This window comes from Eurosta solidaginis, chromosome 4, assembly GCF_040869045.1.
Source record: "Eurosta solidaginis isolate ZX-2024a chromosome 4, ASM4086904v1, whole genome shotgun sequence".
NCBI lineage: Eukaryota > Metazoa > Arthropoda > Insecta > Diptera > Tephritidae > Eurosta > Eurosta solidaginis.
This window is the reverse complement of record NC_090322.1, coordinates 53,107,868-53,338,727: the sequence shown is the minus strand read 5'-3', so window position 1 is coordinate 53,338,727 and position 230,860 is coordinate 53,107,868. Positions and strand designations below refer to the sequence as shown.

General features: G+C 38.4%; 1 protein-coding gene and 1 long non-coding RNA gene across 7 annotated transcripts; one reads left to right on the top strand and one right to left on the bottom strand.

The window, feature by feature from the left end:
- Nucleotides 1–18,321: 18,321 nt before the first annotated feature.
- On the top strand, nucleotides 18,322–20,262 carry LOC137247909 (uncharacterized). Its single transcript, XR_010951935.1, has 2 exons — nucleotides 18,322–18,496; nucleotides 18,567–20,262. It is a non-coding gene; the product is annotated as an uncharacterized lncRNA (long non-coding RNA).
- Nucleotides 20,263–31,999: 11,737 nt separating this feature from the next.
- LOC137249763 (zinc finger protein 558-like) lies at nucleotides 32,000–179,917 on the bottom strand. Of its 6 annotated transcripts, none has more exons than XM_067781632.1 (5): nucleotides 179,550–179,917; nucleotides 128,667–128,804; nucleotides 114,735–114,845; nucleotides 114,337–114,660; nucleotides 32,000–33,056 (listed from the first exon to the last, which is right to left on the bottom strand). In XM_067781632.1, the coding sequence occupies exons 1-5, from the start codon at nucleotides 179,820–179,822 to the stop codon at nucleotides 32,067–32,069; spliced, it is 1,836 nt and encodes a 611-aa protein (XP_067637733.1). In that variant the 5' UTR covers nucleotides 179,823–179,917; the 3' UTR covers nucleotides 32,000–32,066. The 6 variants fall into 6 exon arrangements, with proteins under 6 accessions (XP_067637733.1, XP_067637730.1, XP_067637732.1 ...); XM_067781629.1 differs by lacking the exon at nucleotides 32,000–33,056 and adding an exon at nucleotides 40,126–41,214; XM_067781631.1 differs by lacking the exon at nucleotides 32,000–33,056 and adding an exon at nucleotides 49,631–50,698.
- Between the last annotated feature and the right edge of the window lie 50,943 nt (nucleotides 179,918–230,860).

Below are 230,860 nucleotides of genomic sequence, written 5' to 3'. Positions count from 1 at the left end.
ATGACACTCTGGACTCGCTATCTGGTACGAAATGGTTTTCCACGCTGGACTTGAAAAGCGGCTACTGGCAAGTGGAGGTGAAGGAGGAAGATAAAGAGAAAACAGCCTTCAGTGTCGGTGATGGTCTTTGGCAATTTACAGTGATGCCTTTTGGACTTTGTAATGCACCAGCTACTTTTGAGAGACTCATGGACCAGGTACTGAAAGGACTACATTGGAAAACATGCTTGGTGTACCTGGACGACATCATCGTATTGGGCAAGAACTTTGATGAACATCTTAAGAACTTAGAGGAAGTTTTCCAGAGAATAGCTGGCGCTGGTCTGAAGTTAAGTCCCAAAAAGTGTGCGCTGTTTAAAAAGGAAGTCAATTATTTGGGTCACAAGGTAACGACAGAGGGCATCTGCACTGCGAACGAAAAAATAGAGGCTGTACAGGATTGGCCAAGACCACAGAACCTACATGAATTGAGAAGTTTTCTTGGGCTGTGCACATATTACCGCCGATTTGTACCAAACTTTTCCAGCGTAGCCCATAGCCTCCATGAGCTTACAAGAAAAAACAAAGCTTTTGAATGGAAGAAGGAGCAAGAAGTGGCTTTCCAAACATTGAAGGAGCGTTTGTGCACTGCCCCAATGTTAGCATATCCGATTCCAGGAGCAACATTTATTCTAGATACAGATGCAAGTGGATATGCTATAGGAGGCGTTTTATCACAACTGGTCGATGGACAGGAGAAGGTAGTTGCATATTACAGCCGTTCGATTGGAAAACCAGAGAGGAACTACTGTGTTACGCGGAGAGAGCTGTTGGCATTGGTAGAGTGCATTAAACATTTTCACAAATACCTCTACGGCCAGCGATTCCGTGTCAGGACAGATCACGCAGCGTTGAAATGGCTTCTGCAGTTCCGTAATCCGGAAGGACAATTGGCACGGTGGATCGAGCGACTACAAAGCTATGACTTTTCCATTGAGCATCGAAAAGGTAGTACCCATGGAAATGCTGATGCAATGTCACGAAGACCATGTAGTTTAGAATGCAAGCACTGTTCAAAGGCCGAGGCTAGAGAAGACATTATAGATGTCCGGCTAATGACTATAACGTGTACGGATGAATGGGACAAGGAACAACTAAGAAAGTGTCAGCTAGAAGATACAGATCTGTCACATGTTATGCAAGGGCTCGAACGAAACGAAAGACCAAGCAGAGAGGATATGTCAGCAGAGAGTCCCATTGCGAAGTCATATTGGGCACAGTGGAACAGTTTGGAATTGATATCCGGTTGCTTGCATCGAGTATGGGAGAGTGAGGATGGTCAATGCAAGAAGAAACTGATAGTTGTTCCCAGAAAGAGGATTCCTGACGTGCTCAGCGAGTTGCACAATGGTCCAAGTGGAGGCCATCTTGGAATCACGAAGACACTCGAGAAAATTTAGCAGTGATTCTATTGGGTTGGTTGCCGTCAGTCGGTCACCGAGTGGATTGCCAATTGCGAGGTATGCAACAGAGCGAAAGGGCCCAAAACCCGAAGTCGTGGCCAGATGAAGCAGTATATTTCAGGTGCACAATTTGAAAGGATCGCCATGGATGTCGCAGGTCCATTTCCTACTAGCAACCGCGGAAACAAATACGTACTGGTGGTTATGGATTATTTCAGTAAATGGCCAGAGGTATACCCAATCCCAAACCAAGAAGCAGAAACAGTAGCAGAACTGGTTAAAAACGAATGGGTTGCAAGGTATGGTGTACCAATGGAGTTACATTCTGACCAAGGCAGGAATTTTGAATCAGCTGTGTTCCAAGAAATGTGCAAGAAGTTGGGCATTCGAAAAACACGGACAACTGCAATGCATCCTCAGTCCGATGGTATGGTGGAACGTTTCAATAGAACATTGGAGGAGCATTTAAGGAAAGTAGTAGACAAGTACCATAAGGACTGGGATACACACATATCATTATTCTTGATGGGCTACCGATCGGCAGTACATGACACAACGGGCCAAACTCCTGCAAAGGTAATTTTTGGCAATGACCTTCGACTGCCAGCTGATTTGAAGTATGGGATAGATGCCGATGCGGAGAGGAATGTCAAGAAATCCACTGATGTCTTAGAAGAAGAGCTGAGAGAGATACACGATCTGGTAAGGCAACGAGCAAAGATTATGAGTGACAAGATGAAAGCGAGGTACGATAAAGCAATTAATTCCGAAGGGTTTCAGGAAGGAGATTTGGTGCTGCTATACAACCCACAACGAAAAAAAGGTTTGTCCCCGAAATTGCAGTGTAACTGGGAAGGCCCATACAAAGTTGTAAAACGGATCAACGATGTAGTGTACCGCATACAAACCACTACCAAACCACGAACCAAAATGAAAGTGGTTCATTTGGAGAGATTAGCAGCGTTTAGATCGAGAAATTTGTCTGATCGGGACGATCAGACTTAGGTGGAGGGCAGTGTCACGGATATTGGCATCGCTGAGCTGTACCATCACTAAGGCGATGCTAAGGCCATGCCAAGCAGTATTTACGTCAATAATCAAATCATGTATACACATATATAAGGCAGCCGAAAGAGATGTCACACACAGATGCATTTACTTATGCGCCTATGTATGCGCGAGAGACTGTAAACTACAAACATTCACATCAATAATTCAATCATTATGTATCTACATAAACGAATAAATAATTGCGTCTACACATATGTACGTATACGAGCAGCGGAGCGGCAATGCACAAACACATGCATATATCTTATCTCAGTTGTCACAAGAGAGGGCAATAATTTTTGCACGTAGTTGTGGCTGGCGATTTTGTAGCCGAAATAACTAGTAAGTTCTGGAAATCGAAGAGCCTAGAAGTATGCAGCGTAAACTATAAAAGCGGGGCAGGCGAGTAAGAAGTAATTCAGTTTGATTTGAGTTGTCAAGCAGTTACGACTAAGACGATATCTAGCAATAGCAGTATTATTTTGAAAGTCAGTTTCATTTAAGCTATCAGTTTGGTTATTAAGCTATTCGTTGCACAGTTTGAGTGTTATTGTGAAGTATTTTAATAAAGGCCATTTTTTTTCCATTATTCAATATTGGAGTTATTTATTCAACAGTTTAGCGATACGAACCTAGCAAAAGGGCAAATAAGAAGATTTGCAGCAAATTCGTTACAATATTAAGGGTAACGTTTTACAAGACGGTACACCACCTAATTTAAAAATATAAAATAATAATAAAAACGGAGCTCGAGGCGCGCCTTTTGATTCCACGTTTGATAATTTTTGATAAAAATTGGGTGGTGCACCGTCTTTTAAATCGTTACCATATTAAGTTGTATAGAATCGACGGGATGGCCTACAAGGTTTTATGTCAACTAAATCGCTCCCGATATGGTCGGGCTAGTACCTAAATGGTTCCCGGAACGTACCCGATCTGCATCCGGCAAAGGACCAACAAAGTCGATGACGGGGAGTGTCCTTATCGCTACAACAACAACATTATTTACTTTCTGATTTTCATTCATACGTAGGTGCATTTTTAAATAGTAAAAAAAATGTTATATTATTCTAATAGATAGCATCTCCGCCGGGTTGCGATTCAGCTCAGAATAGGCCAAAATCAGAGGAAATTACAACTAAATGCAGATTCACGTGTCATTTGCCAAGGATACAAGGTACTTTACAAGCAACATGCTTTGGAATACGGTACCAAACTGGTTGGATGTATTTCCCTAAAAAAGGGTGGAACTACACATCTTGGTTTGCCAGTATTTGCTTCGGTAATTTATATTGATTTGTAGTGATTAAAAATTGCAATAGTAGATAATGTAATGCGAATTAAAATTGAATAGGTAGCCGGAGCAAAAAAGGCAACTGATCGGCATGCAACTGTTATTTATGTGGCGCCACCGGGAGCTGCTGCTGCTATCCCAGAAGCATTAGAAGCAGAAATGTCTTTGATTTTTTGCATCACCAAAGGTGTGCCATAACATGATATGGTTCGCGTTAAGCACGCTCTCTTAAGGCAAAAAAAATCGCGTCTAGTCAGGCCCGATTGTCCAGGAATCATCCCACCAGAAAGGGTAAGTAAATTGGCTACCATATTAAATAATTTGTCATGCTTTTGTTGATAATCAACTGAAGAATGCAAATACGACAGTGTCGAAGTTCATGAGAAAACCAATTAATTTTTTTAATTAGCGTTTGGAGAGAAAAATACATATGTATGTATGCATACAACTGCATAGAAGGGGAGGCATTAATTAATTATTATCAGTAGATTTGCAAGATTTTTGTCATTTTCCCTGCATCGCAGTTGTCATTACATTGCGTTAAGAGAGGGCATCAACACCTTACTACCCACAGCCAGTTAAAATTTTTGTAAATTTTTCTCTTTTCATCACTGTTTCAAAACGTGGAAAGTTATATATCGAGCATTCCATGGAGAATGGTACATTTTAGCAGACTTTCGCATTGCCGGCATTATTAATATTCAATCCCTAGAAGGTTTAATGTAGTCATATCAATAGTTCCCGAGATGGTGGGGCTAGTACCACAATGGTGCTTGTTACCGGAACGTAGATAGATCATTTATTGAGGATTGCACAGTGACTTGCACATCTCCTTCACAGCACCTCATCCTTTCCGACTTCCTTGATGAACCCCAGCAGTGTTCTTTGCTTGAGGGATTAAATGTGGGAATGCTCTGGCCATGGTGAGCCCATAAACTTAGCCCTACGTCTTGAAATTGCGCCGCAATCTAGAAGGATATGGTCCACCGTCTGCTGATCCATCACATCGGTATGTGTTGTTCGATACTATACCCAGCTTTTGCATGTGACTGTTCAGTCTACAGTGTCTTGTAAGAATAGCCGTTGGGGTTCTTAGGTTATCTTTTTGAGAGGCCTATTAATGCCCTATATCGAGTTGTGCTGTAACCCCCTAACAGTAACTTAGATTGACTCAGGCCTGGCATATTGCGCCAGTGTTCTCTCTTTTCCCTCCCTTCTGCTAATAAATGCCCCTGTGGGCCAACTGGCAGGAACGGCTCGGGATCGATGGGTCATGCAGTTGCTGCCTCTATCCGTGTTGTCCGCCTGCTGTTGTTGTAGTAGCAGTGCTTCGCCCCATCCAATAGGTGCGACCGATCACAAATTGTCATCAATGTCCTCTAACGGTGGGGAGTGTTAGAGGCGTTGGTTCCACAATACAGTTAAAGAGATGGTTGGTGACATGTGGGGACACATTACAAGCAGGACAATGTTTTGTATGTCGGGGTTGATTCTGGATAGGTAAGAGTTTAACCTGTTACGTTATCCAGCTCGAAGTTGAGCTAGAGTGACTACTCTCGTTTCCCTAGGGAGAGTGCGTTCCTCCTCTGCTGGTTTTGTTCTTTGAGTACAGGAATCACCGGCATAGAGGTGCGATGCCTGTTTGTGGAGTTCACTGAAGACATGCTTGTGTTTTTTAGCTTCATACGGCTGTGTTCTCAGGTGCCGTATTTCCTCATAATGTAATGAGGCCGTGAACAGCAAGAGCCACAAAAGATTTATAAAAGTTACGAGGACGCTGGATTTTGGAATCTAGCCCAGAGCAACCTGTCCGATGCAACCATCCCTTGCACGTGAAACACTGACAAGAGTATTTATTTTTTTAATTTAATTTATTTATTATTACGGCTGTTTAGGCCTAAAACTTAAACTACTAAGTACAATTCATTGTTTTAATCACTTATTTCTATTGAATATGCTGTTGGAATGCCATGTGATTCCGATCAGCATATTTACTAGCGTGACAAAGGGACGAGTCTGGGAGCCACTCATTACGACGTTTCCAATACTCCAGTGCTCCCAGCTTAAGGCAACAAAATTTGGAACTTATATTTTTCAATTATATGTGTATTTTAAGCTGTCGGAATGTATTAGTCTCCGATCAATGCAGCTAAACATGTCTTTGGATGTTGGAAATTGAAAATAACCCCTCAACTTTGTTTAGTAAAGACGCTGTCGGAATGCATGAAGATTCCGATTAGCCCAGCTCAACATATAATGGGAGGTTGAAAAGGACGTGATTCCAATCCCCCCTGCTCCAACTTTTATTTGGCCTTATTTTCGTTATTTTTGTTACACATTATATAATTTTATTGTTATATTAATGCTGTCGGAATGCGAGTGATTCCGATCAGCAACAGTAAATACCAGCTGGAAATACCGAATTCCAGCGAAATTAGTTGTTGGAACTGTCTGGAGTTACAGGTGGCCACCGATTTTCTTTTCCTTAGGGCCGGATGCATTGTATTTTGCTGCTACCAATATTACCATTCCCTTTTCGCGCCCCAGTATCGGTATATCATGTAAAAAAATAAAAGAAAAAAAACTTTATCTTTTTGGAAGGGTTTTACAATGCTCCAATAAACTTTTTTAAAAGTATTGAAGTTATTACTACTTTTTATGTGATTAGGAAGTTCAGTGAAATATTTCAGGCCCTTATATATATGACCGTCCTAAAAAGATTCTTTTCCGACAAACGCAGCAAACCCATTTCTCAGTACTGGGGTCAGGAGAAGGACCCGGATTGGGGTCGATACCTTCCCGGAAGAGGAGAGTATGGCGCAGACCCGCTGCAAGGATCTGTTGGGAGGTTGACAATTTGTGGGAGAGACGCAACAAATTAAACATTGAGTCCGCCTGCTCATTGCCCTCCACTCCCCTGTGGCCTAGGACCCAGTCCAACAGTACTACGTTGTGTGCTCCTAATTGATTCAGCTTTTCTACGCACTGAAGGATCAGTGCTGACTTTATTTCGAACGCCGCAAATGCCTTTAGTGGAACCTGACTGCCTGACTGAGTATGGCAATTGTTTCATTGGGGTATCAGCGCTGAAGGTTCAGCTTAGCGCACTAACTTATGGCGAATACTTCCGCTCGAAAATGCTCGGATGTGCTTTTAGAGTTACTGATATTTTGGTTCTGGGTCCGAAAACTCTGGCTCCAATCCCCTCTGGCGTCTTCGAGCCATCTATGTACCCTACGATTTTGAGCCTAGTAATACATTGCACCCGCCTATACCTATACAGCCGTACCAAGAGACGGAGCAGCCCATTACATATTGGCACAACCGGAGCACTGCTGGACATCCATCCTATATGAAAGCTATGCATTAAAAAGTGTTTGTACCAGTGGCTGGTGCACACCGAACTGAACCAATGTATGCTATATTGAGGCCTGCACAAATACCAAGCTATGTTTATGTAAATAATATTACTGCTAATGTCAATTTGCGGAACACCACACTACCTACATGGCGATGTAGCCACCGATCAGGTTGTTGTAAGAGATTAATTAAAATATGTTATTCATAAACACTGATTCTTATATTTTCATTATCATTAAACTGTAGACTAGACTCATGACGGGTATTCTTACTGGACACTGCCTTCTGGCGTCACATGCCTTTAAATTAGGCTTGGTCAGTGATAGCAGATGTAGGAAGTGCGGGTTGGAGGAGGAAACGATCGATTTCATTCTGTGCTCGTGCCCTGCGCTTGCCGGGCTAAGACTCCAGCTGACAGATGTCAGATCTAGAAGCAGCAAGTGGCTTAAGTTCTAGGAAGCCGCTAACCCGCTGGAGCCATGAGAAGCGTGAGTGCACTTTGGGTGTCCCAAGACAAGTTCCGTACCTGCTCCGAATAATTTGTAGCTATTTAAGCGACAAAGTACTCCCTTTTGATACAGATGAGGGACTAAGAAAGCACAACACTATGGGCGGTGTCCCTCAGGGATCTGTTCTAGGTCCAACTGTTTGGAATGCGATGTATGGCGGGGTGCTACAAATCGACCTTCCCGGAGGCACAGAAATTGTCGGCTATGCAGATGATATTGTCGTAGTAGCAGTGGCCAAGAAACTTGATCTGCTCCAAGCATTATGTAATGACGCCATGGGAAGAATAAAGGAATGGTTGACGAACACGGGGCTGGAGATGGCTAGCAATAAGACAGAAGTGGTTCTGATGAGCTCAAAGCGGACTGTGGATGAGTTGGTCCTAACCATAGGAGATTTTCAAATAAATTCAAAGCCCTCCTTGAAATATCTAGGAGTAATCATTGACTCAAAACTAACTTTTAGGGAGCACTTCAGGGCGGTGGGGGACAAAGTTTCTAGAGTTAGTGGAACCCTAACGCGAATAATGCCCAACATCGGCGGCCCAAGCGAAACTACCCGTCAGCGATTATCCAAAAAACCAGCTCTATAATATTATATGCAGCACCAGTATGGCACAGATCTAAAATGGTCCACCAAAAAGATATACTAGCAGCCTACCGCATTACTGCTATACGAATAGCATGTGCTGTTCCGACGACGCGATCCATGTTTTATCCAGGAAAATCCCAGTAGATCTACTCTCAGGTGAAATGGCCGATCTGTATGGCATTGGATTCAGCCGACCATCTGAAGATGCTAAGAAAAGCGCAAGGTTACGAACAATAGTTAGGTGGCAAGAACGGCGGGAAGATTCGAGAAAAGAGCGCTGGACCTTCATGCTAGTCCGGAATATAGCGGAATGGTATGAGCGAAAACACGGCAAACTAAATTACCATCTCACACAGATATTGAGCGGGCACGGTGGCTTCAAGGAATATCTACATAAGCGTGGGATAGAGGAGGATCCTTTCTTTCCAAGCTGTCCGTCCGAATTGGAAAGCGCAGAACATGTAATATTTCACTGCCCTCGTTTTCACGGCGAAAGACTGTATGTAAACAGATTTTTTGGAGAGGAACCTTCCATTAGGAATTTAGTTCCACGAATTTGCGGACAAATAGATTGTTGGATTGCTGTGAGCAAGATGGCCTTTATAGTAATGACGAAATTGATGATGCATGCCGAAAGGGAGCGCAGAGAAATGCACATACGAAGTAGTGGCGACTAAATCGCAACGAACACTTATTTCGGCTAGGGCAAAGAACGCCGGTTGTTTGCGTGCGCTAAAAAAACGCAGTGCGGTTTTATTAGGTTGGAATGTTAATCACTTTTACATTGATGTCGTGCAAAAAGTAACACACGCGCTCTCTCAAAATAATGACGTTTGGCTCGCTTTCTCGCTCTTACCTGTTGTGTTTTCGACATTCCTTTACGCTCGATGCTATTTACATTTTGAAGTTACTTCTTGAGGTATGTTTTCGTTATCGCTAACCAAAACATATGCAACAACAACAACGCGTACCGGTTGCATCCTGTCAATTCACTTGTTATATGAATGAAACGCGTCCTTTTTGTTTAAGTAATATTTAATTAATTAATAAATAATGCATATTTAAAATGGGTTTTACAGTTAAAATCATGTCCTGTTATTCTAGTAATATTTACATATGTGTATTTTTATATGTACAAACTATATAAATACATTAGCGTCTATTCATAGTCGTGCCCTTTCCGAAACCTTGTTTTGAAGTTATTTTTCCTGCGCTGGTGTTGTTAGTCATCATCAGTGTGCAGAGGCATAGCAAGATCAGACGTAGCGGAATATAGGAAGCATTGTGATTAATTTCGTCACCTCCGCTTTCTTCCATATACAGATTCATTCCACACTAGTCATTATAAATAGCTTACAGATGCCACATACACCTATACCATACCCTCAGGATTTTGCCTTTTAAATCTTGTGGTGTACAATGAGCAAACTTTTCATAAACATGCGCACGTAAACTTGTATTTGTTCTAAATTCTTCACCACATTCTAAACATAGAAAAGATGTTCTTTCTTTTCCACTGTTTTCTCATGTTCCTGTATTGTTTGCGTAAATACCATTGTGATGCAATTTCTTGACTAAAATATGGACAAACAGTTAATTCTAGACTTTTCGTTGTTACATCAATTGTTTCAGCGTGTTGTGCACGTAAATGAAAATTTTTACTTGAATGTGTTTTAGTCTTCCAATCGCATAATTTACATTTTAAATAATGACTAAGTATGTTTGAGTTTTTAAATTTCCCAATGGTTCGCCTTCATCAGTATCAGTATTAGAATCAGAATGGTGTTGGCCATCTTCACCGGGTATATATTGATATTCGGGCGAATAAACAAATGGACCACTTATAATTGCACACTTGATGTGCATTCGCATACATATGTATGTTGCATATGTGGCTTGTTATGCAGCTGACACTGGATGAAGCATTGGATTTTGTGTTGCAAAGTAGGCGAAATATGTTGCAGTTGATGGATGCGCATATTGCGGATATGTTGGTGGTTCACTAGTCATTGATTGATTAGAAGTTTGAACTTGTTGCGATTGTTGTTGTTGTTGCTGGTTGCTGATGTGGTGTTAACGTTTGTTGTACAATTTATTCGGGTGCTTGCGCATATTGTTGTTGTTATGGTGCTGGAAATCCCTCCGATATTGAAAGTCGTTGATTAGTGTAATCTCCACGTAATGAACTACTCCCACGGGTGCGTCCGCGGTAACTATTACATTTGAATGCGCTTAAGTTACAGGCATAGCTGACATGCCTTGCATAACCGGCTGACTCTAAAGTAAAAACCATAACAAAATATAAGAACCAGTTTAATTGAATAACATACTTAAAGTAAGCTCTTACAGGAACCTGATTCGTGGCTACATCCCCCTTAAAGTGTTTTGGTGTTCCCCCTTGTATAGACGTAGGTACTGTATGTGGTCCACCATGCAAATTAACATTAGCAGTTTTATTATTTACATAAAGCTATCTTGGTATTTGTGCTGGCATCAATATAGCATACATTGGTCCATTTTGATGTAAACCAGGCGCTGGTACAAACACTTTTAAATGCATAGTTCGATTATAAATTAGATGTCCAACAGTGCTCCGGTTGTGCCAATATGTATTAGGCTGCTCCGTCTCTTGGTACGGCTGTATAAGTATGGGCGGGTGCTATGTATTACTAGTCTGCTGCGTGGCCAAATTATTGCTGTTTGTTGAACATATCGATAGAGCAGTCAGCCAAGCGAATCTTCCTGAATATCCCGATGGCGGCACATCAATAAGAGTTACATGCGGATCAGCTGCCTTTTTTTTAAATTTAATTTATTTATTATTACGGCTTTTTAGGCCTAAAACTTAAACTACTAAGTACAATTCATTATTACAAAAACCTATTTCTATTGAATATGCTGTTGGAATGCCATATGATTCCGATCAGCATATTTACTGGCGTGACAAACGGACGGGTCTGGGAGCCACTCGTGTAATGAAGGTTGGAAACGACGCGTTTCCAATCCTCCAGTGCTCCCAGGTTAAAGCAACAAAATTTGGAACCTATATTTTTCAATTATATTTGTATTTTAAGCTGTCGGAATGTATTAGTCTCCGATCAACACAGCAAAACATGTCTTTGGATGTTGGAATTTGAAAATAACGTGTATCCAATCAGCCCTCAACTTTTTTTTTAGTAAAGACGCTGTCGGAATGCATGAAGATTTCGACCAGTACAGCTTAACATATAATGGGAGGTGGGAAAGGACGTGTTTCCAAACCCCCCCGTTCCAACTTTTGTTTGACCTTATTTTCGCTATTCCCGTTACACATATAATTTTATTGTTATATTAATGCTGTCGGAATGCGAGTGATTCAGATCAGAAACAGTAAATATATGCTGAAAATACCGAATTCCAGCGAAATTAGTTGTTGGAACTGTCTGGAGTTATAGGTGGCGACCGACTTTCTTTTCCTTAGGGCCGGGTGCATTGTATTTTGCGGCTTCCAATATTACCATTCCCTTTTCGCGTTCCAGTATCGGATATATCATGTAAAAAATAAAAGGAGAAAAACTTTATCATATTGGAAGGGTGTTACACTGCTCCAATAAACTTTTTTTTTAAAGTATTGAAGTTATTACTACTTTTTATGTGATTAGGAAGTTCATTGAAATATTTCAGGCCCTTATAAAATATATTTTGCTTGTCCACTTCTATTTGAAAAGAGGTAATCTAAAATTATTGTGTTCTCTGATTACGTATGAATGTGCATCATTTACATATGATATTAAATACAAATTTGATACTGTGGTAGAATATAAGCTGTTTTATACTCAACCAGTTTAGTGCTTTTATCATGTTATTAATAGGAGTATCATACCTCATGTTTTTATATTAGCTTTATTTGCATAACTTATAGCTTATCTACCTGAGTTTCATTGGCCATAAAGAATATTGTGGGACAATATATGAAATGCGGCTCTATGATGGATTTATACACTTTCAGTTTGTATTTTCTACTGGAAAATTTGCATGACCTCTTCCAAAAACCAATTTTCTTGCCTATTTTGGCAACTATATAATCAATATGATCATTAAATTTTAATTTATTATCAATCTGATAATAAATTATCAGACTTTATACTTGAAAGTTTTAACTTCGTCAATGTTTGAGTTCATTATTTTTAGCTCGATATTACAAGATTCCTTATTCATTGCTATAGATATGACCATAAAATGGGTTTTATTAACATTAAGTTTAAGTTTATTGTTACAAGGCCACCTGTTTAGGGAGTTCAAGTCTTCCTGCATTTTGCTCCTAGCTAACAGATATCAATTTCACTTAATTCGAGCAATGCGTCATCCGCAAACAGTCTTATTTTACTATGTTTTAGCGCCGAAGATATATCATGTATATATATGTTAATCGAGACCGGTGCCAAAACCGATTCTTTTGGCAATCCAATTCCTGTCAAAACCTCATCCGAGACAACCAACTCAATGGCTGTTTTTTGTCTTCGGTTACCTAAAAAGCTCTGAAACCACTGCAGCTCGTTGCCCCTAATTCCAATTTCTTCTAATTTTTTAATCATTATATTTCTGTCTATAGTTCCAAATGCTCTCTTTAAATCGATAAAAATCGCAAGTATACTTTTCTTCTGATTTAGTTCTTCTTTCCAACTCGATATTACGCAATTTAAAGTCGTTTCACAAGAGTGGCCTTCTCTGAAACCGGATTGTTCTTTAATTAGTATTTTATTTATTTCCAAGTAACTCACGAGCTGATTTTTTACTACTGTTTTTATAATTTTTTCGATATTCGGCAACGTGTTGATCGGCCTAAGATCTTCTGCCTTTAATGAATTTTTTACCTTCTTTATTGGCGCTATTGTTTCTGTTTTCCATGCTTCGGGCACTATTCCCTCTACTAATGATTTATTTATGATATCCGCATAGAAATGTCCCATGTATGACGCCGAATCTTTAATTACTCCTTCTGATAGTAAATTTGTTCCTCCGATTTTATTTTGTAACCTTTTGGCTATCAATATGACATCATCAACCGTAACTTCTTAGAATTTCAGACATGTGCACCCTGTCGCCGCTATCAAAAGTTTCGATTTCCCGATTTATATCAACAATACTATCAACAAAGAAGGAATTCAATGTTTGAGCTATATCTTCCGGTGTTTCATATATTATACCATTTACAGTTACTGTCAGGATATTGTCTCGCACCTCAGTTAAGTATACTGCTTGCTTAAGGTGTTTCCACATTAATTTGCTATCAGAGGAATTTAAGGCGATATTATTCTCCATATACTTAATCTTTTCAATTTTGATTGCTTTCTTATAATACTTCGCAACCGTATTATATTCCGAAAAGGATCTGGCTTGTAAGTGCAATTAGATTTTTAATTTGTTAATTTCGGTTAGTTCATGATCGTACAACTTATTTCTCAACCTCACTATCCGGTCTTGTTCTGATGTTAATAAAGCATGTTGATAAGCAGGTATTTATATATTCAACCGAGTCATTGACATGCACATTTTTTAATACGCTGAAATCATAGTTTCTTAATAAGTAAATGAGGTTATCAGCAGAATAATTCGTCCAACACATTGTGGGTATCATTCTCCGCAGAGAATTTGAATTACACACTTTGAAAGCAAATGAAATGGTTTCGTGATCAGAAATTCTGTAATTTGCAAGATTAGTACAGGACAGTACTGCAGCATTAAGCGTCTATGCCCACCTATGCAATACATTTTGCGGCATTACGCATAATGAACTCCTATGCAATAAATTTTTAACAGCACAATCATATTACTATATTGACCTAACACAGCGGTTATGCCGAATATGAAACTCTTGTCTGTTCACAAAAAAAATTCTGCTTACTATCAATTTTAGTTTCTCACCAAAATATTTACATACTACCAATAATGAGAATTAACCAGACATTTCATATGAATATCGATTTGCTGACGAATGCATACATATTTACATATATGCATAGCATGCATACAAATCTACATGTATGCATACCTCTACTACAAATGTACATATTTTTAGTATTAAGATAATTATGAATGTGTAGGTTAAGAAATTACCTATAAAAAGAGAAAGAATATTTTAATAAAGAAGAATCATTTTCAGACTTGCAAAGTCATAAGTTCTTTTTATTTAAACCTAATATTTCAGTACATCAGCATTTGCATATAATAGATCTATTCTCGTTTGGGACCTCTCAGCAATCCTTGTTTTGAAATTTACCATTTGCCCCATCGCGCTACGTGAAAATATCCCATTGAGCTTAGAACTCGTTGCGGTATTAACATTCATTTTAATGTTAAAATCCCCAATTAACAAGGAGTTTGTACCACTCTCCAGTTCCTCAGAAAGAATAGCTTTTAAGTGATTTAAAAATTCGATATCACTAGAGCTTGGAGAATGGTACAAAACACCTATTTGCCATTTAATGTCGAACTTTTTTAATTTAATTATAGCACACCAAACATTTAAATCAATAGATCTATTATACCTGACTTTATACTCGATACCTTTTTTTAATAGTAAGACTACACGTCCTGTGTGTCTGCTATGAGAATCGCAACGAACCATTGTATAATAAGGAATATTTATTTCCGCATCACTAACATCCGGTGTTATACATGCTTCTGAACATAGAACGATGTCCGGATCTAACTCTTCTATAATTCTTTCATGTTCAGCTTTGTTGGCTAGAAAACTACAAATATTTAGGTAAATGCACTGTAAGTTAAAAGCTTTTATCCCCCGATCAGCTAGTTTTGGTGGCTATTTCCAGCTTAAGTTTCCTTAAATAAAGTGGACATTCATGGCTCGTGATGTTGTGTTCTGTATTAATTTTTAAACCTAACCTAAGTGTACAAGTAGCCGCTATATGGTTAAACCCTTAGCATATATAACATCTTTTTACCGTTTGAGCGTCGTAAAATGGACAGCGGTCCCAACCAATATTGATTTTCTTGCATTTCAACACGTTTTCATAGTATTTGTGCTCAATCTGAACAACTGCATTGATATATGAGGCTCTGCTTTCCTTCCTTGATTTAATAACTCTTTCACATTTCATTTTAGCATCTCGCAAAAACTCATTTTGGTTGGTGATCTTACCAACAATTTCCTCTTCAGATGCTCAGTACTAATGCTAGTCACCACGATCTTTGCTTCGGCTACCTATTGAATTTTATCTTCCATAACATTCTCTACTATTGCAATTTTCAATCAATATAAATTACCGAGGCAAATACTGGCAAACCAAATTGCGTAGTTCCACCCTTTTTTAGGGAAATACCTCCAACCTGTTTGGTACCATATTCCAAAGCTTGTTGGCTGTGGCAAGTACCTTGTTTTCCGGTAAATCCTTAGCAAATGACACGTGAGTCCCCGGGAACGATTTGGTATGACCACATGAAACCTTCTAGGCCAGCCCGTCTTTCCACCCAGCCTTTCATTCCATAAGGAACTTGGAATCGCCAGAGCATCGGCTGCTAAAGAAATAGGATTCGCAACGGGTAGGTGAGGTTGACGATTAGGTTGGAAAAGCTATTTATTACGCTGGAATTGTCATAAATGTTCTCTAACGGGAGTCCAAGGAAACATGCAATTTAACCCAGGGTGGACCAAAGTGAGAGGGGTGTTAGAAGAGTTTGGTCCACATTACAATTGAAGAGTGGTTGGTGTTATGTGGGGACAAATTGCAAGCAGGACATACATTTTGTATGTCGGTGTTGATTCCGGATAAGAAAGAGTTAACCTGTTACAGTACCCAGTGCGTTCCTACTCTGCGAGGAAGAATAGGAGCGGCCGTATGAGCTGGTGGCGCCGTGAGGCCGTGGAGGTGCAGACTACGGGATGCCCTTGGGCGTGAACAGCAACGAGCCACAAACGATTTGTAAAAGTTACGAGGACGTCGGGTTTGGGGTCAAGCCCAGAACATCCCGTCCGATGCAACCATCTCTTACACGTGACGCGCTGACAAGAGTGTGACCGTCCTAATACGATTCCGACAAACGCAACAAAACCATATCTCTGAACCGGGATCAAGTACAGGTCCCGGATTGGGTTCGATACCTTCCCGGAGGAGAAAATGGCGCAGTCCCACTGCAAGGATCTGCTGGGAGTATTTTGCGCAGAACATCTTCCTGCGTTGGTGGCCTTCGGCAAAGCGTATAAAAATTTACCCTGGGTGGGTCCAAAACCGGTTTGGTGACAAAAACTATATCCGCGCAAAAAAGGAACCCCATAAATTAGTCTGTTTACGGCTTAAAATCATTTCCCTCCACCTTAAATACAACAAGTACCGTTTTGAATAATGCGGCTACTTCCATAACCAACGGAGGAACATTCCCTACAATGAACGAAAATATAATAGCGATACTACAAACAATATTACAGAAGCATATCGACCTGGAACCTAGATTGACTAAGATCTAAAAAAAAGGTGCATAGTGAAATATTGAACTGTTGTTTGTGAAACCCTAGTAATTGTAGCCGCAATATCTTGATTCTCATTCATTATTTTTATGCTATCATTTCAACTTCCAGAATTGGCAGCTCAATATAAAGCCATGCGTGACTCAAAAGTTCTGATTAAGAAAACGCACAAAATAGTATGCCTTATCAGCGGAGAAATGGAAAATGATACTCACACCGAGCTCTCTATCGTTATGCCACTAACATCGCTGGATTCAGTTTATGACATTGATTATCAAGAATCAATGGTATTTTTAAGTATTTTTTATTGTGTTTCATAACTTAAATTGATGGTTTTTCGTTATTTGAAAATCATATATCTTTACGCTGAAAGGTGCATCATCACACATTATTGGAGTAATGAGAAAACTTTTCTGTGACAACGTTCTTTTCTATTTTAACTGGGACGGGGTACATGGCAAACTATCTTTATCTAAACTGAAACTCGTGAACAGCCTACTTTTTGGTAGAGTAATTTAAATTATTTTAAAATCTCATTCCTTACATTGTCCATTTCTATTAATTTAGATATTTTCAAACTGCAAGGCAGGATAGAATTTGAAGACACCATGAGAAGATATTTGACGCTGAGCCACAACCGGCATAAACAAAGGCGGTATCTGACAAGTAAATCCAGCTCTACAACACCATTAACCTACATACCTTAGCTAAAACAAGTAAGGAAGATTAAGTTCGGGTGTAACCGAACATTACATACTCAGTTGAGAGCTATGGTGACAACATAAGGGAAAATAACCATGTAGGAAAATGAACCGAGGGAAACCCTGGAATGTGTTTGTATGACATGTGTATCAAATGAAAGGCATTAAAGAGTATTTTATGAGGAAGTGGGCCATAGTTCTATAGGTGGACGTCATTTAGGGATATAGCCACAAAGGTGGACCAGGGGTGACCCTAGAATTTGTTTGTTAGTTCTATAGGTGGATGCCGTTTCGAAATATCGCCATAAAGGTGGACCAGGGGTGACTCTAGAATCCGTTTGTACGATATGGGTATCAAATGAAAGGTGCTAATGAGTATTTTAAAAGGGAGTAATCCTTAGTTCCATAGGTGGACGCCGTTTCGAGATATCGCCATAAAGGTGTACCAGGGGTGACCCTAGAATTTGTTTGTACAATATGGGTATCAAAAGAAAGGTGTTAATGAGTATTTTAAAAGGGAGTAATCCTTAGTTCCATAGGTGGACGCCGTTTCGAGATATCGCCATAAAGGTGGACCAGGGGTGACCCTAGAATTTGTTTGTACAATATGGGCATCAAACGAAAGGTGTTAATGAGTATTTTAAAAGGGAGTGGGCCTTAGTTCTATAGGTGGACGCCGTTTCGAAATATCGCCATAAAGGTGGACCAGGGGTGACTCTAGAGTGTGTTTGTACGACATGGGTATCAAATTAAAGGTATTACCAGGTCCTGATTCTAATTATCTGAAATTTCTCTTGTGCCTTTGGAAAAGAGCTATGTGTGGAGCGCTATTTATGGAAAACTTTTCGGCTTATATTAAAAACTTTTAATCTATTCTTACTGATATGAGTTTCTTTTTCATTCTAGGTAATTTGATTTTGACGATGTGAGGATAGAAATATCCCAAATATTCCAGCTGTGGCTGTAAGAACATACATTTGCTCAAATTAGAAGAAACCTGCACGGTTGAGCACATCCAGTATCTACGTTTATACAAGGAGGAACACCACACTACTTTCACGGGGATGTAGCCACCGATCACGTTGTTGTAAGAGCTTATTTTAAATATGTTATTCATAAACACTGATTCTAATATTTTGTTTTGGTTTTTACTTTAGAGTCAACCTGTTATATAAGCGATGTCAGCTATTCCTGTAACTTAAGCGCCTTCAGATGTAATAGTTACCGCGGACGCGGTCACAGGAGTAGTTCACCCACTACGTGGGGATTACACTAATCAAGGACTTTCAATATCGGAAGGTTTTCCAGCACCATAACACACCAACAATATGTGCAATCACCCGAATAAATTGTACAACAAACGTTAACACCACATCATCAGCCAGCAACAACAACAACAAACGCAACAAGTTGAAACTTCTAAACAATTAATGACTAGTGAACCACCAACATATCCGCAATATGCGCAAACATCAACACCAACATATGTCGCCTACTTTGCAACACGGTGAAGATGGCCAAGGCCATTCTGATTCTAATACTGATAAAGGCGAACCATTGGCAAATTTAAAAACTCAAACAGACCACGAAAAATGTTGATGATGGTATTAATTCTAGTACGGATAGTAAAGAATTTAAACCTAGGAAAAAAGCTAAACTTGATAAAAATTTAACCGAAGATGACAATGCTTCTAATTCTAATACTAAGGAAGATAAACCTTTGATAAATATGAAGCTTAAAACAGAGTTATCAAAAAATGACGATGATGATAATGATGTTGATGCAAAGTCCAATGTTGAAAATGATGAAAATTATGAAACAGAATCTGAAAATAGTATGAGTGTGGATTATAACCTGAAGCAAAACTGTCATATCCGGTACGAACAGAATTAGATGTTAAGAAAAGAGCCTACATAAAGAGGCTCAGTATATTTATGGAAAATTTATCATGAGACAATGCCCAATGTATGTATTTCAATTAAATTCAGCACATTGTTGGAAAAAGCATCTAAACTTAATGCATCGTGTAGAGAAACCAGAACATTTACAATTTAAATATAACGAACGTGGTGCAAAATGTAAATTTTGTGATATTCAAGCAGCTACACCAAGCTTCAACAAATTATTGGACCATGAGATTTCTCATATGCCTAATAGTCATTATTTAAAATGTAAATTATGCGATTGGAAGACGAAAATACATTCAAGTATGAATTTTCATTTACGTGTACAACACGCTGAAACAATTGATGTAACAACGAAAAGTTTAGAATTGAATGTTTGTCCATATTGTAATCACAATGGCATTTACGCAAACACTTAATACATCTTTTCTATGTTTAGAATGTGGTGAATAATTTAGAACAAATACAAGTTTACGTGTACATGTTTATGAAAAGTTTGCGCATTGTACACCACAATATTTGAACGGAAATATCTTGAGGGTATGGTTACACCTATGTGGCATCTACAAGCTATTTATAATGACTAGTATGGTATGAATCCGGATATGGAAGAAAACGGAGGTGACGAAATGAATCACCATGCTTCTTTGGATTCTGGTGATACTCCTGACATGCTTCCTAATTTCCCTACGTCTGATGTTACTATACCTACCAAACTAATATGACTGCAAACTGATGAGCAACACTACCAGCGCAGGAAAAATAAGAACTTCAAAACAAGGTTTCGGAAAGGGCACGACTATGAATAGACGTTAATGTATTTATATAGTTTATAAATATAAAAATTCACATATGTAAAGTTCGCTAGAGTAATAAGGCAATAATTTAAATTGTAAAAAAACATTGTATATATGAATAATTTATAATTAAATATTATCTGAACATAAAGGACGCGTTTCATTCATAGAAAAAGCGATTTGACAGAAGGTAACCGATACGGGTAACCGATAGGCCAGTTACCCGTGTTGTTGTTGTTGCATATGTTTTGGTAAGCGATAACGAAAACATAACTGATGAAGTAACTTAAAAATGTAAATAACATCGAGCGAGAAGGAATGTCGAAAACACAATAGGTAAGAGCGAGAAAGCGAGTCACACGTACACTATTTTGAGAGAGCGCATGCGTTACCTTTTTCACGACAGCAATGTAAAAGTCATTAAGACGATAATTGGTGAACAAGTTATTGGTGACGATTAAGTAATCGATTAGGGAACGGGTACCTGTCTTGTAGGGTAGCTATACGCTGTCTTGCGATTTGCATCCAGTGCTCCAAAATAACTCCCGCCCATATTTTTTGATCAGCTGTTCAATTTAACCTGTTTAACTTTGCAATTATGTTGGATTGCTGTCTCAAGAAGTGCACCAATCAAAAGAAAATTTCCCGTGGTGATACTTATGTTTGTTGTTGGCTCTGTGATAATATGGCTCATGTTATCTGTGCCGGTTTCTCTCACATAGGTGGTCGGGTGGTTGACCTAATATCCAGCAAAATTGGACTGAACTGGACATGTCATGATTGTCGTTCCGTAGAAAATGACATGCGAGCTTTTATGAGGCAAACTCAGAAAGAGTTCAACAACATTTTTATTGGGTTTCGTGACCTTAACGAAAGATTCAAAACGATGGAGGCTCACTTTAAAAAATTGAAAGTGATATCTGAATCCCCAAAACGTAAGAAATGTATGCTCAACAATGACTCCAACTTGCCTTCGAGTCAGGGGCAAAGCTGTCCTCCTACGAATGTCCCTTCAACCGCGTTGACTGATACGAACAGGCTTACCAAAGACATTATGAACAATGCAGCTCAGGAATCTCCACAAGGCTGTGTCGAGACTTCCAGTGAGACGATCTCTGGCAAATTAAACGATGCCCGAACTAATAGTGGTACCTTTGCGGCTGTTTGTTCTACGTCACCAATGTTGATTTCGCTGGACTCCCCAATTCATCCTACGCCTCCACCGGTATCTTTAGCTCCAACAATAACAGTTACCGATACTGGGGTTGTTGCTAGCGATACAAGTGTACCTGAAAAAAATAGTACTTCTTTGACGGGATCGATAACCAACGCTAGGTCAAGCAATGCGTTTTCTGTCAACTGTTCTATAACGGCCGCACCTTCTCAGCTCTCTGGTGCGCTATCCGCTACTTCTTTGCAGGTGATTGCCGTGCCACCTCGTAGGGCTGTATTTGTGTCCCGATTACACGCCTCGCTTACTGAAAATGACATTGCTCATTACGTTTGCTCTAAACTTGGTGTTGCACCCACTAGTAACATCAATGTGTATAAATTTAATTTTAAATATGAGAGAGACATCTCCTCATTTAAAATATCCCTTTCAGATGAATATTACTGATGACGACGTTGCTGAACTATTTTCTGAGTTCTTTAAGTCCACGTATTCATCCAGTGGTTTTCATTCCGGTCAATATCCCTATCGCTTCGATAGCTGGAATTACATTAGGAATCCTACTATTGATGGTAATATTGTTCTTCAGAGTCTTCAATCTTTGAAGCCCACCTTTTCTCCGGGACCGGACGGTGTTCCTAGTTGCGTGCTTAGGTACTGCGCCGAAAACATGTATGAGCCTATTTTAAAATTATTTGAGCTATCTCTGGGATCTGCGTCATTCCCGGCACTTTGGAAACAGTCTTTTATTATACCCCTGCATAAAAAAGGTAATAGGTCAAAAGTTGAAAACTACAGGGGTATTGCTAAACTTTCAGTCATTCCTAAAGTCTTTGAACAGATTGTTACTAGTCAACTCCAATATCAGTGTTCTAGTATTTTATCTCCATGCCAACACGGTTTTATTCGTCAAAGGTCAACCACTACAAATTTGCTTGTATTCACCTCTATAGTTATGGAAGGATTTTTAGCGAACAAGCAAACGGATGTTATCTACACGGACTTCAGCAATGCATTTGATACCGTCAACCATGAGTTGCTTATTCATAAGCTTGATTTACTGGGCTTTCCGTTTCACCTATTAATGTGGCTGAAAAGCTATCTTTCTAACCGGACCCAAAAAGTCCTGTTCAAGTGCAATCTGTCGGAATCGTTCGGAGTTTCCTCCGGCGTACCCCAGGGAAGTCATCTAGGCCCTTTGCTCTTTGCCCTTTTCATTAATGACTTGCCACAGACAATATTATATTCCCATACTATAATGTATGCGGATGATGTAAAACTTTGCTACACTTACTGTCCTACCGATTTGAATTCCTTGGATCTTCTTCTGGCCGACTTGGACTCGTTCCAATGTTGGTGCACAACAAATTTACTAGCTTTAAATTGCTCTAAATGTAAGCATATGACATTTCACCGAGTGAAGCCAGCATTGAAATCTTATGTAATAGATGGTACGCCTTTGGAGCGTATATCTATTGCATATGATCTAGGTGTCCTTTTTGATCCGAAATTGAATTTTAACATGCATATTTCATCTATAGCAAACAAAGCGTTGGGTTTACTTGGATTTGTTAAACGATGGGCTAAAGAGTTCGATGATCCGTACCTCACTAAGGTTCTTTACACATCGCTGGTTCGTCCAATACTCGAGTATTGCTCATGCGTTTGGTCCCCTGTTTCTCAAAAGCATATAAAGCGTCTTGAGTCAGTTCAAAAGCAATTTTTGATATTTGCGGCCTTAATTGGGACTCAAGTCTCCACTTTCCTCCATACAGAAGTATACTTCTTCTTATTAACTTACCCACTCTGGAAAATCGGAGAATATTAATCCATAAGCTCATTATTGGAGAAATTGATTCTGCGGACCTCCTCAGCCGCTTGTTTTTTGCGGTTCCCCCTAGAGTATCCAGACACTACGTTCTTTTCTATTTACCCCTTTGTCGACGAAACTTTGTTAAAAATAATCCTCTTCTTATCTGGTGCGCGCACTACAATGACTTGTATAGTTGTATCTGTCTTGAATGTACTTTTGCCACTATACGTAATGCAATACTTGCCTATCTAATTTAAGAGATACAAGATAATTTAATTTGCCGGCATTTTATTCCTTCCATAAAAGACAGGAACTATCTCGCTTAAGGATGGAGGAACATTTATCAACATGTATCATTAAGAAGGAACAAGACAGTACTGTGTTGATTGGAATCTGGTGCAATCCAACAACGTAAAAAACATGCTTTTTCATGAGTCACTGACCGGAATCGTATGCATTCCGGCAGTATAATCTTATGGGTCAGGCATCGAGCTGATTGGAATCCGGTGCATTCCAACAACACAGGTCATGTTACTTTTTTATGCCTTGTGATGGCGTATCCTCATTACACTACTCTTAGCACTGCCGGATTCCCATGACATGCTGATTGGAATCTTGTTGCATTCCAACAGGAAGATTGGAATCCACTGCATTCCGAAATCATGCTGAGCGGAATCTGATGCATTCCGCCAGTATAAGATTTCGGCATAAGTTCTTATTTCTGCTCATATTTCTTATTATTATTATATTCCTGGCGGCCACCGTGGTGTGATGGTAGCGTGCTCCGCCTATCACACCGTATGCCCTGGGTTCAACTCCCGGGCAGAGCAACATCAAAATTTTAGAAATAAGATTTTTCAATTAGAAGAAAATTTTTCTAAGCGGGGTCGCCCCTCGGCAGTGTTTGGCAAGCACTCCGGGTGTATTTCTGCCATGAAAAGCTCTCAGTGAAAACTCATCTGCTTTGCAGATGCCGTTCGGAGTCGGCATAAAACATGTAGGTCCCGTCCGGCCAATTTGTAGGGAAAATCAAGAGGAGCACGACGCAAATTGGAAGAGAAGCTCGGCCTTAGATCTCTTCGGAGGTTATCGCGCCTTACATTTATTTTTTTTTTTTATTATATTCTGAAATTAAAGAGTAATGTTCATTAATATTTCTTTGTTTGTAATATAACATTGTTGAAATCTCGATATATCTTAAATTTTATCTTTTGAGTTGTATATGTATATATCTTTATATTATGCAGTCGACCATAGTTTGTCGTCAACTTTAAATAATAAATAAATAAATACAACCCACAACGGAAAAAAGGTTTGTCCTCGAAATTGCAGTGTAACTGGGAAGGCCCACACAAAGTTGTAAAACGGATCAACGATGTAGTTTACCGCATACAAACCATTGGTAAACCACGAACTAAAAAGAAAGTGGTTCAACTTGAAAGGGTGGCAGCGTTTAGATCGGCAAATTTGTCTGATCGGGACGATCAAACTTAAGTGGAGGGCAGTGTGACGAATATTGGCAACACTAAGGGATACTATCATCCCTAAGCCGATACTAAGCAGCCACTTGTATCTACATAAACAAATCAATCATTATGTCTACTCATATGTACATACAGCAGCGGAGAGTTACTCACAAAAGTATGCAATCATCAGCAAAGTAGTTCTCACACATACACATGCATATTTCTGAGATACTCACAAAAGTATGCAATCTACAGCGAACTAGTAAATTCTATAAATAGAAACGCCTAGAAATATGCCGAGGAAACCGATTAGTATAAAAGCAGCACCAGCTGAGGCACGACCAATCAGTTTGATTTAAGCACGCTATTGGTTGCGAATTATAAGTGTTATTGTGAAGTACTCTAATAAAGACCATTTTGCATCATTGAATATTGGAGTTATTTATTCAACAGTTTAGCAATACGAACGTTAGTAGAAGGTTGCAAATACGCGGAATTGCACTAAATTCGTTACAATAGGTAGCCCTTTGCCTAGATTAGTATTTACGATACTTTTTTCTACGGGAAATGGACCAGGGACCGACCGAGATTGGAACTGGGACTGGGATAGGACTGGTATTAGGACTGACACTGGGACTGGGATTAGGACTGGGAATAAGGAATGGAGAAGAACTAGAGAGATGAGAAAAGACGGAAGGAGATAGGGAATAAAAGAATAAGGGAAAGGGGGAAAGAGGGGTAGGGAGAGTAAGAGGTAACACTTTTTTAAACCTATGCAGATAGACTAAAGTTAGGGCAGAACAACGTCTGACGGGCCTGCTAGGCTTTCATATTTTCCAGCACTATTTTTTTTTCATCTTATGTGTCATGCGATTTCTGGGTGGCGAGGCCAGAGTCGTCATGATATTTATGAAGAATTATTTTAATTTTATAGCGATTTGTCACCTGCATAACTTCTAAAGTTAACGCAATTATTTGATCTTTGAGAACTTGGCTACCTACTTTATTTTTAAATTTGCCTACTGCAGTACATATTCTATTATTCTTCACCAATTTGTCCCTAAGGACAACTGTGGTTTTTCTTCTTTTTAGGTCCTAGATTGGCGGCATTTGTACAGCGTGTGTACAGCCTGATAAGCAACTGTCCGAAGTCAATCTTATCATCAACAATCAGGTTGATTGTATTTCTTACGCTACCATTTTTCTATCCCAGGGGAGCAGCGACGGGGGCGGATTTTAGGGGTTTAAACCCTCCCCCCTTGCCTCAGGATCATTTGATTTTTTAGGTCGATACAATTCAAATATTTGATGTGTTTATGTCTATGATAATAAATTTCTTTATAATTCTGCTACGTATTTACATTGTTGGTGATATTATATTTTTAATACGCAAGCATATGTATGTAAGAAGTGAACACTTATATATTTTAATCATATTCTGTTTCATAATAATTCTGCAATTTATTAAATATACAAATGTACATGTTAACTTTTACTATAATTTCATAAAGAAGCTTCCTTGTAAATTTGCCTAAAGGCCATCTACATACATATCAGAGAACAGCAAAAATCGAACACAACAACGTTCGATTACATTCGGCAACATGATCGTGTTCAATGATCCAACTTGCTTAAACGAACATAATCGACATTGATTTAAAATCAACCAACTTATTGCATGCGTGAATATAATCAATGCAGGCGTTTGCTCCTTTGCCTCAACAGCGATTACATTCATCGGAATGAAAAAGCAAATATTTTTAACATTTAAATAATGTTAAATTTACAGCAATTTTTTGAAGTACACATTTCCTATTTTGAAATATAATGCAAATTTGACATTATTTTCCATGTGGAAAACACATTATTATAATGTAAAATCTACATTTTTATTTTTCATGTCAAAAACACATTTCAAAAATGTAAAATTCAAATTATTTGATAAATGAAAAAATAATGTGTTTTTCGCATTTTAAAATGTAAAAAACACATTAGTGTTTTATCCGTGTAGATATGACTTTTTTAAATAAAATTTTTTTCTATTCGATCAGTATCTTTCTTTTGAATTTTACATACGTATACGTTAGATCTCATGCATAGGCTCAAAAAGCATGAATTCTACTTATTCCAGGCTTCTTCGGTTTTTTTTTTATCAATTTATCTATGATTAATATTACAGGAATGCGATTCTGTGGCTTTTCCTAATGTTCACATGTTGTTGAAAATCTTGTGTACGCTTCCAGTAACAACGGCAACGAACGGGAGATCTTTTTCAACTCTTAGGCTGATTAAAAACTATTTGAGAAACACGATAAGTGAAAATCGATTGAATGGCTGTGCATCACTAAGCATCCACCGTGATCAAATTGTTGATGACGTTTTAGATGAAATGGCAAAGAAAAGCCGCCGTATGCGATTGAGTTTTTAATGTAACCTTTTTCATATCATATTCTAAATACACGTACTTTAATGTTAAAGCTAAAGACAACATTTTATTTTTATTTTTTATGAGTCGCGACCGAAGTACTTTCGCCTAGTTCTGGCAAAAGCTGGGCAATCAAGCATAAAGTGATTTGGTGATTCCACCTCATCATCCTCCATACAGCGGCAGCAGGATGGAGTTTCCAGTATATTGAGACGTACCGCATGGATACCCATGGACAGTTCCCTGTCAAAACCCCAATGACCATTGATAGGTCAGCCTTAGTGAACCCAATTATTTCAGCAGACCTCCTGCCATCCACTTTCGGCCAGAAAGATCTTGCTACCCTGCAAGACGTAGTGTCCGCCCAACGTTTGCTGAGCTGACTCGAGGCCCAGCTTGGAGGAGCAATCCACAGGTGGCCAGCGGGATCCCGAAATCCCTACAGCCATCTTCATGCGGTTCAGTTGTACCGATGCGGGCTAAGAGATCCGCTTGACAGTTACCCGGGATATCACTATGGCCCGGGACCCAGATAATCTTAATTGTAAAATAATTCGATGCAATCGCAAGCGAGGTCAGGCACTCCCAAACCACCCTCGATCGCACTGTAGTTGAGCTCAAGGCCTTGATAGCCGCTTGACTATCAGAAAAGATGTTAAATTCCCCAACCGTAGTAGCACTCGATATCATTCCATCCACCGCATCCTTAATCGCAGCAACTTCCGCTTGGAATACACTGCAGTGATCAGTGCTGCAGTGCTGCTTACATTTAGCTCTTGACAAAGCACCCCATATAGCAGAATCGGTTTGACCACCATCTCATAAAGCCAGTGTACTACTCTTGGCGAGAGTCCCCATCTCTTTCCGATAGCCCCTCTACAGCAGTACAAGGCAATGGCTGCCTTCCTGGCCCGATCTTCCACATTGGATCTCCGGGACAGTTTCTTGTCCAAAACAATCCCCAAATATTTAACCCTATCAGAAAGTACCAGCGGTACCCTTCCAATCGAGGGAATTCTGAAATCGGGCATTTGTAATAAGAACCAATTCCGTTTTTCCCCATCTCTTTCCGATAGCCCCTCTGCAGCAGTACAAGGCAATGGCTGCCTTCCTGTCCCGATCTTCCACATTGGATCTCCAGGACAGTTTCTTGTCCAAAACAATCCCCAAATATTCAGAAAGTACCAGCGGTACCCCTCCAATCGAGGGAGTTCTGAAATCGGGCATTGTAATAAGAACCAATTCCGTTTTTCCCGGGTTGACCGCCAATCCACGTGATTCAGCCCACCTAGCCACAGTATCAAGGTAGCCCTGCAGAACATCGCGCAGGGTGCCCAGAAATTTGCGTCTGACTAGGATAACGAGATCATCTGCATAGGCAACCACCCGACAACCATTGGCTTCCACAAGAAGCTCGTTGACTACCACAACCCAGAGCAGAGGAGATAGGACACCCCCTGTGGCGTGCCCCTGCACACCTTCCTCTTAATTATGGCCCCTCCCCACTCCGCTGCGACAATTCTGCCGCATAGAAGTTTGCTAATAAATTCAACCAGAGCCGCCCCGACTCCTAAACCCACCAGAGCTCTTTCGATTGCCCCGGTAAGACATTGTTAAAAACCCCCTCGATGTCTAGAAAGGCACCCAGAGCATACTCTTTGTGTTCTAGGGACCCCTCTATTTGCTTTACAATCGAATGGAGAGCCGTTTCCGTCGATCTGCCCTTGCAGTGCGCATCCTGTGAAGCCGACAGTAACCCCCGAGGTATCCTTTTCCGTAGGTACAGGTCAATCAGCCGCCCAAACGTCTTAAGAAGAAACGACGAGAGATTGATTGGGCTGAAATCCTTAGGTGATATATGAGAGCTTCTTCCGGCCTTCGGAATGAAAATAACCCTAAACGTGTGCCAAGATTTCGGGATATAGTTAAGCCTGAGGCAGTTAGTATAGATGATGGCCAACCAGCGGCAGGAAATCCCCAAAGACTTTATATAGCGCTTTATATATTAATGTTCTCCTCGTGACTTTTCTTCATTTTTGTTGTTATTCTGGGCTGGTTTTTCTTCAATTTTAGTGTTTTGCATAATTCGACTTATAAAGCTTTTTAATCAAGCAATGCTTGTGAAAAATTATTGGTTTGTCAGGGCTGTGGTCTAAATTTTCTACTTTGACGGTCTTGATAACTTCCATAGGAACTACTATTGTAAAGCTTCCTGATTATCTTTGTCTTCAATGATATCAGGAGCTTTCAAAGAAATTATGCAAATTCTTGATTTGCTATTGAATTTAGGCAGGGATAATAAGTCTGCCTTTACTGTCGATTGCGACATTTTGAGAGTTACTATTTGAAGGTGTATTTTTAATTATTTGTAGAAGAAGTTTAAGTGTTTATTTTCAATTGTTTGTTGCTCTTCCTAAAAATCGGATTTAGTTTTAAATATTAGGGTAAAAGCTTTAAATAATAGAGTACTAAAAATAAAATTTCTTAGATACGAGCTTGAACGGGTTTTAATTGCCTATATGTAACTTTCATGTAATTTTTGAGTAACGTAGCTATTGCAATGGTCAATAGTACGATTACGCAGATCAAGACTGCTAACCATATATCTTGTATTTTTTGGACATTTTTCGTATCTACCTCTGTTGGTGGTTCATATCGAACTACTCTGTTCTCTGATGTTTCAGAGTTTCCTTTTCCTACTTCACATCCGGCTATTGCTATCATAATGCCGTGCGCAATCTTTGTCCACAACGACATTTTGCAATTTTCTATAATTATTTTTCTCTTTCCGTGACTTAGGGGGTAAATTCAAATTTTAATAAAATATCTTTGATTTCATTCTTTATTTTAATTTATACATTAAACATTCTATTTTACTCATTTTTTTCATTATTTAAATAACTTAAAGAAATTTATTTAAAAAAAAATGTATTATCATTTGCAATCTTCTTTCAATTTTTCTCATTTTATTTAACTACTATAATTTAATTTAATCCCTATTAGAGAAGACCACCCTAATCATTCTAGCAATTTCTTCTTCCGTAGTTGTAGGATTTTTCACATCCTCTATTGTGGGTTCTCTATTCATACCTATCTATCAAAAAGGTTTTAACCATTTTAATTCTTTTTTGTAATCTACGTTTTCTAACTTTAAAGTTGCCTTGTCATCCCACTTGATGGGGTTTTTCCAATAAGGCATTCAAATTTACTCAATAATAAAAAATTTCAATGATATAAGAGTCCCTAATTTTAACAAATTTTTGCAGATTGAATTAGTTAATTTAAACATTTCAATTTTCTTTATATATACATATATTTTTTTTGTCAGTTATTTAAAAGGATAATTTTTGAATTTTTCTCATAATCCCACATATGAAATATGAAGGAATTAAAAAAAAATTCTAGCCTAAAATTCCTAAGCCGAAGCGAAAATTTCTGCTCTTGGTTAAGCGTCCGTAAGGCCGCCAAATTTGTTCTAATATTTTATACTTAATTAATTAGAGTAATAGACACCAGTCATGCTGCCAGTCGTGTAGGCAAACCCAGTCCCAAGCAAACACGCAATAACAGTCGCTAAAGCCGTGTTCGAGCACTGATTTATGGTTGCATGAAAACAATCATAACGGATATGGGCACAGAATACAACGAAAACAGCTTATTTGAAGAACTGTGTAAACTGTTAGCACTGAGCATAAAACCTCAACACCGTATCATCATCAAACTTTAGGTACCGTACAACGCACTCACAGAACATTCAATGAATATGTACGCTCATACATATCCAGCGAAAAAGATGATTGGGACGAATAAAATAAAAAAAAAAAAAAAAAGTGCTCTATGCAGCGACTTATATCCAAACTTCAAAATATATTTCAAACTCCCTTTATATTGAATTTGTTAACCCAAAATTAATTTTAAAATCCAAAAAGAAAAAAATGGGTTTGAATAAAAATTTGAGATTATAAAGAATTAAATGCACCTTTATTTTATTTGTTATTTTTCATCTAACAAAACAAAATTAATAAAACAAGTGAAATTATGGAAGAATATTTGGCATTTTGTTTTGTGCTTGTTCGTGATTATTTGGGGTTTTTGTTACCCAACATTGATTTTACGCAGCAAATTTTAACGGGCCATGCAGCGTCACATGTGTTTTGCGTAGTGTAAACCAGTGTGCCGGAAATTTCACTGCGCAACAATTCTGCACCTATGGTTTGTGTATAAGACTTGTTCTTGTAAATGAAAAAAAAAAGTTTAGTTTTAATGGCCCACACATAGGATTTTGCTACTGAAAGGGATATGCTTTTTTCTATTTTATGGGCTAAATTGTTTTTAGGTGTGTTGCAGGAAAACTGTGAAAGACTTTGTCTACCTGGAAGATATCCTACGAAAAATCATTCAACCCAAGAGGTGGTACCTTGGTCTGAGTTGGCAATTGCAATCATGCTCAGTATGTCTCCCAGGACACCTGATGTATACATAGCCCGAAATCACAGAGTCTATAGAAGATGCGATAACTCGTTATGTATTTGAAAAAGAAAAATACTTAAGTGTCTTTCGGGCGTGTATTCAAGAAATTTGAATAATAAGCTGTGCGATTTAGGGGTATCCATGACCTTAGTGCAACAAATAAAAGCACAAGGACTTCGCTGGCTAGGCCATGTACAAATGGTTGAACGCTGTGATCCAGAATACATTTCGCAGCACAGAAGGGGAGCTGCATTAAGTTAGAATAAACAGGTGGAGTAAGAACATGGGCGAAATATGAACATCGATGATCATATGACTCGTCACTTAAAAACATAGTTTTCAGCTAACATACGGGATTGTACTACTTGTATCATATTCGTCATGATAATATACGTGAACGAGTGACTGAACGTAAACGCTGAATTGTTCATTTTTCCGTATATGTTACAACAAATTTAACGTTTCCAAGTCTATTGTGACTTTATAATATGTTCCAACGCACTTTTCGTCCTAGAATTAAATAACAAATACACATGCTTCCTGTCAGTCCTTTTTTATATTTAATATCCATAGTACCTACTTATAATGAAAATAATTACAGTTTCATCTTTCACTGAATGACTTTGCCGGTTAGTACAATGTCATGAGATTTCAAATGACAACTTAGACCTGCAGGCTGTGCGAAACGCTTACCACAAACCTTACACAAATATTTTTTTTCGATGGCATGAATCATTTTGTGCTGGCGAAGATGTTTTGCAGTCTTAAATGCCTTATTGCATACATTACAAATTTTATTGCGCAGTTTCGTATGGCGCACTGTCATATGATCTGTATAATCAGTCTTATTAAAAAATGTTTTTTCGCATATTTCACACTTGTGGGTATATCTATTTTCATGTCGTCGCATATGGTTGGTAACCTGAGATGCTTTTTTAAAACTTAATCCGCACACATCACAAATGAAATGCTTTTCGCCAGTATGGCTGAGTACATGGACTTTTAAATCTGTTGATGTTGGAAATGTTTTATCGCACATCGAACACTTGTAAATATGGTCTTGTGCATGTCTTCGCAAATGAACCACTAAATTGGTGTTTTGTCTGAAACCACGCTCACAAATGCTACATTTAAATGGCAGCGAGCCGTCATGTGATGCTAGATGTACTTTATATTGGCCTATGCCAGGAACTGTTTTGGAGCATACTGTACATTCAAATGGGCTGACGTTAACTTCTAAATATTCAATTTGATCATAATATTCACATGTTGGTTTGTAAACTATATTTTGGCGTTTACACATTATTTTATGTTTTTTCGCCGCCGAGCATATTTTACGAAGTCGTGCAATTTCACTCTGGACATCAAATTGTTTCAAGTTTAATACCGATTGCTTATTAAATTCTTCGTGCATAGCTTTTAGCGCATCTCGACGCCGATTACTAAACCAATATGTTATATCAGTCTCATCCCATAGACAACGATAGCCTTTGTAAATATTAGCTAGTAGCACACACTGTTCATTATTCAAAAGACTTTCAGATGACGTAGGTCGTTTGACCACCGTTTTAACTCTTTTAGGTTTCGGGATTTGCTTATACTGTAAATAAAAAGAAAATTTAAAAATGTGTATATTGTAATACATTTAAATTCTTCCAACCACGGATTTAACAACCTAAAATCTAAAATATAGAATTGAAGTCAGTTACAGCTGGGCTATTAAAGCTAGATAAAAAACATTGAACAAAAGTTCAATTTGGATGATTTGCTCTGCGCTGGTTTGGGTGTAATAGCACTCTCTTTATCCGTTTCGTCCACACTGTGAGCATATCTATACTGTGTAGCTGATTCGCCAAGTATATTCGGTTTTTGGTTAACTTTTCCTGAGCGGCATTACTTATGGCCTTTTCTTTTCTGGAAATAAAATCAACCCAAAAGAACCGAGCTCTCTCATGAATTTGTGTGTTCCGTTCACAAAATGTTTTCAATTAAATAAGAAAATAAGTCCATTACCTACAAATAGAGTATCTTCGCCAGGTAACCTAGTTATAAAGATAGAATTTGAGATGGTAACATGAGGGTAACAATTTTTTCAGAAAAGGAAACGCCATAAGTATGATCTAATATTTCTCAGTTACACATTAATGTTATGAGTTCCATGTGCAAAATCGAATTTCATTTATGAAGTGTACAATTGAGCCAAATTTCTTTTAAATTTTCTGTTAAATGAAAAAAAACGGTCGAAGTAGCTCTCTATACAACAGATACTTAATTTATTTTTCAGACTTACAAAAAAAAACAGATAACAAAAGACTTGGACCGAGTTTACATATAACGAGATTGTTTTCATTTCTGTACTTAACTCCTGATCGTTAATTATATAACTAGATTTCGCTTCGATAATTGATAATTTTTCATAGAAAAAGCTTCACCACTGTTGGCTTAGGCTCACAACGGCAAGTTATCTTTTTAGCTCAGAGTAAATTTGAAAATATGTCAAAAAAGTCTGAGTGCAATCCCTCACGAGGAGCTTACTCTGAGCTAGTAAGATAATTGCATGCAACAAAGTTGGTTGACAACCAACTTATGAATTCATACAGTTTGTGTTTCGTGCAGCCCTGCATTTGTTTACGTTTGGACATTTGTGAACACAATTTTATCTATCAAATTAATTGGAACGTTTCTTAATACAAAATTGACTGTGTTCTTTGCGGCGCCCACCTACCACTAATTCTCCTACTGACTACGCAGATCACGTTTCTAAACAGTCTGATCTAAACAAAGACTGAGTTTTACTTAAATTCTGCCCATGGAGCACTGCAATATTTTCAATATTTAGCGCTTAGCCTTGCAACCTTTTGAGCATTTGACGTTGGTGTGACGACAGATTTTGGGGGACTCATTAAAGCATATTAATTTATAAGGTGTAAAATTATATCCGTTTACACCCTCTATTATAAGAACGCATCTAGTAATATTCTTGAAGAATTTAATTGTCGATCAGCTGTATTATTGTAAAAAAAATTTGGTTATAATACAAATTAAAAAATGCCAGCATGAAGTGAAAAATGAAAACTAAAACGTCTTTTCAAAGATATTCTTGTAAATGACTTCCTGATGTTGGAGATTTCTGATGAAAATTACGGCTGTTATGTCAGCAAAGTTACATGTATTCCTATCAGCTTACCGCAGTTAATCGATGAAATGTACAAATGATTTTTCATACCAATTTTTACAGATCGTTTACGCACTGGGTACATTTATACGTTTACACACTTTAAAATGCATTTATAAGGTTTTTTTTTATTTCAAATAAAATAATTTAAAAAAAAATGTTAAGTTCAACGGTTTAATTGAAAACAATACTTACATGAAGTTATAATAATATTAAAAGCTAGAAAATAATTAGGTAGGTTCTAGGTACTAGTCATCACACTTCTCATCAATCTAGGGCGTTGATCAGACAATTAAATAAAAGCGTTGATTCGTCAAATTTCTATTGATAGTCATAAGTAAGACCAATTGAACCTTAATCAGGTTATGCTACGCCTCACATTTTTAGAAATTTCACGCGCCCAACGCTTTTATTTAGTTGTCTGATCAACGCCCTAGATTGATGAGGAGTGGGATGACTAGTTCCTCGGACCTACCTAATTATTTTCTAGCTTTTAGTATTATTATTAATTAATGTATTGTAAAAAATTTTTTTTATTATTTTATTTTCAAGTTTTTAGTCTTTATATAATTGCCTATTATTTCTGATTCCATTTAGTTAATTTAGTGACACATTATTACAAGGACTTTCCAAACAATTTATTACAATCTAAGTCTTCAATACATAATCCTTCCAAAGACTTTACTCGACTCAGCGCCACGTATGTTTGTCCCTCCCCGAACTCTACATCGGACCACAACTACGAGTATTTTTAATATCTGGATCCTTGCGCCAGCTATCGGAGTTTATTTTCTTATTACTGCATTGTACACTTACACTTGTAGCTTATCGGGAAGTTACTTAAATTTCAATTGCAAAATTCTGTTCGCTACACAGTCTAACTAAATAAAACCGTTTAAAACATCGATCAATATTAACTGTTGACTCAACTTTTGTATATAGCATGTTTTTTCGTGCAACAGAAGCTAAATAAAAAATTAAACAATGTCAGTACTCCAACGTGGATTCAATGCCACTGTGAATAGCATGTTATGCTTGACGAAAATCCGTTTGATCGCTAAACAAAAGGAGTATGGGTGGTCGGATGCTTATGTTGACTTCAGCTACCCGTTGTCAACTCCTGCGCTAACGATGGAGACGTCTGACATGCTGCTATGACAATTTCCTATCATATCCTATTTTATCGTGCAGAACGCTGTGCCATTTAATTCTGCCGTCAACATCTCAATCCTGCGTCAGATAGCAGATCAGAATGTTGCAGATCGTGGAGGGCATTGAAATGCGAGTTTGACCTGTGAAAAGAGCACTGATATAAGGGCAATAGCTACTGGGTCAGCAATTTACAAGGGGGATTTAGATATTGTGACGATTATGAGTGACACTAAGTGATACTCACATCCCTAGTCAGATGCTAAGTAAATAAATTCACAACAACAATAAAGCAGACAGTCAATTGTATCTACATAAACGAATCAATCATTCTGTCTACACATATTTAGGTACACGCTGCTGAGAAGCAAGGCACAACCACATGCATATATCTGAGATACTCCTGAAAGTATGCAATGAGAGAAGCTATAAAATCGTGCAATTGTAGTTATAAAAAAAAAAATGTAGTTACAGCTGAGAAATTTGAGAGCTGATGGAAAACTAGTAGATTCTGGAAATGGAAGAACCTAGAAGATGTGAACAAGGAAATCAGAGAGTATAAAAGGCAGTAAATGTAGAGGCGCTGGAATTCAGCTTCATTTGAGCTATCAATCAGTTTGGTTGTTAAGCCAGCTAGTTGCAAAGTATAAGTGTTATTGTGAAGTACTTTAATAAAGACCATTTTTCCATTATTCAATATTGGAGTTATTTATTCAACAGTTTAGTGATTCGAACTTAGCAGAAGGGCAAATAAGAGGATTTGCAAGTAAATTCGTTACAATTGGTGTCAGAAGAGAAATTTTTGAATAAATTCCAGAGGACAACAAGGACATGGCAAAGTTCTGTGAATTGAAGATCCAGCAACTGAAGAAGGAGTTGGAGAGCCGTGGATTGAATACAAGCGGCGTTAAACTCGAACTTCAGGCACGGCTACGAGAGGCAATGGAAGCAGAAGGAATTGATGTGGACGGGTATGTCTTTTATCCTGATGGGGACGAGACAACAACAAAAATTGAAGAGAAAAACGAAACATCGCAGACAGTTACGAGCATAGACTTGAACATGATTTTGGCTGCAATATCTGCACAAACATCGACAGTAAAAGAAATGTCGTCAGAAATAACATCGAAGATTGAAGCACAGGAAACACAAATTTCATCACAACTGGAAGAACAGAAGATATATATGGTATCCCAACTGGAATCGCAGGAATCCCGTATAACATCACAATTGGAAGAACAGAAGACATATTTGGCATCTCAACTGGAAGCGCAAGAGGCACGTATATCTGAAATGTCGGCACAAATTTCGGAACAGGTATCATCGCAGCTCTTTGTGAAACTGTAAGAGCAGGATGCAAAAATTTTACAGCTCGAGGACAAATTGATGCCGAAATAGAAGCGTTAAAAGGTCGTATGGAGCAGTTACAACTAAACCGCCTAGCTGTTTCAGCAACCAATCCAAAGGTAAAAACACCATCTTTTGACGGTTCTGTTCCTTTCCAGGTCTTCAAGCTACAGTTTGAGAAGACCGCAACAGTGAACAACTGGAATGCTGAAGATAAAGTTGCTGCACTCTTCGTAGCATTGAAAGGACCAGCTGCCGAAATCTTACAGACTATTCCAGAGTACGAACGGAACAGCTATGAAGCATTGATGGCCGCTGTCGAGAGACGTTATGGAAGCGAGCATAGAAAACAGATATTCCAAATTGAGTTACTGAACCGCTTCCAGAAGCCTAGTGAGACGTTGCAGGAGTTTGCCTCGGATGTTGAAATGTTGGCACATTTGGCAAATGCGGAGGCACCCGTAGAGTACACCGAGAGGGTAAAAATCCAGAGTTTTATAAATGGCATACGCAAACCCAAAGCCAACATTCGCAGAAACGGTGTCACAAGCTCTGATTCAGGAAATAGCGTCGCTTCTGTGTAAGCCAGGTTTCAAAGCACGCCGTGTGGAAGTAGAGAGGCCAGAGTGGGTAGACGCAATATTGGAGGCGCTGAAAGGATCGCAAAAGCGGAGTGAAAGAGTTATCAAATGTTTCAAATGCGGGAAACCCGGTCACATTGCACGTCATTGCGATCTAATAGTTCCAACAATGTGGGTGGCCGTAAACGCAAAGTTGGAGGAGATGAGCAAGAGCGAATAAGATGTAGAGATCGAGGGCTAGCTCCAGCTATTGAATGTCCTGGGATATCTGTCTCGCAAATTGGAAGAAATTCAAGCAGTCTTACCGTCAGAGGGAATGTCGATGGCAAGGAGCGTGTACTGACTGTAGATATGTGCGCATCTCATTCCTTAACCCGATCTGACTTGGTCAACAGGAGACTAAAACTGTTACCTGGAGTAAGGTTGCGTACGGTCACTGGCGAGTATAACCAAATCCAGGGAGAAGTGGTATGTGAAGTCTTGATTGGAAAAGTCACAGTTCTACACAAATTCGTTGTGGCGGAGATCGTTGATGAAATCATATTGGGAGTGGACTTCTTGGTTGACCATGACATCAGGATCGATATGCAGAAAAGGGTGATGCGTTATAAGAACCAGGATATACCACTTAACTTCAGTTTGCAGAAAGGATTCAGTAGTAATCGAGTACTGGTGGAGAAGACTCGACAAAAACCACGTAAGTCAAAGGCAAAGGTTAATGGATCGAATGGGCCAAATAAAGCAAAATCAAAAGTACCTGCGAGAGAAACACTGGCATTGACAAAACCTAAAAGACGCAGGAAAACGAAGCAACGAATTTTCGAGAGAGAATGCGAGGGTAGTTTCAAGCCGGAGCGCACTACTGTTGTAAAACGTGGGAACGATACTGATTATGCGAAGCCAATCCGTCAATCGCAAGCTCTACGAAGTAGTTCATTGGACAAAAAATAGAGTGTGAGAGAACGGCCCAGGGTAATGAGTAGTAAGATCAGACACTGGCATGACAAGAACTTTAATTCGGAAGGTTTCTTGGAGGGAGATTTGGTACTTCTATACAACCCTCACCGGCGGAAAGGTGTTCCATTCAAATATCGGTGCAGTTGGGAAGGCCCGTACAGAGTTGTAAAGACGATCAGTGATGTCATCTACCGCATACAGTCAATTGGGAAACCAAGAAATAGAAGAGTGGTACATTTGGCGATGCTAGCAGCGTTTAGATCGAGATATTTGTCTGATCGGGACGATCAGACTTAGGTGGAGGGCAGTGTGACTATTATGAGTGACACTAAGTGATACTCACATCCCTAGTATGATGCTAAGTAAATAAAGTCACAACAACAATAAAGCAGACAGTCACTTGTATCTACATAAACGAATCAGGCCTTATGTCTACACATATGTAGGTACACGCAGCTGGGAAGCAAGGCACAACCACATGCATATATCTGAGATACTCCTGAAAGTATGCAATGAGAGAAGCTATAAAATCGTGCAATTGTAGTTACAGCTGAGAAATTTGAGAGCTGATGGCCAACTAGTAGATTCTGGAAATGGAAGCACCTAGAAGATGCGAACAAGGAAATCAGAGAGTATAAAAGGCAGCAAATGTAGAGGCGCTGGAATTTAGTTTCATTTGAGCTATCCATCAGTTTGGTTGTTAAGCCAGCTAGTTGCAAAGTATAAGTGTTATTGTGAAGTACTTTAATAAAGGCCATTTTTCCATTATTCAATATTTGAGTTATTTATTCAACAGTTTAGTGATTCGAACTTAGCAGAAGGGCAAATAAGAGGATTTGCAAGTAAATTCGTTACAATATTGATGATTTTTAAATTCGTATCGCCGGGCCGGAGAGATATTTCTTGACGCTCTATGACAGAGTAATGAGTGATAGATGTGGGTCCGCCCCCTATTTCCGCTCACACGAATTTTTCTATGGATTTTTAAGGCGCAAACTACAGTTTCACAACAGTTTTAGAAAAATTACAGCGTTGCACGCGGCACAATGAAATGAGTGTGACCGTCCTAAAAAAGCACGTTTCCGGCATACGAGGCAAAACCACTTCTCTGTGCCGGGGTTAGGTTCAATACCTTCCCGGAGCAAGAGAATAGGGAGCAGCCCCGTTGTCAAGACCTGCACCGGGATTGCCGTTTCCCGAGTCGATCCGGTACATAGAACCGGCTGCCGTGAAAAGAGTTCCCATCCTTCCTTCTACCATTTTGCACAATAAAAATATTTCGAGCATTTTTTGCTAGTTAAAAAAAAAAGAAATTTATTTTGATAATTTCGGTTCTATATTTTTTTCGTTTGCAACTTAACGTTAATTTTGTTGAAAACCCAAACTAGAATGAACTCAGAGAGTACTGTCTGACAAAAAACTCCAAATCAAATGATGTCCTAATGATAAAAAGTTGAATATGTAGTAATTAAATAATCAATGGTTCTTTATTGTTACAGTACGTATAAATAAAAAAAAAATGTTTAAAGTGAAGTACTCTACTATACTTAAACTGCCAGACGGTTCACAGCGGCTAACGTTGTACCATGAGATTTCATATGGCCACTTATACCTGCATGTTGTGCAAAACGTTTACCACAAATTTTGCATTCATATTTTTTTTCTTCGGCATGGATTAGTTTGTGTTGGGCAAGATGTTTAGCTGATTTAAATGCCTTATTACATACACCACATATTGCATCGCGCACATCACCGTGCGAAATCATATGTTCTCTAAGTAAACCCTTTGAAAAAAAGCCTTTTTTGCATATTTCACACCTGTGACTATATCTTTTCTCATGACGCCGCCTATGTGCAGCAATCTTCGATGATGTTGAAAAACTCAATCCACAAGTATCACAAACGTAGGGCTTTTCGCCAGTATGTGTGCGCATATGGATTTTAATTTCAGATGTTGTAGTCATTGGTTTCCCACACACCTTGCACTTGTACATATATTCATGAACATGCCTTCGCAAATGCACTGATAAATTTGTACTTTCTTTAAAACCCTTTCCACAAATGTTGCATTTGAATGGCAGTGAGCCATCATGTGATGCTAGGTGTACTTTATGTTGGCCTATTCCAGGAATTACTTCCGAACATATTGCGCATTGAAATGGGCCAACATTAACTTCTAAATATTCAATTTGATCGTAAAATTCACATGTTGGTGTGAAAACTGTATTTTGCTTCTTGCAGATTATTTTACTTTTCTTTGCTGCAGAGCAAATTTTGCGAAATCTCCCAATTTCATTTTGGATATCAATTTGCTCCAAGTTTAATCCACTTTGTATATTAAATTCTTCATGTATAGCTTTTAGTGCATCTCGTCGCCGATTACTAAATCTATAAGTTATATCATTTTCATCCCAAAGACATGGGTGACTTTTGTGCATACTAGCTAATAATATACATTGTTCTTTATCCAACATGGTTTCTGATAAAGCAGACTTGGTTTTTGCTAGAAATGAATTAACTGTACCAATTCCTTCGGGCTTCGGTTTTTCCTGCAAATAAAGAAGGAAATATTGGTAATATGTTATGAGCTCAAGACCAAATCGAAGGCTGAGTGTGAGATCGCCCTAGCTCGGCTTCCGGTTTTTAAATGACCTATCTCAGCAAATATTTGAAGAAATTCTTATCAGGACTTTATTTGGAGAAAAGCTAATGTTATTTCATTTGAAGAACACACTCTGAATTTCTAGCAAAAACAAAGTAGTATTTCACAAAGCTTTATCGAGAAATGTATAATTTCGGTAATTCAGCTGGGATAAGAAATGCTTCGAAAAGAAAGAAAACACTTTTAATTAATTATTTCTGGAAGTGTTTGTGTCGGATCGTAATAGATAAAGCACTGTTAGAGAACGTGGTCTATTCTGCCTTTTCTATTAACTTTTCCACCCGCATTTCCTATTTACTTTTCCATCCGGCCACCGTGGTGTGATGGTAGCGTGCTCCGCCTACCACACCGTATGCGCTGGGTTCACACCCCGGGCAAAGCAACATCAAAATTTTAGAAATAAGGTTTTTCAATTAGAAGAAAATTTTTCTAAGCCGGGTCGCCCTTCGGCAGTGTTTGGAAAGCGCTCCGGGTGTATTTCTGCCATGAAAAGCTCTCAGTGAAAACTCATCTGCCTTGCAGATGCCGTTCGGAGTCGGCATAAAACATATAGGTCCCGTCCGGCCAATTTGTAGGGAAAAGCAAGAGGAGGACGACGCAAATTGGAAGAGAAGCTCGGCCTTAGATCTCTTCGGAGGTTATCGCGCCTTACATTTATTTTATTTATTTTCCATCCGTATAATTTTCGGTGTATCTCGAATTGAAGAACAAGAGCATGAAAAAAGGTGTGGGTACCAAAAACTCGTGAAAACCGATGTGTAAACATACAGGTGTACGTATAGGAAACTAATGTTTTCAAGTTAACTCGACCAGGGGTTAAACCTATTTTGTTTTATTTTATTTTACTTTCTTTTATTCTACTTTTTGTTTATTTGTTTTTTTAGTAATAAAAATCACACAAAACAACAGTCTATACATCTCTTCGTACACTTGCATGCATAAAAATGGTGTTATGCTCTAAGACTTTAATTTATATGTAGGTGACATGTTTGCTTTGAGTTGATGTGTGATTAGGCTCATACCAACTGTCCCTCGTACCTTATTCCCACATTACGCTACAGTGCTACACTTACTCCATTTACTATTCTCTAATACTCCATATAGCATATCAACACACACTACGTGAACCTTAATAAAAATAAGTAATAAAGACGGTTATTTTGCACAAGATGATTGTAGGATTGGTAAATAATAATGTATAATTACAGCCCGAAAGTCTTGTTAGCGTAAGGTTTTTCCGAAAAACGATAAAAAAAAGTGCTGCAAGGCAGACGAATTTTCACTGAAAACCTTTTCATGGCAGAAATACACTCGGAGTATTTGGTAATTCTATACGACAGCACCACACTCCTAATACACGTCCAAAAATATCTAGAGAGGTATCAAAAGACGCCTTTTGGATCCAAGATCGTCAATCCGAAAGCGGAGGTCAAACATTTTTGGTCTGTCAAGAGATAGAAATTGAAAATTTTCATATGGTTGTTGTAATTTTAAAGATTTTGTTGTACCCACAAAAAAATTGTGAACATAAGTGTTTTGCACGGATATAGTTTTGGTCTCCAAACCGGTGATGGACCCACCCAGGGTAATTTTTTATAAGCGCGCAAAAATACTATGGACCCCACCCCCGGTTTCGGAGCGCGCCGGGCCATTTTTCGATTTGTTGGAAATACATTTTGACAAAAAATTAATTTTTAATGTCTGCTTTCGGATTCGAGATAGGCCCCAAACTCCCTTGACACTCTTCCCGATATTTTTGGACGTGTATTAAGAATGTCATGCTGCCGTATAGAATTACCGAATGTTTGCAAAAGCACTGCCGAGGGGTGACCCTCCTTTTCTAAATTTGTCATGTTGCAATGCCCGAGGCTTGAGCCCAAGATCATCGGTGTGGTAGGCGGAGCACGCTATCACCACCACCACACCATGGCGGCCTGTTATTTACAAGCTTATTTTCCCAAATCGCCGCCGAAAATTTTAGTTTTAAGCTCAAAACAAATAATCAAACTAATAAATAATATTGTTACTTTAACACGTTCGCGGATGCTAAAAGTTTCAGGTATTATTGTATTAACGTATATTAATTCCAAAAACTCCAATTAACATACGTCGGCAAACGATCTAAGCTATGCCACAAAAATGATATATTTTCTATATACATATATAAAACCAATCGTTCGAAGTCTGATATTAAAAATTTTAACTTTTCTCAGGAGCTGTGATCAAAAAAAAATTGCACCCTTTTTTGTTTTTGACAGAAGCAAAATTTTGAATTTTCGCTACGGATTATTGATGCCAAAGCCAATCGCGCCAGTTTTAACTTTCGATACATTTAACAGAGTGTGTTTATACAAATACATTTAATACCTTGTTTTGAATTCTTTAAACTATGATATGATTTTGTAGCTCGGTGCTATGAATTGAAATTTTCTACGAAAAATTTGGTTATTACTTATATTTTGACGTGGAAAATGTATGATTTTTTAGCATGGTTTAAAATGAGTATAATGTATTTATTTTATGTGTATTTTTATTAATAAATAGTTTGACATCGCGTTAAGCTATTTTTTTATTGAATGTATCTAACAAGACTTGCAAAGTTTTATGTTTTCTCTCCATTCTATTCGCCTAACCCCGTGACCCCGCTTGGTCGCTGCATATTTCATCACATCTACAGCAGGAGTGCATAGCAAAATTACTAAAGCTGTTAATTAAAAAGAGGAGAATCTACCAAAACTCCCAGAGTTGCGCTCAATGAAGCAATATTCGGTTAATGACATGCTTGTCCGGGAAACCCCATGTTATGAAGATTGGTTGCAAAGCACTGGTTTCCAATCCTTCAGTTTTCGAAAATCTCATTTTTTTATTTTGCAACATCTGTAATTTATTGGCAATAAAAATATTGCTGAGTAGTATATGAAGTGTGGCTCTATTATATATCTGTAGCCTTTCAACTTACATATATTTCTTTCTTAAATATTTACATGCACTCTTCCATATTAGCAATTCCCACGTCACTATGCCCTTTTATTTCAATAAGTGCTTCACAACTACAATAGCAATCAAAGCAGGGGAGACAAAAAACAAATATACAGTAGTTAAGAGCATCGACATTTTTCACTCATATACACAGTAACAAAGAGCGCATATGACATAAGATCAGGGGCATTGTAAACCTTACCAAGTAGCGCAACTAACAGGTGATCGGTGAAAATTCACACATTCACACGCACAGTTCTCGACTCAGTTTCAAAAAAAACTTTAGATTATTTAGCTCAAATTTTAAAGTGAGATAATCCTTACGAATTTATGTACATAGAATATATAAGGCGTTTTTGTTGTTATTAAAACAATATTTTTATTTATATTAAAGCTTTTATCATTTTTTTTTAAACTTTGAAAAAATTCCGAACACATAACCTCCATTTAAGCTGTAATGGGTCTTAAGTATCACCTGACACGAATCGTTCGATTTCATTATTTTCGAATAAATCAGCAACTAAGCTGATAAAAACTAACTAAATTTATAAAAAAGGCTAAGTTTTGTAAAAATATTTTGTGGTAAGATAACAATGAACTCCTAGCCCCTTTCTTCGCTTTGATGCGACCAAAACGTTTATGTATATCCACATACAATAAAAAACGCAAAAAAAATTATAAGAAATTACGAAATTAGAGCCGCGTTATGTTAACGAACCAAGTTAAAACTTGGTGAAGTATCTATGTTGTCGTCCGCAAAAAGCAGTCAAAAATGGAATGTCGCAACGCGCCACAAAACCATGGCTTTTATCCATCCACTTAAATCAACGTGAAGACTTATGCCTGGGTTTTCCGTGCAAGTTTAAACTCTAGTTAAAGTTGAATAGAGTTTAACATTGCCACTTTGTTCGATAACATAAAATGTTGCTGTTCGTCTCAGCTTAAGCGGCCGAAGTGGCAGGGTTAAACACTAGTCAACTTTAACTGGAGTTTAAGCTCGCACTGAAAAACGCAGCCTAGAAGCCAAAAAAAACCCGTTTCGTGTGAGCCCTTCGATGAAAGGTGTTGTCACAGATAAATTTTCCACGGGTAAAATAGAGTTATTTTTTTCTTCGGATTTGTTATCCTGGCATAAATTCGAGTTTTTGATATCCCTTTACCATGTAAAATACCCCAAAGTTATTCTGAAATGACCAAATTTGATTTTAATGATGATGTCATCTATGGCCAATATTATTAAAATGAACCTTTTCATGTGTTCTCAGAGAGCGAGAAGTTTCATATCAGGTCATCAGTGGGTCTGAATTCAATAGCACAATTGCGCTCTCGTTGCTCTCGAGATCAGAAGAAGTAAATAAGCAAATAGTCGGGAAAGGTGTTCGCGACAAGTATATACCCTGTGAGAAATAGGCGAACGAAGCAACTGAGAGTATAAAAGCAGCGCAACTAAAGAATAATGAATCAGTTTCATTTAAACACGATGTAGGTGAAGGACTTCATTAATTTCAATTGTTAAGTTCTACTACCATAGTAATGCTGTTAATACTTAATTAATTAAGGCAAGGAATAATCGAGGATCTTTAAAATTCGTTACAATATTAAAAAAAAGCGCACTTTGGAATGCGCAAAACCAAGTTATTGGTTTCATTAAGAAATATACAAGTAATAATACATGGCAATTCTCTATGTCTAGGAAAGAAACCACCTTTCCTAGACCAAATAACTTATAAATTTTCAGAAAACTTTTTTTTTGCAGACAACTTTTGAAAGTCAAATTTCTGCGTTTTCTGTGGATTCTAGACAGAGAAAATACCCCTATGATATATTTATTTCTGTTTTTCATTGATTCAAAAGAACTAATTATTTGTATGGATTATATAATAATATCTTCGCGAAATTTTGAAGAACATAAAGAATTATTAGATTTACATAGCTTTAAACGTATTTCAGAAAAAGGCCTAAAGTTAAATCTTAACAAATGTAAATTTGGCTATCACGAAATTGAATATTTGGGATATTTAGTAACTTGTAAAGGCACTTCACTTACAGATACTCATTTGAAGGCAATAAAAGATTATCCTATACCAAGAAACCAGAAAGAGTTATACTCTTTCATAGGACTTTTCTCTTTTTTTCGACGCTTTGTACCATCATTTTCTCGGATTGTAAAACCATTACAACAATTGCTTAAGCAAAATGTATGCTTTGATTTTAACGAACAAGTGCTTTTCTGGAACGTAAAAATAAAAAGACTGAAAGTCCAGTGCTAGGTATTTATAATCATTTAAAGGAAACAGAACTACATTGTGATGCAAGTTCATTGGGGTTCGGAGCAGTTTTACTACAGCGTCAAGATGATGGTAATTTTCATCCAGTTTCTTATTTTTCTAAAACTCTACAAGTGAACACAGATACCATAGTTTCGAACTTGAAACTCAAAGTAAAACAAGTAAGGAAGTCTAAGTTCGGGTGAAACCGAACATTACATACCCAGCTGTACACTTAAAATGCTGTTGTTGTTTGTTTTGTGTGCTTAATAGTGTTACAAGACTGCGCAATAAGACATATACATACGGCTCTATTCTGAACTAATTTTTCTTCCAGTTATGGCTCCTGAAACATAGAAAATTTCTTAGTCATAAAAGGGGCGGTGCCAGTGGCGTATTGAGGTTTTCTGGCTCCCGGGGAAAAATATTTTTTTTTGGCGCTGATTTAATGTACATACGGTGATATTATGGACTTTGCCCATAACGGCATATCTACTTAAGACGTCTGAGCAACCAGGCATCCCAAAAGACAACTGATTGATATAATTGCGCCTCCAAGGTAGATAAGAAGACATCTGCATAAGCCCTATGACGAGATCTGGTGTAGAATGATCCAGAGCATCGCGAACGCAGATTCTGTGATTTCCTTCAAACTCAGGTCCCGTCTTTGCAAACATTGCCGAAGAATAATATACACTTCCGAAGGATATGCGCGTTACTCTGCCCCAACTTCTATCTCTATGTATGGCCCCAGATTGGTGTATAGCACAAATCGCGTGGAGCTATAATCTGTAATAGCAACTTTTTTTTACTAAAACCATATTGAAACTGCTCGATTCCCTGGACCTCCGTTAGAGGATTTTATTTAAAGTTTCTTGAGTGTTCTAGCCTATTAACCCAGGCGAGGGATTTGTACAACAAAAATGCAATGCATGGATAAATTGTACAAATGAAAAAAAATAAACTAAAACCGAACTACAAAAAATTCATACCAAATTTTCGATTTATTTTATTTTTTATCAAGCATTTGTAAAAGTCAAATATGCTAAAATTTTTGTTTGTATCCTTTGGTTTGGTATTTCCACAATGTTTTTGAGAGATATTTTAAAATTTATTTAAAAATCAAAAAATCATTACGGCCGCCGAGAAGAGAGAATGGTTTTACTTTCCTATATTTTAATCATGGGCTGAAGATATCATCTATAAGTAGACCCAAATACATATTTAATAATAATATGATTATAATAAATTAGTAATACTGAGATAGTTAAGTTTGGAAAAACATCTTCTCCATAGGAGATTATAAAAGTAAGTAATTCTAACGGAGTTTTAGGTTCAATTTATTTTCTACTGCGAAGTAATATTTTGCAGACACATATTTCTGTTGCATCGAAATCTGTATTATAAAATTAACCCAGTCCTTACAATTTCGTCGTTATTATCCTGTTTTACAAATTTCCAACTTCTAAAAGAAATCCAAATATAAAATTAAGGTCATTTAGTCGTGTAAGTCTTGTGCGTATTTTTTGTTGTAGACGATCGGGAACACTTTTCACAACGCGAGAAATTTCACATTCTGCGGAAAGACCAATATCTCTAGCCGATTTTTCCGCGCCTCCTCTCACGTTTCTTTATATCAATATCCCATATTTCACAAAGAGACATCACTTTTTTTATTGCTTCTTCACAAGTGTCTCGAATTTTGGATTCCCGTTTGACAGTTTTTGTTAAAGTATTTTTTATTAATTCCCATCGTAACGTTGAAGGTGAAAAAAAGATATATGATTTCAATTATTCCACAACCTGTCGCAAGTGTTCTGGATATATGCATGAATTTTTTAGTATAGAAAATTTTTCCCAGAAATCAGTTATAGTAAAAATACAAATTATCCAGGAAGTTCTGCTTTGCGGATCATTTTGCGCCCTCTGTAAGTAGCGCCTGGGGCAAAATGTCCCCTCCCCTTCACTATGCAACTGGGCGGTGCCACGCCCATTTTTTATTTGAAGTTATAAATCCACTTGGGAAATGAAATACCATTGATATAAAGCTCTTTTTTGCAAAGATATAGCCTATTTTATTCGTCCACGACACTTTTAAAAATCTCTTATATAAAAGTGGGCGTGGTCCTTAACCGATTTCGCTAATTTTTCTTCAAAGCATTCCTTATAATAAAGGCAGCCTCTGCCGAATTTTGTTAAGATAGGTTTAACGATTTTTGATTTATGATTAAAAATATTTGTAAAATTGATTTCATCACAAGTGGCCGGTCCCCGCCCCGCCCATTTAAAATTTTTTTTTTCAAATTTTTATCAAGAGTCTTAATATCAGTCCACACGTCAAATCTCAACATTCTAGGTGTATTATTTACTAAATAATCAGGTTTTTTTGTTTTCCAAAGTGTTATATATATAAAAAGTGGGCGCGGTTATTATCTCAATATTTACTCAAGTTATCGTGTTATCGGACCGACGGACAGAGCTCAATCAAATTTTTTTTCGATACTGATGATATTGATATATGGAAGTCTATATCTATCTCGATTCCTTTATACCTGTACAACCAACCGTTATCCAATCATAGTTATAATACCCTGTGTACAAGTACAGCTGGTTATAAAAATTTATTTACGATCATTAGCTTATATTTGCTATAGCAAGGTTTTCTATATCAAATGCACAAAACTCTGAACTGCCTTATTGTATTGATTGCATAAATGATGGAAGATGTCAATGAGATTTCACTTAAATCTACTGCTTCTCAAGATTTAATTTTTATGATAAAACTTGTAGGATTTTGCGCTAAATCTCTAAATGGAGAAATTTTATTGTATCGTTTTTGCTGTTAATAAGGGTTTCTAGATAGACAAAGTCCAGGCTGCCTAGGCGTAAATGTGTCAATTCTTTCTTTGATAACGGCAACACATATTAGCCTGCATGCGGTGAACAGGCTGTGCAAAAATTTAGTCGCTATACTGTGTGCCAAAAACCTTCAACGCGAATTCTATCGTAAAAATAAAAATTTGGATATGTAATATTTAAATAATTAATAGGTTTTTATTGTTATAACATGAAATTGAGTTAACTATAAGCACTTATTTTACATAATTCAGTTTTCTTCCATATTTATAGTGTTAGGCGGCTTGCAGCTGTTAATGTTGTACCATGAGACTTCATATGACCACTTAAGCCTGCGTGTTGTGCAAAACGTTTACCACAAAGTTTACACTCATATCTCTTTACATCGGAATGAATTAGCTTGTGTTGCGCAAGATGCCTAGCTGATTTAAATGCCTTATTACATATACGACATATAACATCACGCACATCACCGTGCACATTCATGTGCTCTCTATGCAAACCCTTTTGATAGAAGCCTTTGTTGCATATTTCACACCAATGCGTATATCTTTTCTCATGACGACGCTTATGCATAGAAATCTTTGAGGACGTTGAAAAAGATAATCCGCATATATCACAAACGTAAGGCTTCTCGCCGGTATGTGTGCGCATATGGATTTTAATATCCGATGATGTTGTCATTTGCTTATCACACACCTCACACTTGTACATATATTCTTGTACATGCCTCCGTAAATGTACCGATAAATTTGTGCTATCTTTAAAACCACTCCCACAAATGTTACATTTGAACGGCTTCGAACCATCATGTTCTGCTAAATGTACGCTATATTGACCTATACCTGACATTATTTTTGAACATATTGGGCATTGAAATGGGCCAACATTAACTTCTAAATATTCAATATGATCGTAAAATTCACATGTTGGCTGGAAAATTTTAGTTTGTCTTTTGCACATTATTTTTTGTTTTTTCGCTGCTGAGCATATATTGCGAAATCGCTTAATTTCATTTTGGACATCATTTTGTTCCAAGTTTAATCCAGTTTGCATATTAAATTCTTCGTGTATAGTTTTTAACGCATCTCGTCGCCGATTACCAAATCTATAAGCTATATCATTTTCATCCCATAGACATGGATGGCTTTTGTAAATATTAGCTAGTATTATACACTGTTCTTTGCTCAAACATATTTTTGACGGCGTAGGTTTGGGCTTTGCTACAAATGTTTTATATTTAATAATTCGTTCCGCGTTCGGGTGGTCCTGCAAATAAAAAAAAGGAAATTTTCGTAATATTTTATGAGCTCAAGACCGCGTCGAGGGATGATTGGAAGAATACTCTTGTTCCGCTGCCGGTTCGAAAAAGTCCTACCTCAGCAAATTTGAAAGGAAGGTCCATTGTAAACGTTAAAAAGTAGCACAACTCACAGCTGATCGTTCAAAATTAGCACACAAACACACAAACACTACTAAGTTAAACAACAATATACACTTGTATATATATTAACGTTTAAATAACTAGGTTTGTTATTCATATGAAATATCTTTTTATACTTTTCCTTCATATTAATTCTTGATATATAAAAATATAGCTGATTGAAGATATGTGTGATTTGTTAAACATCAACCTTTAATATTTGAAATATAATATTAAATAATTAATGAAAGACATTTTAAAACTTGTTTACTCATAATCGCATTCAATTTACACACGGCAGCTTTATTCATGGAACTATGAGACATTTCGTTTCAATTAATATTTTTTTTTTATAAGGTTAGGTCCATAGTGCCACCAGAAATTTGCCCAACGACCAAATTTTTTTTTTTTTATTTTATTTATTACGGCCAAAAAAGCCTAATTCATTGTATAGTACAATTTACAAAATTCATAATTGTTTCTTAAATCTATTTCATTAAAAAGAAATGAGTAAATTCAACTAGTATTACATAATTAAATTTTACAATATAGAAATAGTTTTTCTTTAAACTCAACAACGTTTTCACAGTCTTTTATCTCTGCTGGTAGTTCATTATACATTTTATAGCCTACGTAATCTAAGGTCTTTTTTGCGAACTCGGTTCTTACTTTGGGCAGTCTTAAATTTCTGCTACTCCTAGTTCCATAGTTATGGATCTCATGATTGTACTGTATCCTATAACTCAGATAATTTGGTAACATTCCCTGTGTTATGTAATGTATAAACTTCAAAGAGTAACAACAGATTAATTGATTAATACTAAGCCAACATAGGAAGCATAATACTTTTTGATGTTCTATAAGAGCATTTTAGTATCAAACGCATTGCTTTGTTTTGCTGTATTTGGAGCTTATTAATTAACGTATCATTTGTTACTAGTAGTATTGTTGGGCAGTAAATAAAATGTGGTTCTACAATTGATCTATATGCTAATATTTTATGATGTTGGCTAATATGCTTACATGTTCGATACATAAATTCTATTTTCTGTGCAATTTTCTTCTCTAAATGATTCATATGTTCTGTGAAACTTAGTTTCTCATCAATTATTACACCTAGGTACTTCATTTGATCTACTCTTTCAATTGAATTGGTTTTTATTTGATTTTAAATTGGATTAAGTTATTATGGTTTTTGTGAAATATCATATACTTAGTTTTATCAATATTAAGTTTTAGCTTTCTACTGCACAGCCACTTATATAAATTATTTAAGTCTTTTTGTATTTTCATGACAGCGCAATCTACATTTTTGTCACTAATGCTAACTAATGCATCATCCGTAAAAAGACTTATTTTACAATATCTAAACAAGTTTTTATATCATTGGTGTAAATTATGAACAATATCGGAGCAAGAACTGAGCCTTGTGGCAGCCCAATGTTAACATCAACAACCGATGAAACTGCGTCTCCAATTACCGTCCTCTGCTTTCTGTTACTCAGGTAACTACGAAACCATTCCAAAGCTTTTCCCTTGATCCCAATTTTATTCATTAACTTCAGCAAATGATTTCGATCGATTGTTTCAAAAGCCCTCTTTAAGTCTAAGAAGCAAGATGCTACTACCTTTTTATCAGCAACAGCCTCTTTCCACTCTGCAATTACCATGTTCAATGCTGTTTCGCAGGAGTGGCCTTTCCTGAAGCCTGATTGCTCTGGTATGATTATATTATGATCGTCTAGGTATGCTACTAGTTGCTTTTTCACCATTGTTTCCATAATTTTTTCATCAATAGGTAGGGTATTAATCGGACGCAGCTCGTCAGGTTTCATTGTATTTTTTACTTTTGCCACTGGTATTATTGTGGATATCTTCCAGCAGCTGGGAACAATGCCACTATCAAACGATTCGTTTATAATGTCCTTATATAAGTGTGAAATGTACACCATAGAGTCCTTGATAACACCCTCTGACAAAAAATGTTTACCGCCATATTTGTTTTTAAATGATTTTGTTATGTTCATTATATCTTCTAACTCGTTACTGGTGAGCTCAAATGTTGCTACCGAGTTGGTTGTTTCACTTTCATCAACAAGTTCAATTGTTTCAATACTATCATTGATTTGAATTATGCTCTGAACAAAGTAACAATTCAAGAAATTAGCTATATCGTTGCTATTTTCTAGACATTCACCGTTAAATACTATTTTTTTAATATGCTCTTTATTATCTGCAAGTTCCACAGCATCTTTCAAACATTACCACATGGATTTCATATTTCCTTTATTAATAATCACTTGATCTTCCATGTATTTCTTCTTTTTAAGTATTATAGTTTTTTTATATATTTTTTTAACGGCATTATAATCATCCCAATGACCTGTGCTAATCGCAATTTTATATAATTAAAATTTTCTTTTATGTAGTACTGTTAGTTCACGGTCGTACCACTTATTTCGCAATTGTATATTGAATCTCTTCTCGTATGTCAACGTTTGCATGGCGTCAGACAAGATATCATTCAAAGCCTGAACCCTATTTTCCATTAATATATTAGATATAGAACTTATATCACATATCCGCAGCAGATTTATTAGGTTCTCCGCGCTGTAGTTCTCCCAACAGACGGCATTAGCATATTTTCTCATTCTGCAATATTTTAAACTAGATATTTAAAAGCAGATTGTCTCATGATCAGATATTTTATATTCGCTGGCACATGCAATTTTGATCTGGTCATTATAGGCAAATACTAGGTATTTGTAGCTGAGTGCTCCGTTACTCTCGTGTTAAAATCAATTCTTTGTATCATGGCCATTTGTGCAAACACACTTGTAAGCTGGTTAAAGTACGTGGATGGTATATTCATGTTTATATTAAAGTCCCCAATAATTAGAATATTATCCGAATCTTTAAGGTGCTCTGTGGCGATCTCATTTAAATATTTAACAAAATCTGCATCGCTGCTACTAGGTGAGTGATAGATTTCTCCAAATAGCCACTTTAGAGCGCATTTTTTAATCTTTATAATAATACACCACATGTTCATGTCGGAATACTTATTGCAACAACGTTGAATTCTACTTGTTCATGTATATAAAACAACACACCACCCGTGTGACTACTGTGTGAATCACAAGAGATTAATTTATATGTATAAATATTTAACTCGGAGTTCCTTATATTATCTGTTGTACAAATTTCGGAGCACACTACTAGGGCTGGTTGTTTAACTTCGATAAGTCGTTCTAGTTCTACTTTATTTGATACAATACTATTAATATTAAGATATATGCACTGCAGGATACAGCCTTCCTTATTACGTGTAGTGTATTACGTTAGTTTTCCGTGATGTAGTCATATTATCTTTGGTTTGTTGCCAGTATCCCATATGTTTTTTCCTAACATTCAGCTTCTGCTGATATACAGGGCACAATCTGTCCATAGTATCGTGGTTTATATCTAGTCCCACATTGAGATCTTTGTTTGATACATTTATTAATTGCTGTTTCATTGCATTCTTTGGAAATATGTGCGCCATGACATTTCCGTTTCTTTACAGTCTTTAGCTTTATGATTGAAGCCTTTGCACTTAAAACAACACAAAACCTGCACTGCATGGGAGACTTTGCATCTTTCCCATCATACATTAAGCCTTTCCTCAGCTAATATCTTCGCAAACTCTTTGACATCCAATTCTAGAATTGCATTGTAGTAAATATTTCCATTTTTATTTACTTGGTATAACTTTGTAATTTTTATGTCGGTTTGGCTTAAGCAATTATTTTGTCTTTTAATTCTTTGAGCAAGCTCCTCAACCTCATATTTGTAACTTATTCCGGTTATAAGTACAGATGGGTTAATTTTTTTAAGGATCCTCACTCATAATTATTTCCAAAATTATTTTCAATTGTATTTCTTATTTTCTCTCTCTCTACATTATTTGCACTTTCTACGATTACCACTCCATCTTGTCCACCCACTATGTTCATAATTTGTAACTCTTTGGGATCAACTTTTGAGTTAAGATCTTTTTTAGTTTTTTCAACTTCCTGTTTGGTACTAGGCTTAATTATTTATTTTATTTATTTATTTATTTATTTTTTTATTTCTTAGCTCTGGCAAATCTTTTTTTTTTTTTTTGATTTGGCACTTTTTGCTGCGTTTGCATATGAAAGTCTGGCATCCCCATTTGCATTTTTCTTTATTTCTGCACACATTTTCTCATTTTCTTTAGTCATTGCATTGTTGTTTTCAATTACCTTACGTACCTGCTCGCTATTTTGCTTTAGAACATCAGCTATATCACGGAGTTTATTTACTTCTTTAAAACTTTTCTCACATGTCTCTTGAGCTTTTTTCATTGCCTTAATTCTTTCAGCAAATGCTGTTTCTACCGCCTTCAGTACTTGCTTAATTTCGTCTTCATTTTTCTTCAGAGAAATATTGAACTCGTTTCTATATTCAGCTAGCTTTTGGCCATTTTGTTTCACAACCATTTGCATATCTTTAAGGATGTCATCAACGTTACTTATGTACTGCACACAATCATCGCACATAAACCTATCGGAACCTCACTCAATTTATCTATGCTGTATTGGTCCAAGCCAGCGCATTTGCTAGTTAAACGGAAATATTTCCCACACACGCCTTGACAACGGATTTTCGCCACTTCAGTCCGAATGGTGCCTTTGCACCTGTCACATCTTGCTTCCATCCTTCCTCACCAACTACATCAATTGCTTCCTTGTACCTGTGCTTATTTTCAATTAATACACTAGTTTTTAAGCAAGATACTTTCGAGATAACAAATTATTTAATAATTTAACAAAATTTTCGCAAGAGCATCCAAAATTTACGTTTTTCTCTTTTCAGAGTTGCCAACTTTTTAAAAATCCTAACAGACACTACAATCTTTCTAGGACCTATGCTACTTGCTGCTTCCTGATCTGATAGCTTTGTCACTCCTACTAGCTGGTGTCTTAGCCTTACTTCCTCATCCAACCCGCACTTCCTACATCCGCTATCACTGACAAGGCCTTACTTAAAAGCGTGTGACTCCAGAAGGCAGTGTCAAGTCAGAATACCCATAATGAGCCTAGTCTTCTCTTTTCAATGATAGAAGTAACTTTGTAAATCTAAGGTTGTAGGACCTGCATATGATCTTCGACACTTTGCAGCACGCGCTTGCTTCCACGCCTTTCCTACTTGCTTGATCATGTGCAGCTCTTTCTTACTTTTAATCTCGCGCAAACTGATTGGCACGTCTACGGTCAAGCTTCGAGCGGTACACCCAGGGTGGCTTTCCGTAATTCGATATCGAACAAAAACGAGTATCAAATAATCCTTTTTGCGTTCCGTAACACAAAATCTCGTCGCGTCGTATCGAACGTTTGATACAATCTGTTCGATATCACCTTAGGTGTCGAATTGCTTTTCGTATGCTAGAGTTTTTAATGCTTTTGCGATTATTTGAGGAATAATTTGAAGCTAAGGAGTCAGCAAACAAACTCTTTTCCCTATTGAAATTATTTTGATGATTCCAATATACCTTCGAAACGCTTTTTGATACACGAGAAAAATGTACTCAAATTGAAATACGTAAACCAAAACTGTGTCGTGGAGCGTTCGATATCGAATTAATGTATTGAGCTAACGAGTGTCGACTATCGAATTATGGAAAGCCACCCCCGGTTTAGCTGCCTCATCCGCTTTTTCATTTCCGTCTATTCCTATATGCCTAGGGCCCCAATATAGATGCATTTTCTCTACACCGATTCTTTCCAGTGATTACTTACACTAACACACTATTAGACGTTATGCTATGAGCGATTATAGCCCTAATTGCTGTTGGCTGTCAATGTAAAAATTGACGTGGCTGCAGTTTAAGCTATTTTCCTCCAATATTTCTACTTTTTTAGTCACGGCTACTACTACCGCCCAAAAAGCACTACACAGATCAGGCAGTTTGTAGGATATGCATACTGCGCATCCGTAGATTATACTCCTTCCATTACTTAGGAACCATAGGTATACACGTGTATCGCCTCGACTGCCATTTGAGCGCCCTTGAAAAAAAAAACAATAATTATCACAAAACCTATTGTTAAAGGCCTTGATCTCGAGTTCGAACCAAGAATACGACATTGACTATTTCTCTCACATTATATTTAATTTCATTAACACGAACTCAACTAAAATAGATTTCTGCCTCACTTTTTCCAATTTTGCATCCGCGTTCGCTACTCATCTCATCAAACTGTGTGCTTTTTTGTTGCTGTCGCGTAGGCACGGTTGATATTGTTCACGTCTTTGAAGTTTACAGTCTTTTATCTATGTTGTATTCGTCAGCCCTCTTATGTTAGTCTTGTTATTGCTCTTCTTTCTGTGTCCAATAGATGCGCATTCGAGAAATCAGCTGATTGATTGTGCATAGTTAAATGTTGTGAAAGCACAGCAGAGGGCTTTGTGTTCGAGTATTTAATTAAATCTTGTTCCACCTGGTCCTTCCAGCGGAGTGGCGCTGCGAGTTCCGATAATAATACTTTTTTGCCGGAGCATCATCTTTAATTCGCGTAACATGACCTAGCCAGCGTATCCGTTGCGTTTTAATTCGCTGGACTATGTTGGTGTCTGCGTAAAGCTCGTACAGCTCATCGTTAAATCTTTCTTGGTATTCGCTGTCGCCGACGCATAGAGGTCCATAAATCATTCGAAGAACACTCTCAGAGCCGCTTCATCTGATGTTGTCATGGCCCATGCTTCAGCAGCATATATTAGGACGGGTATGATAAGTGGTAGAGTAAGTAGAGCATGGTTTACGCTTATTGAAAGAAGACTTTACTTTTCAGTTGCCTACCTAATCCAAAGTAGCATTTATTTGCGAGAGTGATTCTTCGCGGGATTTCAAAGCTGATGCTGTTACTTGTATTGATGCTAGTTCCCAAATAAACTAAGTATTTTACTATTTCGAAATTATGATGGTACTTCGTTTTGTCCTCATTCACTATCAAACCCATCTTTTCCTCTCCCTTTTCTAGTTTTGAGTAAGCAGGTGTTCAGGCCGATAATATCAATGTAGTCAGCAAACGCCAGTAATTGCACGCTTTTATAGTATACTAGCAGACCCGTCAGACGTTGTTCTGCCCTAAATTTGGTTTATCTACATAAATTTTAATAAGCTTTTTCCGTCTAACTGCCCCTCCCCCTCACTTTTTCTTAGTCCTTTTATTCACGCCTCCCTCCGTTTTTTCGCTCCATCTATCTCTATCTTCATCTCACTCTATCTCTTTCTCAGTCTCCTTCTCCTTCCATCTTTTCTCTTCTCTAAAGTTTTACCCATTCTTCTTCATCCCTTATTTCCAGGCAAATCGAATAGGACGTATGTAAATAGTTATGTGGGTATTATTAATTAATGTCTTCATTTCGGCTTCGCATGCATATTTATCAGTTTTGCAAGGTTGATGCGACTAAATCGAATATCACAATGAAAATTACTTTAAAGCTCTCAGCAACAGCTTCCATTTTATATTCCTATTACACACACATTCTAGGGGTATCGGGGTCCAGTTTTTGGCCTATATCTTGAGACCCTAGTTAACCAGAGGTATAAAAATTACTCTGTAATAAAGCACATAAACAGCTTCAATTTGATAACCATAATGTAAAAACACATCCTAGTGTTACCGTGATCCACCTTTTGGCCTATATCTCGAGACCATTTACAAATAGGTATGAAAACTACCCTGTACTAAAGCACTCATCAACAGCTTTCATTTGTTATCCATATTGTATAAACACATTCTAGGGGTACCCCCGTCCACGTTTTCTCTTATATCTCGAGACCCTAGTTACCCGCGGTTACGAAAAATACCCCGTATAAAAGTACTCATAAACAACTTCGATTTGACACCCACAAGGTCCACGTTTTGATCTCAAGACCCTAGCCAGAACGGTATAAAAATTATCCTATGTCTGTCTCCTGGTTCTAAGCTACCCCTCAACCAATTTTCAGCCAAATATGTTTATCCGGTCCTTCCTTTTCAATCAGACTTTAACTAATAAAAAAAGTGCATCAAAATCCGCTGCGTATTTTTAAAGGTTTAAGCATTCAAAGGGACATAGGGACAGAAAAAGCGACTTTGTTTTATACTATGTAGTGATGTACATCCATACATACCTATAAACCTACGCCCGAAGTTAAATAACGCAGCGAATGCTATATATGTACGTGTCGCATCAAGCCTCACTCAAAATCAATTAGCGCGGACATTTCACAGCGAAAAACCACACAAACACATTTTTTGGTAAAAATGTTACTTTTGTTTAAACAATTTGGATGATATAAGAAAGGAATCAAGTATTTTTTTTATGCAGATCGAAGGTAAATATTTCAAAGTTTTACTGAAAGGTAGAATTTTTTAAATCCATCCATCCGTTTATGAGTTATAGCTGTGTAAACAAACATTTTATGATTTTTTACTACATTTTGGTAATTTGCCACGCCCCTGTAATATATATCTTCAAGTTATATTAACTGTACCATCTCACGTAGCTAAGCTTTCAAATGCAAAAAACCGTTTTAAAATCGGAGCATTCTGTGCGAAGTTATGTGCATACATGGCACTTAGCGACTTTATTTTATAAGATTTATATAGATAGATATAGATATAGAGAGATAGATAGATTGTCTGAAAGATCGTTTAGTTTCGAACGGCTCGGAGAGTTCCTTCCCAATTCTGACTGAGTTGATGTTGTTGCTCAACGTCATTATGCACAGCCGTATAAGTTTTGCGGCGAAACCAAATTCGGACATAGCGGCATATAGGTGGCTCCTTTTAGTGCTGTTGAAGGTGGCTTTAAAATCGACGAAGGTGTGTCAATTATTTTTTGGCGGGTTCTTTACAATATTTGACGAGTAACATTCTTATCGATGGTAGATTTACCAGGCCTGAAGTCGCAAAGATAAGATCCAATCAGCCAATTCACGGTGGGCTTAAATCTTTCGCATAATACGCTTGACAAGACCTTATTTGTGATATTAAGGATGATTTGGCATTAGTTGGCGCAGTTTGCAGGATCCCTCTTTTTGTGGACAGGGAAAAGAACACCTAGATTCCAATCGTCAGGTATGTACCCGTACGACCATATTTTGCAAAGAAGCTGATGCACGGGCCTTGCCAACATCACGCCGCCGTATTTGAATAGCTCCGCGGGAAATCCATCAGCACCCGCGGCCTTGTTGTTTTTTAATCTGGTTATTGCTATTCGTCGTAATCGGGTGGAGGGACATTAATTCGATCATCACCGATTACGGAATCGGGTGCATCATCTCTGAGCGGTACGTGTAAGCAAATCGTGTAATTTTATCTCTAATTTCAATAAAAGCAAAATTTATTTACCTAAGACCCATGATGCAATTACAAGGTGACTGACATTGGCAGCTTCTCTTTCTAATCCGCCATCTTGAACTCCCACTCTGAAACTCAAGTTGCTTCTTTGCTAAATTACTTTTTCATTCAGAAGAAAGATTGTAGAAAAAACCATATAAGTTAATTTTCCTGGAAAAGTATGCAACGACATCCCTTCTTTTCCCAGCTCTGTTTTATGTTGACTTTTCTTTCATTCAAATTGGTAACAACTTTCATAAAAATAATTTTGTTTATTTAACAAAATCAGAGAAATTTGAATATTATCCACACAAAACGAAGGTAATTTGTTTAAAATAATAATCATAATGTACATCTAAATTCTTTTACCCTTTCCAGGTACTTTTTTCCTGGTTTTTGCCGTTCCGAGTGCCTTCTAAAAGCATTTCTTCCGCCCGTCGGAACATGGTCGGCGGGTTGGATCGAAAGACAGGATTATGGCTTTGACAATGTTTCGGAAGTTGGGAAAATTGATTAGGCTCTATTTGGTGAGATAGTGTGCTAGGGGCTATATTTTCATTGAGGCCAGTTACACTCTTGTTAACCCTTGCCAAAGTCGCCAAGCATCACTTTTATAATATGGCAGAGGTGGCGCTCTTATGTGCATTCCAATGCGATGTATTAAAATACCCCAGATCCGACATCAAATCAAAGCTTTTCTACAATTAACCCATGATCCAATTACTAGAGGTTTGTGCTTCAATGATGACAGATCTTTGACACTCCCAAATTGAAAAATCTGGACGGGTTGCTTTTACGAAGTAAGGAAAACAGGGAACAATTCAATTCCCTTCAGCGAAAATTGTAGTAGAAAAGTACCTTTAGTGGTATATTAGTAGTGATAATAAATTTGAAAATACCAAAAGTTTTTGGGGACATAATTCATTTTATACTAAATATTTCGTGAATTGATAAAGTTATGTTGGTTTGGTCATTCTTTCAGAAATTGTTTGAAGAATGCCGTACGTTACAATTTTATTCAAAAAAGCACTATCTCAAAATTTGTTTCCAAAACACCCTACATGAGCATAAGTTCAATGCATTTTGTCATAAAAGAGAGTTAATGAAAAGTCTAATATAGGGCGGATTTGTGACAAATACGGAATTGGGAAATTTTTGAAAAAGATTTTGAGATAGCATGATTTTGAACAGGCAGCCGACATGGGGTGATACGCTACTCAGCAGCCGCAATGAACTGACAAAAACAAAAAAATTAAAGAAAATGGCTTATTGTCTTAGAACTTTGACTTTGGCAGAAGAGTTAAGCTTTTGTGCGGTCCTGCTCCACAGGAAGTATTCACCTTTTTATTCTGAAATTTCGGAAAGCTATTTTGCGTTAAGTATTCATGGAAGCGTTCCGGATAAAGCCTTAATTTAGAATATTCGGAATACGTTCATTTGATACTACATCACGAGGTCCGAATATGCATAATAACTTTTAATACGCGCCCAAAAATATCGAGACAAGTGTCAAAAACGCGTATTGACCTCGATTACAATAATTCGAAGGCGGAAATAAAAATTTTAGCTCGTTCAAAAGATATTGACGAAAAACCGAAAAATGGCCCGGGTTGCGTTGACGGCATTCAGCCGAGCTTAAAAAAAATACCCTGGCCGGTCCACCAATGAGGTGGGATCAAGATACCTTTGTACACAAAATCTTTTTCAGTGCACAAATAAATAACAACAACCACATGAAAATTGTCAACTTCAACTGCAAATATCTCCAGACAGAGATACAGTTTTTCTTTTCCGCCTTCGGATTATTGTTGTCGTGGTCAATACGCGTTTTTGACACTTCTCTCGATAGTTTTGGACGCGTATTAGAAGTAGACTCCTGTTCTAGACTTTCACCTCCATTATTTACGAATGAAATTTTTACGTGAATCGATTTAATAGTCGAGGTTTTGACGTTGAACGATGAATTTTGAATTGGTTTAGATTTCGTATATTCACAGGTTTACGAAAGTGCACGATTTATTGGTGTCCTCACTCAATGTTCAGCAATTCAATGCAATACTAATGGATAATCGAGGCATATTTAATAAATTCATCATAAAATTAAAATAAATGTTCTAAGGAATTATGCAGTTAAGTACTTATCCGGTATTTGTAAACTGATTGCTTCCTATTTCGAATACTAATAGTTTTCGAAAATTCGCAAAGAAACAACACAGTTAACGGATGTCAATTCGATTTGGGAGTAAAATGGCTGCAATTGTCAAAAATGTGTCTGTCGAGCAAACCTCTTGTGATTGAATCATGCAATTAACCATATTTCTATATCGCATCTCTTTGTGGCTGTTTTGTTTTCTTGTGTGCGTTGTTATATGTGGCAAGTGCCAATCCCAACGCATATCTCGGTCTGCAGGCAATAGTGTTTGATTAAACATTGTAAAGCAGTTTTTCATCAGAAAACCTTCAACTTCAAACATATTCATACTAATGGTTAGTTTACCCGTAGGCCATTCGATGGTGAAGGAAGTTTAGAAAGTTTCATACTTGTGCGGATTTTTTATACAGCTTCGACCTTTAATTTTTAGCCCCGCAGATTACGACACCTCCTCTGCGGTGCTTAGGGGTTGTTGTTTATAGCGATAAGAACTTAGGAGTGAATCTCGACTGGGGCAGTACGACGTTCCTGTTGTTGTTGTTGTTGTTGTAGTGATTAGGTTACTCCCCGAAGGCTTTGGGGAGTGTTATCGATGTGATGGTCCTTTGTCGGATACAGATCCGATACGCTCCGGTAACACAGCACCATTAAAGTGCTGGCCCGACCATCTCGGGAACGATTTATATGGCCACATTGAACCTTCAGGCCATCCCTCCCTCCCCACCCCCAAGTTCCATGAGGAGCTTGGGGTCGCCAGAGCCTCGTCTGTTAGTGAAACGGGATTCGCCGCTCGAAGGTGAGGTTGACAATTGGGTTGGAGAAGCTATATATTGCGCTACACAACCCCTTGAATCCCTACGACGTTCCTCATATGATGTAGCAATTACAGGATTCGATGCTCTCGCAGTTCGGAGTTTCGCCCGGCATGGCTAACTTCCATGATCTTATTGAAGCCGGCTGCCTGAGTAATTTCGGTAATGCCCTGGTTACCAGGTAATTGGATAGCCAGGTAGTATTTATTTACAAAGGCCCAAACAATTTGTCGAAACCAAAGATTATCGAAAATGAAGATGTTGCAGGCGCAAACTTCGGTGGAAAACAGCGGAGCGTAACAAAATTCTAGTAGGTCACTTTCACCACACCAAAAACTTTAACGCAATTTTTAGCATAATTTAAGTACAGAAATACAGTGATTGGGGTTTTAGAGTGTAACGCCCCGATTCTAGTGTGGTAACAACATTCTTCACCACGGTAACGAAATCATGTGGAAACTTTTACACCCTTTTGGTATTCTATCCGCGAAAGTAGCCGGATAATTTTTTACCCACAAAAGTAGGTGGCTACATCGAAATAACCACCCAACAGCTGTTGTTTAGAAAAAGGCAAAACTGAAAAATATAGATTTGTAAGCGCAAATAAGTAAAGATAATAGTAAAAAAGTGTTGCCTCTTGCTATATATTTGTTTACATTATGTTCTTTTACAGAATAAATTACAATATAACTATGTAAAATCTTATGCATGCATGTACATATATACACATCGTCTCGTTTATTCGTTAACCTCGTATCTACGTGACACATTTTCGGTAAAGCCATGGCGGAACCATACAAGGTGGCAGCCTACAATACCTACAAACATAAATAAAAATTGCATGTACTTTGTTTTTGTAAATTCGATGGACGAATGTCAAAATCTTACTGCGCCGGAAGTTGATGTATCAAATCAAATAAAAAAGTTTATATTCAGCTGTCGCATGCACCCACTTTGTATCGTTCCGCCATGGATAAAGGGAAGAAAACCAACTTTTAAATTTCACCACAGACATTGGTGAGTTCTTCGGTGATGACAGCGTTTCCACTTTGGCCAGAATCGCGAATAAAAGAACTGGTAACGATTTTCGGGTACATAATGTTCTGGGTACTATTTTACCGGTAACGCTCAGAATCCGCCCGTAAAAGTTAAAATTCTGAACACATTACCTGAATAAAAAGTGTACAAATAATTATTAAATAACAAATACAGACAGTGGTAGTTAACAAATTCTGCTGTGGTAAGTGGTGAATGTGACCTACTAGAAGTTTTGTGAAGCTTGCTTCACACGATTTTTCGTCCCTGCAACATCTTACCTTTCGATAATGTTTTTCGAAACTACATTTATCACAGATTTTGCGTAATGCTCGGGTGTGTGAGTTTTTAGGTCCTCGAGGAATACCCGGGTACTTGGATCTCCGCCACCTGAGTACCTTATTACTCAAGTAAAATGATCAGCCGTACCATCCAACACACGCAGCACACTGGTATTTTCATCGTCAGCGCCTCGGTATGGAACCTTCTTCCCTCACTGCATCTACAATCATACGTTCTCTTAAAAAGGAGCTCTCGCTGCTCTTTAAAAACATCCGAGATAGTGAAAGTTATTTCGGTAAAGTAGCTGCTCATTGTATAACCAGCTAACTCTACTATTTATGTAAATTAACCGACAGCATTAGGACAGGAGTGTGGTCTTCATTAAGCTACCCCATACAGTGTGCTGTTTATTATTCTTGTAATTCATTTGCCCTTCGGAACACAAACTAAGCGGTTCTGGTTCTGTTACGAAGAGTATCTGAGGGAGAACTCAGCAGCCTTAGCAGATGCAGTTCGGAGTTTGAGTTTGCAGAAAACATTCAAGTTCGACCACTTAAATATATATCACTATCCTTTCTGCAAAGGCTTCTTGTACCTAATGTTCTCGAATTCGGGAGTGGTATGGCAAACTTGAAGTATATTCGGATACCCTGTCGTAAACTTATATTAATATAATGAAACATGTAAAAAAATTCACTTAGTACTTTGATACAAAAAAGTATTAAATTAGACACTGTTTCACAAAAAGGCATCTTCTTCCCCTTTCTCTCGTCCTTCGTTTAATATGGGAGTTTTCAAAATGAGCTGTCACTACATAGAACACCTGGATTTATTACATCATGACTAAGACCCACTTGCAGAACTAAAAGTTATTTTTTTTTAGCTCAGAGTAGTTTTAAAAATGTATGAGTTTAAACCCAGACAGATTCACTCAGAGTTAAAAAGTTAACTTGCCGTTCTGCAAGTGGTCCAAACTAGCTCTCGATGTGCTTAGACCTAACCCATGGCTTCACTTTAGTTTTAGAAAATACACCATTGTCAGAACGAGTTTTAAAAAAATCCTAAAGTAGAATATGACTGCACATTTTCCAACAGTATTCTGAATTAGTATTACCGTTTTTTTTATTGTTCATTAAAATGAAGACACATCGAACTACACAATAAATCGGTAACTCATCTTTCTTTATACATAATTTGTTGTAGCATTACGTGGTCCCATCTAATAGGTGCGATTCCTCCAACGATAGTTCGAAGAAACTTGCTGTTGGGTTGGACCAAAAATATAAGGGTGTTAAGAGGTGCAATTGAATAGATGGTTGGTGTCATGTGGGGACACGTTACCAGCAGGACATACACTGGGTATGTATTTTTATTTTTATTTATTTATTTAAAACTTATTTGTACAAGTAAGACTCTGTCTTTTAGGTAGTACATCAATCACATCAAAAAAATTGAAGTTACATATAAATAAACTTAATAAAGAATGAATACAAAATTTTGATTAAAAATAAGAAAAATCATATATGCATATAATTATTAATAGTGTGATAGAAACAATTCCAGACCAAAGTTTGAAGAATGAAGGTTTGAGATATGTAAATTAGGGTAGGTTAAGAGTTTAGGAAATATAATACTGCTTGTTTGAAACATCCTGCCTTACGAATTGCTTTTGTCTTGGAAGGAAGTGAGTTCCATAGACGGATTGTACTGACAAAGAACATTCTAGAGGATGTCGAGTATTTAAAAGCCGGTATCAACAGATTCAAGGTTTGAGTGGACTGACACAAGGTTAGCTTATTAAATAGGTAAGGGGGATATTGAGTATGCAGAAGTTTGTGCAAGAAACATATATTTCTCATTTTTAAGAAATTGCAAACGTCACTCCCGAGTATTTGCACGGCATACGAAGATATGTGTTCGTACTTTCTTTTAGAAAAAACAAATCGGGCGGCATTGTTTATGGCCAGCTGAAGTTTGTTAAGCGATAACGAATCAAGGTTACCATATATAAGTTCACTGTAAGAAACTTGAGGTACTATAACTGTTGTTACCAGCTTCAGTTTAGTGTCTCGCGGTAGTAAGTAGGCAGTTCTGTAAAGATGGCGCAGGGTGTTATAGATTTAACCCACCACAAAGCTGATATGGTCAGCACAAGTAAGACTAGAATTAATTCTGAAGCCTAGATTGGTAACCACATCCTGGAAACCTATTTTATTATCATTTAGCAAAATTTCAGGAGGGCTCCTTAAATCGTATGCTGCGTTCGATATTGCAATCGCCTTAGATTTTGACGCATTAAGATGTAGCTTATTTGAGCGAGCCCAGGTACTTATGCGCTTTAAATCATTATTCAGCCTAACAAATAAGTCTTCGGAGAGCCGGATCGGGCGCTACATGTAGAGTTGGGTATCGTCAGCGTAAAGATGTATAGATGGGTTGCGGCAACAGGCTATGTCGTTCATGAAAAGTGTAAACAATACTGGTCCCAGGATGGATCCTTGTGGAACGCCCAACGTTATGGACTTTAAATCAGAGAGTTTATCACCGCACTGAACTCGCTGGAATCGGCCAGTGAGATAGTTTTGCATTAACTTAATTGCATAAGGACTGAAATTATAGTAATTTTCGAGCTTGCGAAGTAGTATTTTAAAATCAACCATATTAAAAGCTCTTGAGAAGTCTAGAAGTACTAATACCGTAAGATCATTGTTGTCGTAAGCTGGACGTATATCTTCCAGAATCTTCAACATGAATGTAGCACAACTATGCCCTTTTCTGAAACCTGATTGGACTTCAGACAGCAAGTGGTTGTCATGAATATTGGCAATAATCTGCTTTGATAGTAGCTTTTCGTATACTTTGGATAAAGCAGGCAGTAGACTAATTGCTCTAAAGTCTTTGCAGGAATCCGGAGAATTTGATTTAGGAACGGGAATAACATTCGCCGTTTTCCATTCACTTGGAAATCCACTGGTTATTATAGAAAAATAAATATATGTGTCAGTGAAGAGATGGCAAAGGGAAGTATAAGTTTGATAAAACGCAAGCTAATGCCGTCGATTCCCACGGCATTAGACTTAATAGCCATAACAGCTCCTAGCACATCATTCTCAGTTACCACAGTGAAATCAAAAGTACCTGAGGTAGGCCGACTTTTTACCCCGGCTACAGCTATTTACCATGATCGTTATCATCTTCATAAATAATAGCATTAGTTTCACTATCATTTGATTGGCCGCGTGAAAAGAATGAGTTCATAACATTGGGGTTATGATACTCCTAAGGAACGAAGATTTTTCCAAATCATTCTAAGAGGTAAATTAGGATCAAACTTAGCATTCAAATAAGCTATCTTAGCATCGCGGGTGCAAAGATTAACCCGATTTCGTAAAACGCGGTAAGCTTCCCAAAGGGTTGCATTATGAGATCGCAACCACTCCCTGTACGCTCTCCCACGCTTTTTTATTAAATTTAAAATGTCTGCTGTAAACCACGGCTTCTTATGGCTTTGAACTTTTATGGTTTTTAGGGGACCATGTACATTAAAGAGGTAATTAACAATGTTATACAAATATTGCAATTTTTCATCTAACGTAGAAAAATGCACACATCCACTCCAATCAAGACGAGAGGCCTTTTCATTTAGAACTTCTAAGTTAACACCGTTGTAGTTCCTATATGTTAATTCAAAGCCAGTTTCTTTAGTGTAAAATTTTAAGTCATACGATAATATCTGCATTTCATGGTCAGAAATGCCCTCCATGGGACGTTGGTCAAAATGATTTACGAAATTGACATTATTAGCACATACCAGGTCTAGCAGACTAGGTTTACTGCTGGGAGCAAAACGAGTCGCGAATTGATTTATAATATACACGATTCAAAGCTGTCTATGATGGACTTACTACGGGAGTTACTACTAAGAATGTCTATATTGAAATCGCCGCATTTAATAACGTGCTTATAACTTACAGAATACTCATTCAACTTCTGAAATAAGTTAGTTATGTCGTTGGACCTGTTAGGGTTGTAAACACAGGCAACGAAACACTTTATACGAGTGTCGCTTATTTCAATAAAAATGCTTTCCACTTTACTTCCAGGCCCTGACTGATACACTATTCTTGGATTTAAAATACCTTTGCAATATATAGCAACTCCTCCACCGCGAACGTTGCCTTTTCTGTCGTATCTCAATAATACATAATTACCCATTTTATAGGAGTGATCATCAACGATGGACCTGAACAAGGTCTCAGTAATACAAATTAAATCAATAACGCTATCATCAAATATATATGAAAGATAATCTAACTTCGTAGCCGTGAGACTACGAGAATTTAAATGGCACATATTTAAGGTTTTGCGTCTTTTGAATATTTGGCCCAAAATACACCTCACATGCCCACTATCAGCACAATCATTGGTCAAATCACCCATTAACATAACAAACGAGCAAAATGTGCTCAACAAAGCAGTATGAAAAATAAGAGCGCAAGAGTAAGGTGAGAGTGATAAAGAAAGAAAAAGAAGAAACAATATAAATTGACAATAGTCTAAAAACTAAGGAGTGAAACCTTGCATTAGCATACTGTATTAAATATAAATATTGCATCACACAAATGTACATATTTTCATAATTTCTCTTCTACTGCAATTCAGCCAGCGCTCTCATGTCATTAATTTAACTGCTTCGCATTATTGGTGAGTACGCATATACACTTCTGTTTTTTTAGTTGAAGCGCATGCTGTACAATCTCACGGTTGCTCCTCGTTAGACATTCATGCACAAAATTTTTGCCGCTTTTGTTGTTCCCAATATCCGTAAGAGTCATTGGCCTTTTGCTAGTGTTACAAAACGATGCAATTGCCCTTAGAAGTGAAGAACGGTCAGAGGGAGAGTTTAACTTAACAGTTATAGGTGAACTACCATTTTTGCTCTTACGTAAGCGAAAGGCAGAGCGTATTGACGGCATACTTAGCTTAACAGTGCGACATTTGTTTGTGAATACTTCACCTAAATTTTCATCTGCAGTCTGTGGAACTCCACTTACCAAAACGTCCGAAAGCACAGCATTGTTTTGACATTCATTTATCTGCGTCTTAAGCGAATTTACCTCCAATCGAAGCTGCTTGCATTCAGTTTCCGCTGATTCGACCAAGGTTTCCATACTATTGTAGATTGTTTTCATATTTGTGATCTCTGCCGTCAGCTCACCAACTCTTTGAAGAACTCTCTGCTCAGACTCTCTTACAAGTTCCGCAAACTGCTCCATAATGCTCTCATTCCATATGATCAATTTTGCCTCTAGGCGGGAAATCTCACTAGAACTTGGCGGTGGGCTCTCCATTTTCGAAGCCCTCACAAATGTAGGAGTGTGAAGAGGAGAAGCGGAAGACGTTTGGCGTGTTGTTATCTTTGCTTTTTGGAGTGGCATATTTATGTATGTTTATGCAATAATAGCAACGAATTCAGATAAACTGATTTATTTTAAACAAATATAACAGCAGCGAAACTTTGAAAACGGATCTCACGCTCTGATAAAAAATAAATGTATAAGGCTTTTACGGTGTGTTTATGCGAAACTATAATGACGATAACCTTAAATTAATGCGATTTATTGCAGCGAAGACGGAGTACACGTCTACTCTCTTTGCATATCTGCAAACTGTCGGGGTTCATTCTAGATAAGTAAGTGTACAACATATTACAGTATCCATATTGAAGTTGAGCTAGAGTGACGCGCGTCTCTCTCCCTTTCCTCAACTGCGAGTTTAGGGTATTTGTCTCTGAGAGCTCACTATGCGGGTGAATCCTGTTACAAATATGCATCTATCGCTCACATATTTAGCGGGCGAGGCGGGGGGTATGAATGTTCAATGTAGTCATATTCATAATTTCTTTTAATGGAGAGTATTCTCGCCTCACTGTGTAGATGATGTTCTGGAGACATAAGAAGACATCCCGTCGCTGTTCTGAGCGCGGTATTTTGACAGGCCTGCAGTTTGTATTGGGGCCGCGTAACATACAAGATATACCAGATCATGATATTCAGTAAAGGGCGAGATGCGCATTAATATCAACTAATATGGAGCAGAGTGTCCGTGCGTAACGGTGGACGGACATCGATCCAATTTGCAAGGGATGGAATTGGAATCGTATATTCTTGGTCCATTTTCGGACTATTTCCTGAACATTGCGGAATCACTTCGGGAACACTTGGGGATTATTTTAGAAATAATTTTGATACCATTTCGCAGCCGTTTTATGACTGGGGGTCAATTCACGCTCGCTGAGAAATTAATTTTTTCATTTTCTCGCATCAATTTTCATATTAGGCGATTCATGTTCTTTGCAATACTTGTTGTAAAAATCTAATAACGAGCACTGTGGTGAGGAAAAGAAATGATATTTTCAGTCAAAAAAAAAAACATAAAATATTTAATGAAAGTAGTAAATATTTTCAACTTTTCAATAAGAAAAGTATATTCGCCTTTTGATTTCTTTGAATTCTCATCTCCCTCTCGCGACTGCATTGCATTCCATCAGGATGTGTTCTGCAGTATCATCTTTGCGATCACAGAATACAGAGGCTACTAGACGATATGCCTATCCATGTGGCTCTTTAGCCTGCAGTGACCTGTGAGTATGCCCGTTAAAATTCTAAGGCTGCTTTTTGGGAGCTTAATCATGGCTTTATATCGCTTATCCTCCTATCTTGGACTTTCGCACCAGTGTTGTTCTCTGAGGCATGCTTCTTTTTTGCCTGAACTCTTCCCTTATTGTGTGTGACACTATCGGTATGATGGGCTCGGGTCCCATTGGCTTTTCCGCCGCCGCCAACCTGGCAAGCTCGTTACCATTCACTCCTCTGTGTACAGTTACCCAGGCAAAACAGATGGTGTAATTGGCCCCTAGACTGCTTAACCTCTCTACGCACTCAATAACTGTTGATGATTTAATCTCAACTGAAGATAGTGCCTTGAGCGCAACCTGGCTGTCGCTGAGTATAGCCATTCCCTCGATTTTATATCCCCGCTGTAAATTTATCTCTGCACACCGGCTCATGGCGAAAACTTCGGCTTAGAAGATGCTCGGACCTTTTCCGATTGGTAGGGCCATTTTGGTTGGGGGCCGAAGATCTCCGCTCCTATGCCCTCCGGTGTCTTCGAGCCATCGGTGTACCATATTATAGTGTGTTCCTGGTGAAGCGTTTCAATTCTGGAGGTGTCCTATGTACACTTGTTCCCCAGCTCTATTTTGAAGCGCTTCTAAAAATTAATTAGCTTCCTCGTCTCGTCACTGATAAGTTGGATGAGTGGAATCTCCTCCTTCAGCTTCTCCATGTTCAGTGACTGTATCACTTTGCCTCTTCCGCATCCCTCTTTAGCTATGTTTACTAAAGTACTGCTGGCTGACTGCTCAATTAATATGTGTAGAGGCGTTAACTTAAGCAGCACCTCTATTGCGCCGCCGGCCATGTTCGCATAGCTCCCGTAATGCAGACACATGCCAAGCGTTGAAGCTTCGTGAGGATTCGACAATCCTCGTATGCAGTAGGGCGTTTATCCATATACGGATTGGACGTTGTATCTCTCTTCTCTCGAGTGCCCGATTCACACTCTCGTGGACCGTGTTGTCGAATGCCCCCTCTTTGTCCAAAAATGGGCATAGCGTAACCTCTCCGCATTCGAACGTACTTTGGATTTCTGACAGCTGATACAATGCAGTTTCTGTCGACCTGCCTGCCCTATATGCATGCTGATCTCGATGTAGTGGAATTCTATCGAGAGCCTTTGATCTAATCGCATGGTCTACAATCTTCCCCACTGCTTTCAGAGCAAAGGATGTCAGATGCTGTAGTTACCAGCCAACCTTTCCGTCCATATTCGACCCATCCGTGAACAAGTAAACCGGTCCCCTTCCCCGGATGAGTCCTCTTCCCTATTCCTCTCCCGGGGAATGACTGGGGTGAAGGTTGCACAGGGAGCAGTTATCGGCATACAATAGTCCGTCCAGTCCCTTTTCCATCTCCTATGCCTTCTTCCTGACCCTATTCCTATGCTTTTTCTACCCTTATCTGTATTCTTGTATCTATTCTTATTCGTCGGATAGGGACCATTCCCAAGAAGTGGGTTTACCTCAAGTGGTATGCGTCACTACTATATATATATTATACTAGCCTTTACCCGTGGGCTCGTCCGCAAGGAGAAAATGAAATATATGGACTATTCACGTTAACCTGCTTATCAAGTTATTTGTTTTAAAACAATTGTCTGTCTAATATATTTCATTTTAGTAGTAGAGTAAAAAAAATAACTAAATGAGCTGATAACCTGATAGGATCCCCAAATGATTGAAATTATCCAGAAAAAGCCACGAAATGACCCCGACGGTATCGCCGACGGATCCCGAAAACCATCCAGAAATGCTCCCGGAAGGGTTTCCAAATGGTCCCAGAATAGTCACAAATCCCGAAATGACAACGACGCGATTCTAGACTGATCCATAGAACCACACAGAACTGATCCCTGAAGGGTACCCAAATGATCCCGAAATAGTCTCGAGAAAGTTCCGAAATGACCCTGACGGGCTCCCGAATGGATCCCAAACACCATCCGGGAAGGTCCCTAAATTATCCCGAAATGTTCCGAAATTACCCCGACGTGATCCCGGACGGATCCCGAAAACCATCCAGAAATGATACCGGAAGGGTCCCAAAATGATCCCGAAATGACCCCGACGGGATCCCAGAAGGGTCCCAAAATGATCCCGATAAGGTTCCAAAATTACCCTTACCGGACCCCGAAAATCATCAAAAAATGATGCCAGAAGAGTACCAAAATGATCCCGAAATGACCCTGAACGGATCCCGAAAACCATCCAGAAATGATGCCAGAAGGGTCCCCAAATGATCCCGAATTAGCCCAAAAATGTTTAGAAATTACCCTGAGGATATCCCGGACGGATCCTGAAAACTATCTGATGCTGAAGGATACCGAGAATGTCCCGAAATAACCCCGACGTGATCCCAGATGGATCCCGAAAACTATCCAGAAATGATACCTGAAGGATACCGAGAATGTCACGAAATAACCCCGACGGGATCCCAGATGGATCCCGAAAACCATCCAAAAATGATCCCGGAGGAGTCCCCAAGTAACCCTGACATAGTCTTGAAAAAGTCCCAAAATAACCCCGACCGCATTCCGGACGGATCCGGAAAACCATCCAGACGGGATAAAAAGTATCCTATGTCCGTCTCCTGGTTCTAAGCTACCTCTCGCACTAATTTTCAGCCAAATCGGTTCATCCGTTCTTGAGTTATAGTGTAACTAACACCACTTTCTTTTACATATAAGTTAAGCCTCACAGCAGGCGAGGCGATAAAAATTTAAAGTTGCGGTGAACTGCCCGTTCACCGAATTAAAATAAACACGAGAAATATTTTAACGTTATAAAATTTATTCTGTGCTCTTGCACGATCCAAATTGAACTAACTCGAACAAAGTAATTTACCTAGCAGCTAAGTTCTTGTGTTAAAGTAATTATGCTATGCTAACCAATTATTGTATAAAAAATAGTTTACTTAACTAAAACTAGATTTGCTGTTCAATCACAATTTCTGTAACTACACCAATCGTTGTCCCAATTAACTTCCGCTTATCCTGCGCGTGTGCTGCGTCAGCGAAACTTCAACACGCAACATAGCGCGGTCACATGCTCAGCAACGTGAGTAAATGGGTCAACCGCTGGATACTGCTGTTATAACTCCTCCCCCTTTAAAGATCTGCGTCCCGCAGATCGAAGCATGAAAAATGTGAAGTGGATATATCTTTTATAGAGTCGATCTGGTTACTTAGCGTAATGTTGATTCTGACTGGCTTGACTGGTGCGCTGTCGTCCAGGTTACGGATTTCATGGGCAGAGTGGCCCTTGAAGATCTTCGTGTTTGTTGCCCATTGCATCGGAATTTGAATTTGAACCATTTCCATAGCATGGTGACGATGAGGGCTATTGCGAATATCGAGGCAGCTTCCGTGACTAACGAGAAGTTAGTTTTCCCGTTTACATACCCTAGATATCTAACGTTTTCCATCGTGATATCGTGAACGTACTCCAGATTGATCTTTGTAGTGTGGTTTTTGACGTTTGCTAGTACGGCTGGCAAGGCTTGAGCTGTGATTGCTTCGTTGCTGGAGAACACTTGGTTGCCAATTTTTATCGTTTCGTTACTTAACTGGATAACGTAGGTGCCATTTATGTTACTAGTATCGTTATTACTTTCCACTAAACCTTGGTAGTTTGAGATAAAAATTGTGTTATCGTTTATCAATTCGATTATCGTTCCATTGCGCCTGATGAATTGGCAGCTAGCGTCACCTCCTTTCAGCAACCGAGGTAGGCAGGTATTCTCTTCCAATTTGCTCAAGGACTCTGATTCACATACCGTAGATGAACTGATTGTCAAGCAGTTTTCCTCGAGTCCATACGTTTCTTCTTGGTTGACGAGCATTTTATCGAATGGAAGGTCCAGTTGTTTGCCTTCTTAGATACCGGCGCGAGTAATTAATAGGTTATACTTCTTCTCTGTTACTTTGGGTATTGATAGAACGTATAGGAGCATAGTCCCATTTGTATATATTGATGGTTTTCCGTATTCGATTATATTTTGGTAAGGTAGTGTTTCTATTTCTGACAGGATCTGATTAACTTCGTCCATGTCGAGTAGGTTAGTGTTAATAATTCCACGTTTAGCTAGCTGACATGCCCGTACTACTTCATTGACCTCTTCTCGGACGAGCACGATATTATGAAGGTCGCTCTGCTCGAATTGTTCTGCCTCAGCTTCCTTCATTACCGAATTGGTGCGGCTTACAATTTCATTAATTTTTTTGGAAATTTCTAAAGTTGCCGTGAATAGATCTTTGTTTACCTTGTATTGGTGATTATTGTTTTCTATGATTTCACCCTGGCTGTGGAGGATATTGTCCCAATCAGTGGCATCGGGTGATCCCGCTAGCCATTTCCACGCAGAGCCTATCCAGTCAATAGATCGGGAGGGTCTGTTTCTTTTCGTGTTCCCCGTCAGCTCTTCGAGGCGCTGCAGAGTTTGGTTGATATAGACTTGTGCTAGGAGCTGGTCGTCAGTTCGTTTTAGTAGTTGGTAAGCCAGTTTTTCCATCTTCGATATAATAGTAGCGTACTGCCGGAGGTTGATAGCATGTATAAGTTTGAAGGATCCGCTGATGATCCACCCATTTCCGCTCTGGATACTAACGATTGGTGCCTTATAGTGGAAAATGTGGAGGCCGCTGATGGCCGACGCCAACAGTGGGAGTCTGCAATTGGAAAGACCATACCTAACATTATTGGTGTTAGTAGGTTAGTGATTGTTGGAAGTTATTTATGTTAGTGGGAGTGAAAAAATTGTTAGAAAAGGGACGTTTTTTCATTCTATTTTCTTTTTTTTTGTTTTTTTTTTTTTTGTACATATCATTTCGGTTCCTTGTATATTTGTTTTTTGTTGGTTTTGTGTTTACGCTACATAGTAGTATCTAATAATTTCAATGTTGTAATAACGGAATTGAGAAATACATTTCTTTGGTGATTTTTTGTTTTTTCTTTCTTTTTTTTTTTTTTTTTTCATCATGCTGTTCTCGAACCAGCTATGGGGGATCGTGGGTATCCCTTTTGGGAGTAGCGTAGCCATTTGTCAAATTCGATGGCGCCACAACCTACTAAGGCACGATTGGTCCCACTAATAAGCCCGCTCTTGTAGCTATGATTTCAAATAGTTTCTATTCATTATGCGCATTGCCGCGTTTCTTTAAATTTTTTATGTGCAATTTATGGATTTTTTTACCACTAAGTGTGGTTACTGTGACTTTGTTGTCTTTGGAAACTATTTCTTTTTTGAAAGGTGGTTTCTGTTTTCCCTTTATCTGTCTATCCTTCACGTATATGACATCGTTTTCGTCATAACGCTCCGGTAGCGATCTTTTCCTGTTATGCCGTTCGATCTGGGCAATTTGCTTTTGGGTTAGCAGTGTTTTCAGGTATTTATTTATTTTCCTACTTTTGTCTAGGAGTTCCTGGTAATTAGAGGCTTTTGAACGATTGAAAAATATCTCACTTGGCTTTCGGTTTGTTACCGAGTGAATGGTATTGTTATAGCGATCTACTGCTATATTTATCAGCTCTTTTGTCTTGAAAGTGGGATTGGGCCCAGACGATTGCTAGCATTTCTTTTTCGTTCGTTGCGTACCCCTCCTCTGTGGTGGTCAAGCTTCGTGATATAAAGGCTATAGGCTTGTCTTTGCCATCATGGTCTTGTGAGAGCACCGCGCCGATCGCAAAATCGGACGCATCAGTCGTTAGATTGAAGGCCTTCTCAAAGTTGGGGAATGTCAGGACTTCCGCGGTCGTCAGTATTTCCTTAAGATTACTGAATGCCTTTCGTGCTTCTTCATCCATTATTATTGCTACTTTTCTTGATTGTGTTGCTCTTACTTGTGCGTGTTCGCCCCGTGTTAGGTTGGTTAGTGGTTTGGCGATTTTTGCATAATCGCGGATGAATTTCCTGTAGTAGGAAGTTAATCCTAAAAAACTTTTGAGTTCTTTTAAATTTGAGGGAGGGAGCATGTTTCTTATTGAGACTACTTTTTTTTGGGTCTGGTAGTATACCCTCGGATGTCACAATATATCCTAGAAACTCCACGCTTGTTCTTAAGAATTGTGTTTTTTCTAAGTTGACTTTAAGACCAGCTGTTAAGAGTCTAGCAAGAATTGCTTTGCTAAAGATGATGATATCATCAATGTATACGAAGCAAATGCGGCCTATAAATTCTTTGAGCACGTCGTCTATCATGCGTTGGAAGATAGAGGGTGCATTTTTGAGGCCGAAAGGGAGCCGCAAAAATTCGTATTTTCCATTCATGGTGGAAAATGTGGTTTTTGGGATGTCGCTCTCCTTCATAGGAATTTGGTGGAACCCGGAGGTTAAGTCTAAGGTAGTAAAGTATTTTGCATTTCCCAGGCTTGCAATGGTGCAATGGTATATGTCAGGAATGGTTACGGCATTTAGACGTTTAAAATCTATAACCATTCTGTATTTTTTCTCACCATCAGGCTGCGATTTCTTTGGCACAATCCATATGGGCGAGTTGTAGGTGCTTTTCGAAGGACGAATGATGCCTTCTGATAGTAGATCCTTAATTTGTTTTTCTAATTCGCTACGCATGTTGACTGGGTAGGGGTAGCTTTTAGTGTAGATGGGGTTTTCCGTTTCGGTTCATATCTCTGCCCGGACGTTGGTTTCGATCTCCATTCTACGATCAACTGGACCGAACACGTTTTCATATTTGTTGAGTATCTTTCTCAGTCCTTTCCTAATAGGGTCAGAAATACTGGGGTCAAAGGGAATGTCTACGTTGATACTATTGACTTCTTGTACCTTTTGTCGCTTAAGGGGCAGAAAAATATCTGGTTTTAGTATGAGAAGATTTCATTCCCTATCTAACACTGCTTTAATCTCTGTTAGTGTATCGTCACCTATGATACCATCGAAGGATTTGAGTCCTGGAAGAACAAAGAATGTGGTATGTAGATCTTTACCAACGAATTTAAAAAAATTTCCGCACACTTTTCTGTCTATTCTTATTTCTCCCCCCGCAGAGAATACATGGAAAGGCTTCTCCACCGGTATGGTATTTTGAGCTATGCGCTCGCTAATATAGTTCTTGTTTGCCCCCGTATCCACTAAAAACTTGAGTGTTCCCTGACCTTGCGTGGTGTATTCTAAATACGGTACGCCGGACACGAGGCCCCTACCGTAAAATTTACCTGATCCCCGGTGGGTTGTTCCTTATTGCTTTCTATAGTGCCTTCTACGCCCTCCTCTTCATCTATTGGCATCAAATGGAACAATTTTTGTTGTTTGTTTGCTGAAAACCCTGAAGAACTAGGTCCCCTTTTTAGACTATCGTTTCTTCGGAAATTGGAGCTATTGGATTGCCGGCTTTGGGAAGATTGATCAGCATCCATTCTTGTGACGCCTGAGGGGCTGTTATTGTTGCGCCAGCTCTGCGAATATTGATTACTAACGCGAGATTGTCCTGACCCTGGGTGGTATGGGTTTGGTCCTAACTGGCTTGGGACTCTATTTATAAGACTTTTGTTTGTTGGGGCTGTGTACCTATATCTAGATTGGTACTGAGGTGGGTAATCCCTGTTGCCTTGCTGCAAACGGCGCGACTGATATACATCAGTGAACGTTCTGTTATTTCTGTTGAATGTTTGTGGGGCTCTATAAATGGCGTTTCTGCTATCCACGTTCATAAATGCGAGGCATGATGAGTATGCCTCTGGTAAGGATTTTGGTTTCTGTATGAGGAGCAGCGTCGGCAAGTCCCCATTTAGACCTCTTATAAAGACGTCGAGTGCCCTTCTTCGGTGCGTCTCCGCCAAAGCCTTAACTGTTTCCTTATGCTCGTATTTTTCCGTATTGATAGTATTTATCATTAGGGATAATTGCTTGTTAATTTGAGCGTAAAATTCGGAGACTTCTTGGCGTCCCTGAGTCATGTGGGTTAGTTGCTGATCGAGCGTTTCAATATCTCTGGCATCGGCATAGTGCAGGGAAAGGATTTCCTTAATGCTTTTCCAATCAGCATCCAGGATATTGTGGGATACTAGTGCAGCGTCTGCTGTCCCCCTAATCTTATACCTAATATGCCTTCATATGGCCCTATAGATCGGCTTGTGCCGAACAACCTGATAATCCCTAACGATTTGTTCTGCGCTGTGGATCCAAGAGGAATAGTGTTCTCGTGATCCGTCAAATATTTGGAGTTCCTTTACAGAATCTGGGAGTTTTGAAATTTCGTTCAGTTCGCCCTCAGTTCGAGGGCTTACGAGTGGCTCTTCTACCGGTTGTGGGTCGGTTTCCGCCGATTGCCTGCGCACATCCTCTAACTGTTCTTCTAGTCTTACCAAATTTTGACTGAGTCCCTGTATGGACTCTACATTGCTCTTTGTTTCGACACCTTTTTAGGCGTTCCTCGAATCGGTTTAGTTGCGAGAGAATGGCGTTTACTGCGCCATTCATTTCCAAAAGGGATTTATTCATTTCCTCAGTGTTCATGTTTCTAGGCATATACAGAAAAGAAAAAAAGGTATTAACAGTTGCGCTATCTACTCACAAGTAGCAAAATTTCATTCGGCCGCTGTTGGTGTTTTGGTTCTTGACACTCTGGTACTTGTTTTTTATGATTTCGTTCTCACTCTATTTTTCCTGCGTGCGCGATTTATTAGTTTATGTTTTCCTTAGTACTTATTATTTTGTTTCACTTTACTTTATTTTTGTGTCTGTTTTAAATACTTTTTTCTTTAGTACGTGTTATTTTGTTTCACTTCCACTTTACTTTTTTCTGTTCGATTTAAATACTTTTATTAATTGGTCCTTTTTATCAAATTTTATCCACTTTGCACCGAGAACTGCTCGGGCGCCAGTTAAGCCTCACAGCAGGCGAGGCGATAAAAAATTTAAGTTGCGGTGAACTGCCCGTTCACCGAATTAAAATAAACACGAGAAATATTTTAACGTTATAAAATTTATTCTGTGCTCTTGCACGATCCAAATTGAACTAACTCGAACAAAGTAATTTACCTAGCAGCTAAGTTATTGTGTTAAAGTAATTATGCTATGCTAACCAATTATTGTATAAAAAATAGTTTACTTAACTAAAACTAGATTTGCTGTTCAATCACAATTTCTGCAACTACACCAATCGTTGTCCCAATTAACTTCCGCTTATTCTGCGCGTGTGCTGCGTCAGCGAAACTTCAACACGCAACATAGCGCGGTCACATGCTCAGCAACGTGAGTAAATGGGTCAACCGCTGGATACTGCTGTTATAACTTATATATATAGATTTTTCACGGGCAAATTCAACGGTGAAAAAATATTCGTTAAATAAAAAAAATTTGACAATAAATATCACTTTTTTTCAAACTGAATCGCATATCAAATGAAGTGGTGAAAAATGCATTCACGTCACAACTTCATAGAACGTGAATTGACGCATTGCGGCAGTTTTCTGTCAAAAATGTCTCATGCACATTCAAATTATATGGGAGCAACCGAAATTGAATTTACTGCGTAAAAGCTAACATGATTTCCAATTTTTGTTCTGCGTGACATTTCGGGACTGTTTTCGGAATCATTTCGTGACTATTTCGGGGTTTGCATTCTTCAAACAGCATTCGCTGTAGTGCAGTCGTAAAAGTATACATTAAGCTGTTCATAAAAAAAAAAACAATTTGTGCAAAATATAAATAAATAAAAAAAGGACGTGTGGCACTCGGGGACTGCCGCGGTAAAGCTATTGCATATTATCAACTTATGCAATTATAATATTTATATATTGTTACGAATATTAGCAAAACTAAGGGGTGCTGCTATCTCTAAGCCGATGCTAAGCAGTGACGCGAATTCACATCAATAATTCAATCATTATGTATCTACATAAACGAAACAATAATTGCGTCTACACATATGTACCATGTACGTATACGAGCAGCGGAGAGTCAATGCACAAAAACATGCATATATCTGAGATACTCCTGAAAGTATGCATTGAGAAAAGCTATAAAATTGTGCAATTGTAGTTACAGCTGAGAAGTTTGAGATCTGATGGATTGGTAGAATCTGGAAGCGCCTAGAAGATGCGAACGTTGAAATCAAAGAGTATAAAAGGCAACAAGTGTAGAGGCGCTGGAATTCAGTTTGATTTGAGATTTCGATTAAGACGCTATCTAGCGAGCAAGAGCAGTATTATTTTGAATAGCAGAGTTTCATTTGAGCTATCAATCAGTTTAGTTATTAAGCAAGCTATTCGTTGCACAGTTGGAGCGTTATTGTGCAGTACTTTAATAAAGGCCATTTTGCATTATTACATATTGGAGTTATTTATTCAACAGTTTAGTGATTCGAACTTAGCAAAAGGGCAAATAAGAGGATTTGCAAATAAATTCGTTACAATATTATCAACTTGCAATTATAATATTTATGCAACATTTTGTCTTCTTTGATATTAATTCTAGTTTTGTCTTTGATATTAATTCAAGTTACACTTTTTAAGCGTGATGACCGATAAGAAAACAAATTTTTTACTTTTATTGAATAAATGCGAAGTTAATATTGGTTAAAAAATTTAAACTTTAACTTTCACTTTAACTTTAACTTTCACTTTAACTTTAACATTCACTTTCACTTTCACTTTAACTTTAACTTCCACTTTAACTTCAACTTTAACACTCACTTTAACTTTAACTTTAACATTCACTTTAACTTTAACTTTAACTTCAACTTGTAACTTTAACTTTAACTTTAACTTTAACTTTAACTTTAACTTTAACTTTCACTTTAACTTTAACTTTAACTTCCACTTTAACTTTAACTTTAACTTCAACTTTAACTTTAACACTCACTTTAACTTTAACTTCAACTTTAACTTTAACTTTAACATTCACTTTAACTTCCACTTTAACTTTAACTTTAACTTAAACTTTAACTTTAACACTCACTTTAACTTTAACATTCACTTTAACTTTAAATTTAACTTCCACTTTAACTTTAATTTAACTTCAACTTTAACTTTAACACTCAATTTAACTTTAACTTCAACTTTAACTTTAACACTCACTTTAACTTTAACTTTAACTTTAACACTCACTTTAACTTTAACTTTAACTTCAACTTTAACTTTAACACTCACTTTAACTTTAACTTTAACTTCAACTTTAACTTTAAAACTCACTTTAACTTTCACTTTAACTTTAACATTCACTTTAACTTTAACTTCCGCCTTAACTTTAACTTCAACTTTAACTTTAACTTTATGATAGAGATCCAATTTTATGTATTTGGCCTGTTGCTAACACCGAACCTTTTTCGAACCTTTTTTGACAAATATCCGTTACGGTTTTTTTTTTATTTAGTCGCCAAGCCCGCGATAAAATCTATGCAATAGCTTAATAAATGTAAGGCGCGATAACCTCCGAAGAGATCTGAGGCCGAGCTTCCCTTCCAATTTGCGTCGTGCTCCTCTCGATTTCCCTACAAATTGGCCGGAAGGGACCTACATGTTTTATGCCGACTCCGAACGGCATCTGCAAGGCAGATGAGTTTTCACTGAGAGCTTTTCATGGCAGAAATACACTCGGAGCGCTTGCCAAACACTGCCGAGGGGCGACCCCGCTTAGAAAATTTTTTTCTAATTGAAAAACGTTTTTTCTAAAAGTTTGATGTTGCTTTGCCCGGGGTGCGAAACCAGGGTATACGGTGTGGCAGGCGGAGCACGCTACTATCACACCTCGATGGCCGCAAAATGTGCAAAATGTCTCTCATTATTACAGTTCTGCCACGTTGCATTTGAAATTTTTTAAACCCTTTGTCATACAGGGTGCAGCAGTTAAGTTGTTAAAAATTTATTTCGTGAAAAAACTCACAGAATTAGAATATGAAGGTACAAATAAGAAAAATTATATTGGGTCTGAGAGTTAGCGAAGTTATCGATATTCAAAGAATAAGAAAACCACTTTTTCGTACTGTTCGAAAGTCTTAATTTTATTATATGGTTTTAGAAAAACGATTTTCATTCCATCAAAGATCTCATTTTGCCCTTATATCACGCCATATAATATTTTTCAATGGCTTACAAGATAAGTATTTTCTGAATTAGGGCCCGCTTTGCGTTTTTCGATCCGTGATCGAAACAAATTTTTTAAATCACAATAGTTCTGGTATGGTGGATCGGATCAATGACACATGTAAACTAGCGACAAATACTACACGTTAAATCCATAACTTATTATAAATTTTACAAAAATTTTGACAGTTGCATAGTTATCGTTTGAGTGAAATTGGTTTTCAGTCACTGATCCATTTGCCGTTTTGAATTTCATTTACCTGAAATAATTTTTGGAAAAGGTACATTATGCTCGACGTTTTTCTATGCATTTGTAAATGTACAATGTTTCACTCATACTCGTCATCATCATCGCTGTCATCAATTGGTGTATATTCAACAGTTTTCGAATTTATTTCAGTTAATGTTGTGCCATGAGACTTCACATGACCGCTTAGACCCGCATACTGAGCAAAACGCTTACCACAAATTTTACAACAATATTTCTTTTCAGCCGCATGTATTTGTTTGTGTTGTCTCAAATGTTTGGCTGATGTAAAGCCTTTATTGCAAAAATTACATATTTTATTACGAATTTTGGTGTGAACATACATATGTTCGGACAGCCTGGATTTTTTTTTAAATGATTTTGAGCAAATTTCACAAGTGAAACGCTTCACATCGTCATGGCCACTCATATGCACTTTAAGATCAGATGACGAACGATATTTATTGCCACAAAATTCACAAATGAATGGCCTTTCTCCGGTGTGTACACGCATGTGGATTTTTAATTCGGTAGTTGTTGCTAACTGCTTCTTACATACTTCACAACTATATATGAAATCTTGTGCATGCCGACGTAAATGTGTTACGAAATTATTAAAAAATTTAAATCTATGTTCACAAACGATACATTTAAATGGTAGTAGGCCATCATGTGATGCTACGTGTGTTTTATATTGTTGTGGGCCACCAATTATTTTTCCACATTTTAAACACTCATATGGTGTAACATCGTCTTCAATATAATTAATGTGCTCATAATATTTAAAAGTTGGCTTAAATGTCTTATTTTGACGTTTACATAATATTTTTCTCCTTTTTTCACAAGAACATATTTTGCGAAGACGCGAAATTTCATATTCCAAATCAGTTTTTGTTAGCTTTAAATTACATTTCTCGTTGAATGTTTCGAAAATATTTTGTTGAGCTTCCCGTCTTCTATTACTAAAATAATGTGTTAAATCTGTTACATCCCATAAGGCTGGAAATTGCTTGTACGTTTGTGCTAATATTACAAATTGTTCGCCAGTTAAACGGCTTCCTGGCGTTGTTATTTTCCTCACAGCAGGTTTTCCGTTCTTCTGTAAAATATATGAATATATGTATATGTACACTTTTTAAACAGAACAACAAAAACTACAACAAAATACTATCTGGCACTTACATTTTCTGTATTATGAGTCCTTTACACGAACAAAAATCGCTTTGAATCATTGACGTGTGTTAATGTAAGGCAAGATGCACACGAGGTGTAGCTTCATAGACGCGTACAAGATATGACATGTAGCTACGATTTCTTTACGCCTCAAGATCTGCACACGACGCTACTTGCGAGCGTCGCTACAAAGAGCAAACAATTATTGAAAAAAATAAGAAATTAAATTTCTTCGGGTATGTCCGTCCCCGAAGCCAAAGGAAAATAGGTATTAAAATTTGTTTGCATCCCCTTGCTTTTGTAAATTATGAAAGGCAACTTTACACCACCGCGGACTAGAGAAAAAAGTGATTTCTAGTTTCCAACACTTTTTAGCCTTTTAATCGCTTCAACTATGTCTAACCAGACTTTTATGGTGTTGAATAAACTTTTTCGCTTTGGCAATATATCCTTCACGCACTTTTATTAACTAAAATAACATTTTCTTACTAATTACACAAATTTGCATACAAAAAAATGTGAACACGCATTTTGTTCTTCCTGTTTTTCAAGCGTACGTATGCTCAGCGACCAACATTGCTGTACGCTTAGCTACATGACGCTTTCATGCAGCTTACGCCTCGTGTGCAGCTCTCCATTCAAGTACGTGTGTTCGACATCAAAGCGTACAGATTGCGTCTGCAGCGTCTAATACGCATCTATGACGCGTAGCCTCGTGTGCACCTTGCCTAACTGTTGCAATGCTTACTTTTTTTTATTGCAACAAAGAATGATTAGTCAGAAAACTCATCACTACAAAAAAATGACAAAAGTCTAGAACACTGGTCGACTTCTTAAAGGCTGTTCAAGCTCAGCTCGCATTTAGCATTTTGTGCGTATTTAGCCCAAAACGCGACATTTATTTTCGCATAATCGCAAAAATTCACTTTAAGGTTGGTATTGCTGGTTATTTTTTTATTTTTATACCTTTCATGAAAATGAAATGGTATATTAATTTCGTCACGAAACCCATTATTGTAAGTCCTTAAAGGAAAATAGATAGACCCACCATTAAGTATACCGAAATAATCAGGATGAAGAGCTGAGTTGATTTAGCCATGTCCGTCTGTCTATTTGTATGCAAACTAGTCCCTCAATTTTAGAGATATCTTGATAAAATTTGGTGAGCGGGTGTATTTGGGTGTCCGATTAAACATTTGTCGGAACCGGCCGGATCGGACCACTATAGCATATATCCTCCATACAACCGATTTTTCAGAAAAAGAGGATTTTTGTCATATCTTCCTCAATTTAATAGATTGAAGCTTCAAACTTCACCATATACTTTCGTATATTGCACATATTGTTGACTGTAAAAATTGATGAGATCGGTCCTATATATACTATATATCCCCCACAATCGATTGTTCAGATAAGAAACTTTTCGTAATTACTGCCCTATTTTAAGAGCTAGAGGCTTCAAATTTCAACGAATGCTTACGTATATAGCATATATTGTTTTCTGAAAAAATCATAAAGATAGGTGGTATATATAGTATATATATGATGGTATATATAGTATATATCATATACTCATACATGTCCATATGTCCCTGATGATGACCTCAGATTGAAGTCGAAATATCGACCAAAATTAAAATTTATGAATATAAAACAAACCAAAAGGAAGTTTTATTCATTAACCGCGGCCTTTCAGCTCAACTAACTAATTAATTATATTAAATATTGTCACGAATGTTAGCAGCACTGAGCGATGCTATCGTCTCTAAGCCGGTGCTAAGCAGTGACGTGAATTCACATCCATAGATCAATCATTATGTATCTACATAAACGAAACAATAATTGCGTCTACACATATGTACCATGTACAGCGGAGAGTCAATGCACAAACACATGCATATATCTGAGATACTCCTATAAGTATGCAGTGAGAAAAACTATAAAATTGTGCAATTGTAGTTACAGCTGAGAAGTTTGAGAGCTGCTGGACTAGTAGATTCTGGAAGCGCCTAGAAGATGCGAAGGTTGAAATCAAAGAGTATAAAAGGCGGCAATTGTAGAGGCGCTGGAATTCAGTTCGATTTGAGTTGTCAAGCAGTTTCGACTAAGACGCTATCTAGCGAGCAAGAGCAGTATTATTTTGAATAGTAGAGTTTCATTTGAGCTATCAATCAGTTTGGTTATTAAGCAAGCTATTCGTTGAGTGTTATTGCGAAGTACTTTAATAAAGGCCATTTTGCATTATTAAATATTGGAGTTATTTATTCAACAGTTTAGTGATTCGAACTCAGCAGAAGATTGCAAATAAGGGGAATTGCAAGTAAATTCGTTACAATATATATATTAGGGCGGGTCGATTTAAAAATCGCTCATTGCTCTGTGAAAATCGTATTCTAGGGATCAAAATAAGAAACTTTGCCGAAGGAACCATACCTCTAAAACGAATTCTGATGTCCCCCCCTTTGAGTCGAACTTTTGGGTAGGGGCAATTTCAATTTTACCTGCTGTGTCTTGTGGTGGCTTAAAAAAACAACAAAGCAATTTTACGATATGCAATTGTGCCACGGTGATACCTTCATTTTTTAAAACGGTTGAATAAAAAACCCACACAACTATGTTTACGACATGCAAATGCATCACAGTGATGCCTTGGTTTTAAAAGGGGGTTGTAAAAACGCTAATTTCTAATAATTTTTTTAATTTCTTTTCTATTACTAAGTTAAATTCATTTTTTCATTTACATTTGTTCTGACTAAATAAATTTCTAAAGAGAAAAATAAACTCCAAAAAGAAAAAACATAGGCATTTCAAAGTGGAATTTTTCAAAATTTGCCCCTATGACCCAAAGGGGGGACATCAGAATTCGTTTTAGAGGTATGGTTCCTTCGGCAAAGTTTCTTTTTTTGATCCCTAGAATATGATTTTCATAGAGCAATGGGCGATTTTCTTGCCTCCCCACAAATCGACCCGGCCTAATATATATATATATATATTTTCGCAATTTCAGCCCCATTTTAACAGATATAAGCTTCAAATTTCACCGATTGCTTACGTATATAGTATATATTGTTGTGTACAAAAATCATAGAGATCGATGATATATATAATATATACATGATGGTATATATAGTATATATATATTTTTTTTTTGCAATTTCAGCCAAATTTTACCAGCTAGAAGCTTCAAATTTCACCAAATGCTTACGTGTATAGCATATATTGATGTCTGAAAAAATCATTAAGATCGGTGGTATACATGGTATATATCTCATACAACCGGTTGTTCAGATAAGAAACTTTGCGCAATTTCTGCCCCATTTTAACAGCTAGAAGCTTCAAATTTCACCAAATGCTAACGTATATAGCATATATTGTTGTCTGAAAAAATCATAGAGATCGGTGGTATATATATTATATACCCCATATAAACTGTCATTTTTGCCCATTTTTTACGGCTAGAAGCTTCAAAATTCATCAAATAGTTACGTTTACGTCATATATTGTTGAAATACGTGATTCGTAGTCATAGCTTTTACATGCAGACCACAAAAAACCTGAAACTTTGCATCCTCACACAAAGTACCTACCTATTTTTTATTTTATATTTATCTCAAAAATCGTTTAGGTATGTACATCTGTTCACTATACATTTCTTATCTTATACATCCGATTATTTGGGATAAGATTAATGTTCTGCCCCATTCAGAAAAGGTATGAAGTCTTCGGCACAGCCGAAGACAGTCCCGTCCTTACTTGTTTTTATTTCTTTCAACCACTGTCTTTCGATGTTTCTTTACAAATTCATTGGCCCGTAATCATAGTCGCTGAATAAATTACTATTTAAGGTTCGAAACGAGCTCAAGGCCAGAACCATGATTCAATTACTAGAGGATTGTTCTTCAATGACGGCAGTGCTTTGACACTCCCAAATTGAAAAATCTGGACGAGTTGCTTTTACGAAGTAAGGAAAACGGGTAATAATTCAATCCCCTTTAGCGAAAATTGTAGTAAAAAAGTATCTTTAGTAGTTACTACTAAGTAGTATATTAGTAGTGATAATAAATTTGTAAATGCGAACAGGCTTTGGAGGAAATAATTAATTTTCTACTAAATATTTCGTGAAATGATAAAGAGCTATGTCGGTTTAGAATTTTATTCAAAAATACACTATATCAAAATTTGCACAGTCGACCGTCTGTCCTTCCGCTCGGCCGTTAACACGATAACTTGAGCAAAAATCGATATATCTTTACTAAACTCAGTTCACGTACTTATCTGAACTCACTTTGTATTGGTATAAAAAATGGCCGAAATCCGACTATCACCACGCCCACTTTTTCGATATCGAAAATTACCAAAAACGAAAAAAATGCCATAATTCTATACCAAATACGAAAAAGGGATGAAGCATGGTATTTGAATTGGTTTATTGGCGCAAAATATAACTTTAGAAAAACTCTTTGTAAAATGGGTGTGACACCTACCATATTAAGTAGAATGAAATGAAAAAGTTCTGCAGGGCGAAATAAAAAACCCTTGAAATCTTGGCAGGAATACTGTTCGTGGTATTATGTATATAAATAAATTAGCGGTATCCAACAGATGATGTTCTGGGTCACCCTGGTCCACAATCTGGTCGATATCTGGAAAACGCCTTCACATATACAACTACCACCACTCCCTTTTAAAAGCCTCATTAACACCTTTAATTTGATACCCATATCGTACAAACACATTCTAGAGTCACCCCTGGTCCACCTTTATGGCGATATATCGAAAAGGCGTTCACATATAGAACTAAGCCCCACGCCCTTTTAAAACACTCATTAACACATTTCTTTTGATACCCATATCGTACAAACATATTCTAAAGTCACCCCTGATCCACCTTTATGGCGATATCTCGAAAAGGCGACCACCTACAACTACCACCACTTCCTTTTAAAACCCTCATTAATACCTCTAATTTGATACCGATATCGTACAAACACATTCTAGAGTCACCCCTGGTCCACCTTTATGGCGATATCTCGAAAAGGCGTCCCAATATAGAACTAAGGCCCACTCCCTGCTAAAATGCTCATTAACCCCTTTCATTTGATACCCATATCGTACAAACAAATTCTAGGGTAATCCCTGGTCCACCTTTATGGCGATATCTCGAAACGGCGTCCTCCTATGGAACTAAGGATCACTCCGTTTTAAAATACTCATTAACATCTTTCATTTGATACCCATATCGTACAAACAAATTCTATAGTTACCCCTGGTCCACCTTTATGCCGATATCTCGAAAAGGCGACCACCTATACAACTACCACCACTCCCTTTTAAAACCCTCATTAATACCTTTAATTTGATACCCATATCGTACAAACACATTCTAGAGTCACCCCTGGTCTACCTTTATGGCGATATCTCGAAAAGGCGTCCACCTATAGAACTAAGTCCACCTTTATGGCGATATCTCGAAACGGCGTCCACCTATGGAAATAAGGATCACTCCCTTTTAAAATACTCATTAACACATTTGATTTGATATCCATATCGTACAAACAAATTCTAGAGTCAACCCTGATCCACCTTTATGGCGATATCCCTAAATGGCGTCCACCTATAGAACTATGGCCCACTCCCTCATAAAATACTCTTTGATACCTTTCATTTGATACACATGTCATACAAACACATTCCAGGATTACCCTCGGTTCATTTTCCTACATGGTTATTTTCCCTTATGTTGTCACCATAGTTCTCAACTGAGTATGTAATGTTCGGTTACACCCGAACTTAACCTTCCTTACTTGTTAAATTTGAAGTTTTTCCTATTTATTGTTATAAATCAACTTGGGAAATAAAATACCATTGTTATAAAGCTTTTTTGCAAAGACATAGGTTATTTTATTCGTCCACGACCCATTTAAAAATCTTTTATATAAAAGTGGGCGTGGTCCTTAACCGATTTCGTAAATTTTTCTTCAAAGCATTCCTTATAGTAAAGGCAACCTCTCTGCCGCATTTTGTTACGACAGGTTTAACGATTTTTGATTTATGATTAATAACATTTGTAAAATTGATTTTATCACAAGTGGGCGGTGCCACACCCATTTTAACAATTTTTTAAACAAATTTATCAAGAGTCTCAATATCAGTCCACATGTAAAATTTCAACATTCTAGGTGTATTATTTACTAAATAATCAGGGTTTTTGTGTTTCCCAAAATGTTTATGTATATTAAGAGTGGGCGTGGTTGTCATCCGATTTCGCTCATTTTCAATACCAATCTATTCTGGGTCCAGATAAGCTCGTTTGTTGATGATATCTCAATATTTACTCAAGTTATCGTGTTAACGGACAGACGGACGGACGGACGGACATGGCTCAATCAAATTTTTTTTCGATACTGATGACTTTGATATATGAAAGTCTATATTTATCTCGATTCCTTTATACCTGCACAACCAACCGTTATCCAATCAAAGTTAATATACTCTGTGTGCAAAGCACGCTGAGTATAAAAATGAAAAAGCTCTATCATATACAAAGTTGTTATGCACGGGGTTTGAACTCATTTTGTAAATTTGTTTATTTTTATACCCAGCTGTATTTGTACACAGGGTATTATAACTTTGATTGGATAACAGTTGGTTGTACAGGTATAAGGAAATCGAGATAGATATAGACTTCCATATATCCAAATCATCTTACTTACTTACTTAATTGGCGCTTAACCGTCTAAACGGTTATGGCCGTCCAACAAGGCGCGCCAGTCGCTCCTTCGCTCCGCCAACCGGCGCCAATTGGTCACACCAAGGGAGTTTAAATCGTTTTCCACCTGGTCCTTCCAACGGAGTGGGGGCCGCCCTCTACCTCTGCTTCCATAGGCGGGTTCCGATAGAAACACTTTCTTGGCCGGAGCATCATCTTTCATTCGCATAACATGGCCTAGCCAGCGCAGCCGCTGCGTTTTAATTCGCTGGACTATGTTGATGTCTGCGTATAGCTCGTACAGCTCATCATTAAATCTTCTTCGGTACTCGCCATCGCCAACGCGTAGAGGTCCATAAATCTTTCGAAGAACTTTTCTCTCGAACACTCCCAAAGCCGCTTCATCTGCTGTTGTCATGGTCCATGCTTCTGCCCCATATAGCAGGACGGGTACGATAAGTGACTTGTAGAGTATGATTTTCGTTCGCCGAGAGAGGACTTTACTTTTCAATTGCCTACCTAGTCCAAAGTAGCATTTATTGGCAAGATTGATTCTTCGCTTCCAAATCATCAGTATCGAAAAAAAATTTGATTGAACCATATCCCTCCGTCCGTCTATCCGTTAACACGATAACTTGTGTAAATATTGAGATATCCCCAAATTTGGTACGCGAGCTTACCTGGACCTAGAATAGATTGGCTTTGAAAATTACCGAAATCGGATGATAACCACGCCCACTTTTTATATATATAACATTTTGGAAAACAATAAAGACCTGATTATTTAATAAATAATAAACTTAGAATTAATACAAATAAAATTAATTAATACAAAGAAAATTTTTGTATACCTTAATATGTTATTCTTCCATATTGCACTTAACTTTATCATCAATATACATATTTTAATTTAAATTAAATTAATTTAGTCAAACAATTTTTTATGTTGATACCCGTTTGTTTGGGTACACTTGTCAAATGTAACGTCGGGTTGTACTAGTGGCGTCTTTTGACTTGCACTAAAGTACATATTGGTCAAACAAAGCCTCTTTTTATTTTTATTTATTAATTTGGAAAAACGAATTGGCCGGCTATACAAAGTTTAAACTTAGAATGTTGAAATTTGAAATTTTCCTATAAAAAAAAAAAAGATTTTTAGAAGGGTCGTGGACGAATAAAATAAGCTATATCTTTGCAAAAAAAGCTTTATATCAATGGTATTTCATTTCTCAAGTGAATTTTTAACAATAGGAAAAACGACAAATTTAAAAAAATGGGCGTGGCATCACCCCTTTTATGACTAAGCAATTTTCTATGTTTCAGGAGCCATAACTCGAAGAAGTGTTACAACTATTAAGCACACAAAACAAACAACAACAGCATTTTAAGTGTACAGCTGGGTATGTAATGTTCGGTTTCACCCGAACTTAGACTTCCTTACTTGCTTCACAAGCTTTTGACCACATGCGCAAACAGTAGACGCTATTACCTATTACTATCAAAAGTGACAACTCACGGCGTTGCCATCGAGAAAAATTGTATACAATTTTATCTTAGAGTTGTATTTTCAAGCAAAGTGGTGAATTAAATAAGTTAAGTGATTTTTGTTGAAACTTTATTTTGAACCGAACCGAACCATTTTTTTTTTTTTGGTGGTTTTCGGTTCAGTTTTTGGTGTTAAGAAAAAAAAACGGTTCGGTTTGTGGTTCGGTTCAAAGCCCTAAAATAGCGGATGTTCGGTACATGAACCGGTTCGGTTCGAACCGGTTTGCAGCCCTTTTATATATAGCATTTTTGCGCAGAACGCCTTTGAGCATTGGCGGTCTTCGGCCACGTTTATAACAAAATTACAACAAACACATGCATATTTTCAACTTTTATTGCAAATATGTTTTTGTTGTAGCAGTGCTTCGCCCCGTCCAATAGATGCCACTAATCACAAATTGTCATCAATAACCTCTAATGGTAGTCCGAAGAAACTTGCAGTTTAACAGGTGTGTACCAGAGAGAAAAGGGTGCTAGAGGCGTTGGTTGCACAACTAAAATGATGGATGGTATCATGTGGGGCCATGTTACAAGCAGGACATATGGACATTATGTATGCTGAGTTGTTTCTGGCTAGGTAAGAGTTTAACATATTTCAGTATCCAGATCGAAGTTGAGCTAGAGTGACGTTCGAGTTTAGGGTATTTGAGTTTAAACCGGCGTTCGCAGGGGAATTCCCGACATAGAGGTCCGACGCCTTTTTGTGGATATCTCTGAGGGCCACTTTTTGCTTTTTTTTATAAACGGCTGAGTTCAAGCCGTTATTTCGTAAAGCATTTCAATTGTCCTTTATCTAGGCTTATCTTAATATCCGTAGAAAAATTAAGCAAAGCACCATGAAAAAGCAAAGGTCATAGTTGGAGAGTTTTTATGGACTTTTAATAACACTGGTTTACAGCCAAAATACACCAGATGCCATTATGAAACTCCTATGTAAAATCACTCCCTGATTCTGAAAATCAAGGTTATTTTTAATTCTATGGTAACGTTTTTGAGATATTTACGAATTACCTTTATTTCAAAAAAATTGGGTCCACTTAACATATATATCTCAAGAACGAATTGAGCAATTCCAAAACGGTTTGGAGGTTTTAAAATGTAATATTTGCTATAAACTGTGCATACAACAATTTTTGCTAGGCCCTGCAGATTCAAAGATAACGAACGATCATTACGGATTTTTTCAATTTTTTTTGTAAAAATATAAAAAAATTTGTATTTTGCGAGGAAGGATCTCGAAAACTTTCTATTTTTTTTGCAGATTTTTTGTATTCGCTCTAAGCTCTGTTTTATTACATAAAAAAACAAGCTTTCATTCAACAAAATCGATGGACTAATACAAAAGTTATAAGCATTCAAGTAAATATTCCCATTTAATACTTAAGTACCCTACTGGTACATATATGTTAGTATTCGTATATCAGTTAGTTTGTTTTTGCAGATTTTTTTGTTTTCTCTCTAAGCTCTGTTTTATTACAAAAAAAAAATAAGCTTTCATTCAACAAAATCGATGGACTAATACAAAAGTTATAAGCATTCAAGTAAATATATCCATTCAATACTTATGTACCCTACTGGTAAAAAGTTTTCGAGATCCTTCCTCGCAAAGTACAATTTTTTTTATATTTTTACAAAAAAAAAAATTTTAAATCCATAATGATTGTTCGTTATCTTTGAATCTGCAGGGCCCCGTAAAAAGTGTTGTATGCAAATTTTATTACATTTTAAAAACTTCAAACCGTTTTGGAATTGCTCAGTTCGTTCTTGAGATATATATGATATCTTATCCCCTGTACCAGTTCGCAGATTTTTCCGAAAAAGTGCAGTATCATCTTAACACACTTCCAAAATTGAGTAGCGTAGCAGTGCAACAAAACCATCATTACTTTAAAGCCATTAACGGCAGATCGAAATTTAAATAAAAAGAATAATGCTTTTTGGAATCCTTTCGAAAGGCGCTTAGAAAAAAGTCCTATTTCAGTTAAATAGTTTACAAGATATGCGCAAAATCAATGTACGAATGTAGCGGGGCACTGAAAAATGTCGGCCCTATATATATATATATATATATATATATATATATATAAATATATATATAAATATATGCCATAAATATATGATCAGGTCCAAATGGCCTTGCATCGTTGCATAGCAAATTTGCACTGCATAGCAAATTTGCACTGCATAGCAAATTTGTATTGCATATCACATGCAACGTAACAACAACATACATGCAAATGTACCTATCACAAGTTTTGCCGAATGTAATCCTAAATATCTATTGCTTTTGAAATGCAATCCACAAAGCACCATTTTGATCAGCTGATATTCCCTACAAGAACACTGTCGGTTAGATTACCAATAGTCTCCATGGAAGTTTTTTCGAGTTTATAAAAGGAAATTGAATATATGCGTGTGTGCGCATATTAGTGTAATCTTTCTCTATTTTCTAACACTGCGCACAAATTTGTTACAGCTATATCGCAATTCACGAGTTGTTTTCAAAAATTTTTTTCTAAATTCAGTCAGCGTCAAAAGAAAGTGTACACACGTGGAAAGTAACATTTGTACCTCTACTTAAAAGTTTTCCGGGCGACACAATGGAACATTTTATATTTTTTGAAAATAATGTTTTTCTGTTCAATTTAATAAAAAAAAACAAAGCTCCTTGTACAAAAAAAGCTATGGACGAAAACCGCAAATACTTCATATTTTTGTTGTCCAAAGAAAGTGTACAAAACAATACGTTGTCGGTTTCCAATACATTATGTGCTTTCTATTATATATATTAATTCTAATTACTGTTTCTATGTACGGCCCCTTTTTCTTTCTTATTTGGAATCCAAATTTATATCTAAAGTTTTGGTTGTAAAGACGGAGATTCGGGCTATTCGCGAGCTTTGGGAAATTTTGGTCGTAGTGCTTTTGTTTAGCTGTATTTTATTAAAATAATTTGTTAAAAATACACGATTGTGAGCACACAAAGAAATCTTTTTGTACTATGGCACTATTGTGAATATTTGCACTGCATTACCGGCAGTTGCTCCCATACGCCAGATGGCAGCGCAAGCTGTAAGTTTTAATTGATTGATAGAACAGCTGATTTCTGTTCATATTTGATAAGATACTTTTATATTGGTTGCGCAAGATGCGCACGGGTCCGGCTCGTTAGCTTATAGTATGGATTGTTAACGACGTGACATTGAACTAACAGTCATTGCTCATTGCTGTCACCTCCGGTACAATTTTCTGCCATTACACCTAAATAGCAGCTATGAGTATATCAAATGAATACTCATTGAACTCGTAATTAAATTTCAATTCTGATGCAAGTCAGGGTTGCTGCAGTCTGCATTTAAATTAGTATACACAGATGGCGCCAAAGTTGACAAAACCCGAAAAAAGCTGTAAAAAATTGGTTCATTGTGAAAATTTTCCAGATCTACAAGAAAAATAACATCACTTCCCAGGTATTTTCACTTTTGTCTTTTTTACAACACTGTGTTATATATATCTCAGCAACCAATGATCACACAGAAAGTTAAAGGTGGGTTTGAAGAACATTTATGAATTCATTTTTAACATGAGTTTGGAAATGCAAAAAAAAAACAGGCTTTTGGTGGTTTTTTTGGAAAATCGTGAACTGGATTAAAAATACTATTACATATGTCCACAAAAACCCTATAAAGAGCCAAACTATTCCAACCAAGTATGGGTCCTACAGAAAATTATACAAAAGTCTTGAATTGGGGTGTCTGAGGGCGCGTAGTTATTCCAGTATTGAGAATACAAACACGGGTGCTAAGTTTTTTTACCCGTTCAAAAGTTCTCCGCGAAAAACAGTTTGAAGTTTTGAGGTCGACTGAAATAACTCGTCCAAAAATGTGGAAAGAGAAATGAAAAGACGCGTTTTGTCCTGTTATCAATAGTCCAAAGGCGAAAAAGTATTCGAATTATTGGAAGCGAGGCAAAAACGCGTCTATTAATACCTCCCCCGACGGTTTTGGTCGTGTTTTAGCAATCATCCCCGGTAATAAAGTATCACAATTTGTTAATTACAATTGTCCAAAACATATGGATTTTAAAGAGGGATGTAATTAAGTGCTCGTTTGAAAGTAAATAAGGGCATTTCTTTGTAATTTTACGATAAAAATTTTACGCAGTTTTCGTTAGCAGCTACTACACTTTTCTTGGACCTAAGAAGTACAACAGTGCTAATTAGCATCCACAAAAAAAAAAACAAGAGCAAGCATTTTATCAGGTGAGCGTGGCTGTGTACGTGCATAGTACAGGTCTACAAGTAGGATATGTAGCAGCACGCACATAAACAGCCACGCTCACCTGATAAAATACTTGTTCTTGTTCGTTTTTTTTTGTGGATGCTATTTGGCACTGTTGTACTTCTTAGGTCCAAGAAAAGTGTAGTAGCTGCTAACGAAAACTGCGTAAAATTTTTATCGTAAAATTACAAAGAAATGCCCTTATTTACTTTCAAACGAGCACTCTTTAAAATCCATATGTTTTGGACAATTGTAATTAACAAATACATTATACCGGGGCCGATTGCTAAAACACGACCAAAACCGTCGGGGAAGTATTAATAGACGCGTTTTTACCTCGCTTCCAATAATTCGAATACTTTTTCGCCTTTGGACTATTGATAACAGGACAAAACGCGTCTTCTCATTTCTCTTTCCACATTTTTAGGGACGGGTTATTGCAGTCAACCTCGGTTTCAAACTGTTTTTCGCGGAGAACTTTTGAACGGGTAAAAAAACTTAGCACCCGTGTTTGTATTCTTAATACTGGAATAACTACGCGTCCTCAGATATCCCAATTCAAGACCTTTGTATAATTTTCTGTAGGACCCATAGAGGTGCACTACATTTTCATACTAAATTCGTTCAAAAAATTTACCATCACAGCAACCCATATCTGATATTCAGCTCCGTTTTTTGTTTCCTTGCGTCGCTTCCAACGACAGCAACCCCGGTAATTTTGACACTTCGTTCAGTGTCAAACGCATGTTCCACGCAGGTTCCACTGAGTTCCACAATAGTTTGACACTGACCGAAGTGTCAAACTGCAATGTGTTAGAAAGAGAAAGGAATTGCTTCCTTCTCATACATATCATACTTGTAAACCTGTACTATGGTGTATGTGCGTGCTGCTACATATCCTACTTGTAGACCTGTACTATGGTTTAAAGTACAAGCTAAAACTGATTGACTGCTTGCTTTACTGAAACTTTGTCGCTACGCTCACAAGAAATGTTGGTGAACGCCGAAGTTTTCCGAAGCTCTCGAGCGCACGACTGGGTAAAACTCATACAATTAGACACATTTTCCTGCCCGCCTTATAAATATTTTATTTATGAAAACGAAATACTCTATTGTGAAAACGAATTTAAGAGGAAGCCAACGAAAACTAAGATGGAAATGGTTATAAAATAAACCTTACTAATAGTTAGCGAGTACTTTTGTAAGTTGTTCCATATTTCGAAGTTTTGAGCTTTCATATACAAATCTTTCAAAAATAATATTCCATTACGCTGCCGATTGGCGATTTTCACTGTTGCATTAAAAGTCAATTCACGTATCGTAAAGATTTGGCCGATAGTAGATTTACCCGGTATGAAGCCCCACTGATAAGGTCCAATAAGGGCAGTCCGTTGACTTTGGGCTTCAGTCTTTCTTTGCTACGTATAGAATAGATTTTTGGAACATTGAGTTCCGCTTATAAACTAGCTAGTAAAAAATATCAAACTCTATTTTAATTAATTACAGCGGCACACAAAAACATAAACAGTCTGTACATTTACCAATACTCACATGGAATTTAAAATAATAGTAGGAAAAGTAGGGCACTTGTGCAGTTTATGGTGCACTCTTAAAACTGGGCCCTACTCTTTTTGGTGTGGTATTCAAAGACGCGTACTCGGATTACGAACCCCAATGAAGTAATGCACACAAATTTTCCCCAGAATGTACTGGAATTTTTTTTTTTTACGTTAACCATAATCGAATATTTTCATAAAGGGCAACTCGTGAATGCTCTCTCAAGGCGCGTAAACCTCACCAAATTATATGAATAATCGCTTCACTTGCGCGGTTTCCATAATTATGAGGCAATTGCCAGTTTGAATGAGTTGTTCTAATAAGTAACGGATTAATTTTCATAAGTTTTATTGGAGTTTTTTATGAGTATCATAACTATGAATATGAAAACATTTAAGGCATAAAAGTAATTCATAATACATTAGTTACTTTTAATAGTTAAAATAAAATTTCGAATTTTTACAGATGTGTATTGAACCTAACCAATATTTTTGAAGAGATTGATCCAAATGCAAAAAAATTTTCGATGTTAGCCTCCAAAACATAGATATTGGCTTTCGAAGTTGGACCCATCATAATAAATATATATATATTTTTTTCATTCAAAATTAAAAAAAAAGGTTGAAATGTCGGTGTGGTTTGGCTTCTTTTCTTATTTGAAATGTATACATTTATTTCCCTGTCGAGCATATTTAAAAGGGACAAAAGCGATAAATTACAAATCTACATAAAAAACTGGGGGAACCGGGTGATACGACACATGTACAGAGGAACCTCTTCTAACGGACCCCTCCCTTGGCCGGATAGTTTTTCATGCGCCATTAGACTACGATTTTTAGAACAACTAGTCTTCCCTTAGAAGGACACCTCTCTTGGACGGAAAGGGACAGTAATATGATAAAATTGGACGAAAAAACCAATTACTATGTCTCATGTTTAAGAGGTGGCGAGAACGAGATTTTCATTAGATAATTTTTCACGTATACAAATCTCACGTCTTCGTATCACTTTTATATAAATGAGAAAAATGTTGTTATTGGTAAGAGTTTTGTCACCCATTTTCAAATTTAGGTTGAAAATAAACCGTTTTCGGCATTGTGACATCTTCAGTGTCGAATTGGACAAGGATTGACAGAAAATTGTTTCAATATAAATTAATTTTCATCCTGTTGGAAAATCAACAAAGCCAAATGAAAGGGTATATTACCTGAAGTTAGGATAGGTTGCACTAGCCGACCCGTAAGACCTTCACATAAACTGAATGTGTCCATTGTGTTGCCAGAAGTTTAATCGACGACCAAGTTGAAAAGCCTCCTCCAGTACCATGATATGTATATGTTACAACATAACTATGTCCTCTTGGGAAATACTATAAACCTTCTAGGACCCACTCTAATAGCTGCTTCTATACATGAAAACTTGATTTGATCTTGTTTTTGACACTTCGCAATGCTAAGTTTGGTTGCAAACCTTTCCTGCTTGATTGATCATGTGCAACACTTGTTACCTTTCCTAGTTGGTTTGCCTTTTCGTCATCATCCATACACATATGACCAGGACTCTATAATGATTGTAAGCTTCTGCCTGTTCCAATTCTTCAGGATTTTTATGTTGGAAACACATTTGATAGTATTACGATCACTTCCAAGTGGGTCTGTAAAACTTTTCATCATTACGGCACCAGAAGTCGAACCCGAAACCCATTTAAGTGCTACAAACGGCTGACGTGCATACATATGTACTATAGTGAAGCCTTCCTCTTAGCGGACACTCACCGTCAACCATCTTTTTTGTCCGCTATAGAGAAGTGTATGCTTAAGAAGGTGGGTAAATATTTAAATTTGTTTGATTTATTTGATAGATTTAGTTATCACAACCTTCAATTTTAAACACAAATTGTTATACTCTCTAAAAAGCATGTAAGCCTGTGCTTCGGTGGAAATCTAGGAATCCCGATAGAGCTGCAAAAATGGGGAAGGACGCGGAAATGTTAGAGAATACGATACACGTGTAAGCCCATGGAATCAAGCTATTGGAACCGGGATGGTGTATTGTGCACTGTGCCGATCCGGTAATAAGACGATCGCACAAACTGGCAGATCGCTCAACCATGTCAAAACAAATTTTCAGGTCTCGAAAATTCTAGTGGGGTGGACCCAGAAAACTTCTAGTGATTCCCCAAAACGACGTATGTATTTCATATGTCATATTTCTTGGCGGACGCCATGATGTGGTGGTAGCGTGCTCTGCCAAAACAAGTTTTTCAAATAGTAGAGTTTTTCTAATCGTGGTCGCCCATAGGCAGTGATTTGGCAAACACTCCGAGTGTATTTCTGCCATTGAAAACTCATCTGCCTTGCAGATGCCTTTGGGATTCGGTGTAAAATATTGAGCATTTATGTATACATATGTACATATATGCTCACACTTTGAAAAACTGTCCCGTTAGAAGAGGTTTCTTTCTATATATATGGATAACACCTATCTCTATTAAGTCCAGATTTTCAGTGAAAGTTTGAACTCAGTTGAATTCGAGCTCAGTTTCTTTCATCATCACAGTTTCAAGTGGCTAAAGCTGAATTTTCAATTTTTATGCAAAATTAACAGTAATTTTTGCATTGGCGTTAGGTGGCAGAGCCATATAAAGCGCGTAAAAATTTTACTTGGTTCTGGCCGTTGAAAATACACCCGTACCGGTTCAGATAGCGTACAACTTCTTTCGTTTTCTATTCATTTCAGTTGGTGATGCCACCTAAGCGCGTTAAATAGGGGGAAATTACTTCTTTGCTTATGGATTTATCTCTACAAAACTTGGGTATACAAAATTGCATGCTTATACACAGAAGTGTATTGAGTAAATTGGAGCGCTTCGGTCTACTCAATTGATGATTTTATCTTTCTCTTTTCGCGTTGTAGTATAATCATATAACTTTATTTACAACGTTTTACTCATACTCAAACTCGTCATCATCATCGCAGTCATCAATTGGTGTATATTCAACAGTTTTCGAATTTATTTCAGTTAATGTTGTGCCATGAGACTTCACGTGACCGCTAAGGCCTGCATATTGAGCAAAACGCTTTCCACAAATTTTACATATATATTTCTTTTCAGCTGTATGTATCTGCTTGTGTTGTCTTAAATGTTTCGCTGATTTAAATCCTTTGCCGCATATATTACATATTTTATCAAGAACTTCATTGTGAACATGCATATGTACAGTTAGTCTGGATTTTTTATGAAATGATTTTGAACAAATTTCACAAGTGAATCGCTTCACATCGTCATGTCCACCCATATGATCTTTAAGATCAGATGATGTACGATATTTATTACCACAAAATTCACAAATAAATGGTCTTTCTCCGGTATGTACACGCATGTGGGTTTTTAAATCGGTTCTTGTTGCCAACTGCCTCTTACATACTTCACAACTATATATGAAATCTTGTGCATGCCGCCGTAAATGTGTTACGAAATTACTGAAACATTTAAATCTATGCTCACAAACGATACATTTAAATGGTAGTAGGTCATCATGTGATGCTACATGTATTTGAAATTTTTGTGGGGATCCAATTATTTTTCCACATCTTAAACACTCATATGGTGAAACGTCGTGTTCAAGATATTTAATGTGTTCATAATAATTAAAAGTTGGTTTAAATGTCTTATTTTGACGTTTACATAATATTTTTCTCCTCTTTTCACGCGAACATATTTTGCGAAGACGCGAAATTTCAGATTCCAAATCAGTTTTTGTTAGCTCCAAATTACATTTCTCGTTGAATGCTTCGAAAATATTTTGTTCAGCTTCTCGTTTTCTATTGTTAAAGTAGTGTGTTAAATCTGTTACATCCCATAAAGTTGAAAATTGTTTGTACGTTTGTGCTAATATTACAACTTGTTCTCCAGTTAAACGGCTTGCTTGGTTTATTGTTTTCTTCACAGCAGGTTTTCCGCTCTTCTGTAAAATATATGAATATATGTATACACTTTTTAAACAGAACAACAAAAACTTAAACAATATATTATCTAAAACTTACATTTTCTGTATTATGGGTCCTTTACACGACCAAACCCCGCTTTGAATCATTGATGTGTGTTAGTAGAACTGTCACAATGTCTTTTTTTATTAACAAAAAGATTGATTAATCAGAAAGCTCACCACTACAAAGTAATAATTTTTACAAATTTTCACCAAGCTTTGCTTCAGAAAAACTCTTCCTTCTTTTTTAATGTGTCAAGCAAGGCGAATTCAGTACCAGGTGTTGTTATCTCATAAGTTGATTGCTTTCCCCTGTCCAAACAAAGTAGATAGATAGATGTTGGAAGGTTATGCACTGCGACCTATTCGTCTATTGGTGCCTCAATCTCTTTACAACACCTCATCCAAGCCGAGTTCTCTGAGAAAATCCAGAATGTTTCTCGGCTTCAGAGTGTATGTGACTACGTTCTAATTTCGATAATCCTAGGATCCTAAGTCTTCGTCTCACGACTGTATCGCATTCCTTCGGGATGTGTTCTGCAGTCTCATCTTCGCGATCACAGAATCGACAGAGGCTACTAGACGATATGCCCAATTTATGCATATGGCTCTTTAACCTGCAGTGACCTATGAGTATGCCTGTTAAAATTCTAAAGCTACTTTTTGGGACGTTAACCACTTTATATAACTTCGAGTTGTACCCTTCTATTAGTGATTTTGCCTGCCGAAGTCCTGGACTTTCGCGCCAGTGTTGTTCTCTGAGACACGCCTCTTTTTGCCTAAACTCTTCCCTTATTGTATGTGACCCTATCGGCACGATGGGCTCGGATCCAATTGGCTTTTTGGCCGCTGCCAACCTGACAAGCTCGTCCGCTTGCTCGTTACCATTCACTCTTCCGTGCCCAGGTACCCATGCTAAACGGATGGCGTTATTCACTCCTAGACTGTTTAACATCTCTACGCACTCAAGGACCATTGATGACTTAATCTCCACTGAAGATAATGCCTTCAGCGCAGCTTGACTGTCGCTGAGTATACCGAATTTCTCGTTGGTATATCTCCGCTGTTAATTTATCTCTGCACACCGGCTTATGGCGAAAATTTCGGCTTGGAAGATGCTCGGATATTTTCAGAGTGGTAGGGATATTTTGGTTCGGGGCCGAAGATCCCCGCTCCTATGCACTCCGGTGTCTTCGAGCCATCGGTGTACCATATTATAGTGTGTTCCTGGTGAAGCGCTTCAATTTTGGAGGGGTCCCACGTACACTTGCTCCCCAGCTCTATTTTGAAGCGCTTCTCAAACTTAATTAGCTTCCTCGTGTCATCTCTGGGAAGTTGGATGAGTGGAATCTGCTCCTTCAGCTTCTCCATGTTCCGTGACTGTATCACTTTGCTCTTCCACATCCCTCTTAAGCTATGTTTACTAAAGTACTCCTAGCTGCCTGCTCAATTATTATGTGTAAAGGCGTTACCTCAAGCAGCACCTCTATTGCCGCCGTCGGGCATGTTCACATGGCTCCCGTAATGCAGACACATGCCAAGCGTTGCCTTGATGATTGTCCTTGATGTCCACGCAACTGCTCCGTACACTATGATAGGTCTCACTATCACAGCGTACATCCATCTTAGTATCTGCAATACGTCGGCACACCATTATTGCTCTTGTGGCCTTTGATATGGTGTTGTCGACGTGCTTCCTCCATAAGAGCTTAGAGTCGAACGTGACTCCCAAGTATTTCACATCGGTCGTGTACTCCAACTGTACTCCATCCATTGCGATGTGCCTCATCCCTTCCAGTTTTCTTCTCCTGGTGAGGGGCACAATGGTTGTCTTGTTAGGGTTGATACTTAGCCCTACCTCAATACACCATTCTTTCGTTAACCTCAATGCCCTTTGCATTATGTCGCAAAGGGTACTCTCAAATCTGCCCCTTACAATTATAACAATATCATCCGCGTACCCCCGACATCGGATTCCGTTTTGTGAGAGCCTCTGTAGAAGTTCATCTACTACCAGGCTCCACAGCAGGGGTGACAGAACGCCCCCTTGTGGACATCCCTTCGTTGTTTTGATCTCTACGCTACCGTTCCCACTTGAGGTTTCGGTAATCCTCGTACACAATATGGCGTTTATCCACATACGGATTGGACGTTGTATCTCTCTTCTCTCGAGTGCCCGATTCACACTCTCGTGTGTAGTGCTGTGGAAGCCCCCTCTATGTTCAAAAATGAGCATAGCGTAACCTCCCCGCACTCGAACTCACTTTGGATTTCTGTGGACAGCTGATACAATGCAGTTTCTGTCGATCTGCCTGTCCTATATGCATGCTAATCTCTATGTAGTGGCATTCTATCGAGAGCCTTTGATCTAATCTCGTGGTCTACACTCTTCTCCATTGCTTTGAGAGCAAAGGATGTTAGGCTTATAGGCCTAAAGGACTTAGGACTAGAGTAGTGCTTTTTAGCCACCTTAGGTATAAATATCACTTTTGCTCTTCACACCGTCGGGATGTATGCCAGTGTGAGGCTATCCCTCATAATCCTGGCCAGGTGTGGGATCAATTCCTCTCCCTGCTGCAGAAAGGCTGGATATATGCCATCCACTCCCGGAGATTTGTAGCTCCGGAAAGATCTTACTGCCCAAACAACGCCTGATACAACAATATGCCAGTTAATCGAAATCTAATTTTCCTTTGTCTTGACATTCTTCTGCATAGCGAATTGGATCTAATTCGCTTTGCCATCACCTTGTATAGATTCGCCTTGCTGAAAACTCTAGGAAATTTTATTAAAGTAAAAAATTTGTATTAAGAGCCTTTACAACGAAATAAATGAAGCTATTAAAATAACTGATCATGTTTGTTGTTCATAAATAAACAGACATTCAGGAAAATAGATCATATTATGGTGTATTCAACCGAGTTTCTTGTCAAGAAAACAAGTTTGTTTAGTTATTTTAACAGAAGAAAAACAGTTGGTATCAGGTTAACAATATGGTGTAAAAAATACAGATCCCTAATCAAGGTAACTAATTAATTAATTTTCTGTTAAAATAACTGATTTCAATGGCCAACAGCGAACAACTGTAAATACTAGGCAAATTCATCAGCTGATTTTAAATAGAAACTTACGCTCACGGTGCTCACTTATTTGTTCTTATAACTATCATGCCACAGAAATCGCTTTCATACCAACAGCCACTGTTATTCTTATGTTGACCGAAATCTGTTATTTTAACAATTTTTTTTTTGTTATTCTTTGGGTGACAATAATAATAGTTAGTTAACAGAGTAGAGCTAGGCGGCCACAGATGTGATGTTTTTGTTGTTGTAGCGATAAGGACTCTCCCCGAAGGCCTTGGGGAGTGTTATCGATGTTGATGGTCCTTTGCCGGATGCAGATCCGGTACGTTTCGGTCCCAAGCCCGACCATCTCAAGAACGATTTGTTATGACCACATGCGACCTACTACAACAACAACCTTTTGGCCACAACGCCCTCCACCCCTTAGATTCATGAGGAGTTCGGGCTCGCCAGAGCCTCGACTGTTAATGAAACAGGATTCGCCACGGATAGGTGAGGTTGACAATTGGGTTTGGAGAAGCTATATATTGCGCTGACAACCTGAAAGGGTTGCGCTACACAACCCCTTGAATCTGGTATTTTAGTCGCCTGTTACGACAGGCATACCTGACCCCCTAACCCGCTGGGGGCCGTCACAGATGTGAAGATAGCGTGCAATGCTTACGACGAGTTTTTCAGCGCCCTGTTAATTTGTATTTTTTTTTTTAACTAAGCTGCGGCTTACTTTTTGAACTTTTTTTTTTGTTGATTTGTATGTTGACACGGTCGATTGAAAACCAACAATTTTTGCGAAGTTGAATCAACAGCTAATTCGGTTGATTTTGAGATAATTGTGATCAGGTCATAAAATTTGTGTTTTTGTGTAGTGTTTGAAATTAAATAAAAAACTGTTTACAAAAAAATGGTATTTAAAACCATTTTCCTTTTTTTTTGTCTTCCGTGCATTTGTCCGAATGGCAACGCTAGCTACGCTTTGCCATTGGTATTGATATGAATGTTTTTGTTGCTTTTGCTTTTACTTTAAATTGTGGGTGTTGTGGCGCCTAGTTTGGTTTTAAATACGAGAAATCATCCCTGTTGGGAGTTTTGGTTAAATGTAAAATAGACTTTTTTCGATCAAGTCGATTGTATTTTGTTTGTGTAGCTTGACCGAATAAAAATTGCCTTATAGTGAATAGTTCTTGAATTGCAATCAATGTTCACTATTTGTTGTCTTTTTTGCCGCTTTTGGTACAATTGAATTAATAAATAAATTTAGGTAATTTTACGTGTTAATTCCAATAGTATATTAAAATTATATATACAACGTGTTACAATTAAGGCCCAGGAATTTGTCAATAAAAACAAGAAAAGAAGTTTCAGGAAAAATTTTACCAACCCAACGACGTTCACAAAAGTCTCGCTCTAACTCTACGCAACGATTCCAACGATTCCAACGTTTCTCCTATGATTGGAAGCACCAGTCCTACGAAGTTAGCCCGATTAGCACCACAGTTACAGCTACTTGGACCTCCTGTAAGTCGCCATGATGCGTTCACTTGAGGTGCGACTTCATCTTGTTCTATTCCCTAAAAGTCGCAGTTTGCCCAACGACGCGGAATGGGCCGGTGCATTGTCGTGATGCAAGATCCAAAAAATACCTACCTTGAGCGTCTCCAAAACGCCAACATAAAACTTTCCAGTCACCTTGCTGGTGAGTCTAAATGTGACTAAAGGTGACTAGCCAGCTTCATCCGGTTCTAGATGCCTTATTAGCTCATTTGAAGTTGATCAGGAACCAATGGGAAACAATTTTAAACGAATGCAAAACAGTTGCTATTCAATTGAACATCTCGCGAAAGTTTCCGGGCATTCGAAAGAGAAAACCCAAAAGACGTTTTGAAGATAATGGAAATGAGATGATTACGGATGATTCAGTCTGATTTTAAAAACAATACATTCTTGGTGATCGTTGATTCGGTAATTACTGGCATTACTGAACGATTTGCAGCTATGAGAAATTTGAGCGAGACGTTTCCCTTTTGTGGCAATTTGAAGACATGGATGAAACTACGGTTCGGGCGAGTACAGCAAAATTTGTCGAAAAATACAAGTCGAACATTTCTGAAAGCTTAGAATGCGAAATAAAAGACAGTTAAATTTTTATATTTATATAAAAAATTTTGCAGCGAAAATAGCAAGAAAAGCCACTCTTTGATATCCGAACCTACTATGTTGAATAATTAAAATTTATAATCATCATTAAATTTATCAGAAATGTACTAAAATGTTACCCAATAACTAGAAAAGCTTATTTGAAACAATATGTGGCTGATGAAAGAGAATTTTATTTCTACTTTACAATAAAACAGTATAAATAGTAAATATTCTGTTTTAATTTTATTTCAGCTCTTAGTCCAAAAATCATTTAGTTGATGAGGCAAAAATTTTTTTGATGTAATCCATCAATAATGATTAATGTATGAGACGTCATTAATTCAAATTAATCAAATGTATTAGTGGATTTTTTATAGGGGATCGTAAATTGTTTAGTCCCGGGCCCGGATTTTCTCTCTACGGCCCTGCTTAACACAAGAGCGAAAATTAATAACCCTTTAAGTTAAGACAATTAGCTTACACACCAATATTTAATAACAGGGATTCATATGGTTTCAGTAACCAGGTACCCTAACCAGAAATAGTTTATACATTTTTTTAATAGTAAATATTACCGCAAGCAAATATCGCTTAACATAATTATTTGTAATGCCATGTGGAAAATAACTATAAAATGCTTTTCCATAGGAAAAATGTTATGTATATTGTAACGAATTTTGGGAAATTCCGATTATTTTGCACCTTCTGCTATCGTTCGAATCGCTGAACTGTTAAATCAATCAAATCAAATAATCAGTATAGCAACATCTTCTTTATTAAGACTACTTTGAGAGTAGTACTTTAAAATTCCCATGCACGCGTACTTCGCTAAAGCGCGTTGAAATCAAATTAATTATTCCTCAGCTATCGCTGCTTTTATACTCTCTGTTGCGTCGTTCGCATATTTCTCCTAAGATCTAGACTTTTCACGTACTTGCTTACTTGATTATTTAGCTATATAATTGCAACTATAAATATATGTGTGTGAGTAAACACTTCTGCTCTTAGCTGATGATAACGTGATATGTGATTGTTTACCTTTCTTCTTCGCTCTTATCTGCTGACTGCATGTGTATGTGAAATAATCTCTCGCTTCAAGCTGCTGGGTTATGTGTGTGTGTGGCTGCTTGCTTTGATGTGTTCATGTACATAAGTGTGGCTGCTTGCTTTATTGTTGTTGTGGATTTATTTAGTAGCAGCATAGCGATGTATAGAACTGCTAATATTGTTTTAGATAAATAAATGCAAGGCCCGATAACCTCCGAAGAGACTTCAGGCTGTACTTCTCTTCCAATATGCGGCGTACTCCTTTTTAAATTTTTCTTACAAATTGGTGGGTCGAAGCCTACATGTTTATGTCGACTCCTAACGGCATCTGCAAGGCAGATGAAAATACACTCGGAGTGTTCTTCAACAACAACAAAATGTCCGCGACTGCATGATATTGGCAACAAAGCATGGCCCTTCAATAGACGAATTAGTTCGCAAAATTAACAGCTTTCCCCCAGCTCTTCTGGTTTCGTCACCTCGGGCGAGCTATCGCCGAATAAGTTCACGGTCTAACTGTTTACAACGTGGAAGAAGCAGATGACACAAACATTGGACGTTCACGTCGATGGCGTTACACTGCCGACTATCAGTCCCCTTACGTTCGATAACGCTCTTACCTTCAAGGTACATACTTCGAAATTTTATCTAAATACAAAGCCTAAAAAAATTCGGTAGGGCTATGATATTAAGAAACGCTGCTAACAACATTCAGAGCAATTGGCCGGCCGTTCACATGCTACGCGTTGCTAGTTTGGGCGCCTGATCTTACAAAACTTAGATTTTAATGGTGTTTTGTAAGCGTCTAAAATCTGTTTTTTTTTTTTTTGCAAATGTTGGGTTACCCTCGCCATAACTCATTAGGGGGATTCGCTTTGTCTTACAATGTGCATGTATTGCACAAATTTTTTATATAACAATATATGACAAAGTATGCAACAGTACGAGAGCATCCCATTGCAGAGTTACAGAATGCAACAGTAACAGACGTATGGCGTTTTCTTTCTGGAAAAAAATGTTGCCCTAATTTTGCACTCTGAGGTAATAACTTTTTAACTAAGTACTTGGGGCTCTGCAGGAAGTCTGAATTTTTAGGTAAATGCATCCCCTTTTCCTATTCGGTGGAAAATATTTTATGAAAGGAACACACACACTTACAGGTTACTTGAGAAAAACCAACAGGGTGCCATCATTAAAAAAACATTTGCTCAATTTTATCGTGAGCGAAATGCGAGGATAAATATTTTTGCGTTTATTTTGTTGTTGTGACTTTACAACAGACTTTACAGACGAAAGTGGTTGTTCGGCATAAAATAAATACTTTGTATATTTGCATGTACGAAAGATTTATTGCTGTTGGCAAGTCCTTTATAAACAGGTTTTAGTATTATGCTGTTTTTAAAACCATCATTAATGTTGTTGTTGTTGCTAAGTTGGGAATACCATCTTAGCATTCATGGTTAGTTATTGTACTTCTAATAAAATTAAATTTCAAAATATTTGTACAGTGGTTCTAAATCTCAGAACACAACTATTTAAAGGATCGTCCTTTCAAAATTATTGAATTACCGTAAATTATATACAAATGGGCAACGCGGCGTCATAAATACCATAAATAAAACAATTTACTATCACATTTTTTAACACACATACAATGCATCAAGCGCTGTTTGTTCATATAAAGACGACCCGTAAACTCTTACTACAACTAAGCTTCGTACTATAACTTACAGACTAAATCAATTAAAATAAATACTACAAAATCATAGAGACAACACAGAAATTTAATCAAAGCACCCGGCCCAAAGGCCGCCAAATAAAAATTTGGTTTCATTTATGAGGCTATAGTATAAAACATCATAGAACTACTATATGTTGGAACATTGAAAGCGTCTTCCCTTCTGGATTTGAAATCTCCTACACTTTTAACATATGCTTTTGAAACAGTACTTAACCGTATTTATCAAATACATGCAGTCAGAAATTGTCATTATATGATCTAGCTGTATACCTAGACTATTGGTAACATAAGTGAATTATTTTGTCAAATATTGGGTCAGATTGCCACCTATTGCAGATGATTATAACCACCGCAAGAAACAAGTGTGCACAATTTCACCCGGACTGCTTAAATATGTTATTTTACGTTGTGATTGGTTATGGTCCCGTTCGTGTTGCCGACGGTGAGTATCGAAGGATGCATCATTCTGAGCTGTATGAGCTTTACGCAGATATGACGATAGTGCAGCGAATAAAAACCAAAAGGCTTTGTTGTCTAGGTCATGTTATGTAAATAGCCGAAAACAATCCGGCCAAAAACGTATTTCAGTCAACACCGCAGTTTGAAAGCAAAAGAAGGAGAGGCAGGTGGAGGAAAATTTTACCCCCGTTGGTGCTCCCAATTGGCGTGAATTGTTATGAAATGCACAAACGGTTAGGCGGTTAAGCGCCAATTAATGATGATGATGATCGACGGCTGGCAAAACTCCAGCAAACTGAATGAGCGCTTCAAGAGATCTCAACATCGACTTGGACCATCATAGTAAGATCAACGTAATAAACTAACAAAAACTATAAAAATGAACTAAAACAAGTAAGGACGGGACCTCATACCCTTCATGAATGGAGCTGAACAATAGTGTGTTGAGTTTTCAAAAATTAATAAAATCAGAACAATCGGTATGGGATATCTTTATACATATATAAAAGAAAGTGGTGTTAGTTACACTATTTATAACTCAAGAACGGATGAACTAATTTGGCTGAAAATTGGTGGAGAGGTAGCGTAGAACCAGGAGACGGACAAAGCATACTTTTTATCCCGTTCTGGCTAGGATCTTGATATCAAACCGTGGACCTGGGTAATCCTGGGATGTGTTTGTACAATATGGGTATCAAACGTGGTATTTTTCGTACCCTTGGTTGACTAGGGTCTCGAGATATAGGCAAAAAAGTTGGCCCGTGTACACCTAGACAACATTTATACTATATGGATATCAAATGAAAGCTGTTGATGAGTGCTTCAGTACAGGGTAGTTTTCATACCTATTGGTGACTAGAGTGTCGAGATATAGGCCAAAACGTGGATCAGGGTAATACTAGGATGTGTTTTTACATTATGGGTATTAAATTGAAGCTGTTGATGTGTGCTTTAGTACAGAGTAATTTTTATACCGCTGGGTGACTAGGGTCTCGAGATATAGGCCAAAATGGGGACCCAGATACCCCTAGAATGTGTGTGTATTATGAATATCAAATGAAAGCTGTTGCTGAGAACTTTAAAGTAATTTTCATTGTGATATTCGATTTAGTCGCATCAACCTGGCAAAACTGATAAATAAGCCGAAATAAAGACATGAATTAATAATACCCACATACCTATTTACATACGTCCTATTCAAAATTTGATATATAAATTTGTAAGTAAATTTTTAATCTACATTAAATTTGCCTATATTGGTATTTACGATCCTTTTTTCCGAGAAGTAGACCAGAGACGTGCAATTACTGGCATATGCTGATGACATTGATATCATCGGCCTAAACACCCGCGCTGTTAGTTCTGCTTACTCCAAGCTGGAAAAAGAAGCGGTAAAGATGGGTTTGATGGTGAATGAGGACAAAACGAAGTACCTGCTGTCATCGAGCAAAGAGTCAGCGCATATGCGCCTTGGCAACCACGCTACTGTTGGCAGCCATTATTTCGAAATAGTAAAAGACTTCGTTTATTTGGGAACCAGCATCAACACTAGCAACAACATCAGCACTGAAATCCAGCGAAGAATCAATCTTGCCAATAAATGCTACTTTGGACTAGGTAGGCAATTGAAAAGTAAAGTCCTCTCTCGGCGAACGAAAATCATACTCTACAAGTCACTTATCGTACCCGTCCTGCTATATGGGGCAGAAGCATGGACCATGACAACAGCAGATGAAGCGGCTTTGGGAGTGTTCGAGAGAAAAGTTCTTCGAAAGATTTATGGACCTCTACGCGTTGGCGATGGCGAGTACCGAAGAAGATTTAATGATGAGCTGTACGAGCTATACGCAGACATCAACATAGTCCAGCGAATTAAAACGCAGCGGCTGCGCTGGCTAGGCCATGTTATGCGAATGAAAGATGATGCTCCGGCCAAGAAAGTGTTTCTATCGGAACCCGCCTATGGAAGCAGAGGTAGAGGGCGGCCCCCACTCCGTTGGAAGGACCAGGTGGAAAACGATTTAAACTCCCTTGGTGTGACCAATTGGCGCCGGTTGGCGGAGCGAAGGAGCGACTGGCGCGCCTTGTTGGACGGCCATAACCGTTTAGATGGTTAAGCGCCAATTAAGTAAGTAAGTAAGACCAGAGACGGACTGGGACTGGTACTGGAACAAAATACATACTACCCTGTGGGACTGGCAATAAGGGATGAAGAAGAATGAGAAGAGCGTGAGAGAAGAGAAAAGAGGGAAGGAGAAGAAGATTGAGAAAGAGATAGAGTGAGACGAAGATAGAGATAGATGAAGCGAAGAAGACGGAGGGAGGAGTGAATAAAAAGATTAAGAAAAAGTGAAGGAGGAGAGGGTGGGGGATGTATGCAGATAGACCAAATTTAGGGCAGAGCAAAGTCTGCCTGGTCTGCTAGTATATTATATATTTGACCGCTTTTAATAATTTTTTTTTGACAACAATGTATGCTTTATTTGTAAACATCCTGCGAAATTTGAATCTTCTAGCAGTTAAAAAGAGGAATAAATGACGAAACCCCTTTTTTTCTAAAAATTCGTTGTATGGGGACATATTCCATAGTGGTCCGATCCGGTCGGTTCCAACAAAATTGAAAGACTCGTTTGCGTTCAAACAGGCAGACAGACGGGCATGGCTAAATCAACTCAGTTCGTCGTTACAATTTTGAGATTCGTGACAAACTTAATATACCATCTTTATTTTCATGAAATAGTTCAACAAATAATGGGAATTGGTGGGAACAGCTTAATAAAACTAGCCTGGAACAGAGAATGTGAATGATAAATATAAGATTCTGCGACGGTTGCGAATGGAAGGTGCCACACACCTGTTTTTACGAAGAAAATACAGAGGAGCTTGTAATCAGTACATATTGTTGATGCCAAACGCGAGGACGAGGCATATCACATTGATTGTACAATTGAACATTTTTACAATTATTTTTTGTATGCACCCAACTTCAAGTAATTTCTATACTTCATAGGATTGGTATATATATGTAATCGGTATATATAATATTAAGTCATAAGCCCATAACTTAGAATATTGAAAATCTCTTTATGTTCTATTAAAATTCATATGTTTTCGAGTAGCTTTAACTTACCGAAACAGTTGGCCTTCTTTGTTTAATAAATGAATTAATATCTGTATACCATTGGGGTAAATAGGTTTTTCCTTTAGATGTATAGATTTTTTTTCGTATCATCTCCGTTCGAAGCCTAGAACTCAATTTTCCAATTATTTTCTGGACGGTGCGGAAATCTTTACCGAGACCCACTTCATTAGCAATATCTCTCATTTGACTTTCCCTCGATTTAGTATATCTTGGCACGTGGGATTCTGCGTCCCACAGCTCTGGGCGCTGCTCATAGCTTTTGAATATAGCAAGTAAGATGTTTTTATCAAACGAACTTTCTAGACCAAGCATCTGTAAAAGAGAAAACAAGAAATTAGGGACTATGAATACAGTGCTTTTAAGAGGCACATTTCATAAAACTAAACCTTGACATTGGCCACATAATCAGCGTCCTCATTGCATTCTTCAGTTTTTTTCTTATCATTCTCCTCGCCCAATTCAAAATCGGAATCAGAATCAGGTTCTGATTTATTTAACTAAATGAAAAACAAGAAATAATTAATAATAAATACATGCTTTAAAATCTCTGTACATAAATAATTAAAAATAAAGGATATGTGTGTATCTAATGATGATTGCATTTAACAAAAGGGCGCATTTTTATTGCCATCTCATTTTTTCGGTTGAAAAATGGCTAAACGTCAAACCAAATCGATACAAATAGACAACCTAGGTAAATTCTTTGTATTTCTATAAATAACACAAAGCAAAAGCCACCCCCAAATTCCAACCTTCGCTAACGCTAAAACTTCATCGCCAAAAATATTTAAAACAGATTCTAGAGGTTGATAAGTGCAATACAGAGATTTATAGCTTCAAAGCTTTCGCAACGCAATTGTCACCACCGCGAAGGGGATCCTCTTACAAATATGAATATATCATACACATATTTAGCAAGCGATGCTCAAGCTACCCCAAGTTCCTCATGAAACTAGGGGTGGGGGCCGTATGGCCTAGAAGGTTTAATGTGGTCATATTAATCGTTCCCGATATGGTCAAGTTAGTACTTGTTGTTGTAGCAGTGCTTCGCCCCATCCAATAGGTGCGACCGATCACTAATTGTCATCAATATCCTCTAACGGGAGTCCAAGGAAACTTGCTGTTTCAAGCTAGTACTTCAATGGTATTTTCAATTCAATACAATTTATTTCTAAAATATTAGTACAGTAAGATTTACATCTCTTTTTGCACAAAAAAAATAACACTCAGATCCAGAAAATAGTTAAAAATAGTTGACGATAAATTAACTTAAATCAGTCAATAAGTATATTAAAACACGTAATAAAAGATAAGTACAAAGTACATTCACCCCTATTCTGCATTTCGATTACGTTCCCGTTCTACGCTCCGCTTTAATCGAAGTTTGGTATTCTGCATTACGACGGAATCGTAAAGAGAAGAGGAAGAGCAAATGATTTTTCGAAATCAGCTGTTGGTAAGGAATGTGTGAACATGGGAACAAAATAAATTAAAGAAAATTTGCAAAAAACACTGAAAAACGTTTATATTTTATTATCCACGCCATCTTGTACATTAAAAAGCAATATAATATATTGCCGCAGTGTTATATTTTTTTTAGTGAAGTGCTTTCATAATTGTAAGTGTGTTTTTGTCGTTCTTTTGGCCAATTCCCTGCCGTGGCCACCAAGTTTTGTTAAAACGGATTCCTGCACGAATATAGTTGACATTTTTGAATTTTAAGGATGCTAATTTCATTGCACTTGCCTAAAATACTTTATAAAGGTTTATTTATTCTTTCCGCAAGGATTGTTTACGTTTTCGCTTCACCTTCCTCTACGCCAGCAGCTTGCTTTGGCATATAATTGGACCCAACGAACAGATACAAATTATAATGGAATCAATAGCCGCGGCATTATTTATGGAGTTGGAAAGCAACGCATACGAAAATTGCCAGGCGAGAATGGAAAGGCAAATATTGCGAGATTTGTGTAATCCATTTGAGATGAGTGACGAATTGTAAGAAATTGAACTTAAAAGTGGTAAAGTTTAATGACTTATTTTCTTATTTAGGTTCAAAAAAAGCTTTCGACTTAACAAGGATGCTTTCAAGTATGTGTTAGATACTTTTGCGGGGCAAATACGTTCAAGGACTTCGACATCGACATGTTGTTTTTGACCTGGAAACATATAAAAAACAGTCATCATCAAGCCTTCTACGTTTCTTAACAAGTTTTACTTACATTTTTGTTAAAATTCTGTTATAAATTAATAAAAAAATAAAAAGAAAATATTTTTCCGCCAACTAATTTGCAACTTAGAAAAACGGAACTACGATCGAAATGCAGAATACAAAAAATCGAACGATTCGAAGTTGGATCGAAAGAGATTGGAACACAGAATACCAAAATTGCCAAATCGAAAAAATTCCAATCCAAGTCGAAATGCAGAATAGGGCTGATTATGTAAATGGTTCAATTTGTAAAAAGTATTTATATAGGACATCCTTGAAGTTACTTCCGTTCAATTTGCTTTTTATGCGAGCAGGTATTGAATTCCAAATTCTAACAGCATTGATGAAAAACATTCTAGTAGATTTCTTAACGTTAAAATATGGCAACATGAGGTTAAGACAGCGCTCCGATTGTGGAAAGATAAGTTTTTCATAAAGATAATTTGGAGTCTTCGTATACATTAAACGAAATATAAAGTTTCTGGCTTTTAAATAGGCAGCGATGTCAATCTCGGTAGCGATGTTCTCCATGCAGATATGTGGTCAAACCTACGTATTTCATATACATAACGCGTAATTTCATTAAATGCAATATCAACTTTATGCGCCGACTGAGATTCAAGCTTGCTATATACTAGTTCAGAGAAGGTTAGGGTAGGCAAAATAATTTGACGGGCAAGCCTCTTTCGAATATGAATTGGAGTAAATGGTGCTGACTGCCTCAGGTTACGTAGAGTAACATACACTTCGCCTACAGCTGAACTTATGTGGTTTACACAACTTAAATTTGTGTTAATAACGAAGCCCAAGTTGGTGATTTTTTGTAAAGACATACAACTTAGTTGAGTTAAGTTGAAGGCCATTTCGTGTAGACCATCGTGATATGGCTAGTAAATCCTCATTCAGCTTTACCGTTATTGCATTCATATTATCAAAACGACCAGATAGGTACAGCTGAACGTCATCAGCATATGCATGCATACTTACATGCCGACAGGCTAAAAATATATCGTTTATAAATACACTAAAAAGCAGTGCACCTAGAATGGACCCTTGAGGATCGCCACAAGTTATGGTTTTGACCGTTGATGACACTTCGCCAATCTTGACTCTTTGACACCTATCCGTTAAGTAACTCCTCATAAGACAAATAGCAACTTTACCAAACCCATAATAATACGTAAGCTTAGAGCAAAGTAGTAAATGATCAGCAGAGTCGAACGCTTTAGAGTAGTCAAGTAAACATAGGAGGGATATTTCACCTTTGTCATAAGCGATACGCAAGTCGTTCATAATTTTAACCATAACTGTTGAACAACCATGACCTGCCCTAAACCCAGATTGATAAGGGGAAAGTAGACTTTTTGCTGTAATGTGAGCCGTAATTTTTTCAGCCATTATTGACTCAAAAACTTTCGACAAGGCGGGTAGAACACTAATTGGACGAAAGTCACCCGGAGAACAGGCGCGCTTATTTTTTGCAATGGGACGTACGTAGGCAATTTTCCACGAATTAGGGAAGCAAGATATCGTAATACAATGCTTAATAATGTGCGTCAGCGTGCTGACGATATAGGGCATAATCAACTTCAAAAATCTAAGAGGTAAGCCATCTTCGCCAACAGCGTTAGATTTTATATTATTGAGGCATTTAACGACATGGAGCTCCGATACAGTTGAGAATTCGAAAGGTACGTCAGAGTATTTGCTAGAAGGATATGGAACAAACTGCAGTGTGGAACTATTATTCGAAGCACTAGATAAAAACACCTCATTCAAACTTTCAGCATTTAACGTACATTCTTTTGTACCCTTACATCTTATTCGAAGACTCTTAAAGTCTGAAGGAAGGGAGGCATCAATTTTTATCTCAAAATAACGTTGTTTTTCTTTCCTAACAATTAGAGTGATCGGTTTCTCGCTGCACGAAATAAGTCCCAATTAGATTGAGTACGATACCTCTTCTTAGTTTTATACGCTTTTGTACGAGCCTTCATGGCTTCCTTGACTCTGGAGTTAAACCATGGACATGGGTTCAACTTCTTGCAGCGGGTTGGAACATCCTGGTAATACCAACAATTATGCCAGTCTGTATTTTCCATTTCAAGGTACAATGTATTTAATTCAAGCGAGCGATAGTCTCTGTACATAAAGCAACTTCCTACGTTAGGGTCATTAAAGTGAATATCTAGCGTGCAGAATTTTAGATCGTGATCTGAAATGAAAGATATTTGGTCGAACAGCAAAACGAGGGAGGGATCAGAAACAATAAAATAATCAAGAAGGCTAGAAACACAATTGTTACCGTGCCAAGTTGGCTCTACGATGTTAACTATAGAAAGACCAGAGCTAGCCTCTTCATCCAGAAACATACTGAATCAAGCACAAGAAGGTTAATATTAAAGTCGCCGCAAATAATTATGTTATCATAGTCAACAAGCAATGAAGACAACTTTTCAAAGAACGGGCTTACAGAAACCGACTTATTAGAATCGACACGCTAAAAGAACTTTGCGAAAACGATCAGACAGTTCCACACAGAGAAATTCCACACCTTCATTGTTTGACTCACAGATGTGTTTCATATTAATGTGGTTCTTACAGTAGATCCCTAAACCCCTAAATTTTTTACCAATCCGGTCGTTTCGAATATGTCTATAATTATTTATGTTGAATTGAGCATCACTTACACTGTTATGAAACCAAGTTTCAGACACACAAATAATATCAACAAGGGAGGATTCAAAAACATACCTACAATAGTTCATCTTTAAGCTGTTTAAACTTCTCGCGTTAAAATGAACAATTTTAAGAGCGCTCTGTTGCTTACATAAAATGTTAACTAGAGCTAAGGTTGTAGTATGCAATAAATATACCAATATTTATTTTTATATAAAATATCTTTTAATATTCACTCCTAAATGTATGTTAACAATTCGTTCTAAAATTCATACCAGAATGAAAATTTTTGAAAAAAGTTTAATATAAATATAACCCTACAATACTCCCCCTTCCGGATATTTAACGTTAAATAAATTAAAAGTGACTTTCTTTTTTGTTTTTGTGTTAGGTATCTGTATTTTATCAATCATTGCTGGTTTTAAACGATCAATAGGAATAGATTTAATTTCATTATTTATCTCAATTTTAAAGTTTTTAATATCTTTTTCAATAACTCTATAACCCTCATACGGATGCTGCAAGGAATGTTTGTTTATCACACGTACAAAAACAAAATGACAATCTTTTAAATCTTTTGGAACAAAAATACCGCTAGAATTTTGACGATGTTCCAAATTTGATTTAAAATTTTTATAATGTTCACGCAAACTACTTAAAACATCCGTTGAAGTTACATTCTCTGTAGTTGAAACAAATAATTCACCAGGTAATCTTAAATTTTGGCCATAAACCATTTCAGCTGGTGTTACCGAAATATCTTCCTTAAAAATCGATCGCAAACCCATAAGCACTATTGGTAGCTCTTCATACCAATCCCTGGACCCATTCCTAGCCATTATTGAAGATTTAAGCTGTCTATGGAAACGTTCTATCATTCCATTAGCTTGGGGATGATAGGAAGAAGTCGTTATTTGATGACTTCCAAGAAGTTTCGTTAATTCTAAAAACAAGTTTGAAGTAAACTGAGATCCCTGATCCGTTGTTATTTCCAATGGAACCCCAAAACGTGAAATATAATATCATATATCAAATATTATTTTTCTTAAATTGTTTGAAATGAATGGCCTATGATTTTCTCCTGACACTTCGCACCATATATTAAAGTTAAGAACAGGAATTTTTATTAGTTTCAAATTTAAAAATGTTTGCTCTGAGGTAAGTTTGCCTAATTCACTGTCTTGTTGTTGTTTACTTTGTAAAATTTTTAAATTAATGTCCGAATTATTAATCGCTTCTACTTCAAACGCACGAGATAATGTGTCAGCTACAACATTTTCCTGTCCTTTAATATACCTAATGTCATTCGTAAACTGTGCAATGAATTCCATATGTCCGGTTTGTCTTGGACTGCGTTCTGTTTTTGAATTTAAAGCAAATACTAGAGGCGTGTGATCTGTTAAAACTGTAAATTGACGTCCTTCTAGAAGGCAACGAAAATGTTTAATGTTAAATAGCTAATAGTTCCCTATCAAATGCACTATATTTAATTTCGGATGGAGACAGTTTCTTTGAAGAGAATGCAAGTGGTTTGGTTTATTATTAAACGTCTGATGTATGACACCACCTATTGCCGTATTGGATGCATCTACATTTAAAGAAAGTTTTGCATCTTTGTTAAAATAATTTAACAATATCGCAGATGCAAACTTTTCTTTAATGCATTCGAGCGCTTTATTAGATGTATCATCCCGAATTAAAATTTTGTCTCGCCTCTTATTTGTTCTATTAATTAAATCATAGATAACTGTCGTAAACTCTGCTAATTTTGGTATATATAGATGGTAATAATTAACCATACCAATAAATTTATGTACTGCTTAATAGATTTTGGACGATCAAAATTTCGAATGGCTAAAACTTTTTCTTCCGAGGCCTAATTCCCGTTTCAGAAATATTATGTCCTAAAAAGTCAACATTTGTTACGCCAAAAGTACATTTACTTGGTTTTATATTTAAACCGTACTCTGTGAGGCGCTGAAATAGTACGCGAAGATCTTTGAAATGTTGTTCCTCATTTTCTCTTGCCACTAAGAGGTCATCAATATATGTAAAAACAAAGTCTAAACCATTAACTACTTCATTCATAAACCGTTGAAAAGTTTGCGCGGAGTTACTAAGCACGAAAAGCATTCGTACAAATGCAAACATGCCAAAAGGCGTAGTGATTGCAGTTTTATAGATATCTTCTTCTGCCATTGGAATTTGGCGATAAGCTCTTACCAAATCTAGCTTCGAAAATACTTTCTTATTTCTGCGATTCATGTTGAAGTCATGAACATGGGGCAAAGGATATCGATCAGGGACTGTTACAACGTTTAATCTTCGAAAATCTCCACAAGCACGCCAGTCATTTTACTCTTTCTTGGGTACAAGATGCAGAGGAGATGCTACCGCTGAATTGGAAGGCCTACATATCCCTGTCTTTACTAAAAAATCGAATTCAGTTTTAGCTACTTTGAATTTAATAGGGTCTAAACGCCTTGGTTTAGAAAATGGCAAATTTCCATCAGTGACTAGTCTGTGAACTGTTGTATGTCTAACTGGTTGTGAATAATCTGGTTCAGAAAATAAAGAAGGAAATTCTTTCAATAACTTTGTAAATTTGTTATCAACAGCGAAAACTTTTGGTAGCGAAACATTACAAACACATGAAATTGTGTTAACTGAAAGACTTGTTACCAGATCTACTAAGCATTTGCGTTTAACATCAACTAAGAGACCATATTTACCAGGCATGCTTAACGAACGAAGCATGCCTGATATTTACACCGAAAATCAGCACCGATAATTGGTTTGGCTATATCTGCTATTAAAAACGTGAACGGAAATTCGCGAAGCAGTCCTAAATTTATATTTAAAAGTTTTTTACCGTATGTCGAAATTGTTGAACCGTTAGCTGCCGTTAAAATAATATCTGATGACTTTTACGAATATGAAGATTTTGAAACCGGAAGCACTGAAATTTCTGCTCCACTATCTATTAAAAAATTCAATTTGTTTGTTTTATCAAAAATAAATAAGCGACGTGTAAAGGTGTATAAATTTCCGTTGTTTGTCGCCGCAACAACGGATGACTTTAGTTTTATTTATTTTTAAAAGCGCATGGTTGTTCGCTCTTCAAAGCCTGATTACCGAACTTATAATGATATTTACAGAGCCAATTTGGTTTGTCGCGAGACTTTGATCGATGTCTAGAGGGACTTCTAACACTATTCCTACTAAAAGATCGGGACCTTGAATAATTTTGACTCATCTGATTTTTAATTTCACTGATCTCTAATAATAATTTTTCAAAATTTTTACAAATAATGTTAGTTGTTTGAACCAAATTTGAAATAATTGCATTTTCGCTTTTAGAATTTGGAAAATTACTAACTGAAACTATTTCATTTTTATTATAAGCTTCCCAAATATTATCGGCTAATTCAACTAATTCACTTATTTCAGTCGAATTCGAACTAGCAAGAATAATACTTAAATTTTTTGGCAACTTCCTTATCCAAAACTTTTTAAGAATTTCCTTGCTAAAATTGTTTCCAGAGAGCAGCACTAGAGACCGATAAAAATCAGAAGGTTTACGATCTCCCATTTCTGAATCGGATAACACTCGATCTAACTTGGAATTCTCACTTAATGAGTGCCGTTCAATAAAAATTTTCTTTAATGCAGAAAATTTTTCATCTTCAGGAGGATTTTGAATAAAATCAAGAATTGTCATAATTACATCCTGCGGAAGTGCAGTTATGACATATTCATATTTTGTCCCTTCCTGAGTAATGTTCTTTCGACTAAATTGCATTTCAGCATGGATGAACCATGCTTAAGGGCAATTAGTCCAAAATTGGGGAAGTTTTACCGATGTAGCAAAAATTTCGTTATTTTGATTTACATATGGATTTGGTAAATCATTTTGATAATTTTCATTATCCAAATCAATAAGCGAATCATTTACTTGATTTCGTGGTGTAGATGTACGTGTATTATTTGATGGTGGATGAAACATTGTTAATAAAAATAATTACAAAAATTATATTATAGGAAGAAATAAAAATGTCAGGAAAGGAGCGTTTACAAAACAAAAATGTTTAATCTATTTTGATACATATACATATACATATAAATAATATTAATGCTAGATACAGCTGACCAAATATTTGTCGCAATTGTGTATTTTTTACTTATTTCGAACTAATATGTTTGTCCAGAAGATCCAAAAATTTCAAAACAAATTCTTAAGTTCCTGCTCCACACGTTCTCTGCACTCGCAAGTGAGCTGTTGTTCCTATTACATTTGTTGTTGTTTGTTCCTGCTTTCTATTGTAGTTATTTTTGTTGCTGCTTGTTTTCTTACACGATTTTGTGGTGTTATTGCTTAATGTTTGTTTGGTTGCTTTCTAGCTTTAATATATTCAGCGTTCAGTATCTCAAAAAATATTAATAAGTAATTGCACTGAGCATTTGTAAATTTTCTGCTCTTTATTTTAAATAAGTCTTTTAGTTAAATTTAGATTTTATTTTTTAATTATTTTAATTATATAGAGGATGTTATTAATAAATCGCACTGCCTATTGTTTGTATCTAATTTTTGCTTTTTAAATACTTTTTGCAATAACACATTTTTGATGAACCAATTGAGGGAATAAATCACGCTAATTTTCTAATGCCTATTTGGCTGCGTTCATTCCAGCTTGTTGTATAGATGAATCAATTGCCGTTGCCAAATGCTTGGAACGAAAATAAACTGTTACATACATATAAACCCTTGTATTAGTTGGCCCAATAGACTCGATCACTTAATAAATTGATATATCAGATTCTCCGCTTTCATTATTCGCAACATAAGACAGCATTGTTTTAGCTTCGATTTTTGATCATTCCAATAGAGCTTGTTTTTAATTAACGATGAGCGTTTTTCTTCTTGCTGTAGGTTTTTTAAAAAAAAGGCCTGGCTGATCGCCAATGTAGTATGCAAGAAATATACCACTATTTATTTTTATATAAAATATCTTTTAATATTCACTCCTAAATGTATGTTAACAATTCGTTCTAAAATTCATACCAGAATGAAAATTTTTGAAAATAATAATTTCAAAATTGAAATATAAAAAATTAACAAGAACAAAAATTCAATTTATTTAAAGTAGGTACATTTAAAGTTGAATATAAATATAACCCTACAAAGGTGTTATCATCAATGCTGGCAGTCACTATGTCACGAACTAACATACGGCAAATAAACAAAAGCAACTTCAATAGAAAGCGCGTGACATATGAATAGGGTAAACAAACGAACCACCTTTACAAAAGATAATGTATCACAAAACATACTTAAGTCTAAAAGTAAACTTAGAACACAAAAGAAGAATAAATAAAATGAAATAAAAGGGAGCGAACACATCATATCAACAAAAACTTAGTAAATGGTTTTGATCAACGACTTTTAAAGCAGGCGCACCTTTCTCTGCCCTAATATCTACAGCACCTCTCAGAGTAAATACAGATGTCAGTTTCCCTTCTCTGCGCAATTTGATGGCCTCTTGTAAAATTTTTCGTTGCTCCACTGGCAAACTCTCAAAAATTGAAAATTTTCCTTCAAGTCCCAGCAAGAGAAACTGTTGACTTATTTCGTTTTCTATAGTCACTGAAGGCTTTAAGCGTGCGATTACGATCAAGCGGGCAGTGAAACTTAACAATAACAGTGCTTCTAGTATTGTTGGTGGTGGGCTTAGTGCGAAATATATCTCTTATCTGCGGTGGTTGAAACTCAACGAAATTACACAAGAGATTGAGAATGCTCTTTAAATTATCGCCTTCCGTGTACGGTATGCTAACTACCACAGCGTCAGAGTCAAATCCGAGAAAATGTTTTTTCTTTTCCTCTTTTACATTTTCTATGTCCGCTCGAAGCTGCTGCATTTCACAATCATACCTCTGCTGTTTGGCCTCTAATGCTGCAATTCGCTGAGCAGACTCAGACAGTTTATTAGAAAGCAGAGCTACTTCAGTGTCTATCTTCTTTGTGAGTGTGTTCTCGACGTCCGTTATTTTTGTGGAGAGACTACCAAAAAGAGAATGTAGTTTTTCAGTTTGGGATTCTATTTTCTCTTCAAGCTCGCGAAGTGCTGCTAATATTGATGGTACGGCAGCACTCTCATCAAGTTTTACCGCTTTACTCGTTCGAAATTCTTTGCTTGGCCTTTCTTTGCTTGACCGTCTCTTGACTGCAGGAGTTTTTGTGTGTGACATACCTCTCATGATATACCTCTCATAATGACAACAACAAAGCCGGCAGAAACAAAGTTTGAGCTTAAACGCTAAAACTTCTTGTTGACGATGTGCTTATCAACAGAAAAAAGCAGCACCAGCTCAATAGCTAACAGATGAGACCAAAATCGTATGTAAATAGCCACAATATACCCGAAAAACTAAGCGCACAACACAGAGCCATGAAATAAACGTCTTGTCTCCAACACAACTTAACACAACTAATATACCGCAACGTACCGCAAAGGACTATCAACATCGATAACATTCCCCAAAACCTTCTGGGAGTTTCTTTAATTCCTTAATACAACAAGAACAACACCAACAACAACAACAACAGTGTCAAGTGCGCAGAAAAGTATGCAACATAAGTACCCTATGGTCACGAGTAATAATAGCCTATCGCCTACACTTTTACATAGGACTTGGGCGGTTATTCCCTATGACCATATGGTACTAAATGTTGCATGCTTTTCTGCACACTTGATACAGTTTTAGAGATCTTCGTCGATGGAGCTTTATCGTTAAGCGAAGGTGGAAGTTTGATGGAAGTTCTTTGCACCATCAACAACAAAAAGCGTAGCTTTAACACATGCTAACATACAAATTGTTTCCTGTGAAAATAATAAACTATACAAAGTAGGCATTGGGGAATAAATTGCACAACAACAAAGGCATGGCTTTGCTGAATGTTTTTGTAACAGTGCAATCATCGCAGGAGTGCAGGTTCGAATCCCACTCCCGGGAGAAAAGACTTTGAAGAGATTTACAAGGTATAATCGGAACAGCTATCGCCTTGTCCGTACTGATGTCACGTTGTTCAAATTTTTCACAAATTATTAAATAAATGTGTGATCGTTTCATAAAAAAGGCACATTTTCTGCCCTGTCAAGCTTTGACAGGGTGGATGAAGCCCTGCGAATCAGTTGACGCTAATTTTAATAAACAATTTGTTTTGGCAAAAAAATGCATACATGGCCGACACACATTTAGAGCGTAGAATGCAAAAGTGTCAGATTGTACACCGTGCAAAGGTGCCTTTTTCTTTGTTGAAACGAAATCCTAATACAAATTCATGGACTCCGAAACCACTCCTCGTCGGTGTGAGTTAGTTCCGATTTGGTCTATGAATCGATCCAAAAAAATTGCATTTTGCTCTACGGCTCGACTCGGAAATAAAAAATAAATTGCTTTTATTTGATAGAAAAACTGAAAAGAGTTAAACATTCCAAAGATTTCATCAGACGTCTTGGTATTTTTAAATTAGAATTATACTCCCTCCGAGCTGAGATTCGAGCTCGTGTTCTCAGGCTTCTGCACCCGCACGCCTACCAATATGTAGGCTATGACTGCGTCTATATGTATGCTGCTTCATTCAGGTTTTCTATTTTTGTCGTTGCTACTATTTTTACTTCATTTCATTTGCTCAATGCAGTAGAGCTCAGCTTCTCTATTTTACTCTGTGCACGAAGCTTTTTGTGTCTTCTCTTGTTTTTGTTGAGAAGCAATGCTCAGCTGTTCTGGTTATGATCTTGAATTTGGATCGCCTGTTAAAAATTTACGAAAGTATAAAAAAATTTAATTAATACACTCTGTGAGCTTTGCCCAGCTGAGTATAAAAAGTTGCCATAATGGTCATAGAGCCGTTTTCACCATCTCTAGTTAAATTAGAATTTATGTAATTCTTCTGCTATAAGAAGTTACAGTTTAGTAGGATGATACAATCGTTGAGATAGCTTCGTTTGACATTTTTGTTTTCGCCAACACAGTGTGGCCAACTCAGCACCAAGGGAGATCAAGTATTCTTCCATCTAGCCGCTCCCAATTCATTAGAGGTCTGCCGGTACGCCTGTTTCCAAATACGTGTGCCGATATGAATACTTTCTGAGTCAAGACGAGTATGATGAGAAAGTTACAAAGCGTAGCTTTTAATCATCGAGAGAGATTAAATTTATAAAAAAAGTGATACATTCAACAGAATCGTAAGCTCGTAAGGGGGAATATTTTCAAATTATTCCATTGAACATCTTCCGCTTATAACATTACTGCATTATCTTGAAGCTTCGGTTTTATTCGGAGTGTTTACAGAAAAAAAGTTGCTAATAAAATAGTTTGCTCTGAAAAGCCGCCATTTTATAAAGAAGATGGCCTTACAGAACAGAGTGAACCTAGTCTGACATTAATGTGATAGAGTATCTAGGAGCGTGATTTTGATCTTGGTCAAAACCATAACCTCCGAAATGGCGGTTATGGGGTCAGAATATACCCGCGGTAGGTATGCCTGTCGTAAGAGGCGACTAAAATACCAGATTCAAGGGGCTGTGTAGCGCAACCCTTTCAGTTTGCTAGCGCAATATATAGCTTCTCCAAACCCAATTATCAACCTCACCTATCCGTGGCGAATCCTGTTTCACTAACAGACGAGGCTCTGGCGACCCCAAGCTCCTCATGGAACTAGGGAGTGGGGAGGGAGGGATGGCCTGAAGGTTCAATGTGGCCATATAAATCGTTCCCGAGATGGGCTAGCATCTCAATGGTGCTGTGTTACCTGAGCTTACCGGATCTGTACCATCGATAACACTCCCCAAAGCCTTCGGGGAGAAACCTTATCGTTACAACAACAACAACAACACGGACAGCGCATACGTGAGTGACATACTTCACTCCAGTCAAGCGCGTACATGTACCCAAAGTAATGTTTAATCTCACGTACCGAGATTTGTGCAGGGCGGAGGATGTTATAGGGTATACACATAATAAGAGTGTATGCTTCAGTATGCTGACTACATTGACATTGTCAGCCTGAACGCCCGTGCCGTAAGTTCTGTTTGCTCCAAACTGAAAATAGAAGCGAGAAAGATGATGGATTTGTTGGTGAATGATGTACCTCCTGTCATCATATGCAGACATAAACATGGGCCAACGAATTATAACACAACGACAGCATAGGTAAACGATTTAAGGTTTGTTAGTGTTACCATTTACCGCTAGTTAGCCAATCGAAGAAGCGACTGGCGCTATTTAAGTAAGAGGTTAAAAATAAAAAAATTGCCGTCTTCGTGTAACAATTTTTCTGAAGCACTTTGAGGAATCCGATACTAACGCAGGCTTTTTTAATTATAAAACCGCTAAATAACATGCAAAGTAAAAATATACTTACAGTTTCTTCATTCCAATCGCTCATAGAATCATCCAAATACGATTCCTTAGCATCCACAGCGTCGCTCACTGCTGTCTCGTCAAACTCTATCTCAACTCTTTCAAAGGTACGCAAATTCCCGTTGTTTTCATCGGCATCCTGCAAAGAAGGACCGAAAGCTAAATATTAGAATAGAGTATATACACCGGAGCAAACTAAAATCATATACGGTAATGCATTGTAGCAAACCTCAAAAATTTGTCAGGAGTATTTTTCATGCAAATAAGCTATTCGATTTTATTACTATAGTTGTTAGAGCACATGTAATCAAAAAATATAATAGGGCAATTTATGAAACCATCAAACCTCCTGCCTGCTGAGCTCATAAACCGTGTCAAACAACGTGTTTCGTGCAAATTTCTCATCATTAAACTTACTTCTGTAAACGAAATTTATGTTGTCATTCCAGGCTTATAACTTTCCCTATGTTGGGTGATAACTCCGACACTGCTTGGTAGACTGAAATAATAACTAATCTATAAACCTAACCGCTATTAGAAGCTGTTGTTGTTGTAGCGATACAGACAATCCCCAAAGGTTTGAGTACCTGTTACGTTAGGGTAAAAAGCAACATTAATGTTCTAGCCCGACCATCTCGGGAACGATTCAATATGACTACATTGAGCCTTCTGGGACATCCCGACACCCCACCCCAGTTCCATGGGGAATTTGGGTTACCTGCTAAATATATGTTCGATCCATACATACATACTGACGATTGGATTGCGGAAGCTGTGAAGTGCATCTGATGTTGAGGTCAATGCATATGGAAAATCACGTAACAGTTGGACAAACTCGGTCCAAGCCTTGAACACTGGTTGAGCATCCAACCACATTTTTGCAACACCTTTAAGCTTATGCTGCAGAGCAAGGAGCACAGTTTAATTTTTCCACATGTACACCTTTTGTAACTGCTGATGCGTTGAAATTGTCTTCCGAACTGGATCCAATTCAGGAAGAACTCCTACCGCTTGCTGAACATTCTGCGTATGCAATACACACGTTGATAAACTACGTTTCGATAAAGGCTCAGAAATTCGACCACTTCTCTGTGCTGTTGCTACTTCTACAGAATCGACTCTATCGTTGCTTAGGCGTAATTGCAGCTTCAATACCCTTCACCGAATTTGCCAAACTCCATACTAACTCCTGTAGCCGGTTTAATGGCTGCTCCCATGGCTCCGCTGAAGAAATCTTCTCAATCTCTACCTCAATTGAACCCAACGCTTCCAATAAAGCCGCAACTTTATGTGCCTTATACTGTTTTCACACAGACGGGTTACTGAATAATAAAGGCAGTTTTCTACATTAAGACGCTTATTGAGCTCAATCTTCCCTTCAAAGTTCGAATCTATAATTATTTCATTAGTGACTAATCGAATGCCTAATGAAGTCAAAAGCACAATGCAACTCTGTTGGGGGCGTTCAGTTTCTTAGTTTTTGGTGTGTTCAGTGCTTAAAAATGTCATTTGTCAAAGTAAATGTCATTGTCTGTCATATAGCATTGTCATTTTATTCACTTGACATTTCATCATTCATACCAATCGAGCAGTTACTCATTAGAAGGTGAAATGAGATCATTAAGTTTCTGTGTGACAACAGTATTAGTCCTACAATCGCGATATCGTTTTGACACAATAGTGCGTTTAATTGAGCTACATTTAGGCTGGATAATTTTACCATCATTTTATACCGTTTACGTTTGTATAAATGTTTATAATGTGCGATACGTGCATAAGGTTTCAAATTCTACGAATTATTCTTTTGAATACGCTGCTAATGTTCCCTTTCACGTTTCAACTTTGTACAGCGTATTCCCCGAGAATTGTTGTTGGTTTTGCAACACCGTTGGCGGTTTTTGCCTGAATGTACCTTCCGTTGTACAATCGTAGCCGTTTTACACGTTAACCGTTAACCGTTTTTATTTAAAAATACTTTTGACGAGCGTTCGAACCACTTCTGATTCTGTCAAGGATGAACGCGTATCGTTTTATAAAAATTATTTATTGAAATTCGCTTGAATATCAAAATTCAATTAAACTGAAAAATTATAACGAAACCTAAATTCATATCTCGTAGTCTACTTGATAGCCTGTTATACAGTATTGTATCAAATCCTGTGACACAGTATCTTACAACATGAAACCTTCTAGGCCACACCGCCCTCCCACCCCCTAGATCCACAAGGAACTTGGGGTCGCCAGAGACCAATGTCATCTCTAAAAGAAAATTTTGCACAAATTTTAACTGACACAGGTGTCAAATTTGCGTCCACTGCTACGCTATCGCAACTCGAAAGTAGTTGACGTTTCAGTTTCCAATTACATTCCTTCCGCTGGCGTGTCTTCCTTGATGTTATTACTGCTCATGTTTCTGCCGATCCTACCGCTGCCGCTAATACTTCTGTCGTTGGTAACTCTAATAATGTCTCCACTGTTGGTGTACATGCCAATATTTCCGCTTTCGTTGTCCCTGCCAATGGTGTTGCCGCTCCTGACGTCTGTGTAACTAAAATTTGTACTGTGCTGCCATAAAGTAACTGTTTATGGATACGAATTTAATTCCAATGGTATGTGTGGCGCTAATTCTGCTAGCAAATTTAATCACAACGCTGCACAGTGTTTCATGTAGAACAAGCTAGCTGGACAAAAACAAAGTTCTTATTCCAAGAAAAGTGTAATGAGAAATGAAAGAAAACAAACAAAATAATGGAATTTTTGCTTTTTTTTGATATTTTTTCTCATATATATTGAGAAATTGAAGTAAGAAGGCAGGAGTGGCCGTAAAATGCATTGATTAATTTGCAAAATTCTTGTTGAATATTAAGCTTCATATTTCTTTTGAGTGAACACTTTTATATAATTTTTTTGATGGATTCTAAGCTCGAAGGTAATTAAAATTTTTTAATAGTAATTTTTTCGCAATTAGAGTATTTTCAATATATTTAACATTCCGTTATTAAGAAGAAAAGGTATTTTTTCTCTATATTTTTAACTTTAGGGACAAAAAATTTACATACATCCGCCGACATCCGGGCTAAATTTTACATAAGTTATAGTCGCAAGTATTCTCTAATAGTCCAAAGAAAAAACCATTGCGAATTCTTTGCACATCTATTTTTAATTTTTTTTTTGTAGATTTAGTTATCTCTACATATAAAATAGGATGTATGTACGTACCAGCTCCGACGAGATATTTGAACCTTTAAAGCTGATCTACAAACGGCAAAACCAATCCCCAGGTACAGGGAACAAACACGTAGCCATAAAACACACAAAAATAAACGCGCAAGGTCAACAAGAGCACATCAAAAGCAAAAAGGCGAAGATCACTGACTTCAACCTGCCACAACCTACCGCACCAGTCACCAAGGCATAAAAACAGGTACATACAAAGCAATCCTAATGCAGGTATAACCACACAGGAACGCTACACAAAACAACCCCATTTGGTAGCATCTACGCCAATACCTGAATGTAATATAAATACTGCGCAACTGATAACAAATCAGAACGATCAACGACACTTAAGATGGCAGCACAACAATCATCAACTATTCACCCTCAAATAAATACAAAATATGTACAGTCACTCACATAAATAAGTAGACACCCCTTTTTGGACAGTTCTTACAATCTTCGCTTTCGCAAATTTATTTTAACTAATTTCCCATAAGAAAATTTGTCACGATCTTTAACAAAAACTAAATTATATTTAAAAACTGTTTGAAAAATTCGACGAATTTTCATAAAAAATTTTAATTTTTTTTTCGGAATTTTTTAGAGTATTGAGATTTGTAGTCCATTCAATATAAGTACAATAAAGTAATATTCTTAAGTCCTTTAAATTTTTTTGGATCTATGTCACTTATTCACATTAGTTACTGTATATGAAATAAGCAAATGTATGCATATGAAGTGAAATTTTGGAAAAAAAAATAAAAAAAGAACATATGCCTGAAAAAAATGACGTAGTTGTATTAATGACTACATATGAAACGGAAAATCTCATAAAATAATTTTGTCCAGCTAGCTTGTTCTACACGAAACACTGTGCGCTGATAAAAATGTTAAAGCAGGCAAAGCTATTAACATTATCGTTAATCGTGTACGCGAAGAATTATCCTATTCAAGAAAACATATTAAAGTTGCTACTTTGAAAAAACTTTTGAGTGAATTAGAACAAGCCACAGTAGGGATTGCAGTATATACTCGTGTTTGTGGTACTGACAAAAATATTTTGAAGAAATAATGAATACGCTAAACGCCAAGGGCATTTCTTTCTACAATATCTGCAATTACATATGAGCAACTTTGTGAACAGCTTATTAATGAATTTGACAAAAATGTCAGCCGTTAAGATGTACATAAAATGTTGCGTCAACGACGTTGGCGAAGAATAATAAATCTCTTCATTACAAATTCTGGGGATTTCTGATATTTATGCACCTTCTGCTAACGTTCGAATCGCTAAACTGTTGAATAAATCACTCCAATATTCAGTATTACAAACTGGTCTTTATTTAGATTACTTTGGGCGTAGTACTTCACAATTATACTTAACAACCAATAGCGTGCTTAAATCAAAACTGATTACTGTTTACTCAGCTTGCGCTGCTTTTATACTCTCAGTTGCTTCGTTCGCACATTACTCCTAAGGTTTAGACGTTTCACCTTCTAGACCTTTTGTATCTCCTGCTTGGTTACCATCTATATACATGTATATTTGTAGTTTATGTTATGTGTGAGTAACTACTTCGGCTGATGATTACATGTGTTTGTGAGATATCTCTTCGTTGCCTTGTATGTATGTATGTGTGTAAATGATGATTGATTTGTTCATGAACACAAGAGTGGCAGCTTGCTTTATTGTTTTTGTCTTTATTTACTAACAACATAGTGATGCTAAAATTCGCCACACTATATTCTATGTACGCAAGCAATTGCAAAACGTTTCAATTTATAATTGACGGTTTGGGGAATAATGTTTCCAATATAAACCTGCTTTTAAGTGCTCGCACAATCAGTGGGTTGAAGATGTTGGTATCGCGGTATGAAAGAAACCATTTAAGCCGTGAAATAGAGGAAGTCACTGAGCTACCGTCTCGGTGAAGCTGATAATAAATGGCATACAAATATCTGTTTAAATTGCTCGCAAACGGGACATATAAAGCCCGACTGCCCGTACCCAATGAGAACAAAAAGGATCTAGTTTCCGGTGCCTAAAAATGGGTCATGAACATTGTTCATATTCAAATCCCAATTACAATTAGCGACTTTGAAGACATAGATCATAATGAAGTTGAAGGCGCTTTTAATGAATGTTCCAAAATAAAGAAAAAAATGTAATAAGCATATTTCCCTTTTTGATACCGGTAGTCCGGTTAGTTTGATAGGTTATAATTCCAGCAAACACGATCTTTTAAGGTCTGTCGATGATAAGCCGAATTTACCTTTAAAAAGGGATTTCACAACAGAGGTGTAGATGCTAGTAACATATTTTGTATTGATATTTTTTCCGAATTGCCCGAACGATATATAAATCTTAGATTATATAAAGCCAACACATTAATACTTACTTACTTACTTAATTAGGGGCTGAACCGTTTAAACGGTTATGGCCGCCCAACAAGGCGCGCCAGTCGCTCCTTCTCTCTGCCAACCGGCGCCAATTAGTCACCCCAAGGGAGTTTAAATCATATTCCATCTGGTCCTTCCAGCGGAGTGGGGGCCGCTCTCTACCTCTGCTTCCATAGGCGGGTTCCGATAGAAACACTTTCTTGGCCGGAGCGTCCTCTTCCATTCGCATAACATGGCCTAGCCAGCGCAGCCGCTGCGTTTTAATTCGCTGGACTATGTTGATGTCTGCGTATAGCTCGTACAGCTCACCCTTAATCTTCTTCGATACTCGCGATCACCAATGCGTAGAGGTCCATAAATAATTCGAAGAACTTTTCTCTCGAACACTCCCATCATCTGATGTTGTCATGGTCCAAGCTTCTGCACCATATACAGTGGCTCATAGCTTATTTCATGGAGCTACAGAAAAAAACTGTAGAGCTATATAAAAAGGAAACTAGTGACGATGTCAAAAAAATACAAATGCACAATTTTAATAAAAATATGCTTTTATTTGAACAAATACTTAATTTTCATGTGTTTACACGTTTTTGCTAATTATTTAATAAAATCTAAAATTATCTCAAAAACTTAGCCCACAGCTTATTTCGTGCACTGCGCCCTGCCTTAGAAAAAATTACTTTGTTATTTAGTTTAGTACCTAGTTCTTCATTTACACATTTTACTGGAGGTGTTAGGACTTAACGTCATATAGCTCCTTACCAATTTTCATTATCATACTTACTAATCCAGAGATATGCAGTATGATATATTCCATTTGTATGGGAGGTGCCACACCCCCTTTTTCTCAATTCCACATTTTCCTGGTGGTGTTAGGGATTGACCTCATATAACTCTTTACTGAATTTCAATGTTCTGGCATGTATACCTGCAGAGTTATGCGGTACCAAAGATTCCATTTATATGGGAGGTGCCACGCCCCTTTTATATATCGAAATTATTTTTAGCCTAAAACCTTCGTGGTGATCGAAGGAACTTATAGCCAAAATTTGGTGATGATTGAAGTGTGGGAAAGACGTTTCCATAGCAAACACACACAAACACAAATAATTTGATTTTTATATATATGGATTGTGCCGGAATTGTGCAGGCATGCCATTGAAAATTTGTGGTAAATTTTGGAATCGGGTACACGGCAAAGGCAGATTAGTAAGATTAACGATTTAAAAAACTACTCTTGTCGAAGAGAGGCATAAGGTACCAGCCGACGCCGCCCAAAAACTAATTAACATAAAGATGGTCAGACGAGGTCCTAAACTAAACAAAAAACAACTTTTTCTAAGGCAGAGCGCAGTGCACGAAATAAGCTGTGACCTTAGTTTTTGAGATAATTTTAGTTTTTATTAAATAATTAGCACAAACGTATAAACACATGAAAATTAAGTATTTATTAAATAGAAGCATATTTTTATTAAAACTGTGCATTTGAATTTTTTTGACATGGTCACTAGTTTCCTGTTTATATAGCTCAACAGTTTTCTTCAATAGCTGCATGAAATAAGCTGTGAGCCACTATAACAAGACAGGCTCGATAAGTGACTTGTAGAGTATGATTTTCGTTTGCCTAGAGAGGACTTTACTTTTCAATTGTCTACCTAGTCCAAAGTAGCATTTATTGGCACGAGTGATTCTTGGCTGGATTTCAGAGCTGATGTTGTTGCTAGTGTTGATGCTGGTTCCCAAATAAACGAAGTTTTTTACTATTTCGAAATTATGGCTGCCAACATTAGCTTGGTTGCCAAGACGCATATGCGCTGACTCTTTGCTCAATGGCAGCAGGTACTTCGTTTTGTCCTTATTCACCATCAAACCCATCGGTACCGCTTCTTTTTCTAGTTTGGAGTAAGCAGAACTAACGGCGCGGGTGTTTAGGCCGATGATATCAGTGTCATCAGCATATGCCAGTAATTGCACGCTTTTATAGAATGTTGTTCCAGGTTAAGTTCTGCAGCTAGTATAATTTTCTCGCGATAGGGGTCCCCCTGTCTGAAACCTCGTTTAGCTTCGAACGGCTCGGAGATCCTTCCCAATTCTGACTGAGCTGATGGTGTTGCTCAACGTCATTTTGCACAGCCGTATAAGCGGCATATAGGCAGCTCTTTTTCGTGCTGTGGAAGGCGGCTTTAAAATCGACGAAGAGGTGATGGTGTCGATTTTTTTTGTTCGCGGGTTTTTTCCAAGATTAGGTGCATTGTGGAAATCTGGTCGATGGTAGATTTACCAGGTCTGAAGCCGCACTGATAAGGTCCCATCAGCCGATTCGCGGTGGGCTTCAATCCTCCGCACAATACACTTGACAGGACCTTATTAAGAAGGCTGATTCCGCGATAGTTGGCGCAGTTTGCAGTATCCCCTTTCTTGTGGACTGGGCAAGGAACACTTAGCTTCCAATCGTCGGACATGCACTCGTCCGACCATATTTTGCGAAGAAGCTGTTGCATGTGCGTTAATTGTGATCCCAGTTCATTTGGGTTTGGATCAGCTTTATTGTAGCGCCATGCACACCTGAACAATCTGGGTTTAGAGTCATTCTTGTGAAGCAGCAGTAAATCTGGTAGTTGCGTTATGGGGAGAGTATTTAAGTGACAAAAAAGTTGTGGTATCGGTTTTTTAGACTTAAAACAGGCTTTGCAGAAAATTAATACAGATATTCTGCTGGATGTAATGTTTAAAATTGGTATAAAGGGAAAATCAGTGGAATTGTTCCGAAGCTACTTTAGTAGCAGAAAGCAGAGGACGTTAATTGGAAAGTCATTTTCATCAGTTGTTGATGTAAATATTGGCCTACCGCAAGGCTCAGTACTGGCGCCGAAATTGTTTAAAATTTACATCAACGATATTAAATCATGTTAAAAGTATTGCGAAATTTGTCTATTTTCGGATGATGTATTGTTGCTGTTGTAGCGATAAAGAAAATCCCCGAATGGCAGCCGATGGTGATGATCCTTTGCAGGATATAGATGCAATACGTTCCGGTAACAAACCCCATTGATGTACAAGTGCGACCGTATCGGTAATGATTTAATATGACCACATTGAATCTTCAAGGTCATCATACCCCCACCCCTAGTTCTATAAGGATATTGGCGTCGCCAGAGCCCGGCTGTTAAAGAAACAGGATTCGCCACGGTTAAGTGGGGTTGTTGTTGTCGTTGTTGTAGCAGTGCTTCGCCCCATCCAATAGGAACGACCGATCACAAATTGTCATCAATATCCTCTAACGGGAGTCCAAGGAAACATGCTGCTTCAACAGGGGTATACCATAATGAGAGGGGTGTTAGAGGCGTTGGTTCCACAATACAGTTAAAGAGGTAGTTGGTGCCTTGTGGGGACACGTTACAAGCAGGACATATGTTTTGTATGTCGGGGTTGATTCTGGATAGGTAATAGTTTTACCTATTACAGTATCCAGATCGAAGTTGAGCTAGAGTGACTCGCGTTTCCCTAGCGAGTGTACGTTCCTCTTCTGCAAGTTTTGGGTATTGTTCTTTCGAGTACTGGATTCACCGGGCAATTCCTGGCATGAGTTGGTGGAGTTCACTGAGGACCTGCTTGAGTTTTTTGGCGTCATACGGCTGTGTTATCAGGTGCCGTATTTCCTCATAATGCTTATGGAGATGACTTCTTAAGCCCCTGGGATGTGTTGGCTCATCAATCAGATGTCTGTTAGGATGCACAGGTTTCTGGGTATTCAACACGAACTGCTTGGTTAGCATTTCATTTATCTCCCTGATGGGGAGTATTCTCGCCTCATTATGTAGATGGTGTTCTGGGGGCATAAGAAGACAACCCGTGGCAGTTCTGAGGGCAGTATTTTGGCAGGCCTGCAGCTTCTTTCAATGAGTAGTCTTTAGGCTTGGCGGCCATATCGGGGACGAGTAGCATGCAAGCGGACCGCCAATTGCTTCGTAAGTGGTAATGAGCGTTTCTTTATCTTTTCCCCAAGTACTGTCAACAAGAGATTTGAGGATTTTCTTACGACTCTGGATTTTCGGTACAATTGCGGCTGCATGCTCATCAAAATGTAGATCCTGATCGAACTTCACACCCAAGATTTTAGGGTGTAAGACAGTAGGTAGCGTAGTGCCATTGACGTGGATGTTCAAAATGTCTAACATTTTGACCATTTTGATTTGTCAACCGTAGAATGTATTATATATTGTCGACAAAAAGAGATCGCGCATTTTTTCGCATCTGACAGCATTTGATCGCCAAAGGCGATGGAAATTTTGTCACTGTCAATCTGATGCGTTGGTTTATATCCCTTATTTGGGGGTCGCCGGGATCGAGCTGTCTTATAATGTCACGTTCTCTCGCTAAATTTGCGGCCTCCGCCGGAAACTGTGTTTTTCGGTGTCGATGTAGTCGCTCGAGCGAAATAAGTATAGGCAGGTGGTCGGATTCCAATGTTACCATCGGCTGCCAGTTGACGCAGTTTACGAGTTCTGCGCTCACGATTGAGATATCTGGCGAGCTGTGACAGCTTCCTGCCATACGTGTGGCGTCTCCGTTTATTGTGCAGAACGTCGTTTCTTCTATTTGATCCGCCAACATCTCACCCCTACTGTCCGCCCGCAAGTTTGAATGCCATAGATCATGATGGGCATTGAAATCACCTAAGATAATGCGATTGTTGCCAGTGAGTAAGGCCCTGATATTAGGGCGGTATCCACTGGGGCAACAGGTGGCAGGAGGGATGTAGATGTTGATGATTTCTAGGTTTGCATCGCCTGACCGGACAGATAGGCCTTGACGTTCTAAGACATTGTCCCTGCGGTCGATGCCTCTAAGGCGTAGACTACGGGACGCCCTTGGGCGTGAACAGCACGGAGCCACAAAAGATTTATAAAAGTTACGTGGACGTCGGGTTTTGGGATCAAGCCCAGAACAACCTGTCCGATGCAACCATCCCTTGCACGAGACACACTGAACAGAGTATGACCGTCCTAAAAAGATTCTTTTCCGGCAGATGCAGCAAAACCATTTCTCAGGACCGGGGTCAGGAGACGGACCCGGATTGGATTCGATGCCTTCCCGGAGTAAGAGAATATGGAGCAGTCCTGCTGCAAGGAGCTGCTGGGAGGATGACAATTTGTAGGACGAAACAAATTAGATGGGGTCACACTGAAATGACAGTCTTTGGTCGGGAAAAATCCCGAGTCGCTCCGGTACATAGAACCGACTGCCTTGGGAAGCAGCCGTCTCAGTTGTAACCGGTTGTATGTTAAATATAAAGCGAAAATGACTTTCGACGATTATTCGCATTATTTTGTACTTAGAGCAAAGTAAATTCCATGCCACGCTGTAATTCGCATCCGAAATTCTTAGGTTAGAGATGACTTGCAATGCCTCGCCTTGAAGACAGCTGCGAAGATAATGCAGCTTTTGATAACCAGAAAGAGTTGCGTTGTCATGAACTAACGCCTTAAACGAATCGTGGAATAGAATCCACCCTGTTGAGTCACCACTAAATTTCGGAAGTTCAATTCTTGGCAAGCGTACGGCAGGACTCGATGTTTCTGCGTGTTGGATCACTGCAACAGGAGTGCTGGTTACAGGAGAGACTATTCGGCTAAGCGCTTGTTTGAAGTTGCAATGAACCTCCACGTACCACTCCTCTGCCTGTGCATGTGCTTGTTCTTCGGCTGCAATGAACTCAGTGCCACATGACTCTTCAACGCCATCCTGTGCTTCAGTGAATTTTACCCACTGTTCCTCGAGAAGCTTTATGTAGCCTTCTATTTTGGCACTATTGAATGCATTGGCATCGTTGGTGGAGATGGCCAGATATCTTTTTATGGTATTTAGTGCTGAATCACGCAATTTGAGCGACATGATGAGACGTTACCTAACCTCAATAACTATAGCCACCTTTTGTATAAATATATGTGTGGCACAAACAAAAATTCCTATTAAAGAAATACTTGAGCCGAATCGCGATATCCGGCTCGAAGGACCAGCTTGAACGATATATTAATATCGTTGATTCCATTAAATTAGAGAAAAACACGCGTGGTTTTCCTTTTTTTTTTTTTTTTGTTTTGGTTTAAGCTTGTTGGCCAGAGAATGTATCTCCACACGCCAGGTATTTCTCTTAGTGTGAGTTCATAAATTTCTGGATTGAACATCCAGTGTCGGTTTAGTGTGTACTTGGGACCACTAGCTCACGATGGTAATACCTTAGAGGACAGAACCATGCGTAGCAGTCTCCTTCATGATTTGTGGTTTCAATTGTAGATTGTATTTTTAGTGTATTTGGTATTTAAATGGCACCACGCCAAGCACAAAGTCCTTTATATTGTTTTCCAATTACGTATTTTAAAATGTTCTATTCTTTGTTTATTTGGTTTTTTCAATGGCACCACGCCAAGCACAAAATCTTTTATATTGCATTCTTAGTGTCAGTATTTTAATAATTCATTTTCAAGATTATTGTCGTAAAATTTGGTTTTTCAAGGGCACCACGCCACTCACAAAGTCTTTTCTCTATTTTTTATTTTTTTTACTTCTTTTCGTTTAATTTTTTATGTTGTTTCGTTTTAAGCCGTAAAATTGAATTTATGTATATCAACTCTTCAGTTTTTTTTTTTGTTGTTTAATTTTGGTAGGAAAGTTTTTGTCGTGTTAGGTAATATAGTTGTGTATTGTCAATAAAGCTGCCTTTGTGCAGTATTTGTACTGCTCTAGAAAAAGCCGAATGTCTACTCTTGCCAAAAATTATTTTTTTTATTTATTTAATTATTTTTTTCTTTCTTTCCGATTATATGTAGTCAAACATTTATGTCGTTATTTGTTCTTTTTGTCCTTGGTGGAGTTATATGTATATTATCGCAATTTATATCTGGGGTAATCTCTACCCCGTTATATGTTCCGTTTGTAATTTGTCTTATCCAAGAATTATGGTCAAATTTGGTATATATTATTATTTTGTATTTGTATTTATTAGGCAATTCATCCCAGCACAACAATTTGACAAAAATTATTTTACAGTGCTAGTCGGTAAAAGGCATAAAATAGGAACAATATAAACTTGAAACTTAAAGCTAATGACTATGGCTAAGAAAAGGTTACAATAAATAATATATTTAATAAATAGTAAATAGATAAATAAACGAATGATAGAGTACATTTGCTTAGAAGAAATCAGTATATTAATTGTCTAGGTTATTATAGAAACTTGTTAATTCTTTATTGAAGAGCAGAGCTTTGCTTATAAGCCTAAGTCTAGAAGGGAGCGAGTTCCAAAGACGTATGGAAGTAATGAAGAACTGGCGATCAGATATTAGCATACGATGTCTGAAGTGGGTAAGGAGAACAGATCTAGACGACTGGAGAAAATTTAGCCTCCGATACAGATAGTCAGGTTCCTTCATATATATTAATTTATGTAGCGTAGTGAGCGTTTTAAGTTTAATAAGGTTATCGAAAGAAATGTTTAGCAACCTGTAAGCATGATGAGAGACGTGGTCAAGTCTTTTCAAACCATAGACGTATCTAGCAATGTTGTTATACACAACATTAAGTTTCCTATTACATACATAGTCACAATTGGAGTAAACCTCACAACCATAAAGGAGCGTAGGTATTAAGTACGCTTTTGCTATTAGTAGGCGAATATGTAACGGAGTAAAATATTGTGTAAGCCAGAGTGTACGAAGCATCCCATACACTTTTCCCACTGTGCGGAAGATGTGATCTTTCCATGTCAGGGTTTTGTTAAAAACTACACCTAGATTTTTTGCCGTGTCAACGTATTCTATAATAGTGTTGTCTAAAATTTAATTTTCCATTCCACTTTTATCTAGTGACCTTCTATGAATGACTATACATTTCGACTTCTTAGGTGTTTCGTGCATACTCACATGTACACACACATGCACTCATGCATGCCTAATTTCCCAACCAAGTAAAACAACTCAAATAAGGGAAAAAGGCCAAAGGCCAGAAAAAACCCTTTTTATTGATTCAATATTGCTCTAGCTCACTTTCATTTATCTACATTACGTTCTTAGCACACACAATACATTAGTTTAGCACACATAAATTTATATTAATCTTTCTTCCGATTTGTACAACAAACACCGTCTAGGTCACATTAATTTACAATCTCTGTACAATAAATATACTTGCACAACACAATTTATTATTCTTCATCTTACTGGTACCGCGTCTTTCTTTTGACTAAACTAAACTGATTGATTCGTTCAACTTGAATCGTTATTTTAATTCTAATGCGCAATAGTATCGATCATGGCAAGCCATGACATGTTCCACTCCAACGTATATTTTAAAACGGTTAATTTATTCGGGCAGGCACATTCTCCCCTGCGCGACATTTATGACGCACAGTGAGAAAATGCCCCTGTACGAAACAGTGCCAGCGAAAACCTACGGTTTTCTTAACTAAGCTCAAATATACATACATAAATATCTACATAATTTATTAGCCCAAATACTTCATCTTTTACCGCTGCTCTGCTGTGTCTGGCTCTACTGGTAGTATGCATATCTTCTGTACAGGTCTCGTTAATTTGCTCGTTTGTGTCTGCACCACAACAGAACGAACCAGTTTGTCCTTACTAAGGACCAGTTCGGTAACTCGTCCCAATGCCCACTGGGCTGGTGGAAAATTTTCTGCTTTAATTATTACCATCTGCCCAATCTTAACGTTTTCATGTTCTCTGCGTCATTTCTTTCTCTCTTGTAAACTGTTTAAATAGTCTGCTTGCCATCTATTCCAAAGTGCTGAAGCATTGTTTGCCTTTGCTGCCAGAGTTTTATCCCTAAACTTGTCGGTTGGTCATCCACCAGAAACGGAGGTGGCAAAATCAATGGCTCCCCAATAATAAAATGACCCGGTGTCAATGCTTGCATGTCATTTGGATCATCTGACAGTGGATAAAAAGGTCTGGAATTCAGTATTGCCTCGATCTCAACTAGCAACGTCACAAGCTGGTCTTGTGCCAGCGTTTTCTGGCCCACGATCCTGGACAAATGGAACTTCATTGACTTTACAGCTGCTTCGTAAATACCTCCTTGATGTGGCGCTGCTGGAATTATAAAATGCCACTCAGTACCTTTTAGACCAATATGTTCCAGCGCCTCTTGCCATCTCCAGTGATCCATAGCCCTTTTTGTCGTCTTGCTCGCACCAACAAATGTCGTCGCATTATCGCTGAATAGTTTTGCACAATGACCTCGCCGTCCAATAAATCTTTCAAAACACGCAATGAAGGATTGAGTTGTCAGATCTAGCACCAAATCGATATGTACAGCCCGAGTTTTCAGGCATACAAACACAACAACCCAACATTTAGTCTTATCGACATAATCGTCTCGCACCCTCACACGTACATTAAATGGGCCTGCATAATCTAGACCGCAGTGAAGAAATGGTTTACCTGCTTGCAACCCCTCAGCTGGTAGGTTTGCCATCAACTGTTGTTCAAGCTTATAGTTGTATCGAACACATACAACACACCCACGTAAGTATTTTCTGAGCTCATCTCTCAAGCGTGGAATCCAGTACTTTTGCCGAATGAAATATGTCATTACTTGCACTGCCCCATGCTTAGTTTGTCTGTGCGCATAATCAGTTATGAATTGCGAATTTCTCAGTAAGTACTCCATTGCCCACAATTTTTCTTGCTCACTTGGTAAATCTACCTTCAATTTCATGCCCTTAATCTGCACCTCTTTGCTGACTTTCTTATCCTATCACGAGTCGTCAATTTTGTCTTGACTATATCTATAAATCGCCTTACATATGCCAATACATTCAAAATTCCTGCTTGCCTGCTTTTATATTTCGTGATTGGAACAAGCTCACCACTTCCCCCCATTTTTGGCACAAAAATCTCCATCTCCTCATAACATACATTTACAATGTGCACCTTAATTTCTGCTTGCCCATCCTTATTATTTTTTGATTTAGCCTGTTCAAACTTATCAGGTGGCCACTGTGTCTTAGGAAAAGATAGCCACTCTGGGCCCTCCAACCAAAATCGGTTATCAACCAACTCACCGGGTTCTAATCCTCGACTTAACAAGTCCGCTGGATTATCTTCCGAACCCACATGTTTCCAACTCTTTGCCCCAGTATTATCTTGAATTGCTGATACGCGATTAGCTACAAATGTTTTCAAATCTCTGGGCATTTTTTCTAACCAGTAAAGCACAACCAGAGAATCTGTCCACAACGTATATTGATCTCACCTCAATCCATTGCTCTCTTAACCTCAACGACCAGTCTAGCCAATAACTCACATGCCGACAATTCCAACCTGGGAATAGTCATCTTCTTTACTGGAGCTACTCTTGTTTTTGATACTATTAATCTACATTTAAAATTCCCATTTGCTTCCTTCGTTCTAGCATAAACAACTGCACCATAGGCTGATTCTGATGAATCAGCAAAGCCACATAATTTCACCTTCTCAGACATCCCAGTACCGAGCCATCTTGGAATTCTAAAATTTTCAAGTTTTTTCATCTCGCCCCAATATTTTCTGAATCTCATTTCTAATTCAGATGGTAGCTCTTCATCCCATTCTACCTTCAAGCACCACAAATCTTGTATCAAAACCTTTCCTACAACAATTATTGGAGAGATGTATCCATTTGGGTCAAACAACTGTGCCACACAGCTAACAACTACGCGTTTTGTTATAATACCTGGCAAGTCTGGTGTCTTAACTACAAATGCATACTGGTCTGGCGATATCAACCATACCAATCCAAGCACCCTAGTTTCGTCCTCGAATTCAAACAAGCACTCCTTTTCTCCGGACTGTAAGGTCTTTATTAGTATTTTGCTATTCGATTTCCATTTCCTGAGTGTAAAACCGGCTCCACCCAGGATGTGATCCATTTGTTTTGCTAGTGCAATAGCGTCTTGCTCACTGTCAGCTCCGGTAACACAATCATCCATATACATGTCATTTATAATTGCTTCAGCAGCTTCAGCAGCTTCATAGTAATCTTTCTTTGCATCTCTTGCACACTGAATTACTGCCCTAACTGCATTATATGCCGATGATGTCATACCATACGTCACGACAGTTAGCCAATATTCCTTCAATGGTTCTTCTCTGCTCTCGCGCCAAAATATTCGCTGCATATCCCATTGATTTCTAGCAATCTTAACTTGTCTAAACATCATCTTAATATCTGCACTAAATGCAAATCGATGCCGCCTAAACCGCATTATGATCTCGCTCAGATCTCTTTGTAATTTTCCACCTAGCAATTGAATTTCATTAAGAGAAATACCTTTGTTAGTTCGGCAGCTTGCATCAAAAACTACCCGAAACTTTTTCGTCACACAATGATGCGGGATGTAATATGTCAACTCATTTTGCCCTATATGCTTATCAACCATTTTCATATGCCCTAACTCCTCATATTCTCTCATAAATTCAACATATTTCGCTCTAATCTCTGGCTCCTTTTCTAAACGCTTTTCTAAATATAGAAATCTGCGGAGTGCAATTTCTTTGGAACTGCCAATCTCTGTGCCCTCCTTTAGGGGTATGGTTACCACGAACCTACCATCCCTATCTCTATAATATGTATCTAAGAAGATTTTCTCAACTTTCTCTTCTTCTTCTGTTCGCATTGAATTCTCATTAATCTGATCCATTTCCCAAAACTTTGTTATTAATGTGTCTAGCTCTCGATTATCTTTGTAATTTACTGCTGATACTAGCTCACCGGTCTCATCACCAATGCTTTGTGCATATTCACCGAAAACGACTATGCCCAACATTGTGTCCATCAATGCTATTCCATAGCCCCCAGCAACATATGAGTGCTTCTTGATTCCCAGTATTCTGGATCAGCTAACCTAATGCCCAACTAGTCATGTATAGGACCCAACCCTGAACCAAATGGAGGGAGTAAGGGACACCACTGGCTCTCTTTAGGTAAAACCCAAAACTCTGCATCGATTTGGTCTCCTGATGGATACCAAGGCCTAATCAACACTATGGCCTTCTTGCTCACTTGGAACGGCTCTGCCTCAATACCAACCATTTTTTTAGTAATTGGTTTCGTGTGTATGCCATACCTCTGCTGTAATACAAAGGTAATCAAATTTATCTGCGCCCCAGTATCCAGTAATGCACGAACTGGCCCAAATTTAATGCCGTTTACGACAACTAACACCATTGCTGTTGGCAGTAATGCCCTTGCTTCTTCTTTCCCCCTATTGAAATTCATCAAATACTGTTCACAAGACAAATCAATTTTATTTCCATTCACAGCATTACTGACTATTGCATTTTATTTTATTTTTCTATTTTAAGTTTTTTCTCGCTTGGCCCCAGCTCCGCGTCATCTCGACTGCTCACTTTATCTTGCGCTCTCTTGCCCTCTTTTTGCGTCTTAATTGTACGCTTTCTCGCCCCAGTTGATTGTCAATCCAATTTTTGTTTCGACTTGGATGCATAGCGCTGAATGTTGTTTACCTGCCTTTTTGGTTCCCTGTTTGGACACAATGCGCTGTTGTGCTTGGGCCTACCAGTGCACTTCCAACACTCTGCCTGGTAGCAATTGTTAGCACCATGGCCCCTTTTGAAACAGTTTGGGCAGAGATTTCTCCTTTCAATAAAATCTTTCCTGGCCCTCAAGTTAAGTTCCATGAATCCTGGGCAATGGTATAGCATATGGTTTTCGCCACATGCATCACAAACCATTGGCATGGCTCTTGCACCTAATAATGACGCCCCTGTTCCTGCCCCTGATGATGACGGCTCTGCTCTAACTCCTTGTTGCCTTGCTCTACTCTGTTTCTTTGTATTATGTCCCGGTATGACAACTGCCGATTCTACGCGCCTACGGTTATCAGATGTATTTGCTAGTGCCAGTGCTTTCCTATCCAAAAAGGATAGCATGTCATCTAACTTCGGAGTATCGGTTTTCCTCGCTAGCTTCCATTGTTTGGCTGTTTCAGTGCCTAAGCGTTCGTGTAGCATGTGCACCATGAAAAAATCCCAGTGTTCCACCGGGAGTCCTTGCGCCTGTAGCTGACGTCGCACATCATGAGTTACATTTGACATGTACCTTAAGTCGTTTTCTCGCACGGGGCCTTTCAATTCCGGCAGCCGAATAAAATTTCTCAAATGCTTTCGGCCAATTAAGTAGCCTTGATCATACATTTGATTTAGTCTTTGCCACGCTTGCATATAATTGTTAGCCGAGAATTGCCTTTGCCCAAAAGTCAACTTTGTACGCCCCACAAGAGAATTCGTCAGCTATAGAAATTGAATGAGTCTACTTTATCGTTATCATATACGGCTGCGCAGAATCGATCACGAAAGCCTGTACATTTAGTAACCATGCCATCGAATTCGCCCCAAGTATTTTTTAGATTATTCTATTGGACTGGCATTTGCACCTGCACATTAATCGGTTGCTTATTGTTATCTGGCCCCTCAATCGGGTTCTCTTTCTTTAATTTGCTCTGCATTTTCGCATGCGCCTCAAAATAGACTGCCTCAACTGCAGCTAGATTTTTCTCACAAAAGTGGTCTAGCGCCTCCTCATCCACATCCGCAATTACAGCTGCATACTCTTCGTTATATGCCTGCTATGCTAGCCGTAGTGAGGTAAGTCGCACCTTAAGCTCGCCCACTGACACTTCATTAACAAACTCTAGCGCACGCTGGATTTTAGCTACATGAGACTTCAACTTCTTCTGAAATGCCATGTCTAAATATGAAAAAACATAAAGAAAAGAAACAAACAAACAAAATAATATATTTGAATATGGCAATGATAATAGTGAAGCCTCGCACACAGAGTGCAACTTTGTTATCATAGCTTATTATTTTTCATTTAAACAAACGCTTAATGATGGTTGTCACCAAGCCCTCAATCAATCATCTTGACTCGCCCACTGACATTTGCTTCAAGCGCTTGCACCAATGCTTCCGGCTTGCATATATGTTTGAAAATTTCTTGCTCGCCTTAACCGTGCTCACCCATCATTAGTGCCAACTCAAACATGCAATTGCCGAAAGACTTTAAACACCTGCAGGTACGCTAGCCCACTCAGTACACATGTACTACTATAAAATCTTGCCCCAAGCTCATCTTTTGTTTATGCATAAAATATTTTTTATTTAAGCCCCCAATAACAGCTCAACTTATCTCACCATTCAAATTTATGTCATGATGTCTCCTTTTTTTTCAACGGTTTTCTTTTACAAACTTTATCACGATCAAAGTGCTACATACGCACACCCAAGCACACAAACATTCAAACACAAACATTCAAATAAGCAAACATCTAAGCACACAATTTAATTTAGTATATCGCATGCAATCTTATTCATTTATATTTGCTGTTTTCAAAAAATGTATTCTTGTATCAAGCACCATTTTTCACACCAAGCACACATGCAGATCCATATATATATATATATACATAACCACGTACATACATGTACACTCATGTCTAGCACACCAAACTTACATGCTTCAATATTCTTGCATGATACAAAAATTTTCTTTCACTACATTTTCCACATTGCCACCTAAGACTTGTCACACAAACACACAAATTCCATTAGCACACCAGAATCAAAACTTCTCTGTACTCTAAACCGATGCGCACAACATATTTTTCTCAGCACTCATAATATATGTAAAGACAAATTACTTCTTTTTTTTAATAAACTACCAGCACGCCATTATAGCTATACATATCTATATTTCAAACCGTTGCGCACAATATGTATTTTATTTTGATTTTTTAATGCACCAATGCAATATTTACTTGCGCACTCGAGACAAATCTCAGCTCTCAACATGTTTTACATATGCCCCGTTATAGCTTTACATATATCTTAAACCGACGCGCACACTATATGTTATTTTCTACCTCACAATATATGTATATGCTCACTATATATGTATAGCTTAGTATATTATCTACTCGCGCACAAATTCCCCACTATGATTATACATTTTGTTATATATTTTACATACGCACTTTTCCAATTTATCTTTTTAAATTCTGCCGAATTTTCTCAGCGGACTGTAGATAATTTGTTTAACTATTATTTTAACGCTCACCTTTTTGATTTAAAATTTTCCAAAAAATTAGCTTCAATGAATTTTTTATCAAATTTTTGTTTTTGTTTTTACGCGTATACCTGTTGTTCTCTTGAATGCTTAAACACTTTTGACCAGCAGCCGTTTTAATTACGCAGCAAAAAAACTTCCTCCACTCAACTGGTCTTAATCCGGCTCGACACGGACCATAATGTTTCGTGCATACTCACATGTACACACACATGCACTCATGCATGCCTAATTTCCCAACCAAGTAAAACAACTCAAATAAGGGAAAAGGCCAAAGGCCAGAAAAAACCCTTTTTATTGATTCAATATTGCTCTAGCTCACTTTCATTTATCTACATTACGTTCTTAGCACACACAATACATTAGTTTAGCACACATAAATTTATATTAATCTTTCTTCCGATTTGTACAACAAACACCGTCTAGGTCACATTAATTTACAATCTCTGTACAATAAATATACTTGCACAACACAATTTATTATTCTTCATCTTACTGGCACCGCGTCTTTCTTTTGACTAAACTAAACTGATTGATTCGTTCAACTTGAATCGTTATTTTAATTCTAATGCGCAATAGTATCGATCATGGCAAGCCATGACATGTTCCACTCCAACGTATATTTTAAAACGGTAAATTTATTCGGGCAGGCGCATTCTCCCCTGCGCGACATTTATGACGCACAGTGAGAAAATGCCCCTGTACGAAACATTAGGGTTACGACATAAGCCGTTCATAGAAGCCCACGTACCAATTTGACACAAATCGTAATTTAAGTTATTAATACATGAACTGGTACGATCACTAGGACAGCACATATACAATTGTACGTCGTCAGCATAAATGTGAATATTACAATACTTGAGAACACCAGGCAAATCGTTTATATACAAAACAAATAACAGGGGACCAAGGATTGAGCCTTGTGGGACTCCTCTTAAAACACTGACGAAGTCAGACTTTCTGCTACCAACACTTACTGCCTGAGTTCGGTCGGCCAAATACGATCTGATTAGGGCTGTTGCACAGTTGGAGAAATTAAATAGGTTGTTCAGCTTCTTGCAGAGAACGGTGTGGTCGACCGAGTCAAACGCTTTTGAATGGTCGAGAAGAGTCAGGAAAGCAGTAAAATTTTTGTCAACTTGTTCTCGAATATCCTCTATCACCGATAGGAGCGCCGTTTTACAGCTACGATTTGACCTGAATCCAGACTGGGAATCTGTGAGAAGGTTATTATTCTGCACATAAGTATTTATCTGGCAGTGCAAAATTCGTTCGACGACCTTGGAAAGGAAAGGCAGAATAGCTATAGGTCTATACTCCTTGTTTTGCTTGGGGATTGGGATTACCTTAGCAACTTTTCAACATTTGGGAAATAAACAGGACGTCAGCACAGAGTTAACCAAGTAGGTTAAGTGAGGAAGGATTTCAGGAAGAATTATTTTTAAAAATTTCGGGCATATACCATCGAACCCCATAGCATTAGACTTTACTGAAAGAATGGCTTGAACGACATCACAATCATCGAACTAGCAAACTCAAGAGGACCAAAATCAACATTAGCGCGAATACAATAATTGTCAGCACATATATTGTCAGTTGAGATTGGCAGATTTACAAAATTTATATTTATCTCATTAATGTCTACATCAGGGAGGACAGAAATATCGCATTTGGATTTTCCGATACCAATATGTTTAATCGACTTCCAGGTTTCCTTCGAACTCAAAGCAGCACTAAACTTGTTATTATAAAATTTCTGCTTAGCTGGCCTAATGGCTTTGTTTGCAGCGATCCTAGCTACTTTGAAGCAGTTGTGAGCCTCCAGGGTTTTGTATCTTTTCCATCGTGAGTAAGCAAGGTTACGCTGGTGAATTAAGTGTTTTAGATTGGCACTAAACCAAGGGGTATTATTGTGTGTAGCAGCTTTGAGTTTCACTGGCACATGGTTGTCGAAAAGCCTAATAATATGGTTCTGTAGGAATGATGCCTGATCATCGACCGATGTCAGCGTACGAATCAAGCTCCATTCAACCGACTCCACCGCTGCATTAAGGGAACTGTAATCTATGCTTCTAAAATCACGATACGTAAAGGAACATTGGATGTGTGACGTTTGAAAGTTGTAACTAAGAAATATCAGATCGTGTTTTGAAAAGCAAGATGCTGACAATTGATCGTAGTGGAGCAATTTCAGGGGATCTTTCACAAAAAATAAATCCAGCAAAGAAGAATTTGAGTCAGTAAAGTGTGTAGGTGAAGCTAAATTGGTGGGAAAAAGTCCAAGAGACTCCATACTTAGCTTTAGAGTTGAGTCGACGAGAAGGTTGGAGTTGAAATCCCCAGCGATGATTATATTATCATAGTTTATAAGTAGAGGCTCGAGAAATTCAATAAAGCCAGAGAAGTCAACTCCACGATTAGGTCTGTATGCACAGCCGATAAGAAGCCTTTCATTATTTACAGAGAACACGTCTACGAACACATATTCGACAGAATCACTTGGACTAGCACTGCAGCAAAGTTTACAGGATAAACTACTTTTAACATATATAGCAACACCACCACCATGACCACGTCTATCAGCCCTGAAAAGTTGATATCCATTTAGTTGCACCAAATCATTTTTGTGACATGAAGAAAACCAGGTTTCGGACTATAAGCACATGACTGCACATTTATGTATTGAGTTTACTGTATATGTTCCGTTTGTCCTCGGGGACATTATGTATTATGTATTCTATTCCCACAACGGTATGTATGTATATACATAAAACTATCGTTTTATGTATGTTTAATTCTACACATTTTTGTAAATTTATTCTTTCTTTTAGCAATTGAATTTCATTAAGAGAAATACCTTTGTTAGTTCGGCAGCTTGCATCAAAAACTACCCGAAACTTTTTCGTCACACAATGATGCGGGATGTAATATGTCAACTCATTTTGCCCTATATGCTTATCAACCATTTTCATATGCCCTAACTCCTCATATTCTCTCATAAATTCAACATATTTCGCTCTAATCTCTGGCTCCTTTTCTAAACGCTTTTCTAAATATAGAAATCTGCGGAGTGCAATTTCTTTGGAACTGCCAATCTCTGTGCCCTCCTTTAGGGGTATGGTTACCACGAACCTACCATCCCTATCTCTATAATATGTATCTAAGAAGATTTTCTCAACTTTCTCTTCTTCTTCTGTTCGCATTGAATTCTCATTAATCTGATCCATTTCCCAAAACTTTGTTATTAATGTGTCTAGCTCTCGATTATCTTTGTAATTTACTGCTGATACTAGCTCACCGGTCTCATCACCAATGCTTTGTGCATATTCACCGAAAACGACTATGCCCAACATTGTCTCCATCAATGCTATTCCATTTATATCATCGCGAACTATCTTGGTAACAATTCTCGCAACAAAACTAGCCCCCAGCAACATATGAGTGCTTCTTGATTCCCAGTATTCTGGATCAGCTAACCTAATGCCCAACTAGTTATGTATAGGACTCAACCCTGAACCAAATGGAGGGAGTAAGGGACACCACTGGCTCTCTTTAGGTAAAACCCAAAACTCTGCATCGATTTGGTCTCCTGATGGATACCAAGGCCTAATCAACACTATGGCCTTCTTGCTCACTTGGAACGGCTCTGCCTCAATACCAACCATTTTTTTAGTAATTGGTTTCGTGTGTATGCCATACCTCTGCTGTAATACAAAGGTAATCAAATTTATCTGCGCCCCAGTATCCAGTAATGCACGAACTGGCCCAAATTTAATGCCGTTTACGACAACTAACACCATTGCTGTTGGCAGTAATGCCCTTGCTTCTTCTTTCCCCCTATTGAAATTCATCAAATACTGTTCACAAGACAAATCAATTTTATTTCCATTCACAGCATTACTGACTATTGCATTTTATTTTATTTTTCTATTTTAAGTTTTTTCTCGCTTGGCCCCAGCTCCGCGTCATCTCGACTGCTCACTTTATCTTGCGCTCTCTTGCCCTCTTTTTGTGTCTTAATTGTACGCTTTCTCGCCCCAGTTGACTGTCAATCCAATTTTTGTTTCGACTTGGATGCATAGCGCTGAATGTTGTTTACCTGCCTTTTTGGTTCCCTGTTTGGACACAATGCGCTGTTGTGCTTGGGCCTACCAGTGCACTTCCAACACTCTGCCTGGTAGCAATTGTTAGCACCATGGCCCCTTTTGAAACAGTTTGGGCAGAGATTTCTCCTTTCAATAAAATCTTTCCTGGCCCTCAAGTTAAGTTCCATGAATCCTGGGCAATGGTATAGCATATGGTTTTCGCCACATGCATCACAAACCATTGGCATGGCTCTTGCACCTAATAATGACGCCCCTGTTCCTGCCCCTGATGATGACGGCTCTGCTCTAGCTCCTTGTTGCCTTGCTCTACTCTGTTTCTTTGTATTATGTCCCGGTATGACAACTGCCGATTCTACGCGCCTACGGTTATCAGATGTATTTGCTAGTGCCAGTGCTTTCCTATCCAAAAAGGATAGCATGTCATCTAACTTCGGAGTATCGGTTTTCCTCGCTAGCTTCCATTGTTTGGCTGTTTCAGTGCCTAAGCGTTCGTGTAGCATGTGCACCATGAAAAAATCCCAGTGTTCCACCGGGAGTCCTTGCGCCTGTAGCTGACGTCGCACATCATGAGTTACATTTGACATGTACCTTAAGTCGTTTTCTCGCACGGGGCCTTTCAATTCCGGCAGCCGAATAAAATTTCTCAAATGCTTTCGGCCAATTAAGTAGCCTTGATCATACATTTGATTTAGTCTTTGCCACGCTTGCATATAATTGTTAGCCGAGAATTGCCTTTGCCCAAAAGTCAACTTTGTACGCCCCACAAGAGAATTCGTCAGCTATAGAAATTGAATGAGTCTACTTTATCGTTATCATATACGGCTGCGCAGAATCGATCACGAAAGCCTGTACATTTAGTAACCATGCCATCGAATTCGCCCCAAGTATTTTTTAGATTATTCTATTGGACTGGCATTTGCACCTGCACATTAATCGGTTGCTTATTGTTATCTGGCCCCTCAATCGGGTTCTCTTTCTTTAATTTGCTCTGCATTTTCGCATGCGCCTCAAAATAGACTGCCTCAACTGCAGCTAGATTTTTCTCACAAAAGTGGTCTAGCGCCTCCTCATCCACATCCGCAATTACAGCTGCATACTCTTCGTTATATGCCTGCTATGCTAGCCGTAGTGAGGTAAGTCGCACCTTAAGCTCGCCCACTGACACTTCATTAACAAACTCTAGCGCACGCTGGATTTTAGCTACATGAGACTTCAACTTCTTCTGAAATGCCATGTCTAAATATGAAAAAACATAAAGAAAAGAAACAAACAAACAAAATAATATATTTGAATATGGCAATGATAATAGTGAAGCCTCGCACACAGAGTGCAACTTTGTTATCATAGCTTATTATTTTTCATTTAAACAAACGCTTAATGATGGTTGTCACCAAGCCCTCAATCAATCATCTTGACTCGCCCACTGACATTTGCTTCAAGCGCTTGCACCAATGCTTCCGGCTTGCATATATGTTTGAAAATTTCTTGCTCGCCTTAACCGTGCTCACCCATCATTAGTGCCAACTCAAACATGCAATTGCCGAAAGACTTTAAACACCTGCAGGTACGCTAGCCCACTCAGTACACATGTACTACTATAAAATCTTGCCCCAAGCTCATCTTTTGTTTATGCATAAAATATTTTTTATTTAAGCCCCCAATAACAGCTCAACTTATCTCACCATTCAAATTTATGTCATGATGTCTCCTTTTTTTTCAACGGTTTTCTTTTACAAACTTTATCACGATCAAAGTGCTACATACGCACACCCAAGCACACAAACATTCAAACACAAACATTCAAATAAGCAAACATCTAAGCACACAATTTAATTTAGTATATCGCATGCAATCTTATTCATTTATATTTGCTGTTTTCAAAAAATGTATTCTTGTATCAAGCACCATTTTTCACACCAAGCACACATGCAGATCCATATATATATATATATACATAACCACGTACATACATGTACACTCATGTCTAGCACACCAAACTTACATGCTTCAATATTCTTGCATGATACAAAAATTTTCTTTCACTACATTTTCCACATTGCCACCTAAGACTTGTCACACAAACACACAAATTCCATTAGCACACCAGAATCAAAACTTCTCTGTACTCTAAACCGATGCGCACAACATATTTTTCTCAGCACTCATAATATATGTAAAGACAAATTACTTCTTTTTTTTAATAAACTACCAGCACGCCATTATAGCTATACATATCTATATTTCAAACCGTTGCGCACAATATGTATTTTATTTTGATTTTTTAATGCACCAATGCAATATTTACTTGCGCACTCGAGACAAATCTCAGCTCTCAACATGTTTTACATATGCCCCGTTATAGCTTTACATATATCTTAAACCGACGCGCACACTATATGTTATTTTCTACCTCACAATATATGTATATGCTCACTATATATGTATAGCTTAGTATATTATCTACTCGCGCACAAATTCCCCACTATGATTATACATTTTGTTATATATTTTACATACGCACTTTTCCAATTTATCTTTTTAAATTCTGCCGAATTTTCTCAGCGGACTGTAGATAATTTGTTTAACTATTATTTTAACGCTCACCTTTTTGATTTAAAATTTTCCAAAAAATTAGCTTCAATGAATTTTTTATCAAATTTTTGTTTTTGCTTTTACGCGTATACCTGTTGTTCTCTTGAATGCTTAAACACTTTTGACCAGCAGCCGTTTTAATTACGCAGCAAAAAAACTTCCTCCACTCAACTGGTCTTAATCCGGCTCGACACGGACCATAATGTTTCGTGCATACTCACATGTACACACACATGCACTCATGCATGCCTAATTTCCCAACCAAGTAAAACAACTCAAATAAGGGAAAAGGCCAAAGGCCAGAAAAAACCCTTTTTATTGATTCAATATTGCTCTAGCTCACTTTCATTTATCTACATTACGTTCTTAGCACACACAATACATTAGTTTAGCACACATAAATTTATATTAATCTTTCTTCCGATTTGTACAACAAACACAGTCTAGGTCACATTAATTTACAATCTCTGTACAATAAATATACTTGCACAACACAATTTATTATTCTTCATCTTACTGGCACCGCGTCTTTCTTTTGACTAAACTAAACTGATTGATTCGTTCAACTTGAATCGTTATTTTAATTCTAATGCGCAATAGTATCGATCATGGCAAGCCATGACATGTTCCACTCCAACGTATATTTTAAAACGGTAAATTTATTCGGGCAGGCGCATTCTCCCCTGCGCGACATTTATGACGCACAGTGAGAAAATGCCCCTGTACGAAACATTAGGGTTACGACATAAGCCGTTCATAGAAGCCCACGTACCAATTTGACACAAATCGTAATTTAAGTTATTAATACATGAACTGGTACGATCACTAGGACAGCACATATACAATTGTACGTCGTCAGCATAAATGTGAATATTACAATACTTGAGAACACCAGGCAAATCGTTTATATACAAAACAAATAACAGGGGACCAAGGATTGAGCCTTGTGGGACTCCTCTTAAAACACTGACGAAGTCAGACTTTCTGCTACCAACACTTACTGCCTGAGTTCGGTCGGCCAAATACGATCTGATTAGGGCTGTTGCACAGTTGGATAAATTAAATAGGTTGTTCAGCTTCTTGCAGAGAACGGTGTGGTCGACCGAGTCAAACGCTTTTGAATGGTCGAGAAGAGTCAGGAAAGCAGTAAAATTTGTGTCAACTTGTTCTCGAATATCCTCTATCACCGATAGGAGCGCCGTTTTACAGCTACGATTTGACCTGAATCCAGACTGGGAATCTGTGAGAAGGTTATTATTCTGCACATAAGTATTTATCTGGCAGTGCAAAATTCGTTCGACGACCTTGGAAAGGAAAGGCAGAATAGCTATAGGTCTATACTCCTTGTTTTGCTTGGGGATTGGGATTACCTTAGCAACTTTTCAACATTTGGGAAATAAACAGGACGTCAGCACAGAGTTAACCAAGTAGGTTAAGTGAGGAAGGATTTCAGGAAGAATTATTTTTAAAAATTTCGGGCATATACCATCGAACCCCATAGCATTAGACTTTACTGAAAGAATGGCTTGAACGACATCACAATCATCGAACTAGCAAACTCAAGAGGACCAAAATCAACATTAGCGCGAATACAATAATTGTCAGCACATATATTGTCAGTTGAGATTGGCAGATTTACAAAATTTATATTTATCTCATTAATGTCTACATCAGGGAGGACAGAAATATCGCATTTGGATTTTCCGATACCAATATGTTTAATCGACTTCCAGGTTTCCTTCGAACTCAAAGCAGCACTAAACTTGTTATTATAAAATTTCTGCTTAGCTGACCTAATGGCTTTGTTTGCAGCGATCCTAGCTACTTTGAAGCAGTTGTGAGCCTCCAGGGTTTTGTATCTTTTCCATCGTGAGTAAGCAAGGTTACGCTGGTGAATTAAGTGTTTTAGATTGGCACTAAACCAAGGGGTATTATTGTGTGTAGCAGCTTTGAGTTTCACTGGCACATGGTTGTCGAAAAGCCTAATAATATGGTTCTGTAGGAATGATGCCTGATCATCGACCGATGTCAGCGTACGAATCAAGCTCCATTCAACCGACTCCACCGCTGCATTAAGGGAACTGTAATCTATGCTTCTAAAATCACGATACGTAAAGGAACATTGGATGTGTGACGTTTGAAAGTTGTAACTAAGAAATATCAGATCGTGTTTTGAAAAGCAAGATGCTGACAATTGATCGTAGTGGAGCAATTTCAGGGGATCTTTCACAAAAAATAAATCCAGCAAAGAAGAATTTGAGTCAGTAAAGTGTGTAGGTGAAGCTAAATTGGTGGGAAAAAGTCCAAGAGACTCCATACTTAGCTTTAGAGTTGAGTCGACGAGAAGGTTGGAGTTGAAATCCCCAGCGATGATTATATTATCATAGTTTATAAGTAGAGGCTCGAGAAATTCAATAAAGCCAGAGAAGTCAACTCCACGATTAGGTCTGTATGCACAGCCGATAAGAAGCCTTTCATTATTTACAGAGAACACGTCTACGAACACATATTCGACAGAATCACTTGGACTAGCACTGCAGCAAAGTTTACAGGATAAACTACTTTTAACATATATAGCAACACCACCACCATGACCACGTCTATCAGCCCTGAAAAGTTGATATCCATTTAGTTGCACCAAATCATTTTTGTGACATGAAGAAAACCAGGTTTCGGACTATAAGCACATGACTGCACATTTATGTATTGAGTTTACTGTATATGTTCCGTTTGTCCTCGGGGACATTATGTATTATGTATTCTATTCCCACAACGGTATGTATGTATATACATAAAACTATCGTTTTATGTATGTTTAATTCTACACATTTTTGTAAATTTATTCTTTCTTTTAAACATTATAGTAATGTTAGAAATTCATTTTTTCGGATATTGGCCCGATAGCACTTGTATGTTTTTTGCTACGAAAGTTTTATACATATATTATAACACTTCCCGTGAGTGGTTTGTTTATTATTTGTTGAAAATGTAGATTTTTTTTTTTTTAATATATTTGATGCGAAACACGTTTTACTTACGCGTAAAAGCTGTGAAATTCCTTGCGGTCTGGATTTGTGCTCAACCACATGTTATAATGCACAATTTTTCATATGGTTGAGCTGCAAGGAATTTCAGCGAACCGTTCACGACGAGATTGAAAACGCGACGCGTTGTTTTCCTTTAATAATTATGCAAAAAAAAAAAAGAAGAGCTAATACAATACACAAATGTCAGATTACAATGTCAATAATGGTAAGGTTGGTAGCATTGTGAATGTCACAATGGTAGCGATGTCTTTAACCCTTGTGCGCAATGAAACCAACACTCGCCGTATTTTCGGAATACTGTATTTCTGCGTTTCAAAATCGTCTTTAAGTTGGTTCAGTGTACACAGACTTTTCAAAAGCATTTGACAAGGTGAATCACACAATTTTATTATTGAAACTGTAAGCTCTAGGGTTTCATTCCACTCTTTTAAAATGCCTTGAATCCTATCTCTCCTCTCGTAAATGTGTGGTTACTGTTGATGGAGCATCGTCTGCTCCTTTCATTGCGACTTCCGGGGTTCCACAGGGTAGCATATTGGGGCCGCTTCTCTTCGTAATTTTTATCAATGATATAACCAATTCAATTACGTAAATTTTCTGTTGTATGTTGATGATCTAAAGATTTTTTCGACAATTACGAGCAATGAAGACATGGTAAGCCCACAATCTGATATAGATAATGTTGCCGACTGGTGTAAACGTAATAAGTTAAATCTTAATATAAAAAGTGCTCACATGTTTGCTACTCAAAAAGTTTCGCTGTCAGCTACTGAAATTACTGATATTGGTGTTGTATTCGATTGTAAATTTTTGTTTCAAACGCATTTGAATTACGTAATTGCGAAGGCATATTAAACACTTGCCTTTATTAAACATTTTAGCACTGATTTTACTGATCCCTACACTTTAAAATTGCTATACACTTCTCTTGTACGATCTAAACTAGAATACGCTGTTCTCATCTGGATACCATACTATAATTGTCACATTACCAGGCTTGAACGTGTACAAAAATTTTTGTTCGCTTTGCCCTACGGTCGTTGCACTTCAATTACACGATTCCTTCTTACAGAGTCGCTGTTTGCTTATTAGCCTAAAGTCGTTAGAAAGCAGACGTTCTATTCTGTCTCTCCTTTGTTTTGACTTAATAAGTGGTGCGATTGACTGTCCATTTCTGCTAGCCAGAATTTGTTTTGAACATCCCACAGAGGAGTATACGGAATCACGATACTTTCTGGCAGGACACGGTTAGAACAAATTACGCGTCTAATGCTCCGATTTTTAGAGCTTTAATACGCTTTCAAATCCTGTGGGTCTGGACTTTTCCTCAACAAAATACATATTTAAATGATTTATATACGTAAACTTTTAGTTTTTACGCTTAAATACTAGTGCGTCTTCTTGTAATCTGTATGAAAATTTTTACATTTTCTAGATTAATACGAAATAAATAAATAAATAAAATAGGCGTCATGTGCCGAATATTATTATTAGCCAACGTTACAAAATATTAGTATACATATCCATTATTGAACAGCATTTTAACTACTGTCCTAGAGTTCTGCTATTAACAAATGATACCAAATAGACGTCCCAATCGACAGGAGTTGCATATGATTCATCAAGCCCATGGCTGCAAAATTTCTAAGATCATACCCACCCCGTTCGAGATGTTTTTCCAGGGCGAATTTTAGTGAGCTTAATAAATTAAATTGCTTGCTGCCCAGGAGTGGTCGAAGCTTCACGCTTAAAAAGACGTAGAAACAGCGACTTCCATGTTTCATAGCCCCCTTGATGGTTTCTTTAATAGATGTGTTCGCCTTCGTTATTCTAGCATTGACACGGGTCGTTGTTGTTGTTGTGGTAGCAGTGCTTCGCCAACATTGACACGGGTAAACCGCATTGGTTCTCAAAGCAACTATTAAGACTTGATAATATTAAATCTAGACTCTATGATCATAAATTCGCAGATTTATTTGCTGATTTTTTAAGTCAACCTATTCATCCCAATGTGTCCAAACCGATGTATATCCATATAGTTAGTATATCTAATATTGACAACTACTGAGGCCTAGCTTATGGCCCAGCTATCCCTATAAATGTTGAACAGATAATAAAATGCCAGCTTCAATATCTGTGTAGTTCTTTAATATCACTTTGCCAACATGGTTTTGGGCGTACGAGATCAACAACTACCAACTTGCTTGAATTTACGTCTTTTGTTATGAATGGTTTTTTAGATTGCAATCAAACGGATCTAATTTACACTTTAGTTTAGTTTGTTCGGTCTATGATCAGCTATCTTACAGACTAGGTACAAATATATAAGACTAAATATTTAAAACAAGTAGAAAGTAAAACAAATTAAAAATAAAATATAAAAATTTCAAAAAGTATTTATATGAATGGATGACGTTGAAAGCATCTCTCTACATGGAGAAATCAATATTTTGACTCTTAGGGAGCTTATTAAATTCAGACCACTTCATTTTTACTACGGCTTCTATCTCAGTGCTTCCATTGCAGCCGTAAACTATTGTTTTCCTATTATTTTGACGCGCAGTATCAACTTTGGTACCAGTATTAGCAACTGATGCAGTAGCATTAGTGGGTTCACAATTTATAGCAGCAGAACAAGAGCGTAAACTGAAGGGTGGCCATCGACACCAGCATCGGTGAGGGAAACAGTAGCAGCATTTTTGGTGTTAATAGTGACTGCTGAATTACCCTCCACAACATGACTATACGACGGTTTATTAGCAGGAGTGGTGGCCAGAGGGACAGTATGGAGAGTGCATGATATACTAGGCAAAGGCGATAATGCCAAGAAATCGACATCTGTAGAGCGACAAATATCACAACTAGGATTATGATTGTTTATAGCACTAAAAGCACAAGAGCTGACTACAGTTGTCTTTGGGATTCAAGGGGTTGTGTAGCGCAACATATAGCTTCTCCAACCCAATTATCAACCTCACCTTCGAGCGGCGAATCCCGTTTCACTAACAGACGAGGCTCTGGCGACCCCAAGCTCCCCATTGAACTTTGGGGTGGGGAGGGAGGGATGGCCTGAAGGTTTAATGTGGTCATATAAATCGTTTCCAAGATGGTCGGGCTAGCACCTTAATGGTGCTGTGTTACCGGAGCGTACCGGATCTGTATCCGGCAAAGGACCATTACATCGATAACACTCCCCAAAGCCTTCGGGGAGAAACCTTATCGCTACAACAACAACAACAACATGTACGCAGATGTTGTAAAACTTGTCTGCACTCATTTCAAAGCTGGTGTACAGCAAATTTCCTTGTTTGAATTGCTCTTAATATAAGCAAATAAAATTTCACCGGGTCAAGCCGGTCCTGACATCTTATATGCTAAACGGCAGCACTTTGGAGCAGATACCTGTTGTAACTGATCTAGGCGTTATTTTTGATCTTATCCACTATCAACAAAGCAACTGGTGTCCTAGGATTTATCAAACGTTGGGGTTAAGATTATTTCACAAAGATCCTTTATACCCCCTTGGTTCGTCCTAATCTGGAGTATGTGTTTAGTTTCCAACTTATCGAAGTCATATAAAACGTGTTGAGTCGGTTAGAGATAGGGGTAATTGTGCAGTTTAGGGGCCCCACCCTAAAACTGGGCCTTTTTTTTTTTAGTGAGGTATCAAAAGACGCGTATTCACGTCTAGCTCAAGAATCCGAAAGCGGAAGTTAACTTTTTTTACCCGTTCAAAAGATAATAACGAAAAACCGAAAAAAGACCCCCGGGTACTTCCGAAACCGGGGGTGGCATCCATAGTATTTTTGCGCAGAACACCTTTCTGCGTTGGCGGCCTTCGGCCGCGCTTATAAAAAATAACCCTGGGCTACGCCATGCCAAGTCCGGGTGTGTGGTATAACCGTGGCTACCGCCACGGTGATGCACAATTTTTTTTGTGGGTATTAACACAACAACAACCACATGAAAATCGCCAACTTCAACTGCAAATATCTCCGGACATAGATACAATTTTTCTTTTCCGCCTATTGTTCTCGAGATTAATACGCGTCTTTTGATACCTCACTCGAAGATCTTGGCCCAACTTTAGGGTGGGGCCCCTAAACTGCACTACTACCGAGATAGCTTTTAATTTTTGCATTACGACGTCTCAACTGGGAATCAAGTACTAATCTTTCACCATAAAGCAACACGCTTACGTAAATTAATTTGCCAGTTCTAGAAAATCGTAGAGTATTACTCGGCTTTATGTTCATTCACAAGCTCATCCGCGGGATTAACTCCCCTGACTGAATCACTAAATCTTGCTGTTTCTGCTAGGACCTCCAGATATTTTGTGCCTCTTCATTTACCTCCGTGCCTGCGAAATTTTGTAAGAAATATTCCTCTGCGTCATTGGGGCTCAAATTACAATGTTTTGTTTAATTGCAATAGCTTTGAACTTTGGTTTACTGCATTACATACTGCCATACTCTTAGGATTAGCCTAATATTTTGCGGTAGATGTAAACGTGGTATTATATTAGCAATAAGTAATAATAGTAATATGGTGGCAACGAAATGAAGTTTAAAGTTTAAACTTCATTGTGGCAATGCCAATATGTATTCACAAATGTACGAACGAAAAGAAAATAAAATACGAGTCACTTGGATCGTGAATTTCTACAATTTTAATATTAATATAACAGAGTGGTGTCCTATCCCCACTTTTGTTTAATTTCTAAATATCTAAGCTACCTCCGCCACCAGGAGTTGCTATCGTTTCCTACGCCGATGACTGCACAATGGGGCCACAGGCTCAGGCCTACAGATCGATGAGCTTTGCAACAAAATAAACGGCTACATTTTGGTGAGCACGCAGCCGCAATTGTTCCGAAAATCCAGAGCAGTAATAAAATCCTCAAATCCCTTGCTGGCAGCACTTGGGGAAAATACAAAGAAACGGTCTTTACCACATACAAAGCAATTGGCCAGCCGTTTGCGTGCTACGCGTCCCCTATATGGTCAAGCCTAAAAACTACACACTGGAAGAAGCTACAGGCCTGCCAAAATACTGCGCTCAAAACCGCCACGGGCTGTCTTCTTATGTCCCCAGAACACCATCTACATAATGAGGCGAGAATACTCCCCATCAGGGAGAGAAATGAGATGCTAACCAAACAGTTCCTGTTGAATACCCAGACACCTGGGCATCCCAACAGACATCTGATTGATGAGCCAACACCGCCTAGGGACTTAAGGAGTCATCTCCGTAAGCACTTTGAACAAATACGGCACCTGATAACTTAGCCGTATGAAGCAAAAAAACACCAGCAGGTCTTTGGTGAACTCCGGAATTGCCCGATGAATCCAGTACTCAGGGAACAGTATCCAAAACTTGCGGAAGGGGAACGCATACTCCCCAGGGAAACGCGAGTCACTCTGGCTCAACTTCGTTCTGGATACTGTAACAGGCTAAACTCTTACCTATCCAGAATCAACCCCGACATACAAAATGTATGCCCGCTTGCAATGTGTCCCGGCATGACACCAACCATCTCTTTAATTGTAATGTGGAACCATCGCCTCTAACACCCCCTTCAATATGGTCCACCACTGTTGAAACAGCAAGTTTCCTTGGACTCCCGTTGGAGGATATTGATGACAATTTGTGACCGGTCGCAGCTATTAGGTGGGGCGAAGCACTGCTACAACAACAACAACAAGGCCCCGTGCAAGCGAAACACTGCTACAAAACAACCGGCCCCGAGCAAAATTCACACAGAATTGGCAAACGCCTTTGTCAAGACGCACTCGGTATATACAAAATTCTACACTTGCAGAAGAAGAAAGCACATCACACGTGTCACCATAGCCCAGCTTCGTTCTGGATATTCCCTGCAAAAATCGTTGGATCATGTGATCCACTGGAGTACTTACCATTATACTCCACTGTAATGCAACAATGGACCAACTCATGTTTCTACAGGAACATATTGTAAGCCGATCATTGCTCGTTTTTAACGAGTGTAATCACTAAACGATGTTTATTGGACTGTGGGTACTCCATGGATTACTCTGATGTAATGCCGAGCTGGAGTATATGGTCCAGTCCTAGGACATCGCAATGTTAATTGGCCCATACTTTTTGTATGAATTGTAGTTAATTTTGGAGCACTCGGTTGGTCCATAGCGAGTACTCCATACATGCATGCATGGAGTACTCGCGATTATTGCAGGGTTATAACAGGTTAACTCTTACCCTGCAAAAATCGCGAGTACTCCATGCATGCATGTATGGAGTACTCGCTATGGACCAAGCGAGTGCTCCAAAATTAACCACAATTCATACAAAAAATATGGTCCAATTAACATTGCGATGTCCTAGGACCGGACCATATACTCCAGCTCCGCATTACATCAGAGTAATCCATGGAGTACCCACAGTCCCAATAAACATTGTGTAGTGATTACAATCGTTAAAAAAAAGTGAAGTTATTTACCAGTCTTTCCAGTTCTGGTATGCTACCTGGTGTTTCGGGTACGCTCTCAAGTGGCAATATCTTAACTAGTTCCCTATTGTATTCTTGCCAGTTTGTATTTTTAATATTTCTGGTGGCAGCGCTCTGCTTTTTCACCAAGTCTAAGTCTATCTGGATGTAACGATGGTCAGAGAATGAATGATCCTTGAGGACCCTCCAGTCTCTGACCAACTCTTCCGCATCTTCTGAGACTAAGGTGACATCGAGAACTTCCCTTCTTGTTTTTGTAATAAAGGTTGGTTCAGTTCCCCTATTGCTTATGGTTAGTCTAAAGTTTAGGATGAAACCAAATAGTAACTCACCCCTTTCGTTTTCGTCATTACTCCCCCAGGTGGAGTGGTGCGCGTTTACATCTCCTCCCAGTTTCAGTGCACGTGATGTAGCTTCCACCAGCTTCCTGACGATCGATGTCGGCACCGCCTTGTCATGGACTAGATAAATTGATGATAGCCTGATTTGACCCATACTCAGGCTCAGGCTGATCGTCGTTGTGTCTTCATCACTAAATTGAGGAAGAAACAAAACATTAAGCTTGGTACTAACAAGTATACACGATCTTGGCTTTCCCGAGGTGTCACAACTTACCAGTGTGTAGCCGGTGGACTTGAGTCCGCAAATGTTTTGTCCTACCACCCACGGCTCCTGGATGAGGACTATATCAGCTGCCCCTTTAGATGTCAGTCGGAGCAGCAGTGTAGCGGAAGCTGCTTTACTGTGGTGCAGGTTTATCTGGAGGACCCGCGCCAACATCGCACACTTTCTCTCCCTTCTTGAGCGTAGAGTTAGCCACATCCTCCGTCATCAGCTCCCCATGGATGAGGTAGACGAGGCGTAGCCGTCCAGCGTATCCGGCTCACCCCCATCTGCCTTCGTAACCACGTCCTCGTCGCTACTTTCTTCTTCTGACTCCACCTCGGCTGCCAAGTTCCTAGCGGCGTTGACATCGTTACTGTAGACCCTTACAGTAACGGTGTCTAAACCATAATTTATCTCGCCTCCAGTTTTCCTCAATACTGTCAGCGATTCCTCATTCAGTAGGAGAACAGCCTGACGTGTGGCTCTGTCCCCCTTCTCCACGCTGACAACTCTCCAATTGGCGGCTGGCAGCGTCGGGTTGAGGATCCTTATCATGCTGAGTATCCTCTCTGGTTCAGCTGGTTTTGCCGGTAGCCACACCCTTGCTCGTGGCCGTGACGGTATGTCTTTGAAATCGAGCGCCCTGAGCTTCGCTCCAGGGTAGACTTCACCTACAGACTCTACCGCCTTTTTGTATACGGCTGCGGACCTCTCGTCTCCGCATGCCACGACTTTGATACTACCCTGGAACCACCCTGAATCCTTGCATACCTATAGAATAACCGATTTTTGGTTTTAGATATGAAAAAAATGTAGTTCCAGAGGATTTAATTTTTACATCTGTAGGTAATATTTTTAACCCCGGTATTACCATATCAGTGAGAATACAGAAATTCTAATGTAAATATTAAGCACATTGTTTTCTGAGTTGAATTTACAGTACAACTGTATACGATACCATCGAAAACTATCGATAGTATTTTTGAAACTCCCGAAAATTTAAAATGGCGACACTATCAAAGCTTTAAAAAGACACGAAGCCATCGAAGACTTCAGTACAGCTTTAAAGAAAGAAGACGTAGTTTCAAATTTGTCATCTCTCAACTCGAAAATCTCAGACTATTTTTTCAAAAACGTCCGGATTTGTTTCAAAAATGTGCTATCTAAGAATATAGCTCACGCAAAAATGTATTAATTTATGCTCAGATAAGAAGTTTTGGAAAAAAAATTTAGGATAGGGTATTCTGAGAAAGAGAATTGGGCAGACACCCTGCAAAAATCGCGATTACTCCATACATGCATGTATGGAGTACTCGCTATGGACCAAGCGAGTGCTCCAAAATTAACCACAATTCATACAAAAAATATGGTCCAATTAACATTGCGATGTCCTAGGACCGGACCATATACTCCAGCTCCGCATTACATCAGAGTAATCCATGGAGTACCCACAGTCCAATAAACATTGTGTAGTGATTACAATCGTTAAAAACGAGGAATGATCGGCTTACAACATGTTCGTCCCTGCAAAAATCGTTGGGCCATGTGGTCCACTGGAGTACTTACCATTCTACTCCACTGTAATGCAGCGATGGACCAACTCATGTTTCTACACGAACATGTTGTAAGCCGATCATTCCTCGATTTTAACGATTGTAATCACTACACAATGTTTATTGGACTGTGGGTACTCCACGGATTACTCTGATGTAATGCGGAGCTGGAGTATATGGTCCGGTCCTAGGACATCGCAATGTTAATTGGACCATATTTTTTGTATGAATTGTGGTTAATTTTGGAGCACTCGCTTGGTCCATAGCGAGTACTCACACACACACACCCATTTAATTTGTTTCGTCCCTCCCACAAATTGTCATCCTCCCAACAGCTCCTTGCAGCAGGACTGCTACATATTCTCTTACTCCGGGAAGGTATCGAACCCAATCGGGGTCCGTCTCCTGACCCCGGTCCTGAGAAATGGTTTTGCTGCATCTGCCGGACGGCGCCAACAACTCAAACAGCTGATACCACTCATAACTACTACCTTCGTAGTAGAGCTGGTAGCAATGCTGAGCATCAGCCACTGCCCCCGTCTTCTTCTCCCCCCCCCCCCCCTCTTTTCTGGCAGCTTGCCCAAGGGCGCCCAGCCCCAAGGCTCTCTCTCTCGCTTGGTCCATAGCGAGTACTCACACACACACACCCATTTAATTTGTTTCGTCCCTCCCACAAATTGTCATCCTCCCAACAGCTCCTTGCAGCAGGACTGCTACATATTCTCTTACTCCGGGAAGGTATCGAACCCAATCCGGGTCCGTCTCCTGACCCCGGTCCTGAGAAATGGTTTTGCTGCATCTGCCGGACGGCGCCAACAACTCAAACAGCTGATACCACTCATAACTACTACCTTCGTAGTAGAGCTGGTAGCAATGCTGAGCATCAGCCACTGCCCCCGTCTTCTTCTCCCCCCCCCCCCTCTTTTCTGACAGCTTGCCCAAGGGCGCCCAGCCCAAAGGCCACAACAGCAATTGCGTCCTGGCCTTCCACAACCCAGGCGTAGTCACCCGCCACTTACCTCTAGAGTGGCGGCGTCACCCCTCATGCACTTCAGAATTCTACAGTTAAACTGTAATGGACTGTTGTTGTTGTTGTAGCGATTAGGTTACTCCCCGAAGGCTTTGGGGAGTGTTGTCGATGTGATGGTCCTTTGTCGGATACAGATCCGATACGCTCCGGTAACACAGCACCATTAAGGTGCTAGCCCGACCATCTCGGGAACGATTTATATGGCCACATTGAACCTTCAGGCCATCCCTCCCTCCCCACCCCAAGTTCCATGAGGAGCTTGGGGTCGCCAGAGCCTCGTCTGTTAGTGAAACGGGATTCGCCGCTCGAAGGTGAGGTTGACAATTGGGTTGGAGAAGCTATATATTGCGCTACACAACCCCTTGAATCCCTAACTGGGAAGATTACGGAGATAGTCGATTTCATGAAGCGGCATAACATCCGCATTGCTGCGATTCAATAGACTAAACTCACAGCAAGATCTGCATTGCAGACCTGCTCTGGGTATAATGTCCACAGGAAGGACCGCGAGAGCGGAAATGGAGGCGGCCTCGCGTTTATTATACACCACTCTGTGCAATATCATATATTTGATCCTGGCATCGACCGCAGGGACAATGTCTTAGAACGTCAAGGCCTATCTGTCCGGTCAGGCGATGCAAATCTAGAAATCATCAACATCTACATCCCTCCTGTCACCTGTTGCCCCAGTGGATACCGCCCTAAAATCGAGGCCTTACTCACTGGCAACAATCGCATTATCTTAGGCGATTTCAATGCCCATCACGACCTATGGCATTCAAACTTGCGGGCGGACAGTAGGGGTGAGATGTTGGGGGATCAAATAGAAGAAACGACGTTCTGCACAATAAACGGAGACGCCCCCACACGTATGGTAGGAAGCTGTCATAGCTCGCCAGATATCTCAATAGTGAGCGCAGAACTCGTAAACTGCGTCAACTGGCAGCCGATGGTAACATTGGCATCCGACCACCTGCCCATACTTATTTCGTTCGAGCGTACCGCCGACTTCATCGTCACCGAAAAACGCACTTTCATAAACTTCAAAAAAGGAAAGTGGGAAGAATATAAATCTGCAACAGATAGCAGCTTTGCTGCCCTCCCTATCCCGACTGATGCCCGCCAAGGGGAGCGTGCCTTCCGTAAGGTCATTGAATCCGCCTCGGCACATTTCATTCCCGCCGGGAGAATTCCCGAAATCCGGCCCCACTTCCCGGCGGAGGCGAGCTTAGCGAGGGAACGCGACTGTATAAGACAGCTTGATCCAGGCGACCCCCAAATAAGGGATATAAACCAACGCATCAGATTGCTTGTGGACGAACACAAGCGGGCGAAATGGGAAGAGCACCTTAGAGGTTGTAACCTCTCTACCGGAGTAGGTAAACTTTGGTCCACCGTAAAGTCCTTATGGAATCCCACTAAGCACAAAGACAAAGTTTCCATCGCTTCCCAAGGCAGTCGGTTCTATGTACTGGAGCGACTCGGGATTTTTCCCGACCAAGGACTGTCATTTCAGTGTAACCCCATTTAATTTGTTTCGTCCCTCCCACAAATTGTCATCCTCCCAGCAGCTCCTTGCAGCAGGACTGCTCCATATTCTCTTGCTCCGGGAAGGTATCGAATCCAATCCGGGTCCGTCTCCTGACCTCGGTCCTGAGAAATGGTTTTGCTGCATCTGCCGGAAAAGAATCTTTTTAGGACGGTCATACTCTGTTCAGTGTGTCTCGTGTAAGGGATGGTTGCATCGGACAGGTTGTTCTGGGCTTGATCCCGACGTCCACGTAACTTTTATAAATCTTTTGTGGCTCCTTGCTGTTCACGCCCAAGGGCGCCCCGTAGTCTACGTCTAAGCGCATCCCCATTACCTTCCAGCAGCCCCGCTGCTCAACAAGCCACAACAAGTACCCGCTGCTGCTCGCGCCTTACGGCGCCAACAACTCAAACAGCTGCTACCACTCATAACTACAATCTTCGTAGTAGAGTCGGAAGCAATGCTGAGCAACAGCCCCTGCCCCCGTCTTCTCCCCCCCTCTTTTCCGGCAGCAATCGTGTAGGTCAGGGAAACAGACTCTTAGTCCCTACCTCCGTTTGCACCGTTTGCCAGCACAGAATATATATGTATGCGACATCCGCCCAATGCAGCTCCTGCCTCGGGTGGTGCCACTTTCCTAGATGTTCTGGTCTCCGCGACGGCAACCCCTCGACGGGTTTCATCGCGCCATGTTGCCAGGTCGCAAACCCAAATCATCCGGGTACCCCAATGCTTGCCCAAGGACGCCCAGTCCCAGGGCCACAACAGCAATTGCGTCCTGGCCTTCCTCAACCCAGGCGTAGTCACCCGTCACTTACCCCCAGAGTGGCGACGTCTCCCCTCATGCACTTCAGAATTCTGCAGTTAAACTGTAATGGACTAACTGGGAAGATTACGGAGATAGTGGGACGGACGAAACAAATTAAATGGGGTCACACTGAAATGACAGTCCTTGGTCGGGAAAAATCCCGAGTCGCTCCGGTACATAGAACCGACTGCCTTGGGAAGCCAAAATACTGCTCTCAGAATCGCCACGGGCTGTCTTCTTATGTCCCCAGAACACCATCTGCATAATGAGGCGAGAATACTCCCCATCAGGGAGAGAAATGAGATGCTGACTAAACAGTTTCTGTTGAATACCCAGAAACCTGGGCATCCCAACAGACATCTGATTGACGAACCAGCACCGCCTAGGGGCCTAAGGAGTCATCTCCGTAAGCATTTTGAGGAAATACGGCACCTGAGAACCCAGCCGTATGAAGCGGAAAAACACAAGCAGGTCCTTGGTGAACTCCATAGACAGGCGTCGGACCTTTATGTCGGGAATTGCCCGGTGAATTCAGTACTTGAAGAAAAATATCCAGAACTCGCAGAAGAGGAACGCATACTCCCCAGGGAAACGCGTGTCACTCTTGCTCAACTTCGTTCTGGATACTGTAACAGGTTAAACTCTTACCTATCCAGAATCAACCCCGACATACAAAATGTATGCCCTGCTTGCAATGTGTCCCCACATGACACCAACCATCTCTTTAATTGTAATGTGGAACCAACGCCTCTAACACCCCTTTCCTTATGGTCCACCCCTGTTGAAACGGCAAGTTTCCTTGGACTCCCGTTAGAGGATATTGATGACAATTTGTGATCGGTCGCGCCTATTGGGTGGGGCGAGCATTGCTACAACAACAACAACATTACGGAGATAGTCAATTTCATGAAGCGGCACAACATCCGCATTGTTGCGATTCAAGAGACTAAACTCACAGCACGATCTGCATTGCAGACCTGCTCTGGGTATAATGTCCACAGAAAAGATCGCGAGAGCGGAAATGGAGGCGGCCTCGCGTTTATAATACACCACTCTGTGCAATATCACATATTTGATCCTGGCATCGACCGCAGGGACAACGTCTTAGAACGTCAAGGCCTATCTGTCCGGTCAGGCGATGCAAACCTAGAAATCATCAACATCTACATCCCCCTGTCACCTGTTGCCCCGGTGGATACCACCCTAATATCAGAGCCTTACTCACTGGAAACAATCGCATTATTTTAGGCGACTTCAATGTCCATCATGATCTATGGCATTCAAATTTGCGGGCGGACAGTAGGGGCGAGATGTTGGCGGATCAAATAGAAGAAACGACGTTCTGCACAATATACGGAGACGCCCCCACACGTATGGTAGGAAGCTGTCACAGTTCGCCAGATATCTCAATCGTGAGCGCAGAACTCGTAAACTGCGTCAACTGGCAGCCGATGGTATCATTGGCATCCGACCACCTGCCTATACTTGTTTCGCTCGAGCGTACCGCCGACTTCATCGTCACCGAAAAACGCACTTTCATAAACTTTAAAAAAGGAAAGTGGGGAGAATATAAATCCTTTACAGACAACCTCTTTGCTGCCCTCCCTATCCCGACTGATGCCCGCCAAGGGGAGCGTGCCTTCCGCAAGGTCATTGAATCCGCCTCGGCACGTTTCATTCCCGCCGGGAGAATTCCCGAAATCCGGCCCCACTTCCCGGCGGAGGCCGCAAACTTAGCGAGAGAACGTGACCTTATAAGGCAGCTTGATCCAGGCGACCCCCAAATAAGGGATATAAACCAACGCATCAGATTGCTTGTGGATGAACACAAGCGGGCGAAATGGGAGGAGCACCTAAGAGGTTGTAACCTCTCTACCGGTGTGGGTAAACTTTGGTCCACCGTAAAGTCCCTATCGAATCCGACTAAGCACAAAGACATAGTTTCCATCGCCTTTGGCGACAAAGTGCTGTCGGATGCGAAAAAATGCGCGAGCGCTTTCTGCCGACAATATACTATAATGCATTCTACGGTCGACAAAGTTAGACGGAGGGCCAACAGACACGCACATAAACACAAATTCAGCGCGTCACCAATCACCATCGCCGCTAAAGAGGTTGAGGACGCCATTGGTCGCGCTAAACCATCCAAAGCAGTGGGCCCAGACGGCATAGCCATGCCGATGCTTAAAAGCCTAGGGAAAGAGGGTTTCAAATATTTAGCGCAGGTCTTCAACCTGTCTCTTTCCACCTTTGTCATACCCGAGAAATGGAGAATGGCCAAGGTGGTCCCGCTACTAAAGCCTGGGAAACCAGCTAACATAGGAGAGTCGTATCGTCCGATATCTCTCCTATCGCCAGTAGCAAAGACGCTCGAAGCCATTTTGCTCCCTTATTTCCAAGCAAATTTGCAACTAGCCTCCCATCAGCATGGCTTCAGAAAACTCCATAGCACTACCTCCGCGCTAAATGCCATTAGCACCCAGATAGGTTGCGGTTTAAATCAAAACCCCCACCATAGAACAGTACTCGTAGCGCTAGACCTATCAAAAGCTTTTGATACGGTCAACCACGGCTCGTTACTGCAAGACCTGGAAGGGTCTACCCTTCCCCCATGTCTTAAAAGGTGGACCGCAAATTATCTGGGTGGTCGGCAGGCATCGGTGCTATTTAGAAACGAAACATCAAAGCCAAGGAGAATTAAACAAGGGGTGCCACAGGGTGGTGTGCTATCCCCACTTTTGTTTAATTTCTACATATCTAAGCTACCTTCACCACCGGAAGGAGTCACAATCGTTTCCTACGCCGATGACTGCACAGTAATGGCCACAGGCCCAGGCCCACAGATCGATGAGCTATGCAATAAAATAAACGGCTACCTCCCTGATCTCTCCAGTTTTTTCGCCTCGCGAAACCTGGCATTATCACCGACTAAATCTTCCGCGACCTTATTTACAACATGGACGTCCCAAATGTCGACCATTTTGAACATCCACGTCGATGGCTCTACGCTACCGACTGTCCTACACCCCAAAATCTTGGGTGTGACGTTTGATCAGGATCTACATTTTGGTGAGCACGCAGCCGCAATTGTTCCGAGAATTCAGAGCCGTAACAAAATCCTCAAATCCCTTGCAGGCAGTACCTGGGGAAAAGATAAATAAACGCTCATGACTACATACAAAGCAATTAGCCAGCCGATTACGTGCTACGCGTCACCCATATGGTCGCCAAGCCTAAAAATTACCCACTGGAAGAAGCTACAGGCCTGCCAAAATACTGCTCTCAGAATTGCCACGGGCTGTCTTCTTATGTCCCCAGAACACCATCTACATAATGAGGCGAGAATACTCCCCATCAGGGAAAGAAACGAGATGCTGACCAAACAGTTCCTGTTGAATACCCAGAAACCTGGGCATCCCAACAGACATCTGATTGACGAGCCAGCACCGCCTAGGGGCTTAAGGTGTCATCTCCGTAAGCATTTTGAGGAAATACGGCATCTGAGAACACAGCCGTATGAAGCGAAAAAACACAAGCAGGTCCTTGGTGAACTCCACAAACAGACGTCGGACCTTTATGCCGGGAATTGCCCGGTGAACCCAGTACTCAAAGTAAAGTATCCAAAACTTGCGGAAGAGGAACGCATACTCCGCAGGGAAACGCGTGTCACTCTGGCTCAACTTCGTTCTGGATACTGTAACAGGTTAAACTCTTACCTATCCAGAATCAACCCCGACATACAAAATGTATGCCCCGCTTGCAATGTGTCCCCACATGACACCAACCATCTCTTTAATTGTAATGTGGAACCAACGCCTCTAACACCCCTTTCCCTATGGTCCACCCCTGTTGAAACAGCAAGTTTCCTTGGACTCCCGTTAGAGGATATTGATGACAGTTTGTGATCGGTCGCGTCTGTTAGGTGGGGCGAAGCACTGCTACAACAACAACAACAACAACAACAAAGTTTCCATCGCCTTTGGCGATAAGGTGCTGTCGGATGCGGAAAAATGTGCGAGCGCTTTCTGCCGACAATATATAATGCATCCTACGGTCGACAAAGATAAACGGAGAGCCAATAGACACGCACATAAACACAAATTCAGCGCGTCACAAATCATCATCACCGCTAGAGAGGTTGAGGACGCCATTGGTCGCGCTAAACCATCCAAAGCAGTGGGCCCAGACGGCATAGCCATGCCGATGCTTAAAAACCTAGGGAAAGAGGGTTTCAAATATTTAGCGCATGTCTTCAACCTGTCTCTTTCCACCTTTGTCATACCCGAGAAATGGAAAATGGCCAAGGTGGTCCCGCTACTAAAGCCTGGGAAACCAGCTAACGTAGGTGAGTCATATCGTCCGATATCTCTCCTATCGCCAGTGGCAAAGACGCTTGAAGCCATTTTGCTCCCTCATTTCCAAGCACATTTGCAGCTAGCCCCTCATCAGCATGGCTTCAGAAAACTCCATAGCACTACCTCCGCGCTAAATGTCATTAGCACCCAGATAAATGGCGGTTTGAATCAATATCCCCACCATAGAACAGTACTCGTAGCGATAGAGCTATCAAAAGCTTTTGATACGGTCAACCATGGCTCGTTACTGGAAGACCTGGAAGGGTCTACCCTTCCCCCATGTCTTAAAAGGTGGACCGCAAATTATCTGGGTGGTCGGCAGGCGTCGGTGCAATTCAGAAACGAAACATCAAAACAAAGGAGAATTAAACAAGGGGTGCCACAGGGTGGTGTCCTATCCCCGCTTTTGTTTAATTTCTACATATCTAAGCTACCTTCACCACCGGAAGGAGTCACAATCGTTTCCTACGCCGATGACTGCACAATAATGGCCACAGGCCCAGGCCCAAAGAACGATGAGCTATGCAATAAAATAAACGGCTATCTCCCTGATCTCTCCAGTTTTTTCGCCTCGCGAAACCTGTCATTGTCACCGACTAAATCTTCCGCGACCTTATTTACAACATGGACGCCCCAAATGTCGACCATATTGAACATCCACGTCGATGGCACTACGCTACCGACTGTCCTACACCTCAAAATCTTGGGTGTGACGTTTGATCAGGATCTACATTTTGGTGCGCACGCAACCGCAATTGTTCCAAGAATTCAGAGCCGTAATAAAATCCTCAAATCCCTTGCTGGCAGTACCTGGGGAAAAGATAAAGAAACGCTCTTGACCACATACAAAGCAATTAGCCAGCCGATTACGTGCTACGCGTCACCCATATGGTCGCCAAGCCTAAAAACCACCCACTGGAAGAAACTACAGGCCTGCCAAAATACTGCTCCCAGAATCGCCACGGGCTGTCTTCTTATGTCCCCAGAACACCATCTGCATAATGAGGCGAGAATACTCCCCATCAGGGAGAGAAATGAGATGCTGACCAAACAGTTTCTGTTGAATACCCAGAAACCTGGGCATCCCAACAGACATCTGATTGACGAACCAGCACCGCCTAGGGGCCTAAGGAGTCATCTCCGTAAGCATTTTGAGGAAATACGGCACCTGAGAACCCAGCCGTATGAAGCGGAAAAACACAAGCAGGTCCTTGGTGAACTCCATAGACAGGCGTCGGACCTTTATGTCGGGAATTGCCCGGTGAATCCAGTACTTGAAGAAAAATATCCAGAACTCGCAGAAGAGGAACGCATACTCCCCAGGGAAACGCGTGTCACTCTTGCTCAACTTCGTTCTGGATACTGTAACAGGTTAAACTCTTACCTATCCAGAATCAACCCCGACATACAAAATGTATGCCCTGCTTGCAATGTGTCCCCACATGACACCAACCATCTCTTTAATTGTAATGTGGAACCAACGCCTCTAACACCCCTTTCCTTATGGTCCACCCCTGTTGAAACGGCAAGTTTCCTTGGACTCCCGTTAGAGGATATTGATGACAATTTGTGATCGGTCGCGGCTATTAGGTGGGGCGAGCATTGCTACAACAACAACAACAACAACAACAGGACGCCATTGGTCGCGCTAAACCATCCAAAGCAGTGGGCCCAGACGGCATAGCCATGCCGATGCTTAAAAACCTAGGGAAAGAGGGTTTCAAATATTTAGCGCATGTCTTCAACCTGTCTCTCTCCACCTTTGCCATACCCGAGAAATGGAAAATGGCCAAGGTGGTCCCGCTACTAAAGCCTGGGAAACCCGCTAACGTAGGTGAGTCATATCGTCCGATATCTCTCCTATCGCCAGTGGCAAAGACGCTTGAAGCCATTTTGCTCCCGTATTTCCAAGTACATTTGCAGCTAGCCCCTCATCAGCATGGCTTCAGAAAACTCTATAGCGCTACCTCCGCGCTAAATGTCATTAGCACCCAGATAAATTGCGGTTTGAATCAATACCCCAACCATAGAACAGTACTCGTAGCGCTAGACCTATCAAAAGCCTTTGATACGGTCAACCATGGCTCATTACTGCAAGACCTGGAAGGGTCTACCCTTCCCTCATGTCTTAAAAGGTGGACCGCAAATTATCTGGGTGGTCGGCAGGCATCGGTGCAATTCAGAAACGAAACATCAAAACCAAGGAGAATTAAACAAGGGGTGCCACAGGGTGGTGTCCTATCCCCACTTTTGTTTAATTTCTACATATCTAAGCTACCTTCTCACCGGAAGGAGTCACAATCGTTTCCTACTCCGATGACTGCACAATAATGGCCACAGGCCCAGGCCCAGAGATCGATGGGCTATGCAATAAAATAAACGGCTATCTCCCTGACCTCTCCAGTTTTTTCGCCTCGCGAAACCTGGCATTGTCACCGACTAAATCTTCCGCGACCTTATTTACAACATGGACGCCCCAAATGTCGACCATATTGAACATCAACGTCGATGGCACTACGCTACCGACTGCCATATACCCCAAAATCTTGGGTGTGACGTTTGATCAGGATCTACACTTTGGTGCGCACGCAACCGCAATTGTTCCGAGAATTCAGAGCCGTAATAAAATCCTCAAATCCCTTGCTGGCAGTACCTGGGGAAAAGATAAAGAAACGCTCATGACCACATACAAAGCAATTAGCCAGCCGATTACGTGCTACGCGTCACCCATATGGTCGCCAAGCCTAAAAACTACCCACTGGAAGAAACTACAGGCCTGCCAAAATACTGCTCTCAGAATCGCCACGGGCTGTCTTCTTATGTCCCCAGAACACCATCTGCATAATGAGGCGAGAATACTCCCCATCAGGGAGAGAAATGAGATGCTGACCAAACAGTTTCTGTTGAATACCCAGAAACCTGGGCATCCCAATAGACATCTGATTGACGAACCAGCACCGCCTAGGGGCCTAAGGAGTCATCTCCGTAAGCATTTTGAGGAAATACGGCACCTGAGAACCCAGCCGTATGAAGCGAAAAAACACAAGCAGGTCCTTGGTGAACCCCATAGACAGGCGTCGAACCTTTATGTCGGGAATTGCCCGGTGAATCCAGTACTTGAAGAAAAATATCCAGAACTCGCGGAAGAGGAACGCATACTCCCCAGGGAAACGCGTGTCACTCTTGCTCAACTTTGTTCTGGATACTGTAACACGTTAAACTCTTATCTATCCAGAATCAACCCCGACATACAAAATGTATGCCCCGCTTGCAATGTGTCCCCACATGACACCAACCATCTCTTTAATTGTAATGTGGAACCAACGCCTCTAACACCCCTTTCCTTATGGTCCACCCCTGTTGAAACGGCAAGTTTCCTTGGACTCCCGTTAGAGGATATTGATGACAATTTGTGATCGGTCGCGGCTATTAGGTGGGTCGAGCATTGCTACAACAACAACAACAACAACATAGCGAGTACTCCATACATGCATGCATGGAGTACTCGCGATTTTTGCAGGTGTGTAGAAACATGAGTGGGTCCATCGCTGCATTACAGTGGAGTAGAATAGTAAGTACTCCAGTGGACCACATGGTCCAACGATTTTTGCAGGGTACTTGCCCAGAACAACCTCAACATAGGTAATGCATGTCCTACGTATGATGCGTCCCTACATTAACCCATCAATGTTTATTATTGTAATGCGGAACCTACGCCTCTTTTGTTAATCTCCCCATTGTCATCCCTGTTGAAACTGCTTTTCTTGGACTTCAGTTAGAGGAATTTCCAATTTGTGACTTGTCAAGTCCCCTGAATGGGGCGAAGCCTTGTTAACACAACTACAACAGGTGCTGATCTTAATTTCATAAAAACTGGAAATTAAATCACTTATTAAATACATCATACTCTGGAAAATATCCTAGTACTGAGACCTTTAAACTAAAACATGAGCACCAAACCATATCCCCAAAAAAAATCATAGAAAACAAATTTTACCTCGGTCGCATATTCAGGTTGCATTAGCTCTTCATCATCTTCAAGCTCTTCTCCTACATCAATAGCTAACTCGACTTCCTCTAGTTTTGGCACGGTAAACTGGTACATGTGTTCTTCGCTGATGTGTTGAATAAAGTTATCCAATTGACAAAATGTATAATTGCAGAAGCCACAATTTAGGAAAAACTCTTTTTTCCCAATCGACAATAAGGTAGTTATATCGCCGCACTTCTTCATTTCACCAGATTCAATTTTATCTTCTATTCCATCCATAATTGACGCTCTTATCGTGATCACACCAGGAAGAATATAATTTTTTCTACAAAACGATTTTATATACAGGGATGACACAAATTACTAGTAACAGACTGGCGATCATCAGTTTGTATCGAAAATCGATACTTTAAAGAATAGGGGTAAGTCATTCCTCGTGTTCCAATGAAGCGTGAACCAGATAGAGGTAGAGATTTACAGCCTCGTTCTGTTTGGCGAACAACCCGCTCAACGAAAGATACCTGCTTGGGCAATATCGTGTGCTCATGGTATTCTGAATTTTGCGTTGCCGTTTATCGTGCAGCTTTACGTCGTTCGTCAACTACACGATATCAAATGTCAAACTTACAACTCTGTGCACATATGTTTTGTTTTTGCGCACGTCCATAAAGTTTACAAAATAAGTCAAATGAAAATAAAGTTGTTAGTGATATAAATATACACCCCTATTCTGCATTTCGTTTACGTTCCCGTTCTACGCTCTGCTTTAATCGAAGATTGGTATTCTGCATTACGACGGAATCGCAAAGAGAAGAGGAAGAGCAAATGATTTTTCGAAATCAGCTGTTGGTACGGAATGTGTGAACATTGGAACAAAATAAATTACAGAAAATTTGTAAAAAAAACACTGAAAAACGTTTATATTTTATTATCCACGCCATTTTGTACAAAAAAAAAAAAGCAATAGAATATATTGCCGCAGTGTTATATTTTTTTTAGTGAAGTGCTTTCATAATTGTAAGTGTGTTTTTGTCGTTCTTTTGGCCAATTCCCTGCCGTGGCCACCAAGTTTTGTTAAAACGTATTCCTGCACGAATATAGTTGACATTTTCTGAATTTTAAGGATGCTAATTTCATTGCACTGGCCTAAAATACTTTATAAAGGTTTATTTATTCTTTACGCAAGGATTGTTTACGTTTTCGCTTCACCTTTCTCTACGCCGGCAGCTTGCTATGGCATATAACTGGACCCAACGAACAGACACAAATTATAGCTGTCTATTATAATGGAATCAATAGCTGCGGCATTATTTATGGAATTGGAGAGCAACGCATACGAAAATTGCCAGGCGAGAATGGAAAGGAAAATATTGCGAGATTTGTGTAATCCATTTGAGATGAGTGACGAATTGTAAGAAAATGAACTTAAAAGTGGTAAAGTTTAATGACTTATTTTCTTATTTAAGTTCAAAAAAACCGTCGACTTAACAAGGATGCTTTCAAGTATGTGTCAGATACCTTTGCGGGGCAAATACGTGCAAGGACTTCGACATCGACATGTTGTTTTTGACCTGGAAAAATATAAAAAACAATCACCATCAAGCCTTCTACGTTTTTTAACAAGTTTTACTTACATTTTTGTTAAAATTCTGTTATAAATTAATAAAAAAATAAAAAGAAAATATTTTTCCGCCAACTAATTTGAAACTTAGAAAAACGGAACTACGATCGAAATGCAGAATACAAAAAATCGAACGATTCGAAGTTGGATCGAAATAGATTGGAACACAGAATACCAAAATTTCCAAATCGAAAAAATTCCAATCCAAGTCGATATGCAGAATAGGGCTGATAATAAAAATGTATCAAGCTATTGCTCTATTATTTGCGCCATATACCGGTACTCCTCTGGCCAGATCCACATTTGCTTCCAGCTCATGAACAAGCACGAGGAATTGGACGCTTGTGGTCTTTTTTGAACCTTATATAATAAAATACAAGTTTTTTTATACAATAATAACTAATTAATTAATAATACTCACTTTTTTTGACTGCGCCGCTTATTTTCAACCAAAACGATAGGTGAATACCTGTTGTTTGTTTTTGACACTTTGCTTTCGTATTGGTAGCACCTTTTCGTGATACAGAATACCAATGGAGCACTTTCGTTACGTAACAGTCAGCTGTTATCGTTTTGTCTATCGTATTGAAATTCATAATAGCCATCATCCGGTGGCCAAATCCTGTGCCAGATAAATAATTTTGCATGTAAATGCAACAACAACGACTTGAGCCTCATAAATCCAGATAGAAGTCTGGTTCAATTTGTAAGCCAGATAATTTGTTAATTACTTCTTTTTAGTTTGGCAACGCTGCCTTTAATAAACCTACTTTTTCAAAAATAGATGTCGCTGTTTAGCCTTTCACCGTATGAGTTAAATGAAAAACAGCGGCGCCATCTGCCTATCACAAGTCACGTGTGCGAAAATTTCACGACATCTGCTTCTCAAGTCTCTCAATGATCCAAAGCATTCCCGTGAGAATTGAGCGTGAGCCGGATCTGTGAAACTAACTGAATGACGGCAAATACGAGCACACGAACGATGATCGTTTTGGAGACGACTAAGCGACGCGACACGTAGCGACAAAATATTCTTTGCATGTATTCTTACGGAACCATTCACATCTAGCGGCAGCAGCACTGCGCGGCGCGGCCATGAGCGGCAATATTGATCAAATAGGGAAAAAGGTGAAGCGCCGCTGCCCCTATATGTCGCGCCGCTTAGTGTGCACGCACTTTTAACATGCAAATGCAACATCAATGTGACTGCGAAAAACTGAAAAATGTACACTAGGGTGGCTACCAGGTATATGGTGAATTTTTATTTTTGCTCTATCTTTAGGAGCACCCTCCTAAAATATACCAATAGTTCAGAAAATGATTATTGCGAAGTTTCAGGCCAATCCGATAATGTTAACACGTGCCTCATTCAGGTCAAAGTTAGGAAAAACAGCGATTTTTCAGAAAAAATTTTAGTGCTTCGTCAGTAAAAGCGAAACTATTTATGCCAGGAACTTCACTCGTATACCATTCGATAGGTAATTTTATTTTTATTAATTTTGATATAATATTTTTATAAAACTGTTATTTTTAGCAGTATTTGGCATTTATGCGATCAGAGTGGCCGATTAAGATGATCGAATAAATGCCAAACACTGCTAAAAATAACCGTTTTATAAAAATATTATTCAGATCAAAATTAATACAAATAAAATTGCCTATAGAATGATATACGAGTGAAGTTCCTGGCATAAATGGTTTAGCTTTTACTGACGAAACACTAAAATTTTTTCTGAAAAATCGCTGTTTTTCCTAGATTTGACTCCAATGAGGCACGTGTTAACATTATCCGATTGGCCTGCAACTTTGCAATAATCATTTTCTGATCTATTGGCATTTTTTAGGAGGGTGCCACGAAAGATAGAACAAAATTTAAAATTCACCATATACCTTGTAACCATCCTAATGTACACTGATTGAAAACTCATTTGCACAATACATTCTTCCATATTTTCAGTGTGTACTTTAAAATTCACAGTTAGTGAATCCAGGACTAGAGCTCGAATTACGTGTTCCGCGATCGAAACGGCGTTCCTATGAAAAAAAAATTATTTTACTAATCGTACGCATGTTAATAATAACCGTGTTTTTTTACACGTATACACGTTAACGTTTCCGCGTAAAAAAAAACTTTTATCCTCACCTAAACTACAAGAAACGCTGATAGTTTTACTAATACACTCACACTTGTAATTGACAATGCTGATCCTGCGATGACGTAAACATTGATACTCAAATTTATGTATGTTCCTTTGTTCGCACACGCATGTCCGCATGTACCCAACGACGGCCTATAATCATGAAAAAGGACTCAAACTGGGAAAGCTTCGGACACCTGGTACAGAACAAAAGAACATACAGCAGATACCATTATGCATGTGAGACAGATATATAATTCTCAACGGAATTTATCCGATTTAATCATGTTGTCACTACTGACTGTCATATGACAGTCAAATGATTATCACGGCTGTTTTGTTATTTTTTAAATTCCGCCATTTTCAACCGACGAAAACCATATAAAAAATAAATTTAAAAAATGAAAAAGACAGCATTTCAATGCTCCATGCTAAAAGAAAAAAAATTCGAAAATAATATTAAAAAATACCAACAGCTGTCGGAATGTGTGGGGCGCACTCAAAAATTGATACGCGAAAATAGTAGTGGCTAGTGGTGATTCATTTTTAAATGTGTTTGCGCATGAGGAAAGCGCTCTTCTGTTTTGTTATTTTCTGAATTTAAATTGAACATTCTGAACTCGAATTCTTATAAAACTATTTATTTTAAACAAATAAGAAACACGTATGCTTTTATCACGTACAAAATTAAAAACGTAATGAAATAAAGTAAATAAAAAGCAAAAAGCATTGTTTCAGTTTTGGCGGAATATAACAATGGTCATTTATGATAGTATAACAGTCAAACCTGATATCTACAGTAAACTATCATTTATGACACTTTTTGATAGTTAGAGTGTCAGCACTGATCCAGGAAAAGGAATGAGAGTGAGCAGTACGGCTATATACTTAATCAGTAGGCCATGTTGGTGTATAAGAAGGAGACAAAAACTCACATTTACACAGTTGTTTACATCACATTTGCGCAAGTCCCCTTAAGTTTGTGATAGAAAGTTTGTATGAGGCGCTGATCGTTAGGTTGACATTGCTGACAATCAGATGAAATTTGTGACGTTTACGACTTGTTGTCTACATTCACTGAACTCTTGATACCAAATTACGAAAACAGTTATGCGGCCATGTGTCACGTAATAGCAAAAGGGCACTTTTATTCCCAACTTGTATGTGCAGCAATTTTGCATGCAGCGCTACTAGTTTTGCTGCTGCTTGATTGATTTGTAGACACACGTGCAGCTATATTCATTTGAGAGCTCTACGCAGCGACTTGTATCCAAGGCTTGTATAAAGAATATAAAATACTTTTCAGACTAAATATTGAATTCGTTCATCCCATACCAGTGTTATAATCAAAAAAATTTCTTTGTTTGTAAACTTTTAAATTTAAATGGTCTAACAGCTCAAGTTACGGGAAAATAGTTATTTATTTGGCATTTTCTTTTGTGCTTGTACGTGATGGTTTGAGGTTTTTGTAATCCAGCACTGACTTATTGCATAAATTTTGTTTGAACAGGTCTTGCAGCGCGCTGCTTAACATGAAGAGACACATGTGTTTTGCCGAGTGTAAATGAGTATGTTGAAAATCTATCCGCGCAATAATTCTGGAAAATTTTTTTTGGATTTAAGAGACTGGTGTCCAGTTCAGGGAATACGTGACTCGGGCCCAGTTAGGGAAACTATGGCCTTTATTATGAGCATCTTTCGATCTTCGTTGGCAATTGGGTTGATGACCTTCCGCAGCAGAGGTGATAACACCCCGCCCTGTGGCGTGCCGCTGTCGACTGATTTCATGGCATACAATGCCCATTGTGAAGTAATCTTCCTGAAACTTGATGGCCGAGCCAAAATCAATTTTGTCATATAGATGCTTTCAACGCAGTCTTATGCATGTTACAGGCATGACAATCAAGCAAGATGTTGCGTTTATAAATATAAAAAACTTCAGACTTAGCAATTGATGTTTATTTCGCCTAGCCCGAATACAAAATTTCGCGAAGCACTGTTATAAACATTCAATAATACTTGCTAACATATTTTGTGTCGTGCTCATTTGGTAAATTGCAGTTTTTAGTTGTGAAAAATGCTAGAAAAGTTACGATAATTTCACTAGCAAAGCGTGAAAGCATCCAAATCAAGTGTCAAATTCTTTTTCTTATGCTTTGTTTGCAACAAAAGTCGGAGAATGGTTACTTTTTCATGATCTGCCGTTCTCCATAAAAATATGTGAAATCTACTCATAATGCACAAGATTGTGTTAAACGTATCTATGTATAAGAAAAACTGTTTATGTGTCGGGGCTTTTACCTTTTTCGCTCTTTTCGGTAGAATGATATCTTCCAAATGGCGCCAAAATTGCCAAAAGAGAATATTGTTAGAGGTGCAAAGTGTGCTTGTGCTACTGTGTTAACACTCAAAAAATAGTATCATTACCCACCACTAATAAGGATTGGTAAAACAGCACTGTGCTGTGTTATTGTGCTAACACTCAGTAATGTACGACCCAAGCACGCATACTTATCGATTAGTTCATAACACGATGGCACAAAGCTGAATGTGCAATGCCACTCAAACTGGTAAATATTCATAACACAGTAAAACACCCGACAGCACAGATCATGACACTCAAACTGTACTTGTGTGTTGATTGCATTCATAAGTTTGTAAGATATTTCCAAAAAATTTATGTTCAATGTTCAAAATGTTATATTTTAACAGAATTTGTTGTTATATGATGTAGATTACTTAAAGATATGCATAAATTTGTAAAAATAACTTCTATGTTTAAGTAGCATTACTAAGGACATTTTTGCGTCCTCAGATAACTTACAAGTGGCAATAGAAAAAAAACCTATAGGCAATTTGCTGAAAACCATTCATTTTGTAATGCAATGTGCAAAGCTATTTAATCAGCTGACACTCCCTTCAAGAACATTTTCAGTTAGATTACTCGTGATCTCGGTAAAAGTTTCCATGAGTCCCTAAATGGCCAATTCAAATATATATGCGTGTCTGCGTATATGCGTGGGATATTTTTTTACCTTGTGCATTCATTTGCGCTGGCAATTCGCGATGAATTAGTTGTTTTTAAACATTTTTATTTCTTCGTGGCGTTGTAGGGCTTTTTGTTGTTATTGTTGTAGCGATAAGGTTACTCCCCCGAAGGCTTTGGGGAGTGTTATCGATGTGATGTTCCTTTGCTGGATACAGATCCGGTACGCTCCGGTAACACAGCACCATTAAGGTGCTAGCCCGACCATCTTGGGAACGATTTATACGGCCACATTAAACCTTCAGGCCTCCCTCCCCACCCCAAAGTTCCATGAGGAGCTTGGGGTCGCCAGAGCCTCGTCTGTTAGTGAAACAGGATTCGCCGCCGATAGGTGAGGGTGGCAATTGGGTTTGGAGAAGCTATATATTGCGCTGGAAACCTGAAGGGTTGATCTACACAGCCCCTTGAATTTGGTATTTTAGTCGCCTCTTACGACAGGCATACCTACCGCGGGTATATTCTGACCCCCTAACCGGCTGGGGAACGTAGGGCTAGTGTTATTTTGCTGGTTGATATGCTAGTTGTCGCTCGCGATCAGGTGTTCTTGCAATTGCGTTATTTTTCAAATGCAATTTATCAACACTTTGTGTTAACACTGCAAAGTGTGCCTGTGCTACTGGTTTAACACTAAAAAAATAGTGTCATTACAATTACTCTATATACTCCTTTACTCTATACAACAAAACTACTAGCTAACATATTTTGTGTCGTACTCATTTGTTATATTGCAGTTTTTAACTGTGAAAAATGTTACAAAAGTTACCATAATTTTACTCGCAAAGTGTGAAAGCACTTAAATCAAGAGTGAAATTCTTCATGTCTTGCTTTGTTTGTAACAAAAGTTGGAAGATGGCACTTATCCATAAAATACGTGCAATCTACTTATAATGCATACGATTTTGTTAAACGCATCTATACGAAAAACTGCTTATGCGTTTCGGTAGGATGATATCTTCTAAATGGTGCCAAAAGTGTTAAAAGAGAATATTGTTAGAGGTGAGTAATACAGCACTGTGCTCTGTTATTGTGCCAACACTCATATCGACTTACAATAATTGTGTGAACACAGTGTGTTAATGCCGTAAAGTGTGTTTGTGCTACTCTGTTAACGCTCGAAATATAGTGTAATTACCCACGACTAAATAATTACCACTACTAAATAATCTAGTTTTTTAAAAACAAACGAGCCAGTTTGTATTTCGTTAGGGTTTTTTGACATTCGGTTGTTTTTTCTTCATTTTTTCTGACAAATCAAAATTTTGTTTTTAGTTTGAAAATTTTGTGCATAAATACTCAACTAAAATGAACTTTCGTGTGAAAGAAGTGGCCCACCAGAGCGCGAAAGAAATTTTCCGTGTTATGTGCGTTGTTTGTTTTGAAAGCTGTCAATGAAAATAAAATGTAAAACATAAACAAAAGCATGTCAAATTATTTTATTTTGTGGACTATATTAGTCTCTCTTTCTCTTGTTGGAAATTGTTTGTGTAATTTGACTTTCCGATAAAGTTTCGTCAGTATTCTTAGCTTGGAATCCAAGCTAATCGGTCACAAAATCGACATGTGTTGTTCGATATTATGCCCAGCTTCTGCATGTGGCCGTTCAGTCTACAGTGTCCTGTAAGAATCATGTCTTGCTTTGTTTGTAACAAAAGTTGGAAGATGGCACTAATCCATAAAATACGTGCAATCTACTTATAATGCATAAGATTTTGTTAACCCTAGGACTTATACCCAACTTTTACTACGACTTCTTATACCCGGGTACAGGTGTGGCCAGTAGCCTGTTTTACCCGTTTTTTCTCATTTTTTCTGAGAAACAAGTTATTTTTTTAATGCAATGTTGTAGCTGACTGTCTTACGAACATTTTAAGTAGTTATAAACATATATTTGTAGCCTGCTTCTAAGGATTGCGCGCATTCTAAGTTATTTCTAAGAAGTCAATAATTTGTTGTTAAAATTTTTAGAATACAACCTTTTCGCGCACTCTAAATTATTTAGAAGAAGACATTACATTGTACCCTTGCTAGAATTTGCTGACAAACAACATTTGATATAATCCAACTACCTGGCAGGTAAGAAATGCTTCCAGAAACTTAAGGGTTGCAGCTATATAAACGGCAGTTTTGCGAGTTTATATTCATTGTAAAGCTTTCTTTTGAAGTGTGAAGTTGATTTGTGAAAATAACAAGTCAGAAAAAATTTAAAATATTACAACATGGATAGCAGAAGGAACATGGAATATTTGTCTTCGAATCAATATATGAGGTAAATACAAATAACTCAAATATAATTTCATAAATGGAATAAAAATTAATTATTTTTATATAGATTATCTGGCGCTGAAAAAGAGCAGTACATACAAAACCTGTTTGACGAAATCTCAGATGATGAATTATTTTCCGACCCTGAAGGGGATGAAAGCGAACAAGTAGCAGTAGCAGATGGCGTGGTTGAATCGGATGTAGAAGACCCTGATTACACAATTGACAATGCCCAGGCTGATTACGAAGAATCTGACAATGAATCCGATGCTGCAGATGATTCTGAGGAGATTAATTTGCGTGCAGCTGAATTCGTAGCACGTGATAGTACCATATGGAGCTCATAGCCACGACTTGCACGCCAAACTAGGCAACAAAATATTTTGCGACAGCGAAGTGGGCCCGCAAGATCAACTACTATGATGTCAATAGTCAATACATATAAATGTTTTATGACTCCGGAAATGGTGGATATTATAGCACGCTACACCAACAAAAAAGCAGAAGCTACATATGCGGAATTAAACGCAAAACACCCAGACTTTGAACGAAATGTATGCGTTCATTAGAGTGCTTATTATGACTGGCGCTAACCGCAGCAATGCCGAATGTGCGCCGGACTTGTGGTCGGTGGAAAATTGTCCATTATATCGTGCGTCAATGGGCATTAACCGCTTTCAGGCCATACTCGGGTTTATAAGGTTTGACGATGGCAACACACGGGCACAACGTTTGGTAACTGACAAAGCTCCACCAATATCCGAGCTGTGGACCATGATGAACTACAACTTTGAGCAGTCATATAAGCCAAGTGAATATCTAACGGTAGACGAGCAGCTCTTTCCATATCGTGGCCGCACCCGTTTCACGCAATACATCCCATCGAAACCAGCAAAATATGGCATCAAAGTGTGGTGGGTATGTGATGCCAAAAACGCATATCTACTGCATGGACAAATATATGCTGGCCAAGCACCTACGGAACGGGAAACTAACCAGGGTGAAGGCGTGGTCAAGTATTTAGTAAGCCGCTTTCATGGAATCCAAGATAATCGATCACAAAATCGACATGTGTTGTTTGATATTATGCCCAGCTTCTGCATGTGGCCGTTCAGTCTACAGTGTCCTGTAAGAATAGCTGTTAGGATTCTTAGGTTACCTTTCGACAGGCCTATTAATGCCCTATATCGAGTTGTGCTGTAACCCCCTAATAGTAACTTAGATTGTCTCAGGCCTGTCATATTGCGCCAGTGTTCTTCCCTCTCTTCTACTAATAGATGCCCAAAATTTTCTGCGGGCCTACTGGTAGGAACGGCTCGGGACCAATTGGTCGTGTTGTTGCTTCCTCTCTGGCCAGGCTGTCCACCTACTCATTACCCTCAACTCCCCTGTGGGCAGAAGCCCAGGCCAACAGTAGTTCGTTGTGTGCTCCTAGTTGATTTAGCTTTTCAACGCACTCAAGGACCAGTGCTGATTTTATTTCAAACGCCGAGATCGCCTTGAGGGCGGCCTGACTGTCACTGAGTATGGCGATTGTTACATTGGAGTATTCGCGCTGAAGGTTCAGGTCAGCGCACTGGCTTATGGCGAACACTTCCGCTTGAAAAATTCTCGGGTATGCTCCCAGGGGTATTGATATTTTGACTCTGGGTCCAACGACTCCAGATCCATCGGTATACCATAATATCGAGCCGTCGGTATACCATACTATTCTATGTAGCTGCCGAATGATATCAATTCTGCTTTCCATGTACCCTTGTCTCCCAATTCTACTTTATACCTTTTCCCAAAAACTATCTGCCTGAGGATATCATCCCTCGGGAGTTGAGAGATCGGGACCTTCTCTCTCAATTCCTCCATGCTTCGGGGCCATATAACTTTACCCTTGTCCGAGCCCTCCTTGGCGATATTCAGGAGGGTTCGCTTGGCTGACTGCTCTATCAATATATGCAGCTGTGTTAGATCGAGGATAGATTCCAGAGCTGTTGTAGGCCATGTGCGCATAGCTCCCGTGATGCCCACACATGCCAGGCGCTGAAGTTTTGACAGTGTTTGTCTCGTCGTCGCCCGAGTTGTTCTCGATGCCCAGGCGCCATATGTTATCATAGGTTTTACTCTCATAATATACATCCATCTTAGTACATGTGGGATACAGCCCCATGATTTGCCTGCTAGCTGTTTGCGTGGCCCTAGTTTTCATGGAGTCGAAGTGTTGTTTCCAGAGGAGCTTGGTGTCAAAGATAACCCCCAAGTATTTCACAGCGATTCCAGATTCTAGTGCTACGCCATCTATTGTTATTGATCTCAGGGCTGGTAGGACCCTTCCTCTGGTGAAGGGGATGATGGTCGTCTTACGATGGGTTGATGATGTTAAGCCCTACACTGGCACATCATCCCCTTGTAATGTTCAATGCTCTCTGTATTATGTCACAGAGCGTACCCGTACTGTCGAATTTACCCCTTGCAATTATGACGATGTCGTCAGTATATCCTTGGCGTCTTATGACGCATTTGCAGAAGTTCATCTACTACTAGGCTCCACAGAAGGGGTGACCGGACACCTCCTTGGGGAAACCTCTCGTGGTATAGACCTTAACTGCGCTGTTGCCTACATCGGCTTCAGCGATCCTTGTACGGAGTAGTTTGTCAATTCATCTCTGGATCGGCAAATGTGATCGTGAAATGTGTTGTCAAAGGCACCCTCGATATCAAGGAAAGCCCAAAGCGCTGTTTCATCTGCTTCGAACACCCTCTGTATTTCAGATGATAATTGTCCGTGGACCTACCCGCTCTGTAGGCGTGCTGGCTATGATGTAGGGCCTGATTTCTTGGTTTATTATGTTTTCTATTCCTTCAAGACAAAGGAGGTTAGACTTATTGGTCTTAGGGACTTTGATTGTGAATAGTCCTTTTTACCTACTTTTGGTATGAAAACCACCTCTGCTCTTCTCCCCATCATGGGTATGTATCCCCAGTGCCGGGCTATCTCTCATGTCTCTTGCTTCATTAGCGCCGTGTAGATGCCATCCACCCCCGGAGATTTGTATTTCTCAACGGATTCCACAAAAGAGGGAGTTGGCTAATTGCCAGTCTGATGGGGTTGGTCTCACTCTGGGGAATACAGGTTCCGGTACTTGCCGAGAGGCATAGGGAAAATGCGCTTGCAGCAAGGCATTTCCTCGCTCCTCCACCGTTCCGGTTTAGGTACCGTCTGGGAGCTTAATTGCTAGGTTAATCTCTCTCTGCTCTTTGGCTAGGGCCTTGTGGAGCCTTGCCGCTTCAGGTGTGCTGGAAATTCCCTCACAGAAATTCCTAAAACTTTCTCATTTTGCTTTCCTTATCTCTTTATTGTACTTTGTTAGATTTTGGGTGTATTCCTCCCAGTTTCCGGTTCTCCTGGTCACGTTAAAAATTTTCTGACTTTCCTCCTTAGTAATGTCAGGTCATGCGACCACCAGGGGGTTGCCTTCTTACCCTTAACCAAGGAGATTCGGAGTTGTAGGCATCTTTCATTATCTGATTTGCCCTATCCACTCTGCTCTCTAACTCGGTACAGTTAGTGCTTCTGCCCTTATTCTTGAGGCTATCTACGTTAGCCTCTATAATCCTTTTGTAGCTGCCCCAGTCTGTTTTCCTGGGATTTCTTTTAGGGTTGGCTTGCCCCGATACAGCACCCACCTCAAACCTTATGATCCTGTGGTCCGAAAGGGAGGGCTCTTCTGAGACCCTCCATTTCGATATCAAGAACGTCTGCCCTGGCTCTTGTCACAAACTATTGGATTTCAGTGGTTATAGTAAAACAATAAAATAGTTTTAATATAATTTAATGTGAAAAAAGAAAAACGTGTTGATACACTTGCGTGGTATAATGAGAACAGTAGATTTACAATGAAAAGAAATTGCAATGTGTATATAAGCCGATAGGCGGCGCTGTTGAATAACAAAGACGTGACGTAATTCAAATCCAACACTCCCACTAATTATTCAAGTCATTCCCAACATCTCTACGTTTTTGATAAACTTCTGAGTTGTTAACGGCTTAGTAAAAACATCGCCCAATTGGTCTTCACAGCAAACGTAGTAAATCGGAATCTTCTTCGACTCGTATAGCTGCTGAATAAAATGTAGTCGAACATCGATGTGTTTGGTTCGTTGATGCAATTCCGAATTTTTGATAAGTCGAATTGCACTCTGATTGTCGATGTAAAGTGACGGTGGGTTTTCTTGTACACAGCCTACGCCACGAAGTAACTGATGCACCTTCACATGCTGCCATAAATTCAGCCTCAGTGGTTGAAAGTGCTACTGTTTTCTGGCGGTGACTCTTAAAGGCAGGGCCGTAGAGAGAAAATCCGGGTCCGGGACTAAACAATTTACGGGCCCCCTATAAAAAATACACTTATACATTTGATTAACTTGAATTAATGACGTCTAATTCTGAATCATTATTAATGGATTACATCAAAAAAAATGTTTCCCACATCAACTAAATGATTTTTGGACTAAGAGCTGACAATAAAATTAACACAGAATATTTGCTATTTATACTATTTTATTGTAAGGTAGAAATAAAATTCTCTTTTAACAGCCACACATTGTTTCAAATAATCTGTTCTAGTTAATTGGTAACATTTTCATACATTTCTGATAAATTTAATGATGATTATAAATTTTAATTATTCAATATAGAAAGTTCGGATATCAAAGAGTGGTTTTACTTGCTTTTTAATATCAAAATTTAACTGTCTTGCCAAAACGGATTCACCACAAAGGGTACCTCTAAATCGCGGGCCGCACGAGAAACACATTTTTGTTTGATGTTATTGTCTCCTCAGGCCCAGGAAAAAAATCATTAACAATATTCGTTGCTTTTGAAATTCGGCTTAAAATTTGCACATGGAACAGTTAAGGACTCTCCTTAATTAAGAAAAAATGTCTTAGTACCTCTAAATCGCGGGCCCCCTGAGAAACCCCGGCCCGAGGGGAATCCCCCACTCTCTGTCGGTCTGGTCACAATCGCAGCAAACATAAGCGATCCTATCGCTTGTCGATATGGGAATTCAACACACCCATTTTCACATGACTTAGTTTAAGTGCGTAGGTCATGGAAACAGACTCTTAGTCCATACCTCCCTTTGCACCGTTTGTCAGCACAGAATATATACGTTTGCGACATCCGGCCAATGCAGCTCCTGCCATGGATGGTACCACTTTCCTAGATGTTCTGGTCTCCGCGACGGCAACCCCCCGACGGGTTTCATTGCGCCATGCTACAAGGCCGCATACCCAAATACACCGGGTACCCCAATGCCTACCCAAGGACGTCTAGTTCCAGGGCCTCGACAGCAATCGCGTTCTGGCCCTCCACAACCCAGGCGGAGTCACCCGTCACTTACTCCCAGAGTGACGACGTCTCCCCCTATGCACTTCAGAATTCTGCAGTTAAACTCTAATGGATTAACTGGGAAGATCATGGAGATAGTCGCGATTCAAGAGACTAAACTCACAGCAAGATCTGCATTGCAGACCTGTTCTGGGTATAATGTCCACAGAAAAGATCGCGAGAGCGGAAATGGAGGCGGCCTCGCGTTTATCATACACTACACTGTGCAATATCATATATTTGATCCCGACATCGACCCCAGGGATAGTGTCTTGGAACGTCAAGGATTATCTGTCCGGTCGGGCGATGCAAATCTAGAAATCACCAACATCTACATCCCTCCTGTCACCTGTTGCCCCAGTGGATACCACCCTGATATCAGCGGCGTACTCACTGCAAACAATCGCATTATCTAAGGCGATTTCAATGCCCATCACGATCTATGGCATTCAAACTTGTGGGTGGACAGTAGGGGTGAGATGTTAGCGGATCAAATAGAAGAAACGACGTTCTGCACTATAAACGGAGACGCCCCTACACGTATGGTAGGAAGCTGTCACAGCTCGCCGGATATTTCAATCGTGAGCGCAGAGCTCGTAAACTGCGTCAACTGGAAGCCGATGGTAACATTGGCATCCAACCACCTGCCTATACTTATTTCGTTCGAGCGTCCCGCCGACTTCATCGTCGCAGAAAAACCGACTTTCATTAACTTTAAAAAAGGAAAGTGGGACGAATACAAATCCTATACAGACAACCGCTTTGCTGCCCTCCCTATCCCAACTGATGCCCGCCAAGGGGAGCGTGCTTTCCGCAAGGTCATTGAATCCGCCTCGGCTCGTTTCATTCCTGCCGGTAGAATTCCCGAAATTCGGCCCCACTTCCCGGCAGAGGCCGCAAGTTTAGCGAGAGAACGTGACCTTATAAGACAGCTCGATCCCGGCGACCTCCAAATAAGGGACATAAACCAACGCATCAGATTGCTTGTGGATGAACACAAGCGGGCGAAATGGGAGGAGCACCTGAGCGGTTGTAACTTCTCTGCCGGTGTAGGTAAGCTTTTGTCCACTGTAAAGTCCCTATCGAATCCGTCTATGCAACAAAATGCTGTCGGATGCGAAAAAATGCGCGAGCGCTTTCTGCTGACAATACATAATGCATTCTACGGTCGACAAAAATAGACGGAGGGCCAACAGACGCGCACGTAAACATAAATTCAGCGCGTCACCAATTACCATCACCGCCAAAGAGGTTGAGGATGCCATCGGTCATGCTAAACCATCCAAAGCAGTGGGCCCAGACGGCATAGCCATAAAAGCCTAGGGAAAGAGGGTTTCAAATATTTAGCACATGTCTTCAACCTGTCTCTTTCCACCTTTGTCATACCCGAAAAATGGAAAATGGCCAAGGTGGTCCCACTATTAAAGCCTGGGAAACCAGCTAACATAGGAGAGTCATATCGCCCGATATCTCTCCTATCGCCAGAAGCCAAGACGGTTGAAGTCATTTTGCTCCCCCACTTCAAAGCAAATTTGCAGCTAGCCTGTCATCGGCATGGCTTTAGAAAACTCTATAGCACCACCACCGCGCTAAATGCCATTAGCACCCAGATAAATTGTGGTCTAAATCAGAAGCCTCACCATAGAGCAGTACCCGTAGCGCTAGACCTATCAAAAGCTTTTGATACGGTCAACAATGGCACATTACTGCAAGACTTGGAAGGGTCTACCCTTCCCCCATGCCTTAAAAGGTGGACCGCAAATTGTCTGGGTGGTCGGCAGGCATCGGTGCAATTCAGAAACAAAATATCAAAGCCAAGAAGAATTAAACAAGTGCTTCAGGGTGGTGTCCTATCTCCACTTTTGTTTAATTTTTACATATCAAAACTACCTTCGCCACCAGAAGGAGTTACTATCGTTTCTTACGCCGATGACTCCACAATAATGGCCACGGGTCCGGGCCCACAGATCGATGAGCTTTGCAACTGAATAAACGGCTACCTTCCTGATCTCTTCAGTTTTTTCGCCACGCGAAACCTGGCATTATCACCGACTAAATCATCCGCGACCCTATTTGCAACTTGGACGTCCCAAATGTCGACCATTTTGAACATCCACGTCGATGGCACTACGCTACCAATATCTTGGGTGTGATGTTTGATCAGGATCTACATTTTGGTGAGCACGCAGCCGCAATTGTTCCGAAAATCCAGAGCCGTAATAAAATCCTCAAATCCCTTGCTGGCAGTACTTGGGGAAAAGACAAAGAAACGCTCATACAAAGCAATTGGCCAGCCGTTTGCGTGTTACGTGTCCCCTATATGGTCGCCAAGCCTAAAAACTACCCACTGGGAGAAGCTACAGGCCTGCCAAAATACTGCGCTCAGAACCGCCACGGGCTGTCTTCTTATGTCCCCAGAGCACCATCTAAATGATGCTAACCAAACAGTTCCTGTTTAATACCCAGAAACCTGGGCATACAAACAGACTTCTGATTGATGAGCCAAAACCGCCTAGGGGCTTAAGGAGTCATCTCCGTAAGCATTTTGAGGAAATACGGCAACTGAGAACTCAGCCGTATGAAGCAAAAAAACACAAGCAAGTCCTTGGTGAACTCCACAAACAGACGTCGGACCTTTATGCCGGGAATTGCCCGGTGAATCCAGTACTCGGGGAACAGTACTCAAAACTTGCGGAAGAGGAACGCATACTCCCCAGGGAAACGCGAGTCACTCTTGCTCAACTTCGTTCTGGATACTGTAACAGGTTAAACTCTTACATATCCAGAATCAACCCCGACATACAAAATGTATGCCCCGCTTGCAATTTGTCCCCACATGACACCAACCATCTCTTTAATTGTAATGCCTTTCATTATGGTCCACCCCTGTCGAAACAGCAAGTTTCCTTGGACTCCCGTTAGAGGATATTGATGACAATTTGTGATCGGTCCCAGCTATTAGGTGGGGCGAAACATTGCTACAACAACAACAACAACAACGTGCTATTGCTGTCTGTTGGACTGGATATGTGCTTCGATATATATATATATATATACATACTCGATTTTGCTTAAAAACCCATCGACTTCCTATTACGTTGTGGTCCTTTGGACGCTTCACCAAATCCCATGACGAATTTTTCTTCGGTGAACACAACTCATCTTTAATTGCGTCTCTCCAGTTTATAAAGTCTTCTGAATTAACCGCATCTTCGTATGTGCTTGGCTCTAGAACTACAGCTGAATATCCACTTTCAATTAGACGGCTTGGGTTCTTCAACCTCTCGCGAAAACCATAGCGTTCAGCACTACGTGGTCTTTCTTCCTCTTCTTCGCCACCCGGTATATCATCGCTTGTATCGAAAAATTCCTCCGACACGTCTGAATTATTATGCTCATTTGCATCTATTCCGGTATTTTCTGGAGACTGCTTAATAGTTGGCAACTCTTCATAAAATGTTTGCTTGGATGTTTGCCCATCACTATCATCATCGCCAGCTAGATGGTACACTTGGGCGTGATTCACAATCTTCTCGCTTATTTTTACGTTGCAGCTTACAATTATTTTCCGTGTATCCGGATCATAAAGCCGAAAATTCTTTGATGTGGACTTGTACCCAACCAGAAATACATTTTTTGCCTTGGCCTTTCTTACGTCCACTTTGTTTTGGTATCTGCACGAAGCATTCACTGCCAAAAACTCGCACATGTCCCATTTCAGGTTTCGTCCCAAACCATTCTTCATATGGCGTTGAATTAAGACACTTTTTGTTTGACGATCGATTAAGCTATCGACAGCTATTCGTACCGCTTCTGGCCATAATTGCTTTTGCAAATCACTGGCTAGCAGCATTGTGCGAGCGCATTCTACTACAGTTCGATTTTCACGCTCTATACGCCCATTTTGCTTCGATGTGTACGGTGCAATCCGTTCAACTATCACCCCAGCATTACTCAGCATTCGCATACTTTCCTTATTGACAAACTCTGTGCCATTATCAAAACGAATGTGTTTCACAGAATTGCCTGTTGTGCTGCGAAGAAGTGACAACAAAGCCTTAAGTTTTTCATACACCTCATATTTATTAGCCATATTGTACACATATTTAAAACTCGTCGTAATCTTTAACCAGAAGAAAGTAACCCATTCCCCCAATACCTACTTCTTCCATCGGCCCACACAGAACGACATGCAAATTATCGCCTTTCGCGGTCACTCAGGTTTGCGCTGGTTTATGTGACATACGTTGCACTTTATCAAGATGGCAGGCTTCGCAGAAAAACTTTGTTTCCCTCGACAATTTGACGCCTTCAATCAAATTCTGGTTGCACATACGTTTAATTGCATCTACATTCAGATGCCCGATGATGCAACTGCTCAAACGTGACGGTTGCGGCACACGCTCGTTCAATAATTCTCTGTCTAAATACCACTATCAACTGCTTACTGTCATCTTTCACACCCACAGCATATATTTCACCATCAACATACGACAGTTTGCAACCATCATGAGAAATTACTATTTGAAATTCTGAAATGTTTAAACTAACAGAAAGAAGAGTCCAGTTTGAGCGTCTGACAATTATTGAATTTATTGATGAAATTCTTTCTCTTTTTATACATAATTTCTTAACCTACACATACATAATTATGCTAACACTAACAAACTAAAAATATTTACATTTCTAATACTGGTATGCAAAATCAGCATATTACTTCATTGACCTATTTATGGAAACAATTTAAATAGTTGTGTGTAAATATTTTGGTGGTTCACACTGAAAAATTAACACTGACGATTAGACATTCTGATTGGAGCGTGCATTGCTCAGTGTGACTAATTGAGCAAGACTATGAAAGTGTGAAATGATATGGGTTTTGTATTCGGCATTCAATTGATGTTGACTTCCCGCTGTGTCGGTTCAACGGAATTTAGGTTGATCAATATTGTAATATGACTGCACTATGACTGTGTGTGCATTGGCATAGAAGTTCATAATGCATAATGCCACACATGTATTGCATAGGAGGGGATAATGCATAATGCTACACCATCCGCCTTAGAAAAAAGAGGCGAATATAATTGTGGACAATTGTATATGACTCTTTGTTGGAATTTTAAATGCTTTTGGAATTCTACGGTGACTTGATATGAAAGTGAAAGAGTTTGTGTACTTTTTTTTCTAATATGCTGACCTTGATATTTTTGTTATTTTTATATGTTGTCTTTGCTTATTTTGTTTTTTTTTTTTATTAAACCTATGAATAATGTTTTGTATTAAGTTCTTATTTAACACTTATTTTACACAGCCGGATTTTAAATGTGTCGACCCATCTAAAATCCGCTTGCCGTTACAAATTATTCTTTAACATTAATGTATTTATGATAATTTTATACCAACATGAAGCTGAAAAAAATTTCTTGTTTTTTTTCATTGCTTAAATATCTAATGTGTGATGAGTAAAGTGGAATGCTTATTTGTATAATAAGAAGATTTTTGATTAACGTATTTTTTTGAAGATTTTGTATTAAATTAGTTCCTTATCTTTATTGGTTCTATCATTCATTTAGTATATTATGCAAAACTATTTTCCTATCTAAATTTTTCTAAGTAGATAAGTTAAGGTAAAAAAAAATTCTTATTATTTACCTTACGAGAGGCCTTTTCCCTAATTAACTAAATCTCCTATTCTACCGAGGGTTAGAGTAAAAATATTTTCCTATTAATATTTTCTATTACACTGGGGGTTAAAGCAAAAATATTTTTCCTATTATATAAAATTATGACCTCTTTAGTGAGGTTTTCTTAGATGAAACCCAGGCAAACTTATAGTTATATCTTTAATATAGCGTTTCTAGCAACTAATAAATGATTTAAATTTCCTTGCTATTTCTATTAAACAAAGATTTTTCATTGTTATTTCATTTCATTTTTTAAACCTATTAATAAAAATATCTGTAACTAATGATACTGAAAGTTGAAGAGCTGTACTTGATCGAAGAGCAAGGTAGTTAGAGTAGTAGAAGTAGTTCAGGTGATCGTTAAGAAGGAAGGTACAGTGGATGCTAAAATTTTGCGTATCTTTGAATTTTTTTTTTCATATTTTTCATATCTTCCAGCAATATCTTTATCTGATGTTATATGTCACACGATTTCTGCGGCGGCCACCAGGACAGAATCGTCATGATTTTATGAAGAATTTCTTGTATTTTTTCGCGATTTGTAACTTGCATAACTTCTAGAATTATTTGATCTTTGAGAACTTGGGTACCTTTTTAATTTATAAATTCGCCTACTGCAGTATATATTCAATTATTTTTCACCAATATTCCCTCAGGATAACTGTGTTTTTTATTCCTTACAAGTCCTAGATTGCAGGCACAGCCTGATAAGCAATTGTCCTAAATCAATCTTATCATTAACAATCAGGTTACTTGTTTTTCTTACGCTTCCATTTTTCTATTAAAAGGAGCGCGACATGTCTCATTGTTGCAAATTTATATAGCGCTTCACATATATTTTAACGTTCTCCTCGTGATTTTTCTTCATTCTTGCTGTTGTTATGGGCTGGTTTTATAGTTTTTTATTTTGCATGTATCCACTGACACGAATTTTATCAGGGCTGTGGTATAAATTTTCTACTTGGACGTCCTTGATAACTTCCATAAGAACTACTATTGTGAAGCTTCCTCATTATCGTTGTCTTCAATGATATCAGGCGCGTTCAAAGAAATTGTGCAAATTCTTGACTTGCCAGCTGAATTATACAGGGGTGATGAAACTGTCTTTATTGTTGATTGGGACTTTTTGGGGTTTACTATGTGACGAAGGTTTATTTTTAATTGTCTGCTGCTCTTCCTTGAATTGGATAAAAGAATTTTAGATACGGTCTGGTACGGTTTTCAGCTGCCTATAACTATTTAATTTTCATATAGTTTTTGAGTAACGTAGCTATTGCAATGGTCAATAGTACGATTACGCAGATTAAAACTGCTAGCCAAACATCTGGAATGTTTGGAGCAGCTTTTGTTTCTGGTTCAGCTGGTGGCTCCTATTTTAATATTTGTAATGTGCGATTTCAGAATTTTCAATTTTTAAGCAATTCATTTCCAGCGTATTAACGCAAAATCATCCTAGTTCAAAAATGTAATAGAGTAGAGTTTCGTTAAACTTCAATCTGATTTCCATATGACGGAAGTCATATTCTGATCAGAGGAAATGAAAGAAAATAGACAAGAATGAAGTTTGGCTTTCGTTCCGGTGATCGACATTCCTTCTTTTGGATTTGATCTTCACCCGAGACGTACGTCAAAAGCTCATCACCCTTTTTGGTAAGTAGGAAATTTTTTTTGATGTGTTGATTTTTATAAATAAAAAGTGTTTAGTAAATGCTAATTTAAATAATAAGTAAAGATAAAGATGTGAATATGGTAAAGCTTCCTTTAAACAGGGTTTGGTATACATATGACAAGTGTGCGAACATTTTTGTATGTACATGAAACCTTATCTAAAGGAAAAGCTGTTTTACAACGCAAGGCAAAGCTTTTGCCAAAAGCATTTTTATACAAAACTTCATTAAAGTATCCCATTATTTCAAAAATTTTAGTAGATTTCGAATCTGAAGATTCAAAAAAAACCTTTCAACCCCTTTTTAGAAAGGTATACCTTAGTAAAGGTTTCATTTTTACTTTTTAGTAACTCCTAAAAAATATTTCTATTAAACTATAATAAAGAATTTTCTGAAATCGTAGATTATTCATGTGAGGCATACGTTTGATGGGAGAGAAACCGCTTGGGTACAGTTTCCACTCTCCCACCACAAGCTAAACCAATTTTTGCACAAAAAAACGAAGGAGAAGGCGAAAGAAGGGAGGAGATCGCCAGACAAACTAGTGAAGCCATGCGGACGGAAGAATACACACGTTACCACGAGAATCACGACTTATATAATAAAATCGAGTGCGGTTGTCTAATAAAAAAAATAATAAAAATTAATAAATTTGTTTAACGAGTTAAAAAGCTGAACATGTCATCCAAAAATCAAGATGAATAATTCGCAAGAAGTGTAGAAGAAAATAGGGGAGAAAAGTGAGAATATTTCCATAATAAGGAAACCATAAGAAAAAGTAAAAATTAAAGAAAAATTGTTTGAAGAAGTACTAGGTAAAAAAGTGAACATATTTACCTATGAATATATGAAAGCTATAAAGAAAAACAAACGCAGAAATGGGCCATATCTAAGTAGTAAAAATGCGATAACATTTTCTATAAAACCATCCGCTTAGCAGATGAAATAAAATAAATGCAACTGAAACTAAATAAAACAACATTATTAGCTAAATTTCCAAAAAAAAGTTAATACGTAAATATTAGAGCACGAAAAAACAAGTGTTTAAGCTTACAAAACAGTCGTACGATAGAAGCACTACACAAAAAGTATATATGTACATGGCTACATAAAAAAATTGTTCGAAAAGTTACGTTCAGACAAACAAAAGGAACATTTTCATTTAGTGGCATATACTTTTATAAAACATAAAATGTATGCATAAGCGATTCTAACAGCTAGAAAAGTTATACAATATATACAAAGTTGTTCATGAAAGCGAAATAATAAGCCTTTGGTTAGGTTAAAATTTGTTAAAGTGCGGAGTTGAGTTTAAAAAGCTTAAACAAATTGCATAATTGAAAATTCAAAACAAAATATATTTATACAAAAAAAAAATAAATAATTAAAATATTCTGGTCACATATTTACATTTACATATACATTAATTCTTTTACAAGCTGATCAACACGCATACATGGAAGCGCTTTCATCATGGGCTGTTTCTCAATTCACGTAAGTTAACATTGCTCAACTTATATAATTGGTATCACTACTCAGAGAGCACATCATGCTCAGTCAGACTATATGATGTTAAATAAATTGTATTAAAGAGTTTTATGCAAACTCTTTGGTATGATGTTAAGTCGATGCGAACATGTTGTTGGATTGTGCTGATAATGTTTTATTAAGTATAAATGTTCGATGTTCTAAAGCTGGAGTCATTGGTGCCGTATGTCGTATCGCTGTATCCGTATCCCTAACGCAATCAGCTGTTTATCATTACGACGGTAAACCAAAACCCAATTGGTTGGCTACGATACGGTTACGACCTTAGCGGCACCAATAATCGATTGCATAGATTCTCATAAGGTTGGTCGAATCAGCTGTTAAAAGGTTACTGATACGGTTACCGATAAAGCACCAATGTCTCCAGCTTAATATCGAATGTTGTGTCAAAAACTAACATAATTGCTATATGGGAATTTGCACATATCAAACATATTACAATTAAATCACGTCAAACACCGATGTTAAAGAAGGTTTACATCAATAGCGTATGTATACTGACTTTGTAAGAACATTTATAACAGTGGTGTTGCGTTGATTTCGAATAACATAAACACTTACATACATATATTAAATTGTGCACGTCCGACAACGTTGCAAGTTAAAACTTTTCATATATTTTATCTTATACATGCAATTTAAAATAGGGAACTTTCGTACCACAAAGGTAAATTGTTTTTTGCGATAACATGGGTATAAAAATAAATTGTTTTTTGACAACTCTTCTCCAATCTTAAATAATAAAACATTGATAGCATACATAGGCGAATAGCCTTTAATATTTCTATTTCTATATTGGATGAATTAAATACGTACTTGTGTATGTACACGAGATGTAATAGCTATAATTTGGTACATATTTACACCTTAAGCGTAATTTCTAATTAAATAAAAAATCTAATATTTGAATGAATTGAAACTGAATTGAATGAGTGAGTAAATTGATTAATGGTGGTAACGAAGTGAAGTGGTAAGTGGTGTTTTCATAGGGACATCTACAACGATTAGTGCTAAATTAGATGTCAAGGCAGGGAGGGATAAGAAATACGAGCGCCATGTCACCTGGGCAGCTCATAACTTGGAGAAGGAGGAGTTCTGGCCATAGTCATACTCCTTTTTCCCTTAGCAGCGTTTTTTTTTTTTGTTAGTTAGAGAGACTAGTGCACACCAAATAAATTTTTTTTGTGATAAATAAACAGGGACTCTGAAATAAAATGTAATGGGGTCTAGTGCTATGAGGGAAGGTTTGTTCATGTGATCCTCCTCCAGCTGCAAACGAGCCATCAAACTATCCAACGTTCTTGCTTCTGACTTATAATGTTTTGTTGATTTTCCGACAGTGTGGATAAATGATGTATATTGGAACGATTTTCTGTCATCCCTTGTCAAATTTGGTTTTGAGACAAACCGTTTTCGGCGTTGTGCCATCATCAGTGTCGATTTTCGTTCTTATCTGTTGTCGTTTGTCCTGTATTTATAGTTCGTAGGTACATGAGCAGGTATTGTCAAAATTGATGCTTGTGTATATTTAGTTATGTATATGTGCTGTGTGTTCATTCAGAACCGAGGGTGGTTTACTAATGGCTCGTTCCGTTTCAAGACACCCGGTCCGCGCAGGACATGATTTTTGATTTCGATGAAATTTTAATATGTTGTTCTTTGGTCAAAATAATGAAACAATTGTTTTTTTGCCTCAAAAATTTTTTTTTCGGATTTATCGGCAATTGAATTGCATAAAATGCAATCGGTATTTTATTCACCTATTTTTTCAACTGTCAATAACTTTGTCAAAAATTAACCGATTCTCATGATTTTTACTTTGAAACGTTCGTTATTATATTTAATTTTATATAACTTTATAAACGGTAGCATATAGTTTAAAAAAAAATTTTGTTTAGTATTTAGTAAAAATTTATGACTTTTTTCAAAAATTAATTTCTCAAAAAAGGTTATCTTTTTTTTGCTTAAACTTTTTTTATATTGAGTGAACAGATCATATCTCAACTTGGCTAAATGCCTATTAGCCAAAGCTTGTTGTTTTCGAGATATGAATTTTTGAATATTAAACATTTCTTTCCCCCTTTTATTGATGCAATGCATTACAGCATACAATAACTTTGTCAAAAATTAACCGATCATCAAAATTTTTTCTTTGAAATGTTCGCTATTACTTTTAATTTTATATAAATTTATAAACAATTGCATATAGTTAAAAAAATTTTTTTGGTATTTAGTAAAAATTTATGACTTTTTTCAAAAATTAATATTTCAAGAAACCGGTTATTGTTTTTTGTTTAAACTTTTTCTATATCGAGTGAGCAGTTTATATTTCGACTTGGGTATATTCCATTAGCCAAAGCTCGTTGTTTTCGAAATATGCATTTTTGAATATTAAACTTTTTTTTCGCCAAATATTAATTTTTGAAAAGTCATAAATTTTTACTAAATACTAAAAAAATATTTTATTTAACTATATGCAATTGTTTATAAATTTATATAAAATTAAAAGTAATAGCGACATTTCAAAGAAAAAATCATGAGAATCGGTTAATTTTTGACAAAGTTATTGTATGCTGTAATGCATTGCATCAATAAATGGGGGAACAAAATGTTTAATATTCAAAAATTCATATCTCGAAAACAACAAGTTTTGGCTAATAGGCATTTAGCCAAGTTGAAATATGAACTGTTCACTCAAAAAAACTGTTAAGCAAAAAAAGATAACCTTTTTTGAGAAATAAATTTTTGAAAAAAGTCATAAATTTTTAGTAAATACTAAACAAAATTTTTTTTTTTAACTATATGCTATTGTTTATAAAGTTATATAAAATTAAATATAATAACGAACATTTCAAAGAAAAAATCAAGAGAATTGGTTAATTTTTGACAAAGTTATTGACAGTTGAAAAAATAGGTGAATAAAATACCGATTGCATTTTATGGAATTCAATATAAATCCGAAAAAAAAATTTTTTAAGGCAAAAAAAAAACACGTTTCCTGCGCGGACCGGGTGTCTTGAAACGGAACGAGCCATTAGTAAACCACCCTCGGTTCTGAATGAACACACAGCACATACACATTACTAAATATACACAAGCATCAATTCTAACAATACCTGCTCATGTACCTACGAACTATAAATACAGGACAAACGACAACAGATCAGAACGAAAATCGACACTGATGATGGCACAACGCCGAAACTGGTTTGTCTCAAAACCAAATTTGACAAGGGATGACGGAAAATCGTTCCAATATACATCGTTCTTGCTTCTCTTATGTTGTACCAAACTGTCTTGAAACTACGAAATTAGGGCGTCAAACTGCTAATGGTCCGCACCATTTTAATGTTCTCAGAGGGTATTTCACCTTGGTCTTCGATTTCATGTGCCATTCTTCTCACCTTTGACACATACGCCGCAACTGATTCGCCCTCAGTCATCTTCAACGAAAAATATTCCTCATACAGATTCATAATGCGCACCTCGCTACGTTTCTCATGCACTTTCGGTGGACAACTTTTCTGCAATCTCTTTCGCAGTCTTACACATAAGAATGTGATTCGCTTGTTCATTGCCCACCGATGAAATTAAAAATGCCATTGCTTTGCCATCATTTCTGTCGTATTGACTTTTCTCAGCGGCACTTGCAGTTTCACCAGGAACATTGCCGGCCATAACGTCCATCAGGCCTCTGGATTTCATCACAGCATCAATTGGGAACTTCCACTACTTGTAATTCATACCATTTAATTTGTCATGAGTGACGGCTACACCATTGCCAGGTTTTTCGTCTACCAAATCCATTTTGTGTAGTAAACAATAAGCAAATACTACGGTACGGCGACACGACTATGTACATATTTGGCAATTAAAAAATTTACAACTTATCTGGTGTAAGAATGTTCTCGAATTTTTTTTATTTTAACCCGCGTGTTGCGCTTTCATACACGCATATATGTACATACATATACATTCATATACTACAGCAAAGCGCGAACCAATCTTCACTACGATGAATATTGCTTATTCAGTAGAATTACTCAGATTTTCCAACTTTTAAGTGTTCTTCAATTTTACAGCCACTGGGCCCATAACCTATTGGATTTCAGTGGTTATAGTAAAACAATAATATAGTTTTAATATAATTTAATGAGAAAAAAGAAAAACGTGTTGTTACACTTGTGTGGTATAATGAGAACAGTAGGTTTACAATGAAAAGAAATTGCAATGTGTATATAAGCCGATAGGCGGCACTGTGAATAACAAAGACGTGAACCCTTCAAAAACGCGAGTACTCTATAAATAATGTTAGGAATACTCCTTTGGGAGTATAGGACTGCTCCAAATCTAATCTGTATTCATACAAAAAATGTGCTCCAATTAACATTGCGATGTCCTAGGAGAGGAGTAGGTGATCCCACTCTCGCTTTGTTTGTGAGTATTCCATAGAGTGCATACGTGAGAGTACTTTCCAAAGTACTTTCACTGTAGTACTCCATGGAGCACCCACAGAGGATCATATGCCAAAGTACTAAAGAGGAATTGTGTCGGAAAGAATTATCGAAGTGAATTTAATTTAAAATGAAAGTAAATGAAGAGGGGCAATACAACTTTTATATTTTATACTACGAATATTCTTATGTTATTTAGCATTTGCGTGAATAAAGAAACTAATATTTCTCTATGCATACTTTAGTATGTATACATAAAACCAGTGCGCTGTTGCATTTTATCAGAGTTGCCAAAGTAAAATTTTATTATTAGTTATTTGCATGCAATATTTTACTTTTGACAACTCTGTTTGGCGGCCACCGTGGTGTGATGGTAGCGTGCTCCGCCTATCACACCGTATGCCCTGGGTTCAACTCCCGGACAAAGCAACATCAAAATTTTAGAAATAAGATTTTTCAATTAGAAGAAAATTTTTCTAAGCGGGGTCGCCCCTCGGCAGTGTCTGGCAAGCGCTCCGATTGTATTTCTGCCATGAAAAGCTCTCAGTGAAAACTCATCTGCCTTGCAGATGCCGTTCGGAGTCGGCATAAAACATGTAGGTCCCGTCCGGCCAATTTGTAGGGAAAAATCAAGAGGAGCACGACGCAAATTGGAAGAGAAGCTCGGCCTTAGATCTCTTCGGAGGTTATCGCGCCTTACATTTATTTTTTTTTTTTATTTTAACTCTGTTCGATCGTCATCGTGTCTTGATCACTGTCGTTAAAAACGAGCAATGATCGGCTGATGGTGGTCCGCAAACGCATTGCAAAGGAGTATTGTTAGAGTACTCCAACATGAAGAAAATGGAACACGTAATCCAACAATTTTTGCAGGGAAGTAATTCAAATCCAACACAAACGTCGGTTTACTCCCGACATTGTATATAATTAAATCATTGCTGGCTATATATTCTAGCAAACACTTACCCCTTTGGTTGATATCACTACAGCCCCACTCCGTGTTGTGTAAGTTAGCATCGCTTCCTATGATTAGCGGAAGTTTGGCTCTTCTACAGTGTGCTACCAGCTTCTGTATGTTATCTGGAGGGACTGTGTTGTCGTCTGCGACTAGCACAATGCTGGAGTCGTCTCCATTGACCCTCGCATCGATTTGCACCGCCACCAGATCTCGACTTAAAAACTCTGTAATGCAAAAATAGTTAATATCTGCTTTAAGCATTACACATACTCTAGGTCTCTGCTGAGAGAGATCCCAAATTACTTTATTATTACTCACATTAAGGCCCCTCACCTGTCCCTGGTATGCTCAAGGTTCCCGAATGAGGGCGATGCTCAGATCATCCGAGGCAAACCTCCGGCCTCATCGGGTCATCGTAATCCGACAACCCGCTCTCACTGTCGTCCCGGCTGGGCAGTGGCAGCTGTTGGAGGTCCAGGCCCTCGCTGAGCTCCTGTGTGGTGGGGACTTCGCCATGATCCCTTGGCTGCGCGATTGCATCGCTGCTACTTTCTGCGGTGGGAGGGTTTGTAGTCTCACGAGCTCGGATGGTGTCGGTGGTCGCGGCTGACGTGTTCTCGGCCGACATCTCGTCTTTGTCGATGTCCTCTGCCTCCGACTTGTCTTCCGGCCGCTCACTATCCCTGGTTTGCTTCTGTCTCCTGGGTCCCACTTGGATCAAGCCGTAGCTGTAATACAGCTTGAAACCATTCATACGTGTGAGCAGGTAGGATTCCTCGTCTATGCCCACGTCGAGACGTAGGCCCGTTTCTTCCGCTCTGCAGTTGATAACGCGCCACCTCTGCGTCTTGAGGCCCTCGTTGTGGTTCGCGAGGAATCGGATCGTTAATTCTTTGGGGCGTTCCGCACTTCTGAGGGGGAACATTGTCACTTTATGCGTTGGCGGAATGTCATCCCCGCGTCTCGTGCATAATGGTGGCCCCATCCACCCCTCAAGTGTTGGTACTACTTCTTCGTGCAACTTTGCGGGTTTCTCGTCCTCGCAGTCTACGAGGAGTACACCCCAAAAAAGACTAGGGCATGCCCACACTCCCTGAACACTCAATCCATAATCCGCTCCTGGAGATTTGTCAGGTCATCTTGACTTAGGGTTTGTCCTGGGCAGCATAGCTATTTGGATACCCCTGAGGGCGTCCAAGTAGCTCTGCTGACTTGGTGCTGCCTCAGCGGGTTTCCAAGTCGCCATTGCCAAATTCTCCCATGGTTTCAGTATTCTGTGGAGCATAGGCCCGTTGCCTCTTTGAACTAGGAGTTTCCTCCGGTGTAATCTGACCGATACTACGCGTTTCAGCGGGAGCGGGTGTATGCTGGTCAGCTGCCGCTGGCTGTCTTCTATCTCCGTCTCTGTACCTTCGTTCGACGGGCGCTATTCTCTGCTCGTGGGCTAGTTTATACCTGTGTTCGTCTGCCCTGGCTCTTGCCTCTCTGGGCGACAGGCCGTCCTCGAGGTATCGGAGATACCATTTTACACCAGACCCACTTAGACCTAGGCGCCTTTTGTCGTCAAGCGCTCCTAGACTGCCCGGAAGTGGTAGTACAGGTTGCCTGCCTCTCTTGGGCCGCTTGCACTCTTCCGGGTTCCGGTCACTGTTGTTCCCTTTCTGGGACCTATCGCAGCTGCTTCCAGAGTCATGCTCCGACGGTGAGCAGTGCTTAGACTTACTCGTCCCTCTAGAGGGCCTGCCAGGGTGGTTGTTGTTACTCCCGCTCATGTGTGTAGGGTACCGTCGTAGCTTCGTTTAGATGTTATACCTCTTTCCTAGGCTGCCAATTCCATGGCCCCGCGATGCACATTGGTGGTACTGAGCCCTCCATGGTTCGCGGGTTTATTGCTCGACGCCGCCTCGTGCTCCCCTTTCTTGTTTCCCCGCGCTGCTCACCAGTGGCCGAGATGCCGCTAGGAATGACAGGTTTTGTCGCTGTTTGCTTAGTATGCTCTTTTGGCCCGCGCTGCTCTCCTTGGGTATTACCCTTGGGGTTTGCGGTTTTAAGAACTGGTTCTCTGCGCACTCCAGCGCTGTACAGTGTTTCGTGTAGAACAAGATAGCTGGACAAAATTATTTTATGAGATTTTTCGTTTCATATGCAGTCATTTATTACAACTACGTCATTTTTTTCAGCCATATGTTCTTTTTTTTTATTTTTTCCAAAATTTTACTTCATATGCATACATTTGCTTATTTCATATACAGTAACTCATGTGAATAAGTGACATAGATCCAAAAAAATTTAAAGGACTTAAGAATATTACTTTATTGTACTTAAATTGAATGGACTACAAATCTCAATAGCCTAAAAAATTCTAAAAATTCGGAAAAAAATTAAAACTTTTTATGAAAATTCGTCGAATTTTTCAAGCATTTTTTAAATATAATTTAGTTTTTGTTATAAATCGTGACAAATTTTCTTATGGGAATTAGTTAAAATAAATTTGCGAAAGCGAAAATTGTAAGAATTGTGCAAAAAGTGTGTCTACTTATTTATGTGAGTGACTGTACATATGTACATACATATTTTGTATTTATTTGAGTATTTATCCTGACACTACAATTTTTACAAAATTATTTTATAGTACCAGTCAGGAATGTAAAAGTGAATTACAATAATAATAATAACAATGTAAATAATTAAATTAATTATATGAAAATTACTTATTACAAAAACTTAAAAGTAAAGTATCATACAAAGTACAAAAACAATAGATATAAATTAAATAAAACCTGATCCAACAAAAAGTTATAGAGTAGGTTATCTTTTATAATTATGTTATTATTCGCTATCATCACTTTCATTCGATGAGTCACTTGGGGAATAGTCATGAGCATCAGCAACACTACTATGAAAGCTTGAAACAACTCGGGTATTTATTGACTCCTCAACATTATCGGGGGACAGTAAGTTTAAGACTTCTGAAGTCAGACTTTTAAATTTTTTCTTAGGTATCTCCTTAAAACTGTTAACTAAAGGATCCGATGTTATAAGCAACATATTCATAAGATCTCTATTTGTGGCTTCACGCAACTGCTTTTGTATGTTATCATCCCTTAATCGTCTCTGAAAACGTGAGCTGGCGGATTCCAGACTAGTTTCTCTCGATGGAGGTTAGGAAAGAAAGGCAGTGATTAATATTAAAATTTCAGTAAACTTTATTTCACAAAATATGCAGTGGAAAATAACAGAAGGAGAGTTTAAAGGTGCAAGCATGCAATTGCTACAATATTACCTTTAATATATCCAGGGACTCTGCGTTCTGGCGGTGTGACGTTTGATGAGGTTTTTACTTGCGGCTTCAAGACGTTCGAGCGTGCGTAAACTGCTGCGGTTTTAATCCAAGTGACCGAGTTCCATTCCACGCGTTCCGTTTACCCCCCAAAGTTAACAGGCCTTTGGCGGGGTAACTTAACGAAACGTCAGTTTTGTTTTTAGTATATGTGCTAACGGCCGTAATAAATAAGCGGCTCTGTATTAAATTGCAGTAGGGTGGCCGGCCCTTAATTTTCCTGTGGGGTTAGCCTGCTGGCCTAAACATGCCGGCCCTCTTGCGGTACGCAACCTCGCCTTGCCCTGCTGCTAGAGTAGACAATATCTAGAGGGAAAAAGATGAGAAATGTGTGGATGGACAGACTGTACGCATGAGTTCAAAGTATAACATAATCTTTATTACACGATTCATAATTTAAAGGCAAATTCAAAATTCATTTTTTTTTTTTTTATATTTATCTGCGACCCTTTAGGCTCTGGATACACCAGAGAGCACGAAGCCGAATATCGTGCCTTGCGCCAAGAGCAGGCCGAATGACGCTGGCAGAACTTGATTCAGCATAATATCGGCATATACGTCTGCCCCGAGAACTAGGCGTACTGGCGACGCGACGTAGAATTTTGGATCGGCGAGACAGATGTGTGTATACATAGCCACGATGGCTGGATCCAGGCTGTGACTAGGCGCCACTCGGTGGAAATGTGGTGTGACGACGGCATGGGTCGCAATGCGTTTGTTATCGCCGTGCTTCCCCCGCAGACACACCACACAGCCTGTCTGGCTCCCCACTCGAGTTTCGTCCAGCCGCAGATCCCGGACCAAGTCGGCCGATATGACGGTTGACGGCGAACAAACATCGATCAATGCTCGCACCAGATGTAGTCGTCCTCCAGCTTCTATTTTGACGATAGCGGTCGGCGAAAGCGAGATCATGGCCCGCAGTACCGGTCCAGCGACGGGGTCCAGCCCGGTACGTCCACTGCGGAACGTTAGCGGCGTCCTTAGCTGGCGAGTGGCAATGACTCCTCGAGAATCGGCGGCGGTCGACGTAGAGCGAGGCAGGCTAGTCGTGATGGCTTCGTGACGGCGATTTGTGTTGTTGTTGGCCAGCTGGGGGCGTTGTCGTTGTCGGCGACGACGGTGAGGGGTTCTGTTCGACTGTTGGCGCTCATGTTGTAGCAGGGGTCGGAAGATCCGTGGTTCCGATCCCCCTGATAGTCGGAAGGGCAGTGGTTCCGGTCTATCGGAGAGTCGGAAGGGCAGTGGTTCCGATCTCTCTTGGACCATGCTGGCCGGTTGAGAATAGGTGTCCCTCTCCGTGGTTTCTCGTCCCATTTCCTCCGCCTCAATATCGGAGGCGTATAGTGATAACGCCCCTTCGAGGTTATCGCGTTCTTCCTCCTCTACCTGTACGCTCCACGACTTGTACGGCTCACGTGAGGCTTTGGTTTGCTCATCCACGTGAAGGGTGGTGTGGTGTTTCTCGCCACATCGTCGACATCTCCCGTTGCTTGTGCAACCAGCCGTGCGATGCGCCATGGAGAGGCAATTGCCACAATAATTGCCCAGAAGAGCTTCGCGCATCCGTTCCTCAGGCGTCTTTGAACGGTAGACTGGGCATAAACGGACCGGATGCCTAGCCGAACACAAGTGGCATGGGACCTTGAAATAGCTGGCCTTTTTTTCATATGCCTTGCGCAATTGGCCGTAGCGGGTCATGATGCCTGCAATTAGACTCATTAAGTCATATTATATACGTGTCGATTATTTTTCAAAAAAAATATCTGGTTGTGGCTGAGTGACGAGATTACCTCAAAATTGTGACTTATAAAATTTTTCGGAACCCGGTATACAGAATGAGGTATACAAAATTTAGGCATACAAAATTAGGTATACAAAATTTAGAAACAAATGAGGTATACAAAATTTAGGCATACAAAATTAGGTATACAAAACTCAGAAACAGGTATACAACTTTAAGTATACAAATTTCAGAACCCGGTGTACAAATTTCGAACTTAGGTATACAAAATTAGGTATACAAATTTAGGTATACAAAATTAGGTATACAAAACTGAGAAACAAAGCTCAAGATTTGGGGTTTGGGTGTATTTTAAAGTGCAGAGCCTTGCTATAAATGGTGGTGATGTTTACTATAAACCACCCTGGGCTCCCACCAACAAAAAATTTGTTCACAAAACTTTACCACGCCCATGCCAAAGTGACTATGAATACAACCCATGATCGTAAAATGACTAGTCAGATGACGTGGACTGATGAGAGCGCTTTTGCCGGGCACCAACAAGGTACAAAACTTTGCTGGATTAATGTGTGGACATTGTTACACTGGTGGTTAGATCGGTTATTACCCCTTCCCTTGTACTAATTTTTCATCTCATACATTCATTCGTAAACGAGTTGGTCTAAGTTCTGAATTGGTATTTCATTGAATAGCAACGTCTTATTTGCTATTAACGATCTATCAGAATATTTGGTACATTTGGCTTTTTGGCCTAAAATGGTGCAGGGTGAGTAAAGTGCCAATTAATTGCGGCCATGGGTGTTGGCATCACTGTTGATTAGTTATTAAATATTTTCGGCAGGCCTTCCGAATTTTGAATTAATTGTATATTCCGATCAGTTGTCTTTTTAAAATAAAATTTATTAATAACAGGCTTTTCTGATCTAAGTCCAGCGTGCAAATAAAACTAGATTATTCCACTATTATCCCAACGTTTCGCTAATCTTTGTTAGCATCTTCAGGGGGGTATTTATTTTAAAAATCCCTGCCACAAACAAAGGTTAAAATTGCAAGATAGTTAAATGAGTAAAAATTTTTTTAACAAGAAACACTTACACTATTTTTCGTATCGAAAACATGAACATAAAACAACAAAAACATTAGTCACTTAAACATATACATGAATAAACTATAATCAGTACCATCTAACCATCATGGTAGTCTTGTCAATACTAAATATTCTTATTTTTATATTTGTAAACATGCTATGTAGGCGGCAGCAATGTTTTCTGTATCCTCGCGTTTGTTCATTGTCTTTTCTCGTCTTTCCATTATTCTCAGGCTTTCCAATGTGTATCTTGTTGTTATTCTCTTTTCTTTGTCTATAATTTTCGCGTTTTTAAAATCAGCTGTATGACCACTTGTCAACATATGCTGTGATAACGCTGTGCTGGTCTTTTGTTTTTTTATGTCAGCTTCATGTTCTCCCAGTCTAACAGCTAAGGCTCGCTTTGTTGTGCCAATAAATATTTTATCGCATTTTTCATGTTCTCTTCCTTTGCATTTTATCTCGTATATAACGTTGTTTTGTTGTTGAGGCTGTATAGGATGTTTTGTTTTTGTATATATTGTAGAGACGGTGTGGTTTGATTTGTAAGCAAGGGTTGTGTGTTGTGTTGTTGCTATATTGTGATGAATATTTTCTGTCAACTTTGGAATGTATGTAACGCTGTAGAATTTCTTTTGTGTTTGTACTTCAGTACTTGTTCTTTTATCGGGTTGGTTGTTGTTTTTCATGGTCTCCTGGTCTATAAGTTAGCGTATTAAATTTATCGGGTAATTGTTTTTTCTTATACTGTTTTCACACAGAAACTTAATGATCTCATTTCACCTGCTAATGAAATCGTAAATTTTTTGCTTTCACACAGAAGTAACTGCTCGATTAGTATGAAGGATGAGACAGACAATCATGGCGGAACAATACAAGGTGGGAGCATGGTGACATACCTACAAACAAAAAAAATTCCATGTACTTGTAAATTCGATGGACAAATGTCAAAATCGAACTGCGCCGATAGTTGATGTATCAAATCAAATAAAAAAGGTTATAATCAGCTGTTCGATGCGGCCACCTTGTATCGTTCCGCCATGCAGACAATGACATTTGCTTTGACAAATGACATTTTTAAGCACTGAACAACCTAAAACTAAGAAGCGGAAACGGAAGCGGAACGCTGCCAACAGAGTTGCATTGTGCTTTTGACTTCATTAGGCATTCGATTAGCTACTAATGAAATAATAATACTGTTTTCACACAGAAACTTAATGATCTCATTTCACCTGCTAATGAAATCGTAAATTTTTTGCTTTCCCACAGAAGTAACTGCTCGATTAGTATGAAGGTTGAGCCAGACAATCATGGCGCAACGATACAAGGTGGGAGCATGGTGACATACCTACAAACAAAAAAAATTCCATGTACTTGTAAATTCGATGGACAAATGTCAAAATCGTACTGCGCCGGTAGTTGATGTATCAAATCAAATAGAAAAGGTTATCATCAGCTGTTCGATGCGGCCACCTTGTATCGTTCCGCCATGCAGACAATGACATTTGCTTTGACAAATGACATTTTTAAGCACTGAACACACCTAAAACTACGAAACGGAAACGGAAGCGAACGCTGCCAACAGAGTTGCATTGTGTTTTTGACTTCATTAGGCATTCGATTAGCTACTAATGAAATAATTATAGATTCGAATTTTCTAGGGAAGATTGAGCTCAATAAGCGTCTTAATGTAGAAAACTGCCTTTATTATTCAATAAGCCGTCTGTGTGAAAACAGTATAATAGATTCGAATTTTGTAGGGAAGATTGAGCTCAATAAGCGTCTTAATGTAGAAAATTGCCTTTATTATTCAATAAGCCGTCTGTGTGAAAATAGTATAAAGATTCTATATATTTTGTCTATATTAGCGTCGTGGAATTTTTCGTGGCTTATGGTCAGTATCTTGTGTATTAAATTTTTGGCTGTATTGATCTTATATTTTATGGGTTGTGATGATAAATAATTTATTAGTCGTCCAGAAGAAGTAGGTTTTGTATGCCAGTCAAGTAGAAGATTTTGATTTTCCCTGTGAATGCATGCGTCAAGAAATGGTATTTTGGAGTTTACTTCAATTTCCATAGTAAATTTTAATTTGTCATGGTATTTATTTAAATTTTCAAGAATTGTGTTGGCATCGTTGTGTTTAATTACAGCGAAAATGTCGTCCACATATTTGCATATAAATTTTATTTCTATATTGTGTTCATGCTTTAGCTTTAGAATCGTATTGTCCAATACGTCATCCATGACGATGTCCGCAATGGTGGATACTCTCCTTTGGAAGAAAATTCGCGTTACCAACAACAAAATCCAATTTCTCTCCAATACATATAATAGCGGAGTTAGAGCAAGTCATACAGTCTTTGGAGAACGAAATAGAAAAGGAAATAGCGAGAAACAAAGTAAGCAACAAAATCATGCAATTCAAAAGAAGCATAAAGCACAACGCATCGGAAAAATTTATACTTGCTGCTTTTTACCAAAGTATACAAAAACAAAATATAGCTGACGCGAACAAAGGTAACAAAACTGTGGCAATGTATAAAAGTGAGTACATAGATAAAATGAAACAACTTATTGAAGACAAAAACACATACAGAAAAGCAAGAAACGACCCGACAAAGACTCTCCAAAAGAAAAACAACAAAATAGTAGATGATCTGTATAAAAATAAACACATAAACATCAAAGAAAAGCAACAACTTACATGTTCAGCGGCAGCAGCACCGAGAATTTACGGGTTGCCAAAAATCATAAGCCAGAAGTTCCGTTGCGTCCTACTATGTGCTCATTCCAAATACATTGGGGAGATTCTAAAGACATTAATTTCGGATAAATATAATATTAAAAACTCTTTTAACCTCAAAGATAGGTTGTCTGCAATATGTGTATGTGGCGAAGATATTTTAGTGTCATTTGACGTCGTATCTTTATTTACAAACATACCAACGACGTTAGCTTCTAAAATAATTTCGAACAAATGGGACAAAATAAAAGCCATTTCTAATATTCCTAAAACAAAATTTCAAGATATGTTAGACTTCTGCATAAAGGAAAACAACTATTTTATATTTGATGGCGATTTGTATACACAAAGCTTTGGTATGCCCATGGGCAATCCAATTTCTCCCACCATTGCGGACATCGTCATGGATGACGTATTGGACAATACGATTCTAAAGCTAAAGCATGAACACAATATAGAAATAAAATTTATATGCAAATATGTGGACGACATTTTCGCTGTAATTAAACGCAACGGTGCCAACACAATTCTTGAAAATTTAAATAAATACCATGACAAATTAAAATTTACTATGGAAATTGAAGTAAACTCCAAAATACCATTTCTTGACGCATGCATTCACAGGGAAAATCAAAATCTTCTACTTGACTGGCATACAAAACCTACTTCTTCTGGACGACTAATAAATTATTTATCATCACAACCCATTAAATATAAGATCAATACAGCCAAAAATTTAATACACAAGATACTGACCATAAGCCACGAAAAATTCCACGACGCTAATATAGACAAAATATATAGAATCTTTATACTATTTTCACACAGACGGCTTATTGAATAATAAAGGCAATTTTCTACATTAAGACGCTTATTGAGCTCAATCTTCCCTACAAAATTCGAATCTATTATACTGTTTTCACACAGACGGCTTATTGAATAATAAAGGCAGTTTTCTACATTAAGACGCTTATTGAGCTCAATCTTCCCTAGAAAATTCGAATCTATAATTATTTCATTAGTAGCTAATCGAATGCCTAATGAAGTCAAAAACACAATGCAACTCTGTTGGCAGCGTTCGCTTCCGTTTCGTAGTTTTAGGTGTGTTCAGTGCTTAAAAATGTCATTTGTCAAAGCAAATGTCATTGTCTGCATGGCGGAACGATACAAGGTGGCCGCATCGAACAGCTGATGATAACCTTTTCTATTTGATTTGATACATCAACTACCGGCGCAGTACGATTTTGACATTTGTCCATCGAATTTACAAGTACATGGAATTTTTTTTGTTTGTAGGTATGTCACCATGCACCACCTTGTATCATTGCGCCATGATTGTCTGTCTCAACCTTCATACTAATCGAGCAGTTACTTCTGTGGGAAAGCAAAAAATTTACGATTTCATTAGCAGGTGAAATGAGATCATTAAGTTTCTGTGTGAAAACAGTATTATTATTTCATTAGTAGCTAATCGAATGCCTAATGAAGTCAAAAGCACAATGCAACTCTGTTGGCAGCGTTCCGCTTCCGTTTCCGCTTCTTAGTTTTAGGTTGTTCAGTGCTTAAAAATGTCATTTGTCAAAGCAAATGTCATTGTCTGCATGGCGGAACGATACAAGGTGGCCGCATCGAACAGCTGATTATAACCTTTTTTATTTGATTTGATACATCAACTATCGGCGCAGTTCGATTTTGACATTTGTCCATCGAATTTACAAGTACATGGAATTTTTTTTGTTTGTAGGTATGTCACCATGCTCCCACCTTGTATCGTTCCGCCATGATTGTCTGTCTCATCCTTCATACTAATCGAGCAGTTACTTCTGTGTGAAAGCAAAAAATTTACGATTTCATTAGCAGGTGAAATGAGATCATTAAGTTTCTGTGTGAAAACAGTATAAGAAAAAACAATTACCCGATAAATTTAATACGCGAACTTATAGACCAGGAGACCATGAAAAACAACAACCAACCCGATAAAAGAACAAGTACTGAAGTACAAACACAAAAGAAATTCTACAGCGTTACATACATTCCAAAGTTGACAGAAAATATTCATCACAATATAGCAACAACACAACACACAACCCTTGCTTACAAATCAAACCACACCGTCTCTACAATATATACAAAAACAAAACATCCTATACAGCCTCAACAACAAAACAACGTTATATACGAGATAAAATGCAAAGGAAGAGAACATGAAAAATGCGATAAAATATTTATTGGCACAACAAAGCGAGCCTTAGCTGTTAGACTGGGAGAACATGAAGCTGACATAAAAAAACAAAAGACCAGTACAGCGTTATCACAGCATATGTTGACAAGTGGTCATACAGCTGATTTTAAAAACGCGAAAATTATAGACAAAGAAAAGAGAATAACAACAAGATACACATTGGAAAGCCTGAGAATAATGGAAAGACGAGAAAAGACAATGAACAAACGCGAGGATACAGAAAACATTGCTTCCGCCTACATAGCATGTTTACAAATATAAAAATAAGAATATTTAGTATTGACAAGACTACCATGATGGTTAGATGGTACTGATTATAGTTTATTCATGTATATGTTTAAGTGACTAATGTTTTTGTTGTTTTATGTTCATGTTTTCGATACGAAAAATAGTGTAAGTGTTTCTTGTTAAAAAAATTTTTACTCATTTAACTATCTTGCAATTTTAACCTTTGTTTGTGGCAGGGATTTTTAAAATAAATACCCCCCTGAAGATGCTAACAAAGATTAGCGAAACGTTGGGATAATAATGGAATAATCTAGTTTTATTTGCACGCTGGACTTGGATCAGAAAATCCTGTTATTGATAAATTTTATTTTAAAAATAAGTACATTTGTATTACAGAGTATATATGTGAATTTGTATTGTTATGCATATATGTAGATTCGTATTAATATGCATATATGCAGTATATGTAGATTTGTGTTATTATGCATATATGTATATTTGTATTACTATGCATGCATGTAGATTTGTATTAATATGCATATATGTAGATTTGTATTATTGTGCATATGTGTATATTTGTACTACCATGCATGCATGTAGATTTGTATGCAGAGTCAGCAGATCAATATTCATGTGCAATGGGAATATTTGGTTAATTCATATTCTTGGTTGTATGTAAGTACTAAGCAGAATTTATTAGCTGTGAACGGACAAAGGTTTCATATTCGCCATTCCATTGATGTTAGCTAACCGCTGGGTTAGTTCAATAATTTATGTTGTATAATATTGTAATATGATTGTTACTAAGAAGTATTTAGCATAGAAGTTCATGATGCGTAATGCCGTTAATGTATTGCATAGGTGGGCATGACGCATAATGCTACACCATCCGCCTTGGAAAAAGAGTATTATATAATTGTTTTGTGAACAATTGTATAAGACTCTTTGTTCGCATTTAAGTGATCTTGGTATTTTACCTTAACTTGAAATTGTAGTGAGAGAGGTTGTGTGTTTCTAATTTGCTGACCTTGATACTTTTATTATGTTTACATTTTATATGTTTTTTTTCAATATTTTGTAAAAATCTTTTTTTTTCAAATTTTAAATTTAACGATTATTTTACGTATAGGAAAAATTTTAAATTTAACAATTATTTTACTTATTTTACTTGTTTATATATTTTATTTATTTTATAGGCGAATTTTAAATGTGTGCACCCACCTAAAATCCGCGTTGTTCGAAGATATTCTTTATATTTTATATATTTATAATAATTTGTGTAAACATAGGACTGAGAAAAAAAAATTCGTTTTTAATTTCTTAGATATTTAATATGCGATAAGTAAAGTGGAATGCTTATTTTAAGATTATATCAAATGGTATTTCAGATGTGTTTAAGCCTATTCTTATGGATTATTAATTCCTTATCTTTATTGTTATTATTGCTAGTTTCTTCTCTATGTGGTATTAAAGTAAAATTGTTATTTTTGTCAATTTTCTTTACTTTATACCGTCCTTTATATCTATTATCTAGCTTATGGCTAGCCTCTTCTCTTACTAATACTAAATCTCCTAATTTTATTTCCTTACTGGTGCTACTTTTATCATAATTAATTTTTTGTTTTTCCTTAGCTTCTTTTACTAATTTTCTAGCTCTTTGTTGTGCTATTTGAAGTCTGTATTTAACTTCTTTATCATATGCCTCGTGATTATACACTGGGCTTATTTTATTCTCTTTTAAGAATTCGTATGTCGGGGAATTTTTCGCAAATATCAGCTCGTAGGGGCGATACCCGTGTACTGTCGATGGAGTTGTGTTGTAACAGTATGCGAAGTACTTGAGGTATTCGTCCCAATCATCTTTGTCACTGGATATGTAGGAACGTACATATTCGTTAAACGTCCTATGACTACGTTCTACGGTGCCCAGAGTTTGATGATGGTATGGAGTTGAGGTTTTATGCTCAATGTTTAACAGTTTGCATAATTCTTCGAATAAGCAATTTTTGTATTCGGTTCCCATGTCTGTTAGGATTGTTTTCATGCATCCATAAATCAGAATGAAGTGCTCAAATACAGCTTTAGCAACTGTTATCGCGTGTTTGCTCGGGACTGGAATTGCTACCAAATATTTGGTGAGGTCGCATATGATGGTAACTGCGTATTCGTTTCCATTTATTGATCTCGGTAATGGTCCAACCGTATCGATCTGTACTATATCAAAAGCCTTCGGAGGTGTTCCGTTATTGTCATTGGCTCTTTTATATGCATATTTATTTTGTTTTTCTGACAGTGGATGCAGCTCTTTACGTATTTTCTTACGTCATTTTTCATGTTTTTCCAGCTATATTTCTGCTTGGTTTTATTTGTCATGCGATTTATTCCTCTGTGGCCACCACTAATAAGATCGTCATGATATTTTTGCAAAATTTCCTTAATTTTCCCGGGATTAGTCACATGTATAACCTCTGGGGTTAGTGCAATTGTTAGTTTTTTGAGAACCTTGTTTCCTTTTTCAATAAATTTTCCTACTGCAGTATAATTTCTTTTAAACAATTTGTCCCCTAAGGCCAACTGTATTCGTACAAGGCCTAAATTGCCGGCTTCTCTTTCGAGCCTGGTAAAGAATTGTCCTAAGTCAATCTTATCCTCAACAATTAGGTTGCTTGTATCAAAATCGCTACAAATTTTCTTTCCTTTTTTGAAATAGAATTTCGAAGGGTTGAAAACGAGCTCGACTAGTCTTTTTACTTCAAATTTATTTAGCGCTTCGTATATTTTGGGGTTCTCTGTGTGACTTTCTTCAATTTTAATGTTATTTTTTATATTTTTAGCTGCTGATCTAGTTGAAACTTTTATTATTTTGCATGCTTCCACTGACATTTCTTTTAAATTTGTTATGTTGATGCGAGACAATGCGTCCGCGATATGATTTTTTTTTCCAGTAATGTACTCCACTTCGAAATCATACTCTTCTAAATCGAGTCTTATTCGTGTTAACTTAGATGAAGGACTCTTCATCGAGAAAAGGTATGTTAAAGGGCGATGGTCGGTTTTAATTTTGAATTTTCTGCCATAAACGTATGGCCTGAAGAAGGTTATGGCCCAATGGATTGCTGCTAGTTCTTTTTCTATTGTAACTTTGTTTGTTTCGCCTTTTGTAAAGGATCTAGAAGCGTAAGCAATTGGTAACTGTTTGCCATCATGCTCTTGGCTAAGAACTGCTCCGCAAGCATACCCACTAGCGTCTGTTGTTATGCAGAATTCTTTATTGAAGTCGGGGTATTGCAAGAGTTTTGGGCTGATTAATGCTTCCTTTAAATAAACAAAAGCTTTTTGACATTCTTCTGTCCAGTCGAAGGAAACATTCTTTTTGCAAAGCCTAGTTAATTTTCTTGAGTATTCTGCGAAATTCGGTACGAATCTTCTGTAATAATTGCAGAACGCTACGAATCTTTTAACTTCATCTGCTGTTTTTGGTGTTGGGTAATTTTGAACTGTTTCAAATTTGCTTGGGTCGGGAAGTATTCCCTCGCTTGTGCATTTATGTCCTAAATAAGTTACCTCTTCGCTGAAGAATGGGCATTTATCTGGATGTAGTTTTAAGTTGTATTTCCTACAGGTAGAGAAAACATCTCTTAAGTTTTGTAGCATGTGTTTTTCTGAACACCCTAGTACAACTAAATCATCCATATATAGAAATGCTTGGGATGGTTTGAGGCCTGCAAATGCCAGTGTCATCATTCTTTGGAACGAGTTTGGTGCTACTTTCAATCCATAGGGTAGTCTTTTAAATCTATATGTATCATTTTCTGCTGTGAATGAGGTTATATCTCTAGAATCTTGGTGTAATTCTATTTGGTGAAAACCTGACATAAGGTCAAGGCATGAAAAATATTTTGCTCTTCCAAGTTGGTCTAAAATATCATCAATTCTTGGAAGTGGGAATTTGTCCGCTGCTAGTTTTTTATTTACTTGTCTGTAGTCAACTACCAGTCTCCATCTTTTTTCAGTATTACCTGGTAGTGATTTTTTGGGTACCAGTAAAATTGGGCTGTTGTATTCTGATATTGAGGGTTCTATGATGTCATCTTCGATTAATTTATTAACCTGTTTGCTTATTTCTCCTTTTTGTGCCTCGGGCAATCTATAGTTTTTTATGTATACTGGTGTATCATCTTTCATGTGTAATTTTTGCTTGTAAAAATTATTAGAGGAAATTGGTTGTTTCCAGTGCAAATATGTCTATGAATTCTGTGCATAATGAGGTTAGTTGTGAATTGACAAATTTCGGGAATTTTTTTGTTAATCTTTTTAATTTTTCTGTGTCATTACTATGTTTATTGTGTGTGTTTGTTTTAATTAAATTGTAGTCTTCTAAATTTTCGGTATGTATTTTGTAATTTTGAATAGTTGTATTTTTATGTGTGGTGTTTATAATTCTGACAAAAGTTTGTTCTGTATTTGTGATTGTGTTCGCTATGAAAATGCCTTCAGATAATTGTTGATGGGGTGTGAAGATGGTTTTATTATCTGTGTTGACTGTTACTTGTCTAATGACTTCAGATCTAGCAGGGATCGTAATTGTGTTAGCAGACGGAAAATTTGTTAGGTACATCGTGATTGTTTGGGGAAAATCATATGATCTTAGGATTAGTTTATCCTCTTTTTTGCCATAGTCTAGAATACAATTATATTTCTTTATAAAGTCCAAACCTATTATTCCGTCGCATGGTATTGGAAAATCGTCTTCTACGACGTGAAATTTATGATAAATTAGAAGGTCATCGCCTTTTAAATCAACTTTAATTGTGCCTAATGTACTGGTTATACCCTGACCAATGCCCTTTAAGTCTGTTATTTGTGCTGTATTTATTTTTGTATGATTAAGTACTTGATTCTTTTTAATTATGGAGATATCTGCTCCTGTGTCTACTAAAAAATTAGAAATTGAGTTGTTTAATGATGTTTTTGTAGATATATAACTATTTAAGTGTAAGTTTAGTACACATATTTTCCTATCTACTGATTTTGAAGTGGAGTTTCTTGGTTTTCCTGCTGGGTACAATTTCGCACGTTGCGCGTCTGATTGTACTGTCTATTGTTATTTGGGATTTGTGATCTTCTTCAGGAATTATTATTGTTGTTATTTCCTCTAAAGTTGTTATTAAATCTTGTCGGGTATCTAAATCTCCTAGCTGTTTAACTTTGGTAACCTCCACGGAAATTACTGCGATATTGGTTTTGTTGACGAATGTTTAAAATTGTATTCGAGCTGCCTGTGATTTCTGTGCAGCTGTTTGTGAATTTTGAAATTGCGTCGTTCATTGTTGTGAACGTTCCCGCCTGCATAATAATCTTCACTTTATCATTGGAGCAGTTCTTACACATGGCCTTTACTGCTGCTTGTGTCGAATATCTCTTTGCTAAATCTGGGTTAAGTCCATGCGAGATATAAGCTCCTTCCAATGATCTGGTGATTTTTTCTATTTCAGCAGTATACTGGTTTGCGGTTTTGCTGCGTTGTTGGATATTCAGGAGTTTAGCTGTTAAAACTTCTACTGATTCTCCCTTTATTGCATTTTTTAGTTTTTGTTTTATTTGTGCAATTGTATTTTCGTCACTTATGAAGTTTCTTGCCGTGCCTTTTAGCTTTGTGTTTATCATAGTTATTGCTAAAGCTTCATGATTATCCTTGATTTGGTCTAGAATATCAAGAGCATCTATGAAACTGTGCAAATTTTCAGGCTTGCCATCAAACTCTGGTAGCACTTATGAGGCAGTTTTGATAAACTCTTCTACTGTTTGTGCCATTGTGACGTTTATGGGTCGGTTAAGCAGTGGTTTATGTTCTTCTACTGATGAGGTTAGACTAAACGATGGTGAAGGGGTACGGTTTCTTGAAGGTTCAGTTAGAACGGAGTTGAAATCAATTTGGAAACTTTCTTCTATAGTAGTTGGTATGGGGATTTCGATGTTATATCTTGCTAACGATGATACTAATTTATCCCTTACTGTTGAAAAAATTTGTTGAGCCTCTTTTTGGTGATCGTTAGTAAGTATGTGGTTTACTTTACTAATCAATTCTTTTACAGCATTTAGGGCTTCTAAAATTATGTTCAGATGTTTTGCTATCGTTTCTGTTTTTATGGTAATACTTTTGTTTATGCACTTATATGATTTATCGGCTTTTAATTTTTCTTCTGTTAATTTATTATAGATTTCTTCCCATGTACTCATTTCTTTTTGGAATTTCCGTTAAACTCTTTGTGCATTATTTAATTGTCTCAGTTTGTTTTTTATATAGTTTTTTTATCAGAATTGTAATTGCGAAAATCAAAAATGCAATTACACAAACAAAAATAGTTAGCCATTTATCTGAGATTTCTTCTTTATTTTCTATAATTTCTTTTGGTTCGTACTTGACAATTTATTTTCAACATTGTTTTCCGTATTTTCCTTACCAACTTCGTATCCTGCAATACCTATTAGTATACCATTTAATATGGTTTTCCACCATGCCATTTTTAACAATTAACGAAGAAAATTTGTATTAAGTTTTTATTTATTTATTTATTCGTTAGCAAATATACGACTTAGTATTAGATTTAAATTCTAAAATTTGTAATTACGTTTAAAAATTTATTTTTTATTTTGGAATACCATTCGTATCATCCTAACTGTTTCTTCTTCCCTTGTTGTAGGGTTTGTTACGTCTTCTATTGTCGGTTCCCTAGTCATACCTATTTTCTTCCAAAATGATTTTAACCATTGCAGTTTTCTTTCATTAGCTATTGTTACACTATCTTCCCATGCAATGGGGTGCTCCCCGTAATTAGCTGGCATTCCAATTTACTTAAAAAAATTTTTTTTTAAATATTTATTTTTTGTTTCTCAGTTCTTTAATTTTCCTTTTTAATTTTAACCTATCTTCGGCATTTGTGGTTAAGTTTAGTTGTTTGAAGGTTTCAGCTATCTCTCTTTTTATTTTAAATTGTTTACCTCCCCTTTTTCTTTTTCAGATTTTTGGGGTGGGTATTTTTGGTGTTTCTTCCTTTTTTATAGTTTGGTTCCGTCGCCAATACTCTTCTATAGTAATTGGTGTCGGACCCTGTTTGGTGGTGTTACTGTTTTTAATGACTTTCTCAGAAATTTTTATGAATTTCTTTATAGTGTCTTCGCACTTTTTAAAAATTCTCTGAAATTCTTCTTCTGTTTCTATTTCTTGCATAATAATGGAGATAGCTGAATTGTTCAAAAAATAGTTTTCTTCTTTTTGTTTTTTTACAAAGTAGATTTCTATGTAAAATTTTTCAAGCAAATTCTTTAAAATTTAGTACATTTTGATTTTCTTGCAGAGAAAAAAAAAAATTTTGTGAAGAGAAGTGTGCTAATGGTTTAGCGTCCTTAAAGGCCGCCCAATTTATTTCTAAATATACTTATTAGTACTGCTTTCAGCCAGTCATGCCACCAATTGGTCCTGCAGAATATTGCTGTTTAAAATGTGTCCTTTCAATCCGTTTATTCCACTTCGCCTTATGCTTTATTCATCCTTGGTTGCCTTTTCTAAAATGTGTCCTTTGAATCCATTTATTCCACTTCGCCTTATGCTTTATTTATCCTTGCTGTTGATTAATTTTGTTCCTCAATGTTATTTGCCTTCTTTGTTTGTTTCTTCGTTATTGTGTTGTGATATCAGTTGTAATCCTTTGTATCAGGATCCTTTCAACTTTTGCCCGGATGATAAAATTATTAACTTTTTTATACTTTGTTTTTTAAAGTTTCTTGGGCAGGATCTCTGAGCAGCTAAATCTTAAGCGATATTTGCTTGGTCAGCAAATCTTATGCTTATTCCAGATAAAACTGGTAGGATTTTTTCCTCCAGCAAGATCTTTAGCAATTTTTACTGATTTTTGATCAAGCTGGCAGGATCGCCATGAAAAGTAAAAAATTAAAAAAGATGTGTTGTATTTGGTTGTCAGATCAATATTCCCTTTATTACAAAAATTCTTTCCCTTTTTATAGCTAATTACTTAACCTACACATTTACAAATATCCTAATACTAACAACTAAAAATAAGTACATTTGTATTACAGAGTATATATGTGAATTTGTATTGTTATGCATATATGTAGATTTGTATTAATATGCATATATGCAGTATATGTAGATTTGTGTTATTATGCACATATGTATATTTGTATTACTATGCATGCATGTAGATTTGTATTAATATGCATATATGTAGATTTGTATTATTGTGCATATATGTATATTTGTACTACCATGCATGCATGTAGATTTGTATGCAGAGTCAGCAGAATTTATTAGCTGTGAACGGATAAAGGTTTCATATTCGGCATTCCATTGATGTTAGCTAACCACTAGGTTAGTTCAATAATTTATGTTGTATAATATTGTAATTTGATTGTTACTAAGAAGTATTTAGCATAGAAGTTCATGATGCGTAATGCCGTAAATGTATTGCATAGGTGGGCATGACGCATAATGCTACAAAAATTGCTGATTTTATAATATCAGTACTATGCACTAAGATTTTATGGACTGTAACAGGTATATTAAACCCTGGATAGAGATCTATGTATAGTTTTTTAGTCTCGACCGCAAATTTTTCAAATCTTTGGATATTTATATTGTACCCAGATACTAATGCGCGAAGGAGAGTGTCGAATCTTTTGATGAGCGTAACATCCAGTCCCGTAATCTCAGCACCAGCCTCTAGAATTTTCGAAAAACCTACGAGCAGTGTTGCCGAAACCTGGTTTTGGTTTATCTACTATCAATCCAACTTTTGCAGTATTTATATTACATTGAGGTATTGGCGTAGATGCTACCAAATGGGGTTGTTTTGTGTAGCGTTCCTGTGTGGTTATACCTGCATTAGGATTGCTTTGTATGTACCTGTTTTTATGTCTTTCGCCTTTTTGCTTTTGGTGTGCCCTTGTTGACCTTGCGCGTTTATTTTTGTGTGTTTTATGGCTACGTGTTTGTTCCCTGTACCTGGGAATTGGTTTTGCCGTTTGTAGATCAGCTTTAAAGGTACAAATATCTCTTCGGAGCTGGTACGTACATACATCCTATTTTATATGTAGAGATAACTAAATCTACAAAAAAAAAAAATTAAAAATAGATGTGGAAAGAATTCGCAATGGCTTTTTCTTTCGACTATTAGAGAAAACTTGCGACTATAACATATGTAAAATTTAGCCCGGATGTCTGCGGATGTATGTAACTTTTTTGTCCCTAAAGTTAAAAATATAGAGAAAAAATACCTTTTCTTCTTAATAACGGAATGTTAAATATATTTAAAATACTCTAATTGCGAAATAATTACTATTAAAAAAATTTACTTACCTTAAAGCTTAGAATCCATCAAAAAATTATATAAAAGTGTTCAATTAAAATAAATATGAAGCTTAATATTCAACAAGAATTTTGCAAATTAATCAATGCATTTTACGGCCACTCCTGCCTTCTTACTTCAATTACTCAATATATATGAGCAAAAATATCAAAAAAAAGCAAAAATCCCGTTATTTTGTTTGTTTTCTTTCATTTCTCATCACACTTTTCTTGGAATAAGAACTTTGTTTTTGTCCAGCTAGCTTGTTCTACACGAAACACTGTGCGCTCGTGGAGGGGGATTCATCATCCCTCTGATGCTCTAAGAAGAGCTTTCCAGGAACTGTCTGGAGTAACTGCGTGGCCTAATGCTGCTCTGGCCGCTTCTTTTTGCTTCGTTTTTCTTGTTGTGTTGCTGTTGTTGTTTGGTTTTTTGTTGTTATTAATGTTGTTTTTGCTCATCTTGGTCGTACGACAACTTGCTTGACATGGCAAGCGTGGTTGGCAATTATATATTAAGGGGAAGCTCGTTTGGTTCGCCGCGGCAGAACCCTTGACGCGGTAAGGCCATGGTTACTCCCCAAGGTGGCCCGGTGTTGTGGATATAGGTATAAGACCACGTTTAATCTATAATAAATCATCCACGCTAGATTATTTTCTGTAAAATGTCTACGTTTCTCTTTTATTTTGTGCTTCTAATTAGAGATTACACTCTAGAGGTGGAAGCACTGATGACCTGATATGAAACTTCTCGCTCTCTGAGAGCGCGTGAAAATGCGCATTTTTTATAATATTGGCCATAGATGCCATCATGCTCAAATTCAAGTTTGGGCATTTCAGAATAACTTGGGAGTATTTTACATGGTAAAGGTTTAATTTATAATTTTCACCGAACATTTGCTCAAAATTGTCCAATGGAATATCAAGAAACTCGAATTGATGTCAGGATTACAAACCCGAAAAAAATAACTCTTTTTCACCCGTGGAAAATTTATCTGTGCCAACACCTTTCATCGAAGGGCTGCACACGAAACGGGTTTTGGTAGCGGCTTTCGTTTGGTGAAAAAGTTTGTTTCTTAGCCTTCGGATTTATGTAAGTGGATGGATAAAGGCCATGTTTTTGTGGCGCGTTGCGACATTCCATTTTTGAAAGCTGAGATAAATTGTAGGTATACGTATAGGTTCACGCAGAATATTTAATCAACAGCCTTTTGCGGACGACAACGAAGATACTTCACCAAGTGATCTGATTACGTAACTTCTTATACATTTTTTGCGTTTTTATTGTATGTGGATATACATACATATGTATGTACATAAACGTTTTGGTCGCATCAAAGTGAGAAAAGGGGCTAGCCGTTCATTGTTATCTTAAGGCGGTGCCAGAGCAGCAAAGCAAAGCAATGCAATCGAAATATATTATTTCATAATTTTTCACTGATCTATCACAAAATATTTCTACAAAACTTTGCCTTTTTTATAAATTTTAATAAGTTTTTATCAGCTTACTTGCTGATTTGTTTGAAAATAATGAAACCGAACGGATTTCTTGGAGTTTTTTTTTGCGTATTTTAGGCAACTCTATAGCCATCTAATTCAAGACCTATTCTTGGAAACGAATGAACTTTTGTTTACAATCGAATGAACTTCAAGACCCATTCCTGGAAACGAATTGAGAGAGAACGAATGTTTCGTATCCGGTCATCAGTGGGTGGAAGTTTTTCTATGAAAAAAAATATATCCGAATCTCTAGAATTTGTTCTAATTACCGATTATTGAGGGAAAAAACTTATATTGGATATAGA

Excerpts from the sequence above, each read along its gene's own strand:
- LOC137249763 (XM_067781627.1), bottom strand. The coding sequence starts at position 179,822 with ATGGATGGAATAGAAGATAAAATTGAATCTGGTGAAATGAAGAAGTGC. Across the intron at positions 128,805-179,549 it reads AACCTGAATATGCGACCGAG|GATGCCGATGAAAACAACGG; the intron begins GTAAAATTTGTT and ends CCTTCTTTGCAG. Across the intron at positions 114,661-114,734 it reads ATTATGTGGCCAATGTCAAG|ATGCTTGGTCTAGAAAGTTC; the intron begins GTTTAGTTTTAT and ends TCTCTTTTACAG.